This window comes from Trichosurus vulpecula, chromosome 2 (genome assembly GCF_011100635.1).
Source record: "Trichosurus vulpecula isolate mTriVul1 chromosome 2, mTriVul1.pri, whole genome shotgun sequence".
In the NCBI taxonomy this organism is placed as follows: Eukaryota; Metazoa; Chordata; class Mammalia; order Diprotodontia; family Phalangeridae; genus Trichosurus; species Trichosurus vulpecula.
Window position 1 is genome coordinate 116,963,088 of NC_050574.1, and position 243,793 is coordinate 117,206,880.

The following is a 243,793-nucleotide window of genomic DNA, read 5'->3' on the forward strand; positions in this document are numbered from 1 at the left end:
AGCTGGAAACCTGGTTCTCTGTCTAGCCATATCTGCTTTAAGGTGCAAACAAGATGGGACCAGACAAAATGAGTCAAGAAAATTGGGTTCTAGTCCCAGATCTGTTACTGACTCTGTGACCTGGGAGAAGTCACTTTCCCTTTGGGGACCTAAGTTCCTTCCTCTGTAAAATGAAGGGATTGTACTAGATGACCTATCTCTGAGAACCTTTCCAGCTCTGACATCCTATGGATCTCTTCATCTTGCTCAGAAAAATGCCAGATGTGTTGCTGTTTCTTCAAGGCCCCTGGTCCTCGTGGGCATCAGCCTCTAAAATGCCACTTGATGGCCAAGTACACAGTGACAAGGGTGGCTGTCAGTAGATCTAATGGGATCTGTTAGCCCTCCTCATTAAGGAGGAATTATTAGGATCACCCACTGTGAGCTTCAGAGACAGCAGGGTGACTAAGGCAAGGGGTCTCCCTACTGACATCCTGCTGCCAAAAACCCAAGATCTGTGGTCCCACCATGCTTAGCCTTTGGTTTAGAAGCACTGGAAAGTCTCTTGCTTTAAGTGATTATCCCTTGTTTCTTTTCAACTACACAATAGAAGAGGGAGAGCAGATTTGTGCTGCTTAGTCCTAGAGGGTAGAGCTGAGGCCAAAATGGGGGGTGGGAAATACAAGGAAGGCAGATTTCATCTCAGTAGAAGGAAAAATGTTCTAATGATTCACATCTCACAATGAAATGGGCTACCTCATAGGGTAGTGAGCTCCCCATCCCTGAGGGTCTTTAAGCCGAGGCTGGATGAACTCCTGCAAGGAACAGTATAGAGGGTACTCCGGTTCAGTTAGAGGTTGACTGGATGACCCCCAAAATTTGTTCTCCTGGGCTTTGTGATCTGTGATTCTGATATATAGTAAAGGAGCATCAGCAGCCTTAAATGGGAAAAGAACAACCTTAGAATGTCAATCCTGAGAGGTTATCCTGCCCACCCCACCCCCCTCCTCTCTGACAGACAGAACCACCCAACGGGCACATGCTGCCAGTTATCACTGCAGAAGCCACTTGTTGGCTCTGTGCCCTTTTGAGTTGCCTTGTCCTGAAGGGTGGTGGATAGTTCATGCTGAACCACCCACTCCTTCACCCAGATCCCCCTGTGACCAGCAACACATTGTTATGAGATGGCCAACCAGGTTTTATATGTTGCCTACAAGCTTGGAAAAGAATAACTCTTTAAGCAAACCTAAAAATCCCATCCAGTGACTTGGTCCATGACCTGGGCTTTATAAGGATTAGGCTCAGTCCAAAGTTAAGCTAGATCAGGGCTTTCACAAAGTACATTGGAGCTACCCTAAACAGGAATGAATTCTCCTCACTAGAAGTCTTCCAAGGGGAGACTGGATAAAATGGCTGGGGATGGGCATGCCATAGAAAAGATTCCTCTTGTGTGGCTTAGACTGGATAACCTCTGGGCCCTTCCAGCTTTAACAGTCTGTGATTCTACATGCCCTGGTCAGTTCACTTCTGAAGCAATCAAAGCACCTCCTTTGGTTGACACTCATTCTTGGGTAGCTGCGTTATGGTGATGTCTGACCAGAGAAGGAAGTTGACTGTAGAATGGATCCTCCATCTTGCACCCCAACCCACCCACATACACACCTCTAACACTGTACTCTCTAGGTAGGACACAAAGCTGTTCATTTCCATTGGTCTTGTTGAGCAAGACCTTGATTTTTCCCCCAACTTTTTTAGTCATGGCATGAGCAGTATATTTTACCCACAAGCCAGAAGAGAAACACTGAACTGAAGAGTCTGGGAAGGTGGCAGATAGTGGAGCAAGTTCTTAAGCAATCCTGCTATCAGGTGGGGGCCCTGCCACTTATCTCTCAAAGATACCAGCTGAGATTCGAGCCCTGGGAGCCACTGAGAGACCTGATGTTTAATTTCTGCATTGAGTCAATGATGCGAAGCTAAGCCTGAGAACCTGGGAGACGTTGAGAACCAAACAGAGCTGCTGTGGAACACAGGTCCTTCTTTCATTGAGGGGATCGTGGGCAAAGGTGAGGAGGGGAGGGGAATGTGTTTGGTCTGTTACAGACACAAGGATCGATCAAGAAAAGAAAATTTAAGTATAAAGGACCTTTTTCAGCTGTGACTTGTAAGTGTCACCCTGATGGATTGCAGAAAGATCCATTATACAGAGACGAGGCTCTTAACATGAAATTTTAGAATTTGATTTTACGATCACCAGTGAGGGCACGTCATATTTGCAGCAGTCTGTTTTGCTTCAGCCAGTGCATAATTGAAACTTGGGCATACAGGCTTCACACTGGTCTGCCTCAAGGCAGCATTAGAGGAATAAGCACTCAACATCTGTAAGGTTCCCAGTTCTGTTTGTGGGGTACAGGGCCTAGTTGGGATTGGTTCAGCCTGTCTGCTGCTTGCCAGAGCCAGGCTTGTGCTCTTGCCAGGGACTGGGCAAAGGGCAGATATCTCAGGCCAGCTGATCTCCAATTTACTTGACAGCAGTTGGCCCTTTGGTGAAATGTACCAGAGCCCATGGTTTGAAGGGGTTTAAAGTGCCAAGACCTTTTCCAAGGGTCATTCCTGTCCTCCTGGGGACAGAAAGACCTTTATTTGGGGTATATGAGTCACAGTCAAGTTTACTTATTTGTCCCATTGGAGTAAACATCAAAGAGGGGAAAGAACAAATGTTTGGTAGGTAAAGACTCTTTCATTTAACCTTCAGTAGCGGCAGCACATTCTAGGAGTGGATACCTTGCTTCAGCGACACCCATCAACTCTGCTGTATAGTTTCCACCTTCCACTTTCCCTTTGAAACAATTTGTTTATAAGAGGCGGAGGGGTAATGAACAGACGTGGGCTTGATGAGATCCCCGGTTCCATTGCTAAACAGCAAATCAAGGCAAGCCTAAAGTGACAAGTGGTAATGAAGTGGATGGGGGACACAGGGCAGAGGTGAAGGGTCAGAAATGTCTTTTCTTACCCCACTGGTGAGCTTTCCAGCTGCTCTCAAGAAAGTGTATCTATCTGGACACCTCCCAAGGGACTCCAGGACACATCCCGGGGGGATACCAGATGGACCGCAGGAAAACTGAATTTATAGCAGCTCTGGCACAAAAAGAGGCACAGGTGGAGGACCACAGCCCCTACCCAAGAAATTAAAACATGGAATCCACTTTTCTAACCTGGCCTACTAATTTTGCGTGAGGACTTCTGAATCTGCAGCTTGGATGAAAGAGACTTTGTATCAGAGCTGCCTTGTGAAAACCCACACTGGAGACCCCAGCATTGCTGCGTGTAATAGTTTTCCTGAAGTCTGGAACTAATTTTGAGAAATTTTTTTTTCTCGACACCTTGTGTTTCTAACACTGTATTCTTGACTGTGTAAATACCGGGCAAGGCTGTAAATAAATGCAGATGTAGATACCTTCTAGAAAAACAAAAACAACAAAAACAAAAAACAGAAGTGATCCTGTGTAGCCTTCGGTGACAAATAAAAGAATATTTTGTGTTTAAAGGTTTTCAGGGGCTTTTTTGATGGGAGAAATAAGCAACCTGTTCCTCTGAAGCTAGTAAAATCATCAGAAGGCTTGGGAGTTAAGGGGTTGAGGGGTGTGAGATATGCTGATCTCTAGGGGTTCTTCCAGCTTTGAATCCCTTGAAAAGATGGCGGTCACTGGCTAAGACTCTTGCCTCCTCAGTCCCCCAGTAATTGGCTGCCTGTCAGAACAGATTGACTCATACCTGATCTGTAAGGCAGAGAAGCCTTTTATAAGAGCCACCAAGGCCCTGCAGCTATCTTCACAGCCCAATGAGATGATGCAAGCAAAAGAAGAAGTATTATAATTGACTCACAGATCTCCTAGGCACCAACAGGCTTCCTACTTTCCGTGTCTTTCCCTGGCCTTCCCTGCTACCGCCACAATTCTATCTGCCTTTCAAATCAAGTGCTAGGGCCTGCCCTGACATTAATGAAATAATCATCTGCCTACATGAGACCCAAGAAAGAAAAGTAATACTTAGCATATGGCATTTTAAGGTTGGTGAAGCACCGTACATAGGTTGACTCATTTGATCCTTACAACAACCCTATTAGGGAGTTGCTATTATAATCTCCATTTTACAGATAAGGAAACTGAGGCTGAGAGAAGTGTCTTGCCCAGGGTCACACCTCTACCAGGTGTGCAAGGCTGGTTTTGAACTCATGTCTTTCTGTCTCCAAGTCCAGTATTCCTAACCCACTCCATCTAGCTACCTATCAAAGAACCACTGAACCATGACTTTAGTTCATTGGGCTAAAAGCCTTCTGTTGGGAACACCATTATTAGATTGCAAGAATATTAAATCAGAGCACATTAGCACCCTTTAACTCAGATTCATGGGGAGTGTTGTCCAACTGTCACCTGAGAGTCGCAGTCATAGGACATAAAAAGTTTTAATTATAACCTGAATTTGGGGGAAAGTCTGGAGCATAGGATTTGGGTTTGGGCCTGGTTGAGGGTCCCCAGGGGAGAATACTGAAGATTTAAAGGACAGCATGAGGATGCTGGATGCTTTGAAGGGGTTGCTGAAAGGAGAGGAAGTAGTGATAAACAAATCATTTATTTACTTAATCCCTCATGTATACACAGCGTTTTAACATTTATAAAGCTCTTTGACATCAGTTGAGCATATATTAAGCATTTACTAGTTCCAGGCACTGTGTAAGACAACAGGGATGGAAAAACAAAACATTTCAAGAAGTGCAACCCACATTTCTGTAGCTTTCCTCACAACCACCATTTGAAGAAGGGAGTGCAGGCTGTGGTCTCCATTTTGCAGATAGGAATGTGGACACTCACAGAGTTTGTGACTTGCTCATCATCATATACACGTAGTGAATGTCAGCTGAGATGTGAACCAGTGCATTTCCACACTCCCTCTCACTGACTCTTGACAACTTAAAAACTCATTTGTTTGGTCTTGTGCTAACCACTGCCTAACCTAAGCCTAATTCACAGGAAGGCATCACACATTTCTCCACATGTTTCAGGCTCCTCTGAGATGACTTAATTTGCCAGGTTCACACAATAAGCATTGGAAGGGACTCAGCAGCCATCTAGTCTAACCCATGCCTGAAAAACCCAACCCAAGTGGGCATCTAACCTTTGCTTGAAGACCTTTGCAGACGGGGCACCCACTCTTCCTGAGGCAGCCCGTTCTATCTACTACTGGACAACCTTGATTGTCAAGAATTTCTTCCACATCAAAATTGAAATTTGTCTTTTCAAATTCCCACCCACCATTCCTAGTTCTGCCCTCTCAGGTTGATCAGAACAAAGATAAACCCTCTTTTACATGACAGTCTTCAAATCCCTGAAAACAGCCATTGTATCCACAATGATTCATCTCTACTCAAGACTGAGCATGCCCAGTTTCTTTAATGGGGACCTATATGGCATGGACCTTCATTGCTTTTAATGTGAGATCCAAGATTTGAACCCAGGTCTTTTTACTAAAACATATTACCTCTATTTACTTCTTCTGTGACCTTGGACAAGTCATTTCTGTGCCCTGTCCAGGCTTTAGTTTCTTCATCTTTAAAATGAATGGACTAGACCTTAGTCCCCTTCTAATTCTGATAATTAGTGTCTTAAGCTAGAACATCTTGCACACTAAGGTCTCTTCCAGCTCTGACATCCTATATTTTAAGGCTCCTTCCAGCTCTGACATCCTCTCTTCTGAGATCCATTCCAGCTCTAACATCTTTGATTCTTTTTTTTTTTTGGAGGCAATCAGATTTAAGTGATTTGCCCCAGGATCACACAGCTGGTAAGTGGCTGAGGCTGGATTTGAACTCAGGTCCTCCCAACTCCAGGGTTGGTACTCTATCCACTGTGCCACCTAACTGCCTCAATATCTTTTATTCTTAAGGCTTTTCCAGCTCTGACATTCTGTAAGCTAAGATCCCTTCTAGTTCTGACATCTTATGATGTAAGGTCCCTTCCATCTATAATACTCAATGTTTATCCCTCTTAAATGTGATACTCCCTCCAAAGAGCAGTTTCTTTAAAAGAGAACACACAAGAAAAAAAAACATCAAAAAATGAATCCTGGGTCATAGGATATTGGGCATTGCGTGTCCAGTTGGAAAAGATGTGAGCCTTCCCAATGTCTTCCAGATCACACCAAGTAAGAGACTATCTATTTCACCCAGAAGTAAAGTCTGTCCTTGGAGCATAGCACCCTGTTCAATGGAGTCAGACTTCCTGGGACTAGGTTCAGCTTGGTTTCGAGGAGAGCTGCTGGACCAAAGATAAGGAGCCCAACAAAGGTTTGAACTTTCCAAGCCAGAAGAGCTCCATTAGCAGAAGCTACAGAGTCTGAAAAGTCTTACTTGATCTATGAAAAATCTCCAGGAGCACTATGGGAGGCATGTTCATATAAAGGGAATATATATATATATGTATATGTATATATAGATGTATATATATATATATATATATATAGAGAGAGAGAGAGAGAGAGAGAGAGAGAGAGAGAGAGTCCATCCTAATTAATAATAACTTATGTGTCCATAGGTCTACAGACTGCTTTATTCACAACCACCCTTGTGAGGTAAGAAGTCCCCTCTGGAACAATCAATCCATTGGTTTATACCCTAGATCTTTTCACCATCTCACCTTAGATCTTATTTTTCTCTTTGTATCCCCAAAACAGCACAGTGCTTTGCACATAGTAAGTTCTTAATAAATGCTTCAGTCCATCTTCCTGCACTCAAAGAATCTTGTTTCTTTCTGAAAGACACGACATCCCTGATGTCTTCTCTTGGTACCCTCTCTAGTTCCAGTTGGTCCTCTCATGTCCTATAACACATTGGGCCAGAAGAACAAGTTGGTGTTCCCCTCACTGCCCCCTGCCTCATCTAGGCCTTCCCTCTGCCACTATGGCTCAGCAACTTTTCCTCCTCTGAGGGTAACACCACCTCTGTATATTACCCAGTTCAGTTTCCAGGTCACCCTCCCTTGCTTCTCAAAAAGTTCATAGTTTTCTCCTTTGCCCCAAGTCCAGCCCTAATGCTTGAGGACTTCAGCACATACACTGGCATCCTTTAAAATGCTCTGACATCCCAGTTCATCAACTTGTCAACTCCCATAATCCATATCTCCACTCTGATTCAACCACCCATAGAGTTGGTCATGCCATAGACCATATCATAACCCATAACCATACCATCTCTGCAACTTTGAACTCTGAAATTGCTTTCCGTAAACATAATTTCCTGTTGTTCCCTCTCTTCCTTGGCCTCACTTCTCCTAAACCCATACTTTGTCTTCACTACAACCTCCAGGCCTTCTATCCTACCCTATTTACCCCTGTTCTGGCCTCACTTTTCTCCCTTCACATTTTAAACCCTATTGTTAACTTATTCAATCATACATTGTCCTCCATCCTTAATTCCATTTCTCCCTTGTCCTAACACTATTCATTGCCTTCTAAACCTCAAAACTAAATCACCAAGGCCATTCCCCTATGTCTGGCATGCACTCCATTCTAATATTCCACCTCCCAGAACCCTTGTCTTCCTTCAAGACTCAGATAAGGTGCCACATCATCCATAAAGCCTTCTCTTATCTAATAGCCCACTTCCCCAGTTACTGACACCTTCTCTTCTTCAGATTACCTTATACTATACTTAAGACCCTAGCAATAAGCTAAGTCTGCTTTCTGAGTACCAAATTAGTTAAATATAACAGGCACATCACCATCAGGATAACCACTATATGCAGAATTCTTTGGTCAAGACAACCCATGAAACAAAGAAAAAAATTTAATAACCTGCAATAGGTGGTAAAAAAAAAAGCAAATGACAGTAGACTAAAACTGTTTGCACCAAACTCATTGCCCCGAACCTCATGATTACAGGAATTCCCCAATGAGATGCATAATTATTCACAAGAGATTAGCCTAAAACCCCTACAGGAGAACTAAGCAGATGAAAAATATGTTGTCCAGATGATGATCCTGCTGGATCACCAGTACATTGAGTGAGTCTACCACCATATACCTATAATAGATACTTTGCCCCCAGAATGGACTAGAAGGAAGAAATCAAAATGATGGCATTCGGAAATTGGACAAGGTTTTCAGCGATCCCAAGCTAGTCCTTAGCACACACACATGCACACATACCCACAGACATACACAGGGAACATTGTGTTTAACACAAATACCCTCACAATGATAGTGCATGGTTATAAATCTTGGTATACCATAGTCTACAAATAAACACAATTACATGACCCAGAGGACAATAGTGTGGTGGATACCAAGAGGCCATGCCCTATTTCCAAAGATGACCTATACACAAGATATTACACAAAGGATACTGGCAAGGAAACGTCTAATAAGAAAGAGTTGAGTTGGTTGTGTATCAAAAGTTTATAACCCATGGTTCAGAGAAGCATCTCTGAGTTTACATCAATCATTTCCATCCTAAGGAATGTTCACTAAATGGTACTTAAAAAAGGCGCTAGCTAGTCTTGTTAAAGAATTTAAAACCACCTTAAGGAGAAGCAAAAGAGATTCAAGAAATCTTTACCAAGCTCCTCTGAAGGACACTCTATACAAAATGAACAGCCCATATGTTTCACTGATATCTAGAGAGTTGAAAAGACCTAGAAGAGGCCTCTGCACATATTGAGTAGATTCTCTTTGAGAATCTACTGAGAACATGGACAAGAATAACACAAGATGAAAAGATAGGAATGGGTTTTGATCAGCACTGATGGGAAGAATAGCTCCACTGACATTTTTAAAGTATTGGTCCATCAACCAAGAAGCATTTGTTGGCAGCTAGGTTGAACAGTGGATAGAGTGCTGGCCTTGGAGTCAAGAGGATGGAGTTCAAATCTTCCCTCCAATGCTTACTAACGATGTGACCTTGGGCAAGTCACTTAACCTATCTTAGCCTCAGTTTCCTTATCTGTAAAATAAGAGGATTGGACTCAGCCTCTAACATCCCTTCTAGCTCTAAATCTATGATCTAATTATTAAATGCCAGCTGTGTACCAAGCACCACGCTAGGTGTATTGGGTTTACACGGCCAAAAATGAAATGGTTCCTTCCCTTAAAGAGTAGGTTCTATTTCATGGATTGGAGCAGGGAAAGACTTGAGGCAGGGAGACCAACCAGTAGGCTATTACAGTTGTCCAGGTGTGAGGCAATGAGGGCCTGTGCCAAGGTCATTCATTGCTTTGTCAGAGGAGAGAAGAGGACATAAACAGGAGATGTTACAGAAGTAGAAACCCCAAGATTTGACCACTGATTAGATACTGAAGATGAGTGAGTGTGGAATCAACAAATGTGGGTTGGGAACCTGGATGACTGGGAGGATGGTGGTACCCTCAACAGCAATAGGAACCCAAGGAAGAAGAGAGGGTTTGGGGCAGGGGGGGTGGAGATAATGAATTCAGTTTTGGACATGTTGAGTCTAATGTGTTTATGGGACATCCAGTTTGAGATGTGAAAGGCAGTTAGAGAGTTGAGACTGGAGGTCAGAGAGAGGTTAGGGCTAGATAAGTAGATCCAGTAATTGAAATCTTGGGAGCTGATGAGATCAGCTAGTAAAATAGTACAGAAAGAGAAGAGAAAAGGGAGCCTTGGGAGAGTCCCCATAGCTTGAGTGACAGGAAATGAATAAGTCGAGGAATTAGGGAGGTAGGGTACTTGAGAAAATATCAATGTATGTGTTGACCTCCCCTGATGTGAGGGAGGGGCAGCTAGGTGTCAGTGGGTAGAGTGTTAGGCCTAGAGTCAGGAAGATCTAAGTTCAAATCTGACCTCAGGCACTTACTAGCTGTGTGACCCTGGATAAGTCACTCAACACTATTTGCCTCAGTTTCCTCATCTGTAAAATGAAATAGAGAAGAAAACGGCAAACCACTCCAGTATCTTTGCCAAAAAAAAAAAAAAAACAAAACCAAAAGGGGTCACAACGAGTCAGACGGAACTCAAAAAATAACTGAACAAAGTGTGAGGGAAGACATTGAGGAGAGAAAAAGACTGTGAGCCAGGTATTAAACCTATTGAAGAAAGAATGGCAGTGTCCTAGAGGTCAAGAGAACACAGGCACCAGAGTCTTGACTGGGTGATAAATATGGATTGAATTAACCTCAAAGAAGGAGAAGTTACTGAGTAATTGTGGAAGAGGGAGAGCCTACAGGTGGCAGCGGGGAGCAAGGAATAATCCAACTCTCCAAACAACAAACAGTTATTAAGTGAAAGAAAAACCAGAGCTGGAAAGGGCAGCCAGAGAAGCTGTGTCATCAAGGAGGGTGCCGGGTCTCAGTGAGTACAAGAATCCGAAGTGAGTAAGAAAGGAAGAGATTTAAGATGAAATCTAGTTTGTTACCTAGAGAGAAGGAATTATTGAGAGTACAGCAAAAGGGTTGGGTAGCCTTAGAGTAGGAGGTTGGGGGGTGTAGGGACTTGGTTGAGGAGCATAGCATTAAGGGAGTGGTCAGTGGAGAATGGAGAACAGAGCTTGAACCAGGGCTTCAGAATTGCTGGGATGGGGTGGGGATGATGGAGTGAAGTATGTAAATCATTAAGCAATGAGTTCAGGTAGGTTATCACTATCTATAGGAGTTTGGCCTTGGCTAGACTTGTCCAGGGCATCAGGCATCTATGTGCTGCTGGAATGAAGGAGAAGAACATGGAAGCTTTAGAGGGAAGGGAAGCTCAAGCCCTGTGGAACTGTAGGTGACCAGAGCGGGTTCCTGGAGTATAGCCAATACAGATCCCTGAGCCATCTATATAGAGGATGATAAATCCAGGATGGGGTCACCAGGAAAGAGAGTCTAGAGAAAGAAAGAAAAGAGGACCCAAAACAAAGCCTTAAGGCACACCCACAGTTAGGGGGCAGATTGTGCAAGATGATCCGGCAAAGAAGACTGAGAAGAAACAGTCAGACACATACATAGAAGAATCAAGAGAAAGCAATGTCCTGAAAACCCAGAGCAGAAAAGATTCTCCGGAGGAGGTGGTCAGTAGTGTCAAGCAGAGCAGAGTTGAAGAAAGATGAGTGCTGAGAAAAGGCCACTGGATTTGGCAAGATCTTTAGCAACTTTGGAGAGAGCAATTTCTGCTGAGTGGTGACATCAGAAATCCCATTACGAAGGACTGGGAAGCAAAAGTAGAGGACCTGGAGGCAATAAGTGTAGGCAGCTTTTTTCTAGGACCTTGACTGTGAAAGGGAGCAAAGCTGTAAAGCAGCAGTTGGATGGGATGGTAGAGAAAAGGGAGGGGTTTTTAAGAATGGGGAAGGTCTGGGTCTATTTGTAGGGAACTGCCCCTAAAGAGGAACTTATTTGCATACATGTCAAATGTAAGCTCCTACCTAGAGGGAAGGAATTGTTTTGGGTTTGCCTTTATAGACCCCAATATCAACCATAGTATCTTACAATAATTGAATTGAATAGAATTAAAATTGCAGGGGTATTATTCCTGTTCTACAGATGGGGAAATTGACTCAAAAGGGTAAGATGACTTACTCATAGTCACACAGTCAGCACACAATAGAACCTGAATTTGAACCCAAGGGTTCTGGTCCAGTGTTCTTTCCTGGTTTGTGTATCTTTGTTGCTTTTTGCCTTTCTTTGTATCACCAGCACTTGGCACAGAACCTGACACATAGTAGGCATTTAATAAATGCTAGTTGATTGACTAACTGACCTTCCTTTGTATTAGGCTACCTCCAGTTACAGAATTCTAAAACCAAAGAACTTGACATTATTTCTAACAAAGAAGAAAAAGGGTCCTTGAGCAGGTACAACAACCAGACCTAGCTTGGGAGTGGAGCTCCTTATGTCCTCTGCTTCCTTCTTCCCTTCTGCCTAGTCCTCTCTCTTTTTTTAATTTTTGTTTTTATTCTGAACTTAACACCTAATAAAATGAGCATTCCTGTTTACAGAGTAAAATCGAAAAAGACAATTGCATATGAAACTGTGGGTTTCTATTATGTATAGCTTGCTTTCTTTTTAAGTATATGATAAGTTCGACCTATAGCTTTCAAAGCTGTCCTGCCTGTCTGTGCTCCTTTTTGTCTGCCTAGCCAATTTGAACTTCCCTAAATGCAAACAACTGTTCAGCCTGGAAAATTAGATTGCCCATAATAAGGGGTTTGGCTTTCTCCATATAGATTTGTATTGACTGAGTCGATTGCATTATCTGCTGCCAGTGACAAACTTTGGTGGTGGTGGTGTTGTTCAGTCTTTTCAGTCATGTCCTGCTTTACTTAACCCTATTTGGGGGTTTTCTGCAAAGATACTGGAGTGGTTTGCCATTTCCTTCTCCAACTAATTTTATAGATGAGGAACTGAGGCAAACAAGGTTAAGTGACTTGCCCAGGGTCACACAGCTAGTGAGTGTCCAAAGCCAGATTTGAACTCATGAAGATGTCTTCCTAAAACTAAGCCCAGTGCCCTATCAACTACACCACACAGCTGCCCCATGACAAACTTGCAAGAGGCTAATTTTCAATCATTTACAACACTATCTAAAGATCTTCTATCACACATCTTTGTCCAGACGCAGTGACCCAAGCAGGAAAACTTGAAATTATTCGTGGAGAAGCATTCTAGAATCCCCCATTTGGAAGGGAACCTCGAGATCATCTTGTCCACCCCTGCAGAAAGAGTGATGGAATTGGAGTCCCAACATGAGGGTTCAAGTCCCAGATTCAAACACTTGTTAGGCTGTCTGACCTGGGCAAGATGAAATCCTTCTCTGGGTCCCAGCTGCCTCACTTGTAAAATAGAGATAGTAATACTTGAATGAATGAATGAATTTTTTAAAAAGCATTTATTAAGTACTTATTATACTCTTGGCACTGTGCTAAGCAAATATAAAAAGAGAAACCAGAGGGGCGGAGCCAAGATGGCCCAAAACAGCATTTTACCAGAGCTCTCTCACAAGCTTTTAAGTCAGTCAAAAGCTTTGTCAGATACCTATAAAAAAGTGAATCTGAGCAGATTTGAGAGAGTTAGAAGCCGCTAGCAGGCTGAGTGGGGCAAATTTCCAAGCCAGGGGAGTCCGAAAGGTCAATAGGATGGATCTGTGGGCTGGGAGAGCACTCGGCATGCAGAGGTGCACCAGAAAGCACCAAAGCGGAAGCAGCTGCGGAAACCGGCCAGAGACCCAGGCTGGGAGAAAGCTGGGCACCCAAAACCGGAGGAGATCCCCAGGCCTCCCAACACAGGATGGGATTCTGTAGAAGTGACGAGAGGCAACAGTGCAACACCACTGGCCATGAGACATCAACTCCTGAGGCTTGCAGCCTAAAGGTTTGAAATGCGTATTCTTGAACTTCTGGGAAACATAATGGCCAGGTAAACGATTCTAATCCCTCCCCAACCCTGAACCAGAGAATTCCTCGGGGAAAAAACGCTGGACTACAGGAGACAGAAGTGGGGCTTCAGTGACCAAGAAGTGGAAATTCCTGAGCAGCAAAGCCAGCAGGGGTCAACACCAGGAGCCCAGATGTACCTTTGCGCAGCCAGGGGAAGTGGCAGACACCAGCACAGACAACAAACAGCTGAGACCATTGCTGAAGAGCAACAGTGCTGGAGAGCAACCCCAGGGGAAAAGGAGACTTCAGGCAGCCATACCCCTCCCCGACACCTCAGGAAACTTAAGGCTATAATACACAAAGCCAGTAACTAGACTCACAATCTCCAGAACAAGAAACCTGGGATAGAGAGTCCTGAGCCCCAAAAGCAGAAATTCACTGTAAAGCCAGGAAAAAGCTAACCAACATGAAGAAGAACACGAAAAAACTGAGGACTATTGATTGTTTTTATACAGACAGGCATGATCAAAATACCAGTTTGGAAGAGGAAAGCAATGACACTATACATCTGATACCTCAAAAGGGAATGTGACCTGGTCTCAAGCCCAAAAAGCATTACTGGAAGAGCTAAAGGAGGATTTAAAAAACCTAATTAAGGAGGTAAAAGAAAAAATGGAAAAAATGGAAAAAACAAAAAACACTGACAAAATCAAGTCCTTAAAAAATAAGATTGCCAAAATGGCTATGGAGATTCAGAATCTAAATAGAGAAAATCACACCCTGAGAGGTAAAATCAACCAATTGGAAAAGGAGACTCAAAAGCAAAATGAAGACAGCAACTCATTAAAAGTTAGAATTGAGCAAGTGGAAGCTAAAGACTCTATGAGGCATCAAGAAGTAGTAAAACAAAATGTAAAGAATGAAAAAATAGAAGAAAATGTGAAATACCTGATTGGAAAAACAACTGACCTGGAAAATAGATCCGGGAGAGACAATTTAAGAATTATTAGCCTACCGGAAATCCACAATGAAAAAAAGAACCTTGACAGTATCTTCAACAAAATTATCAAAGATAACTGCCCAGAGGTCCTAGAACCAGAGGGTAAAATAATCACTGAAAGAATCCACCTATCACCCCCTGAAAGAGATCCCAAATTGAAAACACCAAGAAATATTATAGACAAATTTCAGAATTACAAAGTCAAGGAGAAAATACTGCAAGCAACCAAAAAGAAACAATTCAAATATCATGGAACTATAGTCAGGATCATGCAGGATCTTTCAGCTTCTACATTAAATGACAAGAGAAATTGGAATATGATATTCTGAAGTGCAAAGGAGCTGGGACTACAACCAAGGATCAACTACCCAGCAAAATTGAGCATAGTTTTTCAGGCAAGGAGATGGACATTCAATGAAATAAGGGAATTCCAGAACTTCCGGATGAAAAGGCCAGAACTCAATGGAAAATTTGATCTTCAAATACAAAACTCAAAAGAGACATAAAAAGGTAAACAGGGTGAGGAAACCCCACAAACCTTATTAATCAATAAGGGCAAATTATTTACATATGTATATATATGTATATAATATATATATATGTCAATCTTGAGAATAGTACGGTTATTATGACAATTGAAAGGGATACACATAGACTGGATGTCTGTATAAAATAACTGATATAAAGATAAAAAACATAATTAAGAGATGTAATAGGAGGGTTCTGGGAGAAGAGGTAAGGAGGTAGTAGAAAAGGGTAAATTACATCAAATGAAGAAGCACAAAAACACATTACAGTAGAGGGAAAGAAGGGAGGGAGAAGAGTAGTATTTGAGCTTTATTGTCACCAGATCTGGTTCAAGAGGGGAATAACATACCCTAATAAGTATAGAAATCTAACTTGTCCTACAGGCTTTAGGAGGGGAAAGGGGAAAGAAAAGAGGGGGTGGTCAGAAGAGAGGGAAGAAGTAGCAAATGGAAAAGGGTAAGATAAGGGAGGGAAATCAAGAGGAAGGGTGAATTGAGGAAGGCAGTGGTCAAAAGCAATACTCTTTTGAGGAGTGGAAGGGAGGAGAGAGAAATAAAAGCATAAACAGGGGGAGGGAAACAGGATGGAGAAAAAGACACAGCTTGTAATCATAACTGTGAATGTGAATGGGATGAACTCTCCCATAAAAAGGAGGCGGATAGCAGAATGGATTAAAAACCATAATCCTACAATATGCTGTTTACAAGAAACACATTTGAAACAGAGGGACACATACAGGATAAAGATAAAAGGCTGGAGTAAAATATATAGCATTTCAGCTAAAGTAAAAAAGCAGGTGTAGCAATCCTAATCTCAGACAAAGCAAAAGTAAAGATAGATCTAATTAAAAGAGATGAGGAAGGACACTACATCCTGCTAAAAGGCACCACAAACAATGAAGCAATATCATTGTTTAACATATATACACCAAGTGATATGGCATACAGATTCTTAGAGGAGAGGTTAAGGGAGCTACAGGAAGAAATAGACAGCAAAACTGTAATAATGGGAGACCTCAACCTCCCCCTCTCTGAACTTGATAAATCTAACCTCAAAATAAATAAGAAAGAAGTTAAGGAGGTGAACAGAATTTTAGAAAGGGCAGATACGATAGACCTCTGGAGAAAACTGAATGGGGATAAAAAGGAATATACTTTTTTCTCAGTGGTACATGGCACATACTCAAAAATTGACCATGTGCTAGGGCATAAAAACCTCACAATCCAGTGCAGAAAGGCAGAAGTAGTCAAAGCATACTTTTCAGATCACGATGCAATAAAAATTACTTGTAATAAAGAACCATGGAAAAATAAGCTAAAAATCAATTGGAAACTAAATAATCTAAAGAATGAGTGGGCCAAAGAACAAATCATAGAAACAATTAATAACTTTATCCAAGAAAATGACAATAATGAGACAACATACCAAAACTTATGGGATGCAGCAAAAGCATTTCTTAGGGGAAGTTTTATATATCTAAATGCTTACATGAATAAAATAGAGAAAAAGGAGATCAATGAATTGGGCACACAACCGAAAAAGTTAGAAAAAGAACAAATTGAAAATCCCCAATTAAATACCAAATTAGAAATAGTGAAAATCAAAGGAGAGATTAGTAAAATTGCAATCAAGAAAACTACTGAATTAATAAATAAAACAAAGATCTGGTTTTATGAAAAAAACCAATAAAATTGATAAACCTTTGGTCAATTTGATTAAAAAAAGAAAGAAGAAAACCAAACTACCAGTATCAAAAATGAAAAGGGTGAATTCACCTCCAACGAAGAGGAAATCAAAACAATAATTAGGAGTTATTTTGCCCAATTGTATGCCCATAAATTTGACAACCTTAGGAATATGGATGAATAGCTTCAAAAATATAAATTGCCCAGGTTAACAGAAGAGGAAGTAAAATTCCCGAATAAACCCATCTCAGAAAAAAAAATTGAGCAAGCCTTCAATGAACTCCCTAGGAAAAAATCTCCAGGGCCAGATGGTTTTACATGTGAATTTTATCAAACATTTAAAGAACAATTAATTCCTATACTTTATATAGACTATTTGGGAAAATAGGTGAAGAAGGAGTACTACCAAATTCTTTTTATGACATGAATATGGTACTAATACCCAAACCAGGAAGAGTCAAACAGAGAAAGAAAATTATAGACCAATTTCACTAATGAACATTGATGCAAAATTTTTAAAATAAAATATTAGCAAAAAGACTGCAGCAACTTATCATGAAAATAATTCACTATGACCAGGTAGGATTTATTCCAGGAATGCAAGGCTGGTTCAATATTAGGAAAACTATCGGCATAATTGATCATATCATAGCAGAAACCATATGATCATCTCAATAGATGCAGAAAAAGCCTTTAACAAAATACAACAACCATTCCTATTAAAAACACTAGAAAGCATAGGAATAAATGGAGCCTTCCTTAAAATTATAAATAGCATCTACCTAAAACCATCAACAAGCATTATTTGTAGTGGGGATAAGCTAGATGCATTCCCAGTAAGATCAGGGGTGAAACAAGGATGTCCATTATCACCCCTACTATTCAATTTGATACTAGAAATGTTAGCTTTAGCAATAAGAGAAGAAAAAGAAATTGAAGGAATTAGAATAGGCAAAGAAGAAACTAAATTATCACTTTTTGCAGATGATATGATGATTTACTTAGAGAATCCTAGAGAATCAAGTAAAAAACTACTTGAAATAATAAACAACTTTAGCAAAGTTGCAGGATATAAAATAAACCCACAGAAATCCTCGGCATTTCTATACATTATTAACAAAGCCCAACAGCAAGAGATAGAAAGAGAAATTCCATTCAAAGTTACTATAGACACTATAAAATATTTGGGAGTCTATCTGCCAAGACAAACCCAGGGCCTATATGAACATAATTATGAATCACTTTTCACGCAAATAAAGTCAGATCTAAATAAATGGAAAAATATCAGGTGCTCATGGTTAGGCCGAGCTAATATAATAAAAATGACAATTTTACCAAAATTAATTTACTTAGTGCCATACCAATCAAACTACCAAAAAATTATTTTACAGAGCTGGATAAAATAATAACAAAATTCATCTGGAAGAACAAGAGATCTAGAATATCCAGGGAATTAATGAAAAGAAATGCTAGGGAAGGTGGCCCAGCCATGCCAGATATTAAACTGTACTATAAAGCAGCAGTCATCAAAATTACCTTGTCGTGGATCAGTGGAATAGGATAGGTACACAAGATGCAGTAGTCAATGACTGTAGCAATCTACTCTTTGATAAACCCAAGAATCCAGCTTCTTGGCTAAGGATTCACTATTTCACAAAAACTGCTGGAAAAAATGGAAAATGGTAGGGTAGAAACTGGGCATAGACCAATATCTCACACCATATACCAAAATAAAGTCAAAATGGGTTCATGATTTAGGAATAAAGGCTGATACTATAAGCAATCAGATTTATGGAAAAGAAAAGAATTCATGATACAACAAGAGATAGAGAGCCTTACAAAATGCAAAATAGATAATTTTGATTATGTTAAATTGAAATGTTTTTGTATAAAAAAAGTCAATGCAACAAAGATTAGGAGGGAAGCAGAAAACTGGGAGAAAATCTTTATAACCAGTGTCTCTGATAAAGGCCTCATCTCTAAAATATACAGGGAACTGAGCCAAATTTATAGGAATACAAGTCATTCCCCAATTGAGAAATGGTCAAAGGATATGAACAGGCAGTTTTCAGAGGAAGAAATTAAAGATATCTATAGGCATATGAAAAAATGCTCGAAATCACTACTGATTAGAGAAATGCAAATCAAAACAACTCTTAGGTACCACATCTCTCCTGTCAGATTGGCTAACATGACACAACAGGAAAATGATAAATGCTGGAGAGGATGTGGGAAAATTGGAACATTATTACATTGCTGGTGGAGTTGTGAACTGATCCAGACAATCTGGAGAGCAATTTGAAACTATGCCCAAAGGGCTATAAAAATGTTCATACCCTTTGACCCAGCAATACCACTTCTAGGGTTGTATCCCAAAGAGATCACACAAGTGGGAAAAGGACCCACATGTACAAAAATATTTATAGTGGCTCTTTTTGTAGTAGCAAAGAATTGGAAATCAAGGGGATGCCCATCAATTGGGGAATGGCTGAACAAGTTGTGGTATATGAAGGTAATGGAATACTATTGTGCTATAAGAAATGGGGTTGATATAGACTTCATAATAACCTGGAAAAACCGACACGATATAATGCTGAGTGAGCGGATCAGAACCAAGAGAACATTATACCCAACCACAAATACATGGATTCTGTAATGACTAACCCTGATAGACTTTGCTCTTCTCAGCAACACAAGGTGCAAAGACAACTCCAAAGGACTCACAAAGGAGAGTGCTATCTACATCCAGAAAAAGAACTGGAGTCTGAATGCAGATTCAGGCATACTTTATGCTCACCTTTTTTTTTCCCCTTTGTTTTTTTTCCTCTTTTGTTTATGTTTTTCGGGGTTTTTTTTTTGTTCTGTTTCTTCTTTCTCATGATTCATTTCATTGGTCATAATTCTTCTTTACAACTTGACTATTGTGTAAATAAGTTTAATGTGAAGTTATATGTAGAAGATATATTGGATTCCGTGCTATCTTGGGGAGGGAGCACGGGTGTGGGGGAGAAGAAAATCTGGAGCTCAAAATTATGTAGAACCAAGTGTTGTAAACTAAAAATAAAAAAATCTCAAAAAAAAAAGAAACCCCCTGCCCACAAGAAGCTTATAGTCTAACAAGGTTAGATAATACATATAAAGGAGTGGGGGTAGGGGGGTGGCATTTATCTGGAAAGTCACCGAGTTAATGCCTTGGACTTCCTTCTCAGAGTTACCACAAGGAACCTGTCAACCATAATACACTACACAAATGTGAATTGTTATTTCAATTATTTTTCCCATTAGTACAATAATAATTTCTCATTTCTCCCCCCTCATACACTGTTCCAGTCAAACTGGACTACTAGCTGTTCTCTAAACCTAATGTCTCATATCCTGCCTCCATGAGCTTATACAAGCCATTGTCATGCCTGAAATATACACCCTCTTTTCCTTCTCCTCCCAGAAGTCTCTATGAGGTGTCTCAAAAGACTTGGGGGGGGGGGGTGCAGCTAGGCATTGCAGTGAATCCTGGAGTCAGGAAGGACCTGAGTTCAAATCCAGCCTCAGACACTTGACACATTTACTAGCTGTGTGACCTTGGGCACTTAACCCCAATTGCCCTGCCTTCCCCCCGCAAAAAAAAAGACTTGGGACACCCTATATTCCTCCATGACACAGCTCTGGTGCTCCCTCCTCAGTGAAGCCTTCCCTTAAAACCCTGCCCCACTTGACCAAATTGCTTGTATTGTATTTAGTTATCTGGACACACACTGTATCCTCTTCTCCCCAGTTTGATTCCTGTTCCTGGCAAGTAGATAGTAATGTGCTAGTAAATGTTTAACAACCAGCTCTCAAATGTATGCAACACACTTTTAAGTTTAATCTAAAATATTAGCATTTTCTCTATTACTTTATTAAGTCTAGAAAATAAACAAAACAGTAAGTCAAGCCCTGATTTGCAGGATTTGCAGGTGTCTGAGGTGTGAATGCTCACGCTGAATATTTAACAATCAGCTCTTCTGATCTGGTAAGGATATCTCCTTACTGAGCATAGGAAATGGTTTGCTTTTGTCTCTGTGTCCCCAGCATTTATCTTACACGGAGTAATTGCTTAATATGTTTTTTTCAATTGAAATGAATGAGGAAGCTGAGACTCAGAGAGTCTCAGACCACACTTCAAAGCGCAGGCAGATCCAGCATTAGAAGCCAGGCATCTAGTATCAGGGACACCCTTCAGGGGTCCTTCCATTGCATTTTAATCGTGCTGCCTCTGGATACCTTAAAAACATCTCAGATCTCTTGGATGCTTTTCATAGGACCTTCAACAAACATCTCATTTCACGATTATAAAAACCCTTTGAAGAAAAGGTTAAACTAATCATAAAAATAGCCATCAGGATTAACAGCTCCTCCAGGTCTGTGCCCCATGAGAAAAGGGATCAGATTTGTTCCAGTTGGCCCTGGAGGGCAGAACTGTGAGTAGGGGGTAGGATCAATAAGACTTGGGCTTGGCTGACTGCCAGAGCTGGCCCATTGTGAAAGGGACTTCCTCTGGAGGCAGTGAGTTCCCCAGCATTGGAAGGATTCAAGGACATTGAATGACTACTCAGAGTATGTCATGGAGGGCAATTGTGATCAAGGGAAGGGTTGAATTGGACACCCTCGGGGATCTCTTCTAGCTCCGTGACCCTATGACTCCTTCCATTTGTAACTTCTCATCCCCTCCGTGGTCGTCTTGGACATTTTATTTTTGGGGAGGATTTTGTTCATTTTTGTACTGGACTTCAGATTTTATTTGCTCAGTCATTTCAGTCATGCCCAACTCTTTATGACCCCATTTGGAGTTTTCATGGCAAAGATACTAGAGTGGTTCGCCATTTCCTTCTCCAGTTCATTTTACAGATGAGGAAACTGAGGCAAATGGGGTTTAGTGAGCCCAGCATCACACAACTAGTAAGTTTCTAACGCTGTATTTGAACACAGGAAGATGAGTTTTCCTGACTTCGCGCCCAGCACTAAGCTAAATAGCATAGTGGATGGTGTTGGACTTGGAGTCAGGAAGACCTGAGTTCAAATCCTGCCTGAGACACTTATTAGCTATGTGACCCTGGGCAAGTCACGTAACTTCTGTCTGCCTCAGTTTCCTCATCTATAAAATTAAAATAATCACAATCCTATAAAAATTACGAGGTTGTGGTGAGGATGAAATGATATTCGTCGAACTCAATGATACACATTGTACTCGATAACAAAATAAGCAATTTTATGTATTTTTCTTTAAGGTTTACAAACCTCAAAGCATAATGTAAATGACAGCTATAATTATTATTTTTGAGATGTGGAATTCCTTTTGTTTATGGACAGTAGCTCTTCAATTTGAAGTCTGAGAGAGTTGCCTGGCCACAGAGAGGTTGTGACTCACCCAGGGTCCCCCAACTCGATGTTTCTTTTTACATTATTTGACCTGGGTAAAAATACGGGGCCCCCCTACCAAGGTATGCACCTGTTGCTACATCCCTTAGGCATTGCCCCCTCATTCCCATAGGATCATAGGCATAGATCTGGAAGGGACCCCAAAGTCTGTTTGGTCCCTTATTTTGCAGATGACGAAACCAAGGCCCAGGAAGGTTATTTTTTCCAAAATCATACAGGGAGGTAATAAGTGTCAGAAACAGGATTTTAACCCAGACCATCCACATCTCCTATGGAATCTTGAGTCCTATATTCCAGAGAGAGCCCTATTTATATACTTTATAAATCATTGAGGGCTCCTCATACACCATAAGGGGTAGTCTGGACCCTTGCCATCCTCTAGGTATGGCCCTGGGCCTCCCCTTCGCCTAGAGATGGCCCTGGGTTCCCTGTATTCACAGAGTTTCCAAGTCAACCTATATCTGAAAAAGAATTCTCTCTATATCACACCTAACAAGAGGTCATCCAGCCTTCCCTTGAAGACCCACAATGAAGAGGAACCCATTGCCCTCCCGAGGCAATCCATTCCATTTTTGGATAGCTCTGATTATAAGGAAGTACCTCAGATGGGCCTCCCATCACAAGTTCTGCCTTCTGGATCCAAGCAGAACAAGTCCAGTCTCTCTCCTTTGGGACCACCCTTCAAATATTTGAAGATATCTACCTTGTCCCAGCTCCCAACACCTCTTTCCTCCAGGTTAAACAGGTTCTCCAGGTTCAACCCATCTTCAAGCAGCATCCTATTTGTCCACTTACAGGCATTCATTCATTCATTCATTATTCTTTCTCTTATCCTTGGTTTTCTGTCCCTGTTATAATCCTCACCCACATCAGTCTCTTTGAACCATTCCCTTTTACCTTCCTCAGCCAGAAGGGCTTTCCTTTGTTTCTTCAGAATTTTATTCTTGACAGCTTTCCATCCCTCCTAGACTCAATTCTCCTATAGAATTTTAGGCTATGGAATCCCACCCGTCTTCTAAATCCTTTGAAATCTAGTCTCCCCAAATCTAGAGTGCATAACAGAAAATTGTTAGCTTTCCTGCCCTCTCCTTTTCCATCAGAAACTCTAAGATAGACTGATCACTTCACCCCATCCCCACCCCCAGAATTGTATCATCTCTAGCCCAACAAAAATGTCTGCCCCATAGGTGAGAATCGGATCCAAAAGGGAACCTCGTCAGTTCTTTCACCTTTGAGGGAGGAAATTACATTAAGGTATGTGGGAAGAATTAAGGTTTTCTGCTAGTCAAAATAGGGCACCAAAGCAATCAGGCTTTGCTGCTGGCAGGAATGTATATTAAAGACAGGAATTCCTGGGTGGGTGACAAACCTTGACTCTTTAGCTTAACTTTCGTTCTGCCTCGGTAGCAAGGAGCTGCTACTCCACATGTATTCCGCATTTATGGACCTCTCATGTGTGATTTTTATGCATGCTCTCTCTCCCCACTGATGTTTGTGGGAAAGCATGCCCTAGGGTTGGGGAGGGGGTGGGGAGAAGGGAGAGAAGGAATCTTCTATTGCAAACCTTCCTGATATGCTATTTCACTAAATGTCTTTGCTTTGAACTAATTGTATCATTTGACTGACTAGAGAAAAATTAAACATGTTGGTTGCAACTCGTGAATTATTATTTTGAGTGAATATGCACCCATAGGGTACTTTGAACCTGGTAGAGCAATGCCAAGGGTCTTACATGTAAAAAGGAGCTATCCCAGGTGATATAACGGCAAATCAAGAAATTATTATCTGCTGATTGTGATGATTTTGGCAGAGAGAGCTCTGCCATATGTCTGAATAATTGAAGTCCTGCTTTACTACTGTATGATACCACTATACCATCTTGTGAGGTATTTTCTGAGTTCTTTTTAAATTTTCTTTTCTGTCCAGATGCTCTGTAGTTTACTCCCATGACAAGACCACTTCTGTCTCTCTGAAGCTGAGTCCTTGGAAAGTGGCAGAAGCCTTTGCCTCAGTCCCTAGAAATAGCATCCATTTGATTCTTTCCATGATTTCAAAGTTTTACTACTAAGAAATATATGAATACATATGGGGCAGGGGGGAGAAGGGGAGATGTGGAGGGAATGTTGTTTCAGCAATAAATCAAAAGGGGAGGTTTGCAAACTATAAAGGCCTCATTAGTTGTTCCTTGTCCTACATGGAAAAGTGCGGGGCACTAGGCCTTACTTTTTCTTAGTTTTTCTCCCTGGAAAAGCCCCTTTTCCCAGATCTTCAAGGTGTTAGCTAGCTAACCTGGTGCTTTCTGACATGAACTCTGGATCTCTGTTAGAATTCTTTCTTGTGGAGCTGATAAGGCTTTCTTCCCTATCTGGCACCATCCCCAGCTCCTCCCCTGGGCTTTAGGTTTGCAGTCACCTCCCTTACCCTCTCCTGGAGATTTAGATACTATGGACCTCTGGTTTTCTCTCCTAGCCCCTTACACTCCCCACCTAGCTTTCATACTTTCTCCCCCTCAGTCTATTGTTTTTTTCCTAGTAGGGCCATTACAAGCCAATCCCCATCTAGATGGAAATGAATAGAACTGGTCTTTTAGTCACATTCCTTCTTCACCTGTACTCCTAGGCATTTCACATCCCAATTCTCTTAAGACCCCATACCCCAAACCCTAGCCCTAACCCTAACCCAACCCTTCATCCTAATTGTTCCTAGTCCAGACTTTCCCCTTAAACTGAGCTTCCACCTTGCTCAAGTCAAGCCAATTGAGACTAGAAAACTTTGTCTGGCAACTGGAGAAAAGGTATTCAAAAAACCTAAGGGCTTCTGGCTAGGCAGGAAGTCTGAATCACAAAAGTGCTAATATAGCCCCTAGGGCTTTGTATTAAAGAGCTGAGAGGACTTTCCCCAGCTGTGGAAAAAGAAGCTGCACTACACCAAGAACCAGCAGATGGCAGCAAAGAACAATAGCAGCTCTGCAGAGACATCTAGCAAAAGGCCTCAATATTCCAGAAAACATTAGAACCTTGCCACCAGAACCCACTCTGCAGCAATTACCCCAGCCAAGTGTCTTCTCAACACATGTGCCCTTCCATGTATAGTCTCCAAGTGGGTCCCTTCTCCTGCTGGTGGAGGGGGAAGAATATCCCTGTGTGCTGGGAAAAATTTTTCTTCCACTCATTTGGCCATGTTCTTTGATATAATGTCTTTTGTTTTGAATGTAATTATGTCCTGAAAGGCCTCATAAAAGAGTCATCAGTTGGGGCTCATGAATTTTTGTTTTTAGGAAATGTCACCTCACAAAGTACCATAAACCAGGGGCTTTTCAGGGCATCAACATGTAGGTGAAACCTAAATGCTATCTTATAATTACAACTAAATTTTAAATAGAATTCCCCATCTCAAAAAAGGAGACACACACACACACACACACATACACACACACACACACACACACACACATACAAACTGTATGTGCTTGTAACTTAAATAGTTCTACAACTAACCGGTATAGTTGTCAACAGGAGATCACAACGTCAAGTTATAGGAATGACTTCTATTTATCTATGATCTCATTCTTTCATTTAGAAGGGCCTACCATGTAGAAGGTCCCGTGGCAGGTACTTCAGAGAATACAGATTAAATATGAAATACTCTTTGAGGAGTTTACATTCTAGCAAAGATATGCCCGTCCCCCCAAAAAATATTAAAAGGTAGTCTGTTATAAGTGCCAATGGCAAGGCACAAAGTACTCCTAGAGTTCAGAAGATAGAGAGATCACAGCAGTTTTCAGAGATCAAGGGAAGCTTCATGGAAGAAGAGTCATAGGCCTTAAAGGACACTTAGAAATAGCTAATTGTGTTTAAGCTCTAAAATCCCTTCCAGCTCTAACTTTTCTGGGTCTCAGTTTCCTCATCTGTAAAATGGCTACATCTAAGGTTCTTTTTAGCTCTAACAGTCTGTGATATTTCACTGTGTTGTAATGGAAAGAACACTAGACCTGGGCTAACCCTGTCAACTGTAGATGACAGCTCTTCCCTCTTCCCTTCACTATATGAGTCTTGGACAGCCCGTCCAGGGTCAGGGGCTTTGATCAGGACAACACCAACTGGCCCATGTTCCCCAGAGAACAAGATTCTATTATCACTGTTAATATTATCGTATTACCATTTTGGGTGCTTTAAGATTTATAAAGCATTGTCCTCACAACCACCCTATCAGACAGATAAAGATTATTGTCCCTTTTTTATTAGATGAGACAAGTGAAGCTCAGAGAACCAATGACTTGATCATAGTCACATAGGTAAAAAATGTTTGAGGTCAGACTTGAGCCCAGATCGTATGGGTCTAAGAATATTGCTCTTGTGTGTCCCTGCTGCTTTGTGAGGAATGTTATCAGGAATGGAAATTAATAATCATCAAGATAGAATTCTTTATCATTGAAGAAAAAGCTGAAAGGGGACTTCAGAGGCTTTTCATTTCATAGATGGGGAAACTGAGATACAGAGAGATTAAGATCTCTGAAACCTAAATCTGGCGCTTTTTCCCACTGCTGCATCTGATATGATGTCAGAAAACATGCATCTTCTTAGGGTAAGGGGAGCATGAGGGCAAATACAAAGCTAGTGAGTATTGCCTATAGGGAGGTGACCCTGGAGTTTGTTCCCACTGTGAGAAGTAGTCAGGGGCAGGGGAAGGGGAAAAGAGCTAGCTATACTTTTGAAATTATGAAAGGGATGAAAATGGCTTCTTGTTATACAAGGCTAGACAGGAGAGGGGAGCCAGGAACCTGAGCCCCCTCAGGGACCGCAGTTCTTTTGAAGGAGGGGAAACATGTGGAAAGAGTTACCTCAGGTGCAGGAAATAGTGTGAACAGGTCAGAGGGGAGCAGGTGAGAAATGTCACCCTTCCTCACATCCCCACACCCCTCAGCAGGCTCTGCACCTCCTGGCTTTCTTCTCCTTGTCTCTCTCTGCCTGCCCTCTTCTTCTTTCAAAGTCACTGGTCCTCACCACCACCTTCCTAGCCCCTGCCAGATTATGTTTTAAGCTTGATTTTGCAGTGGTGGCTCCCAAATGTAGGCTGCTTAATGTAAAGTTTCTTTTGGGGAAAAAAAAAGTGAGAATTGAGGTGGGGAGGGAATGGGTAATGGGCAAAGATGTAGTAAAGATTTGCTTTCTTAAATGTCTCAGAGCCAGGAACAGAGTTGCACACTTGGGTCCCCCCCCAAAAAAATCAATTGATTTTTTGTATACAAATACAGCCTAAGAAAGATGTGATTATACAATGAATTTTTTGGGTGGGGGAGACCTGGGGCTTTTCATGGACTGAAAGCTCACCAAGAGCCAAGACTGTGCCATGGCAGCCAGAAAAATCCAACGTGACCTTGGGTGGTATTAAGAGAGGCCTAATATTAAGGACTAAGAAGGTAACAGTCCCATTGTCCTCTGTCCTGTGCTCAGAAACCACATCTGGATTATTATGTTCAATTCAGGGCATAACATTTTAAGAAGAGCATTGGAGGGCGGGGGGGGCAGGGCAACTTGGAGCCAAGATGGCGGCTAGAAAGCGGGGACTTGCATGAGCTCCCCCCCAGGTCCCTCCAAACACCTATAAAAATGGCTCTGAACAAATTCTAGAACTGCAGAACTCACGAAATAGCAGAGGGAAGCAGGGATCTAGCCCAGGACAGCCTAGATGGTCTCAGGGTAAGGTCTATCACAGGGAACTGGGAGTGGAGTCCAGCGTGGGCCACACCAGGACCAACCAGACCAGGAGCCAGGCGGAACAGGCCCTGGCACCCTGAATCAGTGAGCTGTGGTAGTTGCCAGACTTCTCAACCCACAAGCACTAAGGACAACAGAGAAGGTTAGTGAGAAAAGCTGCTGGGACAGAGTGAAGGGAGTTCGCGGTTCAGCCACCACCCCACGGGCAGCAGAGGTGATGCAGTTCTGAGGCTGCTTACAGAGCTACAGCTGCAGTTGCTTCAGGCCCCAGGTCCACCTGGTGGGAGGAATTAAGTGGCAGATCTGAGCAGGAGTGCAGAGCCAGCTTAGATCTGAGTCTGGTCCAGGTTGGCGGTTCTTGGGGAAGGAGTAGCACTGGTGTTGCAGACCTTGCTGTGTAGCTCTGAAAACAACAGTGCAGCCCCTCAAGCTTGGGACAAAGTACTCTATACTCTACAAGCAGTCATACCCCAACAAAAAGCTCAAGGGTCAAGTAAGTTGGCTGGGAACATGGCCAGGCAGCGAAAACAGACTCAGATTCAGAATCAGACTTTGGAATCTTTCTTTGGTGACAAAGAAGACCAAAACATATAGCCAGAAGAAGTCAGCACAGTCAAAGGGCCTACATCAAAAGCCTCCAAGAAAAACATGAACTGGTCTCAGGTCATGGAAGAGCTCAAAAAGGATTTGGAAAAGCAAGTTAGAGAAGTAGAGGAAAAATTGGGAAGAGAAATGAGAGTGATGTGAGAAAACCATGAAAAGCAAGTCAATGACTTGCTAAGGGAGGCACAAAAAAAATAGTGAAGAAAACAACACCTTAAAAAATAAACTAGGGGCAGCTAGGTGGCACAGTGAGTAGAGTACCGGCCCTGGAGTCAGGAAGACCTGAGTTCAAATCCAGCCTCAGACACTTGACACACTCACTAGCTGTGTGACCTTGGGCAAGTCACTTAACCCCAATTGCCCTGCCTTCCCCCCCTCCAAAAAACAACAACAAAAAAAGCAATAACATAATAAACTACTCTTTTAAAAAAAATAGACTAACTCAAATGGCAAAAGAGCTCCAAAAAGCCAATGAGGAGAAGAATGCCTTGAAAGGCAGAATTAGCCAAATGGAAAAGGAGGTCCAAAAGACCACTGAAGAAAATACTACCTTAAAAATTATATTGGAGCAAGTGGAAGCTAGTGACTTTATGAGAAATCAAGATATTATAAAATAGAACCAAAGGAATAAAAAAAATGGAAGACAATGTGAAATATCTCATTGGAAAAACCACTGTCCTGGAAAATAAATCCAGGAGAGATAATTTAAAAATTATTGGACTACCTGAAAGCCATGATCAAAAAAAGAGCCTAGATATCATCTTTCAAGAAATTTTCAAGGAGAACTGCCTTGATATTCTAGAGCCAGAGGGTAAAAGAGAAATGGGAAGAATCCACCCATCGCCTCCTGAAAAAGATCCCAAAAAGAAAACTCCTAGGAATATTGTCACCAAATTCCAGAGCTCCCAGGTCAAGAAGAAAATACTGCAAGCAGCCAGAAAGAAACAATTTGAGTATTGTAGAAACACAATCAGGATAACACAAGTTCTAACAGCTTCTACATTAAGGGATCAAAGGACTTGGAATATGATATTCCAGAGGTCAATGGAGCTAAGATTAAAACCAAGAATCACCTACCCAGCAAAACTGAGTATTATGCTCCAAGGCAAAACATGGATTTTCAATAAAATAGAAGACTTTCAAGTTTTCTCAGTGAAAAGACCAGAGCTGAATAGAAAATTTGACTCTCAAACACAAGAATCAAGAGAAGCATGAAAAGGTAAACAAGAAAGAGAAATCATAAGGGAATTACTAAAATTGAACTGTTTTGTTTACATTCCTACATGGAAAGATGATGTATATAATTCATGAGACCTCAGTATTAGGGTAGGGTAGCTGAAGGGAATATACACATACATACATACATACATATATACGTATGTATGTATGTATGTATGTGTATATATGTATGTATGTATAGACAGAGGGCACAGGGTCAGTTCAATATGAAGGGATGATATCTAAAAAAATAAAATCAAATTAAGGGATGAGAGAAGAATATATTGAGAGAGGGAGAAATGGAGAGATAGAATGGGGTAAATTATCTCGCATAAAAGTGGCAAGAAAAAGCAGTTCTGTTGGGAGGGAAGAGGGAGCAGGTGAGGGGGAATGAGTGAATCTTGCTCTCATTGGATTTGACCTGAGGAGGGAATAACATACACACTCAATTGGGTATCTTGCCCCACAGGAAAGAAGGAGGAAGGAGATCAAAAAGGGGGGATGATAGAAGAGAGGGCAGATGGGGGTGGACGTAATCAAAAACAAACACTTTCGAAAAGGGACAGGGTCAAGGGAGAAAACTGAATAAAGGGGGATAGGATAGGAAGGAGCAAAATATAGTTAGTCTTTCACAACATGAGTACTGTGGAAGGGTTTTACATAATGATACACATGCGGCCTATGTTGAATTGCTTGCCTTCTTAGGGAAGGTGGGTGGGGAGGGAAGAGGGAAGAGAATTTGGAACTCAAAGTTTTAAAAACAGATGTTCAAAAAAAAAGCTTTTGCATGCAACTAGGAAATAAGATACACAGGCAATGGGGCATGGAAATTTATCTTGCCCTACAAGAAAGTAAGGGAAAAGGGGATGGGGAGGGGGGAGTGGGGTGACAGAAGGGAGGGCTGACTGGGGAATGGGGCAACCAGAATATGTGCCATCTTGGAGTGGGGGGGTAGGGTAGAAATGGGGAGAAAATTTGTAATTCAAACTCTTGTGAAAATCAATGCTGAAAACTAAAAATATTAAATAAATTAAATAAATAAATAAAAAAAAGAAGAGCATTGAAAAACTGAAGGTTACCCAGCTTAGAATAAGGGAGGGACTAGAGATCATGCCTTATTAGGATCAGGAAGAAACACAGTATAGTGTTTAGAGTACTGGATTTGAAATTAAGAAGCCCAAGATTCAAATCTTATAATTTCCCTGAAGGTAGGAATCATACTCTATTCATCTTCTGCCCATCCCCCCAATATTTAGCAGCAAATGCTCCCTAAAAGATGGTCATGTGATAAGCATTACTGCCATGCCACTAAAAAGTGAAAGCAGAAGGTGCATACCTCTGCTTACAGGCAAAATACTATCTGAAACAAATCATCCAACTGAGTTCTAATATTATTAGGCCACATTCAGTCTTCTTTTCTCTGTTCTAAGTCCTCCAAAGGAGCACAGTTTCATTTGGGAATGACCAGTCTTCTTAGCAGTCCTACAAAACTGGACAATCAAAGAGACTCTCACCTCTGAATTAAATTCATTGTAATGCAACCCAATAAACACTGATTAAACACTGGGAGCCAAGCCTCGGACTAAGTGCTGGCTAAGACAGGATCCTCTACGTTTTAGCTTAGTAGAGGTGTTCAATACCAACAATACCATAACATACAGTATTACAGAATAAGTACATTAGGAAAGTACAAGCAAAAGTGAGGTCTTCTAAGGAAAGGTACTACCTACATGGAAAGGAAGCCTTCATGGAAAAGGTAATATTTGAATTGTTTTTTAAAAGATGGTGCCCTGGATTTGAGGAGATAATTTCAGAGGCTGTAGAAGTAATCAGTTTCTCTTTCCCATTCCCCAACATTTAGCAGCAAATGCTCTCTAAAAGATAGTTATATGATATGCATTAGTATTATGCCACTAAAAAATGAAAGCAGAAAGCACATATCCCAAAGAAGTCACTGACCAAAAAAAAGCTTTCATGGGTAACAAAATATTTATAGCAGCACTTTTTGTGAGAACTAATAATTGGAAACAAAGTAGATGCCTATTGATTGAGGAATGAATCACCAATCTGTGGTACATGTGAATATTATTGTGCTGTAAAAACAAGGAAGTTGAGAAGCATGGAAAGACTTACATGAATTGATGCAAAGTGAAGTAAGCAGATCCAAGAAAATAATGTATATAATGACTACAAAGTGAGAACAACCAATTATGAGTATTGTTGAATTATAAAGAACAAGCTTGACCTCAGAGAAGAGCTATGAGAAGATGCCTCCCTCTACTCCTCTGCAGAAGTGGGCGTCATAGGTATGGAACATTGCATATAACATCAGGGGTTTTTTTTCTATGTATGGATCAGTTTTGCTGAATTTTTGCCTTTATCTTTTTTTTCTTATTCTCTTTTGAAAGATAGGGAGCAAGGAATTATAATATAATTATAATTATATAATTATATATAACATTATATAACATATAATTATATAATTATAATTATATGTTATAAGCAAGGAATACATGGGGAAAATTTAGGCAACACGAAAACCAAAGACATCCAAAAAAACCCTAAAGACATCAATAAAGAGTTTTTAAAAGCAAAAACAGAGCTCAAAGCATAACTTATGTCTCCACATGGGTCTATCAAAGAATATAGCATAGCCTGTCAGGTGCTAGAATGATGAAGGCTGCTGCTGGAATATGTGTCTGACATTCCTTCCAAGTCTGTGATGAGTCCTCCAGTCTCCATACCCATGGTGAGCTCCTACATCTGCAGGGAGCTTCACAGAGAGAGTCCCCAGCAGGTGGTGAATCTTCAGCAGCAGGGCATCTTAGGTAGAAGTTTTATTGAAGCCTAGATTTTTCTTATATAGAAAAAGTGCCTTCCTTGGATCACAGATTTTGGAGGACTTCTCTGGGATGAGAAAAGATATTGGGGCCAGACTGTTCACGAGCATTCAGGCGAGCTCAGTTTTTTTTGGAAGAATTCCAGGTGACCCTAAGAAAGAGACTTCTGCCCATGTTAGGGACACCGGACAGAGGCAAGGAGGGAATAAAATGCAAATAGATAAATGCATGGACTAGAGAGAGAGAGGAGAGGATAGAGGAGTGTAATAATTGTGTTCAGATCTGAGACCAGGACAAAGTATATTGTTATAGTCTCAAGGTACTTAAAGCCTTATTTTGCTTGGCCCCAGAGGACAGACCTGAGAACAATGGGTGGAATTTGTCAAGAAGCAAATCTGAGCAAGTCAGGTCAAGACAAGGCAACAAGCATTTATGATGCACTAAGATTTGTTTACCTTTTACATACTGGGCACTTCACTAAGGCTGAGGATACAAAGAAAAGCAAAAATAACTCCTGCACTCATGGGGCTCACAATGTAAGGGGAGAGATAGCATTTAAATAACTGGGTTGGAGGAGCTATACAAACAAGATCTAGACAGGATAAATTGGAGATGAAGGCCTTTCCTGGTCCCCCAGCTGCTAATGCCTTCCCCTCTCAGATAGCCATCTGTATATATCTTGAATGTGCCTTACATTAGAATGTAAGCTCCTTGAGGGCATGGGCTGGTTTTGCTCTTTTTTGTGTCTGGCTCTTAGGCAGTACCCATCACAGAGTAAACACAATAAATAAATGCTTGCTATTTGACTGACTGACAAATAAAAACCTGCTAGCTATTAAAACCATCCAACAAGGTAGTGATCTGCTTATGAGTTGTGTATCCCTGGAGGTCTTCATGCATGACGGGGGTGGCCAGCTTGTGCACACAATAGAGTTCTTGTATGTCTTGGACCGGATCCCCTTTTAAAAGTCTAAATTCTAAAGTCTAAATTTTCAAGTCTAAATTCTATGATATTCTGACATAACAGGAGTTCATTTTTTCACAAGCAACAACGTCCTGTATTGGATAGAGCACCCAACTTAGAGTTAGAAAAATGGGGTTGGAGTTCTAACTCCTTCCCTTGCAAGCTGTGTGACGGTGGATGAGTAAATCTCTGAACCTCAGTGTCCTCATCTGTAAAATGGGGATTATGATACTCGTATTAGCATTTTCATGCTGTTCTTCTGACACCTGAACGAAGACATGAATGTCAAGTACTTCCTAACCAAAGGTGAAGTGCCACAGGGATGTGAGTATGCCAGCAGGCAAATCACAAGCACAGCCACCCCACAGAGTGAAAGTTTATTCATTGTGGCTTTCTCCACCACCTTAGCATGGGGCCTGGTACATAGTAGATGCTAAATAAATATTTGATGATTGATTCACTTCTTTGAACAATATTGACACCCACAGATGGCAGGAGGTACAAACAACTATTCCCGAACCAAGGAATTTCTGAGTTGGAAGGGACCTCAGAGTGACATGACCTTCTAAGACAACCCGTTCCTTGAGGACATAGCTCTACGTTTTAGGAAGCATATTCCTACGTGGGATGAAAATCTTCCTCCTTTCTGCTATTTCTCCTTTCTGGGGCCAAGCAGAGCAGGTCTAATCTCTCTTCCATAGGGCGGTCAGTCCTTCAGATGCCTAGAAGTAATAATCAAATCTCACACGGCTTCTCTTCTATTACATATCCCCAGGTCTTTCAACGTTTTTATGGTCTTTCACCATACTGGTTGCCCTATGGGCATGCTCCAGTTTGTTGATGCTCTAATGTTAGATTATTGTTCATCTTTCTTTCTCGAAGAGGACCAATGATATCAGGAGGGCGGTGTCTTGACTGGCAAGTGAGTTGGATTTAAGTGAGGCAGAGCTGTGCAGAGTCATTGGCCTCACCCTCTTCTCTAGAGTCATTGGAGTCCAGTGGCAAGACATAGGTCAAGACAACTGGCATTGGCCTTGGAGGCAGTGGGAGATCTTGGCCTTTTTAAGCTAAGGTCTTTCCCAAGTCTCAGTTTGTCTAAGGCAATGCCCATTCAGTAGTTAAAGCCTAGGTAAGAATTGAGGCAAAAGATGGCCTTGTTTGCCTTCACAAAAAAGTCAGTCTGGGAGGGGAAGACCCTCAACCATGACCAGAACTTCTGGAGCCCTGGTAAGCAGTGACTTTCAGTCACCAGACCCCATGAAAGGAAATACCCCCAGAACATTGCCCCTGGGTGAAGTGAGAGTCTCCCTGAGAGAGCCCAGGGCACTATGAGGCTGCTGCTGGGGCAGGCAAGACCCAAGAGAAATTTACCCATGGTACAACTACTAGTGGAGTGATGAGGAGTCCATCATTTGGTTGTTTCCTCTTTAAACTAATGATTCTTGTTAACTCAGCAGTAAGTTCAGCTGTTTCTACTTTCTTAATAAGGAATGTAAATGCTGCCAACACCCTCTAAATTTCAGTAAATTGTGGCAAAGCCCCATTTGCCCCTCTCTAGTTATGGTCAGGAAGACCTGAGTTCAGATTTTCTCTCAGACACTTACAAGCTGTGTGACCCTAGGCAAGTCACTTAAATTCTGTTTTCCTAATCCACTGGAGTAAGAAATAGCAAACCACTCCAGTATCTTTGCCAAGAAAACCCCATACGGGGTCACAAAGAGTCAGACGTGACTGAATAACAGCAACAGTTATGATTCTGACCCTTTTGTTTACATGCAGTGATAATAATTTATGTTTATAAAGCATTTGAAGACTTATCAGGATTTACCTTATCTCATCTGGTCTCCTAACAACTCTCACTTTACAGAAGAAGAAACTTGGGCCCAGGATAGAGAAAGGACTTTTCCTAAGGGTACAGCTAGGAAGTGAAGAGCTGAGCTAAGCATGCTGGTCTTCTGTCGCCAGGTCCAGCTGTCTCTCGTCTAGTTACTTCCCACTGTTTTGTCACTTTTCCATATTTGATCCCTGCATTTCATAACTCATTTTTCTAAAGCACTTTCAGGTTTAGAAAGCGTTTTCTTCACCCCTTTGCAAAATGAGCTTTATAAGTCCTGTTGTTTGGATTTTACAGAGGAAAAAAAACAGACTTAGAGGAAGGGAAATGACTTATTCAAAGTCATACAGCAAGGTCATGGGGATAGAATGGAGGTTCTAATCCAGGTCTCCCACTAACAAAGCAATTTTTTCTTCTCCAATCCACTCCATCAACAAATATTTATTAAGCACCTGCTATGTGCTATTCTAATGCAAAGAAACAACTCCTATTCTATGAGAGTTTATATTTTATTAGCCCTTAATAAGCAGTAACATGACCCAAAGTTGATGTCGCTCGTTGAGGAAGGCCAATGAATGAGGCTTCATATAAGAGGCAGCTTGGTGGGATGGGAAGAGCACTGGAACTTGAGTCAGGACACCTGGGTTTGAATTTAAGCTCTGCCACTTACTTGTATGGCCTTAAGTAAGTCACATAACCTCTCTAGGTCTCAGTTTCTTTTTATATAAAATGAGAAGTGTTGGACTAGATTGGTTCTAAGGGCCTTTCCACTTCTGCATCCAACAAATCTAACACAGAAGAGGAATGGAGGCTAGAGGTTATTCCCAGAGACCTTCTTGAGGTAAACCTGCTTCCCACTGAATGACAGAAGACAGTGGATTCCCCGCGAACACTTAGATTTGCATCATTTTTAGTTAATCCGCATCCTCATTAGGTCAAAAAGTAAGACACTGGCTTGCTTCTGATGGCCTGACTCCAAGCATCATTTTGGAGAACAATGGCATCATTTTTGGTTAATAGAAACGCAGAAATTCTGCTGACGGGGACGAGGTCAGAGTGGGATCACCTTTCAGAAACAAAGAGACAAAAATCAAATCCATAGCTAGCCGCAGAACAAATCTTTCCAAATCTCCTTGAGAGGATTGGGGAGACTGGTTAGCGAGGGAGACACTTGAAAACCTGGTCTGTACTGCCACCTGCTGGTCCCCAGCAAGCTCTGCATCAACAGGACACCCTCAGAAAAAGTCAGCCAGCCTTGCACTAAAAACAAAATTAGAATGAATACACCTAGGGCCATGGCCTTTAACGCAAACAAAGCACACTCCTCACAACTGCCCGGAAAGGCAGGTACTGCTCCTTTTATTGTTCCTATTTCACATTTGGATGAAATGGAGCTTACCCACCTTTCCAGCCTAGTTTCTTATCAGGCTCCTTCATGCACTCTGGACAGCCTGACTTAAATGAGCTCCATTCTGCATTTCTTGCATCTGCATTCCTTCAAGGTTTTGCCCATGCCTGGAGTACCTTCCACGAGATTCACTCTGCCCCTGTCCTACCTTGTGGTAACAGGCATAGGAGTTCATAAGAGAGGAAGACCAAGGAGCGCTTTAAAGATAGGGAAACTGAGGCCCAGACTCATACAGTGAGTTAGTGGCAACGCTATTATCGCTCTGTACCATTCTCTTCTCACTGCACTGTTTCTCTCCCTGCTGCTACCTAGGAGACTTCAGCTATAATCTTCAGCTGAGGAATTATCTCTTACCTGTAAAAGGAGGAGTAGGCTCTGCCATCTTTTTTTAAATTAAATTTTATTTTATTTTCACAAAGATCTACCTTCCCTCTGACACATATCTCCTCCCCCTGTACCCCCCCCCCAAAATAAGAAAAACAAAACTCCTGTTATGAACATGTATAGTCAAGCAAAGCAAATTCCTATATTAGCCACATCTACCTCCTCCCCACCCCACCCCCACCTCAAAAAAGGCTCAATCTGCACTCTAAGTCTATCCCCTCTCTATTGGGAAGCAGGTAATGTTTCATTATGAATCTTCTGTAATTCTGGTTGGTCATTGGTCATCATGTTGTTAAGAGTTCATAAGTCTTTACAATATTGTTACGTTTTGGTGTATATAAATTTTCTCCTGGTTCTGTTCACTTCACTTTGCATCAGTTAATATAGTCTCCTCAGCTTTTTCTGAAGTCATCTCCTTCATCATTTCTTACAGCACAATAGTATTCTGTCACATCCACATGCCATAACTTACTCAGCCATTCTCCAGTTTGATGGGCTGTCCTTTAGTTTCCAATTCTTTGCCACTATAAAGAGAGTTGATATAAATATTTTCGTACAAATAAGTCCTTTTCCTCTTTTCTTTGTCTCTTTGGGTTACAGGTCTAGTAGTGTTATCCCTGGGACAAAGAGTATGTACAATTTAGTAGCTTTTTGGGCATAGTTCCAAATTGCTTTCCAGAATGGCCAGACCAATTCACAGCTCTACCAACAGTGCATTAATGCTCCTCTTTTCCCATAGTCCCTCCATCATTTGTCATTTTCCTTTTTTGTCATCTTTGCCAGTCTGATGGGTGTGAGGTAAAACCTCAGAGTTTCTGCCATCTGTTTTTTAGCTTATCGCCCAGATGCTAAGCTTCAGCACTTTCACTGGGAAAGCAAGCCATCATAGAGGCAGTTAACAGACTAGGAAAAAGCCTCAGCTGTCTTAGAGCTTTGTCTCCATGGGAAGGGTGGCCTATCAGCCCTTCTAGAACCTTAACACCAAGGTCTAAACTCATTTGGAATATAGGCCATTCCACTGGGTAATTAAAGCCCTTATTCTGTGTACTTCTTATTAGTAGGATCAAAACATCTATCCTCAGCAGCTATTAATTTAGGATTAGCAAGTCCCCTCAATACTAGTCATTTCTTAATTGTCAACCTACATCCTAACCTCAAACCATTTCACAGGGTTGCATTCCAATAACCCACCAAGGACTCTGTGGTTCTAAGGCAGCATAGCTTCCCCCAGGCCCTAAAATCCTCTGGGTCTACCCAGCAAATAAGAAATAGGCAGGGAAAGGCAAGAACAGAAGGCTTGGTTCAGGCTCCAAAGTCTCAAACCCTTCGTTCTAAATTCCTACTTTTCACATGCAAATGTTGCCTGGCAATCATTCAATCAGTCAGTCCACAAGCATTTATTACATACCAGGCATGAAGACAGTCTCTAAAGAGGCAAATACAAAAATGAAACAATCTCTGTTCTCAAGGACTTTATATTCCATGGTGAAGAAAAGCACCCAGAGTGTGGCCAGCTACTGCTCTTCTCTAGATTCTGAGAGTAACCCTAAAGCCTCCTTCTGGTGTGCCCCAATATCATTTCACCAGATGACATTTCACCAAAATCAATTAACTAATTAACATCATTTAGCTTTTATAATGGGGTACTTACTAAGAAGGTGTATACACACACACACACACACACACACACATACATACATACACATGTATATCTGTGCATATGTATATGTAGGTATGTATATGTATATATATGTTTATATATACACATATACCTATATGTGCACATACATACATACGTATGCAAATATAATATACGTGTGTGTGTGTGTGTCTAGCAAGGGCTAAAGTATGTCTCCTCAAAAAAGTCAAGGGCCAGGTCTCCCACAAGGACATTCAGTGGAGAATGAGCTCATACTTATTAGAGAACATGACAACACAATGTATAGTGTGTGAGACCTTGAGTCAGGAAGACCTGAGTTCAAATTTGAGCTCAAACACTAGCCGTGTGATCCTGGGCAAGTCTCTTAAAAAAAAAAATCTCTTTCTGCCTCAGTTTCCTCATCTGTAAAGTGGGGATAATAATAATACTCCCAGGGTCATTAGAAAGATAAAATGAGATGATATTTACCAAGCACTCTGCAAACCTTAAGGCAATATATAAATGATAGAAGTTTGTGTTTTTTCTCCCTTCATGGAGTCCTCCTGAAGTTCCTGCTTTAACTTTTCTGGGCTCTGAGGCTCAGGACCCTTGTAGAGTCCTGCAGCTACCTTTCCTCTGGGTGTCTGGTTTGTTTTCAGCCCCCACTGCCCTCGGTCACTGCTATTCCATTGCCAATGGAAAATCCGAATCTTCTGATCTCTTGAGGTCAAGGTTGTGTATGTGTGTGGTTTGTCCTTTGTTCTTGAAGAAGACCATGACATCAGGAAGATGATGCCATGACTTGCAATTGAATTGGATTTAAGCGAGGGAGGGCTATGCGAGGTCACCAGCCTCACTTTCTCCTCCAAAGTCATCCAGGTCCAGTGGGCAGACATGGCTCAGGACGACTGGATGAGGTCAAGTTGGTCAAGCTTGAGCGAAGAAGACCAAGACTCTCTTCTCCTCCCCCCCCCCAAACCAGTCCTTCTCAAGGGATTGGTTAGAGCTGCTGCACTAGTAGATGGGCCCTCTGTTGGAATTGTTTTTGTTGTTGTTCAGAGATTGCTATTAATTTTTTTTTTAAATAACACCTGTCATATTACTATGTTGTTGTACTTGGGGTATACACAGTTAGATGAGTGTGATATGGAATATGATCCAACAAAGAAGGCTGAGGAAGAGGGTTTGGACAAGTTAGAGGAGAACCAGGAGAGAACAGCATAGCGAAAACCCAGAGAAGAGACGGTACATAGGAAGGGAAGACGGTCAGCAGGGTCTAATGCAGCAGAGAGGTCAAGCCGGATGAGGACTGAGAAAAAATGGCAGTCAGGAAATCATTGGTAACTTTGGCGGGCTCCCTTGAACAATGAGGTCAGAAGCCAAATTGCAGGGGGTTGAGGAGTGAGAGGAGAGGCAAAGGAAACAGCCAGAATATACAGGTTTTTTTTATGAGTTTGGCCAAGAAAACAAAAAGAGCTTGGACAATAAATAGCTGGTAGGATCTAGAAAAGGGGTTTGTTTGTTTTAGGAGAGGTGAGACTTGGGTATGACTGAAGGAGGAAAATAATTAATATATAGGAAGAGTTTTAAGATTAGAGGAGGGGGATAATTGGGGGGGGCAATTTTCTTAGAGAAGATAGGAGGGAATGGAATCAAGGGTCCACAGGGAGGGGCTGGCCTTGGCAAAAGGAAGGGTCACCTCCTTGTCAGAGACTTCAGGAAAAGAAAAGAGAGGGGTCATTACAAGGGGCTTTGAAGAGAAAAGAAGAGAAGAGTGAGTTCATTGCTAATGGCTTTGCTTTTCACAGAAAAAGGAAGACAGCCCCAAGCTGAAAGATATGAGGGAAAAGGAGGGATGAGAGGATCGAGGAGAGAAGAGAAGATTTGGAACAGCTTCGGTAGGACACTGAGCAATAAAGTTCCCAGACTTTGAGCCACCATACATGTGTCTTCTATCTCTTGGTAAGTAGATTGTAAACTCCTTTCAAGAAAAAACGCATTGGTTTTCTTTGTAGTGATTTATTTTTGTGGGGGTTTTTTTGTAGTTGGTTTTTTTGTAATGCCCAGCATGGGAGTGTGTATACAGTAGGCATTTAATAAGTGTTTATTGAATTGACCTGAATATCATGGAGAGAGAGAAATCTGAGTTTGGGAGGAAGTAATGACGAGTAATTTGGGACATGTTTAGTAAGAGGCTATGGTATAGAGACTAAAGCTAAAGACCAGACAAGCCCATTTGGGGCCCGGACAGTCTTTTTAACCTCCCTCTGTCTATACAAATTGGTTTTTTTAAGAGTTTAAAAAACTTGCAGACTGGGGCTAGGTAGAACAGGAGGAATCTGGGGGCTTTGAGGGGACTGCACAAGCTCAGGTCGCCAAATGATTTCCCGGCACTCAGAATTCAGCACCTCCAAATCACGGCTGCAATGGCAGGCGCTTTGTGACCCTCCACCCTCCAACTGGCACCCCTCAAAATGTTCGCCTGCAGTGGAACATTTCCAAGTCCAGCTTCACTCTTCCCACGCATGCTCCTTCCGTCTCCTGTGCCAGCACCCTTTGAATATTTGTCCTCCCTGTGAAGCGCCTGCTCTTGAGACCACATTATACCATTTAGTATTTATATATTCTTCATCTTCTGGATGTGAATGCAGAAAACTTTGAAAGTGGGAAGCTATAGCCCTGCAATTTAGGTCACAGATATACACAAACACTCCACCTACTCAGCCCCACAGGCACACACACACCTCACAATGTATAGCAAACTGCTGCTCGCACACCCAGTGGATGCTGTCAGGCATAATCTCGGTATCCCTGAAAATAATATAAATCATAAATATCTTATATAAATGTAATATAAATTTTAGATAAAAAAATATAAACAATAATACTTAAAGAAATATAAGGAAGAAATCCACACACATTCCCTGGCTGTCCACATATAATGTACCAGATCTCATTTTGAGTATGTTTATAAAGTAATATGATAGGTGTTATTTTTAAAAAATTAATAGCAACCTCTGGGCTGACTCTCCCTATCCCCACTCACTGTGGGACCGAGTATCCAGAGTGTGGCTGGCTACTGCTCTCCTCTAGGTACTAAGAGTAACCCTGAAGGATCGGGAGGATTCTTATACTATGCTCACGAGCCCCCATCTGGTGTGCCCCAATATCGTTTAACCAGATGACATTTCTCCAAAATCAATTAATACATATATATATATATATACACATATATATATACATCTTCTTAGTAATATAATATAATTAGTATATCGTATAATACAGTATACATGTATATATGTATATGTGTGTATATATGAATATATATATATATATATATATATATATATATATATATATGACTAAAGTATATATCCTCAGAATAAAGTATAGAGCTAAGGGGCTAGGTCTCCCACAAGTACATATGGTACATTCAAGAGAGAAGGAGCTCACACTCATCAGAGAACATGGTGACACAATGTATAGCATGTGAGACCTTGAGTCAGGAAGACCTGAGTTCAAATTTGAGCTCAAATGATAGCTATGGGGAAGTCTCTTAAAAAAAAAAAATCTCTTTCTGCCTCAGTTTCCTCACCTGTAAAGTGGGGATAATAATAACACCTCCCAGGGCTGTTGGGAAGATAAAATGAGATACCTTTGCAAAGCACTTTGCTCTGAGGCTCAGGACCCTTGCAGAGTCCTATAGCGACCTTTCCTCCGGGTGTCTGGTGTGTTCTCAACCTCCACTGCACCCTGTCACTGAATTCCAGGAATATTCTGGCCATTGCCCATGGGAAATCCAAATCTTTTGACCTCTTGAGGTCAAGGCTGAGGGAAGGAGGAGACCAAGGCTCTCTTCTCCTCACCCCCAAGCCAGTCCCTCTCAAGAGGCTGGCTAGAATTGCTCCACTAACTAGATGGGCCCTCTATTGGAATTTTTGTTGTTGTGGCTCAGTCGTTCCCATCATTTCTGACTCTTCGTGACACCATTTGTGGGGGGTTTCTTGGCAGAGATACTGGAGTAGTTTGCTATTTCCTTCTTCAGCTCATCTGACAGATAAGGAAATAGGGTTAGGTGATTTGTCCAAGGTAACACAGCTAGGCCAGACTTGAATTCAGGTCTTCCTGACTCCAGGCCCTGCACTGTATTCACTGAGTCACAATAGCCCCTCTATTGGAATACCAGAGCCTAAAACATCACGCTTTTATCAAAGCCCCTAAGGGCACGGCTGATTTTCTTCAGGAGGACTAGCACCTCTGGTGTGAGGGCTTGCTGAACCCTTTCCAGCTCATCTACCTTTGACATCCACCCTCACCTAGCTCTTACCGGTGGCCCCAAGAAGCTCTAGCACACGCAGTGGCCACACCCAGGGAAAACCATCTCAACAGACAGGATAAACCAGGTTGAGGGTAACTGTGAGGCCTCAAACCTATCAATCCAGGACAAATTTCTTCCACTCGACCCCTTTTTGCATTTTGTCAGCATTTCATGGCATTGTGAGACTTGAGGACGTGCGTAGTGCACATGCTTTGTGTTCAGAAACAAGGCTGCAGTGAAGTGTGATGCAATATGGGCAAGCATTGCCAGAAACACCTCAGATTCATTAAGTGTTTGATCTTTAATTAATTTTCGGTCCTGCGTATTCAGAAAGCTTTTACTGTTGCCAGATTTTTCAGAACCCCATATGGAGTCACACAGTTTAAGAAGCACTGAGTGAGGGGGACATCTACTCCAAAAGGGCGAAGACTTCCCCTGGTAGAATGAACAGATAAGAAAAATTTGTTCCAAAGGCCATAAAGGTGGTGAAAGCAGATGCTGCGGAGCACTCAGAGCTTGGTCATCCACTGCGTCCCGGGCCATTCCCGTCATCCTGTCTTTTGTCTTGCCACTGGACTTCGACAACTCTAGAAGAGAGAGTGAGGCTGATGACTCTGTACAACTCTGCTTCACTTAAATCCAGTTCATGCACAATCAAGACATCACCCCTGATGTCACCGGCCCTCTTCAAAATGAAGGACTAACAATGCTCCCTGCTTAGAGTCTCCCTTTATCCAGCGGCTCAAAGCATTTTATTCCTTCCAGGACTTTTTCCTCACCTAGTTGATTCCTTTGATGGATCGATTGACTCAGTAGAGGGGTTTAGGCATTGTTCAAACCTATTTTATACCTGTGATGGATTGATTCTGTAACTCAATCAAAAAGCCCTTCTCACCTGAATGCCTAGGTGGGCATCGGGGTAGAGAGCGTCTTGTTAGTTACATTAATTGGGGTGGGATGGGGAGATGAAGCGCCCCTCCTACATTTACAGCACCTTCATTCCCAAATAAATCTCCCTCCTCCCATCACCCCAACCCAGAGGGCCAGCATCTAGAACAAAGGATAAGAAAGAGGAAAGAGAAAAGCAGCTTAGCAAAGCTAGCCAATGCACCAAGTCTGATAATGGTATATATAACATTCCATATCTATAGCTCCCCCCAGCTCGCTGGAGGACTGGGGAAGGTGCATTTTCTCATTTTTTTTGAGCTAAGCTATCATTGTAGTTCTATATTATGTAATTATAATTATAATAATCATATATTATTATGATATAGAATATATAATTCTATATTATATAATAATTATAATATACAATGTCATTATAATTACACAGGCCATTATTATTATTATGTTTCCATTTACATCGTTGTATACACTGGGTACTCTAGCCTCCTGATTCTGCTTACTTCACTTCAGGAAGTGAAAGAAGGCAGTGTCTGGGGACAGAAGACTTAATTTTTAAAGCTGCCCGAGTCACTTAGCACGTGCGACCTTCCCATCACCTCTCTGGGCCTGAGTTTCCTCATCTGTCTAGCGAGGAGGTTGGACCAGATGATTTAAATGTATAATCCTATGACTCTACATCAATTCATATGAGTCTAAAGCAGCTGGGAGGTGCAGAAGGTTAGAGTCCTGGACCTGGAGTAAGGAAGACCTGAGTTCAAATCCAGCCTCAGCCCCTTACTAGTTTTACTTAGCTTAGCCTGGGCAAGTGACTTAACCTTTCTTTCTGATTGTATTTATATTCCCATTGCTTATCACAGGGCCTGGAACATAGCTTGTTAACTGATTGCCTGACTCATTTAACCTCTGTCTGCCTCAGTTTTCATATCTATAAAATGGGATTAATAACAGAACCTCCCTAGACCAGGAATGTCGTGAGGATCAGACGAGATAATGCATGTACAGCATTTTGCAAACTTTAAAGCGTCGTGTAAACGCTAGCTACTGCTATTACCGTTGTTATTCTAATTATTATTCCTGTGCTTCTCTCTATTTTTCATACTCAACACCCAACCTCCTCTTGAAGACCTCGAGGGAGGGGAAACCCACCACCTCCTGAAGCAACTCATTTCACTTTTGCATGGGACTAATTACAGCAGCTAGGTGGGAGATTCATGTTCGTGGTTCAAATCCAGCCTCAAACACTTACTAGCTCTGTGACCCTAGGTGAGTCACTTCACCCTGTGTGCCTCAGTTTTCTCATCTGCAAAATGGGCTAGAGAAGGAAATGGCAAACCAGTCCAATATCTCTGCCAAGAAAACCCAGAATGGGACCATAGAGAGTCGGACACAATTGAAAAACGACTTAACAACCACAACAATAATAGTTCTGATTATTGAAAAGCTTTCCCTTTACATGGATCACCTCTTTGCAATAGCCACCCACTATCCCTACTAATCTGCCCTTAGGGGCCAAGCAGAATGAGTCTTATCGATCTTCCCCATGGCAACCTTTCAAACACTGTCATGTCTCCCCTCCATAATTTTTTTCTTATTGAGGCTAAATGTGCTAAATTCCTTCAATTAATCCTCATATAATGATGATGATGATGATGATGATGATGATAAAGAAGAAGAAGGAAGAAGTCCCAAATCTGTCACTTGCTACCTGTCTTTTCTTGGGATCAAGTATCATTATTTTTGTAATATCAGACTTTATATATCACTTTACATGCATGCTACGTGGCCTCCAGTGCTCTCATCGTGCCGACCACCACTTTATGAATGTCTGGCATCAAGTGACTCTCACAAAGGGAGACAGATCTCTGATTTCCCTTGGCAGTGGAGCCCTGATCTTTCTTTGTGGCCCCTCCACATCACTCCCATCATCCGTTTGGTTATAACTTTTCTCTGTGCCTCCATTTAGTAATTGACCTGTACAGAAAGTGCTGCCTTAGCATGGGAAAAAAGCTTTTTTTTTTTTTTTTTTTTGCATGGACATTCTGACTGCCTTTGAAATTGTGGGCCACTTGCCCAGAAAAGCGACCAATTCAGGTCAGAATATTGGAGGATGCGGCAAGGTGGCCCTCAGCCTGGAAACAGCTGGTTGGGGCTTATCTATATGAATCCATTCACTAATCAAAATCAACAGCTATTTGCTTAGGAAGGGAAAGGGGAGCCAGCAAAGGATAAATCATAAGCCCTTTAAACACTGAGCTGTGTGCACGGCATGGTTAATCCCTTCCTGGGCTGGCTTCATTAACCTCCCGATCTGTACACCTGCACAGCTGATAACAAGGTGGTGTTTGGAAATGGGAGTTTTTAGAGACCTTTGGTTTTCCTATTGGAGGCTATCCAGAAAATCTTTCAAAGCCTGTGGATCTTATTAGAAGGTTCCTTGTCTCCAAACTCTCATTAAATGAAAGGGAAGAGAGAGAGAGAGACAGAGAGAGACAGAGAGAGACAGAGAGAGAGACAGAGAGAGACTTTAAGTTTCTGAATCAAAGATGTTCTTGGTTGTATGTTGACATCAGATCCCTGGTTGGAAGAAAAGTCAACTCCTGCAGGCTTGTTCTCTCCCTAATATGGATAGGAGAAACCTGAAAAACACACTTTCTGCAGTTGTCTACTGGTTTCCAATTGTAAGAGAACCCATTTAGTTTTGTTTCTTATGGAGAGAAGTTTGATTAAAAATCACTATCCCCTATCTATTACTCTTTCCCCATAACATTACAAGCAACTCATATGTCCCTAGAAAATCTGCAAGGAAAAACTACTTGTTGATAGACTTCTGTGACGAAGTTTGCCCCTTGTGACTTGAGTTTTGGGGGCTGACACTTTTTAAAAAACCAAAAACCTTATTCCTGCAATTTAGGCACACCGCCATTAGGTGGCAGTACTACTCTAGTGTCTCAACGCTGAGACTCTAGCTCAGGCTCAAGTCCCAGAGAGATTTATAAATACAGGTATTACTTTAAAACAAGAGTATGCGCGCTCTCGCTCTCTCTCTCTCTCTCTCTCTCTCTCTCTCTCTCTCACTCTGTCTCTCTCTCTCTCACACACACACACTCTCATTTAAATAGGTTAACTTAAGCAAACTTTACTTTATGAAAAGACAATATTTTGAGCAGCTTCCTAAAATAAACAAGCTCCAAGATTACGTTAGCCATCCTTCCTTCATGCTGTTTCCTATCATTCTGTCTCCATGTGCCTGTGCCCAATTAATTTCACTCACCTATTTGACTTGGGGTAAGAACATACCACACCCCCACACACACACACATTACACACACACCCCCACCCCACCCACACACACACACACTCAGGAGTGCTTCAACACCAACTTTAGGCTTGCTCTGCCCCTGCAAATTTTCTCACACCTGCCAACTTTTTCTTAGTCTCCCACCTCAAAGTGACAATAAGAACATATGCCAGGTGGTCAGAGAGAAGTGAAGTATCCCCATGTCTCTTTCCTTTTTGACTCCCTACTGCAACGTTACCAAGAGCAGCCTCCTTCTCATTTACTCCCTTGTGGAATTCCCATCTGTCCGTTCCACAGCCCCACTCAAAGGTCACCTCTGCCAGGAAAGGAAGCCTTCCCAAATTCCTCCGCCCGGACCTCCACCCCTGACCCAAGTCATCCCTTTGCCCTTTTCAAAGTCCCTTATCTTATAATATCATGTATTATTATCTTCATCCTGATTCCAGGTCTTTGTCCCAATGATGAAATTTAGGGAACCCTATGTTGAGGTTAGGGGGTGCTCAAGACCCCAAAATACCGAAGCACCGAGTCTTGTCAAATGAATTCGACCCAAGCCTTCTTTCAGCCAAAGAGAAAAACGAAGTTTATTAAAGATTCACCACAACCATCTGTGAAGTTTGTCTGACAAGCAGGGTAGATTCAATCTATTGGATCTGAGCATCTTCAAGGAAGCAAGATGGATCTTATGTACAGAGAGATTGTGGGAGGGATCTAGGATGGTCCCGGGTGATGGGAGGAGGGGTTTAGGAAGGTTCTTGAGGAGGAGTCTAAGAATGGGATTGGGGTAACTGGTGAGGTTGGACTCGGACTCCAGGAAGGGGATTAAGGGTGGGAAATTGCTGAAGGCAGTGTGGAGGTAACAGACAATGTAGGGCTAGGCCAGGTTAAGAGTAACAGATTTGGTCATAGATATTTTGATAGGATCAAGAGTCAGACAATAGAGGGCTAGGCTAGGTAGAGATTTGGACCTAGCGATAATGAAAGTCTTATGGCCTCAGGCCAGATCAAGTGGGAAGATTCGAGGAGAGTTCAAGGGGGTTCCCCGCAGTCTAACCCCCATCACCTATAAATAGTGGACAGAGCACTAGCTTTGGAGTCCAGAAGACATCAAGTCAGATCGGATCTCAGACATTTACTTAGCAATGTGACCCTTAGCAATTCATTTAACCTCAGTCTCCCTCAGTATCCTTACATGTACAAGGCATATGTACATAGCACCAACTTCTCCAGGTTGGTGACGATAGAATGAGATCATATTTGTAAAGCATTTTACAAACCTTAAAATTACATATAAATGCTAATTATTATTAGTGTAAGCACATCTATGAGAAGCATTGTTGCATAATGAATAGAAGGCTAGCTTTGGAATCAGAAAGACCCAAGTTTCAAGTACTGTCTTTGATCCACATGGGATGTGTGACCTTGAGCAGCTCACTTAACTTTTCAGGGCACTAAGGAACATTCTATGACTGTAAGTTGCAGAAAAGGGGTCAACTTGCATCACTGGCAGGGAATTTCTTCACCTGGGAATTCTCTACGCCAATAAAATCACAAGTCCATCTCTGACCCTGTCCTGTGATGGTTATCTGGGTTTGTGCCTAATCCCCCTAGCAGAGTGTAAATTCCCACACTGGAACTCCCTGACATAGTGTCCTGGATCTAATAGGTGCTTAATCAGAGTCTCCTGAATTAACTTTTTGTTTTTCCTTTTCTTTGAAAGGAAAGATACCAAATGTGTCCCTATATTTAAGAATCCTAACCCCACTTCTCCCAACTACTCCCCATCCCAGCTCCCTCCTTCACTAGGTTCCTATCCAGCCTAGATGGTTTTTAATGCCACATTTTGTCTTCATATTTCTTTCTGACTGGGCTCACACCACCTTTGACCTGTCTCTCAGGACCTGCCCGGCCTGCTTAACTAACTAACTGGCTGAGATTATGGAACAATTTCTTAACTGATTTCCTAAGGCTATCTTTACATAGAGGTTAAATAGGAATCCAAGTCAGAAGACCCTTAGAAGTCATCCAGTACAATTGCTCACTTTTAAGGATAAAGAAAGTGACCTTCGAGGAGAGGAAGTGACACATCCCAGATCACAGTCAGAATTTGAACCCAGGGCTTTTGATTCTCAAGTACAATGTTCTTTCTTTTTTTTTTCTTTAATTTTATTTTAAATTCACGGAACAAAACAAGCATTTCCATGACACGGTACAATAAAAAAGATGACTGCACATGAAACTGCAAATCTACAATGTATAACTTGTTATTTATTCCAAATATACAGCAAAGTTATCATGTACATTTCCTTTTTTTCTTCCCTCCCCCTCCATAGTAGCCTAGAAATGGCTACCATTAGACACAAAAAAAGTGTGTGTGTGTGTGTGTATATGTATATATATGTATATATGTGTGTGCGTGTGTATATGTAAATATACATATATGTATTTACAGGTATATAATTTTACATATATAGTGAAATTAATCTATACATACTTCTATTCATCAGTTCTTTCTCTGAATACAGATAGCATCTTTCTTCATATGTCCTTTATTTTTTAGTTTGTGCATTTATAAAAGTCAAAATGTCTTAGTCTCTCAAAGTCTTTCTTAAAATAATATTGCTATTATTGTATACGGCACTCCTTCCACTCTGCCATTTCGAGCCCTATAACCTGGCTCCAATACTCATCAGCCATCGGACTATGGACATGTCATTTGGTCACTGCCAGGGTTTCCTCACCTGAAAAATGAGGGTGATAATATTGCCAGTCACCTACCTCACAGGCTTACCAGAATCATAGAGGGGCCATCTGATCCAAGCCATAGCCAAATGAGAATTTCTACAACATCCCTGAGAAGCAGTGATCCAGCTTTTCTGGACTTCTTCCATTGACAGGCAACTCACTATCTCCCAAGACAGCCGGTCCACTTTGGGATAACTTTCACTTCAAGCCTAAAGCTGCCTATTTTCACCATTCTTCCTAATTCTCACCCCTGGGGCTGATGAGGATACAGTCTCTGGGAACCCGCTTGAACCTGAATGGGATACAGTCTCTGGAAGCCCCCTTGAACTCTCTTTGAATCTTCCCACTAGATCTGGCCTTCCCCGAGGCCATAAGCCTTTCCTTATCACTAGCCCCAAATCTCTGCCTCACCTAGCCCAGCGGCTTCCCACCCTTAATCCTACCAAAATCCCATTCTCTTGTTTCATGGAGTCTTGACCTCTGATAACCCCAGTCCCATCAGGATCCTCCTTGGACTCCTCCTCAAGATCCTCCCTAAACCCCTCCTCTAGTCACCCCAGACCACCCCTCAATCCCTCCCACAGTCTTTCTGTATATATTCTCCATCTTGCCTCCATGAAGGCGCTCAGATTCAATCTAGATCAGACAACCCATTATGGTGAATCCTTAATAAACTTTGTCTTTTTCCTTGGCTGAGAAGGCTTGAGTCAAATTCTTCAGCAGGACCCGGCTTGTTGGTATTTTGGGGTCTCAAGCACCCCTAAAAACCTATGGTTTCCTACCATCATTTTTCTTTAACCTCATCAGGGCCAAGCAGAATGAGTCCAATCCCTCTTTCACCAAGAGCCCTTCAAAAACAATCAAGAACTATCATGGCTCATCCCATTGTCTTCTCTTCTCCATACTACATAACCCTGATTCCTTCCTCAGAAGCTATGGTCTCAAAACCCTTCACTTATCTTACTCTCCTCCAGGTTTCTTTCCAATTTATCAATATCCTTCCCAAAGTCTGGCACCCAACAATGGAACACTATACTCCAGATGTGATTTGATTAAGGCAAAAGACGGTGGGTTAGTGGTATGTGGGATGAAAGACCCTCACCAATTAAATTTATAATAAGGAGCCATCTCAGGGTGGGAACAGAAATAAATTTTATTCAATTCTCAAGAATTGGGCATCCCCCACTAGAACAAACCCAGCAAGGGAGGTGCTTTGCAAGGAGCAAAGCACCCATAATTATACCTAACACAAGAGAATTCCCGCCCACCTCCATTGGCTGGGAGGTGGGCTTACAATCTGAGCATGAAAGCTAGACAAAGAACCGGGAAATCGAGGCACAGAAACTCCAATTCCCATTCCCTTAGTTAATGATTACAACTGAGGTAACATCTATAAATCTAAAGAAGGAGAATAGGATAAGGGGAGGGGGAGACCCTCTCCATTCTTCTACAGTACTTTTACAGTAAAGGAAAACAGGTCACAGTGACCCTATTCTTACTAAGCAAATCTTTAAACCAGGACCAGAAGAAAGAACAAAAAGTTTCAGCGTGAACTTTCCTAGAGGCTGAGCCATCAGACTCTCACGGCCTCAGAATTTTTTTTTTTACTTTCCTATTTCTTGATTTTTAAACATTCCTTAGAATAGATATATAGATATATTTATACATATCTTCCCTGTGAAGTCTTCACATTTTATTTACCTCACACAGTAGGATTTCCCTAGTCCTGTTTACTAATATAATAACTTAGAAAGGGACCAATATAGTACCTTAATATAGCCTTCAAGTTTGCTGGAGTTATTCTGGCTGCCAAATCACAATGTTGGCATGTATTCAGCTTGCAGTCCACTAAACCCTCAGATTTTTCCTCAGATGAACTGCTGTTAGCCAATTTCATCCCCATCTCATACTTAAGTTGACTTTGGAACCTAAGAATAAGAATTTTCCCTGTTCAATCTTATTAAATTTGGCTCAAGGCCAAACATTTCTGAACTCTATGGGAGCTGCATTGTTGGTAGAATTGTGAATTGTACAACCATTCTGGAAACAAATTTGCAATTATGCAAATAAAGTGACTAAAATGTCCATACTCTTAAACCCAGAGATTAGACTGCTAGAAGGTCAACGGCAAAAAGAAATAACAAAAATAATAGCTAGCATGCATACATTGTGTTAAGATTTACAAAGCACTTTGCATATATTATCTCATTTGAAAGGCTCCATAAATATTTACATCAGCACTTTTTGTGGTATATGCCCAGCAAATAGGGAATAACTAAATGATCTGGGGTATATGAATGTAATGGAATATTGCCGTGCTGTAAGAGACATTGAACATGAAAACTACATCGTTCCATAACATCTTTAATGAGGACTCAACCAGCCTCTTCAGACCAGCTTCAGACCTGTGGTAATGGCAAATTTGCTATCTCCCAAACCCAAACGACCCATTCCACTTTGGGACAAGTCAACGTTTCTCACTGTTCTTACTTCTAGCCTCTGGGACCCAACAATGTGGTCCAGTTAATAAAATACCCAATAAGAGAAAAACCAGAAATTCTTAATCTGGGTGCTTACCACCCAAACCTTTTGCATCATTGAGAATACACATCAGCCTTCAGGTTAATGGTTCTTGTCCTCACAGCACCTGTATTTCTTAAAAGTTTTTTTTTTAAATCCAAATAAATCAGTATCCAGTGGCACCCACAAGTAAAAGCAGCCCAATTAAAAAGAACTTGGACATTTTCACGTAGCATAGTAGATAGAGTTCAGGACCTGGAGTCAAAAAGATTCATCTTCCTGAGTTCAAATCTGGCCCCAGACTGGTTGGTTGGTTGTTGCTCTTGGTTCTCAAAGAGGACCAAATGACATCACTATGTTGGAGTCAATGTGTGTGTCCAAGGTCAGAACAATGCAGGCTTGGAAGGCTCTTACCACAGGTCAGGGACAAATAATCCATGTGAACATTTATGGTGGAGGTGTCTTTAAATTTGTGCATCTCAGGTCTCTTTTGAGCTCCTGCACCTCTACTCCACTCATAGAGCATAATGCCTTCTTTGATGTGGGCACACTGTGCTGGGCAGTCTTTTGCCGGTGTCTCCTATGTCATGCAGTGGATTCCGGAGTTCTTCTGGGAGACTTTGAGAATGTCCTTGTATTGCTTCTTCTGACTACCATGTGAGCTCCTTCCTTGTGTGAGTCCTCTGTAAAATAGTCTTTTAGGCAAAAGTACATTTCACATTTGAACAACATCTCCAACCCACTGGAGTTATTCTCTCTGCTGCAGAGTGTGAATGCTTGGCAGTTTAGCTTGAAAAAGGACCTCAGTGTCCAATATCTTATCTCACCAGGTGATCTTCAGTATATTCCTAAGACAATTCAAATGAAAGAGATTCAGTTTTCTGGCATGGCGCTGGTAGGCTGTCCAGGTTTTACAGGCATACAACAATGAGGTCAGCACCACAGCTCTGTAGACCTTCAGTTTGGTAGGCAGTCTAATACCTCTTCTCTCCCACACTTTTCGTTGGAGTCTCCCAAACACTAAGCTAGCTCTGGCAATGCATGTACTAACCTCATCATTTATGTGGACATCCCTACAAAGTATACTATCAAGGTAACTGAACTTATCCACAGTATTCAAAACATCTCCATTTGCTGTAACCATTGGTTCCAGATATGGATAGTGCGGTGCTGGTTGGTTGAGAACCTGTGTTTTCTTAGTGTTAATTGTTAGGCCAAAGTTAGCACAAGCAGCAGAGAATCAATCCAACTTTGCTACTTCTCAGTCTCAGAGGCTGCATTGAATGTAAAATCATCTGTGAAAAAAAAATGACACACCAATTCTCCTTTCACTTTAGCCCCGGCTTGTAACCTTTTCAAGTTAAATAATTTATTGTCAGTGTAGTAGCTGATCTCCATGCTGCTTTCATCTTCATTGAAGGCATCTGACAACATTGCTGAAAACATCATGCATGGGAGCAAGCACACATCCTTGATTCACTCCATTAGTGACTGGGTAAGCTTAGTTTCCTTCACCATAAAATGAAGCCCCTTCTAGGTTAGAGGTATAATAACTGAGTCTAAAATTGTGCCAGGATGGGCTAGGTTGAGCATTTGTGAAGACAGCAGGAAGAGTGGTAGTGGTGGTAGAGATGATGAGTGGAAGGCCAAGCAGCATGTTATGGTGATGACTGAAGGTCCAGGTGAAGAGGGTAAGGCCATGGGATGAGGCAGGTGTATTCCAGGAGGCCAAGCTAAGGTGTCATAGGTCCAGGCAGGTGCACAAAGTATCAAAGAGGAGTGTAAATGATGAAGACCTGGAATCAGGGAGGGAACTGCAGTCCTTCGAAGGATTAGAAGTGAGAAAAGACAAGGTAGCCAGGAAACCGAGGCAAGGGACTCAGCATGATGAGGGAAAGAATCCATGCCTGGATCGAAGGATCAGTGTGGACTAGCAACAAGGCTTCCTTGACACTAAGCTGGTGAGCTGTTAGCCTAATAATTATATTATTATATATAATATTACATATAAGTTATATATATATACAGAGAGAGTTATATATAACAATTACATTATTATATTATATATAACATTATATATTATATATTATAAATTATATATACACATGTGCATGTATATATACATACATACACACACACACACACACACACACACACACATATATATACATATATATATAAACATTATATTCCACCCTCTGTGAGGGACAAAATCTAGCCCAGAAACTGGGGCAGAGCTAAACCTCCAGGGTGTGAGCGATCACCTCAGATTTGAAGGTCAGAGGGATACAGAGATAGGGACCTAACATCCTGTCTCTACCTATTCCAAACCACTGACCCAAAGCCAGATTCATCTTCCTAATGTACTCCAACCCTGTCACTCTAATGTTCTTAACACTTTTAATGGCTCTCTTTTACCTACTAAGTGAACCCCAAGCTCTTTAGGCTGACATTCAAGGTCCTCAACAATCTAGCATAATGTGGCATACAGCTTTTTCCTATCTTATTTCACGCTACTTCTCAACACAGAAGTTTTGTGCCAAAGTAGACTAACTGCTGTCCCCTAAACATCTCCCATTCTCTGCTTCCTTTTGCTAATCAAGTTCCCTCTTCCCAAAATGCCCTTCCCAGCACTCCTACACCTCTCTGTCTTCACCCTACATCCTACAGATGCTTCAAGCACCCTTATTTTCCCCTTGAGCAGAGGACTGGACTTCTGTCAGCTCCAGTGCCACTCCTTCAGTAAGCCCCCCTATTTCCCCACCAGTGAATGATTTCTCCCTCATCTTAGCTCGTAGCACTTTATCTTCTTCCAGTCCATTTATATTCTAATTTCTATTACATCTGTGTGTACCTTTCATTGGGTCCCTAGTGTTTAAAAGCACAGTGTGGGGGGCGGAGCCAAGATGGCAGCTAGAAAACATGGACTTGCTTGAGCTCCCCCCAGGTCCCTCCAAACACCCATAAAAAATGACTCTGAACAAATTCTAGAGCTGTAAAACCCTCAAAATAGCAAAGGGAAGCAGGGCTCCAGCCCAGGACAGCCTGGATGGTTGCTGGGAAGGGTCTATCACATGGAGCTGGGAGCAGAGCTGAGCAGAGCCCAGCATGGGCCACGCCAGGACTAACCAGACCAGGAGCTGGGTGGAACAGTTGTAGCGCCCTGAATCAGTGAGCCGTGGCAGTTACCAGACTTCTCAACCCACAAGCACCAAGGACAACAGAGAAGGTTAGTGGGAAAAGCTTCTGGGACAGAGTGAAAAGAGTTCACGGTTGGCCACCACCCCAGGGGCCGCAGAGCTGGTGCAGCTCTGAGGCTGCTTCCAGAGCTACAGCTGCAGTTGCTTCAGGCCCCAGACCCACCTGGTAGGAGGAATTAAGCAGCAGATTAGAGCAGGAGGGCAAAGCCTGCTTTGCCCTGCCTGTATCTGGGCCACAATCCTGTTGGAGGTTCTTAGGGGAGAAGGAGCGCTGGTGTGGCACAGCTTGGTGTGTAGAAGTAGTTCTGAAAATAGCAGCACAGCCCCTCAAGCTTGGGACAAAGTACTCTCTACTCTATGAGCAGTTGTATCATGACAAAAAGTTCAAGGGTCAAGTAGTTGGCTGGGAACGTGAACAGGCAGCAAAAACAGACTCAGATTCAGACTCAGACTTTGGAATCTTTCTTGGGTGACAAAGAAGACCAAAACATACAGCCAGAAGAAGTCAACAAAGTCAAAAGAGCCTACATCATTGGAAAAGCAAGTAAGAGAAGTAGAGGAAAAATTGGGAAGAGAAATGAGAGTGATGCAAGAAAACCCTTAAAAACAGTCAATGACTTGCTAAAGGAGACCCAAAAACATACTGAAGAAAACAACACCTTAAAAATAGACTAACTCAAATGGCTAAAGAGCTCCAAAAGGCCAATGAGGAGAAGAATGCCTTGAAAGGCAGAATTAGCCAAATGGAAAAGGAGGTCCAAAAGATCACTGAAGAAAATACTACCTTAAAAATTAGCTTGGAGCAAGTGGAAGCTAGTGACATTATGAGAAATCAAGATATTATAAAACAAAACCAAATGAATGAAAAAATGGAAGGCAATGTGAAATATCTCATTGGAAAAACCACTGACCTGGAAAATAGGTCCAGGAGAGATAATTTAAAAATTATTGGACTACCTGAAAGCCATGATCAAAAAAAGAGCCTAGATATCATCTTTCAAGAAATTATCAAGGAAAACTGGCCTGATGGTCTAGAGCCAGGGGGCAAAATAGAAATTGAAAGAATCCACCCATCGCCTCCTGAAAAAGATCCCAAAAAGAAAACTCCTAGGAATATTGTCACCAAATTCCAGAACTCACAGATCAAGGAGAAAATGCTGCAAGCAGCCAGAAAGAAACAATTTGAGCATTGTGGAAACACAATCAGGATAACACAATATCTAGCTGCTTCTGCATTAAGAGATTGAAGGGCTTGGAATATGATATTCTGGAGGTCAATGGAGCTAGGATTAAAACCAAGAATCACCTACCCAGCAAAACTGAGTATCATGCTCCAAGGCAAAATATGGAATTTCAATAAAATAGAGGACTTTCAAGCTTTCTCAGTGAAAAGACCAGAGCTGAATAGAAAATTCAGCTTTCAAACACAAGAATCAAGAGAAGCATGAAAAGGTAAACAAGAAAGAGAAATCATAAGGGACCTCAGTATTAGGGCAGTTGAAGGGAATATACAAATACACACACACACACACACATATATATATATATATATATACACACACACACACACACTGAGGGCACAGAGTGAGTTGAATATGAAGGGATGATATCTAAAAAAATCAACTTAAGGGATGAGAGAGGAATATAGCGAGAGAGGGAGAAAGGGAGAGATAGATTGAGGCAAATTATCTTTCATAAAAGTGGCAAGAAAAAGCAGTTCATTGGAAGGGAAGAGGGGGTAGGTGAGGGGGAATGAGTGAATCTTGCTCTCATCAGATTTGATTTGAGGAGGGAATAACATACACACTCAGTTGGGTATCATACCCGACAAGAAAGAAGGAGGAAGGGGATAAAAAGGGGGGGACAATAGAAGGGAGGACAGATAGGTGGAGGAGGTAATCAAAAGCAAACACTTTTGAAAAGGAACAGAGTCAAGGGAGAAAATTGAATAAAGGGGGACAGGATAGGAGGGAGCAAAATATTATTAGTCTTTTACAACATGAGTATTGTGGAAGGGTTTTACATAATGATACGCATGTGGCCTATGTTGAATTTCTTGCCTTCTTAGGGAGGGTGGGTGGGGAGGGAAGAGGGAAGAGAATTTGGAACTCGAAGTTTTAAAAGCAGATGTTCCAAATATAAACAAACAAACAAATAAATAAATAAATAAAGGCACAGTACCTGACACACAGTAGGTGCTTAATACATACTTGTTGACTAACTAATTGTACATCTTACCACCCTCTACTTCAGAGCAGGGGTTATGTCTTTTCACTGCTCTGTTATACTAAAGTGTGACTATAGGCAAGTCATTCACCCTTCTCTAGACTTTAGTCATCTCATTTGTAAGATGAATGTTAAACAGAACCATACCTATGCAGCTCTAAATAAAAGGCAACTAGGTGGCACAGTGGATGGAGTGCTGGACTTTGACTTGGAGTGCTTGACCATGAGAGGTAAAGAGAGAAAAGACAAGGCAGCCAGGAAACTGAGGCAAGGAACTCAAGCATGATGGGGAAAGGATCTGGAGACTATCAGTGTGGGTTTAGCAACAAGGCTTCCTCAATGCTAAACTGGTGAGCTGTTGGTCTAGCAATCATCATAGTCCCCCCACCCCCCTCCGCCCCGGGAGGGACAAAATCTAGCCCAGAAACTGAAGCAGGGCTAAACCTGACAAGTTTCTTCACGTAAAATGAGGGGGATAATAGCACCTGCCTCACAGGGTTGTTGTGAGGATCAGATGAGATGATAATTGCCAAGTATTTTGTAAATTTGAAAGAGCTATGTAAATGCTATCGATGATGATGGTCATGGTGGCGGGATGGGAAACTATATTTCCAGAGCACATTTCCATAATCTCCCCACACCCCTAAGAGTTGAATTAGATGATCTCTAAAGTCCCTTTCAGTGCTAACAATTCTATGGTTCTATTGTGTTAGTCATGCCAATCGTATTCTCTTTTCAAAGTCTTATCCTGCTACTGTATAAAATGCATATATATATATATATATATATGTATATGTATATATATATATATACATATATATATATATGTAAAGAAACACTGATGTGCTACTCTTACGGCATAGGGAACAAGACCTGGAGAGAAAATCCAGTACAACATGGGAAGTTAGGATCCAGGGTCTTTCTTTGAATCTCTTCTGGTAGGTGCTTGATAAAGGTTAGTTGTCTGGGTGGATGGACAGATGGTTGGCTACTTGGATAAGTAAACAGACGAACAGAAGAATTCATGGGTAGGCAGACAGACAGATGGAGGGATGAATGGTTGGATGGATGCATGGATGGATGGATGGATGGATGGATGGATGGGTAGGCAGATAGATAAATAGATGGATGGATAGACAGACAGATAGATATGTAGATAGATAGATGGATGGATGGATGATATAATTATATTATATGAAGTCAGGGCTCCCTTCTAGCTCTAATATTCTGAGGTCTAAGATTCACATCATCTTTCCCAAGGTAATCTAGCAGAGCAGTGGTGAAATTAGAAACAGAGCACTCCTCCTTGATACCCTCAAACCTAAAAGCAATGTGATATGTATGAGGGGGGTAGGTAATTCTATTTACTATGTGAAAAATCAACCTCACCTGTGGACTTAAGGGTGGCTTTTATATGGCTTAGAGAACATGGAGCAGAAGAAATTATAACCTTTTAAAAAATTATGCTTGCCTTCTTCCCTTTTGCTAATAATTTTTTCATAAACCCCATGACTAAAAAAATCCCACTAATCATTTATTTAGTGTATAATTTGAAGATAATTGTTTGAATAATACCACTATCTTCTAAAATTAAGGTTTTTATCCTGAGATGAAATCTAGGTGGGGTGCGGTGGATAGAGTACTAGACTTGGAATCAGGAAGACCTGAGTTCAAATCTTGTCTCAGACACTTACTATATTGTCCTGATCCTCTTTTAGCCTCAGTTTCCTCATCTATAAAATAAGGACAATAATAGCACCTACCTCATAGGATTGTTGTGAGGATCAAATGTAAAGTACTTTGCAAACCTTAAAGTGATATATAGATGCTAGTTATTACTACTACTACTACTACTACTACCACCACCACCACTACTACACTACTACTACTACTACCACCACCACCACCACTGCTACACTACTACTACTACTACCACCACCACCACCACTGCTACACTACTACTACCACCACCACTGCTACACTACTACTACTACTACTACTACCACCACCACTACTACACTACTACTACTACTACCACCACCACCACTACTACACTACTACTACTACTACCACCACTACTACACTACTACTACTACTACTACTACTACTACTACTACCACCACCACCAGATAAGCAAATGACTGGTGCCATAGTAAGGCTATACCTGAACTGCTCATTAATTCTGCCTCAGAAAAATAAGTCCTCTTCACACCAGCGGTGACTGAGGGAATAGCATGACACAACGGAAGAAGGAACATGGACTTGTGGGAGTCGGGAGACGTGTTCAGGTCCTGGCTCTTCCAGAGGCTGCCTGTGTGACCTTGGGCATGTCACGCTACAGCTCTGAGCCTGTTTCCTCTTCTTTAAGGTCGGCGGGTTGGACTAGACGGCCTTTAAAGGCCCCGCCAGTTCTAACACACTGCCCTTTTTCTACTTTTACATTAGGCACAAAAATTCTATTTTCTTTTCACAGCTTGATCTCTGGGCAGTTGTTAAATATATGTAATCCAATTTCAAGTCAATCAACAAACTTACTAAGCCTCTACTGTGTACGAAGCACTGTGCTAGACGTTCAGGATGATGAAAGGACAAAAATGAACTGGCCCCCTCCTCTCCATGAGCTTGTGTTCGGCTGGGGGGGGGGGGAGGGGAAGGGGCTACGACATGAATACAGATAAAGGGGTGTGGAAGCTACTTGAGACAAAAGGGAGTTTGGATGTGTTTTTATTTTGTGACAGCAAAATCATGCCGTGTGCTTCCATTCATACTAGGCTGACTCAGAATATCTGAGTTTAACCAGATGAAACGGAACTTTGCTGGTTTCCCTATCTGTGGTTATTTTTTGTTAGTTAAGCACCAGACTTTTGTGCCGTACACGTGTTTTGTTGCTGTTTTGTTTTGTTTTTAATTTCAGATTTCCTCAGCTGTAAAATGGGAAACACAGCACCTACCCACCGCCTAGGGTTGTCATGTGACGCGAATGAGAAAATACTAGTAAAGTGTTTAGCAGAGTGCCTGGCGTGCAGTAGAGGTTATTGTTTTGTCATTCGCAGTCATGTCCGACTCTCCATGACCCCATTCAGGGTTTTCTTGGCAAAGATACTAGAGCGATTTGCCATTTCCTTCTCCAGCTCATTTTACAGTTGAGGAAACTGAGGCAAACAGGGTTAAGTGACTTTCCCAGGGTCACACAGCTAATGCCTAAGGTCAGATTTGAATTCAGGTCTTCCTGACTCCAGGCCCTGTGCTCTACCTACTGCACCACCTAGCCTAGGATAGGCACCTAGTAAATGCTATATAAATGCTTATTTCCCTCCCTTCCCCTAGAGGGCCAAAAATGCCAGTCTTGAGTTTTCAGGTTTACAAGCACTTTACATATGTTATCTCATTTGCTCCTCAGAACAGCCCTAGGAGGTAGTTGCCATCATTATCCCCATTTTACAGAAGAAGAAGCTGAGGCTAAGTGAAGTTCAATTATTTGGCCAGGATTACACAGCTGGGAAATGTCTGAGATAGGATTTGAACTCATGCACGTCCTCCTGACCCTAGGTGCAGCATTCTAACTGCCGTTCCACCTGGCTGCTAGCAGAAATAAAGAGTCATTGAAGATTTTTGAATGTGTTTTGGCAGGGGGAGGGGGAGGATAGCTGTGGGGGTCAGAACTGTGTTTTAGGAATATCCATGTTTGGTTTTTCTTGCTTTCTCAGTTGGGTGCAGGGAGGTGACATGGAGAGATGGATATTCATTTAAAAAAAATTTTTAAAAGAACAGCAGTGTGGCCAGATATGGAGGTTTATACCTATAATCCCTCCTGCTGGGGAGGCTGAGGCTGATGGACTGTTTCATCTCTGGAGTACTAGTAGGACAGAAGATAGTTGAGTGTCTGCACTGTCCAGCACCAATGCGGTGAGTCCCTTGTCTACAAGGGCCCCCAGACTGCCTAAGGAGGGACAAGCTGATCCTGCTCAGTAAGAGCTTCCTCACAGATCAGAAGTTGGGTTGGGACCACGAGTGGCCACTGCGCTTTGAGTCCAGATCATGAAAATGCTCAATGACATTGATCATTGACGTTGTCTCCAGAGAAAAAAGGTTGGCAGTAGGAAGCAGTGCCAAGGGAACTCTCCAACCTGAGTCCATTGTCGCATCCCCACAGCTCAAGGGTAGATCTTGAAGGCTGTCTTGAATTCATTAAAATCCTGCTGCCCCTTTACGAACTCAGTGCCCACTCCCTTGGCTGGTGTTTCTCCTACTGACGGTGGAGTCAGTGGCCCGGAATGCCAATTACTGTATTCAATTCTGAACCTGTGATTGTTTTTAAAAGACTAATGAATGAGAAGCACGTTGGCAACAGAGAAGCTATTTCCAGTACACTTGCTTCCAAGAAGCTGTCCGGGTCTGTGAGCAGGATCATTTGCCCTTGTGGCAGAAGGGGTTTTCTTCTCCCAACGATGATTTATGAGGGTTTATTAAACCCCAGCGACGCTCTAATGGTGATAGAGCGAATGTTGATGTTGCCTCAGATGGGTGATGGCACGTACAGCTTTCTCCCTGCTTGAAGACACCCTGGGAATGATGGGGCTCAGAGTCTGGTCAGGGATAGGGATGGAATAACTCAGAAGATGCCGACAGGCATGTAACAGCCAGGCCTAGAGCACTTCGTGAGGGTTGTCGGTGTCACAACGGGGATCTGTAACCATCCGGGATCCACAGACCCACAACGACTGAAACCATGCTTCATAGTCAACCAAGTACTTAGCATTGAAGACACAGAGAAAAACAAAAGTCCACCTTGACCTCAAGGATCTCACACTCTAATGGAAGGGAAAACATGTGAACGACTGGGAACATAGCAGATATATACGGTGTAAATGGGAAATCATCTCAGAGGGAAGACACTGGGGTGGGAGGGCAGAGAGGGAGAGAGAGGCAGAAAAGGTCTCTTGCTGAAGAGGCACAGGGGACGGACAGGTATGGAGTTCTTTTTACATGAATATCATGTAAAAAGAACAGTAAAGAAGCCAAGGGGGGCACACTCCTAGGCCCTTGGGATGCTAATAGGAATGCAGTTGCAGCAGAGGGCCAGGCCTCTGCCCAAAGCCCTCTACATACTATTGGAACAGCAACCCTCCCACCTTGATTTTTTTTTCTTTTTTTCTAACTAAAGGGGCGATCCCTTCACTCGCTTCTTAAAGAGGCCTATTCACTGAATGGGCGTTACCTCACTCTAAATGAGTGCATGAAAAGGCTTTAGCCTAAAAGGGACAGAGTCTCCCATTGCATCCTGGGCCATCTTGAGTCATCCTGTTGAATATCAGGCCACTGGACCCAGATGACTCTAGAGGAGAAAGTGAGGCTGGTGACCTTGCACAGCTCTCCCTCACTCAAATCCAAGTCAACTCCAAGTCATGTCATCATTTCCCTGATGTCATGGTGCTCTTCGAGAGCAAAGGACAAACATGAGTTTGGTAGGAAGAACAAGAGCTAGATGCCCACTTTGGGCACATGTGCAATTCAACTCAAGTCAGTTCAGCAATCAGTTGTTAAGTGCCTACTGTGTATGAGGGAGTGTGCTAAGCAAGAAATTGGAGACAAAACTAAAACTCTCCCTACCCTTAGCACAGCAAAATTGGAAGCTTGCTGTACTGAGAGTACAAATCCTCCCTTCCTAGGTATGTGACCACAGGCAAATCACTTAACCTCTCTGTCTTCATTTCCTCATCGGCAAACTGGGACTAGTGATGCTAGCACCTGCCTGAATAGGATTATTTTCAATATCAGATGAGCTAATATAAGGAAAGCACTATATAAATATCGGCTATTATAGTACTGAAGAGAAAAAAACATATACACAGATAAGTCAATGGAAAATATATACAAAGTAACTGGGGGGAAGGTGAAGGTAACAAGAGCACTAGTGACTGGAGAGATCAGGAAAGGCCTCTGTGTTAGGAGGTGACACTCGAGCTGAACACTGAAGGAAATTGGGAATTCTAAGAGGCAGAGGTAAAGAGGAGAGAGCATTCCAGGCCTGGGAGACAACCTGGACAAAGGCATGGAGGTGGGAAATGGCGGGTCATGTATACGAAACAGCAAGTTGACCAGTTTGGCTGGAATATGAAATTTGTGAGGAAGAATTATGTGAAAGTGATCTGAAAAGAGAGGGCCAGAGGGTCATAGAATTAGAGTTGGAAAGCATCTTAGAAATTATCTAGTAGAACCCCCTTATCTTATAAATGAGAAACTGAAGCCCAGAGAGATTCGCTGGTACAGGCTGTAAGTGGCAGATCTAGGATTCCGCGGTGATCTCTGAATCCAAATATGCTCTTTCTACTGCACCAGATTGATTGGAAATGGGTTATCAAGGGTTTCAAGTACCATGCAGAAGAGTTTGCATTTCATCCAAGAGATAATAGAGAGCTACAGAAGTCAGTAAACGTATATTAAATACCTACTGTGTGCCAAGTCTTATGGGCTAAGCACTGGGGATACAAATACAAAGAAAGTCCCTGGCCTCATGGAGCTTAAAATGGAATGAGAGAAGCCAGCACATAAAAGAAAGCTAGAAATCTGGGGGAGGGGAGGGCCGGGGGAGAGAAGGTACTTGGCATGGAGGGCATGATGGAGAAGTCCAAAGAAATCCAAAACCAGTGCAGCTGGTGGGAAGTGGAGAGAACAGTATCTCAGGCTCCTCCTTAAATAGAGGCTTTGGAGCTCCTGGCCCTGCCCTCCAGTCTGGGGTGTCCAATCAGAGGGTCAGAGGGCACTGCTGAGATATAAGGACCAGGCAGATTCAATCCTACAGGATAATGAGGCTACCCAATGGTGGTTATTCTGGGATGCCAAGCTTCTTGAGCACCAAAGTCACATGGTCAGACCTGTTCTAGAAGGAATACTTATTCAGGCACAAATTGGACAAGATGGCCTCTTAGGCTCCTTTTAGCTCTGGAATTCAGGGATTCAAAAGATCTGAGTTCACGTCCCACCAGCTGTGTGAATTTGTGGAAGTCAAAGGAATTAGTGTGGGAAGAAACTTTAGAAACCATCCAGTGCTTAGCACAGTGCCTGGCACATAGTAGGCATTTAATAAATGTTTACTGATTGATTGACCTTGTCCAAGATTCTCATTTTACAGAGGAAGGAACAGGAAAATGACTGGCACAAGGTCACACAGGTCATTAGGAACAGAAATCTGATTCAAACCTCGGTCCTCGAACTACAAATCCAGGGTTCTTTCCATAACACCAGACACTTCTCCTTGCTTAACCTCTCAGCCTCAGTTAGCCTCACCTGTAGAACAGGGATAGTAATACTCAAACCACCTACCCACCTCACAAACCGATTGTAACCAAATGAGACATCTCCTGTTGACTCCAAACTCATCGTTCTTCCACTGAGCTATGAACATGGTACTGGAAAAGAAAGCGAATTAGTGATGCAGGAAGAAGGAGGCATAACAAACAGATGAACAGTCTTTGTGCTTCTCTGGTGCCCACTGGTATCCACACAATGACAAGGGATCCAAAAGGAAGTTGTTGTCATATTGAGTGTCATACCCATGTCAAGAAAACTTAGTGAATTTGGGCTACAAGTTTAACTTCTGATATCCTAGGCAAAAAGAGGAAGAAAACCCACAATACCACCATCACCATCCAGTCTATTGCTCTCACAGAATCACCAGTGGCACAAGCCTGCCATCAGCAAGACTCCTCTCACAGACATAAGCTCCCTCCCCACATACCGCGTGAGTCTTGTAAACCTGAGATTGTCTGGCTTTGGCAATAGCTTATCTTGACAGGAGTATAAATGCATTAAGCATGTAAAATTAAAAACAAATTAGTCACATTGGGGGGAAATTTTTCAAGTATGCAAATTATGGATCACCAGATTAGGAATTAGCTCATTCAAGTGACCACTTTGCTTTAGGAATTTAGCTTTCACAACTTCTAATATTAAATAACACCACATACCACAGGCAAGCAGGCAGAAAAGCTATCTACACAGAAGGAAGATGAATGGGGCTAAGGTTATGAAAGGGAGCACACGCACACACATACACACACACATACATATACACACATACACACACATACACACACATACACACACACGCAGAGAGAAAATATTGGGTAGAAAAAAGATAGCTGCAACTTGCAATAAATGTCCCTCCAGAAAGATAGGACAGAACAATAAAGATTCTTTCCCAGGGTGCTACTGAACCTTTATCGCTGAAGTACATCAGAGCTCCTGGTTAGACAGATAAAACAAGAGCATTCGTGTTTTCTGGGGAAGGCCTGTAGGAGAGGGCACTGTTGGATTCTGAGCCTCTAATTCCTCAGAAAGAGAGAAAAGAGAAAGAAAGGAAGGGGACATGCCCTCTGAGGTCTTGTTCAAGCTAGAAAGGGAGAAAAGAACAAACAGAAATAGATAATATTACTCTTCTTAAAAAAAGAAGGAAAACAAGTAGCAGCAAGTGAAATAGCAAAAGAGAAGGAAGGAAAAAAAAAACCCTTGCCTACAGCTTTTATAATATATGTACATAAGGGTAAGGTCAAAATTGCCCTACTCTTCTTGGTTCTGATTTCATTTATCAGGTGACAACATATCTTGAATGTTCAGTAGGTGGGTACAAGCCCTAGTGCAATAGAAAGTTGACTCAGATTGGCCAAAGGACTTTGGAATGCATTCTGTTAGCTGTATAAAACGTTTGTATAGAACCACAGAACTAGTTGGAGTTGGGGATTCAGGTGAGTGAGGAACCAGCAGAGAGCATTCTAGACAAACTCCTGAGAAGAAACCACTTGGGAAAGGGGGAAGAAGAAGAGAATGCTTGGGCTTTGGCCCCAAGGCCCCTCAGCCTTCCTCTCACTCCTCTTTGGTTAAAGAAGGACCTTGTGCTTATGATGGAAAACACCATCCACATCCAGAGAAAGAACTATGGAGTCTGAATGCAGATTAAACCATACTATTTGCACTCTCTCTTTTTTTGTTTTGTTTTGTTTTGTTTCTTCTTTCTTGTGGTTCGTCCCATTGGTTCTAATTCTTCTTTCCAACATGACTAACGTGAAAACATGTTTAATATGAATATATATGTGGAGCCTATATCAGATTGCATGCCATCTTGCAGAGGGGGGAGGGGAAGGAGGGGGAGAAAATTTAAAACTCAAAAGTTTGTAGAATTGAATGTTGAAAACTAAAAATAAATTAATTTTTTTTAAAAAAAGGACCTTGTGAGCTTTGAACTTCTAAAGAATTTTTTGCTTCCTTCCCATCTACATCCAGTATCTGCATCAGGAGCCAAGAACAGACTGGATGCAGATTCAACGGTGTACAAAGAGTCCAGCAAGAAAAAGCAACAACAACAAAATTCTGTCATATCTAAAGGGAACATCTTGAAGATGTCAGGAAAAGGATTTTCAGGAGCTGTTATCCCTTTGCTACATGTGTTTTCGAATCCTGAGCCCCCTTTCCCTTGGATTATGTGAAAAAGTGTGTCACAGACTTTGGAAGGAAGGACTTTATATGCCAACTGTTCTCACTATACTACCTTAAAAACTAATTTTAAGTCTAGCTTGTATTAATTGACATCAACTAATAATCATGGTGGGAAGCACACTAGTGGGGGCTGTATTAGGAGGGCAGAGTTTATAATCTCAAAGAGGATCATAAACATGTCTGAAAGGTTCGGAACTGCCGGATATAAGAAACTCTCAAAGTAGAAGGCAGAAGAATCAAAACATATATTTAGGCTCCACAGTAACCAACCCATGAACCAGCAACCCCATTTTGATATATTGATCAAAAGCTTCCAGGCCCAATAAGTACGCCTTGAAAGAGTAACCAGGAGGCTACAGAGAAGCATGATTGCATAAAGCAAAATCATGCTTCCCCTCTATGGTAAAAAGATTACCCACTGGCCTGAAGTCTTTGTTCAGCTTCCTCCCGTAGGTCAGCTCTGCTACTGGCAGCTCCTGCTTCAGCTGTGGCTGTGGCTGTGGCTGTAGCTGTGGCTGTAGCTGTAGCAGCCTCTGGCTCCAACGGGAGCTGCTTTTAACCATCCAGCTTCTGCGGGGGGGGGGGGGGGGGGGGGGGGGGGGGGGGGGGGGGGGGGGGGGGGGGTGTAAGGTACGCCGGGGAAAGCACAGGTTCTTTTAATCTGCTTAAGCAAGGTGAAGGGGTTGACCGGGAAAGCACAGGTTCTTTCCATCAGCTTAAGCAAGGGAAGCAAGGTGAAGGGGCCGACAAGCTTACTCCAGTCCAACATACAAACAGTATTCAGTTCAGGGGAAAAAGCCAAACTAGTCAAGGGCACTTGTTGACTAAGTGCTAAGGAGCCCATTTTTGGTTGCCAACACAGGGGCTCATGAGCTGTATCATTAGAAAAACAACCCCTAGCTGCTCAGGACAACCCCTAGAGCCCTGAGGATATGTTATAGCTGAGCTCTGGGAAGAAGGGACACAGACTGCTATTAAGAATGAAGGTTTGAGAAGTAACTCTAGAGACTAGATGTGCTAAATATATTTTTCAAACTGAAGAATACAAAGATATCATTGGCATTTCCCATTTTCTTATGAAAGCAATGTCTTTCAAAATGTTCCTCCATCTAACATATCTTCTATTTGTCTGTCTGGCCTTATAAGCATTTGTTTCTTCTCTACAGAGATAATTTCACAAAAGATCATTTTAAAGAACTTAAGTACTTTCTTCAAGAACCAAGCTAACTTTCCTCAAATGATAAATGGTCAAAGGATATGAACAGGCAGTTTTCAGAGGAAGAAATTAAAGCTATCTATAGTCATGAAAAAATGCTCTAAATCACTATTGATTAGAGAAATGTAAATCAAAACAACTCTCAGGTACCACATCTCTCCTGTCAGAATAGCTAACATGTCAAAACAAGAAAATGATAAATGCTGGAGAAGATGTGGGAAAATTGGAATACTATTGCATTGTTGGTGGAGTTGCAAATTGATCCAATCATTCTGGAGAGCAATTTGCAATTATGCCCAAAGGGCAATAAAAATGTGCATACCCTTTGATCCAGCAATACCACTTCTAGGGCTGTATCCCAAAAAGATCATACAAGGGGGAAAAGGACCTGTATGTACAAAAATATTTATAGCAGCCCTTTTTTGTGGTGGCAAAGAATTAGAAATCAAGAAGATGCCCAATCAATTGGGGAATAGCTAAACAAAATGTGGTATATGAATGTAATGCAATACTATTGTGCTATAAGAAATGAGGAGCAGGTGGACTTCATAAGAACCTGGAGAGTCTTATAAGATCTGATGATGAATGAAGGGAGCAGAGCCAGGAAAATATTGTACACAACCATAGACACACTGCTTCTGTGATGACTAACTTTGATAGACTTGGCTCTTCTCAACAATGCAAGGTTCTAAGACAGCTCCAAAAGACTCATGATGGAAAAGGCTATCCACATCCAGAGAAAGAATTATGGAATCTGAATGCAGATTGAAGCAAATTATTTGCTTTCTCTTTTTAAAAAAAACTTTATTTTCCTTTTTGTTTCATTACATCTTTCTCATGGTTCATTTCATTGGCTATAATTCTTTACAATTTGATTATTGGGAAAAGAAGTTTAATGTGAAGGTATATGTAGAACCTATATCAAATTACATGCCTTCTTGGGGCGGGGAGGGAGGAAGAGAGGAAGGGGGAAAAAGTTTGGAACTCAAAGACTTGTGGAACTGAGTGTTGTAAACTAAAAAAAATAATTAATTAATTAAAAAAATGTTAAAAAAAAAAAAAAGAACCAGTCTGACTTCCAATGGAATGAGGGGAGGAGAGTATCTGCAGGGACCTCCTATAAATTGGGTTATGCCAAGTTTGGATGTAGTAAATAGAGAATGATCTTCAATAGTTTTTCTAGGAATAGTTTCTCTTAATACTGGATAAAATTTGTTTCCAGATCAAACAATTCTTCCAATTTGCCTTCATATTGATCAAAGAGTATAATAGTCCAATCTAAGGTCAACTAGGTGAAGAGCTTCCCCTTTAAAGGTTGGAAGCATCATTTTCTTCAAAAAAGTCCTGCCACTGCTTTTGTGAGGCTCTTTCTTTCTATGAGTTATATAAATATCCAACCAGGATGGAATCCATATTCAGATCTGCCCCAACAATCTATTTTTTTTAAATTTCTAATTAATTAATTTTAAATTTCTCTTTCAAATTAAAAAAAAAAAGGATAAACACGATCCTTCTAATAGATAAACATTGTCAAGCAAAACGTCCACAAATTTACTATATCCAAAAACATTGGTCTCATTCTGAACTTTGAGTCTATCACCTCTCTGTCAGGAAGTGAGTAATATGTTTCATCATTGGTCCTCTAGGGCCATGGTTATTCGTTGCGCTGATCTGAGTCCTTAAATCTTAACATTAAAGAAATGGAGTTTCTTACATCTTCAGTCTTTCAATCTCCAATCCTTCTTTTCTTTACAATATTGTATTACTACATAAATTGTTCCCCTAGCTCTGCTCACTTCATTCTGTATCAGTTTATATAAGTCTTCTTAGGTATCTCCAAAACTGCCCCTTCCATAATTTCTTATGGTGCGACAATATCCCATTATAATCACACAAATAGTTAGTTCAGTGAATTCCTCCCAACTGGTAGGCATCACCTTAGTTTCCAGTTCTATGCTATAACAAAAGCAGAACTGCTATAAATATTTTTGTATACTTGGATATTTTCCCCCTTTCTTTGACTTTTTTTGGGGGTATAGATCCAGTAATGGTATCACCGGATCACCGGCTGTGCAGTTTAGTTTTTTGAGGGAAGGTAGCTCCAAATTGCTTTCCAGAATCATTAGAAAAATTTGCAGCTTCTCCAACAGTTTATTAGTTAATGTTCCTGTCTACCTGCAGTCCCTCCAACAATTGTCATCTTCCTTTTTGGTCAATCTGATAAGTGTTAGACATGGATTGTCAGAGTTATTTTAATTTGCATTTCTCTAATTATTAGCGACCTAGAGCATTTCTTTTTCACGTGGCTGTTAATAGCTTAGGTTTTTTCCTTTGAAAACTGCCTGTTTTTCCAATTTACCTATTAAAGAATTCTTATATATTTGAATTAGTTTCTTTTTTGTTGTTGCTGTTCAGTGTTTGATTTTTTTTCTTATAATTTTTTTTTTTTTAGTTTACAACACTCGGTTCCACAAGTTTTTGGGTTCCAAATTTTCTCTCCCTCCCTCTGCTTCCCCCTCCTCCCCAAGATGGCATGTAATCTAATGTAGATTCTACATATACCTTCACATTGAACTTATTTATATAGTAATCCAGTTGTAAAGAATTATAACCATTCTTATTTATCTTGGGTATCAGATCTTTATCAAAGAAACTTTAAAAAAAATTTTCCCCATTTCCCTTCTGTTTTTAACATTGATTTTGTTTATGAAAAACTTCTATTTTATATAATCAAAATTGTCCATTTTATCATCCATGATCTTCACCATCCTTTGTCTGGTCATGGACTCTTCCCATACTCCTAGTCAGGATTTCCTTTCTGGCACCTCAAATTTGATTATGATATCACTTTTTCTATCAAAGGCATGTATACGTTTGGAGTTTATTGTGGCATGTACATTACTAATTAAAGCTTCATTATGTCTTTTATGAACACTGTAGCGAGCAACCTACTACACCTACAGAACTGCCTGGATGGTAGCTAGTATCTCATTGTGCAAGAAGGAACTTACTCCTTTCAAATAAGCCACTTCCTAGGATTAATTTCTACCCTCTTCTAGGGCTTTGTTAACATGCGAATGTCCAGGCTTGGGAAACATAGCATTCACACAGCCATTTCTTTTCTCCTTAAACATCGGTCAGGCACATTCTTCACTCCCTGTGCTATAGCACTTACTTGCCCACAAATGCCAGTCTCTCTTCCTCTGCTTCTTTGGGTTTTGCTGTGCCAATCATCATCATGCTCTCTATTAGATTGTCCATACATATCAGAAAGTCAACATGTTTCTTCCTTTTTAAGTGTAGCAGTAAGAAACAGCACAACTTTGTTGAGCTGTTTGCCCACTGCTTAATGGAGGTCCTAATCTTACACATATTCCTGCCCTCATGATCTGTTCAAAAGTTGGCCCTTTCTTGCATTCTAGTTGTTGCTGTTCAGTCGTGTCTGACTGTGATCCCATTTGAAGTTTTCTTGGCAGAGATATTGAGGTAGTGCATCATTTCTTTCTCCAGCTCATTTTACAGATGAGGAAACTGAGGTAAAAAAGGTTAAGTGATTTGCCCAGGGTCACACAGCCAGATCTGAACTCAGGAAGACTCATCTTCCCAACTCCAGGCTTGGCACTCTATCCACTGCACCACCTAGCTACCCTGTATTCCAGTAACTTAGCCCTTTTTTCTACACCATTTTCACATTACTTCAGTCATATCACTAAGATTCAAATGGTTCTAATCACGTAGCACATTTTCTGGTATATAGTAAGCACTTAATAAATGCTCGTTCCCTTCCTTCTTCGCAAAGAGAATATGGATCTTCTTCTGAAAGACTACTTAGCTTAAGCAAGCAATACTTCAGTGACTGGAGGTAATCCTTGGCTGTGGCATCTTTGCTAAACATTACTCTTTCGCTAATCCGTTGTGTTATACTCTATCCGCCGGCAGAACTTGTGTACATCATTAGCTACTCCATAAGCGTCATGCTAAGAATTCAATAAGTCCAGGGTAAATCCCCGTGTCACAGGTAATTATCCCATAGCACTGTTTATATGAAATCCATATTAATATTGTATAGAGTAAATTTAGCATGCTACAAAGTAGCACTTTACAGAACTGCTTCAATACCTAAATGTCAAAATTGCAAGCAGCTGTTATTAGATGCATGTATGCCAATTATGCATGAATATCGTTAGCACATTAGCATATAAAAATAAGACAGCACCAAAAAAGCGCTCCATGATTAATTAGTATGTATACCAACAGTATAAGCTTTATGTGGCCTGACTACATGGAGATTATTATTGAAATTCTGGGCATAACATTTTTTGCTCAGTCATGTCCGATTCTTCGTGAACCCATTCAAGGTTTTCTCGGCAAAGATACTGGGATAGTTTGCCATTTTCTTCTCCAGCTCATTTTACAGATGGGGAAACTGAGGCAAATAGGATTAAGTGACTTGCCCAGGGTCATACAGCTAATAAGTGTCTAAGGCTGGATTTGAACTTGGGTCTTCCTGACTCCAGGCCCAGTGTTCTATCCACTACACCACCTAGCTGATAAACTGGAGAATTATCAGAAAGGGATGATTAGGATAGTAAATGCCCTCCAGTTCGTGTCTTGGCAGGATCAGTTAAAGGAAATAGGAATGTTTAACCTATAAAAGAAAAGACTGAGGGGAGCATGACGGTGGTGAATATGGTTGCTAGCTTTCTTCAAGTATTTGAAAGCAGAGATTAAATTTGTTCTCTGCATGGAAGCATATTTTAAAACCTCTTTTTTAGTTCAATTGAAAATATTAAGAAATAAATAGCCTAAAGTCCCTTTCAGACTTTTCCCTTTGGGGAAGTGTATAGAGGTTGAGAGCAAAAGCTAAAGTCCCAGGGAAATGGATCAAGGTTAGTAACCAAACTTAAAACAAAAATTATTTCTTGCTAGTTAAGATCATTGCTTTCTCCATTCTCTGAGGGGATGAGATTTAAGACCCACCTTAGGGGCACCTAGGTGGAGCAGTGTATTAGAGTGCTGGGCCTAGAGTCAGGAAGACTCTTCTACCTGAGTTCAAATCTGTCCTCAGACACTTACCAGCTGTGTGACCCTGGGCAAGTCACAACCCAGTTTGCCTCAGTTTCCTCATCTGTGAAATGAGCTGGAAAAGAAAATGGCAAACTCCTCCAGTATCTTTGCCAAGAAAACCCCAAATGGGGGTTAAGAAGTGTTGGACAGAGTTGGATACAACTGAAAAATGACTCAAAAGGGAAATATCCTCTTTCCCCATTCTGAAGAGATTAGGACATTGATGCCTGGGAAGAAGGATAAATGACTGTTGTTCCACTGGACAGAATAGAAAGTTAACCCCAAACTAGATTTTAACGCTTTGATATGACTTTTTTCTTCTTCAAAATTCTTATGAGACACATCAAATTGTCTTGCATTAGAGAGATGTCCAAGAGCATGGGGGAGGAGGGAGAATACTATGTCACTTCCCTTATTAAGTTAGAAATGCTTAGATTTACAAAAATGTTAAATTAATTTTTAAAAAAATTTAAAAAGTTTTAAAAATTTTAAAAATCTACCAGAAGGTAGATTTGTATCTAAAACACCTTTCAACACCTGCAAGAAGAATCTAAGTATCAGACAATGCCTGACTTTGCTTTTCTTTGCCACAAATCCTGAGATGAAGTGATCACTTGGCCCATGGTTCTCATCCTTTCCACACCAGTGACCAGTTCCTGCAAAATGGTCAGAATTAAGTCCAAAACAGCAGCTGTCATTGTGGCTTCCTCCCTTTCTGGAGAAGGAAATTATCATTAAATGCTCTGTGTGACTAAGACCAAACTCTCTCCTAAAGGAAGACAGAATTTAGAAGAACACAGCTCAAGAGAAAAGGACTTTTGATAAGAGTCGTGGCCTAATACCTAAATTCTTGCCATTTTACAAGCTGTTGGGGTTTTTTTTTTTTTTGCCTAATCAACTTTGAACAAAATAAGAAAAATCAGAAGGGAGCATTAATGATGATTAGTCATAGCATCTTAGAGTTGGAAAGAATCTTAGTGGCTACCTATCCAATCCCACTCTCATCTGCAACATACCCAACAATGCTGTCCAGGCTTTTCTTGAAGGCCCCCAGTGAAAGGGAGCCCTCCCCACCTCCTCAGCCAGGTAATTCCACTTTTAGACTGAGGTGATTGTTAGAAAGTTTGTTCAGATATCAAGCCAGATAGGAGAAAGTTAGGCAGAGTGGAGCTTATGGGAAAGGTAACAATTTGGGTTTGAGATGTCTATATGACCGACATTCAGGTGGAAATGTATAACAAGCAGTTGGTTATGCAGGAGAAAAGTTTAGGAGAGAGCTGAAGGCTGGATGCAGAGATATGGGAGTCATTGGCATAGATATGTTAGATCAGGGCCGTCCAAAGTATGGCCTGCAGGCCGTACAATTTTATGCGGCCCACCTGTAGGTTTTATTTTCACAAGTGAAAAAAATAGAATGCATATTAGATTTTTTAATTCCATCACTAATAAATAATCTCATTGATGTTAATTTTCTTTGGTGTTTTTAAGCAGTATTACAGATGGAACATATCGCATGGAGTTTTCAATCCATTTGTGGGATGTGTTCCGTCTGTATGATGCAGGCTAGTCAGTATGCACCTACCTTTATACTGTTGTATTGTCACTTTGTTGTTTCATGTTTGCTTTCGTGCTTCGCGCCTTCCCCTGTCGTACTGATGACGGGCATTCCACCACTTTCTATTAGTGTACTGTACTTTTTATCCTGGGTGCGGCCCTCAAATTATTTTGTTTTAATAGCCCTAAGATAACCTAAGGTTGGCCAGCCCTGTGCTAGATGAATACAAGACTGAAAATATAAAGAGAGGAGAAGGAAGGCCTAGGACAGAACCGTGGTGTACACCAATGCGTAAGGGGTTGGACACAGATGATAATCCCACAAAGGAAACTGAGGCAAATGCTGCCGATATCATTGCCCCCGTTTTACAGTTCAGAAAGGACAGTTAAGTGGCACAGTAGATAAAGCACCACCCCTAGCGTCAGGAAGACTTGAGTTCAAATTTGACCTCAGACATTTACTAGCTGCGTGACCCTGGGCAAGTCACTTTACCCTGTGTACCTCAGTTTCCTCATCTGTAAAATGATCTAGAAAAGGAAATGGCAAACCACTCCAGTATCTTTGCCAAGAAAACCCCCAACGGGGTCACAAAGACTAAGAAATGACTCAACAACAACCACAACAATTCAGGAAATTAAGTCTGAGAAAAGGTCAGTGACTTTCCCAGGTTCATGCTGCTAGCAAGCGCTTGATGTAGGATTCAGGCCCCGGCTTTTCTCGGCTCCAACTCTGGCTTTAACCACATATTTCTTATTTCAGGTTTTTGGAAGCATTCTATTAATCCCTGGCAATACTTCAGATATTTGTGATCACCTTAGCGGGTCCTTCCCCATAGTCCCCACAACTCCCGATGAGTGCTAGCAATATTTATGAATTGGTTAGACAAAAAAAAAAAATTAAATGCGTGCTGGTAGATGGCCTTGTAGAAATGAGCCATTCCGTGCTTTACCTAGGCTGGTGTCTATGACTCATCCACAGGTCCAAGTTTGAAGATTTTTTCAGGGCCAGCCAGAGCTAATGCTTTGCTGCCCAATGTATCATTCAGAGTCCGGGATCATCTCCAGGCCATGAAGACAAATCAGAGGAAGGCTGTTGTGGAGGATCTCCTACCACCAGAGAGGAGTAAATGCTCCCTTCCAAAATGCTGAAGCCCCACACTTCACTATTTTATATTTTCAAAAAGGAAAATAATCAACTGGATGAAATAAGGTGTTCTCTCTGGTATTGAGAGTTCTGTCGTATTCCAATCTGTTTAGTGTGGTTCTGTATTTTAAGGCAGGAAGGAGGAGAATAAATCCCTGAGACAACATGAAGAAGTGTGTATGGGAGAGCGTGAGGTGGCCGCTGCTCCTCAGTCAGTGAGATGCAACACCCAAAAGTCGTGTCCGAGATCTGACAACAGCAGAAGTTCAAGTGGGCAGGGCCTTGGGGGAACTAGTTCTACTGAAACATTTACAGCCACCTGGACAGAGTCCGATTTACAAGCTGGGGGTCTCGCTCTCAGCAAAGCCTCTCTGAAAAGCTAATGTTTGCTTCTGGCCATGAAAAGAGTATAAGCAAGTCTCCAGATTATTATATGCTACTTGACCTCGTAAACTTTCTTCTCATTTAACTTAATGTAATTCATAGAATCACAGATTTATAACTGAAAGGGACCTTACTGAACACTCCTCACTTTACACACGAGGAAACGGAAGCTGAGAGAGATAGAATGATTTATCCATAGTCACACGCCCATTAAAAGTCTGAGGCTGAATTTGAGCTCAGGTCTTCCTGAAGCACTTTTTTACAAATTTTATGTCATTTAATGATCATTTGGAGATGAGAGAATGAAAGTCGGGAGAAAAGTTAAGGTTAGATAAATAGATCTAAGAATCCTCCTTATAGAGATGATAATTTATTTCATGGGACCTGAAAAGATCACCAAGCAAAGAATATAGAAGAAGAATAGAAAAAGGCTCCAGACAGAACTTTAGGAAATATCAGCAGATAGTAGGCATGATGTGAAAGAAGATCTAGCAAAGGAGACCGAGACAGATAGGAAGAGAACCAGGAGAAATTTCAGTCTTTTCAGTCATGTCTAGCTCTTTGTGACCTCATGTGTTAGCAAAGCCATAATCACAATATAAACGACGATTGTCTATATGCCTATGTGTTTCTGTATCACGAAATGTAAGAGACTCTCCACACAGAAGGTAGAAGAAGTAAACCACCAGAGAACCAGATCCCCAAACCAATAAGCCCAATCCATCCAGGGCTTATTTTTGGCAATGATACTGAAGTGGTTTGCCATTTCCTTCTCCAACTCATTTTACAGATGAGGAAACTGAGGCACACAGGGTTAAAATGACTTGCCCAGGATCACACAGCTACAAAGTGCTTGAGGCTAGATTTGAACTCAGGAAGATGAGTCTTCCTGATTTTCAGGCCCTGCTATCTATCCGTCATATAAGTGTATCTACCGATATGTCTATCTAGACAGAGATTAATGAGTTAATGAGTCATTAAGTCCCAGCTAGAATCTCTATAGCTAGAGAGATAGATAGATAGACAGACAGACAGATAGACAGACAGATAGATAGGGTGCCACAACGCCACCTCACATAGCCTTGTCTGAGGGAGCCACTCTGTGATGTGGGGGTGCTCCCAGGTGCCACACAGGTACCAACAGCATATGACTAAACATGGTAAATGCATTAGAGAGGACCAAACCTCCTCAACCAGGCACTTTTTAGATGGTTGCACTATGCCTGTGCTTCTCTTGTATCGTTACAGACTTGTGTTAGAGTTGTAACACTTGCTGCTATAGCCTTCCACTGTTCAGTGGGAAAGTTTATCTTCTGCAGTTTTCCAGATCTTTAGGCACCAAAGAAAGACAGAAGTGTGGAATGGAAAAGGTTTGGAATTATCGTACAGGGAGCTGCCAGGGGTTCCACTGTTGTGAACTCTGGGGGCAGTTTTTGAAAGGTAGGAGCAGTCCTTTGCATCTCTGGCCTTTCTGAGATTTGAACTTGCAGCACACACTCTTTCAGTTTGGTTGGGCCTTTAAGGGATGTAGATGTAACAAATAGGTCCTCCTTCCAGGCCAGTTCAGGGAGGTACACATTGAGTGATCTACCCCCGTGGACTTCCAGCCACATCTGGAGGAAGCATCCTTGTTACTTTCATCTTCACTATAGCAAAAATTCCATTTAATCTATATGTGGGCAATTGGTATATGGGGGAGGGTGAGGCAAAGGAAGCCCTGACAAAGAAAAGCAAGAGATTAGTAGGTTCCAGTGCAGGGCAAAAGCGTAATGGAATTCTAATAGAACTATACTTACTCCTATATGCTGGAAAGAAACCCAAGAATAGATGTAACTAGGAATATCGGCTGATGCTATCTAGACATGTGAAGAGTTACTGAGCAGATAGGACCCCAGGGCTGGTGGCTGCTAGGACCTGCTTATGAGTTTGTAGCCACATGAGTTAGAGCTGTCACGAGCTGCTTGCTCACCCAGAGATACCACATTGAGTAGCTTTTCCAGCCACGTGGACATAGGTCCTCATGGACCCATGAGGCACCGCCCCAATGTCTGTACAGGAGAATTATTCTTAAATTTTTTTCTTATTGTGAATTTTAGCAATCATCAACAAACACAAACGTTTCAACATACAAAGAAAGAAGATTGGGAGCTCCTTCGAAGCTCCTTGAGAGTGGGAGCCGTATCTTATCTGAGGAGGTGGTCCAGTCGTGGAGCACTTTGGAAATCTTCAGGACAGCAGACAAGGGCTTTTCTTCATATTTCTAGAACTTCGCACTGCACCTAGCATACAGGAGGCATTTAATAAATGCTCTTTGACTGACTGAATGTAGCACAAGAAGGACTCAGCACACAAGTTAGATTCTCTATAAAAGGTTTATAGAAGATGCAGACAACAATCACACAGATGAAGCTTGGAAGCATTCTTATCTGAAATGGTGAAGGGAGTCCCTATGACTATGACATCCTAGCTCCATTAAAGCTGTGAAGTAAATATCTCCTTTGATGCCTAGCATAGGGGCACTGCACATAGAATGTGGTGAATATATATATATATATGTATATATACATACATTATAGTATAATATAATGTATGTATACATATGTATATGTATATATACGTATGTGTGTGTGGAGAGAGAGAGAGAGAGAGAGAAAGCAAGAGAGTTGAAGGACCAACAACTCTCTACTTGTAGGTATTTCTGATTAGTTAGGTGGTGCATTACTCCTTGACTTTTACTATAAAACTGCCTTGATTCTTCCGTGTCTCAGAACAGTCTTCTTTCTTTGTAAACAAAACAACACATCTGCTAGCCCATTACTGAGGACTCCACTTGTGCCACTGAGTCAGGAGAAAAACTTGTGCATGCTATAACCTTGACGCTATGACCTCAGGCAAGCCTCTTCCTCACTTTTTGCCTGTTTCCTCAACTGCTGGAATTAGATACCCCTCCCTCACCTCCCACCCATTATCAGCTGTCAAGCTTTCAGGCTGCTGCTGGCTAAAATACAGGCCAGCATCTCCCATGCAGTCCATATTTGGAGCTGACTTGTTTTGAGGAAAGTCGCAATTCGCCTTTTCAGAGATTTCATTGCTGGAGACAACCAGAAATTTCAGTCTGCCCCTGGTAGAGATAGTCCTCTTTCCCTTCGCCTCCTTTGAATAATTCATTTCTTTCTGGACTGAGATGGGCTGATCTTTTGGCCCAGCAATTTCTCTAGAGTCATGTTTTTACCTTTGTTTATTTTTAAAAAATCTTTTAGTACACCCACCAACTGGGCTCAGAGTAACCAGCTGATAAGTGCATCGTCCCCTCACCTCTAAAAACCTGGGTCCTCTTCAAACGAAAATAAATTGGCTCAACTTAACTAAGCTCCCAGTTGAGCTTCTCGGAGAAATGATTGTCTGATTAGCCGTCTCTGCTCCAGATGGACCTGGGACTAGAAATGCAGAAAAGTGCTAAAGGTCACAGCTGTGTGATGCAGAAAAGCTTTAATGAGGACTGGTAAGGGACCTGCTTGAGACCTGCTCATTTCAGCCACAAAATAAAATAAAATAAAATACACTCTGATCACAGGCACTCACTTAAAGAAAGCCACTTGATTTGAAGTCAGAGGAGCTGGGTTATAACCTTGGCTCACTGGCTGTGCGACCTTAGAAATGATTCTTTCTGGGCCTTATTGTCTTGCTCTGTAAAAATAAAGAGGTTGGATTAGAAATTCTCCAAAGTCTGTCTCTCAATCCCATGAGAAGGAAAGAAGGAAGAGAGAAAAATCTCCCCTGCTTTTGTTAGAGCTCATTATAATTGAGGGCCCTGTCGGGCAGCTGCTTTTTCCTCTAACAAGTGACTCCTTCACGTTTCAGTAGCCACAGCAGCCAGAAGCTTCCCAACTGCTCCAATCCAAATCCCAAGGATGCTTTTCCTAAACATCCATTAAAATCAGGGTTGGTGCTTTCTCTTTCCACCAAATACATCTTGACTTCACAGTGGTCAACATTACATTTTTCATTTGCTACTCCTCAGTACTTTCTAACCAACCAGGATCCTGAAAAATGTCCTTTCACCGCCCACCTTGTCCACCTCCCATTAATTTTTGCATCAAGTACCATTTCCCCCTGTACCCTGGACTTAGTGACATTGAAACCAGTTCTCAGGGTTGTTTACAGCTTCATGAGCACTGGAGTCCTAGGATTAGTCAAGCAGAATGGAAACCAGATTGAGTTAGAGGTTAGCCACAGGGGTCCCCACATAATGTGCCTCACCCTGGATTCCTGCAGCTTTGCAAGTTAAGCAGAAGCCTGCCATGTACAGCCTGATTAAAACCTTCCCCCTAAGCCAGCCTGTGATCAGTGATGCTGAGAGCCGGACTATCCATTACCAGAGACCTTTCAACAGGACCAGTTAAGAATCATGGAGTTCTACTTTCCTTTCTTTGAAATTCGTGGCAACAAAAATCTGAAGTGATCCCAGGGTGCTCTGCTCAGTACCACTCCCTCTTCACCTTGGTCTACATGTATCAGCTCCTTTTCACCTCTTAGAAACTATTTTTCTGCGAAGCTTGGCTCAAGGGCCACCTCCTGCATAAGGCCCTTCCTGATCTCTGCAGAGGCTAGTGCCTCCTCCTCCCCCAAAATAACTTGTTTTTAATTTTTGTGTATGTTATAGACAATTAGATGTACATATTTCCCCTAACAGAATGTAAACTCCCTGAGAGCAGACTGTTTCATTTTTGTCTTTGTATTCCCAGCAACTATTAGACATTTAATAAATGTTTATTGATTCATTGTTTGATTTTGAATTGAAATGGAAATAGACAAATGCTCCAGATTCTTATTACATCCTTATTATATCGGAAGGTGGAAGGATTTCTGTAGCTATGCAAAATACTAGAGAAACAGAGTACTAGACTAAAAATGGATCTTAGAGATTACCTGGCCAGAGTAAGATGGGGAAACTGGAACCCAGAAAGGATAAATGACTTCCCAAGTCGCACCGTTAAGAAATAGCCAGGAATGGAACCCAATATTTTCCAAGTTCTTTGACTTTGGGTATAGGGCCCTTTTCACTGTATAAGCACTTAATGCTTAGCACAGTGCCTGGCACACTGTGGGTACCTAATAGCGCTTGTTGCCTGCTTGACTGGCTGTTATCAAACTCAGCTCAATAACAGTAGCTTCTAAGTTTACAAAGGACTTTCTTTACAACTCTGAAGGTATGAAAAATATAGTGTAACAGAAATTTCTTAAACTCATGTTATGGGAGGAAAACAAAACTAAATGTAGGGTGGGGAATGGGGAAAGAGCAGGGAGAAATAAAGACTTTAAAAGTTATGGTCCCAGCCCTCATAACCAGTCTAGTGATATGACATGTTATATACTTTATGTTTTATATATATATATATATATATATATATATATGAATTATATAGCATCTTTCCCAATAAAACGTAAGCTTCATGAGGGTTTCTTTTTTGTCTTTGTAACTGCAGTGGTTGGCACATAGTAGGTGCTTAATAAATGCTTGTTGATTGATTTGTTAATTAATATGACCAATACACAGAGAACTTTAATATAAACTAGAACATGTAAGGTTATGAACCGATCATTCTTCAAAAAAATGAAATATATAAATGTTAGAAACATGCTCACATTGTCTGGGAATAAGCAAGACTCGTTGGGAAGCCAGGAACATTTTAATTATAATTTACATTTGTTCCCCCTGAATAAATGGGTACCTCCCTTGAACAGAGTACAGGAGAAAGTACAAAGGGCTCAGATGGAAGCCAGTCCTTTAATAGACCCTCACCTTGAATCTCCCTCCAGGCTCTTCATTGGCCAGATACAACCCCCTGACTGCCTACATCATGCTCTCCTCAAATGGCTCATTTAAGCATGCGTACAAGCCTCTGACCTTTCACCTGACAGACCTGAGGCCTGGTTTCTGCTAAAGCTGGGGTGGGGGAGGGGGAAAGGTACACCTTCAATTCTGTGGAAACAAAACCCCTCCTCCCATTTCTTATAATTTCCCCCCTCTTCTTTTATTCAAATTTTTGTTTCCACATCTTTAATACTCCCTTACTCTCTTTCTCATCTGAATTTTTTTTCCCCCTTAACCATTACCCCTTTAAGTAAATATGGGAAGGATTGATCAATGCATTGACAATCAAAGGGGGCAGCCCCCTTTGTAAATACAGATACAGAGACCCAAAAGAAAATGATAATGCAATTGTCCCTTTAAGATTCAAAAGTCTCTTCCCATAAGGCTGTCTGGCAGGGAACAACATCAGTGAAGTCTTCTGGTCCTTGGTATTTGTTCCAGTCATCTCCAGCACAGCATCTTCTTCCTGCCTTCTTGTAGGAACCAGCTTTCTTTCCATTCTCCTACAAAAGTTAGCTTAGCACAATTTTAAGTTACCATTTCTAATCCTTATACCCTGATCATTTTTACAAATTCAAAATTGGAACTTTGGCCAATTGTCATGCTTAAAAAATTCACATCAGAACCCAGTTTCTTATACTTTACATTAACTCATTATTAATTTCCTCCCCAGGAGGATGATATTTCACTAAGGAATTAACAACAGGCTCCAGTACATACATAAATACATTAAATAATCACTTTTAACAGAGTACGTATAACATCATAAACTTTTAGTCATGCCATGTTTCTTTGATGGCATTTACAAAATAAACCACAGGCCATTCTTCTTTTAACATTACTAATTGTAACAAAGCTTTAGACAAGCTTGATATTAACCAAATAACATTCTCACAAGTCCTTGACCTAATTGTCACCATACCATTACCAGGAAAAACCCTAACTTATACAAAATGCTATAGTAACCTAAAATGTTCCATAATCAATTATTTTAACAGATTTGTTACTGTATTTACAAAGCCTTCTGATTATAGATATTTGCCACCAAGAGATTAGGGACTTAGAGTAGGGGGACCATATTTTCCCCAGCTTCCTATCAACTCCAGGCAGACGTTGTGTCAAACTGCAAGCTGCATTGAGCCAGGCCTAGTCTGCCAGGTTTCAGTTAAGGCATCAGATCAAGAGGGTCCCACCTCAGCACAGGCTGAACAATTGCCCTCTCAACCCTCCCATGAACTCATACCTCCAGCTCATGCCTGGCCTCCCACAGGGCTGCTGGAATCTTGGGTCAGCCTTCCTTGATACTCACACCTGGAGTTAGACTCAGAAAAACAGTCAATTAACAGTCCCATTAAGTCTTTGAATGGCAAGTTCCAATGATGAGTTTAAGATATGACTATGATCTCACATTGCTTAAGGAACATCCTTAAAGCTAGCTCTAAATAGCTTGCATGCATTTCCTCCCTTGTTCATAAAATCTTCCCATTAAGATCACAAGTTATTGCTCTAACACATTTACATCATTTTCTCCTCTATTTTTCTATTCTTCTCTAATTATACCTGATCTGAAAGAATTGAACCATATAACTTTATGTTTTAGATGACGGAATGAATTCAAATCCACATTTAACTTTTCCCATCAATACAAAAATATTCTACAACTTATCTGTCTTAAAGAGACTTATATTGAAATTCTTTTCCCTAAACTGAAGATGTCTCTGATTTAGTTCCAGTGATTAATTACAGTATTTGTATTAATACCTAATTGCTCTTATATCACTTTAAAATATCTAAGGACTCTATCTCACATAGATACAATATAACTTTAAATCCCAGCCTTAGTTTATGGGATAATGATTCAACCTTACATTTGCACCTTCACTTCACAAACCCTTCTTCCCTGTGTCCAAACTACTCCCACCAATATCCAGAAACAATACTATCTTTCATTTGACTATACAAGAGTACCAATGTAACCAGTCATTTGATTAAAAACAATAAGATTTCACATATTTGCATTTATCCAATTTTCCATTTTTCCTCATAAAACCAACTTCTTTCACAATGGTAACAAATTCTGGCAGGTACCTTCCTTTTCATCACTACCTGCTTATTTCTGATTACAGAGACCTGCCATAAAAAAAAGCATCATATCATCTCCCCTTGAGAGTGGATTCTTTTACATCAGATGGCAAGTTTCACCAACAAAAACTGTATCTTTAAGACCCACATCCTCAAAACCTAATCTTATCGTAAAACCCCTCACTTTTTGCGCACATTAAAAAGCCAGGTTCGGAGGCTTCTGACCCCCACTGTTCTCTTTCTTTCAGTAAAAACTCAAATCCCAGTAACTGCTGCTCCTTCCCCTTCCTTCCCTTCTACCAGGTGGGCATAGATCAAGCTCTCTTCTTGTCTAGACCGAAGGAGAAGAGGGGAAGTGGGAGAAGAGACTGGCTTTTCAACACAGTCCCCACTTTTTAAACTTTAACTCCTTTAGAATTCCTGTCTCTGCCTTATCTTCTATCCCTGGTCCCATCCAGGGAGTCATAAAATTCAAGAATTTAAGTCCAAAATCCTTGTTTTAGTTAACAGCCTCAATTTCTTGGTTAAGTATAATTCTTAATCTAACAACATTGAGATTATAAGAAAAAATGCTTTTTCATAAATTCCCACAACTCAATTCTTTGTTATTACAGAGTTTTGTATTCACATAACCTCTTGTACATAACAACTACAACAGGAGATTCTCATAAAGTCTTAATTAATAATCTCACAAATGCTATTAATAGCAAAGCAATTTTAACTGAACAATAATAGCTTTTAAGTCATACAAATGTATGTTTGAACCATATAAATTTAATGCTTTAAACATTTTTATGTATTTAGAAACTTGCATAACCAAATATAACAGTTTCAAACTTTCATATTTTTATCACACCCTTTTTTAAAAGATCAATTCATATATAACAAAATTCAGACCTCGCAAGGGTGTCTCAAATTTTACAGTTTAAGAGAACTCTAAAAATACAATTTAGAAATAAGATGACTCCAATTACATTTTCAGATTATCATATATTAAAATTATTGGTCCTATTGCTTCTGGTATTTATATATTAATACATTAATACCTTAAATACATTTTATTTATGTACTTAGCACTGTACAGTTCCCCCTAGCCAACTGTTGCCTCTGACCCAGGTATTAGGAATATTTGCCTGGCCATGGATGAACTTAGAAAAAAAAAACTATGTCATATCATTATTTGCTTTTATGAACCATCCAGATTTGAATTTGGCACCCTGCTTTCTCCAAGCTTCATCTTATGCATTCCAATCCCTGGCTCTAATTCTTCAGAGTTTTTACAAAAAGGTTTGAATTAATAAAAGGCCTAAGGAATTTGAAGGAGGTGGGCCACTTCCCTTTCAAGCAAAATGACCAAGCTAAAACATTTTTAGTTTCCCCTCCCTTTGTTTGCCTTAGCATGAAAGGGGGATCCCTTTCTCTTGCTGAGGAGGATTGACAAAGGTGAGTTGAAGAGGAGCACAGGATTATCCATAATAAAGATCTCAGCCCTAGGTGAATTACTTTGGGCCTGGCAGTCCCTTTGAGAACAAAGGAGCCTGCCTTCTAGGTATGCTAATTTCAGGTGGCCAGCTTCCTAAACTGCTTTGGAATGCAGTTTAATTTCCTAGCAATGGCCAACAGTAAGACTTCATATTTTTATATAATCTCTGTGGAAACAAAATTCAGTCATACTTTACATGGGCAAAGCTTAATGATTATACAAATCAAAATCTTTCTCATAGTCAATACCCAGATTCAATAAAACCTTTCATCACTAACTAATCAGCCCTATTTTCCAATTTTTTTTTAGCTTCAGCTCCCCACAGTCTTTCAATGTGGAGGGGGGGGGGAAGGACGTGGCCAGGAGCACATGGCAGCTAAGAGCAGCACATGGACTCCAAGCCAGGGGGCCTCAAGCCTCCATTCTACAATCGCCACCCAAATCCATTTATCTCTAGCTTCTATCTCTCTCTTTCACAACTTTTACTGAAACTTTATCTTCTGCATTCCAATTTCAATCTTTCTTTCCCTAATCTAGACCCAAACTACCTCAAACATTTCAAGTGAATAATAAAATATATATACTCACCCACCTTTTCCTTTTCCCAGCTGCTTTCTTTTTACCTTAAAACTTAAAGGTTAAAATGACCAACAATTTCTTAATCACATTCTAAGTGGACCACTGAACCTCTTAAAGTGATCATCCAATTTTCATACAGCCCTCTTTCCTTCTCTTCTACAGTTTAAACACTTGCTTGATGTTAGATAGACTGAGTTTAGTGAAAATATACAGATTTTTAACCTTTAGGACCCAATCAAACCTTAATTAAGAGTTCCCAGCTTTCTTCTCTTTCGAATTCAGTCATAACTTCTAAGAGCTCTCTTCCTTTATGTTTTCTTGTCCTCCCTCAACCCCACAAACTCAACACAGCCAATCCTCACAAGGACTCCCTGTTTCTTGTTCGGGATTTCTTGAGAGCTTACTCCAGGGTGTAGAGCAGAATTTCCCTTATCTTGGAGACTGGGAAGGAGATTCTGCCTGCCTTCCTGCCCACAGATGGCCAAACTGTGCTGGTCTCTTGGTCGAGAAATCAGGGTGCCAAGGCTTAGAGTCTGAGAAGTCTTATTCAAGAGCCCACTGTAAGGGTTCCCCCAAAACTCAAGCCCAATATCTAGCCAGACTCAACCAAACCCACCCTCACAATGTCACCCAAGCTTCCCTTGGGTTCATGCACAAACTTACATGACCACAATAGCTCACAGCCAGATCACTTTCCCTGGGTCAACCCACCAGTGCTTTTCTTCAAAGCACTAGGAGAAATCCATTCTCCCCACCTAGGTCAAATATCTTAAGAGCTCTTTCCCCCATTCCAAGCAAATCTTATTTCTTAACTTGGAGCAAATCCAGACATGACAAAGCAGGACTCCCCCACCTTGCTCAGGCACCTGACTTGAGCTGTCTATGGCCATTTTCCTTCCCTTTTCCCCCTTTACTCACATTCCTGGGTTCCCAAGGATTCCAGAAAAATACTCCCAGGAAATTAGCAGTCTGAAGAAGGAAATTTTCACCTGCAGATACTAGGGCCCACTGCAAAAGAGTGGGAGTGCCACCCATTCTCTGCGAGAAATAACTCTTTCTTCTGATGCTATATTGATCCCACGATGAGACCCCAACTGTTAGAAACATACTCACATTGTCTAGAAATAAGCAAGACTCGTTGGGAAGCCAGGAACATTTTAATTATAATTTACATTCGTTCCCCCTGAATAAATGGGTACCTCCCCTGAACACAGTACAGGAGAAAGTACAAAGGGCTCAGATGGAAGCCAGTCCTTTAATAGACCCTCACCTTGAATCTCCCTCCAGGCTCTTCATTGGCCAGATACAACCCCCTGACTGCCTACATCATGCTCTCCTCAAATGGCTCATTTAAGCATGCGTACAAGCCTCTGACCTTTCACCTGACAGACCTGAGGCCTGGTTTCTGCTGAAGCTGGGGTGAAGGAGGGGGAAAGGTACACCTTCAATTCTGTGGAAACAAAACCCCTCCTCCCATTTCTTACACAAAGAATGATAAAGCCATTATTACTCCCTCTGTCTTTGAATCACTGTCCACACTGACTTATATTTTAAAAATTGTTTATTATTTTTAATTCTTTCAAGTAATAAGTATTTTTTAAAATAAGTCTGTCCCTCAAACTGCTTCGTCCCCAATTGACTAAATTAAAAAGACAAAAAAAGAGGAAAAAAATAATTAAATTCATAGCTACATAATTTAACAAAACAAATAGCGCATTAGCCATATCTGAAGATATATGTCTCTTTCAAATTCTTCATCTCTCTGTCAGGAAGTCAATGTCATGTTTCATCTTCATTCTCTTGGACTCGTGGATTATCATTGTGTCAACCAGAATTCTTTTTTTTTGTTTTGTTTTGTTTTTTAATTTATTTAATATATTTAGTTTTCAGCATTGATTTTCACAAAAGTTTGAAATACAAATTTTTTCCCCATTTCTACCCTCCCCCCACTCCAAGATGGCATATATTCTGGTTGCCCCGTTCCCCAGTCAGCCCTCCCATCTGTCACCCCACTCCCCTCCCATCCCCCTTTCCCTTCTTCTCTTGTAGGGCAAGATAAATTTCTATGCCCCATTGCCTATGTATCTTATTTCCTAGTTGCATGCAAAAACTTTTTTGTTGTTGTTGTTTTTGAACGTCTGTTTTTAAAATTTTGAGTTCCAAATTCTCTCCCCTCTTCCCTGCCCACCCACCCTCCCTAAGAAGGCAAGCAATTCAACATAGGCCATATGCGTATCATTATGTAAAACCCTTCCACAATATTCATGTTGTGAAAGATTAACTATGTTTTGCTCCTTCCTAACCCATCCTCCTTTATTTAATTTTCTCCCTTTACCCTGTCCCTTTTCGAAAGTGTTTTTGATTACCTCCTCCTCCCGTCTGCCCTCCCTTCTATCATCCCCCCTTTTTTTTCTTCCTCCTTCTTTCCTGTGGGGTAAGATACCCAATTGAGTGTGTATGGTATTCCCTCCTCATGTCAAATCCGATGAAAGCAAGATTTACTTATTCCCCCTCACCTGCCCCCTCTTCCCTTCCTACAGAACCACCTTTTCTTGCCACTTTTATGTGAGATAATTTACCCCATTCTATCTCTCCCTTTCTCCCTCTCTCAATATATTCCTCTCTTATCCCTTAAATTGATTTTATTTTTTTACATATCATCCCTTCATATTCAACTCACCCTGTGCCCTTTGTGTGTATACACACACACACACACACATATATATATACCTACATATATACATACATAGACACACATATGTATATATATGTATACACATATGTATACGCGTATTCCTTTCAGCTACTATGATATTGAGGTCTCATGAATCATACACATCATCTTTCTATGTAGGAATGTAAACAAAACAGTTCAACTTTAGTAAGTCCCTTATGATTTCTCTTTCTTGTTTACCTTTTCATGCTTCTCTCGATTGTTGTGTTTGAAAGTCAAGTTTTCTATTCAGCTCTGGTCTTTTCACTGAGAAAGCTTGAAAGTCCTCTATTTTATTGAAAATCTATATTTTCCCTTGGAGCATGATGCTTAGTTTTGCTGGGTAGGTGATTCTTGGTTTTAATCCTAGCTCCATTAACCTCTGGAATATCATATTCCAAGCCCTTCAGTCCCTTAATGTGGAAGCTGCCAGATCCTGTGTTATCCTGATTGTTTTTCCTCAATATTCCAATTGTTTCTTTCTAGCTGCTTGCAGTATTTTCTCCTTGACCTGGAAGTTCCAGGATTTGGCGATAATGTTCCTAGGAGTTTTCTTTTTGGGATCTATTTGAGGAGGTGATCTGTGGATTCTTTTAATTTCTATTTTACCCTCTGGATCCAGAATATCAGGGCAATTCTCCTTGATAATTTCTTGAAAGATGATATCTAGGCTCTTTTTTTGATCATGGCTTTCAGGTAGTCCAATAATTTTTAAATTATCTCTCCTGGATCTTTTTTCCCAGTCAGTGGTTTTTCCAATGAGATATTTGGCATTGTCTTCCATTTTTTCATTCCTTTGGTTCTGTTTTATAATATCTTGATTTCTCATCAAGTTGTTAGCTTCCACTTGCTCCAATCTCATTTTTAAGGTAGTATTTTCTTCAGTGGTCTTTTGGACCTCCTTTTCCATTTGGCTAATTCTGCCTTTCAGGGCATTCTTCTCCTCATTGGCTTTTTGGAGCTCTTTTGCCATTTCAGTTAGTCTATTTTTTAAAGTGTTGTTTTCTTCAATTTTTTTTTCAGTATTTTTTTGGTTGTCCTTTAGCAAGTCAGTGACTTGTTTTTCATGGTTTTCTTGCATTATTCTCATTTCTCATCCCAATTTTTCCTCTACTTCTCTAACTTGCTTTTCCTACTCCTTTTGAGCTCTTCCATGGCCTGAGAGCAGTTCATGTTTTTCTTGGAGGCTTTTGGTGTAGGCTCTTGCACTTTGTTGACTTCTTCAGGCCATATGTTTTGGTCTTCTTTGTCACCAAAGAAAGATTCCAAAGTCTGAGACTGAATCTGGGTGCGTTTTCGCTGCCTGGCCATGTTCCCAGCCAACTTACTTGACCCTTGAGTTTTTCATTGGGGTATGACTGCTTGTGGAGCAAAGAGTACTTTGTTCCAAGCTTGAGGGGATGCGCCGTTGATTTCAGAGCTATTTCTATATAGCCCTCTCTGCCACCCCAGCACTCCTCCTTCCTCAAGAACCACCAACCTGGACCTGAAGCAAATCTTCAGCAGGCTCTTCACTCCTGCTCTGATCCACCACTTAATTCCTCCCACCAGGTGGGCCTGGGGCAGGAAGCAACTGCAGCTGTAGTTCTGTAGCTGCACCTCCCCCGCTGCCCCTGGGGTGGTGGCCGAACCACGAACTCTGTCCCCCACAGCTTCTCCCACTAACCTTCTCTGTTGTCTTTGGTGTTTGTGGGTTGAGAAGTCTGGTAACTGCCACAGCTCACTGATTCAGGGTGCTAGGGCCTGTTCTGCCCAGTTCCTGGTCTACTTGGTCCTGCTGCCTCCCACGCTGAGCTCTGTTCCACTCCGTGCGTGATAGACCTCATCCAGCGACCATCCAGGTTGTCCTGGGCTGGATCCCTGCTTAACTCTGCCATTTTGTGGGTTCTGCAGTTCTAGAATGTGTTCAGAGCCAATTTTTGTAGGTTTTTGGAGGGACATGGTGGGGAGCTCACGCTTTCCAGCCGCCATCTTGGCTCCACTGTTGACCAGAATTCTAACGTCTTTTAAGTAATTTTTTTCTAAAGTGTTATACTAGTAAAAAAAAATTCTAGTTCTGTTCATTTTCATTTTATATTTTCCTATGGCAAATTAATATACCACTACATTTATATACCACAATTTGCCATTCCCCAGTAGGGGGACACACCCTTAGTTTCCAATTTTTAGCCTCCATGAAAAGAATTGCTGGAAAACAATTTGGAACTATGCTCAGAAGGTTCCTAAATTGTGCATACTCTTTAACCCAGCTATATCACAAGAAGGCCCATACCCCAAAGAAATCAAGTGTCAATATGGCCTCTTCTGTCATTTCTATCTACTCATGTCAGCTCTTTTTATCTCTTGGGCTGCTCAGAGCTTGTTGGATACACCCAACTGCAGAAATCTCATAGGGAAGACTGGCCTGAGGCAAGGAGGATGACCGTTTATCAGATGGACGTAATTCTTGCTTCATATACAAGGCCTTTTGTAGGTGCTAAGAGTAGAAAAACAAAAATAAAATGAAGAAGTCATCTCATTTTACCAAAGGGCTTAGGTCTTTAGGGTACAGCTGCAAAGACAATGGTAATGCAATTTCTTTAATGTTGCTTCTACTGATAAAAACATATTCATTTCTAATGCTAAACCATTTGACACTACCGGTTGGTGGTAAGAACTTTCTTTTCTAGGTCTGTCTTCAGTAACTACAGTATCTGAAAAGGAATTTGTCAGGTTTCAGCCTCAGAAGTCACTTCTCTGGAAGAGGTTACCAGTGTGGTAACAAGGTCAGTAATCTGGGGGGAGAGGTGTTTCTTTTCTGAGATGCTTGGGCTTATCTACCCATTGGCAGCACTTAGTCAGTTCTTAGTAGTGGTGATGGCAAGGATGGGCAGCTGCTTCTTCACAGGGGAATCTTCTTATTGATGGCTTTGGGGACTACACTGGAAGAAGAAGGGCACTGTTATGCCTATTTTATTTCCATCTTAATTTACATGACCCTGGTGTTAACTGTCAAGGATGGGATAGTAATTAAAAATTATCCCAATTCATATATCAAATGGTATTCAAAGGAATTTGAGGTAAAGCAGATCAGTTCAAAAGACAGACCTAAGTGTTTTTCTTGGATTCACTAGGTGCATTTGTGGGTCTGACTCATAAAAGAACTGTAATACTCCTGATACTACAGGTTAGTTTCATAAAAAGTGGTTAGTATTCTGCTGTGGAGAAACCACAAAGAAACTATATGGAATCTGAAATTTAGCAGAAAACTAGCAAAAAAACAGCACTGGGATAAAAGTAGCCCAGTCAATGATATTATCAAACAAGCAGATGAAATCATCAGCTCTGAAGAAAAAATAGCCAGTGGCAGCTTCAGAAGCAGGGAAGTGTTCCATCTTGGTTATAGATTTGGGGAGTGAGTTATTTGAGCTTCCCATGTTCCCCTTTCCACTGGAGGCATGGGAATCTATGGAAAAGCATGCCCTTGTGTGTAAGAAGAGATTTTCTTTGTTAGTTACTTGCTAGTCTGTTTAAAGAACACTGGATATGGAGTTAGAAGACCTAGGTTCAAATCCTACCGCTGATCTTTAATACCTGTGGAAAATTGGTAAATCACTTAATCTCCCTGGGCCTCAGAATTTCCATTTGTAAAATGAGAGAGTTATACTAGATGGCATCTAAGGTCCCTTATACCTTTGGAATCCTATTTAAATACCTTTAAATGAACATTGTTGTTTAGTCATTCAGCCATGTCTGACTTTTCGTGATCCTCTACGGGGTTTTCTGGGCAAAGACACTGTAGTAGTATGCCATTTTCCTCTTCAGTGGATTAAGGCAAACAGAGGTTAAGCGACTTACCCAGGGTTACATAGCTAGTGAGTATCTGAGGCTGGATTTGAACTCAGGTCTTCCTGACTCCAGACCCAGCACAGTATCCACTGAGCCACCTGTATCTACCTTTAATATAGGATCCTATCGTAGGATCACAGATCTATTTTCAACTCAATTCATAAACATTTATGAAGCACCTACTGTGTGCCGGGCACTGAGCTACAAATAAGAAAAAGAAAAACAATCACCGTCTTCATGGAGTTTGCAGTCTAACAGGGGAAGAAGACACAAAAGGAAGCTGGAAAGTTGGGGGGGAAGGGGGTTAAGGGTATCATCACAGGGGCATCATGTTCCTTGGAGTTCAAACCCAGCAGAGATGCAGATGGAAAGTAGAGTCCGCTGTAGAGCCCAGATCTGCCTGTGTAAAAGATAGCTCTGGGAGGAGTTTAGCACTCTACCCTCCAGCCCTCTAATCAAAGGGGAAAGGAAGCTGAGGGAATGAGGAAGGTGCTGACTTGCGGTAGAGCCTTATGCCTTATGAACTCAAACTATGGATCAGATCAGACACAGCCTGACTCCAACATTGTGATGTCATTGGTCCTTTTCAGGGGAAAAAAAAAACCAACCAAGGAAGAAGAAAAACAAATAGCATGATTCCAGTGATTCAGGGGATCAGCTTATCCTGGGGGCGGCTTCACGTTCCTCAGAGTTAAAAACAAGCAGAGCTGCAGATAGAAAGTGAAGGTCTAGAACTGAAAAAGTCTTTAATTTTAAATTAATTCTACCTCTGATTTGACCTGTTAAAAAGAGGCATTGGACAAAGAGTTTGAATAGATCCTGACCTAAAACTTGCCTTGTGCCTGGGTGTAATTTTTCAAAGTCCCTGATGGCGGGGGCACAGTTTACTGGGCAGTTAGGTGGTGCCATAGTGCCTAGACCACTGGGCCTGGAATCGGAAAAACTCATCTTCCTATATTCAGACACTTCCTAGCTGTGTGACCCTGTGCAAGTCACTCAGCCCTGTTTGTCTCAGTCTCCTTATCTGTCAAATGAGCTAGAGAAAGAAATGGCAAATCATTCCAGCCTCTTTGCCAAGAAAACCCCAAATGACTGAAACGACTGGGCGGATTGAGAGGGACCCAGAATGTTTTCAGTGTAGTTGTTGCTGTTCGGTTGTGTCTGACTCTTCAATGACCCCGTGGAGTTCAACCATACTTTCAATAGGGTTTTCTTGACAAAGATACAGGAGTGGTTTGCCATTGTTTTCTGCAGTGCATTAAAGCAAACAGGGTTAAGTGACTTGTCCAGGGTCACACAGCTAATGAGCGTCTGAGGCAGGATTTGAACTCAGGTCTTCCTGGCTCCAGATCCAATGCTCTCTGTATACTGTGGCACCCCCTACCTGCTTCTTTCAATGTAATAGTAGCTCTCTTTTCCTGTTCTTATTTAGATAAAAGTTTTGGGGAATTATTACTGATTCACAGAATAATTAATTTCTAGGGGATATATATACATACATATACATATACATACATACGCATATATACATATGTATGTGTGTATATATACATACATACACATATATACACATACATACACACATGCATATAAACATACATATACATATATACATACATATATACGTGTGTGTATGTGTGTGTGTGTGTGTGTGTGTGTGTGTGTGTGTGTGTGTATGAAAATAAGAAAGGCCAGCTTGCTGCAGGTCAGAGGGATGCTGGTTATTCTGTCTTGAGGAATGTAATCCAGAGAGATGAACACAGAGTCAGATGTGGCTCACATTTGGTGTCTGCGTTTCAATGAGATGCAATAAGAAGCATATGTCCAGTAGTAATCATAGCACAGTCTTCTGTGTACCCATCTCCACACTCTTGGTGTTCAGACAAAAGCAGAGAGCTGGTCCAGTAGTTTCTCAGTTTCCAAAATGCACCTGCTCAGTTAGTTATATCTCTGCATATATATAATCTTCTAGATCTCCCTAGGCAGCAAAACCCTTTGCAAGGGCTTTCTTCATCTGCCCCTAAAGGAGGAGGATTATGTTTAGTATCCCTAAAATAACTTTAAAATGTTTAACAGAAAACCTAATAATATTCCTAGGGATAGCCAGGAATCCAAGATCCACCTGGATACCTACTGGATTCTCTTCACATCAACATAAGAATCTCTGAGATAAGAAATGCTATACCAAAGACCCACCAAAGGACACTGTGCTCAAAGGTGTGGTTGTTCTATGTGGCATCACCACAAATGGTAAGGGATCTGCCAACTCTTGACCTTGGGCAAGTTAGTTAAAAACCCAAATGGAGGGAGAGGGAGAGGAGAGAGGAGAGGGACAGGGACAGGGAGAGGGAGTTACCCAACTAGCTGGGCAGCTCTGTCTACTCACAGGTTGTGTTAGTGCTTCATTTTCGAAGAGGACCATGACATCAGGGAAATGATGATATCACTTGCAGTTGACTTGGATTTGAGTGAGGGAGGGTCTGTGCAAGGTCACTAGCCTCACTTTCTCCTCCAGAGCTATCTGTTTTGCTTTGGAACTGCAACCCGGAGGGTCTTCCCCTCCCGGCTTGATTTTTTTTTTAATCTTTTTTTCTAATTAAAGGGGCCATCCTTTGACTCACTTGCCTATTCACTGAATGGGCGTTACCCCACTCTAAGTGAGTACATGAAAAGGCCTTAGCCTAAAAGGACCAGAGTCCCCCATTGCATACATACATACATACATATATATATATATATATATATATATATATATATATATATATATATTTGTAAAATCATTCTACACATACCTCTGTTTATCAGTTCTTTCTTGAGATGTAGACAGTGTCTTCCTCCATAGGTCCTTTGCAATTAATTTGGGTATGTTCTAAAATATTTATAGCAGCTCTCTTTGTGGTAGCAAAGAAATAGAAATTGCGGAGATGCCCATCAGCTGGGGAATGGCTGAACACGTGGTACGTGGTCCTAGTGGAATACTGCTGTGCTATAAGAAATGATGACCTTGTTGATTTCAGACTTGTCTTTTTCAGCTGTAAATCTATTGTCCTAATTCCAGTATCCCCGCATTCCTTTCGCTGCCTATTTTGGAGGGCCCTACAAGAATAGGGATTGGACCTGTGATTTCACTAATATAGGGAAATATAGATAAGGAAACACTGTTTACCAATGTAGGTCAGCACCTTCTCTACATCCTACAAGTCTTAGACAGCTGTCTAGGGCAGGGCTTCTTAAACTTTTTCCAATCATGACCCCTTTAGTGCTTCTTAAACTGTGGGTATGGGGTCAAGATGCACAGTTTAAGAAGGGCTGGAGGGCACTGAGAGGTTAAGTGACTTGCCCAGGGTTACACAGAGGTGTGGACTTGAACTCAAGACTTTCTAGGTCCAAGGTCAGCTCTTTATTCACTAGGCCAAGAAGAGACTCATGGATTTATTTTCTGCTTCCTATTTTCAGTCTGTCCTGCCTTTGAGGGTGAGGTGATAAATTCCATCTATTTATCAACCATTGTGTGAGGCCGATGACTGTCTTTCAGAGATGTGGAAGGATTCTTTTACTAAGCATGGAGTTTCTAATTCTAAGACTCTCTAAGGAGTGACTAGAGAGCTCAGAGGAGCTGAATGAATTGTTAAGGAAGACAACGGAGGAGATTCAGCAAGGTTTGGGGTAAGTCATCTGTGTCAAATGCTCCATAGAGGTCAAGGATGACATATAAGAAAAGTTCATTGCGTTTGGCAATTGCTATTTAGTCACATCTGACTCTTTGTGACCCCATTTGGAGTTTTCTTGGCAAAGATACTGCAGTGCTTTGCCATTTCCTTCTCCAGTTCATTTTATAGATAAGGAAACTGAGGCAAACAGGGTTAAGTGACTTGCCCAGGGTCACGTGGCTAGTAAGTGTCTGAGGACAGATTTGGACTCAGGAAGATGAGTCTTCTTGATTCAGACCCAACATTCTACCTCATCTAGCTGCCTAATTTGCCTAATTTGGCAATTAGGTTATAGGCAACCCAGGAAGGAGAAATTTGAGTTGAATAGTGGTATCAGAAGCTGATTGATAATGGACTAGGGAGGGAAAACAGGATGAGGAAATTAAGGTTATGACCAATAAACTGCTTTTCTGAGAACATTGGACTGTGCTACTATAAAGAAACCTGAATTTGGAGTCAGAAGATAAGTTTTCATGCCATCTGCTACTTACTACCAGTATGATCTTGGACAAGAAGACACTTCTCTCTAGGACTCAGTTTCCTCATCTTCAGGATGTTAGACCAGATGGTCTCTAGGGTATCTTTTTGGCTGCAAATCACATGATCTTAAGATTATAGCATTTGGTGAAATTTCAGATAGGACAGTGGGTTTGGGGGCAGGAGGGGGGGCGTTGGTGTCAGGTTGGGAGACATTTATTTTTAAGATAGGGAAGAGCTGGCCATATTTGTAACTAGAGAGAAGAATTGGTGGATAAGGATAGATTGAAAATGAAACTTTCTACTCTTTTTGCCTCCTACTCTTTTTTGTCTTTACACCGAACCGCATTTTCTGAAACGATACACCCTATAATCACTATCATCATCATCGTCATCATCCACTTATTTAACAAACACTACTAAATTTGTTAAATGTCATTTTTAAGGCACTGTGCTAGGATTAAGGGAAATAGACAAAAAAAAAATAGAAGTTTATAATCTAATAGGAGTTAGTCAATAAACATTTATCAGGCTCCTACCACGTGCCAGGCAATGAATGGACAAGAAGTGAAGAGGGTATGATACAGTACAATAATAATAATGCAAATTAGAATGTGAAGAAGTAGATAGGAGTACAAAGTTCTTTGAGATCAGATCAATCAACAGGCATTCATTAAGCATCTATACTGTGACTGGTGTTGTACCTTATAGTTGCTTCTCAAAAAAATAATATATATACACATATACACACACACATGTACACAATATATATATATACACACACATACACACATATACATATGTGTATATGTATATATACAATCCCTACTTCCAGGGAGCTTGCATTCTAATGAATGAGAGAAAGGGTCTTTATGGGGCAGCTACGTATGGCAGTAGATAGAGCACTGGGCTTGGAGTTTAAATCCAGCCTCAGATACTTACTAGCTGTGTGACCCTGGGCAAGTCACGTAACCCTTTTTGCCTCAGTTTCCTCATCTGTAAAATGAACTAGAGAAAAAAATGGCAAACTACTCCAGTATCTCTGCAAGAAAACCCCAAATAGGGTCGTGAAGAGTCAGACACAAGTGAAGCGACTGAATAGCAACAGGGACAGCTAGGTAGCCCAGTAGATAGTGCTGGGTCTGAAGTCAGCAGGACCTGAGTTCAAATTTGACTTCAGACACTTACTAGCTATTTGACCCTGGGTAAGTCACTCAACTTCTATTTGCTTGTTTCCTCAGATGTGAAATGAAGATAGTCATGGCATCAACCTCCAAGGTTCTTAAGAGAATTAAATGGGATAATATTTGTAAAGTGCTTAGCAGAGTGACACATAGTAGGTGCTTAATAAATCCTTGTTTCTTTCCCTGTAATTTATACTAAAAGTTTAGTGAATTTACAAAACACTTTAAAGCGCATTATCTTATTTAATCCTTGCAAAACCCAGTGAGATAGAGCTGGCTTTACCATCTCCATTTTTTCAGATGCTGAAATTGAGATTTATTGGTGTTCAAGGCCACAGAGCTAGTAACTGCCAAGGTGTAGTCCCAAGACAAAGCATTTGTGTGATTTGGGCAAAGTTTGAAAGTTAAGCTCATTCTGCGTGGCCCCTTGTAATGACAAGCAAAGTGGGACTTTGTGTTTTGCTCTTTTTTCTTTTCGAGTTCGAATTCTTCTCAGCACTAAGGGAATCAAGTGCCTTCGATTGAGACTTGCCTTTCAATTAAGAGTCTTTAATTAACCAACAGTCTTTGATGACCTGCCCAAGACACAAGAAAGCCTCCCAGCTCATGTAAGTATCCTCATTTGAGGATCAAATGAGATAATTTTAAAGTGCTTAGCACAGTGCCTGGCACATAGTAGATGCTATGAATGCAAACTATTCATTATTATTATCACAAGGGTTTTGTTTTTCCTTTTTTTAATGGAATAGTGGGAGGGAGAAAAAGTATTGTTAAATGGAAATAAATTTTTAAAAAACTTTTAAAAGATGCAACTAAGAAAAAGGAAATCACTTTAAAATATTCGATAAACCTTTCATTAAGTGGAAATAGCACTTGCAACCAAGTTTTGAGGTCCCCTAAGGGAAGGTATGCTTTTAAAAAACATCGGCTCCCACCAGGGGCTCTTTCTTTCGCTGGGTCTTTATGGGTTGTCCAATCTCTTTGCCGGATTGACTGATTGACAAACCGGCTCCAGGAGGGGGTGGGAAGGCCCCGCCCCTTCTCTCCGGCCCTCCAATCTCTCTTCAGTCCCCTGGGTGGAAGCTCCGCCTCACGGCTGCGTCGTGATGTCACGACTGACGTCGGCGTCAGGACGTCGCGTCTGTCAGCGGCGGCGTGCAGAGGGCGTGAGAAGACGGAAAGCTGCTTCTTTTAAACAGCGGGTGCTCGGGGCCGCTTGGCGGCTTGTCAGGGGTTTCCCGTCTTCCCTTTGTCCCGGGGTCACCGTCCGAGTTGGGCCGGGGCAGGGAAGAGCGGCGTGCGGTTCGCGTGCGCGGGGTGGGGGTGGGCGAGGCCCGGAGTGGGAGGCAGCGGGAATGGGAGTAGCCCCGAGCGGCCTCTGGGTCCGAGCTCGTGAGCAGTGAGCGGCGGGAAGGGATCCCCACGATGTGGGCGGCCCGAGCGCTGTCCAGGGCCCTGCGCGCCTACTGCACCTCAGCCCCTTGCCCCAGGCCCACACAGCCCCCCAGAGTGAGCATCCGGGATGCCCTTGTGAGCCAGAACCCAAGGGACAATGTGAAAGTGCAGGTTGGTGGCCGTGGTCGTTCTCGTTCTGCTGCTCTAGTCCTGCCCCGCCCCTCCAATGCACCCGTCTGCAAACCGCATAAACCAAGGTTTATGCAGGAACCACACGGGTCCCTTTTTTCTCCTTGACTTAGGCTTCATTAATGTTCACAAACCTGCGTTCAGTAAATGGAAAAAGAAAAAAAAAGGAAACCCACACACACATAATTTGCCTTTTCAATAAAATCCGTTAAATTATGTTTAAGTTATAAAAAGAGAGGACTTAGAGCTGTATATCCTATTACTGCCTCCTTATTACCCCTCTTTTTTACAAAGTCGTCGTCACTTCCCAGTGACCAATTTCCCCATCTCCCCCTTTGTAACAACCACAGTTGAGCTAAATAAGGCAATATTTTGGTCATGTCAGAAAAAGTATGCCTCATTTTGCACCCATACTCCACCGCCTCTCTGACCTTACCCCCTTTTTAATGAATGTGTTCAGATTGTTCATAAAACAGAACCTAAGCTACTGTTTTAAGTTGAATTTCAAACTACGCTTTCCTAGTATCTTCTCTCAGGAAACTAAGGTCAAGATTGAAGGAAGGAAAAGGAGATGGAACAGATGAGGTCTCAGAAATTCGCTTACCTGAGGCAGTCTGATTTTCAGCAGATGTGTTATTGTCTAAAGGCATCCATTCAGTTGGCAATCATTGCAACAGCATTCTTGGTCTTACACACCAAGAAATTCACCATTCCTACCTGGTGTTTCCATAGGTTTCGTATTTCTTCAAGGATCAGAATTTCAAAAATTGTACTCAGAGTTGTTGGTGGGCTTGCTGTGACATCTAGTGAAGTCTGGCTATTCCTGTTTCTGCTTATTCATTTTGGATTTATAAAACCATTCACAGTTTTGTAGGGAATGCCATAAGAAGTTTTTTGCTCTCCTGATCTGTTTAGCCAGAATAGAGCCTGACATGTAGCACACAAGTTGAAAGGGCTCTATGGCTTTTTATCTGTCTTTGCACAACCTGGAATACATTTCCTCCTCACGTTTACCTCTTAAAAATCTTATAATTCTTTTAAGGCTTAATTCAAGTGGTATCTTCTACAGAAAGTCTTTCCTGAACCTCTTGGTTATTACTATTCTCACCTCACTTGAATTATCTTGAGTTTGCTTCTATGGCGAAATGTCTTTCTCCAGTAAAATGTAAATTCTTTGATAGCAGTGACTGTCCATTAGTCTTTAAATCTCCAGCAAATGCCTTGTACATAGCAATTGCTCTAAAAATGCTTGTGGAATTATTGAATTTCAGTGGTGCCTAATTTTTGTTTAAAATGTCGTTTTTTAAAGTGCATATAATGTTTAAATTTGAGCTCATATTAAGAACCATGTGTTACTTCTCCCTCAGGGATGGGTTCGTTCAGTTCGATCCCAGAAGGAAGTTTTGTTCCTCCATATAAATGATGGGTCATCTTTGGAACATTTGCAGATTGTAGCAGACCCAAGCTTACACAGTTGGTGAGTAAAAAGTTTTTCGGTGCTTTGAACTTTGTCTAAAGACATTTTTATGACCTTTTTCATGAGATTTGAAAATGAATTCCTTTTTTATTGTACTGTGAGGACTGAAGAGCAATGCTATATCACATTTTGTAATAGTGATATGTTCTTGCCTACTGTCAGGACTGGAAATGGGCTACATGTTGTGTTGGAGTCATGTACCTGGGGCTATTTAAAGAATTGAACTGATACTGAAAAATCAATTTGGTCAGATTTACTGGCAGTCATACTAATACCAACCCAATAGCAAATTTCATAATTTGCATAGATGAAGCACTCATTATATTTTGGACTGCTCTCATTTTACACATTATACTTTTATAATGTAGTTACTTGTAATAATTGTGGAAATGCTTTAAGGATTGAAAATCAGTTTACATATATTCTCATTTGAGCCTTGTGACTATTTTGTGAGGTCCATGCTACAGGTGGTATTAGCATCATATTACAAATGAAGAAACTGATGCTTAGGTGAATAGCCCATGTTCACATAGGTAACATAGGTAAGAGGTGGGATTTAAACCTAGGTGTCTCCTGACTCCAAGTCCAGTATCCTCGTCATTTCTCCTCTACTAGATTGTAAATTCTAAGGGAAGAGAATAAAACATATTTATTTTTGTGTGCTGTGATGACAACCAGCCCTGCTTTAAGAGGACGTCCTCAAGGATAATGCATGTAACTCTGATGAATTGAATGAACTGCCATCTAAGATCATAGCTTTTAGAACTGGAAAGGTACATTAAAGGTCATCTGAAGGTCAGAACAACTATTTAACATATTCGTTCAGTGAGCATACATTAAGCATTTATTATTTGCCAGGCCCTGTGCAAAGCACTAAGGATGAAAAGGAAAGCAAAAACAGCCCCTTCCTTGAAAGGGTTCACAGTATAATGGGAAAGACAACATACCGACAACTATGTACATACAAAATACATACATAGTAAATTGAAGGTAATCAGTCTCATTAAGGAGAATCAAGAAAGGCTTCTTGCAGAAGGTAAGATTTTAACTGAGACTTGAAGGAAGCCAAGAGATGGAGATGAAGAGGGAGAGCATTCCAGGCAGGTTGTAAATACTGATAATAAATAGCAGCTTATTTTAACCCAGGTCTTCTGACTCCCAAACCAGTTCTCTTTTTATTATGTCACATCGTATCACATTGCAAATTCAGCTGAACAGATTTTTCAGTTTGACCCAGTTTACCTCTTAACATAAACAAAACCTGATGTTTCATGTTGTTTAGCAGCATTCCCAATGAATGGGAAGGCAGTTTCTTTTTTTTTGGGGGGGGGGAAGGCAGGACAATTGGGGTTAAGTGACTTGCCCAAGGTCACACAGCTAGTAAGTGTGGCAGGTGTCTGAGTTCAGATTTGAACTCAGGTTCTCCTGACTCCAGGGCCAGTGCTATACTCACTGTGCCACCTAGCTGCCCCAGGAAGGCAGTTTCTTAAGTGAATGCAAGGAAAGTACTTAGGTACCCCCCCCCCCCCAAAAAAAAATCTATTAAAATAATTGGAGAATGACTAAAGCTTCTACTGCAATGCATTGTAATCTCTTTCATTTGTATTGTATATATTCACTATATCCATACTTATTTTCATATTGTCTCCTCTCATTAAAATGCATGCTCCTTGAGTAGTGGGTACAGAGACTGTTTTTACCTTTCTTTGTATCCCAGAGTATATTCCAGTACCTGGTACCTGGCTAAATGCTTAATAAATACTTGTTGATTGACCAAAGAAAAAAACTTTTAACTGTCAAAATGAACTTTTGTTAAAGTGTACATAGTTGAGTTTTACAGTTTACATTGTATATTATAGGCAGTATGTTTTAAAAGTAGGAAAAATCTGAGTTATCCTCAAATAAAGGTGTTAGACTACATGAGAGACGCAGTGTGGTGTAGTAGAAAATCTACATATATTATACTTGAAGTAAAAAGACCTGGTTTAGCATCCGGGGTCTTTGACTTACTAAATTGTGTGACAAGTCACTTAATCTGTCTGAGCTTCAGGTGCCTTTTTATAAGAATGGGTCTGGACCAGATGGGTATGGGGGGCAAGTCACTTCTACTTATTGAGCTTCTTTTTCTTCCTCTATGTAGTAGAAATAATTAGCAGCAAACAAGTATTATTAAGTCTCTAATATGTGGCGTGTACTTTGTGAAGTGCTAGATATTAAAAGACAAATGAAATATCTCTTGCCCCCAAAAAGCTTACATTTTATTGAAGGAGACAGTATGTTCATATACAGGCATACCTTGGAGATATTGCAGGTTCAGCATCATAATAAAGTGAATCACATGAATTTTTGGTTTCACAGTGCATATAAAAGTTATATTTACACTATACTGTAGTCTGTTGAGTGTGCATTAGTATTATGTGTGAAAAAACAACGTACATACTTTATTGCTAAGAAATGCTTACTATCAAATCGTAATCTTTTTGCTGGTGGAAGGTCCTGCCTCAGTGTTGATGGCTGCTGACTGATGAGTGTGGTGGTCTAGCTTTCAGCCGGTCTCAGCTTCTGACATGCCTTCCTCACTAAACTTAATCATTTCTAGTTTTTGATTTAAACGGAGAGACATGAAACTCTTCCTTTCAACGGAACACTTAGAGGCCATTGTAGGGTTATTACTTGGTCTGATTTCAACATTGTTGTGTCTCAGAGAGTACGGAGGCCCAAGGAGAGGGAGAGAGAGAGAGGAATGGCCAGTTGGTAGAACAGTCAGAACACACACAACATTTTTTAAGTTACCCATTTTATATGGGCATGGTTCTTGGCACCCCAAAACAATTAAAATAGTAACATCAAAGATCACTGATCACAGATTGCCATAACAGATATGATAATAAGAAGTTTGAAATATTTACAAAATTACCAAAGTGTGACACAGAGACATGATATGAGCACATGTTAGAAAAATGATGCCGATAGATTTGCCACAAACCTTCAATTTGTAAAAAACACAGTATCTGTGAAGCATAATAAAGCAAAATGCAATGAAACAAAGTACAGTAAAACTAGGTGTATTATAAGGTAATTTTGATAATTCCAAAACACTGAGACTTTGGCAGAAGTTGTCGTTTTTCTTCTTAACAAGGTGCCAGTTAGAATGGCTCTTTCTGGGAAGAAAGTCATGGACAATCAAAGGATGCAAATACATGCTTACTTTTGTCAGCTCTTCAAATTGCTCAGGAACTTCCCTAAATAAACTCACAATAGTAATAGGAGCTGGAGCAGATCCAAGAAAAAGTGATCAGGTAAGGATGCAGAAGTAAAAAAGGACATTTCAAAAAATATTTTTAAATGCCTTATTGATACTTTTCCCCCCATATTGATTGGGGTCATGAACTCAACTCTCCTCTACCTCCAAATAGAAGTCCTCCCTTATAACAACCAAAATAAATACTTGGTTATATCAGAGAAAGCATTTCTGGTTTTTCTGTACCTTCAGTCTATCACCTCTCTACTAAGAGGTAGAGTCTCGTTTTGTTAAATTTAATAATTTGGTGGTATCTTGGGAAATATTTACTGTGTTAAAACATAATATAAATGCTGTTTTCCTACTCTTCATCCTTTTTGATCCATGTGCATTTGACACCGACCACTCTCTTCCTTGGTCCTCTTTCCTTTCTAATTTATTTTATGACACTCATCTCTCCTGGTTTGCCTCCTTTCTCACCATCCTTTTCAATTTCCTTTGCTCACTCATCATCCATATCAGGCCCTATATAATTGGATATTCACCAAGCTTCTGTTCTAGGTCCTCTTCTCTTCTTCCTCTCCACTCTCTTGATAACCTCATTAGCGCCCATTCCATCTCTGTGCAGATTATCTTATCAATGTAGGCAGCCCCAGTCTCTTCCCCTGAGTTTCAGTCCCATATCACCAGTTGTCTATTGAATATTTCAAACTAATTGTCCTGAGAGACAGGTGGCTAAAGTTGAACTCATTATGCTTCTCCTCCTCCTTCCAAACTTCACTATTTCTGTCGAAATCTTCACTGCCCTTCCTGTCTCTGTGGTTTGTAACCTCAGTGTCTTTCTTGATTCCTCTCTGACCTCACGTATCTAATCAGTTTTTAGATCTTGACATTTCTACTTCTACAGCATCTCTCACATCCTCCCACCTCTCTCTGCTCACAGTTCCCACCTTAGTTCAGGCCCTCGTCACCTCTCACCTGGATTATCACAGTTGCCTCCTAATTGGTGTCTCTGCCTCAGATCTCTTAGCACTCTGATCTGTCCTGCACACGGCTGCCAGAGTGATTGCCTTAAGCACAGATCTAATCGTGTCGTTCCCTTACTCAGTTCCAGCGTCCTCCTGTTGCCTCTAGGATAAATATAAACTCTGTTTAGCAACTCCTCTGTTATGTTTAAAACCCTGCATAGCCTAGGTTCAGCCTCCCTTTCCAGCTTCACGGACATTCCTTCCCCTCCTGCACTCCAGGCAAAGTAGCCTTCCCTCTGTTTCTCACAAACAGCTCCACCTTCTGTATCCATGCCTTTACACTGACTGTCCCACGGTCTGGAAATGAATGCCCTCCTTACCTTTTGCTGCCATCTTCTGCATGAAACCTTTTCTAATTCTTCTAACCTTCCCCCACCATATACCTTGTACTTAATTACTTTGTTTATTTTTGTACTTATTTGTTACATTTATGATGCACATACTTACACATGTATTTGTTGTCTCCTTCATGTAAGCTCCTTGTGAGTAGGGATTGCATTCTTTGTCCTTTTATTCTCAGTGCCTAGCAGACCTTGGTACCTAACAACTACTTAATAAACGACTACTTAATAAATGCTTATTGATTGATCGATTCCCTCTCTGATTTGGACATATATTGTTGGGGTAGATTTAGGTGTTTTTATGATCCTGAAGTGCCCCAGAAGAAAACAACCTTTGTTTTATGCTATTAGCTATCATTTAAGATAGCTGGTAGATAGAGTGCCTGAAGAAATATGAACAGAGGTTTGCAAAATTACACAGAAGGCAGCAACAAAAAACATTACAAAGAAAAAGAAGAACAAGAAAGCAAAATGGCTGTGTGATGAGGCTTTACAAATAGCTAAGAAAAGAAGGAAAGTGAAAATTAAAAGAGAAAGGGAAAGATATACCCAACTGAATGCAGAATTCCAGAAAATAGCAAGGAGAGAGAAGAAAGTTCTCTTAAATGAGGAATGCAAGGCAATAGAAGAAAACAATAGAAAGGGAATAATGAGAGACCTCTTCTAGAAAATTAGAGATCTTAAGGGAACATTTCATGCAGAAATGGGCGTGACAAAAGACAAAAATGATAGGGACTTAACAGAAGTAGAAGAGATTAAGAAGAGGTGGCAAGGATACACAAAAGAACTGTACAAGAAAGATCTTAACATCACCAGTAACCATGCTGGTGTGGTTACTGATCTAGAGCCAGATATCCTAGAGAATAAAATCTAGTGTGCCTTAGGAAGTACTGCTAACGATAAGGCTAACGGAGGTGAAAGAATTCCTGCTGAGCTATTTATCCTAAAAGATGATGCTGTTAAACTGCTGCACTCAGTATGCCAGCAAATTTGGAAAACTCAGCAGTGGCCATTGGGTTAAAAAAGATCACTTTATATACCAACCCTAAAGAAGGGCAATTCCAAAGAATGTTCATTTCACATTGTTCTCATTTCACATGACAGCAAGGTTGTGCATAAGATTCTGCAAACTTTAGCAATATGTGAACCAAGAATTACCAGAAGCACCAGGCTGGTTTTCGAAGAGGCAGAGGAACTAGAGACCAAATTGCCAATGTTCACTAGATTATGGAGAAAGCAAGGAAGTTCCAGAAAAACATCTACTTCATTGACTACACTAGAGCCTTTGGCTGTGTGGATCACAACAAAATGTGGCAAATCCTCAAAGAGATGGGAGTACCAGATCATTTTACTTGTCTTCTGAGGAGCCTGTATGTAGGTGAGGAAGCAACAGAACTGAACATGGAACAACTGATTGGCTTAAGATTGGAAAAGGAGTATAACAAGGCTATATATTGTCAACTTTATTTATTTAACTTATATGCAGAGTACATCACATTAAATGCTTGGCTGGATGAATCAAAAGCTGGAATTAAAGGTTGCCAGGAGAAATATCAACTACTTCAGATATACAGACGATACCACTCTGATGACAGAAAGTAAAGAATTAAGAAGCTTCTTGATGAGGATGAAAGAGGGAGGTATAAAAGCTGGCTTGAAGATTAACATCAAAAAAATCTAAGGTCTTGACAAGCAGTCCCATCACGTCTTGGCAAATAGAGAGAGAAGAAATGGAAGCAGTGTCGTGTTTTATATTCTTGGGCTCATAGATCTCTGTAGACAGTGACTGCAGCTTTGAAATTAAAAGACTCTTGCTCCTTGTAAGGAAAACTATGGCATATCGACAGAATACTGAAAAAGCAGAAACATCACCTTGCTGATAAAGATCTGTATTGTCAAAGCTATGGTTTTTCTATTTGCGATGTATGGCTGCAAGAGTTGGGTTAAAAGGAAAGCTGAATACCCAGAAGTGACACTTGGAGTGTTGGAGAAAACTTTTGAGAGTCTCTTGGACAACAAGATCAAATTATTCTATACATAAAGAAATTAGTACAAGCTACTCACTGGAAGGTCAGTTACTGAAGCTGAAGCTTAGCTATTTTAGCCACATAATGAAAAAGAGTGAACTCATTGGAAAAGACTCTGATGTTGGGACAGATTGAAGACAAAAGGACAGGGGGACAGCAGGAGGATGAGATGGATTGATAGTGTCATGGAAACAATGAACATGAACTTGGACAGACTTCAAAAGATAGTCGAGGATAGAAAGGCCTGGTGTGCTGTGGTCCATGGGGTTATGAAGAGTCGGACGTGACTGAATGGCAACAACAACATTAGCTATTATTAGAAATTAATATCTATGAATTAGCTATCATCAAAAATGGTAGAGACGTGTGTGAAATTACCCAAATATTATTGGTGTAGTTAGTTTCATAAACAGCCTAAGGAATCTATGAATATACATTTTAGTCCTTGATTATATACCCTAGTAGTGTAATAGAGAGTTATAGATCATCCAGATATCATCTTTGAAATACTGTTTGATACACGTTCATTTTGCCTTGGTTTCTGATTTTGATTTTAGAGTTTTACTTATTGTCTGTACTCATGGCCTTATATAGATGGGCAAGAGGAGGCGGAGGAGGAAGCAGTAGACCACAACCTATGATTTAATTACTGGGAATCTACCCCCTGACAATAGGAAATCTTGGTTATGGTTAAAACTTAGTTGTTTGAAGAAATTTTTAAAAGTTTCTAGCAAGCATTAAGAAAATATTAGTGCTCTGATCACAAGATTTCAATGAACACTAACTGATACAATTATATATTGTAAAATGTTCCTGTATTTGTTGTTGCTGTTTTAGTGATCTGACATTTGGGAGTTCGGTGGAAGTCCAAGGGGTACTGGTAAAAAGTCCTTATAAAAAGCAAAACATGGAACTGAAGGCAGACAAAATTGAAGTCATTGGACATTGTGATCCTAAGGTATGCTGTTTGACTCCAGTTTATCATGTAGCCAATTTGAGAGATCACATTGAAAATATTTGCAACCTGTTTTCCAGTGTCCCTTCTTTTTAATCTACAAGACACTTGGTGACCTGAGCAATGCAAAAACAGCAGCAAAAATAGTTTAGGTGTTAAAGCCTTACATTAATGTGGGAAAAATAATTGGTTTTGCTTGTGCATTTCTGTAGTGTTTGTCACTATTGAAACTGGGCACTTTGACAGATGTGCCAGCTTAACTTGAATAACAGAAACAGCAAGGGCTGGACCAGTTCTTTCAAGTTCTTGTATACACAAATGCCCAAGGTGTGATAAGTAGAAGGCTTAGGCAAAGAATTGATTCCTGGTTTTTCTTTCTAAATGTGAAGTCTTAGTTCATCTGGAGTTTCTGTAATAGGAAATTCTGCTAAAGTGGAAATTTAGTAAATACTTATTTCTGTTTTTGCATAGTAAAGGTTAGAGTAAATTATGTCTGTTTTTTTAGAGGATCATCATCTAATATTTTAAGGATAAAAAACAAGGGAAGGAGCAAGAATATCTAATTATTTCAAATTAAAAGGGGTGAGGTAGGAAATTTCTTAAGCCATTTTAGATAACTTTATTTTAGATCAGACCTAAATTTTGTATTTTTTCCTAGCATCAGCCACATAGCTTTGTATATAATGGCTGCATTATATGGCAAGAAATTCTGGTCAAATTATAGAAAATTGGGTACTGAGACATCTGGAAAATAGACTGCCAGAAAATAACATGGAGCACACAGAAAATTGGATAATGATCTTTAACTTTTTCTTCCCTTTTTGAATTGTCATTCTGTCATCATTTGATGGCTTTTTTGATCCTTGCCATTTATTTTTCAGTTCTAGAGTAGTCTTCTTGCTAATGTTGGTGTGGATACCTAATGGTTCTTTCCTTTCTCTATTGTGTCACTTGAAAATAGGCATTAGGGAAGGGCTGGGTGGTTAATCCCAGTTTTTAATTTATGTAGACACATTTCTAAGGGCTTAATTTGGTTTTGCTCTGTGTGTGTGTGTGCATACCATTAATGTAACCATGGAAGTAAATACATGTCCAGGGCTTGGAAAAAAATAAGACAAGCCAAAAGGGAACAGATCATGTATATAATAATTTTAATAAGTTCCTTTCTGTTACCTTTTTATTGTTTTCATGGAAATTTTTACTTTAGTGTAAAATTAGGTACTCTAGTGACCCATTATGATACTGTGTTTGTTGAGGGCTGTGCTAATTTAGGACACGTTCTGACAAGCCCTACCAAGCTGGGAAGATTTCAAGTTTAGTCCTATTAAATGACTGTCTCTGATCCATGGACCAGTCTCAGGAAAGGCTTTTCACCAGAAATTTGAGAATGATAGAAATTGTAGCCACTGTTACTCAAGAACACTTTCTACTAAGATTTTTTAACAACACTCTTTAATAATATTTTTCTACTGAGGGGTGGTGATCCATCCACATTGGTGGAAGAACTAATGAAATCAGAGGTCCTTAAAATGCCAAAGTATACATAAACTTTTGCATATTTTTTGACTGAAAACATATTCGTGTATTTCTTTTGCTTAGTGACATGAGAGCGGGAAGAGTTTTGTTTCAGTTAAAAAGCATTTATTTGTACCTACTTTGTGCAAGGCACTGTTAGACACGAAGGAAACAAAGATGAAACTGATAGTCTCTGTCTTGAAGGGGAGATGAGTTGGAGAAGAGAGATTGATTTACGTACACAGATAACTCTAAGTTAAAAAATGATGTTGTGAACAACCATATGAAAGAATGATCCAGATCACTAATGTAGGGTATGATCTGCAGGCCCCCTAGCACTTGCCTCTTGGGTCCTTATAGCAGGGCTAGTGCTCTACCACGTAGGGTTCTAAGGATAGTCTAATACATTTGCTTTAAAGTCCTCATCTGTGGTGTTCTCCCGTTGTTGACTGCCTGTAGTTACTGTTTGAATATAATTTAAAAAAAAATTTTTTTAGTGAACAAAAATATATTTTCTCTCCCTTCCACACTCCCTCCATTTGGAAAAAAAGAAAAATAAAATCAAAACAAAGCTTGGCTGTGCATAACAAATATACATAAACAAAACAAATTCCCACATTAGCCATTTCCAAAAAAATATCTCTTTGTCTATCTGCACCCTGAATCCATTACCTCTCTGTCAAGAGATGGACAACATGCACCATGATTGATCCTGTGGAATGGTGGTTTTTCATTGTGCTTATCAGAGTCCTTAAATCTTTCAAAGTTGTTTGTTGTGTATAAATTGTTCTTCTGGTGCTGTTCACTTCACCCTGTGTGAACTCCTTATTTAACTCTTTCCAGGTTTCTCTGAAGTATCATTTCTTATGGCAAATTGTAATTTCACCACATTCATAATTATAATTTGTTCAACTCTTCTGCAGTTTATAGTCTGCCCCTTAGTTTTTAGTTCTTTGCTATCACAAGATCTAATATCATTTTGACCAGGGATCTCTCCTTGATATCAGTTAACATTAGCTTTTACAAAGGGATTTTTTCTGAGAAGATACAATAAAGATATAATACGTAGCAGTAGAGTACTTTGAAACCAGGACCCTGCTCCCCTTGACCACCTTGGTTCCTGGGAAAAGTGCACTCAGACAGCTGATTAAAAGGGTCTACACCTGTATGTGCTCTGAAGCAGAAAGGAGAAGCGAACTCAGCACACTTTTTTGTGGGTTGGTACTAGACAGAGCGTATTGCATATTATCCAAGGATTGGGCCCTCGTTGATCATTCTCCCTAATAATAATAAGAGAAATGCAAATCCAAACAACTTGGAGGTTTTACCTCACACCCAGTAAACTAACAAAAGATGGGAAGTCAATGTTGGAGGGTGTGAAGAAAGAAAAGCATACAAATGTATTATTTATGGAGCTGCGTATTAGTGCAACCATTCTGGAAAGAAGTTTGGAATTAGGCAAATAAAGACTAAAATGTCCAAACCCTTTGACTCAGACATTTCGCTGCTAGGCAAATTAAAAAGAAAAAAAAAGCTCCATAGACAATAGAGTATTTACACCAGCACTTTTTGTGCTTTTTACTAAGAACTGGAAATAAATTAGATTGATTGGGAAATGGCTAAACAAATTGTGGTATGCGAATGTAACGGTATATTACTGTGCTATAAGAAATGACAAACATGATGCAGAGAAACATAGAAAGATTGAATGTGAACTGATGGAAGTAAACAGTGCAAAAAAAAACCCCTTAAAACAATATAAAGTGGGGGGGAACACAGAAGAAATGAAATTCAATGTTGAAAAGTTATGAAGACCTAGTGTGACCCCAAAGAAATGTGAGAAGACTCCTTCCCCTACTTCTTTGCAGAGGTTGGGGTCCACATAAAACATCAAATTTTTTCATTGTGTTAATTAGTTTTGCTGAATTATTTTTTTCTTCCTCTTTTTATTTAAAAATATTTTTTGTTTAAAGGTATCAGTAAAATCTGTTCTTAAAAAAGAAAATAATGATGTACATACATAGGAAAAGTCAACAATATGGTATTTCTAGAATGGAGGGATCACCTATAGCTGGGGAAATCAGAAAATAAATTGTTAGTTGGCAACTCCAAAACTTGGTGGCACCTTAGTTGTGTTTTGAAGGAAGGGAAGGTATCAGTTTGTGGAGATTGGAAAAGAGGTGAGTATCTTTCAGACATAGGGGACAGTATGTCTAAATAAAAGGATAGGGGAAGTGGTAAAATAGATCCAGAAACAATGAGTCTATTTTAGCTGGAGCTCATAGTTCATGAAAAGGGATACTGTGAAATAAAATCAGAAAGTAAAGTTGAAGTCAGGCTGTAGAGCCTTGAATGCCAGGCAAGAGAGTTTGTATTTTGTTTGATAAATATCAGAGAATTTCTAAAGATTTGGTGGTTGTATTTGGGCAGAAAAAATATTTTCAGAGACAGAATTTTAAAAACAAATCTTTGCAAGTCTTCATTAGTATACACCATTTCATGCAGTAGTTTTTTTAAAAACATTATTTATTTAATATTTTTAGTTTTCAGCTTTAATTTTCACAAGAGTTTGAATTACAAATTTTCTCCCCACTTCTACCCTCCCCATCCACTCCAAGATGGCATATGTTCTGATTGCCCCGTTCCCCAGTCAACCCTCCCTTCTGTCACCCCACTCCCCACCATCCCCTTTTCCCTTACTTTCTTGTAGGGCAAGATAGATTTTTATGCCCCATTACCGGTATATCTTATTTCCTAGTTGCCTGTAAAAACTTTATTTTTTGAATATCTGCTTTTACAACTTTTGAGTTCCAAATTGTCTCCCCTTGTCCCTCCCCACCTACCCTCCCTAAGAAGGCAAGCAATTCAACATAGGCCACATGTGTATCATTATGCAAAACCCTTCCACAATACTCATGTTGTGAAAGACTAACTATATTTTGCTCCTTCCTATCCTATCCCCCTTTATTCAATTTTCTCCCTTGATCCTGTCCCTTTTCAAAAGTGTTTGCTGTTGATTACCTCCTCCCCCATCTGCCCTCCCTTCTATCATCCCCCCTTTTTTATCTCCTTTCTCCTCCTTTCCTGTGGGGCAAGATACCCAATTGAGTGTGTATGTTATTCCCTCCTCAGGTCAAATCCGATGGCAGCAAGATTCACTCATTCCCCCCCCCCATGCAGTAGTTTTTAAAAATTGCCAAATAGAAGATAGTGTTCATTTGAACACCATGAGTATGAAGTGATGGTGGGTTTTCAGGAATGTTTTATGTGATCATCATGATATTGAACATCTGCAATGTGTATGAGGCACTGTAGAAAAAAATAAACCAAGGAATTGGGATTACAAGCAATCATTTTTTAAGAAGGGAAGAAGGCAGTCTTATTTTGGAACAACAGAAGTGCCATCACTTCTGAGAACTGATTTAGTGAGAGCACTTCCTTCTCCATTGTCTCATTTGTTTTTACTGTTCTTTGGCAGACATTCCCTTTTAAATACAAGGAGAGATATCCTCTGGAATATATTCGACAGCACCCTCACCTTCGATGTAGGACCAGTGCCCTGAGCTCTATACTGAGGGTTCGCAGTGAAGCTACAGATGCTATACACTCTTTCTTCAAGGTGTGTAATTTACTTCAGTTTGGTTGTAAGTTACCTCAGTTTTGAATTCATTTTTATGACATAAGTTAAAAATATTTTCCTGAACTAATCCATAAAGTAAGCATATCAAATATAAAATCCATTTTTTGGCTTTTAAAGCCCTGTATGACCTCTTTCCTCCCTTTCCATTCTTCTTACACTTTACTCCTGCCATGTAATCTAGCAGCAACACTGGCTTTCTCGCTTTTGCTTGCCCATGGCGTCATCTTACTCTTGCTTGCTCATTACCCTAATTACATCTCCATGCCTTTTCACTGTCCGTCTTCCATTCCTGGAATGCTCTCCCTCTTTCAAGACTGCTCAAATCCTGCCTTCTGCAATAGGCTTTTCTCAGTCTCCTTCCCCTCCCTGCTGCCTGGACCTTCATTCTGAGATTGCCTCCACTTTACCCTCTCTATGTATCTTGTCTGTACATAGTTGTTTGCATGTTGTCTTTCCCGTTAGAATGTGAATCCTTGCAGATATGAAGTTATTTTTGCCTTGCTTTATGTACCCACTGCTTAGCACAGTTCATGGTACCTAGTAAGCACTTAATAAAAGCTTGTTAACTTGATGTCATTTACTAATAATAACAGTTTGCATTTATATAGTGTGTTGAAGTTCATAGTGCATTTTAGGTATATTATTTAATTTCACAATAACTCTGAGAAGTAGCCCTGTTTTAGAGATGTGAAAATAGAATTAGGCATGTTAAGTGATTTGTTCAAGGTCATATGACTAGTAGCAGAAGCAGAACTTGAACCCATGTCTTCTGAGTCAGAATCACAATTTCAGAGTTGGAAGGAACTCCTCTAGCCATCTAGTCTAAATCCATACCTGAGAAAGAATTCTCATTACAACATACTCACTAAGAGATCATCAGTATCTCCTTAAGACATCCTATTCCTCTTTCACATGGCTCTCTTATCATTCTTAGGAAGTTTTTGCTGACATCAAGCCTAAATTTTCCTCTTTGTATTTTCTGTTCATTGCTCCTAGTTCTTCCCTGTTGGGTCAGGCAGAACAAATCTAATCCCTCTTCAACATGATAGTCTTTCAAATGCTTAAAGACAAGCTATTACGTTGTCCCCTCAGCTTTTTCATCTCCATGTTAAATGTGCTCAGTTTCTTTAACCACTTAGTGGCTCTTGTGGCCCAGACTTCACATCCTTCACTACCCTGATTGCCTTCCTCTAGATACTCTCCAGGTTATCATTGTCTTTTCTAAAATGTGATGCCTTAAACTGATCACAATACTTCAGATCTGTTCTGACCAGAGCAAAGTATGAAAGGACCTTCACTTTTTTCCTGGAAGCTCTGTCTCAATGCCACTCAAGTTGGCATTAGCTTTTATAGTTTTCATGTCACCCTGTTAATTCTTATTGAGTTTAAAGTCCACCAAAACCCACAAATATTTTTCAGAAAGGCTGCTGCCTAACCATTTCTTTATCTTCTTATACTTACAAAGTTGATTTCTTGAAATTTGTCCCCGTTCAATTGTGCCTTATTAGATTCAGCCCAATTTTCTAGCGTATCATGATTTTGGGGTATGCTTACTCTGTCATCCAGTGTGTTAGATATGTGTCCCACCTTTGTGTCAACTGCAAATTTAGTAAGGTTTCTGTCTATGCCTTTATCCTTATCATTGTTTAAAAGCAACGTTAAATAACATAGGGCCAAGCACAGATCTCTGGTACAGTGCAACTGGATACCTCCTCCCATGGATATGCTTATGTATGTATTTGTTGTCTCCCCTGGTAGAGTGTGTGTTCCCTAGTGCAAGGAACATTTAATTTTTGTCTTTGGATCCTCAGTCCTGGGCACATAGTATAGGTGCTATAATTAATAAGAAAGCATTAATAAATGCTTTTTGGTTGATTGAAACATTAACCAATGCTAGTTGGGTCTATCCGTTTAATCTGTTCATAATCTAATTTTACTGTTGTCTAGACCATGGCTTTCCATCTTTTACATGAGACTCTGCCTTGAGAGCAACAACTATGTTTTTGCCTTTCTTTGTATCCCCAGTTCTTTGAATAGTGCTAGGCACATAGTACTTCATACGCTTGTTATTTGACAGACTTAGAGCAGCATGAAGTGCCTTATCAGAAGCTTCATTAAAATCTAGATAAACTATAGCTACATGTATATGTCTGCTTCTTTAGCCATACTGTCAAAAAAGGAAATAGGGTTAATCTCATAAGACCTATTCTTGATGATGTCATACTGGTTTTTTGTGATTACTGCTTCTTTTTCAAAATGGTTCATTAAGTATCTCTGAAGACTAGCTACATTCAGAAAGGCTTATCACCAGGAGGTTGGCCACAACATGATAAATTCTTTGGGTCAGACTTATTCCTTAAGCTGTCTCCTCAGGCAGTGGTTCTTAATGTTTGTATGATTGACCCATTTGGTAGTCTAGCAGCCCATGGGCCCCTTGTCAGAAAAATGTTTCCTCTGCCCATAGTTATCAAAATATTAAAAAAAAAAAACCACAGCTAATTTGAAGGACCTTGGGTTGAGAATCTTGTCTTAAGGTGTAATTCTCCACGGGTAAAGGGATTACCCACAACCATGAAATAATAGCAGTATTGAAGTAAGCATGATTTGTCTCCACTTTGGAAGGGGAAAAAGGAGGATGGAAAAGGAATCAAGTGTATATCTCTTTTTTCCTTGTCCAGCTGTAGAGACCTAGATTCTTTACTCAGATGTATGGCTTTTGGGAAGTCAGGAGAAAAGGAATGGGCAGACAGGAAAAAGGAGCAAAGGAAAGGAGATATTTTACTAGATGTTTTTCCATTTAAAAATGAAGAAATAGATATTCACATAGTATCTGGAGGTTTCCAGGAAACATAGAAAGAACGTCTTCCTTCTGGCCAGCGGCAGTCTGACCTTGCCTTCCATACAGGTGGGACTCAGGAGATTCATGAGAAAGGTTTTGACCAACAGCTGTCGTCCTTTGCAAGACATCAACAGTATTTTACTCACAGAGTCCATAGTAGCTCCAGGAACTGAATGGGTTTTGTTGGCGGGGTGGGGGGATGGGTTTTGGGGGTTGTTTTTTTCTTATTTTGGAGATATTACTCTTCCTTTTTTTTTTTTTTTTTAAATTGTAACATTTGCTTTCTCTACCCTTGTGGCACCTCTCTTGTGCTTTATATTCTTTCACATATCACTGATAGTGGTTCAGAAATCACATGATGATTTTTTTTTCAGTGTCTAATGACGTAGTTCCTCTGGGGCAGGTGACTTGAATTTATCAAAGGCAACTAAGTACTCTTTCATGATCTTCTTACTTATCTTGGGTATCAATTCCCTATCAGTTATTTTTGTTCTCTTTCCAGTCCAAAGATCATTTCTCCTGGCAGAGAAACAGAAGCAAAATAAGCAGCTCTGTTACTATTCTGTTGTCAGTTATCATTGTTCCATCCGCCTGGTGAGCCCTGGTCCTATCCTTTCTCTGAGCCTTGTCTTTTTCTCCAATATGACTTAAATTCTTAGCTTACCTCACCAGACTTTCCTCATTCTGAATTGTCAAACTCCTGGTGCTGTCTTTTTCTTTATATAAGACTCTGCCAAGCTTTTGTATTCATCTGCTATTACTTTCCTTTGCCTGCATATTCTATACATAACTTTTAAAGATAAGATTGATTGTTGCATCTTCTGTGTTTCCATATTTATCTTTTTGAATAGTCCCATTTTTTTCCTCCTTGGAATTGTTTTTCCTTTGTGTTTTCAATATTCCTTCTTGAATGTTTCCTCTCCTTTCTTGACTGTCTTCATTTGTAGGATCCTCCTTCTATTCCCCAGAAATTTTTGAATTCTGTTCTCCTAAAATCTAGGGTGCACATTAGACTCTGGCTTTCTTCTCCGTCACAAACTTTAGGAGAAAGTAGTCTCTTCTGCATTAGTTTCCCATCATTCCCACCCTAGCAATCAGCGTCTCCCTGTGGTGAGAATTCAGATCCATAAATAGAACTTAGCCCTCCTGCTTCCTTCACTTTTTAGAGGATGAAATTATTAAAGCAAGTCAAGAAGCTGTTAGTTGCTCTGTTTTGTTTTCAGAGAGAGTGTGCTGACAAATACGTATCTAGATAAAGTTCTCTATTACTTTTGTGCCTCTGTTTCAGGCTTGTGGTTGTTTCCTCAACTTTTCTTCCATTTCTTCTTTCCTAGGAAGTAATAGGATGTGATGAAAAAAATCTCTTTCATTTATTTCCTCATTGATCTTAATTCAAATGCTTTCCACCATGTTTTGCTTCCTCCCCCTCCTCCTCAGTTTCCTTAAGTGAGAATACCTTCTTAATATTGCTTCTTTGAAATGAGTATACATCCTGATATTACTTACATAATAATATCTCCCTCTACTTCTCTCTGCCCCAGGTGTCTTGTTTCTTTCAAATAAAGTATACCCACTAGGGCAATATTACAGCGCATGAGGCTCACACCAACAAATCACAATTAAACCTGTGAGGTCAAGTTTGCTTCCTTGTGCTAGACCCTGTAATTTTTCTTGTTGCAAAAACTTTGGGCATTTATGCATGACTGATGGAGGCTCTGGAGTTTATAACTGGATGCTTTATTGCATTTGGCCTCCTGTGAGTTTCTGACCTTAGCAGCATTCCTCTTACATTGTACAATCTCTTTCTGTTTAGTTTGGTGGCTGTATTTGGCAGTTTTCTCTTGCATCATACCGTCATTATGTTTGCATATATTTATTATTCTTAGGCCCAAGCAAAATGTGTGTATGTGCGCATGAATGTGCCCAAGCATCACTGCCACATGGTTTTATTGAATACTTGTTTTTGTGTACTGCTCTTTATTGGGTACTGTAGGAACTTCAAAAAAAACCATGGAAACTACAGTCCTTACTCTTAAGACCGTAGTCCTACTGAAGTAAGCTAGACTGCAGGTACTTTATCATGGACAATTTTGCTTTTCAGACAGTTTCTGTCAGGAGAACTGCAGTGGAAGAAAACGTAGGCTTGTCAGGGTAGAGACCTAGGGTAAGAACCTATGAGAATGATGGAGAGAAAGAGACGGCTGACCTGGAATTAGAGATTATCTAACCTTTCACCCCGGTGGATGAGGGGCTCCCTTTTGTCAGTGTTGACTCTATAGAAGACATAGAAAATCATTTATACTCTTCAGCTCAAAGGAAAGATATCAGTATTTTCTTTTGCATTTTCTGTGTTGCTATTCTAGGTTATGTATGATCTGCAAGTTTTAATCAATTTAACCTGCCCTTCCCCTGTACAGAGGTGGGAAACCTGTGGCCTCAAGGCCACATGTGGCTCTCTAGGTCCTCAAGTGTGGCCTTCTGACTTGAGTCCAAACTTCACAGGATGAATTGATTTGGATTCAGTCAGAGGGCTGCACTTGAGGACCTAGAGGGCCACATGTGGCCTCAAGGCTGCAGGTTTCCCACCCCTGTTCTATAACCTCTATCATATATGTGAAAATTAATACAATCCCAGCCTAGCCTCAGCCCTCTTAGGGTTAATGTAGGGCCCTTTCTTTAATAATCTGCGTCAGATTCAGTTTCTAGAGGTGTGATACTATATGCAGTCTGAAGAGAAAGCCTTTTAATCAGTCAGAAGAAAAATTCACATGAGGCACTGTCACTTCATTTTAGTTTTAGAAGATCTTCCGACATGCATTCACTCTATCTCTCTTGCCTGCCATATGGATTTGCAGTAATTTCTTGAAGCACATGCACACAAAAATTTTGGTTAAAGTCTAAAAATAATATTTCTTCCCATATGGCACCAACCACTGATAAAGTACACCTGCTGTTTAGAAACATGCATGCAGTTCTTTAGCCACTAGGTGGTGGTACCTGCAGTCTTATAGCAGTGCTCTTGAAGAATTGAGTTTTAACATTTCAGTAAAGAAGACAACAGATTTAAAAGTATATTCTTCCTGAATACTGCAGATACATAGATAAATACATACATACGTGGGTGTACACACATGATATATGGATTATATATGTATATATTTTCTCAGAATAAAAACTTTTAAAATATACTTATCTCCACTGGTTGAAATCCTTTTCTTTCTTTAAGGCCCAACTCAGGTGCCATCTTCTGTATGAAATTTACCTTGATTTCCTTCTGACCAAACATAATCTCTTTTTCTCAGATTTTCCTAGGGTACTTTCTTTGGATCTGTTTTTCCTCTGTTACATTCTACTTTGTATCATCCTTGTCTGCAGGACATCTCTCTCCTAGGAGAAATTAAATTTCTTGGTAGCAGGAACTATTTCCTTAGTACAGATTCTTGTTTATAGTAGGAAACTAATAAATGATTATTCAGTTGAATTTGTTGATTGTTTCTAAAATGCCTTTTGCAGCCAGCTTGGAATCCAAATAAGCAGACTGGAAAGAATTTTATCTAAAATATGAATAAGCAGCCTCTGAGTAAAGTTTTGATAAGCTCTCCTTCGAGTAAAGCATGTGAACATTATAATTATTTTGACTGCTCAGACACATCTTTTTGTTGCTATTATGATTCTTAGCTGTGTTCTTGATAGTCAATAAGCATTGTTTAAGGTCTCACCCTGCGAGGCATGAATACTTATGCCCCCTTTTTCCTCTTAGGTTGTGTTTTTCCTCATTTTTTTTTAAACCTTTTTCCCTGCTGGTGCCTGTAGTTTGCCTATGGCATTTGGGTGCTTTTTATCTTTGCCATTGGTCCTCAGGTCTTAAAATTTTTTTTAACCTATGCTAGAAAAATAAATGCTATTTGATGATTGAACCTGTGAACCCCACTTTTTGACATAGAGGATTCATAATTTGGTCAGTAGAATACACCAGAGCTTGTGTTCTGCTGGTGTAGCTAAAGGGAACATACAGTTCTCTCTACCAGAGGTGAACCTAGGCATACGAAGTGATTCCTATTACTTGTGAATTTATAAAGAACCTAAGTGAAGCTTTTCACAAAGTTTACAATATTTTTTCTTATGTCTTTGAGCATTCATGAATTGGAAATTATATTTTGCTTTAATATTTTCCCTTTCTCTTTTTTCCTCTGGATTCTTTACTTTGTTTACTATATTTGAGCTTACAGGTGATTGCATTTCATATGGAATAAATGATTCATAGCTGTGATTCTTGCCTCCCAGGAGACAAAAATTTTATGCAGTAGTGTTATTGATTATGTCTTATTGGTTCTTCAAAATGTACTCACTATAGCACTTCTGGGCATATTGCTCTCATATTTAGTACTATTTAAATACTTTCCTGAGGCTCAAGCTTCTATTAATATATACTAAGTTACATAATGGAGAAAGTAGTTGACTTTTGCCTCTCCCTCAAATACTTGAATTTACTTTATTTTGGAGGGAGACAGAAATTGAGAGATCTCTATTCTCAAAGGGTTCCTCTGAGAATAGTAAATACTAGTAAATACTGAGACATCATCATTTCCACTGGTTCTGTAGCTGGAAATTTGTGTCATTTTTATGTATTTGTTCAAGGCTAATGTTATAGGCTGAAGCTACACTACAGCTTTTTTGTAGTATGAATTCATCCTTTGCCTTACCCTGATGCATTTGTACGCTCTTGAATAGTCTGTGACCTATCTACATCCCTAGTCAGAATAAGAAGAGCATAACCTTGGGGTTGCTGGGTTATTTCAGTCCCACTAGCATTACCTTAGTGTAGCTTTTGTGGTTTACTAATGGAAATATTGTCAGACTTTTGATCTGCAGGGTTTTGTTGGGCGCCTCTGTAATGGATGCATCTAGGCACTGATGCTCAGGCTCTTTCTTCAGGCGAAAGGAAGTCTGTATGTGAAATGCATTGCTAACAGTTTAATGCTAGTGTCTTCTCATAAATCATGTCTGACTTTTTCATTGCCTGTTTGTTTCTTTACTCCGCTAATTTTCCTACCTTTTGATGGTTCATATCCATGGAGCATACAGTTTCCTGAGTAGCATGACACACATTCATCACTTTACATTCCCTCAGTGACATGGACAACTTTATCATGTACCTGCCTTTACTTTTAGTGATTTAATGTACACATATCTGGTTTTCCCGGCTTTTATTGTAACAGCATTTCTGTAGTGTTGTTAACCTTCCTTAAGTTTAACAAAATTCTTTTTTCATAACAACCTTGTGAGGTAGGTGAGGCAAGTCTTATAATTCCTATGTACAAATGAGAGCACAAAGATTCTGGGAGTGTGACTATCAGGATTGCAGAGGCAGTGTCACGTGATGATTAGACCAACATCTTCTTACTCCAAGTCTGGTGCTTTTCTTTGGGACCACACTGCTCAAAAATACAGACTATGGCTGTAAACTTCTTGTAAATCACCCCTAGACCCTGGCAATCGAAGTAGACAGTATGGAATAAAGGGGACTATCCCTATTCACACCTCCCTTCCCCCATTCTCCAGGAGACAAGGAAAAAGGATAGCAACAGTTTGCAAAAGTAGAAATACAAACTATCAGTAACAACCTCAAAAGTGTTCAGAATTAACAGTAGAAACTAAATATGTGCCTACTTATTAATGACTAAGCAGTCAGTAACGGAGGCAGCTAGGTGGTTCAGTGGATAGAGTGCTGGGCCTGAAGTCAGTCAGACCTGAGTTCAAATATGATATTAGATACTCACTAGCTATCTTCACTGAAGAAGGAAATGGTAAACCACTCCAACTTCTTTGCCAGAAAACCCCAGAGAGGGTCACGAAGAGACAGACGTGACTGAACAACAATAGCAACAAACCAGTTATGATTCGTGATGGAATGGGCTATGATTCCACTATAAAGGACAAATACGAAGAATTCAGAGAAAACTGGGAAGACTTGTACACGTTGATACCGAGTGAAGTAAGCAGAACTAGGGAGATAATACACGCAGTGATTGATTGCACCAGTGTAAATAAAGTCAGCATTAGTGATGGATGTTGTTGTTGTTCAGTCATTTCAGTTGTGTCCAACTCTTTGTGACCCTGTTTGGGGTTTTCTTGGCAAAGATACTGGAGTGGTTTGTCACTTCCTTCTTGAGCTCGTTTTGCAGTGAGGAGACTAAGGCAAACAGGGTTAAGTGACCTGCGCCCGGTCAGACGACTAGTAACTGTCTGAGGCCAGATTTGAATTCAAGCACTCTAGCCACTGTGCCACCTAGTTGCTAGCTATAGTGATGGCAAAAATCATCAAATATAATTATCACTGTTAATATTGTTTTGTAAAGTTAAAGGACACATTCCTACTCTTGTTAACAATTTATAAACTGTATTCTGGGAAACATGTTGTAAGAGTATTTGTTTGGTCTTTTTGGTAAATCTTGGTTGTGTCAAAAGAATATGTATCAGTGAATTTAAATGAAAAACATTGATCCAGGAAATAGAAGACCTGGATTCAAGTCCCAACTGTGATTTTACTTAGCTTGGTGACCTTGGGCAAGTCACTTCCCCTCTCTAAGCTTCAACCTTTCTCATCTCTGAAACTATAGGTATGGCTTAGATCAGTGGGGTCAAACTAAAATAGAAATGTGAGCCACTAATCATTAAAGGATCCTTAGGGCCACATGGTAACTTAGTTTTAAAATGTAATGTTACCTATGTTTTAATTGTATTTTTATTTATTTTGTTAAATATTTCCTGATGACATTTTTATTTAGTTTCACCTGTTTGTTTGATACGTCTGGCCTTGATGATTATCTAGATTCCTTTCCCAGTTCTACAATTTTTTGTAATATTGTATTATGCATAGTAGTCACTTGTGAGTATTTTCCTTGTTGGGGGAGGCTCTTCATTTAATTGGAGTATGGTTTAACATTCTTGGCTTGTGGCTTTTATGTTACCAATAACTGAGGCTCTTATCATTGTGTTTTAATAAACATCTACTAGAAAAGAATTTTTTTTCTGTTGCAGGCTAATGGCTATCTACATATTCACACCCCAGTGATCACATCAAATGACTGTGAAGGGGCTGGGGAACTCTTTCAAGTTGAAGTAAGTTGTCCTTCGGAATGTGGAGACCTATCAATATTTATAATTTTCAACTTTCACAGTTTGTTTTGAAGGTAGTGGAAGTTCTTTGAGGTGAGAACCATTATAGTAATAGCTTACACTTAATAAATAGCTCTTTGTTTTTCAAAACACTTTACCCATGTTCTCATTTAATGCTTATGATAACCCTGTGAGTTAGTTAGTGAAAGTATTATCCTCATTTTAGAGATAATGAAAACTAGAGCTTAGAGAGATAGTCTTGATTTGTTAAAAGCCAGCCCAATCAGAGCTGAGACTTCGTGAACTTTGAGGCCTTTCCCAATTATTTGTAGTGCCAAGTACTATTCTAGGCACTGAGGATACAGGCGCAAGAATGAAATAGTCTCTGCTCTCAAGTAGCTTATATTACACTTGGGGAAACGATGTATAAGTATATTCAAAGTTAATACAAGCTGATGGGGGGAGGTAGGGGCTAATATCCAGGTTGATGAGGAATAAAATCATGTAGGAAGGGGTATTTGAGCTGAGCTTGGAAGGAAACCACAGATTTTAAGAGGTGGAATGGAGGAGGGAGTGTATTCCAGGCATGGGGGACGGTCAGCAGAAAGGCACAGAGATGGGAGAGACAGTGCCACATGTGAGGAACAGCAAGGAAACTAGTTTGGTACATGAAAGGGGGAGTGATATATAACAAGGCTTGAAAAGTTGGTTGGAGCCAGGTTGTGAAGGGCTTTGAATGCTTAACCAGAGTAGTTTATATTTGCTTTTAGAGGCATTAGGAAGCTGGTAAAGTTGATTGATTATGGGAGGAACATGGTCATACGGTAAAGTTGATTGATTATGGGAGGAACATGGTCATACCTGTGCGTTAGAATATATTGGGGAGAGAACTAATTAGGGCCAGTCACTGCAGTAATTTGAATGAAAGCTATTTGTGTGAGTTCTAGAAGTTTGAAATAAGAAGGTTTGATCAGATAAATATCCCTACCCGTTTCATTATATGTCATTCCATAGTAATTCAGCATCTGCACTTGGAAAGGGAAATGGAGAAAATCCACATGCGAGTCTTAGGTGTCCAAAAGGTATTTACTAAATGATATTTCATCCAGCTGACTGAGGCCTCAGGAAGGGTGCACCATTCCTCCAACTTTGTGCAGATATTGGTTTGGGGACATGACCACTCACACTGCTTGGATTGCATTTGCAATCCTTCTAGTAAGAGAGTAAGTAGACCTTACCATCTACCCTGATATTCATTACTCACTAAGGTCCCGTGGAACTTAGCATCTGCTTTGCCACAATGCCCTCTATTATTCCCAGTCATTACCATTTGACCTGTTGTTACACCCTCAGGACTCCCAGTCTTTGTCATATACTCTACCACTATACTCTAAGGACTGCTGGGCCCTTATATCTGCCCTTTATCTGAACCCTCTCTGATATGTGTTGTTTTCCCTAATTAGAATATGAGTTCATTAACTCTCTTCCTTTTATATTTGTATACCTAGCACCTAGCACAGTGCTTGGTACATAGGAATTGCTTAGTAAATACTTTTCCATTACATTACATGTTGGGATGGTAATATGGTATCTCAGCTTTCTCCTTTTTTATACCAAAAAATCTGTCTCTGACGTGTTAGGGATGCTTCATCAAGTTTAAGGGGTTCCAGAGTTGATAAATAGTAGGAAAGCAAGCTGTTAACTATTCCTGCCCATGGCAGACCTAAGCTTTGAAATTTTCAAGCATTATATTCAGTTAACAGAGCAAAGAAGAAAGAAAGGGAAGTAGGGAGAGAATCTAATTCATCACGTGGATGAATTTAGATCTTTTTTAAGTAGAAAAGGCTTTATTGGGTATTTATTTAGTATGTGCCTGCAGTGTGCTAAGTACTGGGGATATAAACACAAAATAGCAAAATAGTTTCAGTACTCAAGGAGCTTATATTCTTTTTTTTTTTCTCAGTGACCAGAAAACAGTTTTCTTCCCTCCACCCCCAGTAAAAAGAAAAGAAAAATAGAACCCTTGTAATAAATAAACATAGTCAAGCAAAACAAATTCCCACATTGACCATACTGAAAAAAATATCTCATTCTATATCTTGGGTCCTCTCTCTGTCAGAAGTTAGCTTGTATGCTTCATCATTGCTCCTCTGGAATCGTGGTTGGTCATTTCATTAATCATTGTTATTAATTCTTTTCAAAGTTAATTATTTTTACAGTGCTCTTGTTATCATATAGATCATTCTCCTGGTTCTGTTCACTTAAAGGGAACAAGCATTTATTAAGCACCTACATGGTACCTACGGTCTCTGTGCATCAGCTCATTTAAGTCTTCTTAGGTTTCTTTGAAACTATCCCTTTTGTCATTTCTTAGCACACAACAGTAATCCATGACATTCATATACTATAATTTGTTTAGCCATTTCCCACTAGGTGAGTATCCCCTTAGTTTTTAGTTCTTCACTATTAGAAAAAGGTTGTTATAAATATTTTTGTTCATGTGGGTGCTTTTCCTTTTTCTTTGGGAGCATAGGACTAATAATAGTGGTATTGCAAGATCAAAGGGTATAAGGAATTTAGTGACATTTTGGGCATAGTTCCACATTACTTTCTAGAATAGCTGTACTAATTCACAGTGCTACCAACAGTGGATTAACATGCCTGTTTTCCAATGACCTTTCCAACAATTATTATTTTTTTCCCCTTTTTTATTGTCATCTTAATCTGGTGGATGTGGGGGTAGAACCTCAGAGTTGCTTTAATTTGCATTTCTCTAATTATTAGGGATTCAGAACATATTTTAAAAGTATGGCTCTTGGTGGCTTGTATTTCTTTCTATGAAAACTATCTGTTCATCCTCTTTGACCATTTACCAGTTGAGGAATGGCTTTTATCTTTACACATTTGGATCAGTTCCCTATATGTCTTAGAGATGAGACCTTTATCAGAGAAACTTGCTGCAAAGATTTTTCTCCCCAGTTAGCTGCATTGGTTTTGTTTGTGCTAAAAGGTCTTAAATTTATATAATCAAGCCCTTGAGCCGTCCTAGGTAATCATTTAAAATGGTGAGGTAATCTCTTGATCCAGAGAACCCCACAAAGTCATGCAAGTCAAGGGGTTCAAATTTCCGGGTGCATTTCAAGAACACCTGTGAAACAGCCCAAACTATCAAGGGCACGCATATCCAAAAAGCTACCAAGTATTTGAAAGATGTCACATTGAAGAAACAGTATGTTCCCTTCCGTCAGTATAATAGTGGAGTTGGCAGGTGTGCCCAGCCTAAGCAGTGGAGTTGGACACAGGGTCATTGGCCCAAAAAGAGTGCTGAATTCTTGCTGTGTATGCTTAAAAACGCAGAGACTAATGCAGAAATGAAGGGTTTGGATGTGGATTCTCTTGTCATTGAGCATATCCAGGTTAACAAGGCTCCCACAATGCGACGGCGTACTTACAGGGCTTATGGTCGAATTAACCCATACATGAGTTCTCCTTACTATGTGGAGATGATCTTACTGAAAAGGAACAAATTGTTCCTAAACCAGAAGAGGGGGTTGCTCAAAAGAAAAAGATATCCCAGAAGAAGCTGAAGAAACAAAAGCTCATGGCATGGGAGTAAATATGACATTAGAGTGCAAATAACAGTGAAATGAAAAAAAATTATGAAATCAAAATTGTTGATTTTATCTTCTTTGATCCTTCCATCCCTTATTTGGTCATAAATTCTTCTCCTACTTATAGATCAGAAAAGTAGTTTCTTCCTTGCTTCTCTAATTTGCTTATGAGGGCAGCCTTTGTGTCTGAGTCATGATTTAATAACTCATTTAGAGTTATTCTTTGTATGTGGCATGAGATGTTTGTCCATACCTAGTTTCTGCTAGATTTTTTTTATAATTTTTTTTTATTTTTAGTTTACAACATTCAGTTCTACAAGTTTTTGGGTTCCAAATTTTCCCTCTCTCTCCTCCCCGCCCCAAGATGGCATGTAATCCAGTGTAGGTTCTACATAGACTTTCACATTGAACGTATTTACATAATAGTCCAGTTGTAAAGAAGAATTGCCACTAATGGAATGAATCATGAGAAAAGAGAAACGAAACCAAAAAAGAAGGAAAAGAAAGAGAGCATATAGTTTGCCTCCATCTGCACTCAGACTCCATAATTCTTTCTCTGGATGTGCACAGCTTTTTCCATCATGAGTCTTTGGAGCTGTCTTTGAACCTTGCATTAATGAGAGGAGTCAAATCTACCAAAGTTAGTCTGTACAAATACCATGTGTGTCTGTAATTGTTTATAATGATCTCCTGGTTTTGCTCCCCTCACTCAGCATCAGCTCATCCAAGTCTTTCCAGGTTATAATGAAGTCTGTCTGTTCCTCATTTCTTACTGCACAATAGTATTCCATTACATTAATATACCACAATTTATTTAGCCATTCCTCAAATGATGGCATCCCTTTGATTTCCAATTCTTTGCCACCGCAAAAAGAGCCGCTATAAATATTTTTGTACATATGGGTCCCTTTCCCACTTGTCTGATCTCTTTGGGATATATTCCTAGAAGTGGTATTTCTGGGTCAAAGGGTATGCACATTTTTATAGCCCTTTGGGCATAGTTCCAAATTGCTCTCCAGAATGGCTGAGTTAGTTCACAACTCCACCAACAATGTAACAATGTTCCAATTTTCCCACATCCTCTCCAGCATTTATGATTTTCCTGTTTTGTCATTTTAGCCAATCTGACAGGAGAGTTGTGGTACCCTAAGAGTTGTTTTGATTTTCATTTCTCTAATTACTAGTAATTTAGAGCATTTTTTCATATGCTTATAGATATCTTTAATTTCTTCCTCTGAAAACTGCCTGTTCATATTCTTTGATCATTTCTCAATTGGAGAATGACTTGTATTCCTATAAATTGGACTCAGTTCCCTGTGTATTTTAGATTTGAGGCCTTTATCAAAGACACTGGTTGTAAAGATTTTTTCCCAATTTTCTCTTTCCCTTCTAATCTTTGTTGCATTGGCTTTGTTTATACAAAAACTTTTCAATTTAACATAATCAAAATTACCCATTTTTCATTTTGTCTCTTGTTGGGTCATGAATTCTTCCCTTTCCCGTGAACCTGACAGGTAAACTATTCCTTGCTCTCCCAAATTGCTTATAGTATCAGCCTTTATTCCTAAATCATGAGCCCATTTTGATTTTATTTTGGTATATGGTGTAAGATATTTATTGGTCTGTGCCCAGTTTCTGTTATACCATTTTCCAATTTTCCCAGCAGTTTTTGTGAAATAGTGAGTTCTTAACCCAGAAGCTGAATTCTTTGTTTTTATCAAAGAGTAGATTGCTATAGTCATTGACTATTGTGTCTTGTGTACCTAACCTATTCCATTGATCCACCACTCTGTTTCTTAGCCAGTACCAAGTAGTTTTGATGACTGCTGCTTTATAATACAGTTTAATATTTGGGCTAGCCCACCTTCCCTAGCATTTCTTTTCATTAATTCCCTTGATATTCTGGATATTGTTTGGATATCTGGATTCTGATATCTGGATTCTGGATATTCTTGATATTCATCTTCAGATGAATTTTGTTATTATTTTATCCAGCTCTATAAAATAATTTTTGGTAATTTGGTATGGCACTGAATAAGTAAATTAATTTTGGTAAAATTGTCATTTTTATTATATTAGCTCGGCCTAACCATAAGCAACTGATGTTTTTCCATTTATTTAGATCTGACTTTATTTGCGTGAAAAGCGTTGTATAATTGTGTTCATGTAAACCCTGGGTTTGTCTTGGCAGGTAGACTCCCAAATATTTTATGGTGTCTACAGTAACGTTAAATGGAATTTCTCTTTCTATCTCTTGCTGTTGGGCTTTGTTAGTAATACATAGGAATGCTGAGGATTTATGTGGGTTTATTTTATATTCTGTAACTTTGCTAAAGTTTTTTATTATTTCAAGTATTTTTTTACTTGATTTTCTAAGTAAATCATCATATCATCTGCAAAGAGTTATAACTTAGTTTCTTCTTTGCCTATTCTAATTCCTTCAATTTCTTTTTCTTCTCTTATTGCTAAAGCTAACATTTCTAGTACCAAATTGAATGATAGGGGTGATAATGGACATCCTTGTTTCACCCCCAATCTTACTGGGAATGCATCTAGCTTATCCCCATTACATATAGTGCTTGCTGATGGTTTTAGGTAGATGCTATTTATGATTTTAAGGAAGACTCCGTTTATTCCTATGCTTTCTAGTGTTTTTAATAGGGACAAGTGTTGTATTTTGTCAAAAGCTTTTTCTGTATCTATTGAGATAATCATATGGTTTCTGCTAGTTTTATTGTTGATATGATCAATTATGCTGATAGTTTTCCTAATGTTGAACCAGCCTTGCATTCCTGGAATAAATCCCACCTGGTCATAGTTTATTGTTCTCATGATAAGTTGCTGCATCCTTTTTGGTAATATTTTATTTAAAATTTTTGCATCAATATTCATTAGGGAAATTGCTCTTCCTGGTGTAGATATTAGTACCATATTTGTGTCATAAAAAGAATTTGGTAGGACTCCTTTGCCCATTTTCCCAAATAGTCTATAAAGTATGAGAATTAATTGTTCTTTAAATGTTTGATAGAATTCACATGTAAAGCCATCTTCTACCAGAATTTTTTCTTGCAGTTTTTGTCATGGGCCTGTTCTTATGGAGCTCACTCTTCATGTCCTTGGCAGAATTTCTAAGAAACTTGTCCTTGCATAGGTGGTCAGAACTCATATAGAGAACAAATTTGTTCATGGCTTAAATTTCAGATTTAACCCTCACTTCTCTTGTGCAGATCTTAAGACTGTAGCATGATTCTTCTATTTGTTTATTTGGGGGGGGCAGGGTAATTGGGGTTAAGTGACTTGCCCAAGGTCACACAGCTAGTAAGTGTGTCAAGTGTCCAAGGCTGGATTTTAACTCAGGTTCTCCTGAATCCAGGGCCAGTGCTCTACTCACTGCGCCACCTAGCTGCATGATTCTTAATCTGGGGTTTATGAACTTGGTTCTTTTGTTCTCTGATCTTTAATTTCTTTTGCAATCATATGTATTTTAATTTTTTGCATTTAAAAACAATTCTGAGGATTCTCTATGCTTTATCAGACTGCCAGAGCGGTTCATGACCTAAAAGAAGGTTATGAACTCCTGCATTAAAGTGTGCTGTAGGCACAGGGAACAGTTACCCATTTTTTAAAAAAAATACTTCCTGTATTTTGGTGTTTTGCATATATGAGGGGGAGTCAGCAGGAAATTGCCCAAAGCTAGAATAACAGAGGGAGAGATTTGAGGCATTATAATTTGTGTCAGTGACCTCATGTGGTTATTGTGAGAAAGGCACTATATCAGTGTGCATTATTATTAACTATATTGTTCCTCAGTGTACTTTGCATCGCTGGACTAACACCCTTAAGACTTTGCAGCGTGGTAGTACCCATTAAGCTGTCACTCTGCTTGTATATACTTTGAGAACCCAAGGTCATAACCCACATGCCATGATGGAGATATTAAAATGGAACTTTATTGAAGGCCTGGAAATTAGCCCTTTACTAAAACCAATCCTTGAAGAATACACAACACACCATTCAGCTTTTAAAGCCTAAATGTTTTCTCATAGTAGTAATGAAGCAGTAATGAACATTGTGTGATCTACAAGCAATATTTATAGCTGGGTCCTTACTTTCTCTTTTTCTTTATATCATTGAAGTAAGAATTACTCACTTTAAATACTGTATTTATCCTTAATATAAACCATCCTCTTTAAATAATATCTCTTTAGAAGGGTGTATGTGCAACATAACTACTATGGAAATGTGTTTAATATCATACATGTATAGCCTATGTCAGATTGCATGCCATCTTGGGGAAGGGAGAATAGAGGGAGGGGGGAATATTTTAGAACTCAAATTCTTATAAAAGCAAATGTTGAAAATTTAAAAATAAATAATTTTATTTTTGAAAAGAAAGGTGAAGTGAACTGGGATTCAAACAGGAAAGGGGGGGTGTGTGCACATGTGCATGTGTGTGCTTAAGATATATACACACACATACTTACTAGTGACATACACTAATGATAATTCACATTCAGATTTTATGCAAGCTAGATCTTTAGGAAAACGTGATATATATTTAGACCAGTAGGATACATTTTAAATTCCCATTAACCCCAAAGTAGAAAAAAGTCAGATGACAAGAAAAGTTATGATTTAGAATAGGAATTTTAAAAAATAAATACCATCATGATAATAGGAGACACACACAAAACATCTAAAAAACAGGCTATTTGTTGAAAGAGCCCTAACAAAGTTAAATATGGAGAATATAATCATGACAAAATTTTTTAAATCTCAAACTAATTCAGTAATGTGTGAATAATAACATCTGAACAATAGTAATTTGTATATTTCTGACCTAAAACAAAGAAAACACCCTACAATTTGGGTAGGTGCCAAATCTAAGTTATCAAATGAATGTGAATAAATAGGAAGGAAATAAAATTTCTGAGTTTAATGAGTGAAAAGAATGCTGAGTTCATAATATTTAAAACTATAGTGTTGAGTAATTTTTTGTGTAGTCTTGCATAATTAGAGAAATGCTACAGTTCTAGCTAGCATAGCCATGGCTGTTGGTTTTTGTGACCTTGGAGTTACTGTCAAGATTTACAAAGTAATCAGCATTTACATTTTAATAGTGTCCCATTTTACTTTTTTCAAAAATTACTGCTTCTGAGAATTGCTGCTCACTACTGCTTCCTTCTTAGAAGAGTTTACATTCCTGGCCAACCTGGCAGTGGCAGCCTTCTTCCTCGAAAGGGTTAAAATGATAAGTTTCCCCCAGTTTCCTTCAGAACAGATAAGCAGAGATTGGACTTTTGATAGAACATTTTTAAAAAAGCCCTTGAATTAGAGAGTACTGAAATTTGATCACCTACCACCTTATTCAGGTAACTAGAATTTGTGGCTTTTACTGAGGCCTCTGTGTTTAGTCTTGTTTTCCTGGAGGTACATCCTGCATTTGCTGTCACTGTCAACATTGAGTCTTTTACCCCAAAGACAATCAGTAAATAATTAAAGATAAGTACAAATCTCTCCCATCTCTGCTCTGGAACAGCATTAGAGTGGGAGGAAAAGAAAGGATGTGTTCCATCCCAGCAATCTTTTGCCCTCTTTCTACTTCTATCACTACTTGAAATCCTTGGTTTATTTTTAACTTGAAGATCATCAGAGCAGTGTAGTAGGAAGAAATAGCCCTTAAAGCATTCATCAACATTTATTAAGAATCTGTTGTGGACAGGACTTCTGTGTTAGGTAGTGTAGGGTCTAGAAAGACAAATGATAGTAACAGTAACTTACATTAGATCTTTAGGTTTAAGTAATGTTAAAGTTGGCCAAATGCTGTCTTCGGAACAACTCTCTGAGATAGGTAGTGCAGGTGTTATTATCCCTATTTTGTAGTTGAGGAAACAGACTAGGGAAGGTAAAGTGACCTGGCCTTAGATCCATAGCTAGAAAATGTCTGAGGGAGTATTTGAAACCTTGGCATTTGGCCTAAGGTTCAATATCCTCTCTATTATACCGTGATTGCTCATGCATAAGATAAATCTAGGTCTTTTCCATAAAGTTGGCAAGTTGAAAGGAAGAAGGAACAGTTTTTTTAATTCACTCTCTTGAAATTATCTCACCTTCAATATATGTTTATGTATTCTCTTTTTCATTGCCTCAAGACCACGAGGCTTTAGACCTGTGTTTAACCTTGAAAATGTTCAAGAAACAACTTGAGCAAAGCAACTCTAAAACACCTGTTTGGGCCTGGGTTAGATAGAAGAGAAAGAGGTAAAAAGAGCAAAAATTACATCGTACAATCTTCATGATAGTCCTTTCATTTGTTTTTCGTTGGAATATTTTTTAAGGATATGTTAGCTTTCAAATGGAAACTTATAGATGGCTTAAATAAGAGAGACATCATAATGTAAGGGAAAGCCCCTTGAACTGGAAGTTGGGAGCCCCAGGTTCTGGTCCCAGTGCTGACAATAATCTTGAGGAAGTCACTTTACTTCTCTGCCTCAGATTGTTCCTTTTAAAATGAGACTAAGAAAGTGTCATGGTATAGCATTAAAAAGTACTCAGTTTGGAGTCAGAGGACCTGGGTTCATACCTCCACTTTGCTCCTTACTTCTGTGGGTAAAATTGTTAATGCTGGAACAAACCAGAACTGAAAGAAAACCCAAACCAGAAATTTAGGAACCAGTGAGGGTTTATTGAGTTAACCAGTAAGGGAGTGAAGACTCCCAGAGGGAACAAAAAGGACACAGCTTATACAGGTTTCAGTTTAGGCAGGAGGTGCATTGTAGTTTATCAGGGGCAGGCAACTCAAATTCACCTAGGGCAGGTAGGTGCTTTTTTACTATGTCATTACTTAATGTGGATATTAGCTATTTTCATTAAGTCAGTTCTAGTGCAAAGGTTATTCTCCTTGATAGAAAAAATCTCAAACAAGATAAGAATTTAGTAGCTCTACCTTCCTTATGTTGTGAGTTCTATTACTTCTTTGATCCTCCTCTTTCCTCTAATATAAAAAAAATTACCTTTCCTCTAAGCTTAAAAACAACCAAATAAACCATCTTCAGCTAAGTCTCAACTCATTTTAAAAGGATTCAGTGCCATACTCATTCATCCTCTGTTATCTACCTTTGCTTCCATTTTCTTGTCCATATCCTTCCATAAATTGTCATAAGGCATCCCTTCAGCATGCTCGAAGTCTTTCTTGCTGTCTCTTCACACTTCAGGAATTCCAGTAGAGCACTTGGGCTTTCTACTAGTCATCTCTTGCTTTGACCATCCCATCTTTTCCTATCATATAATTTCTCATAGCATAATTTATTCTTTTTCTTCTGTGATCATTGGTCATATGTTGCAGCCTGCTCATACCCACCGTTGCCCTGTGCGTGGTGTTAATTTTCAGTTCTTTGGAGACTGGTAAGGGATACAGAGTGGAAATGTGACTACAAATTGAGCCATTCACTTATGACTTCTTAATAGAGTTGAAAAAATATTGGCTGTCATGTAGTACATCCCACAGCTGATATGTAAAACTTTTTAACAGCATCTCCAAGAAAGTTTAGAATTTTTCATCAGTGTCCACCTGAAGACCTCTGTAACCAGCATCTTAAAAACTTCTCAAGGTAGTCATTTTGGAATGACTTAATTTGTAAGGAAAATGGTCCTTATTCCAAGCCAAAATCAGCCTTTCTGCAATTTCTGTTTTGGTCCTGCCCCTCTCCTTTAAGATCAAGTAGAACAAGTCTATTCCCTTTTTCATTCTGCTACTGCTTATCTCTTTAGTTTTATTCCCATGTCCCAGTGTCAGGCATTTTCTCAAAAGCTCAGTGGGTTAATTTAGCCTTATTAGAAGGTTCTGTGAGATTTTTAATGTGGAGATAATTTTTCCCACAAATAATTATTTCCATTGCTAACTGAAGTAGAAAATGAATGTTCTTATTTTGCTTTCAAGCTGCTATTTTAAGGACAGAATTAAATTAAGCTGCACAGAAAATGTAAAATTTGTGTCAGCTTTATGAATATAAGACAAGCTAGTAAAAGGCAGATTCTTCTAAACCTTTTGGTTGTAGTCTGAAGACCCAAAGCTATTTAGTCATTTTGAGGAGGAAAAATTTGCTAGATTTTGTAGATAAATCTTTATGACTGCTACCAGGCCTTTTATGCTGTCAAATTTTCAGTAGTTCATAGAGTCGTTGACTTCATGAGGCATTGTCAGCCCAAGGAAAGATGTAAAATTAAAGTAATTTGTGGCACCAACTTACAATATAAAATTATGTGATTCCATGACTATATATGCTGTAGAATGACTTCGGTATGTATTTTGATTATCCTTGAATGCCTTAATCCAAGTTGAAACCCAGTTTAACTGGCTATTCCTAGCACATTATTTGCCTTTATTTAGCTTCTAGTTTCAATAAAAGGAACTTCTTAACCTACTGTTCTCACCAAAGGCCTTTCTTTTTCCTCTTTTGCATGTTGGTAGTTTGGCTCTATATGCTTTTACTTTGCCTGACCTCTCCCTCCCTATGCTTCTTCAGTGTTAGTTTGATTACCCTTTTGAATTCAGGAAGTATGACAGTCAGCACAGAGTAAATATTGATTGAAGGCAGTAGTAACAGTTCTTAACGTATAAATAAGTATTTATCTTATTGTAACAAGGTTTTAAGGACAAGACTCCCATCTATAATAATAAGCATTTATTAATCATCTACTTTGTTCTACGAACTGTGCTCAGTGCTGAGTACAGATATGGAGGTGGGGTGTGGGGAGGAGCTAGAGACAGTGTCTGCCCTCAAAGAACTTAAATTTAATAGGGGAAGACAGTACCCAAAAGGAAGCTGGAAAGGGAAAAAAGGCATGGAGGGGGAGGGTCAATGGAGAAGTCCAAAGGAGGGTAGCTGTGTGGGAAATGAAGAGTTAGCTGACATGCTGTCCTCCTTAAATGGAGGTTATGGGAGGAGAGGTCACTCAACTTTCTTGTCAATAATCCCTTTATCCTTCTGCTTGAATGAATTAATGAATGTATTTTTAAAATATATTAAGCACTTTTTATATTCGAGCACTGTGCTAAGTGCTGGGGATACAAATACAAAAGCAAACAATCTCTGTCCTCAAGGTACTTTAGTCCTGGGGATATTTTCATATTCCGTTGATTATTTACAGACATTTTGGGGAGAGTGGGACATCTCTTTTCCTGATCTCAGGGAACTGTTCCTGTTCTCTCTCCCCCTTCCAACTTGGAAAATCCCTACTCTTTCCTAATGTATCCTGGTTGTTTTCTTTTAATTAATTGGTCTTATTTGATTAATTGTTTTTAATGTATAAAAGTCTGTCCACCCCTGTGTCTGGGGTCCGGTGTCAAAGCTGAGGAAGGCCACTGGTTCCAATTTTTTGAGTAATTGCCATGCATTGCTTAATAAGTCACTATGCTTGGAAGCTGAACCTTTGTTTCCTTGGTCATTTCATCTTTCCCCTCCCCTAGGGGTGAGAGAGAAGAGTCAAGGATGACACCTAGCTTGTGAGCCTAGTGACTGGATGACTAGGAGGATAGCGGCACCCTCGACTAATAATAGAGAAGTTGTCAGTTCTGGTCACTTGGTGATAGTTGTTTTTGCTTAGGTGGCACAATGAGTAGAGCGTAGCATTTGGAATCAGCAAGACCTGAGTTCGAATCCTTTCTCTGAAGTTTACTAGCTAGCTGCGTGACCCTGAGCAAGTCACTTATCTCCCCCAGTCTCAGTTTCTTCACCATATAAAATGCAGATAACAGCAGTACCTACTTCACAGGGTTATTGTGATGATCAAATGAGTTAATATTGCAAACTATTAAGTGCTGTATACATGCCAGCTATTATGATAATTATTACTACTATTATTATTTACAAGGGACAGTGATTCTGGACATTATCTAGAAATGACTAATATAATAACATGGCATCAATAAAACTTATTTTTAAAAGAAAATAGACATGAGCATAAGGATAATGAGAGGTGGGTGGTTTGGGGGTGAAGAAAAATGTCTCCTTCAAAAAGACTATTCATATTCACTTTTGAGGTAGAGAATTTCTACAGAAGTGGTCAGAAACATAAAAAGAAATAACAGACATTTAAAATCTCCCCCACTCATTTCTCTCTCTCTTGTAACATTTAACAATAAAGCCAGTTTTTTAAAGCTTTCTTCTGCACCTTCTGAAATAGCTTTAATAGGAGTGAGTAGATCAGTTTTCAAAATGTAAAGGCATATGGAGAATAAAGAATATAAGGCATATAGGGATACCAGAATGTCAGATTGGGGTAGAAAAAAACATAGGCTGAGAACAGCTCATAAGATTTTTGAACATTTTCTTTAGTCCATTAGGTGACACAGTGGATAGAGTGCTGGGCCTGAAGTCAAGAAGACTCCTATTCCAACTGTAGCCTCAGACACTTACTAGCTGTGTAACTCTGGGCAAGTCACTTCACCCTGTTTGACTCAGTTTCCTCATCTGTAAAATGAGCTGGAGAAGGAAATGACAAAACCCCTCCAGTATCTTTGTCAAGAAAACCCCAAATGGGGTCATGAAGAATCAGACATGTCTGAAATGACTAAACAAGAACAACAACCTTCTTTGGGCTCACTTTCTCGTCTCCCACTCCTGTTGCCCATTTGGATACCCTTGAAGGTGGCTGACAGCTGTTCTTTGCGAGATTCTAGGAGTTACTTCTTGTTGCGTTTTCATTTGTTTCAGTCATGTACAACTCTTAATGTCCCGATTTGGGGTTTTCTCTTTGAAGACACTGGAGTAGTTTGTCATTTCCTTCTCCAGCTCATTTTACAGATGAGAAAACTGAGGCAAACAGGGTTAAGTGACTTGCCCAGGGTCACATAGCTAAAAAGTGTCTAAGGCTGGACTTGAACTCACATTGTCCTGACTCCAGGCCTGGTACTGCATTCACTGCCCCAACTAGCTCTTCAGTGGCCCTGGGGTCAGGAGGACCTGAATTCACATTTGGCCTCAGACACTAACTAGCTTTGTGACCCTGGGCAAGTCACATAATTGGGCTTGCCTCCAAAAAAGGGGGATGAAATGGCAAAAAAGAAAAGAACGACATCCCCCAAACCAGGAGCATACTCTCCCTTCACATGCAGCAATGGTCCTAGAAAGAGTGGACTCAAGTTCGAAGTACAAAAAATGAGGTACAGATGTTCAGCCATTCTCCGGTTGATGAGCACCCCTTTAGTTTCTAGTTCATTGCGACAACAAATAGAGCTGCTGTCATCATTTTTGTACATGGCAGGAGTGGGGCTTTTCCTTCTTTGATCTCTTTGGTATAATGGCCTAGGAGTGGTGTTCCTGTGTTGAAAATTTGAACATTTTAGTGGTTTTCAGGGTATACTTCCAAATTGCTTTCTAGAAAGACTTGACCAATTCATAGCTCCATTAACAATAAATTACTTTGCCTCTCCAATATTTTAATTTTCTTTTCTTGCCATCATTTTCAATCTTATAGAGTTGGAGTGGAATCTAAGAATTACTTTATTATCGAATTATTGGTGATTAGGAGAATTTTTGTTGGTTTCGGTGAATTTTTGGAATTATTGGTGATTAGGAGAATTTTTTTATATGACTGTTGATAATTTGAATTTCTCCCTTTGATAAATGCCTAATCATAACTTTTGGCCATTTATCTATTAGGCAGTCTTCTTATGTAGTTGTATCTTAGGTATCAGACATTTATCAGAGAAAATTGCTACAAAGATTTTTTCCCCCGTTAACTGTTTCTCTTCTAATTTTAGCTTCATTTTTTTGTGTAAAACCTTTTCAGTTTTATGTAGTCAGAATTGTCCATTTTATCTTATGTGATCTTTTATATCTTTTGTCTAGTCCATTAATTCTTCCTCCCAACAAATAATTGAAAGAAGGTATTTCCCTGTTCCTCCGAATTGTTTATAATGTGAGTTTTTATATCTACATCATATATGTATTTGGTGCTTATCTTGTTATAGGGTGAATTCTTGGTCTATGCCTAATTTCTGTCATAATGCTTTGCAGTTCCCCTGCCTTTTTTGTCAGCACATACTTACTCCAAGAGTTGGGGGTCTTTGAGTTTATCTAACACTATGTTACTATGTTTGTTTGCTTCTCTGTGTTGTGTATCTAATCTTTTCTACTAATCAGCTTTTCTATTTTTTAACCAGGCCGGTACCAAAAATTTTTGATGATTGCTACTCTGTATTATACTTTGAGATCTGCTACCACCCCTTTCTTTTGTTTTTTAATTTTTCTTTCCATGAACAAACATTTGTTTTTACTTCTCCTCTCACCTTAATGGGAAACACACATGCATAGTCAAGCAAACTGATTTCCCATATTGGCCATGTGTTAAGGCAGTCAGTAAATGAGAAGATTCCACCCCCCCCACCCCCTCCCGACCATTTGAATAGGCTTAAGGTGTGGCTCCAGGTGGGGCCCTTGAAGGGAGGTCTGATTATATCTTCGCTCCCAAGTAGGCCCAAAACCCCTAGCTATTAGGTATTAAGTTGATGTGGGCATGAAGCCCTCAAGGTCCTAGGGGGAGGTGCTAACTCCAGAGGCAATAGTAGTGCCTAAGTTGTGGTTGCTCAGATGACGCTCTAGTCGTCTAATGATGGCACCTGCCAAAGCAGAAGAAGCTGAAGCAGCAGGCGCTGCTGAGGGCAGGGCTGACCCAAGTGCAGACTGGAAAGTGCTGAGCAAGGGCTTGAGGCCAGTGAGTAACCTTCTTACCTGAGGGCCCTAGCATTGGGGGGAAGCATGAATATGATTTGGCTTACTGTCATAATGTTTTTCTGTAACCTCCTGGTTACTTTTGTGAGGCAGACTTATTGGGCCAGGAGGCCCAATATGGCCAGTATATCAAATTGGGGACATTGGTCTGTGGGTCTGCTACTTTGGAGCTTGAATAAATGCTTTAATTCCTCTGCCTTCTACTTAGAGAATTCCTTATATCCTACAGTTCTGAACCATTCAGACATATTTATGATTTTCTTTGAAATCATGAATTCTGCCTTAATGATATATCACATCCAAAAATGTGGTCTCATTCTACATATGGAGTCAGAAGTTCTCTGTCAGGAGGTGGGTAGAAGTTTTCATCATCAGTCTTCTGGAATCATGGCTGATCATTTCACTCTTTATTCTTAAGTCTTTCAGAGTTGTTTTTCTTTATACTCTTTTTGTTATTGAATAAATTGTTCTCCCAATTCTGCTTATTTTATACAAGTCTTCCCAGGTTTCTCTGAAATCCAGTCCAATTCAGTAAACCTGTATTAAGTGCCTACTATGTGCCAGGCACTGTGCTAAGTACTGGGGATAGAATTAATAAAAAGAACAACCCTTGTCCTCAAAGAGCTTACAATCTAAAGGGGGAGACAACACACAAAAAAGGCAGGAAAGTTGGGGGGGCCGGGCAGAGATATCAGGGGATACCCAGCCAAGAGCACCTTGTTCTGTGGAGTTGAAACCAGACAGAGTAGCAGATGGGAGCAGTTAGGTGGTACAGTGGATAGAGTACGGGCCTGAAGTCAAGGAAGACTCATCTTCCAGAGTTCAAATCTGGCCTTAGACACTCACTAGCTCTGTGACCCTGGGCAAGTCACTTAACTCTGTTTGCCTCAGTTCCTCATCTGTAAAATGAGCTAGAGAAGGAAATGGTGAACCACTCCAATATCTTTGCCAAGAAAACACCAGAGGGGGGCAAGAAGAGTAGGACTAAACAATTGCAAATAGTAGCAGATTGAGGGTGAAGTGAGCCCAGAAGTACAAATTTTGCCCTTTATAAAGAAAGGCAGTGGGAGAAGTGTGGTACTTCATCCTCCAGCCTTCCAGTGAGGAGGCTAAAGGAGGTGGTTTTGATGAGGGTTAGGAGAGATACAAAACCCCAAAACTGGAGTTCCCTGACAGGGTCATCTGGAATGAATTTGCAAACTCAAGCATTCTTTAAGTCAAGGTGGCAAAGATTTATTGTTCCACTTTTCAGCTGGCAAGAATTCTTAGGGAACCTGTAACCTTAGAGGGATACAGTTAAAGTTTATATAGGATAAACTATAGTAAAACAGGTGCCAAATATGCTAACTAGGTGATTCAGGGTGGGATTAGGGAGTGGTTAAGGAGTGATCAGTTCTTAAAGGAACATGTACTTTCTGTATCTACTGCACAGATCTTTTCTCCAGAGTTCCCTGGGAAATAGCCCACAGTGGGGTGGGGGTGGGGCCTACAGGGAGGTGTGGTTTTAGGATGAAATGTCACTAAGTCAGCTAACATTCAGGGCTGACTAAGAAATACCCAGGCTGCCCCCATCAACGTCTTGTTAGACAAGATAAAACAAGGGAGTATACATATGTCTAAGTCTAGGATATACAAAGAGATATATGATAGTTCAGTGAGTGGCAAATATTTCTATGAGCCAGTACACAGCCAGTACACAGCCAGTTCAAATTAATAAATTCTATAGGTGCAGCTGGCTACTGTATCAGGAAGAGAGATGAGTGTTTTGCGAGGGCATGCTGTCCTGTTTTGCTAGAGCATACTGTCCTTGGGCTGGAGAGAAACTGCCTGAGACAGTGTTTTGAGACTAGGGAGAAATGTTTTTAAAATTGGGGTCCAACCACAGGCACCCAAGCACCCCATCAGTGTCAGTCAGGACTTGAGTTGACAGCATGGTGGTGAGTTTAGAAGTGATGAGCGTATCCTAAGAGGAGTATCTTGTTCTGCAGAGTTGAAACCAGGCAGGGCAGCAGATAGAGAATAGAGTGAATTGACAACTCTGAAAAGATCCCTTTTGTAATCTCTAATGGCACTATAGTATTCCATTATAGTCATATATCATAGTTTATTTAACCATTAGTTACTTTGTTATTATTTACCATTAGTTTTTCCAGATGAATTTTGTTATTTTTTTATATCTCTTAATTATTTTAATTAAGGACTTTTTTCAGTCTTTTTAATGAAAGGGTTATTTTCAAAGGAAGAAGTCCAAGATATCAGCAACCATATAAAAATGCTCCAGATTACTAAGAATTATAGAAATGCAAATTAAATAACTCTGAAGTTCCACCTTACGCCTATCAGTTTGGCAAAGATGACAAGAAAGCAGAATGGCAGATTTTGGAGTAATTGCCTGTTATACACATCAGACTGGATATACCATAGACATCTTAAACTCAACATGTCCAAAACAAAACTCATTGTCTATTCCCTAACCCTCCCTTCCTCCTGACTTCTCAATTACTTTAGAATCCCCCCAGTCACCCAGGCTCACAACTTAGGTGTCATGCTCAACTCCTTACTCATTGTTACCTTTTGTGTTTGTGTCTTGAGCTCTCCTGTCACCATAGCATTTCTTTACGGGCAGATTCTTTTTTGGTTTGCTCATTCTTCCAGCCTACTTTTTAACTTTTAGACTTAATGTCAGTGCTAGGTCGGCACACTTCTGGGCTCCAGTTTTTGTCCGTTTACCTTTTTGGGGTTGCTTTAACAGCTCCCTCTGGAAGTCTGTAACTTTTAAGTGCTCCCAAATGGGTGTGAACCAGGGAAAGATCTATTCACTGCCCTTGGGTCTGAGTTCTTCAAGTTCCTGACCAAAGTTCAAGTATCTTAGCTTGTGTGTAGTTGAGTTTCATAAACTGCAGTGGGACTCAGTCACTGTTACCCTGCTGTGACAGTCTGCAGGTTCACAGTGACTGAACTGCTGGCCCCTCTTTGATTGGGGCTCCTGCCCTGGTTATTTTCCTATAGGTTTTTATCCTGGCCTAAAGTCTTGAGTGGAGTCTCTGTTGTTCTGCCCCTGCACTCAGAGCCTCACAGTTACCTTTCCAGAAGTTTTTTCTTAGTACACAGCTAAAATGAACCCATGTTCTCTTATGACCACTCCTCTTTGTCCTGGATCCCTGATGGAAAACTGGGAAATGGGTGATGGAACTGCCAGATAGCACCTGTTTGTATACCCAGCAGCAATTCTGGGGTCCCTTGGGTTCTCTTCTTCCTCCAGGGCAGGGATGGGACCTGGAGGACATATATATGACCTTCTAGGTTCTCAAGTGCAGCCCTTTGACTGAATCCAAACTTCACAGAACAAATCCCCTTAATGAAAGGATTTGTTCTGTAAAACTTGGACTCAGTCAAAAGGCCACACCCAAGGACCTTGAGGCCACAGGTTGCCTACCTCTGCTCCAGGGTGTTCTGTCTTGGCCCTTTATCCATCCTGGCTGTTGAAATGCACCTTGCCTCCACTGCTGCTCCACCACACTACTGGCCAGCTCCCTGTCCCCAGTGTTTATAGACCTCTCTCTTTGCTTCCTTAGCTTCCCTGGGTTAGAAAAATTGCTCATTGTGACTTTTTCTTGTCTTTCCTGATCAGAATTTGATCTGGTACATTTTCTAGATTGTTGTGGAGGAGGTATACTAGGTGAGCCCGGCAAAAATGAGTTCTTTTCACTCTGTCATTTTAGCTCTACCCTCTCATCTTGTGACTCTACCTTCATTTGTTTTTCATTGGAGATAAACTGTACATTTTGTTCTATTTTTTCAAGACTTGATTTTGTTCTTGTATTTCTTGTTGTCTCATAAAGTAGTTGATTGTTGTTTGGTCCATTCTAATTTTCAGGGAGGTGGCTTCTTGGGTAAGATTTTATCCTTCTTTGACCAGACTATTTATTCTTTTTTCAGTTCTACTAGAGCTGTCATTTCATTTATAATATCCTTTTTATCTGACTTCATCTCTTCTAGGGTTTCTAATAGACTTTGTAGTCAGACCATCCCTTTATCTGAGGGTCTACTAGTAGTGGGCTTTGACGTTGTTATCTTTTTGTAGGTTTGTGTCTAGTATGGTCCTTGAGGCTTAACATTTCTTTATTATGAGTATCTTAATCTGTTTTTTCTTATTTACAGCTTTATTTCCTGAATGGGAACTTTTTTTTTCGGGGCTGAGCTCTTAATTACTTTTGCACATTTAGAAGGGATCATGGTCTCTTCTTTGATCCTAGTCTATATTGCTTAAGGTTCTGCCAGTACCATACCCCTCCACTGGTGTCTACTGCACACAAAGTATTTGTGGGTCCCAAATTCACTTGTATCCTCTGGGTACAGAGCACAGCACTACTCTAGGCTGTCAGGATTTGCTCATGTCAGCTTGCTGCAAAGGCTACAAACTCTCAAGAGATTCTAGGGTGGCTAGACTGATGTTTTTTCTCCTGGTAGGAGCTTTGGTGTTTGCTGGTTCCCATCTTCTTGTCTAGGCCCAAACATTTATAACAAAAAAAAATTTTTTTAAAAAGGAAAAGAAAACACTTCAGTAAAATTAAGTAACACATATACCACGTTTAATGGCAATATCCATAGTATCTCATCTCTGTAAAGAAGGGAAGACCTCAGTTTTCTTTTAATAAACTTGGTAATTGAGCTTTTCTGTTTCAAGTACCAGCATATACCCCATCTCTAGTAGAATGCCACCATAATAGTTCTTCAGTAAATATTTTTGGATAGTGATGTGATTATGAAGTCAAAACTGTTTCTTATAAGTTTTTACAGGTTATTTTATAAGCTTTTATAAGTTGACATTTTTGAAGCCCCTGGGCATATATGATGAGATGTAAAATAAATAGCATTCCTTTGCCATGGACTTGTCTCTAGAGCAAAGAAAAAGAACAAAGACTAGATTGTACCACACACAGATACAGGTATGACTGTCCAACACTGTGGTGGGGATGGTGGAATGTCTGGAGTAGTGCCATCTTCCTCTCACGTCTCTGATGATAATAGGTTTATACAGTTTGGAATTGAAAAGATCTTAGAGATTACCCAGTTAAACTTCATTTTCAAGATGAGGAAATGGAGACTGAGAGGGGAGGTGACTTGTCTAAGTTAATACAGGTAGTAAATACTAGAAATGGTCCAAGTAAGTCTGTTTTCCTCTCATCCACACCATGCTGCTTCTTAGGGGTGGGAATGAATTAGTTCTTGTGTAAGTAAACAAAAGACCATGTATACATAGACATATCTATACACACACACAAATATATCTTCTTATGGCCAAAGAGGCATACCTTGGATGGTCTTTTTGCCCTCTTAAAACAGGAGATTATTAAGTCATTTTCCTAGAGAGAACATGGACCCTGACAAGCAAATTAAACTTTTTAAAGATAAGAAGCCACATTCTCCCAGGTTTTAAGATACTTTGGGAAATGGAAGCAGTGTGTTTCAGATCATTAAAGTACTACTTAGTAAATTTGTTCAGCAAGCATATTTTTCAAGTGACTAGTAAGCAGATTTGCTTCCATAATAAAAGCCAAGAACAAAAAAGTCTAAGGAAAAAACCCACCATCTTTAGGCATAATTGATGATAGTTATTTGTTATTATAATCAAGTAATGAACTGCAAAATCATTACATAAAGTGTGTTGTTACAGACTTAATTGGATGACCGTAGCTAAGTCAAATAATAATTGCAATATAAGTAAAGCCAAAAATATTTTAATGAGGATTTGAACCTTTTTCTTGCTTCTAATGTTGATTTTTCAGATTGAGTTTTAAATGTAATAGCTAGAGTAGTTGCTTAAAGGAAATGTATGGTTTTCTACTATAAATCAAGATTTTCTTAGATTTTGACTTAATTCAGTTCAACAAATGTTTTAAGTGCCTACCCATGTGCAAGGCCCTGGTGGATGTAATGACAAAAAACAAAACACTCCTTCCTTAATTCAAGGGAGCTTGTTTTACTGGAAGAAGTTTTTCTATTACATACCAGACAAACTTTTTAGGCTAAGGTAAAATTAGCAAGATAATAAGAGGGATCTTTAGCCACTATGCCAGAAAAAAAAATTGCTTCTACCCTAGTTAGTGGAAAAGAGATAAACTTAACAAATGCCAGTATAGTTCTATCAAAGGATATTAAATTCAATTTCCATAGCTCAAGTAACAAATCATTCTGTTGACCAAGGTCATTGCCAAACCCAGAAAGCATAAAACATAGAACGCTATTTGAGGAACTCCACATAGCTGTGCCTTCCAACTGGCTACATACTTGAGAGGGAGGAAGCTTGGTTGTAGATGGAGAGCTAAACTTGAAGTCAGGATGACCTGAGTCCAGATGCTGCCCTTAATAGGTACTTGTTACATGACCATGAGCAACTCTCTTAGCCTTTCAATTTTCTTTTCTAAAAATGAGAGGATTGGACTTGATGATATTTAGGTCCCTTTCAGCTCTAAATCTAATTCTGTTTTAATACAGGCTCCAGAGCCATGCTCTTAACCTCCACTTTTTAAAAAAATTAATTTTTATTTTTGTTCTGAACTTAAGAAAACACTAACTAGAATGACTACCACTTAATAAATGCTTGTTGACCAGCTAAGTGACTTTCATCTCCACTGTCCTTCATACAGATGTCTCAGCACTCCTCCAGCCCCAGTTATGTCTAAAATTGAGTTTATTACTTTCCCTTTAAACCTACTCTGTCTTCTGACTTTACTTTTTCTGCCAGTGTTTCCATGTCCAAAGTGCGGAGTTATCTTTGATTCTTTTGAAGCTTATACTTTGCTTGCACACTTCTCTCTGCACTCTCATTATACTGTTCCTCACATCTGAATGCCTTGTTTTGTGATTTCCTCTTTGAATTCTGATCTATCCTTTGTTCACAATAAATAGAGAAACTAAATTCTGTGGACAAATCCACTTTTCTCAGCAGTTTACTTTTCAAGGATGTTCACGTAGATGATGAAATTGATATGTGCATTGCCAGAACTAGCTAAGAGTTTGGGAAGCTCCAAAAGAAAGCGTGGGAGAGAAGAGGTATTAGACAATTTACCAACCTCAAGGTCTGCAGAGCCATTGTGCTGACTTCACTGTTGTATGCCTATGAAACCTGGACAGTCTGCCAGCACTGTGCCAGGAAATTGAACCATTTCCACTTGCATTGCCTTAGGAAGATTCTGAAGATTACCTAGCAAGAAAAGGTGCTGGACACTGAGGTCCATTCAAAGCTGAACTTCTAAGCATTCAAACTCTACTGCTGAGAGCACAACTCCCTGATGGGTTGGCCACCTAGCCCAAATGCCAAATGTACGATTACCTAAAAAACTATTTTATACATGTTCTTACTTGATGCTCAAAAGAAACAACACAAGGACATTCTCAAGGTCTCTCTGAAGAACTTTAGTATTCATTGTGAGATATGAAATACAGCACAGGACTTCCTAGCAGGGCATGCCCACATCAAAGAAAGCACTGTACTCCCTGAGCAAAGCATCATTACAGTAGCACAAAGGAAATGTGAACTGCACAAAGGAAACGTGAGCTGCACAAATCCAGAATCATCTCCATCCCAAATGTTTTAATGAACTACTCATGCCCGACCTGCAGAAGAACCTTTTGAACTCATACTGGACTGATTAGCCATAGCCAAATACACATTGTGGATGTCATTGGTCTTCTTTGAAAATGAAAGATGAAAAACAACAACAATAATTCATAACCTTTGACCATTCGTATCTTAGGGAATGTCTGTTGTCCTTGATGTATTTGAATCAGTTTGGTATATATCTTGGATGTCAAACTTTTGTCAAAGAAACTTGCTAAAATCATTCTCCAGTAGATAAATGGTCAAAGGATATGAGGAAACAATTCTCAAAAGAAAAATTACAGACTACTGACAGCCATAATAAAGATTCTTCACATCACTAATAATAAGAGAATTGCAATTCAAAACAACTCAAGGTTTTGCTTCATACCTTGCAAACTAAAATTGCAAAAAGGTGAGAATAGTTAGTGTTGGAAGGGCTTGTGGAAGATGGGTGTAGCTCCATCTCATTGATGGAGCTTCAAATCAGTACAGTTATTTTGGAAATCAGTTTGGCATAATGCAAACAAAGTGACTGAAATGTCCATACTCTTTGACCCAGAGATTCCACTGCTAGACTGGCCAAAAGCCATCTTAGATACTAAAATATTCATAGGAAAAGTTTTTGTGATAGCAAAGATTTGGAAGGAAAGTAGATACCTACTGACTGGGGAATGGCTAAAGAAATTGTGATTCTTGAATGTAATAGAATATTATTGTGTTATAAGAAATGACAAATACAAAGAAATATAGAAAGATCATTAATTAATACAAAGGAAAGTAAGCATAGCCAAGAAAGTAATTTAAATAATGGCTATGTTAGATTGTAAGTTCCTTGAGGGTAGAGACTGTCTTTTGAATCTTTTTGCATCCCCAGTGCTTAGCACTATGCTTGGCACATAGTAAATGCTTAATAGATGTTTATTGAATTGAATTAAAATGAACTACAGCTTTGTAAATGGAAAGAGAAGCAACAAAATAAAATGAATATTGCAGAATTACAAAGAATTAAACATGGTTCCAAAGAAGAGATATGAGAAAACACCCTTATTCCACCCTTTTGTAGAAATGGGAGATGAGAGTGGTACATTGCACATACTTTCAGACTTCTGTGATGTTTTGCTGACTTTTTTCTCTTTTTTTGACTTTACAAAATACTTTGTCTTTTGGAGTAGTTCTTTGGGAGAGGAAGTAGATGGGATGCTGGGGAAACTTTTAGAGTGTTTAAAACAAAATCCAATTTTTAAAAATGAAACTTGTTACCAAGATTTTTCCCCCACTTAGCTATTTTCCTTCTAATTTTAAGTGCAATGATTTCATTTGTACAAAAGCATTTCAATTTTATGTCATCAAAACTGCCCATTTTATTTTCCGTGATCGTCTCTCTCTTGTTATGTTATGAACTGTTTGCTTATCTATAGTTATGAAAGGTGTTTTCCCCTTTCCTCTAATTTGCTTATGATGTGAACTTTTACATGAAGGACATATTTCTATTTGAAGCTTATTTTAGTATATGGTGTAAGATCTTAGTCTAAACTTAATTTCTGCTGGATGGCTTTCCAATCCTCCTAGCAGTTTTTATTTAATTCCTTATTCTAGCAGTGGGGGTCTTTAAGCTTATGAAATGCTGTGCTACTGTATTCATTTGCTTCTGTATGTTGTATACCTAATCTCTCCCACTGATTGACTTCATATTTTATATTTGTAACAATTAGTTTTGATAGCAAACATTTATACAACACTTAGTTTGTGCCAGGCATTATACTATGTGCTTTCCGATTATTATCTCATCTGATCCTCACAGCAACCCTAGGAGGAAGGTGCTATTAATCCCCATTTTACAGATGAGGAAATTGAGACAAACAGGGTCACATAGGTAGTAAGTGTCTGAGGATGGACTTGAACTCAAGTTTTACTGATTCTAGGCCCTGCGCTCTATCCATTGTACCATCTAGCTGCTGGTTTGTCGTACTGTTTGAAATCTAATGCTTCCTAATCCCTTTCCTGCTTTATTTCATTATTAAAAAAATAATGCCCTTGAGAATTTTGACTTTTTCTTTCCCCAGTTGAATTTTATTATTTTTTCTAGCTCTCTAAAGAAATTCTTTGGTAATTTGATTGGTACGGCACTGAATGAGTAAATTAATTTAGGCAGCAGTATCTTTTTCAAATTTTTATTATATTGGCACAGTCCAACCATCAGCAATTAATAACTCCCCTTATTTAGGTTTGTCTTTATTTCTGTAAAATTGTGTTTTGTGAAGCAGCTAAGTGGCACAGTAGATAAAGTACAGGCCTGAAGTCAAGAAAACTCATCTTCCTGAATTCAAATCTGTCCTCAGACACTCACTAGTTGTGCAACTCTGGGCAAGTCACTTAACCCTGTTTGTCTTAGTTCCTCATCTGTAAAATGAGCTGGAGAAGGAAACGACAAATTACTCTAGTATCTTTGCCAAGAACACCCTGAAATGGGGGCACAAAGAATCAAACATGACTGAAGTGACCAAAGAACAAATTTTTATGGGTGTTGTGTGTGCTTTGGTAGGTAGACTCCTAATTATTTTATATATCCTGTAGTTATTTGGAATAGAATTTCTCTTTCTACTTCTGATGAGTTTGTTGGTAATCTGTAAAAAAATTTGATGATTTGCATAGTTTTATTTTATAACTTGCTACTTTGCTCAAGTTGTTTCAATTAGTTGATGTTCTAGGGCTCTCTACATATAATGTTCTGGCATCTGCAGAAAAATATATTTCCTCTTCACCTTTGTTCCCTCGATTTCTTTTTCTTGACTTACTGCTATAGCTAGCATTTCTAGCACCATGTTAAATAGCAATGGTGATCATGGATATTCTTGCTTTAGCCTTGCTTTATCAGAAAGGTACTGGTTTAAACTTCAGTAGATCTTTCTAATACTGGTTCTTGGTTTTAGATACTGTTTACTGTTTTAAGGGAAGATCCATTTGTTCCTATGATTTTCTAGTATTTTAATAGAAATGGGGAATGTATTTTTTTTGTCAGAAACATTATTGATATAGTCGTGTGATTTGGGTTTTCTAAATTAATATTTAGCATGATCTGTTATTTTGTAGTTTTTTTAATGTTGTACCAACTTTATATTCCTAGTATGAATCCTTCCTGATCATAGTGTACAATTTTTTTTGATATGTTGCTGGAGTTTCTTTGCTGATATTTTTCTTTAAAAATATTGGTCTTGAATTTTCTAACTCAGTTTTGACTTTTGCTGTTTTGACATCAAGACCATATCTTGTCATAGGTGGAGTTTTATGGGGTCTTCCCCCCCCCCCCTTTTAAAATTATTTTTGCAAGCAACCTGGGTAATATTTGGGTTATTCTTTGAATGTTTTATAGACTTCTCTTGTAAATGTAGCTGATCCTGGAGTTTTGGTTTTTTGAGGGTTCTTTTATGATTAGTTTCCTGTTCTCATATTGGATTATTTAAATTCTCTATTCTTCTGATAATCTGAGTATTTCATATCTGTGTAAGTGTTGATTTACTCAATTTAAATTGTTAGTTTTGTTGACATACAAGTAGGAAAAATAGTTTCTAATAATTTTCTTTATTTCTTCATATATTTTATTTTTTCCTTTTTGATACTGGAAATTTGTTCTTTTTTTTCCTTATACTGGCTCCTGGTTTATCTTTTTTTTTTTTCCTCTCAACTAGCTTTTAATTTTTTTACCATTTCATTGGGGTTCTTTGTTTTCATTTTTTTTGATTGGGGGGAGGCAGGACAATTGGGGTTAAGTGACTTGCCCAAGATCATACAACTAGTAAGTGTGTCAAGTGTCTGAGGTCAAATTTGAACTTGGGTCCTCCTGACTCTAGGGCTGGTGCTCTATTCACTGTGCCGCCTAGCTGCCCCTCTTTGCTTTCATTTTGTTAAGTTTTTCATTGATTTTTACAATCTCTATTTTGGTGTTTATTGGGGTCTTTGTATCAATGTTCATTAGTTATACTATTCTGTAGTTTTCTTTCTCTGCTTTATATCTTTCTAATTTGCCTTTCAGCCTTTGTTCTTAGGGCCATATGCTAGGTCTTCCATTGTGGATGAGTGAATCTTGGTGGATGGTTTACCTGTTCCTTTCTTTCCATTATCTTTCTCCCTGAGATAGTATACAGAATTCTGTTAACTCTGAAAAATTCTGCATTCTTGGGTAATTGGATGGTTTGAGTTATTTCACTCTCTTTCCCCCTCTTCCCACTCCATGCTGCTTGAGTCCACATACCATTTAAATATCTTCATGTAGAGATAAGTAGTAGGTGTGTATACATGGAAGATAATCACAGTTTTACAATGGAAAATTTCCATTGTTTTCCTTTAAAATGTTAAAAAAACAATTCTAACATTCCACATTTTTGATTTTTGTTTATGGTAGGTCTATGCAATGTCTCATCCTAGCATAGAAGGAGCCTGACATTCTTGAAGTCTGTGTGAAAGGAGCACAAGCTTGGGCAAGCTCTGCCACCTTAAGGCTTTGCATATTAGCCAGCATTGAGTTCTCTCTTGTCCAAAGATCAGTGTAGCTAACTGTCAGAAGACTCGTGATGGACACTGGAATGTGAATATGTTTGACCAGACAAATGGAATCTCAGATCCTTGAGACGACATATACATTTCTAGCACTTGGTAATTGCTCAGTCAGTTTTTGGAGGGAGAACCTTATTTTGTGATAGACATATTCTGTTTATTTTGAGAGGGACAACTTTGATAGAATCTAAAATAGAAAATGACTTTAGTATTTAATTAGTTCAGCCCCCTTATTTTGCAGATGAGGAAACTGAGGCCCAGAGTAGTGAAATAACTTAGCCAAAGTCATGCAAGGAATGATAGTTGTAACTTCAAATCTAGTGCTTTCTCTAATGCACTATGCCTAATAAAATGCTCTGTTTGTTCTTCTGTAAAATGAGGCAGTAGTGATACCTTAGTTCCCTCTAAAGCTAACATTTTGTGATACTAAGTGCCTTTGATTTTTAGTCTTCTGTAAGTATTCTCCATGTACATAGACTAATTGGATAACCTTCAAGGTTGTCTAGACCACAAATGAGGCCCAGAGAAGTTAAGTGATTTGCTGAAAGTCACATAGGTAGTAGAATAGAGATTCTAATCCAGGTTCTCTGTGATTGGTGATTATGGTCTTAAATAGAAATTTGTATGGCCTTAAAATGTTTTTCAGTGGATGAGTGATTTAAAATGAAAATCAAATTAGGTCTTTAACAGTTTTCTGTTTCCTTTGTTCTTGAATTTCAGCCATCAAGCAAAGTGAAAGAACCTGGGAAGAATTTCTTTGATGTTCCAGCCTTCTTGACTGTCTCAGCACAGCTTCATCTTGAAGTGATGTCAGGGTACAGAACTTTCTGTAGTTTGTTTGCTTTTAGTGGCTGTTGATTGTGGTGCAAATGGGAGTGATAAGACTGTTTCTTCTCTCTAGGCATTCCTGAATATTAGAATCAGACTTTGGGGGGGTTATAATATTGCTTCTCTCAAATTTCAAAATTGAGATGTATTACCATAATGAAACATCTTAGCTCTCTTGAGATTTGTTCCCTTTTTAGTTAAGAATTCTCATTTTTCCTGTTAAAACATTAATTCAAGCATTTCCTTGATTTGCAGCTTTAAGAATCACATAACCTTAGATTTAAAAGCAGGGCCGCAGATCATATCTAGTACAGCATGTATGTGAACAAGAATGTTCTTTATAAACATCCTAAATCATGGTCTTTCAGATTTCACTCAAAGACCTCTAGTGAGGGGAAACCCCCTCTGTCCTGATGCAGCACATTCCACTTTTGAACAACTCTAATTCTTAGGATTTCTTGCTTATATTTAGGCTAAATCATTGTCTCTGCAACTTCATTCATTGCTCCCTGTTTCTTCTGAGATGAAACAATAAATCCAACCTTTCTTCCACATGACAGCTATTCAGATTATTGAAAACAGTTCCCACATCATTTATTCCCCATTCCTCTTTCCCTTACTCCCCCCACTTTCTTCTTGGTTTTTTAATCTGTGACATGGCTTGGAGCTCTCTCACTGCCCCGCTTATCTTCCTGGACAGTCTCTAGTTTGTCATTGCCTGTCTCAAAATGTAACTCCCAGAACTGACCACAACACTTTGGATGTAGTCTGATAAGGATAGAGGAGAGTCAAGCTATTACCTCCTTCACTCTGGACCTTATACATTCCTCAGTGTCTCCAAGATCACATTAGCTTTTTTAGCAGCCAGATTACTCACATTTAGCTTGAAGTCTCACTAAAAGCCCCAGATAATATTTCTGTGAGTTGTATTGCCATATATCCCCATAATTTCAGCTATGTAAATGAATATCTAGATTTTTTTTAGCTCCAGTACTCTAGGGATAGTTTGTGATTATTTTTTTAAAACCTCATCTATAAAGATGAGTGACTGATACAGTGGAAATTATGTATTTTTATGGTATTTGTATTTAAATTTTCTTTTAAACATGATGAGACCCATTAGATTGGGTATTAACCCATGAGTGAGAGAGAGAGAGAGACTGACAAATACTAAATGGAAAAGGATAAAGTGCAGTCCAAGAAATGAAACGGAATTACTACTCTGAAAGGACATGTGGTATAAATGCTTCCTATGTGTTAGTTGCAAAATAGATATTTTTTAATCAAATTGAAAACTGGACTTAGCAGTCAGGAAGTATGGATTCTAGCCTCTTGTGTATGTATAAAGTATCTTTGATAGAATGTAAGATACTAGAGCTTATATTAACCCTTACTTCAGGAGGCTTCAGTTATTGCCACCTAAGGCAAAAGTTGGAATGCTGTAAAAGTACATGTGATGTGTATTATCCATTCAGCTAACTTTCACTTTTGTCTTTGTACATAACATAGTATATGGCACATAGTAAGCATGTTGACTGATTGATTGAAATCTCTGGCTTCCTCCAAGACCCAATTAAACTAACTGCTATTGGAAACCAACCCTGATGCACTTAATTTTGGTGCGCTCTCCTTCCTCTGATTATCTTGTGTTTAACTTATCTATGAACATAATGTTTCCTGGTAGAAGGATACAGAGCAGGGATTGTTTTGTCGTGGTCTTTTTAAGGACTTAATAAATATGCATTGACTTGAATAGCTGTCAGTTTAGGTTAGATAATCTTAAAGTCTCTTCAGACTCTGTGATTCTAAGAATATTAAGGACATTTAAAAATATATGACTTATGGTAACTATTAAAAAAAACTTATTTAGGCTGCTTCTCCTTGATGATCTTAGAAGGTAGTATCTTGGGGATAAATGATTATTAACGAATGAATATGTAAGTATCTTCTAGACAATGAAAAATTTTGCTTTTGTGGAGTATTTTTAAGCAATCAGTAAGGCTGTATCAATTCTTCAATATTTAATAAATGTTTAAGTGCTAAACTTACAGGGGGAGATACAAAAATGAATAACAAACACTTATTCCCATCAAGGAGGAACATATCATCTAGTAGGGGTGAAGAAGCATAATAATAGTTGACATTAATATAGTGCTTTATATTTTACCATTTTCCTCATGATAATCTAACATAGAAAGTGCAAACAGTATCCCCATTTTACAGGTGAAAAATCTGTAAGCCTAGGGAGATTTACAGAATAAATTCCAAGTTATTTTTAGAGAGAACGAGATATGTCTAATAAATAACTGGAGAAATACTAAAAGGCCTTTTGTAGAAAGTAGCACTTGAGGTGAGACTTGAAGGAAGATAAGGTGAGCAAAGCTTTCTAGGAATGGTGGACAGACAGCTGGTGCAAAGGCACCAGCCTGTATAAGGTGGAATGGCTTGTTTGGACCATATCAAAAATTCTAGTTTGGCTGGAACCTAGCACATATCAAAGAAGTAATTTGTGGTCAGCCCAGAATGATGGTTTTGAATCAAATTGTAAAACACTTTAAATAGCAGAGAAGACTGGAAATAGGGAGTCAAGCTGGGTAATTGAACAATATTTAGTATATACTACATACCAGGCATTGTGCTAAATGCTAGAGATACAAATCAAAAAAGAAACAGCCACTTCCCTCAAAGAGCTTACATTCCGTCAGGATACTTACCTTGTCGGACCTAGTAGGAAGGAGGCGGCACAAGAGTGTGTGCTATTCAAAGCTCCATCTTGGAGCCACGGGACCTGAGATTTAGTGACCCTTCATATTTTTCCTGTTATAGTTTTCTCACTCTGTATGATTCATATTCCCCAAGTTTCTATATTATTTTTTTCCTGTCAGTTAGATTCCTGATACTAATAGAATATGCCATGATGTCCTTTGTCTCTGAGTATTCATTGATACCTTTATTGTCAAGGAGAATACTTCCTGTTTCAACATGTAACCAACAAACATTTGAGATTCTTAGAAAGTTGTAGAACATGTAGCCTTCCTTATCACATGAACTATATTCTTAGTAAAATTTAGTGAAGGTACAGAAGAGAACACAGTGTGCAAAGATACTTGACATAAAACTAAATTGGTAGATTACAGAATTTTTATTTTTTCAAGAGATGTGAAGTCTTTTTTTAGTAATGTCAGTCAGATGTTCTCAATTTAATTTGCAAAGCCCTAGATTATTAGTATACAGTACATCATGTTTCAGATCCATGTATGATCTAATCTCCAAGAACAAGTTGTTGAGCTTTTTTCTCCCTGCTTTTCTTCAATTTTATTTTAATAGACATTTTAAATGGAGTAAATGTCAATTAGATTTAGAAAAGCTATATTTATCTACAATGATGTATGGTAGTTTCATGAGTTCATGGCTCCATTTTTAAAGCTGAATGTGTTTTTTCATGTAGAAAAAAAAATTTCCGTGTGTTCAGGCTGAAAACAAAAATTGGTAAATGACAAGTGCTTTCTGAAAGAATTAGGCACCCCTCCTGGTTGCCAAATCAGTAGTTTAAGTATGGTAGTGAATTGTTCCCATATAGTCAATAAAAGGCACTGTTAGAGAAAGACTTGTACAAAATGTTTTCCAAAAGGGAAAATAGTTTTTGTCTTTGAAGAAGACTGCTTTACTCTGAATTCTTGTTATAGTCTAGTTTGCTGCTACATGCCCTGTTAGAATTGGAAGTTTAGATTTATTTCCTTTATTTTTAAAAGTTTTGTTGATACCTTTTACTTCATGTTCATTTCTTACATCATTTTAATTACTTCACTGTGAATCAATTCATGTTTTTTGAAATCCAACTTATTTTGATAGATCACTTAATTTCCTTGGCTTCAGTTTCTTCATCTGTAAAATAAGGTTGAACTAGATAGTCTCTGAGGTCCCTTCCATCTATAATTCCATGATCCATGTTTCTCTAAATTTCTCATATTCATCATTCCATTCCATTCATCAGTTAGTTGACAAGCATTTATTAAGTATCTGCACTGTGCCAGGATACAAATATAAAAATGAAGCAGTTCCTGTCTTAAACCAGTTTTCATCCTCTAGGAACAAACAGCATATGTATAAATGTGAGTGTATATAAAATAAATATAAGATTGTTTGGTGGCTGAGCTAGTTGCTAGGAGATCAGAAAAGTTCATGTAGAAGGCAGTACTTAAGCTGAGCTCTTAAGGAAAGTAGAGATTCAAATTGTATGCTTAGCTGCTATAAATATTTTGATACATATGAGATCACTCTTTGGGTTCCCTGGCATAGCTAGCTATCAGTGGTGTCTCTGAAATTGTATGGACCATTTCAAGTTTATTTTCTTCCATTTCAGCTAATAAACTGATTTAAGATTTATCATGATTGGGGTTAAACTCTTTTTTTTTAATTTTTTTTTATTTAATATATTTAGTTTTCAGCATTGATTTTCACAAGAGTTTGAATTACAAATTTTCTCCCCATTTCTGCCCTCCCCCCCACTCCAAGATGGCATATATTCTGGTTGCCCTGTTCCCCAGTCAGCCCTCCCTTCTGTCACCCCACTGCCCTCCCATCCCCTTTTCGCTTCCTTTCTTGTAGGGCAAGATAAATTTCTACGCCCCATTGCCTGTGTATCTTATTTTCTAGTTGCATGCAAAAACTTTTTTTTTATATTCATATTGTTTATTAGATGTCATGATACTTGAAAGATAGTTTAAATTTATACAATTAAATTTTTTTTAGCAATAAATGGATTTGTTTTTTAAAATGTAAAACATTTATCTTTTTTTATGGTTGAAAGGTGGCACTCAAGTGAAAGCCAGGATCTACAAATGAGAGACAGAAACAGGTGACTTGTGATTTGCCTCTATTTTAAAAAATGAATTTACCTTAACTTAGGTGAGATTATGTTTCTTTGTACTAAAACCCTTATGGTGATTTTTTAAAAAATTTGAATATTGGCCATAAATAATCAGAGAAAAGCAAAATTATTCATGTGAATTACACCCAAGTATAAATGATGTATTTTTCATATGTGTAAGTATGCAGTTGAAACAGATTCTGCTTTAGGTTTATTACGAACAAATAGATTTTTAGGGCCTTATGTATAGAATACTGTTTTTTTTTTTTTTAATTTTGTCTAACCAAACTTTTTTTTTTAATTTATTTATTTAACATATTTGGTTTTCAGCATTGATTTTCACAACAGTTTGAATTACAAATTTTCTCCCCATTTCTACCCTCCCCCCCACTCCAAGATGGCTTATATTCTGGTTGCCCTGTTCCCCAGTCAGCCCTTCCCTCTATCACCCCCCTCCCCTCTCATCCCCTTTTCGCTTCCTTTCTTGTAGGGCAAGATAAGTTTCTGCGCCCCATTGCCTGTGTATCTTATTTTCTAGTTGCATGCAAAAACTTTTTTTTTGTTTTTGAACATCTGTTTTTAAAACTTTGAGTTCCAAATTCTCTCCCCTCTTCCCTTCCTACCCACCCTCCCTAAGAAGTCAAGCAATTCAACATAGGCCACATTCGTATCATTATGTATAACCCTTCCACAATACTCATGTTGTGAAAGACTAACTATATTTTGCTCCTTCCTAACCTATCCCCCTTTATTGAATTTTCTCCCTTCACCCTGTCCCTTTTCGAAAGTGTTTGTTTTTGATTACCTCCACTCCCATCTGCTCTCCCGTCATCCCCCCTTTTTTTATCTTCTTCCTTCTTTTTTCCTGTGGGGTAAGATACCCAATTGAGTATGTATGGTATTCCTTCCTCAGGTCAGATCTGATGAGAGCAAGATTCACTCATTCCCCCTCACCTGCCTTCTCTTCTCTTCCTACAGAACTGCTTTTTCTTGCCACTTTTGTGCAAGATAATTTACCCCATTCTATCTCTCCCTGTCTCCCTCTCTCAATATATTCCTCTCTCATCCCTTAATTTTATTTTCTTTTAGGTATCTTCCCTTCATCTTCAACTCACTCTGTGCCTGCTCACTCTCTCTCTCTCTCTCTCTCTCTCTCTCAACATATATATATATGTGTGTGTGTGTGTGTGTGTGTGTATGTGTGTGTGTGTGTGTATAGATATATATATATGTATGTATGTATGTATAGATATATATATATATGTATATATATATACACACATACATATATACATACATACACACTCACATATATACAAATATATATGCATATTCCCTTCAGCTACCCTAATACTGAGGTCTCATGAATCATACACATCATCTTTCCATGTAGGAATGTAAACAAAACAGTTCAACTTTAGTAAGTCCCTTGCAATTTCTTTTTCTTGTTCTTTTTCTTGATTACCTTTTCATGCTTCTCTTGATTCTTGTGTTTGAAAGTCAAATTTTCTATTCAGCTCTGGTCTTTTCACTGAGAAAGCTTGAAAGTCCTCTATTTCATCGAAAGTCCGTATTTTGCCTTGGAGCATGATACTCAGTTTTGCTGGGTAGGTGATTCCTGGTTTTAATCCTAGCTCCATTGACTTCTGGACTATCATATTCCAAGCCCTTCGATCTCTTAATGTAGAAGCTGCTAGATCTTAGGTTATTGTGATTGTGTTTCCACAATACTCAAATTGTTTCTTTCTGGCTGCTTGCAGTATTTTCTCCTTGATCTGGGAGCTCTGGAATTTGGCGACAATATTCCTAGGAGATTTCTTTTTGGGATCGATTTCAGGAGGTGATCGGTGGATTCTTTCAATTTCTATTTTGCCCTGTGGCTCTAGAATATCAGGGCAGTTCTCCTTGATAATTTCTTGAAAGATGATATCTAGGCTCTTTTTTTGATCATGGCTTTCAGGTAGTCCAATAATTTTTAAATTATCTCTCCTGGATCTATTTTCCTGGTGAGTGGTTTTTCCAATGAGATATTTTACATTGTCTTCCATTTTTTCATTCCTTTGGTTCTGTTTTATAATATCTTGATTTTTCATAAAGTCACTAGCTTCCACTTGCTCCAATCTAATTTTTAAGGTAGTATTTTCTTCAGTGGTCTTTTGGACCTCCTTTTCCATTTGGCTAATTCTGCCTTTCAAGGCATTCTTCTCCTCATTGGCTTTTTGGAGCTCTTTTGCCATTTGAATTAGTCTGTTTTTTAAGGTGTTGTTTTCTTCAGTGTATTTTTCAGTATTTTTTTGGGTCTCCTTTAGCAAGTCATTGACTTGTTTTTCATGGTTTTCTCACATCCTTCTTATTTCTCTTCCCAATTTTTCCTCTACTTCTCTAACTTGCTTTTCCAAATCCTTTTTGAGCTCTTCCATGGCCTGAGACCAGTTCATGTTTTTCTTGGAGGCTTTTGTTGTAGGCTCTTTGATTTTGTTGACTTCTTCTGGCTGTATGTTTTGGTCTTCTTTGTCACCAAAGTAGATTCCAAAGTCTGAGACTAAATCTGGGTGCGTTTTCGCTGCCTGGCCATATTCCCAGCCAACTAACTTGACCCTTGAGTTTTTCATCGGGGTATGACTGCTTGTAGAGTTAAGAGAACTATGTTCCAAGCTTGGGGGGATGCGCCAGCTCTGCCACACCAGCATTCCTCCTTGCCCAAGAACCCCCAACCCAGACTGGACTTAGATCTTCAGCAGGCTCTTACTCCTGCTCTGATCCGCCACTTAATTCCTCCCACCAGGTGGGCCTGGGGCCGGAAGCAACTGCAGCTGTACTTCTGTAGCTGCCCCACCTCCGCTGCCCCCCGGGGTGGTGGCCGAACCCCGAACTCTGTCTGTTCCTGCAGCTTTTCCCACTAACCTTCTCTGTTGTCTTTGGTGTTTGTGGGTTGAGAAGTCTGGTAACTGCTGCAGCTCACTGATTCAGGGTTCTAGGGCACGCTCCGCCTGGCTCCTGGTCTGGTTAGTCCGTACCACCCATGCTGGGCCCTGCCTCTGCTCCGCTCCCAGCTCCGTGTGGGATAGACCTCACCCAGAGACCATCCAGGCTGTGCTGGGCTGGAGCCCTGCTTCCCTCTGCTATTTTGTGGGTTCTGCAGTTCTAGAATTGGTTCAGAGCCATTTTTTATAGATTTTTGGAGGGACTTGGCAGGGAGCTCACGCTGGTCCCTGCTTTCCATCCCCCATCTTGGCTCCACCCCGTGGGGTTAAACTCTTAAAATGTTGTTTACCCTGATAGTTCAGAAACCATAATCATATCTCATTGACAGTGTCTGGAATGTAATATGTGCTTAATAAATGCTTATTAATGAACATATCCATCTTTACGTGGCCAGAGGATCATAGATTTGACTTTAGAAGAAACATAAGGAAGATAGCTAATCATCATCCCCATTGTTTTTATTATCATAGAATCTTGTTCTCATCTTTTTCTGTGATGTTGGGACAAAAACAGTCCCAGGACACATTGCTGCCCTGCTGTTGTTCTTTTATTCTTAATGTTCTGCCAACTATTATAAGTGATGGATAAAATAATTGTATTTGGTAGTTGAATAAAAATATTAGGCTCTAAGGTCATCCTCTGTAGGTTTTCATTGAGCTGAAAACATTCCTACTATAACTCTAGTAGCAAATAAGATAATTATTCCTACATGATTTTTAATCTTCTGTGGTACCGGTTGCTGTATTTTGAAAGATTTTAATTCCCATAGCATTCAAAATTGAGCATTTGATATTGCAGCATCTATTAATATCATTGTTCTAATGTTTATGAAAAGATGTTGTGTTGGGACTGTTGTAATGAATACTTTGGCCTGTCATAGTGGTCCAGCTTCAATATGGTTTATTTGATTTACCGATGATATTTTGATGTCTATTTTTAATATAAGAGTTTGTCATCTCTTAAGTTATGAAAGATATTCTATTGTATAATTCTTGCCACTTGTCACATCTTACAAGGTATTCAAATGTATCAGGATTTTATAGCCTATATCAATGTGTTAAGGTTTCTAACATCGTCTTCAATAATCTAGATTAATCATAATTCCAGCCTCCTTGGAGATAACACTTCTATAATTTTGGTGGTGATGATCTGATGTTGAATTGCCATCCTACATAAACCCCTCCAATTCCATACAGAAATCCTCATGACACAGCCATTTATTTGTTCGTTGCGTCTCTGTTAAACATTGTTGACTGATTTTCTGTGGATGCTGCCCATGACAGGTCTTTTGATTTAATTTTTGAATTGTAACCATTTCATAAGCCCCATCTGAAAGGAAACCATTTTTGTTTCATTCGATAAACCCACTAGTGTGTACCTATTACCATCCTTCACTATTGCTGAGTGAAGTGATATCTCCTTGTTCCAAAAGTATTTATATAAGTTTTTGACCTCTTTATCACATAAGAATGCCTGTCAGTCAACTCCTTCTGTGATGAGGAACTCTTAGTCTTCCAATAGCTGGCTAATAGTCCCTGTGTTTTTTAGTGTTTGTACATCATTTTGTCGACTCGCATGAGCTCTCTTCCAAATACCTTTTAAAAATGACTCTAAACAGATTCTAGAGCAGCAGAATCTTCAAAAAGACAGAGTGAGACAAATTTCTAGCCCAAGGCAATCTGGAAGGTCAACAGGAAAGGTCTGTTGCACCAGGTTGAGAGAGGAGTGCAGTCCAACACGGGCTGTGCCAGTGCACAATGGGCCTTGGCAAACCCAGAGCAGGTCTCAGGGGACTGAATCACAGGCAGCTGTGGCAGTTTCCAGATGTCTCAGTCCACAGACACCAAAGACAACTTGGAAGGTCAGCAAGAAAGGTCTGTCCGACCAGGGTGAGAGGGGAACGGAGTCCAGTGCAGGCTGTCCCAGCACAGCTCAAGCCCCAGCAAAACAAGAGCAGGCCTGGAGAGTGACTGAATCAGCAGTGGCAGCAGCTGCTTTTAGAGCTCTCAGTCTACAGACAGTAAGGGAATTGAACAATTAGTCAGAAGGAGATTACAGGGGACTCTTTGCTAGTAGTGAGGCAGGACTCTGTTGCTTTGCCCATATTTGGATCTTGGTTGCAGTCCTGGGGTGAGGAGGAGCACTGGCATAGCAGAACTTGTGTCAGCAGTGAAGAGGGAACAGTTCCAGGGCAGAAAAGAGTACTTGTGGCAGCCTACAGACCAGAGCATAGGCCAAGAGAAGAGTAAACACCTCTCCTTAAATCATACCACCTTGGAAGAACTGAAAACTTACAGGTCCCTAGAAGTATCTCTGAAAATAGCTGCACAAAACCCCTGAAGCTTGCAAACAGTATGCCCTCCATCCTGAAAGCATAGCTCTACTTTAACAAAGACTTAAAAGTCAACTAATAAGCTGGGAAAATGAGCAAACAGAAAAAACTCAAGATTATAGAAACTTACTTTGGTGACAAGGAAGATCAAAACACACTCAGAAGAAGATAACAAAGTCAAAGCTCCTACATTCAAAGCCTACAAGAAAAATATGAATTGATCTCAGGCCATGGAAGAGCTCAGAAAGAATTTTGAAAATCAAGTAAAAGTGGTAGAGGAAAAATTGTGAAGAGAAATGAGAGTGATGCAACAAAATCATGAAAAACAAGTCAACAGCTTGCTAAAGGAGACCCAAAAAGTTACTGAAGAAAATAGACTAGATTAATTGGCAAAAGAGGTCAAAAAAACCAATGAGGAGAAGAATGCCTTAAGAAGCAGAATTGGCCAGATGGAAAAGGAGGTCCAAAAGCTCATTGAAGAAAATAATTCCTTAATAATTAGAATGGAGCAAATGGAAGCTAATGACTTCACAAGAAATCAAGAAACAATAAAACAAAACCAAAAGAATGAAAAAATGGAAGACAATGTGAAATATCTTGTTGAAATAACAACTGACCTGGAAAATAGATCTAGGAGAGATAATTTTAAAATTATTGGACTACCTGAAAGCTATGATCAAAAAAAGAGCCTAGCCATCATCTTTCAAGAAATTATCAAGGAAAACTGCCCTATTACTCTAGAACCAGAGGGCAAAATAGAAATTGAAAGAATCCACTGATTGCCTCCTCAAATAGACATCACTTTAATTTTAGATTTTTCTGGTGGCAAGTAAGAAGTTAGCCCAGTGTTTAAAAAAATCAAATGATGAAAGGAAGAATAGAAACAGAACCATACCTTGAGGGGATGACAGGGTCTAGTAAAGGTTTTTTAAGACAGGAATGACTTTTAGGTAATACAGAAGGAACCAGTAGATAGGGAGAGACTAAAGAATAGTGTGAGGGCAAGGGGAAATGATTTTGGTAGCAGTCTGAGTTAAAAATGGGAGTAGATAGGATCAAGGATACAAGTAGAAGGGTTGGTCTTAGAGAGAAGGGCCACCTTTTTATCAGTTAGAGAAAGGAGAAAATCAAGTATTATGTCAAGGGGTTGGACGATGGACAAAAGGGGAGGAGAAGAGTAAGCTCATGACTTATGGCCTCTATTTTCTCTGTAGAGGATGAGGGAAATCTTGAACCATGAAGATGTGGATAGGAGGAGGTATGTTTAAATGTTGTGGTTAAGCATAGGGAAGGATGGAAAGATAGGAAGCGATTTTCAGATATTGGGATGTCCCTTCTCTAATACATCCTCCATACAGCTGCTAAACAGATTTTCCTGAAGTATAGGTCTGACCATATCATTCACATGCAGCTAAGTGGTACAGTGGAAAGACATGAGCTCAAATCCTACCTTAGACACTTAGTGGCTGTGTGACCCTGGGCAAGTCATTTAACCTCCTTTTGCCTCATTTTTCTCATTTGTAAAACAAGGGTAATAATAGCACCTACCTCCCAAGGTTGTTGTCAGGGTAAGATGAAATCGCATTTGTAAAGAACACTGCAAACCTTAAAGCGTTATGTAAATGCTAGCTATTATTATTATCTCAAGTATTAAATATAAACTTCTCTGGTATTTAAAGCCTGCCTCTTTCAGCCTTAGCACATTGCAGTACATTGCCTTCCAGCACCCTAGTTTATCCAGACTACCTTTCTTACTCTTGCTCTTTCGCAAGCACTCTATCTCTTTTCTACAGGCCTGGAATGCCCTCTTTTTGCATCTCCAAATGGTCACTCAGTTTAACCTCCAATCATAACAAACCTTCTTCCTCTAAAGGTTAAACTGAGTGAGAATAGGTGACCATTTGGAGATATTGTAGATAATTAGATATATGTGCTCCCTTACCTTGGATAAAAAATTTTGCTATGAAATATCCTTTGTGTACTTTTCTATGCTAGAATGCGTGCAGTCTGATTTATCCTCAAAGCTCTTTTATGAGTAAGTATCAGTGAATACATGTATTTACTAAAAGGCCTCCAAGTACATAGCAAGATTTGGAACTCTTGTGTTTTACTTAGTGAAGAGTTTCACTTCTCACACTGAAAGTATCCTCCATATCTGAGGCCTTGCCTTCTGACTGGCTGAGTCCTCCTAAACCTCCATTTTAAGTAGGAGGCTGAAGCCGGAGATGTCTTCATTGCTCTTCAGGCCAGATTGCATGCTCATTTCCACATGACTTTCTCTACTATGCCATTGAAACCTCCTTACCCTGGAAGCTCACTTTGCCCTTGGACTGCTTCTCATCTTCCCACTCCCAGCCCCCTTTAAGTGTTTTTCCCCCATTAGAATATAAGCTCCTTGAGAGCAAGAACTGTCTCTCTGCTTTTTGTATTCCCAGGCTTAGTGTCTGGCAAAGAGTAAGGTTGTTGTTTGTTAATTGACAATCCTTGTCTCAGAGAGTTACTACTTAGTGAGCATTTCTTTCAGGTATTTAAAAAGCTGGATTTTCTGGTGTGCATGTTTTTTAAAGAGCAACAAATAAAAGTAAAATCTAAAAATAGAGACACTAGACATGTCATCATAAATTCAGATTGAATTGCCCTCCAAAAATAGATAAGTCACTGACAAAAGAGTTCCCAGGATAATAATGTTTAATAGATTTCACTTAGGAATAGGCTCTCAAGTTGAGATTCTAGAGGAACCTGACTTGAAACATTCATGTTCAAAGAAAAGAATATTGCAGTTGTCAAGCTGGAAATACAAAATTTACTGTTTAATTTTAGTCTTATTTCATTACCTTATCGAATGCCTATTTGTACATTAAGATGTGTGTTCATCTGTGTAGGATGGAGGAATCATAACTAGATATCAATTTATATGACAAAAATCCAAGGGTTTTTAATCAGACTGCAAATTTATATAAATCACCAATATTACAAGAAACCCAGAGAAGCAATTGTGATCTTCACCTGTATTAGTCAAAGAATTCAATTTAGGATAAGGGAGGTTATAGATCCATGGTATTTTGTATTGGTCAGACTATCTGAAGTATTGAGTTCAACTTTGAATCCCACATTTTAGTAAGAACATTGACAAGCTGAAACGTGTTAAAGGAGGGCTACCAGAATTGTGGGGAGACTAAAAAATTATGCATACATAGATTGTTTGAAAGAACTAGGATGTTTAGCTTTGAGAAGAGACTTTGTAGGGGAAATGATAAACCATTCAACCAAAAAACATTTATTAAAGCCTATCATGTGCTGGGGCTACTCAGTCAAAATTGAAACAACCCTCTTCAAGGAGCTTACATTTCTGATGGGGGAAATAACATGTATATTAGTTTCTATGTGGCACGAATCTCCACTCTTGCATGCTTAGGGCTGACTTACTCATTCAGCCTGCACTCATGCTGGCAACTGTGGGGTTCCCAGAGGGGACCTTTACCACCCTGGTGTGTGGGGGGTACACTCCTATTGATGGGGTGCTTGGGTGCCTTTGCTTGTACCCCAGTTCCAAAATCATATCCACTTTTAAAATCACATCTCTCCCTAGCTTCAAAACAGTGGCCCTAGCAATTTCTCTCTAGCAAAGCAGAACAGCATGACCTTATCTCTCCTCCTGATACTGCGGACAGCTGCACCTATAGAATTTTGGTTTGACCAGTTGTGTACGTGCTGAACTGGCTGTGTACTGGGTCATAGAGATATTTACTACTCACTGGCCTATCATGTGCATGCTAGACCCAGATATATGTATATTTCCGTACATTTGTCTTGTCAAACAAGACATTGATGGGAGCAGCCTGGATATTCCCAGTCAGCTCTGACCATTGGTTGACTTAGTGACATTTCAGGCCTAAAACCACACCTCCATGTAGCCCCACCTTGGGCTATTTCCCAGTGAATTCTGGGTAACATGCCTGTGTAGTAGATACAAAAAGTACATGTTCCTTTAAGAACTGACCACCCCTTAACCACTCCCTAATCCCACCCCAAAACAACTAATGAACATATTTGACATGTTTCACCCCAAAGTATCCTATATAAACTTTACCTGCACCCCCGTAAGGTTGCAGTTCCCAAAGAACTCTTGCGCGCTGAAAAGTGTAATAAATCTTTGCGACTTAAAGAATGCTTGAGTCTGCAAATTCATTCCAGACAGCCCTGACCCTCTCCAGTACTCTGGTCCTTGAGAGGTACTTCCCCTCAACTACCCTGTCTGGGAACGCCAGTCTTAGGGTTCCTGGACCTCTTCCCTCATCCCTCAACACTATTATTTGCCACTGTTGTTGCTGAGCTGCCATCATTGGGCTTCCCATTTATATGAAGTCAGTTATAATGACACCATTAACTCTTAAACATAAAATATTTACTATATTTCAAAACAAAAGCAATAAAAATCATAACATTTACTTAATAGAAAGCATTGTTTAATAGAAAACATCATAGCCTGGGTCATACTCTGCTATTAATACATGCAATATAGGTCAGAAAGAGTGGGCCTCCACTTACAGAAACTTATCAGGGAGTCATTCAAGTGTGCTCAGGGCAGCTGTCAACTCTGGATTGTAGATGTTGATGTCTTTGGTCCCTTCGGTAGCAACCTATACCATACAAAACTATTCTGCTACTCTACTTCTGGTCTTCACCATGGTTCTCCTTCACTTCTGCTTCATATATTCTTCACTTCTACTCTTGAGCTGATGAAGCAATGACGAGTTCTTTTCTCTAACATCTACTTTTATTGGGCTCTGATAAAAAGTGATGTATCTTTTCAGTAACAAGAAGTTCTAAGCCAAAGAACTGCCCATACTCATCAAATCTGCACATAGCAAGGGATTATTCTGCTTTGTCCAAATCAACTTCAGGTCTCTTCATATAACAAAACACAGTTCACTGCAAAATATGCAAAGCCTTTCTTTCTCCCTCTGTCTCTCTCAAACCAGTGTCATAGGACAGTAGAAGGCAACCTGAACCCCTGAAAGGTTTCCCCTCACAGTATCAGAATTCAGCTCTTTTCTAGTAAACTCATGGCAGCTACTCTAGCCTTTCTCTGGCTAATCAGCAAAGTAGTTCTTCTCTTCCAAACATAGAGCTCCCAAGAAAACAGCTAAAGGGTAAACTTAACTGGAAGCCTCCTGTGTTTTCTGTCCCTAGTTTCTTGTGACTCCTGTGCCCAGCCTACTTTCTGTCTTAACAGCTTGTAATGCCTACAATCAGTTTTCTGGTGGTCAATTATTTATCTTTAGCTTTGGCAGTAACACACCAGAAATCCATCTTCCTGTCAGGCCTGAAACCCAACAGTCACCATATAATCTTGCTATAGCCTAAAAACAGTTATTTTATTCATAAAAAATAGTCACATGCAAATGAGCTAATGAACCACAATGCCCTGCAGCCATCACCACCCCAGTCATTGCTCTGCCTTCAAACAGGTCCTTTTAGTCTATTCATGTGAAGCCATTTTTCTCTCTCTGGTCCTCAGAACAATCTCTCTCTAAAGTATTTTATCCTAGAGATCCTGTTTCTTCACAGATTATTTTATCACCTTTCCTTAAATAACTATTCTTTCTGACTCTTGAAGCAACCAGTCTGTTCATACACACACACAAAAAAAAGGCATACCTTACTTCTGCAAAGAAGATTCCAAGTAACCTTAGAGGGAAAGGAAGTAACATGCGGATGGGAAGAAGAGAGAAGAACATTAAAGGCCTCATTTAGTAGGAGGCATTTGAGCTAAATCTTAAAGAAAACCGGGTATTCCAAGATTTGTAGGGGAGAAAGAAACACATGCTAAGCATGGAAGACAGTCGGTACAAAGACACAGGGAGATGGAGCATTAAATGTGAGGAACAAGAACAGGCCAGTATGGCAGAACTGTAGTGAGCATGGAAAGGAGTAATGTGTAAGAAGACTGCAAAGGTAGGAAAGGGCCAAGATGTGAAAAACTTTAAATACCAAACAGAAGAGGTTCTGTTTTGATTGTGGCTATAAGGAGCCACGGGGTTTAGGCTGTGTGTGAAATGGGCAAACCTATACTTAAAGAAAATCACTGTGGCTACTATGTAAGGGATTGAGTGGACTAAGGAGACTTAATGCAGGGAGGTCACAGGGGAAACTCTTATAGTAGTCTAGGCAAGTAGTAATGAGAACCTGAAGGGTGGGGGTTTTGTGAGTTAGAAGGGGATGGATACAAAAGGTGATATGGAGGTAAAAATGGCAAGATTTGTGGGGTGAATGAAAATGAGTAAATGAGGATATTTGGATGACTGAAAGGACAGTGGTACTCTGGACAGTAATAAGGAAGTTTGAAAAAGGGATAGGTTTTAGAGGAAAGATGATCATGTTGTTGAATGTGGAGAATTTGAGATGCGTATGGGACAATAGGCACTTCATGATGTGGGACTGAAGCCTCAGGAGAAACTAGGGCTGGCTGTATAGTTATGTATTTGAAGGATTGTCATGTGGAAGACGTATTAGGTTTGTTTTACTTGACCCCAGAAAACATCATTAAGAACACTAGGTACAGGTTGCCAAGGCAGGTTTTGACTTCTTTATATAAGGAAAAGCTTCCTGAGAATAAGAGCTGTCCAAAAATGGTTACTTTAAGAAGTAGTGAGTTCTCCATCACTATTTTTAGAAGGAGTTCCTGTTCACGTTATAGGTTGGACTAAGTTATCTCTAAGCTCCCTTCTAGCTTTTACATTCTGTGGTTCTTTAGGCTCTGTGTGGCATTTGATATTGAACATTCACTTCTTGATATCTTTAGTCTCTTGGCTTTTATGTCACTGTACTCTTCTTGTCATTCTACCTTTTTAACCAGTCCTTCCCTTGCTCCTTGGAGGCTTCTTCTTCCTTCCTCTTCCTTCTTCTTTCTTCTCTTCTTCTTTTTCTTCTTCTGACTTGCCCAGGGCCACACAACTAGTAAGTGTCAAATTTCTAGGGTTGGATTTAAATTCAGGTCCTACTGACTTCAAGGCTGGTGCTCTATCCAATGACCCACCTACCTGCCCGTAGAGGCCCCATTTCCTTCCTCCCACACTCTTAATGTAGTACAGGGAAGACATAGTCCCCTTCTCTTTATAAACCTCTTCCTGTAGCGATTTCATCTATCTTCGTTACTTCAACTATCACCTTTATCTGTAGTTGACTATAAAACTTACATCATCTTTTAACTCTCCTGAGCTCATATCTCTATTTCTAATTGATTGTTTTGTATTTCTCCTAGAGTACCCCATGAGTACCTCAGACTCAACAAGTCCAAAAAAGCTGAACATACTGTTTTTCCTCCAAAAAAGTTGGTCCTCTTCTGTTGTCTCTTTTTCTGTCATTGTCTCTCAGACACCATTCTCCTAGTCACTGAAGCCTAAAACCTCACCGTCATCTTTTATTCCTCCCTTTCTCTTACTTGTCAAAACAGTTAGCTGACAACTCTACACTATCTCATTTGAATTCAGTTACTCCTTTCCATTCCTGCTATTATCATTTATGAACAAGTCAGCCACCTTTTGTATGGCATGTTGCCGTAGCCTCCGGTTGGTCTCCCTGCACTCAACCTCACCTCCAATCTGAATTTCAGATTTATTTATTTTATGCCTGAGGTGAAAGTGTGATTAATTCCTCCATTGCTTAAGATACTAAAGTCCTTATTGACTGCTAAATAAAGTCCAAACTCCATAGCCTAGGATTTCAGACCTTCTACAGTAATAATTATTTTAAATTTTATTAAGTTATTTTACCTACATTAGACATTATTTTACATACATAATTACGTATTTACATACATTAATGAGATCATAGATTTAGAGCTAGATGAATCATAGAGGTCGTTTAATCCATCCTCTTTATTTTACAGGTGAGAAACTGTAATGGTGATTTAAATTTGAAGCTCTTTCCCTGCTTACATCCCAGGAAGCTTAAGTCACATGTGGTGGGAGGAGCTTGCTGAATGAGAGGAACAGGAAAGGGTGGAGCAGGAAATGCTCAGAGCAGTTAGAGCTGAGGAAGAGAGCAGATGTGTGCCAGCTGTCCCGTGAGTGTTGGTTGGTGGCAAGGCCCCAGCGAGGGGCCAGAAGGTTATGGGATGGATGGCTTGGCTCCCTGCTGTGATGTCGCATATTAATTTCTTTGCTGCTATTATGGATTGGACTTACTGGTTTGGGGATCTGGTTCTCCGGTGTCTGAATAAATGGTTTACTTCTACCTTCTACATGGAGAGTCTCTTATATTTTGCGATACAGAATTACATAAGCATATTTACAATTTTTTTTTCTTTTTTTTTTTTAATTTTATTTTTATTTTTTTATTTTTTATTTTTTTTAAATGCAATTTATTTATTTAACATATTTGGTTTTCAGCATTGATTTTCACAACAGTTTGAATTACAAATTTTCTCCCCATTTCTGCCCTCCCCCCCCACTCCAAGATGGCGTATATTCTGGTTGCCCTGTTCCCCAGTCAGCCCTCCCCTCTATCACCCCCCTCCCCTCTCATCCCCTTTTCCCTTCCTTTCTTGTAGGGCAAGATAAGTTTCTACGCCCCATTGCCTGTGTATCTTATTTTTTAGTTGCATACAAAAAGTTTTTTTGTTTTTGGACATCTGATTTTAAAACTTTGAGTTCCAAATTCCCTTCCCTCTTCCCTTCCCACCCACCCTCCCTAAGAAGTTGAGCAATTCAACCTAGGCCACACATGTATTATTATGTATAACCCTTCCACAATACTCATGTTGTGAAAGGCTAACTACATTTTGCTCCTTCCCAACCCATCCCGCTTTATTGAATTTTCTCCCTTGACCCTGTCCCCTTTCCAAAGTGTTTGTTTTGATTACCTCCACCCCCATCTGCCCTCCACTCCATCATCCCCCCCCCCCCGCCTTTTATTTTTTTTTTTATCTTCCTCCCTCTTCTTTCCTGTGGGGTAAGATACCCAACTGAGTATGTATGGTATTCCCCCTCAGGCCAAATCTGATGAGAGCAAGGTTCACTCATTCCCCCCTCACCTGCCCTCTCCCCTCCTCCCATAGAACTGCTTCCTCTTGCCACCTTTATGCGAGATAATCCACCCCATTCTATCTCTCCCTATCTCCCTCTCTCAGTATGTTACTCTCTCATCCCTTAATTTCATTTTATTTCTTTTAGATATCTTCCCTTCATCCTCAACTCACCCTGTGTCTGCTCTCTCTCTTTTACATATATATATATATATACACATACATACACATACATACATATACACATAGATACATACATACATACACATTCACTTATATATATACTTAAACATATATATATATGCATATATATATATATATATATATATGCATATTCCCTTCAACTACCCTAATACTGAGGTCTCATGAATCATACTCATCATCTTTCCATGTAGGAATGTAAACAAAACAGTTCAACTTTAGTAAGTCCCTTGCAATTTCCGTTTCTTGATTACCTTTTCATGCTTCTCTTGATTCTTGTGTTTGAAAGTCAAATTTTCTATTCAGTTCTGGTCTTTTCACTGAGAAAGCTTGAAAGTCCTCTATTTTATTGAAACTCCATATTTTGCCTTGGAACATGATACTCAGTTTTGCTGGGTAGGTGATTCTAGGTTTTAATCCTAGCTCCATTGACCTCCGGAATATCGCATTCCAAGCCCTTCGATCTCTTAATGTAGAAGCTGCCAGATCTTGGGTTATTCTGATTGGGTTTCCACAATACTCAAATTGTTTCTTTCTGGCTGCTTGCAGTATTTTCTCCTTGATCTGGGAGCTCTGGAATTTGGCAACAATATTCCTAGGAGATTTCTTTTTGGGATCTATTTGCGGAGGTGATCGATGGATTCTTTCAATTTCTATTTTGCCCTGTGGCTCTAGAATATCAGGGCAGTTCTCCTTGATAATTTCCTGAAAGATGGTATCTAGGCTCTTTTTTTGATCATGGCTTTCAGGTAGTCCAATAATTTTTAAATTATCTCTCCTGGATCTATTTTCCAGGTCAGTGGTTTTTCCAAGGAGATATTTCACATTATCTTCCATTTTTTCATTCCTCTGGTTCTGTTTTATAATATCCTGATTTCTCATAAAGTCACTAGCTTCCACTTGCTCCAATCTAATTTTTAAAGTAGTATTTTCTTCAGTGGTCTTTTGGACCTCCTTTTCCATTTGGCTAATTCTGCCTTTCAAGGAATTCTTCTCCTCATTGGCTTTTTGGAGCTCTTTTGCCATTTGAGTTAGTCTATTTTTTAAGGTGTTGTTTTCTTCAGTGTATTTTTCAGTATTTTTTTGGGTCTCCTTTAGCAAGTCATTGACTTGTTTTTCATGGTTTTCTCGCATCCTTCTTATTTCTCTTCCCAATTTTTCCTCTACTTCTCTAACTTGCTTTTCCAAATCCTTTTTGAGCTCTTCCATGGCCTGGGACCAGTTCCTGTTTTTCTTGGAGGTTTCTGTTGTGGGCTCTTTGACTTTATTAATTTCTTCTGTCTGTATGTTTTGGTCTTCTTTGTCACCAAAGAAAGAATCCAAAGTCTGAGACTGAATCTGGGCGCGTTTTCGCTGCCTGGCCATATTCCCAACCAACTAACTTGACCCTTGAGTTTTTCAGTGGGGTATGACTGCTTGTAGATTACAGAGTTCTATGTTCTACGTTTGGGGGGGAGGTGCCAGCTCTGTCAGAGCCGCACTCCTCCTTCCCCAAGGACCCCCAGTCCAGACTGGGCTCAGATCTTCGGCAGGCTGTGCACCCCTGCTGTGATCTGCCACTTAATTCCTCCCACCAGGTGGGCCTGGAGCCTGAAGCAGCAGCAGCCGTAGCTGCCCCACCTCCGCTGCCCCCGGGGCTGGAAGCCGAACCGCGAACTCCTTCCACTCCCGCAGCTTTTCCCACTAATCTTCTCCGCAGTCTTTGGTGTTTGTGGGTTGAGAAGTCTCGTAACTGCCACAGCTCACATATTCAGGGCGCTAGGGCCCCCTCCGCCCGGCTTCTGGTCTGGATCGTCCACGCCGCTCAGGCTGGGCTCTGCTCCACTCCTTTCCCAGCTCCCAGCTCCGTGTGGAATAGAGCTCACCCAGAGACCATCTGGGCTGTCCTGGGCTGGAGCCCTGCTTCCCTCTGCTGTTCTGTGGGTTCTGCCGTTCTAGAATTGGTTCAGAGCCATTTTTATAGGTTTTTGGAGGGACTCGGTACGGAGCTCACTCTAGTCCGTGCTTACCAGCCGCCATCTTGGCTCCGCCCCCCAAGCATATTTACAATTAATCATCTGTATTGTGATTATATACCATTATTGTCTATGTTATGATAATATAGAAACTGGGGCCCAGAGATGTTTATATCTTGCTCAGTCATACCTAATAAATGATGTAGCTGGGATTTAAATCCTGATTCCAAACTCAGCAATTTTTCCACTAAACACTCTGGGTCCAGGCTTCTTTAATAACCTTCTTACACATTACTTCCTGTACCTCTATGATACGGCCCTGTTCTGTACTTTTTATTTGTTCTTTTCATTGCCTGTAACTTTCCCTATGTTATGGGTGCTTCATCCCCTTCATTGAAATCCAGCTCAAATGCCATCTCCTCCATAAAGTCTTAACTGATTTTGCTCAGTTGAAAATGCTATTTCCTTCTTGTGAAACTTCATGTAACTTTGCAGCTCTCTGTGCCTGATATATTTTGTGAAAATTTATTTTTGCCTATTTGCCTTATCTCCCACACTGGTTTACAAGTTTGCAGGCAAGTGCCTGTCTTATTTGTCCTTGTATTTTCCTTAGCTAACGTAGCATAATACTTTGCATATAATCTGTAGTTCAGTCCAACAAACATTTATTAAATACCTACTGTTTGTAAGTGCTGGGATACAACCGTGAAGTATGAACAGTGTCTATTAAATATCAAACTTAATATAAATGACATAGAAAAATGCATAGAGGTTGACATTTGGTAACCCTGAAGTATGGACTGAATTTTTAAGGGATAGTCTACCATCTAAACTTGCTCCTGTCAAAGTTGACTTTAATTTGCTGAGCAACCTTAACCCCAGTATCACTGTTCTAAAGTGTCACTATTCAGCTTTTCAGAACAGTAAAAATATTCCTACTCTCTACAGTGTGTAATCTTTTGATCTTAGCTTTCAGCACCAGGAAAAATAGTAATATGACCAGGCTATCAATGACCAATAACCAAACCATTTTATAGCAATTCATTTGTTCCATAAAAGAAGAAAAAAAAATTACAATGGCTTTTTGGAACCATCTTCATAATTTCACTTTTGATTTGGCAAAATGTACTCCTCAGAGATATTTTGGTTGTTATGTAATGTTAATGTCTGTTTATCTTAAATACTGATTCCTTCTCTGGGGACTTTCCTTATATAGACCTGGCCTTCCCTTAATTTGTCTCGAATGCTGAGTATCAAGGCAATCTCTTCCTATAACTGTATTGGCCTTTCACACATTTTCATTAATATCTTATTTTAGAAAAGGCTTATACTCAGATCTTGTGTTAAAGATTGATTTATCTAAAGCTTTATGACCAGATGTTGAATCTGTAGAAGATTAAATGAGAAGAAACTGACTTAAAACATGGTCACTGCACTATAAGAAGAGAAACTTTGCAGGATTATCTTTGTACCAAGAGACAACACACAGAAGAAAGTTCAGCTTCGGGGCAAATGGAAAGATCAGAAATCTTAAGAGTACAAGTAGCAGGGTGAATAGCAAGGTCCAGTAGGTCAGATGCCTATGGCAGGGTATTGGAGGGCTGAGGCAAGGCAGATGGTAAGGCCTTGGGTTTATCAATCCAAAAGCAGAACTGAGAAAACTCCATATAAGAACTACAATTTAAATGGAAAGAACAAAAATAGAAACTTAAATCTATAATCATAATGGCCAGTCTTATCCTGGAGAATAGTTGACAAAATGCACAGACCTCCCTTCTGTACAGAGGCGAGAGACTGTGATTGTGAAATGTTGCATATACTGTCAAACTTGGTTAATAGGTTGGCTAACTTGGCTGAAATATCTTTTCTTTCTCTTTCATTTTTATTCCTTATTATAAGGGATGGTTCATTGGGTAAAAGAGAGGGAGGGACGCATCTGGAAATAAAGATGGCATAAAAATAAAATATTTCAATAAAATTTAAATTTTTGCATACGGTGTATATGGGAATATATACATATGTATACATATGGGTGTATATCTTTTTTTTAATGAAAGAGCTGAACATTTGGGCAAACACCCCAAGGATTAAAGACCCCAAAAAAGACCGCCACATATGCCAAAATATTCATATCATTTTTGTAGCAAAAAATTGAAAACAAAGTAGGTTCCTATTGATTGGGAAATAGTTAAACTATGGTTTATGAATGGATTGGAATATTGCTGTGCATCAAGAAATGATGGAAATTAATTCGAAGAGACTTGGGAAATTTTGTGTAAATTGATTCAGAGTTGTTCCAAACTAAAGAATACCAAAATAAGCGAAACTCTGAAAAATTAAACATTTGTAAAGTACTTTATTGGTAAACTCACTTGCTCCTCACAACTCTGAGAGATAGGTGCTAATATTATTATTGTTTTACAGATAAGGAGACTGAGAGAGGTTGTGACTTGTCCATTGTCACAGCTAGTAAGGGTGAGATAAGATTTGAAGGTCAGATTTGAATTTAGGCCTTCCTCACATTTTTGGCATGCTTTATTTACTACATCACCTACCAACATTTCTTTGTTACAGGGAAGGGTTCAGTGGGGAAAGGGGGTAAAACTTGACGCCATTCAATGAAAGCTGTCTTTTCCCTCCTGTTCATCTTGCACTACTTAGATGCTTTCTGACACCATTTTCTCCTTCGCCCTTGTTTTATGTGAAGAAGTGACCCTTCTCCTTGTCAAGGCTAACTCCTCTTCGTGCACAAGAGATTCTATTATATGCCATTTTCTCTGAAAGATTACCCTCTCTATCATCCCTAATTTCCAGTTACCCCTTCTCTATTGGCTGCTTCCCAACTACTTACAAACATGTCTCTCCTGTCCTCAAAAACTCCCCATTTGATCTGTCCATCCCCTCTAGCTATCATTCTGTATCTCTCCTTTTGAGCCTAAACTCCTTGAGAAGGTCATCTACAATAGGGTCCTTCCTTTCCTGTCTTTTAATTCTTTGCAGTCTAAATATTGACTTCATTATTCAAGTGAAATTGCTCTCTCTAAAGTTATTGATGATTTAATTGCCAAATCTAATGGTCTTTTTTCAGTTCTCATCCTTTTTAGCCTCTTTGCCTGCAACCTTTGACATAGTTGATTATCCTCTTCTCCTTGATATTCTTCTCTCCCTTATTTTTTTAACAAACTATATTTAGTTTTTTATTTTTCCTCAATTACACATAAAAACAATTTTTAATATTTTTTAAAATTTTGAGTTCCAAATTTTCTCCCTTTTAACCTACTCCCCTCATTGAGAAGGCAAGTAATTTGATATAGGTATATGTGCAGTCATGCAAGATATGTTTCCATATTGGTCATGTTGTAAAGGAAAATACAGACCAAAAAGAAGAGGAAAAAGAAAGTAAAAAAAAAGTATGTTTTGATCTGCTTCCATAGTCCATCAGTTCTTTCTCTGAACGTGGATAGCATTTTCCATCATAAGTTCTTAGCAGTTGTTTTGAATCATTGTATTGCTGAGAAAAGCTAAATTATTCGCAGTCGATGATTATATAGTATTCCTGTTACTGTGTACAATGTTCTCCTGCTCCTGCTCATTTCATATTGCATCAGTTCATGCAAGTCTTACCAAGTTTTTCTGAGAGCATCCTGCTCATCATTTCTTGTAGCACAATAGCATTCCATCACAATCATATACCACAGCTTGTTCAGCCATTCCCCAAATGATGGGTATCCATTCAATTTCCAATTCTTTGCCACTACTAAAAGAGTTGCTATAAATATTTTTGTACATTTAGGTCCTTTTCCTTTTTGTTCTTAATCTTTTTGTCCCCCTAGTTTTGTTTTTTAACACTACCTTCTCTTTGTTCCTCTTCTGGGCCCTCCTCAGTCTTCTTTGCTAGACTCTCCATTCACATTGGGTATCTCCAAAGACTCTATCCTGGGCTGTCTTCTCTTCTCCTTCTGTATTATTTACCTTGATGATTTCATCAGCTCCCAAACAGCATTATACAGTGGAAATACTCACTGCTGTCACTAGCTACAAATCATATTACCTTTCTGAGCTCCGTTTTCCTCAGTCCACAGTTGCAAGCATTTATTTAATGTCTGCTATTTGTTAGGGGTGTATGGGGTGCTCAGGGTGGACCAGCAGTTCGGGTGTGAGTGCTTGTTGAACACTTTTCAGGGCTGCTCATCCATCTTAGGTGTCCACCTTTCACCCAACTCTCACCTGTGACTCTAAGAAGCTGTAACATTTGAAGCAGACACACCCTGGTAAAACTGGGCAAGCAGGCTAACCCAGATTGAGAGTAGCTGACAGGCCTCAAACCCATCAGTGAGTTAGGAAGATGTCTGCTCCAAGCATGCAAAGACTAGGGAGGTGGATGGAGGAGAACAATTTGTTCCAATGGCCATGAAGGCGGCTGAAGCAAGAGCTGTGGAGCACTTAGAGCTTGGCCAGGCATCAAAGACACCAAGGTCATCCACTGCATTCTGGGCCGTCACCAGCCATCCTGACTTTTGTGTTGCCACTGGACTTTGACAACTCTGGAAGCTGACAGCTTGGTGCAACCCAGCCTCACTTAAATCCAGTTCTCATGCAAGTCAACATATCACACCATGATATCACTGGTCCTCTTTGGAATGAAGGACAAACAATTTTTAGGTATTGTGCTAAGTACTGGGGACACAAAGGCAAAAGATAATTCCTGATCTCAAGAAGCTCACAGTCTAAAGGGAGAGACAACATGCAAATAAGTATGTACAAATTATATACACGTGTGTGTGTGTGTGTGTGTGTGTGTGTGTGAGAGAGAGAGAGAGAGAGAGAGAGAGAGTTATGGTAAATCAGAGATAATCAAGGGGGAAGGCTCACTGTAAGGGAAGTCAGGGGAGGCAACAGGAGAGGCTTCTTATAGGTGAGACTTTAGTTGGAGCTTAAATGAAGTGAGGGAAACCTGGAGGCAGAGATAAGGCATAGGAGATGAGATGGCCAATGAAAATGCATAGAGTAGGGAGGAGTATTTTGTGTGAGGAACAGTAAGGAAATGAGTGTCACTGGATTGAAGAGAAAGTGGTGGAGAGTGAGATGTAAGAGAAAGATTGGAGGTGTGGGGCCAGGTTATGAAATGGACTTTGAATGCTAAACAGAAGATTTTACATCTGATCTGAAGGTAATAGGGAGCCACTGGAATTTATTGAATAGAGGAGTGACATAGACCTGTGCTTTAGGAAAATCAGTTTGATTGCTGAGTAGAAGGTATAGACTGTAGTGGGAAGACTTCAAGGAGACCAACAAAGCTATTTAAAATAATTTACGACTTTGTAAAATAGGGATATACTACCTCTCCCTTTTTTGATCATGGCTTTCAGGTAGTCCAGTAATTTTAAAATTATCTCTCCTAGATCTATTTTGCAGGTCAGTTATTTTTCCAGTAAAATATTTCACATTGTCTTTTATTTTGTTCATTCTTTTAGTTTTATCATTTCTTGATTTCCCATAGTAATTAGCTTCTATTTGTTCCATTCTAATTTTTAAGGAATTATTTTCTTCAGTTAGCTTTTGGACCTTTTCCATTTGACCAGTTCTTGTTAAGGCATTCTTCTCATTGGCTTTGACCATTTGGCCTAGTCTGTTTTTTTAAGCTGTTATTTTCTTCAGTATTTTTTTGTGTCTCCTTCACCAAACTGTTGACTTGTTTTTCATGATTTTCTTGCATCACTCTCATTTCTCTTCACAATTTTCCTCTGCCACTTTTACTTGATTTCCAGAATTCTTTTTGAGCTTTTCCATGGCCTGAGATCACTTCATATTTTTCTTGTAAGCTTTGGATGTAGGAGCTTTGACTTTGTTGTCTTCTTCTGAGTGTGTGTTTTGATCTTCCTTGTCACCAAAGTAAGTTTCTATAATCTTGAGTGTTTTCTGTTGTTTGCTCATTTTCCCAGCTTATTAGTTGACTTTTAAGTCTTTGTTAAAGTAGAGCTGTGCTTTCAGGATGGAGGGCATACTGTTCCAAGCTTCAGGGGTTTTGTACAGCTATTTTCAGAGATACTTCTAGGGACCTGTAAGTTTTCAGTTCTTCTAAGGTGATGTGATCTAAGGAGAGTTGTTTACTCCTCTCTTGGCCTGTGCTGTGGTCTGTGAGCTACCACACGTACTCTTTTCTGCCCTGGAACTGTGAGGAGGGTCCCACCTCTGCAGTGGCTACAAGCTCTACTGTGCCAGGCTCCTCCTCACCCCAGGACTGCCAGGGCAGATCAGAACCTGGATCCAGGTATGGGCAAAGCAACAGAGTCCTGCCTCAGTGCTAGCAAAGAGACCCCTGTAATCTCCTTCTGATCAGTTGTTCAGCCCACTTACTGTCTGTGGACTTGGAGCTGCTGAAGAAGCCACTGCTGCTGCTGATTCAGTCACTCTCAAGGCCTGCTCCTGTTTTGCTGGGGCTTGGGCTGTGCTGGCACAGCCTGCACTGGACTATGTTCCACTCTCATCCAGGTGCAACAGACCTCTACTGCTGACTTTCTAAGTTGTCTTGGGCTGAAAATTTGTTTCACTCCTTTTTGTGAGTTCTGCTGCTCTAAAATTTGTTTAGGATAATTTTTTAAAGGTATTTGGAGGGGCTTGGGGGAGAGCTCATGCGAGTCCCTGCTTTTACCCTGCCATCTTGGTTCTACTTTTATACTGCCTCTCTCAAAGGGCATCTGGCTGGTACAGCAGATAGACCACTAGGCCTGGAGTCAGGAAGACCTGAGTTCAAATCCAGCTTTAGACACTTCTAGCCATGTGACCTTAGGCAAATATTTAACCTCTGTTTGCTTCAGTTTCCTCAATTTGTAAAATGGGGATAATAACAGTACCTACCTCCCAGGGTTGGTTTGAGGATTACATGAGATAATATAGCTAAAGCACTTGGCACTACCTGGCACATACTAAGTACTGTATCAATTCTAGCTGCTATAATTATAGTTGCTATTGTTATTAAAAAGCTACTTAAATGTCTACTCATTATTATTGTTCTTATAGGCTTCCTCCTGACTAGTTGCCTTTTGAAAGGAAAAAAACTCAATAAATCTGCCATTTGTTATTATAATCACCTTATTATTTTGTTTCTTTAAATATTTTTCTTTTTAAATGAAATAATTAGGCATTTGTATAATGGTCTGTTTTCTAGGTCTTTATTTGCAGAACTTTATACATAATTTGACTTGTTCCAGACAAAACACGTATGTTTAATGTTGTGGTAAATAGGCCAAAAAATTCAGGCCACCATCATGAAGGAAAGCTGAAGTCCCAAGTTTCAACAGATATTCAAGTGTGTGTTTGTGTGTGTATGGAGAGAGAGAGAGAGAGAGAGAGAGAGAGAGAGAGAGAGAATGTGCCAGGCATTGTGCTATGTTTTGGGAATACAAAAAGAGAAATTAAATAATCCCTGCTTCTAAGGACCTTATGTTCTGTGGAAATAAAGCATGTACATAAGTATGTGCAAAATAAATACAACCTAGTGGAGGAGTGGGGTGGAGAAGGCACTAGCTGACAGGGGAGGTTGGAGAAAGCTTTGTGTAGAAGGAAGGACTTGAGCAGATATGACAAAAAAGGAAAATGGTAAATTTTGTAGGGGAAATGCAGAAACAGGCATACAGATGCAGTGTTGGAGAACCTGTGAATTGGATACAGCCATTCTGGAAAGCAACTAGGAATTATACTAATTATACTAAAATCACTGAACAATGTATCTTTTGACCCAGCTCTACTGTTGTTAGGCTGTACCTAAAGAGATGGAAGGAAAAGGAAAGGATCCTTTGTGCATAAAGATATTTATAGCAGCTCTTTTTGTGGTGTAAAAAACTGTAAACTAAAAGGGTAGTTATCTTTTGAGAAATGGCTAAATTAGTTGTGATATATTAATGTGATGGAATACTACTGTACTGATGTATTGCATTGATGATTTCAAAACCACATGAAAAGACTTTTATGAAATTATGCATAGTAAAATGAGCAGAACCAGAAGAACATTTCAAACTAAAAATCAGTATTATAAAAATGAACAATTTTGGAGACTTTTATATACTAATGAAGAAAGAAATGAGCAGAACCAGGAGAATCATTTATGTCATGACAGTACTGTAAAAAGACAACTTTCATTCCCCAGTTGAGAAATGGTCCTAGGATATAAACAGGCAGTTTTTAGAGGAAGAAATTAAAGCTATCTATAGTCATATGAAAAAATGCTCTAAATCACTATTGATTAGAGAAATGCAAATCAAAACAACTCTCAGGTACCACATCTCTCCTGTCAGATTAGCTAACATGTCAAAAGAAGAAAATGATAAATGCTGGCGAAGATGTGGGAAAATTGGAACACTAATGCATTGTTGGTGGAGTTGTGAACTGATCCAGCCATTCTGGAGAGCAATTTGGAACTATGCCCAAAGAGCTATAAAAATATGCATACCCTTTGATCCAGCAATACCACCTGTAGGGCTATATCCCAAAGAGATCATACAAGGGGGAAAAGGACCAACCAGTATGTACAAAAATATTTATAGCAACTTTTTTGTGGTAGCAAAGAATTGGAAATCAAGGAGATGCCCATCAGTTGGGGAATGGCTAAACAAATTATGGTATATGAACGTAGAATACTGTTGTGCTATAAGAAATGAGGAGCAGATAGACTTCATAAGAACCTGGAGAGTCTTATATGATCTGATGGTGAGTGAAGGGAACAGAGGCAGGAGAACATTGTACGTAACCACAGACACATTGCTTCTGTGATAATTAACTTTGATAGACTTGACTCTTGTCAACAATGCAAGGTTCTAAGACAGCTCCAAAAGACTCATGATGGAAAAGGCTATGCACATCCAGAGGAAGAATTATGGAGTCTGAATGCAGCTTGAAGCAAGCTATTTGCTCTCTATTTTTTTCTTTTCTGTTACATCTTTCTCATGGTTCATTTCATTGGTTATAATTCTTTACAACTTGATTATTGGGAAAATAAGTTTAATGTGAAGGTATATGTAGAACCCGTATCACATTGCATGCCCTCTTTGGTGGCAGGGGGAGGAGGAAGAAGAGAAAATTTTGAATTCAAAAACTTGTGGAACTGAGTGTTGCAAATGCAAAAAAAAAAAAAATTAATTAATTAATTAATTAATTGAAAAAATAAAGACAACTTTGAAAGCTGCAGGAACTATGATTAATATACTGGTCATTTGTGATTCTAGAGGACCACTGTAGAGACATACTATCGATGACAGAGAGGTGATGGATTTAGGCTGTTGAATAAGGCCATAAATAGTTTGTATATGGAGCAGCTAGGTGGCATAGTGCATAGTGAGCCAAGCCTGGATTCAGGAAGATTCATCTTCCTGAGTTCAAATCTAGCCTCAAACACTGGGCAAGTCACTAATCCTGTTTGCCTCTGTTCCTTTATCTGTAAAATGAGGTAGAGAATGAAATGGCAGACCACTCTAGTATCTTTGCCAGGAAAACCCCAAATGGGGTCATGAAGAGCTGGATGTGACTGAAACTACTCAACAACAACAGAATATTTTTGTATATAACCATTGAGGTAATTTGTTTTTGCTTGACTATGCACATTTATTGCAAGAGATTTGTTTTTCTTTTTTTTTCTCCAATGGTGTGGTGAGTGGAAGAGAGATGAAATAGCTTTCTGTTTATTTGAAAAAAAAATAGAGATGTATGTCAGTGTATGCCACAGATGCACTTTCAGATAAGGTCCCTGTGTTACTGGTTTTGCTTTACTATTTACTGTTTTACCTTGTTGCAAGAGTTCACTCATGAAGTACCAGAAATCTGTAAATGTATGTAATATACAAGCAGAACACAGCAGAGAAACTGAAAGTGACAAAAACAAAAAAGGTAACAGGATTGTCAGAGGCAGATGTGAAGTGGAAATGTATTCCAGGTCTGAGAGAGAGATTATGCTAAGGGATAGAGACAGAAGATGGAGTATTGTGTGTAAGGAATAGCAAGAAGACCAGTTGGACTGGATTGAAATCCATCTTGTTCGTTTATTACCATTAACAATAATGCAGTAACTCATTAACTGCTGCCATGTTTGAATTCTGTGAACACTGAAAGTGTAATGAGGAAGACAAGCACATTTTGTTATTTGGAATTCATTAAAAATATAACATTTGTCTCACTAATATGGCTAAGATGCATAATCCTGTCTTAATGTGTTCAGTTAACAAACATTTAATCCCAACACTTATTTAATAGCTACATTTGCCTATCCATACACAAAAATTACTATGATAAATACTATTAAATGATGTTAAATAATCAACAAACATTTATTAAGTGCCTACTATGTGATGGAATAGGAAGCTGTCCTAAGAACTGGGAATACACAGATAAAAGTGAGGCCATCCTAGAGAAAACATATATAGGAGACTGGATGTTATTGTTAGAAAGTTACTGTGTGGGAAGTCACAAAGATAGTAGAACAGTTGGCATGAGGGACAGTGAGCAAGCATTTTTTAAGCACTTGTTTATATTACATCAATCATGACAGTAAGAATAGGGAATACAAAAAAAAAAACCCTAAAAGTCCTTGTTTTCTAGGAGCTCACTTTCTAATGGGTAATTTAAAGATAAAAATATGTAGCTACATGTAAGATACATACAGAGTTGATAGAAAGTAATCTTACGTAGGGGAGAGCACTAGCAGCAGGGGGATTAGGAAGAACATAGGATTTGAGCTGAGTCTTGGGAAACCAGAGAAACTAAGAGGCAGAGGTGAGGAAAAAGAGCACACCTGGCATGGGAGAATAACCAGTGCAAAAGCATGGAGGTAGAAAGCATAGTTTTGGTTTGCTTTTTTATTGTTTTACTAGAAACTATCAGTGGATTCTTTTGATTGACACTTTATTTCTGTGTTCTGATGTTCTGGACAGTTTTCTTTATTGTTCTTGCACTTTGATGTTTATTTATGTTGTTATTTATAGAGTGTCATCATGAAGAATACTAGTGTAGCTGGATCTTAGAACTTGTAAAGGGCAGTAAAGTGTGAAAAGACTAGAAAGGTAAAAAAGAGCCAGGTTGTGAAAGGTTTTAAATGCCATAATAAACATAATAATTTTTGTAGTACAGAGGACTCTATTCTTGATCCTAAAGGAATAGAGAGATACTAGAATTTATTGATTGTGGGAGGTAATTACAGAAGATAAAATAGATAACTTTGATTTTATGAAACTGAAAAGCTTCTGTGCAAACTAAATTAAGGCATCTAGGATAAAAAAGTGAAACAGCAAAATAAGGGGGAAAAATCTTTGTATAAAATCCTTTTGATAAGTGTTTGGTATCCAAGATATGTAGAAATAATTAACAAATTATATATTAATTAATATATAATTAATTACAATGATTGTATGACTAAAATTATATATAAATCATATACAATGGCTTTTGATTTCATGTATAGTCAAAAGCCATTCCCCAGTAAAGGTCAAAGGATATGAACAAGCATTTCTCAAAAGATAAATTGCAGACTATTAACCTTATGAAAGAATGCTCCAAATCACTAATCATAAGAGAAATATAACTTAAAACAATCCTTAGGTTTCATCTCACATCCTGCCTATTAGCAAAGATGACAAAAGAAGGGAATAGTCAACGTTGTAGGGTTGTGGAAGAGAGGCATGTTATAGTGCAGTGTGGGTGGAGTCATGTATCAGCACAAACATTTGGGAAAGCAATTTGGAATCATGTAAACAAAGTGACTGAATGTCCATACCTGTTGGCCTAGAGGTTCCATTACTATGTTTATATTCCAAGAAGGTCATTGATAAGAAGAAACCAAAATAGTTATAGGAGGATTTTTTGTGGTAGAAAAGAACTGGGAACAAAGTAGATGCCCATTGATTGGGCAATGGCTAAACAGATTGTGGTACATGAATGTAATGGAATGGTGTTGCACTATAAGAAATGTGATGAATATAGTGAAGCATGTCAAGATTTACATGAAGTAAGCAGAAGCAAGAAAACGATATACACAGTGACTACAACCATGTAAATGAAAAGAACAACCACCCAAAAAAACTTAAATTACAAAAAACAAGCATGACCCCAAACAAAAGTTATTCAATTAGCTCAAGTTTTGGATGGCCTTGAAGGTTCTGTCTTAGCATTTGAACTTCCTCTCCCTATCTGTTCTTCCTTTTCCCCTCTCTTCATTAGCCCCAGGATAACTTTTTCAGATTGTGCTTCAAATTTTCCTACCCAAATTCTTTGTGAAATTTCCTTGTTGGTCATGGTCTCTTTCTTTGTTTTTTGACTACTATGAAACTAAGTTGCCTGCTTCTCATAGTATTGATTATAACCAGAACCATTAAGTAGGTTGTCTTCTCTTGGCAAATCAGAAGATTTATAAAGTATTTGGGAGTTCCTTTTAGATAGAATGTTTTCTATAAATATAACATTTTTATTATACCGTTATCAGCTGTCATAACAAGATAGCCACCCGTTAGAATCTGTGGGTTCAAGCTCAAAACAAAAACAGAAACCTATTTTCCTACAGAGCTCAGACTGCTATAAGTTCTTAACAGTTCATAGGTTTTATTTCTGCACTCTTCATCTTTAATTGCAGAGCTTTCACTCAAGTGTTTACCTTTGGCCCAACATTCCGAGCTGAGAATTCTCAGAGCCGCAGGCATCTGGCAGAGTTTTATATGGTGGAAGCAGAAATATCTTTTGTTGAGAGCCTTCAAGACATTATGCAGGTACGTCCTAGAGTTTTACATATTTTCAAAGCATTGTAAGTCTTTCATATTAAACTATATTTGTAGTTCACCTTGCCTGTAACCATTCAGTGTCATCTATAGAATTTTCTAGTTAGAGAGAATTAAGGTGGTCATAGGGATCTAATATGATTTTCACAAGATTTGAATTGTGATGAATTATATATTCTAGATTTTGGTGACTGTATGATCTCCCTGGAGTGGTCACCCACTCCATCATTACAAATTATAGCCCACCCATACCCCCTCATCCTGTGTGATTCTTGTCCATACCCTTCCATAAATCTTCCATATTTGTCACTGAATGAACTGAAGGCCTTCATCTGGATCTTTTTATGTCTTGTGCATAGGGATGCATTGTTTGAACTATCCTGTTTTCCTTCACCCTTGCTACATAGATGATGTAATTCATTTTATAGACATACATGTCCTTGATATTTCATGTCATATCACTTCTTACTTAGAAGCTTGATTGCAGGCTGCAGTCTGCTTCTGCCAACCATGTATCTTTTCATCATCATTTAGGTTACTTTGAATTTCGATTATTCTGATGTCATAATGTTCCATGATTACCACCCATTTAGCGTCACCAGGAGAATACTAATGCAAATACAAGATGGAGGAGGCATGTATAGATAAGAATTTTTCTGAAAAAAAAAATGTAGAGGTTTTAGTAGACTGTAAGGTCATAATATGCCAGCCAGAAAACCAATCATTCAGCAACCCTGTATTAATCACCTACTGTGTCCAAGGGCATCATGCCATGTACTGAGGACACAAGCTCAAAAGATCCCTCCTCCTAAGGAGCTTACATTCTAATGAAGAAGACAGTGTGAGTGAGAGAGAGAGAGAGAGAGAGAGAGAGAGAGAAAGTGTGTGTAGAATAAATAGAGAGTGCTCTGCAGTGTCAGGCTGCAGAAAGCACAAGGAAAATGAGGATTGAGAAAAGATTCTTGGATTTGGCAATTATATCATTAGTAATTTTGGAGAAAGCAGTTTCAGTTGAATGATGAGGTTGGAAGCTAAAGGGGTTAAGAAGAGAGTGAGAAGAGAAAACGTGGAAGCATCTAACATAAACGTGTATGTCAGTGTAATATAATACAACCTACCTCTTTCAAAAAACTTCACCAACTGTTCTCAGATATGAGTAGCCCCGCCTCCTTTTTTCAGCCATCTGTGTGTATATATATATATATCCATTTCTCACACATCATCACTGGCAGTATATGTCGCAACCTACTTAGCTCTTTTGGGTTACCTGCCATTTTAATTCTTCTGAGATAGTGGTAGTCCATGATCTATAGTCATATAGCATCATTTTGTAATTTAATTAAATGTTTATTAAACATTGTCTATATACAAATTCCTATACTTAGCAGTAGGGGAGATAAAAGATGAAAAACAACATGCCCCCTGTTCTTAAGGAATTTTTAAAACATGAATATTTTAGTTTTGGTGTCATATCTTCACGTTTTTAGGTGTTTTGCTCCATTTAGGTGTGATTTTTTTCCCTTCTTAAAGACAAAAGACAACAAAGTATGCTGCAAAAACATAACCCCTGATTTCTCCTAGTTCTCTCTCATTTTTACTCCCTTCTGTGGAAATCAATATCACAATGAACATTTATTTATACTAAATGTTTAATAGTGATGTTGCAATAAAGGGTGTTTTTAACTTAATTTCTTTTTTAGTTGAGTATTTCTATTTAATACTGTTGAGCCTTCAGTTTGAAAATCATCTTGAAGGCTGTGCTGGCCCTTCATTTATGTTCCTGTTTATGATTATAGATCATAGTCTGAAAGTCAGTTAGGAAAGTCATCCATTTTCTTTTATTCTTCAAAAGAGTATTTGTTCCTCATGAAATACCAATATGACAGTCTCATGGGTCAGAATTGTCTGCTTACAGAGATATATTACCACCAGCAGGTCTTTCTAAGCTACACATGCTTTTCTTCCCCTAGCATATTTTAGCCTCATTCATTGTTTCAGGTCCATTCAAAGTACTGGTGACCTCCCATAGATCATTTGGCTTCTCAATTATGTCTTTCGGTTATTTTGGGATTCAGAGTGAAAAGGTAGAAGTCAAAGATTTTTCTTTTCACTACTTCATAGTTTATGAAGCTCTCACCTGCTTATAGTTCTTTTCTTCCTACTGTTTCATGTTTACTTTTCTTTTTTATTTGAAGTCATTTGTGAAAGATATTTGCTTTTGCAATTTTTTTTGTTTATGATTGAATTCAATAAACACTTATCAAACACTTACTAGGTACAAGGCAGCGGTATAAAATAGAAAACCAAATGACATTACATTCTACTAGGGAGACACAGAACTCTTTGTCATGATATACTATATGAAGTTGTTCAGTCAATAAATGTTAAGTGTCTACTGTATGCCAAGTATTGTTTGCTGAATGCTGGGAATGCAAAGAAAGGCCAAAGAGCCGCGGAGCTAATGAGCCCAAAGCCCAGTTTTTCCTTTTGTTAATATCTGGTGATATTGGTAGAAATTAGCCTTTCTAGGTCTCAAACATGTCATGTCACTAATTTAAGTTATAACAATGGTCATAGACCACAAATTATTAAAACTGAGAAAACGTTTGAAGACTAAGAGCTGGGAATATGAACACATCATAAACTTGAATCCTCACCTCCAAACGTTGTCAGCCATTTCTCAAGTCCAAAACCGAGTTGTCACAAATCACATGCACTTTATTAAAAAGAAGTAAAATGTAATTCCTTAGATAAGGAGTCTATTTAACTTAGTTTCCATATTGAAACTAAGAGATCTCATTTTCCCTGGAAATCTCCAGTTCAGGTTAAACCCAGGAGGAAGGAAGAGAAGGAGGAAAGGAAATAGTAAGCACCTAATAAGTGCCAGGCATTGTGTGCACTTTACAAATATTATCTCATTTTATCTTCACAACAACCTTGGGAAGTAGGTGCTATTATTACCCCCATTTTATAGTGGAGAAAACTGAGGTGCAGATGGGTTAAGTGATTTGGCCTAGTTCACACAGCTAGTAAGTGCCTAAGGCTGGACTTCCTGGTTCCAGGCCCAGTGCCTGGAGCACACTGTGCCAACAAGCTGCCTCAGAAAGTGAGGGACTGACAACAAAAGCATTAGGCAGCACAGGGGTAGGGTTGAGGTGAGAAGAAAGAAACAGGAAGAACAAAAACTGATCGCTGCAGGAAGTCCCATCAGAGAACAGAGGCCAGCCAGAGGGAGTGGACAGAAGTAATACTGTACACACTACCAGACCAGGCTGGCCTCACTGAGAGGACAGCCAGAGTGCTAAGGGTGTCGGTGCATTGTAATAATTAATGCCTAAAATGATGAACCTGAATGAGACAGAAAAGGCTAAACTATCCTTAGCACACTCTGCTTAATAAGGGGAAAATTATGTTGTAATAAGTTTTAGAAAGAGTTCCACCACTAATGGTTAAAATGAACAAACTCTGGCTTTAAAAGGAATTCAAGCTCCAAGTAGGGGCTAAATGAAATAACTGCAGAGAGTTTTCCCAGCACCGGGCTTTTGTGATTCTGCGTTTAGGTTTCAGTTGTGTCAGGATGAGATGTTTGTAGGCTTTTGAGCTGGAAAGAGCATGGAGTTCAGTTCTCTTATTTTACAGATGAGGAAACTGAGACACATAGAAATGAAGTGATTTCTCATTGGTCACACTGGAAATAAGGAGCAGAGAAGGTTTCCATCCAGGCCCTGGAGTTCCAGATTCTGTATTGCAGATTGGTGAATCAGACTTTGTCTAGTGTTCAATCCCAAGATTCTGTGATACAGAAAAAACAACCCTGGACTTAGGGACAAATACCTGACTTCAAGTTTTAGGTCTTTTTATTAGCTATATGACCTTAAGCAAGTCACATAACGTCTGGACCTCCCTTTCTTCATTTATAAAATGATGGATTTGGACCAGATGATTTCCATGTAGGCCATCTAATACTAACATTCTCTGAGTCTCAAGGATTCATTGATATATAAAATTCATTTATCCAGATCATTTTCTACTTAGGTCATGTAATAAATGTTTGTTGCTTACTATATGCTAGCCACTGTGCTAATTATCACTAGAGCTAAAAATACAATCAAAAATAAATTTAGTGCATGACCTCAGGGAGCTAACATTCTAATGGGGAGGAGAAAAAGTATAGCTATGAAGTTTGAACTGTACTCATGCCAGTTAAATGAAGTATGTCTGAATTTTACCCAACTCTGTATGGTATGTGCACGTTTTATTTGAATATACTCATGAATTTGTTGAACAGGCAATTTATACACTCATATTTAGTTTCCTATCTGATTGTACAAATAAAGGGAAAAAATAAGTAAAGAAAAGTAAAAGGGAAAAATAGGCATTTATTAACCATTTACTATGTTCCAGGCACTGTGAAGAAGTGATTAGGAGCACATTATAATAACAAGTCATTATAAATTAAATTCATCAATTTCTTTAAAAGGTTTTGTAATTTTATCATACCAGGTGTTCCCTTCACTAATAAACCCCTTTAAAGGTTCAACCCCTTCAAGGCTTAGGACAGTGGTTTCCAAACTTTAACAATACTCCCAACTCCCTCTCCCCCAAAAAAAGCTGTCATACACTTCATAAAACAGTCTATACAAATAAAATTAAGAATTTATTTTAGTACTTATCATATACAAACAAACCTTAAGCATATAATAATAATATAACATTTAATAATAAAGCCCTTTGTGATTTTCATATTTGTAATTTGTAAAAATAATATTTTAACATGATGAGTGGATTTGACTTTTCATTTCAGAGTTTCTGGGGGAAAATGATGTTATTGATAAAATTGCTACTTACAATTCTTTTTCAACCACATAACAAGATAATTTGTTTTTAATAACAGCAGAAAATTATTTCACAAATAAGTTGTTCGTAAACAACATTAAAATTTGTATCATTTTGATAATAACTAGCAGTTACATAAAGCTGACAAAGCGTTTTACAAGTAATATTTCATTTGATCCTCCCAATGACCCTGAGATGAAGGTGCAATTATAATCCCCATTTTACAGTTGAGGAAACAGAAGTAAACAGAGGTTAAGGATCCCATCCAGGGTCACACAGCTAATAAGTAAGCGTCTGAGGCAGGATTGGGACTCAAGTCATGCTGACTCCATGCCCACCACCCTATCCACTGGGCCACTTAATTATGTCACATATGTGGAAAACATCTTTGCTTATGTTAGTTCCAGCTGTTCCAGTGGATGTTTCTCTTGAAATCAGACAGTTATTGATCAGAACTTTTAAAAATTAGAGACATTTTAAAAATTCAGATAATTTTAATTTAATTGTTGAAAATTTCAAGTGGTTACCTGTAGTTGTTGCTATTTCAGGTTTTTTTTAGGTTGAAGCATTTGGGGAGATTATTATATTATATTGCATAGGCAGCTATCCTCTTTTTTCAGTGAAAACAAAATTCAAATCAAAATCAACAAAAGCAAGACCAACAAGGTAAATTTTTCTCAAGTGATCAGCAAATGCATTGAAAGTGCTTTGTAAACCTTAAAATATTCTGTTAGTGCTTTTTTTGCATGTTCATTTCCAAGTGCTGCATTTTAATAGGAGTATTGACAAACTGGAATGGGTCTAGAACAGGATTATATGCAAGACCTTGAAACTTTGTCTTATGAGGAATAGTTAGAGGAACTGGGATTGTTTAGTCTGTGAATAGGAAACTTAGGGGTTGATCATAGCTGAAAGACCATTGTCAGTTATTCAACATGCATTTATTAAGTTCCTGCTGTCATTCCAAACACTGTCATGTGGGAGCTACAGATATAAAGAATGAAACAGTCCCTATTCCCAAGGAGCTTACATTCTAGTGGGTGAGACAAGTACATAGAGAATAAACATTAAAAGGGTAATTAAAAAAAGTTAAGTAGAGGATAATTTAGTAAAGAAGATTCATTTAGAAAATGTTATTTGAACTACATCTTGAAGACAGAGAACAGCTGTATAATGCAGAGATGAGGAGATAATGCCTTTCAGACATAGAAGATGGCCAGTGCAAAGGCACAGAGGTGGGAAATGTGTGTGAAGAATAGAAAGAAGGCCAGTTTGACTGGCACAGTATATGGGAAAGGAAATAATTCCCACTGAGGCTGGAAAGTTAGGTAGAAAGGACTTTGATTGCATCATGGAATACATAATGTAAGGACATTTTTAATAGTACCATCAAAATACATAAAGGGATTTTTTTTAAGACAGTTTCTTATCACTGTAAGTTTTGAAGCAGATGCTATATAGATCTTCTTCCAGGAATGTTTTGGGAGGGTATCCCTGCATCAGGATAGATTAGCTGAGTTCTAGGCTTCCTTCAAACATTGAATCTATAATTGTAAATTAGTCTAAACATGTGTTTGAGAAAACCAGAATGATTAAAATAGATTGTCAAACAAAAAATTATTATTGCCAGAAAATGCTCAGGTGGAAATATATTTTCCTTGCATTTTTTTAGACATATACCACTAATAATAAATAATTGGCAAATGATACCAGGACAATTGCCATCTAGCAGATGTTTTCCATTTCAGTAATATCTGATAATAGGATAAATGCAATTTGGATTTTAAAAAAACAACAAAGATGGGCATCTTAAATTTTACTCTTCCTGTTTGTCTATCTTCACCTTTACCTAGAAGCTTTTCCACCTCCAAAACTTAGAATCATCTTTATTCTTTGTTATATCTCTGTGCCTTACTGGTCTTTGAATACTATAGCCACTTAATATATGTGCTGAAATTGCTGTTCTCCATAATAGCACACATTTGGGGGAAAGTCTCTTGATTTTTTGCGTTAGAAAGGCAAAACAACTCATATAAACAATGTTACCTAGTCTCTACAAGTGTTGCCTGGGGTATTTTTTGAATAGTCTTTAAATAAAGTATTTCTAACAAAGCCTTCAGTTTGGTTATTTAAAGTGTGCAATAGCTTTTAGATTTCGTAGTAGTTTTCCTTTAGAATGCTTTTTTTGTGTGTCTCTAATAGTATAGCTCCCTTTTAATCAGGTTAAGTATCATGAGTATTCATTAATTCATGCCGTTCATTTAATAAGTATTTATTAAGTAACTAATATGTGCCAGATCCTATAGGTTACTCCTGCCCTCAAGAAGCTAACATTCTGTCAAAGGGAACCAACACATCTCTAGAAAATGAAATACTGTCTTTCTATACATACATACATACACACATATCTGTATATGTGTATACACACACAGAGTATTCCTGAAGTGAGGGCACTAGCTTTTGGAGTGATCAAAAATCAAATCAAAATCCTCTAGGAGGTTGCACTTGAGCTGAGCTGTGGAAGAAGCTAGGGATTCTTCTTGATTTAAAGAAAGTGAAGGAAGGCATTCCAGTCATGGAGACAAAAGATGGAGCGTTGAATATGAGGAACATTAAGTGGCCAATTTGGCAGGAATCTAGAGTACATGGAGGAGAATAGTGTTAGTAAGGCCAGGAGGTTACCTGAAACCACATTGTGAAGGGGTAGGGAAAGAACCGCCACAAGCAGTGTTGAGAAAATCAAGGGATGTCAGTATCCAGAAGGAGGAAGTGTTCTACTGTGTCAGTCACTGTGGAGGGGTCAAAAAGGAGAAGGATTGAGAAAGGACCGTTGCATTTATCAATAAAGACATCACTTGTGACTTTCAAGGGGGCAGTTTCAGCTGAGAGGCATTGTCAGAAGCCAGAAAAGGGACTAAGAAGTGAGTGGGAGGAAAGTGGAAGAAAGGCTTGCAGGCAGCTTTTTCTAGGCTGTGAGTAGGAGAAGAGACGTGGCTTGAGGGGATGGCCGTGTCAGGTGAAGAATTTTTAAGGGTGAAGGAGATCTGGACATGTATCAGTGGCAGGGAAAGAAGCCAGTGGATAAAGAGAGACTGAAAGTTAGGGAGAGAGAAGATAGTCGAAGGCACAGTCTGCCAAGGGAGACAGGAAGGCATGAGCTCAAAGGATCTAATAAAGGGTTGGGTATTTGAAGGAGTAAGGGTCACCTCTTCCATCAAGACTGGAGCAAAGGAGAGAGTAGGGAAAAAGAGTGAGGTGACTTGAAGTGTGCATTCAGGAAGAGCAGGAGCTCTTGACAGGTCAGTGAAGTGTAAGGCGAGATTCTCAGCTGAGGAGGGGAGAGAAAAGGGTGTAATGACTAGAGGATAGAAGAGGTTTGAAACAGCTGCTGTAGGGAGTGTGGTAGAATGTCCATCCAGGAAGAATTAAAGGATTTGCATGCAACAGTGAGGGGGGGTCCAGGTGAGACTGGATGACATAAATTAGCAGTGGACCTAAGTACTTAGTTGTATGTTTTCTTCTGGCATTGTTCCACAGCACACAAGCAGGAGCAAAGACAAATGATGTAAGTAATCCAGAATTGGATTTTGGAAGAGGACAAGCAGTGATAGGAAAGTGAGGTAAGGGATTCAGGGGTCCAGAGTAGTATAAAGGTGAACTGATTAACCAATAGATCAAGATTTTGAAAGGAAAAATGTGTTGTCAGAGCATAAGGGCAATGGCTTAGGAAAACAAGTAGTGGTGTAGTGACTGGAGGTTAAGGTGAGGATGGAGACTGGGTTTGAGAAGGGTGAAGCACAGAAGAGGAAGAGCTAGAATTTCAGTAGGTTATGATCAGACAGATGAATTTCAGTTATGTTTGCGAAGGTGAAACACTTGTGGGTGATGATCAGAGGATATTACCATCCCTGTATGTGGCCAAGTTTGAGTGAAGGTACAGATCACAAGAGTTGAGGAGGTAAATTAACTAGGAAGCAAGGTTATTTGAGGGTGCATGAACACGAAAAATGAAGTCCCCAGTGATAACAGTGGGGGAAGACTGTGAGGTACTGAGCTTGTTGAAAAAGGAGGAAAAATGGCATGAGAACCAATAGCTATCAACAGCTACCAGCATCTTAACAGGGTGATAGGTCTAGAGAAAGCAGACCTCAAAGGAGGAGAGGACTACTGAGCAAAGATGGTAGAAGAAAGGCCTAGGGGTGGCACTGAGTGGCAAAAAGCATGTCTGCATCCTTGTGTTTCAGGGATGGGAGTGGTAGGAAAGCTCTAAGTGAGAGAAGATACATCTAGTACTGGAGAGAATGATCAAGGATGGAGGGGGTTTAGGGAAGAATTATCTCCATAGAGGTAATAATCATACTAATATGTGTAAGATAAAGTTCTATTAAGAGGTTTAGGTTTCTGAAGGCTATGTTTGCATATTTTTGGTCATCAACTACTTCTTCCCTTACCTGTGCACCCCATCTTTAGTTTCTCCCTACTCAGCCTTGTTTCTCTTCCTTTCATTCCATTTATTCCTTTTATATCAGCGTTGTTTGTTTTTGCTTCTCATACGCACTTAACATTGTTACATTTTACATATATCATAGTTACTCATGTGAGTCTTGTACTTCTCCCTCCACATACACACACACTCTTGGATTACATATACAAGTGACCATGTCTTAGTGGTCTTTGCACTTCCCTCAGCTCCGAACCCAGTGTATTATACTTAGGAAATAATGTCATCAATAAATAAATTTTGTCAAATTGTGGAACTGAATTTCTCTCACATTCTCTAGGGATTGGCCCTGACTGCTGTTAGAAGCCCTGTGGCAGACAACCAAGGTTAACAGGAGTTAAGAGCTCTCTGAGCCAGAGGCATTCTTAGTTGCAGGTCCCTTTATGACATTGCTTTTGTCCCATGGACCGCACACTGCCAAGCATGCTTTTGAGCTAAGAGGAGATTGAATTCGTTTGCAGAGGATCAGGCTAGGCGAAATTCTCAGGACATGTCATCACCACTCAGATCCTGTCTTTGCTGTATTCACTGTCTAAACTCTCATGAAGCATGGGACCTAACAGTCATCCAGAGAAACACTGATGGGAGAAAAAGAAAGGAAAATGGGAGACAAGCATAGTCAGACCACCAAAGCTAAGCTGTTCCCAGAAACTTACCTGGCAGTTCACTCCTGCACACTCAGCCACAATTTGAACCTCACAAAAGATGGGCCAGTTTGACAATTGGTCACTTGTGCTAGATGTTGTACAGAGCTATTAATTAATTATCTCCTCTTCCCAGTGCAGATGAAAGTGGAGTCTCCAAAGCTTATCTCACCTTATTGATCGTAGCTGTATTCCTCTACCCCCATACTTACTGCTAGTTTATAGAATTGTTTAAAATGTTCTATGTTTATAAGTTACAGATCACTTCTGCTATCTTAAATGATAGGACTTTTTTGTCACTTCCTTTGTCCCACATTTTAGTTTTATATGTCTGGATGTATGTAGTAATATTACATTTCTGTGATGTCAGCACTTCAAGTAACATGCTAGATACCTGACATTATTCCCATAATAAGTGTAAATAGCTAAAGCAATATCTTATTAGAACAGGGGTTCTTAACTTTTTTGTATGTCATAGACCCCTTCTTAGAATAATATTTCTAAATGAATAAAATAAAATACATAAGACTATAAAGAAAATCAATTATATTGAGTTACAGTTACCAAATGGTTTGTTTTAGGTTTATGGGCCCCAGGTTAAGAACCCCTGCATTAGAACAAAAAAAAAAAGTTTCTTAACATGTAGTTGTTTTATGATTCTTTAAATGGAATATTTGTTAATCATTTAATTTGGATTTTTATGTGTATTTGATTGATAATGAACTTGGAGGAAAGTGTCATTACATTTTGCCCAGAGGAGGCTTAAAGTCTTAAGAGGGAACAGAGATTTTCTAAGAATTGCAGCATGAGAAAATTATCAACATATTTGGAAATTCATATGGATGCTGCCAAACAAACCAGCTGTGATCAAAATTGCTAATCATCTTGTGTACTTCAGGGGTTTTATATACCAATCAGTTGATGAATTAGCTTATATTCACTAAGAAAAGCTTTAAAAGCTGAACTACTGCTAGGCAGAAACAAGATCCAGCAAAACTCCTGCAGCAAACTCCAGTTGCATACACATAGTTGTCCTGATTTTGCAGAATTGTCAGTGCTTTTAAGATTCAATTTTTTCTAAGGGAAATGAATTTAAAATGCCCTAAGGCATTCTTTTCATTGTGTCACCCCTTTCCTAAAGAGCTTTAATGCCTACCACATCAAGTATGAAACTCTCTACCATTTTCCAGACCCTACATAGCAGGGGAGGGGAACCTGCAACCTTGAGGTCACATGTGGCCTTCCAGATCCTTGGGTTCATCCTTTTAGTCCAAGTTTCACAGAACAAATCTTTTTATTAAGAGGATTTTTTTCTTTGAAGTTTGGATTCAGTCAGAGAGCCAAACGTGAGGACCTAGAGGGCCCTTGCTTTATAGTCTTGCTTTATCTAATCTATCCAAAAGTATTTCATACTGCTCCTTAAAAAGACTGCTTTCTCTAGTCAGGCTGTAGGCCCATGTACACCCTCCACATTACCTCTGTCTGCTGTGTTTTCACTTGGAATTTTTCCTCCTCGAAATGGTCTCTATCCATCCAAATGCTAAAAATCTCACAAGACCCACGTCAAGCTCATTACAGTGCATCAGAGTCAGAAGAGACCACAAAGACTATCTAGTTCAGTCCAAACCCCTATTATACACCCAACAAGTCTTCACCGAGCTTTTACTTGAAGGTATCTAATGAGAGGACTACTGCCTTATTAGGAAGTATTTCCTTACATCAAGACCTGCGGTAACTTTGACCCATTTCTCTTAGTTCTTCCATCTAGGACCACACAAAATAAGTCTAATCCATTTCTACCTGACAGGCCCTTCAAATGTTTAAAAACAGCTGTAACTTTCCTCTTAAGTGTTCTCTGCACTTTGTTGTTCAGCCATGTCCAACTCTCCATGACTCCATTTGGGGTTTTCTTGGCAAAGATACTGGAGTGTTTTGCCATTTCCTTCTCCAGCTCATTTTACAGATGAGGAAACTGAGGCAAACAGGGTTCAGTGACTTACCCACGGTCACATAGCTAGTAAATGTCTGAGGCTAAATTTGAAGTCATGTCTTCCTGATTCCCGCCCTGGCCCTCTATCCACTGTGCCACCTAGCTGCCCATTCTCTGTTCTAGCAAGCATCTAAATTCTTTTAACAGAGCCATAAAAGGCATCATCTTAAGGTCCTTCATACTCCCAGTATATTCCTTTCATGATGTCCTTTCTCACACATGGCACCCAGAACTGAACACAGTCCTTCAAATATGGTCTCAGCATATTGGAGTACAGTGGAACTATCATCTCCTTATCCTAAATACTGTGTATATTGCCTCAAAAAAATCACAGAATCCTGGAGTTTGAGAGTTGGAAGGGACCTCAGTAGCTGTTTAGGCTAAGTCATACTCAAAGAAATCCCCATCATTACATACCAGACAAATAATATATGTAAAGAATTTATCTTTTTGGCTGGCACATAGTAGGCTCTTATTAAATGCTTATTCTCTTCCTCTTCCCTCTCCCCCCTCTGCAGCTGGGGGCAGAATGGTTAAAGGGCTAGGCCTGGAGGCAAGAAGCCCCATGTTCAAATGTGACTTCACACACTTGCTAGCTGTGTGACCATGAGCAAGTCAGTTCACCTCTATCTGCCTTGGTTTCTCAGTTATAAAATCAGGGTCATAATAGCACTTACTTCACAGGGTTGTTGTGAAGATCAAATGAGATAATAAATGTGAAAGCACCCAGCATGTAGTAGGTGATTAATAAAAGCTTGTACTCTTCCCTTCTTCCACTTCACCTTCAAGGAAGAGGGATCCACATCCTCTCTAAGGTAGCCCATCTGCTTTTGAAAAGCTTTGAGTTGGTTTTTTTTTTTAGTTTACAACACTGAGTTACACAAGTTTTTGAGTTCCAAATTTTATCTCCTTCCCTCTCCTCCCTGCCCCCCAAGACAGCATGTAATCTGAATAGGTTCTACTTATACCTTCCCATTAAATTTACTTACATAATAGTCAAGTTATAAAGAAGAATTATGACCAATGGAATGAATCATGAGAAAGAAGAGAAGAAACCAAAAAAGAAGGAGAAAAAAAAGAGCAAATAGTTTGCCTCAATCTGTATTCAGACACTGTAATTCTTTCTTTGGATGTTTTTAGTTTTTTCCATCATGTGTGAGGTAAATAAATGAAATGTGAAGACTTCACAGGGGAGGATGTGTATAATATTCATATCTATTCGTATCTATATACAGGAGTGTTTAAAAATCAAGATGTAGGGAAGGGGAAGATTCTGAGGCCGTGAAAGTCTGATGGTTCAGCCTTTGGGAAAATTTACCCTGAAACTTTTTGTTCTTTCTTCTGGTTCTGGTTTAAAGATTTGCTCAGTAAGAATAGGATCACTGTGACCTGCTTTCTTTTACTGTAAAAGTATTCTAAGAGAATGGAGAGGGTCTCCCCCTCCCCTTAACCTAGTCTCCTTCTTTAGATTTATAGATGTCACCTCAGTTGTAATCATTAACTAAGGGAATGGGAATTGGAGTCTCTGTGCCTCAAATTCCTGGTTCTTTGTCTAGCTTTCATGCTCAGATTGTAAGCCCACCTCCCAGCCAATGGTGAGAAGGGTTAGAGGTGGGTGGGAATTCTCTTGTGATAGGTATGATTATGGGTGCCTTGACCCTTGTAAAGCACCTCCCTTGCTGGATTTGTTCTAGCGGGGGATGCCCAATTCTCAAGAATTGAATAAAATTTGTTTCTGTTCCCATCCTGAGATGGCTCCTTATTAACTTTTAATTGGTGAGAGCCTTTCATTCCACACAATCATGAGTCTTTTGGAGCTGACTTTGAACCTTGCACTGATGAGAGGAGTCAAGTCTATTATAGTTAGTCCTTACAGATATAGTGTGTCTGTAGTCATGTATAATGATCTCCTGGTTCTGCTCCCCTCACTCAGCATCAGTTAATTTAAGTCATTCCAGGTTATAATGAAGTCTGTCTGCTCCTCATTTCTTATAGCACAATAGTATTCCATTACATTCATATACCACAACTTGTTTAGTCATTTCCCAATTGATGACCATCCCCTTGATTTCCAAATTTTTGTCACTGATGAGGGTACAGTCTCTGGGAGCCCTCTTGAACTCTCCTTGAATCTTCCCACTAGATCTAACCTTTGCATAAGGCCATAAGCTTTCATTATCTAGGCCCAAATCTCTACCTAGCCTATCCCTCTATTATCCAGCTGCTTCTCACCCTTAATCCTACCAAAATCCTATTCTCTTGTTTCCTGGAGTCTTGACTTCTGGTAACCCCAGTCCCATCAGGATCCTCCTTGGACCCCTCAAGACTCTCCCTAAACCCTTCCTTATTCACCCCAGACCACCCCTCAATCCCTCCCGCAATCTTTCTGTATATAATCTCCATCTTGCCTCCATGAAGGCCCTCAGATTCAATCTAGCTCAGATTGAATCTGGCTTGCTTGTGAAAAAAAGCATCACAAAGGGTAAGATTTCTTAAGACAACCCATTATGGTGAATACTTAATAAACTTTGTCTTTTTTCTTTGGCTGAGAAGGCTTGGGTCAAATTCTTTCGGTAGGACCTGGCGTGTTGGTATTTTGGGATCTCGAGCACCATCATCATTTTTCTTTAACCTCATCACCACCACAAAAAGAGCTGCTACGATATTTTTGTACATATTGGCCATTTCCCACTTGTGTGATCTCTTTGGGGTAAAGCCCTAGAAGTGGTTTTCCTGGGTCAAAGGGTATGCACATTTTTATAGTCCTTTGGGTATAGTTCCAAATTGCTCTCCAGAATGACTGGATCAGTTCACAACTCCACCAACAATGTAACAATGTTCCAATTTTCCCACATCCTCTCTAGCATTTATGATTTTCCTGTTTTGTCATGTTAGCCAATATGACAGGAGAGATGTGGTACCTAAGAGTTGTTTTGATTTGCATTTCTCTAATCAGTAGTGATTTGGAGCATTTTTTCATGTGCCTATAGATATCTTTAATTTCTTCCTCTGAAAACTGCCTTTTCATATCTTTTGACCATTTCCCAATTGGGGAATGACTTGTATTCCTGTAAGTATCATCTTCAACTCCTGACTCTCTCTCACCCTCCCACTCCCACATCCATTCTCCTGCCACCTCCTATCAATTCTGCTCCATGATGTCCCTTCTATAAGCCCCCTTCTGTCCTCTGACACTGCCACCACTCTGGTATAGGCACATATCATCTCATGCCAGGACTAATTTTTGTATTGTTGTCATCAATTTTATTTTTGGCAGTTTTAAGGACTTTTTAAAATTGAGATATTTTGTCTTTACTTACTGGTAGCACCAAGTACCAGGCAGCTAGGTGGTGCAGTGGATAGAGTGCTGGGCCTGAAGTCAGAAAGACTCCTCTTCATGATTTCAAATCTGCCTCAGACAATTACTAGCTGTGTGACCCTGGGCAAGTCACTTTAACCCTGTTTGCCTCAGTTTCCTCATCTGTAAAGTGAGCTGGAGAAAGAAATGGCAAACCAGTGTTTTTGCCAAGAAAACACCAAATGGGGTCACAAAGAGTTGGATACGACTGAAACAACAACAAAAGTCATAAGTACAACCTAAACCCAGAAAAGTACATTCCCAGAATACAATTGAGTAACTCTATTTAATAGCATGATTGTGACTAAAAATAGATGTCACTTTCCTCTAATGTGATTTCTGATTTATTCATAGAAAAGTTTACCTAGGTTTTAGTAAGACATATGTTAAAGGTTCTCCTACTCTTCTCAAAAATATGGATAAGATATGCGCTACATGCAGTTAGGTGGATTTGAAGCTGCAGTGTTAATCAGGGCAGAGTTTTTTGCTATTCTTCCCTTAAGTGCCTTTAATGAGTCTGGCCTTTGTTTGAATGAGGCAGGTAAAGTGGGATCTTTTTTGTCTTGAGTCATTGAATTATATATGAGGTGGTACTAGCCATTCAAGAGCTTTCCCACACCCTACATGGTAAGCCTTGAGCCCCCAGGGCCCTGAGATGGGTATATAAGATCTGAGATTGGTGTTTATTTTTGGGGGTGCACTTATTGAAAGAGTATGGGTTATGAGACTCTGGGCAAGCCATTGAAATAATCCGCACACCACCCCGCCCCCAGCTTTGATAACCCAGACAGTTATTGGTGCTTCTCTGGTAACTATGTATATTATGATTTGATTAGACAGAAATGTTGATCTGTTTATATTGTCTCTGTAATTTCTGTTTGTATTTGCCCTGAAGTTCAGGAGGCTGATCTTTTTCCCCCTGGACCAAGTGAATGATATATGTATATTGAAACCGAGATTGTTAACCCCTTAAAGTTGCTTTCCTTAGAAAAGCAGATCAAAGAGCTTGCGTTAACAGCTGGTCTGCGTACTGGTTGCCGTTGGTCTTACACAGCCACAGTAGCTGCTACCAACATTGTTGTTACAAAAACCAATTTTACTTTTATTGTTTCCAAGGCAATGCTAATTTGCTAATTCATTCAGAACCAGAGACCCTTATTATATATGTAGCTAGTATGAGTTGGGAGCTCTAGTATTCTAGAATATAAAATTACAGCTTTCAGCACAAAAAAAAACTGGCTCTACTAGAAAGGATATAGATGTGGGAATTATGGAACCTGGGTTTGGATCAAACCTTTCTATCTATGTGATCTTGAGCAAAACTATTCCACTTTTTTCAGCTTCATTTTCTTTGTTAAATGGAGGAAAGTAATACTTATAGTATCTGTCTCACCAGATTATTACAAAGGGAGTGCTTTGTCTACTATAGAAATTAGAAGTATGGTTTTTATTAATGACTGTTGGTTCAAGTCAAAATCAGTCTTTTTCAGACAGTTCTATGATGTTTCTTTGTAGGTTATGGAGACACTCTTCAAGGCTACAACAGAGGCTGTTCTCTCAAATTGCCCAGAGGATGTTGAGCTTTTGCATAAATTCGTAGCTCCTGGTCAAAAGGTAATCAGTATTTAATATTTAAATATTATTTGGAAAAATTTAAAACTTGGTTCCTACTAAGCAACTTTATATTAACAGAAATAATATTTTTCTTTTTTATATTAACAAGGACAAGCTTGAACAAATGCTGAAAAATAAGTTTTTAATGTAAGTAGAAATATTTTAAATTTATTATCTAAGTGACTTAATAGTTTAGCGATCTTCTCAATTATGTTCATTCTTTTCTACCAATGGAAATAGCAGCTTGTGAGAAACGTGGTTTTGGGGATCACTGGACTTCCTAGGCAGGGCCAAAGTCCTGAGGACTTTGAGTCCATGAAACTTGGACTCAGTCAAAAGGCTGCACCCAAGGACCTAGAAGGCCATATGTGGCCTAAAGCTACAAGTTTATATATATAGAGATATATATAGAGATATATATAGATATATACAATTTCAAAATTTTTTAAAGAAATAAAAAAATTACATAAATAGTTCGAGACATAGTGCTCATGGTTCTACTGAGCCAATGAAATTTAAAATTATAATAGCCCCTAAATTAATATTCAGCTCTAGTGCTATAGATTAAGTCAAACTACCAAGAGAACCAAACCACCAATCAAGCCACCAAGTGAATACTTTGTAGAGCTAAAAAAATAGTAACAGGAGCCATGTGGAAGAACACAAGATCTCGAAGAGTATCGAGGGAAACAGGGACAAGAAGTAGGAAGGGGGAAGTGGCACTTCCAGACATCAGTTACACTGTACGTCAATAGTTATTACAAGTGTTTGACCCTGGTTACAAAGCAGAAAAGAAGCAGAAACAACTAAACTCAGTATTTCAGTGTGTAACAAAACCAAGAATAGGAATTACTTGGGGAAGAACTCCCTAGCTGAAAAGAATTGCTAAGAAAACTGGAAAGCAGGCAGACAGATACTAGGTTTAGATCAACACATCATGCCCTTTACTCAAAATTTATATATGATCTGACTATAAAGATCACATAATTAAAATAAAACAAGTAGTGACAGAAGGATGTCGCAGAAGGAATTTGTGGATAGGGTGGGAGGTTTTAGTAAATTGCTTCTGTGGTCTTCTCCAACACTGAGATTCAACTTAATAGCAATTTACAACCAACCAATCCATGATAGAAAAACTAAAAATGGGCCTTTTATAAAGGATAGAATGGTCACTAATGATAGACGTATCTTCTTGGCATTTCTCGGCTTCTACTCTTTTCCTCCAGGATTTCCTATACAGAAGCCGTGGAAATCTTAAAGAAAGCATCTCAGAATTTCACGTTCACCCCCAAGGTGAGTAATTATTTCTCTGCTAATGAAAAGCCAGTCCTACTCCTTAGTCTTCCCAAGGCTACCACTTCATCATTTCCCACCTGGCTGTTCTCCTGGACTTTATCATCTTCTCCAGGAACTCCCCATCCTACAAGATGACATCAGTTCTGAAACTAATCTTTCCCCTGCCCTGGGGCCCCTCCCTCACTGATTGGAGAGGGTGAGCATCAGAGTGCTCCTTCCGGGAGGGCACAGTCATCTGCTCATCATTTCCACTCCATCCCAACCCCAATTTTCAGCTCCTTGAATGTATTGTTGGGAGCTCTTCAAGGGCAGACGCTGCTTTTGCCTTTCTTTGTATCCTCAACACCTAGCATAGTGCCTGGCAAGTAGTAGTAAATGCTTGATGACTGATTAGTCTTTTGTCCTCTTCAACTCACAAGACAATCCAGTCAACATTTATTAAGTGCTTACTGTGTGCCAGGCACTGTGCTAAGCTCTACAGGTACAATTAATAGAAAGTCCCTGCCCTCAAGGAGTTTAATTTCTCAGTGACATTTAAAAAAATGATTAGGTATATTTGCTTTCATTGATAGCCACACCTTGCTTTTAAGATGGAAAAACAAAGCAATGAAGTAGTAAGATTAAAGAAATAATTGTCAAATTTGATATAAAGATGAATAAAAAGTTATGAAAGGATTTGTCAGGTTTAAAAGTATGAAAGCACTAAAAAGAAAGAGGAATCAAGACGTGAATAGGACCACTAGAGTAATAGGATATAAAAATTAAAGATAGAAGTTTTATGTCAAGAAAATCTTTCTAATTATTAGGCAAGATTCTCCAAAGAGGAATAGAAGTATGACCTGGCATGTAAGCACTAAACGCAGGCTGGCAACCATTTTAGAAAATTCATTCTTAAACACACTTTGACTCTGGCGTTGTGGTTTCTTTTCAGGTTGCTTATGTGTTTAGAAAGGTACATTCTGCCCTTTTGTTTTAAGGAGACTCTCCTTTCTTACTGTGACTTTTTTTTCTCATTCATTACAGTGGGGTGTTGATCTGCAAACTGAGCATGAAAAGTACTTGGTGGAGTACTGTGGCAATATTCCAGTATTTGTTATTAACTATCCCTTTGATCTCAAGCCTTTCTACATGCGGGATAATGAAGATGAACCTCAGCGTACGGTAAGATAAGACATAGTATAGATAAAATTTCATATCCTTTTCACCCAAGATCTGAATAGAAACTTAGGATGTCAGTCCAGGAAGAAACCTTAGAACACAGAATGTCAGAATTGAGAAGGACCTTAGAAATAATTAATTCATCCTTCATTTTCCTTATGAGGAAGTTGAGGTTCACTGGGTTCTCATCTTTGAATTAACCTCATCTATCCTGTGGAAAGCAAATCAACTAAATATTGTTGGCCACTTCTTATTTAAGGTCTGTGAATAAAATTTCTCCCAAACATAATGAGAAAGTAAGCTTCCAACTCATGTTGATGGTTATTTTTTTCAGCTGTAGGTTGTACTAAGCTAGTGGTGTTCAGATAGAAATGTATCCCTGCTAGCAGCGTACTGATTTAGAAAAAAACAAATTTACTATTAGCACAAATTATCTATGTTTTATTATATTTTTATTTGTTATACATTTCCCAATTATATTTTAGTCTGATTTAGGCTACACTTATGAGTTTTGATGCCACTGATCTAGATCAAAGGTTAGCAAACTACCTACCACTATTGAGCTAAATCTTGCCCAACACCTGTTTTTATAAATACAATTATATAAAAATGCAAAAAACATTCTTAGTTTGTGATCTGTCCCCTTGGGTCATAGTTTGCCAAACCCTGGTCCAGAGATCCTTTTCAACTCTGGGTTTAAACAGTTCTGTGAAGATGAGATATAGATCCAATTATAATACAAAGACATGTTCTTGCCTCAGCTTGTCTACACAAGGGGTCATGATCAAAGAGGGATAGTGAGCATTTTACATACAGGGTAGCATATATTAGTAAGATGGAAGGAAAGAGACCTGAGGCAGAGGTTTGGAGCTCCATATTCTATTGTAATTATGAGTGGAAGGGGACCAGTGTTCCAGCCTGCCAAGTTCTAGTTAAAAGATTTAGGCTGACTAGAAAGAAGGATGGACAGTGAAGAACTGGGATGGAGGTGAGGGAAATAAAGGGAATGGAGAGTGGGTAAGATGGAGGTCCTGGCTGGCTGCAGGGTAGGTAAGATGGAGGGCTCCACAATTGGAGCAATCAACTCAAATGAGGTCAGCTTGGGCCCTTCAATAGGAGTGGTTTCTGAGGGGCAGTAGAGGAGGGAATGAGGGGTCAGAGATACTGGCTTTTGTGTCTTTCTGCTTCCTTGTTCTCTTCCCTCTGTTTCCTGCCATCTCACTGTCTCTTCCTTCTCTCCAGTCTTTCTCCCTCTTTTTGGCCCATTCTTTCCCCTTATTCTCTTTTTCCTACTTTCTTTGGATATCTTTATCTTCCCTACTTGACTGTCCATAATATGGAAATGCAGTATGTGTATGCATATATGTATATGTTCATATGAAAATATCTTGCTTGTTAGTAATTTTTAAAATGCAAAATCTGAATGCAAATGCAAAACCTGTATTTATCTTTATTCAATAAAGGTAATTAGGGTCACACAGTTTAGAGTTGAAAAGAACCTTAGAGATAACCTTTTTTTTATTGAGGTGGACACTTGAGGCCCAGGGGAGTTAAATGAGTTGTCCAAACTTACACAGTAAGTAGCAAAACCAGTGTTTGAACTCAGGTCTTCTGACTATAAGTCCAGTGTTTGCCAGTGTTTGAATTCAGGTCTTTTGACTCTTAAGTCCAGTGTTCTTTCTATGTTCAGTTATAATTTGTTTTTTATTTACATCAATAATGCTTGATTTTTTTTTTCTGTTCATCAAGAGGCTGCAATCAAAATAGATATCCTTCACTATTTGCTGTCTTTTTTTTCCTTCTTTTTTGGTTTTGTTTCTTCTTTCTCGTGATTCATTCCATTGGTTATAATTCTTCTTTACAACTGGACTATTATGTAAATAAGTTCAATGTGAAGGTATATGTAGAACCTACATTGGATTACATGCCATCTTGGGGCGGGGGTGGAGGGGAGAGAAAATTTGGAACCCAAAAACTTGTAGAGCTGAGTGTTGTAAACAAAAAATAAAAAAAAAATTATTTTTTAAAAAAATAGATAACCTTCTCCCTCCCAATACACACATATTCTCTCTCTCTCTCTCTCTCTCTCTCTCTCTTTCCCCCCCCCTCACTATTTCTGTCTCTGTTTTTCTCAAATATAAGTGATTACTCTGTTTACATATAGCCTACTATTCTTAACTTGTAATAATGGAACATGGATAAATGAAAACTGTAGTAATTCCAACCTCTCCTCCCACCCCCACCCTATTATCATTCATGTAATGTTATTCAGAACTAATAAACAACAAAGACTTGTTTCACCTTCTCTCTATATCTTCACTGTAGTAGATTTGCTGATGAGTAGTGAAATATAACCAGATGTTAGCAGCTGGAAGGAATCCTTATTGAGCACTGATAAAATCCTAAATAATTGAGATTTGACTCCATGTCATGCACTGGTTCAGAGAGCTTTAACAAGCCATGAAAACAGTTGTAATAATAGCAGCTGACATTTATTTCCAGGAGCTGTACTAAATGCTTCACAAATACTATGTCTTTTTATCCTCACAATAACCCTGGGAGCAAGTGGTGCTATTACTATCCCCATTTTACAGGTAAGGAAACTTAGGCAAACAGAGGTTAAGTGACTTGCCTGGGGTCACAAAGCTAGTAAGTGTCCGAGGCTGGATTTGAAACCAGGTCTTTCTGACTCTATGCACTGCATCACCTAGCTAAAAAGTGTGCTTGTGATCCCTGATCCTGTTTCTTTTCTTTTGCATAGTACCTTGTAATTCCCTTACTTGGATACATTTCCCTCTTCTTTCTGTCACGCCAGATTGTTTATTTCCTTCAAGTTCTCTGCTTAAGCTCCACCTTTCCTTGAGTAAACTAGCCCAAAGTGGTCTTTCTTTTCTCTCTGAAGTTCTGTAGCTCTCAGAGTCTATATCAAACTTTTTAGAATTTGATCACATACTCTCAGGTATATGCCAAGGTTTCATGTACATTTGTGTGTGTGTGTGTGTGTGTGTACATACATATATATACATATGCATATGCAATATATATATTTATTTCTCCCCTAACTAAGCTTTAAGCTTTTCCAAGGCAGAAACTGTACTTTCTTTAATATCATGACCAATATATAGCAAAATTCTGAGTATGAAAAATTCTGATCCTCTTCAAATACTCGATAAGGGAAAGAAATTGTCTAGAAGAGACTATAAAGGAAATTTTTTGTGTGGTTAAGTTTAATAAAATGTGTACATATAAATGGAGTCATAGTCTATCATGACCCACTATAACATTAAATTCATTAGGAGTCTTGAATGATGATAAAGAGGAAAACTACCTTTTATAAATACAGGAAAACCACTTGGAATCCACTGAGAAGTTGGAATCATGGCATGAACCCCAGAGACGTTAGTGAGTTTTACTTGTATTTGTTCAGTTCATGTGGCCCTTTAGTATGTAGTATCTCATAGTTGGAATCATACAGATAAAATTTATTTAAAACAGTTACATTAGTCCTGAACTATAGTCTCACTCCAGTGGCTGCCAAAGTTTATTGAATTCTGCAGTTCCTTAAGTCCCACTTCTGTAAAGTGCATGGTTGAAAGCTACTGAATCCTCTGCCTCTCATTTCAGCTTTTTAGCATTGAATGAGTAGGCTTAGGGCCAAGTGGCTAAATTGTGTGTTGTTTCCATTTGCATGACTATGTTTGACAGGTTCATGGGTGAGGCTGAAGGAGTTTCTGTAATGGGTGTGGTTCAGTATAAAAAAAAAATTTAAGACAGGTGCATTTCACAGGTGGCCTCCCTAGGGAAGAGAAAAGGAAGCATCCTGCTAAATGTCCAACCTGACTAATTCTGAATAATCTTCACTTACTGAATATGTGATTACAAATTTTTAAAAATATATATTATAGCATCTGGGCTGCTTTTATAGTCATAGAGTTGTCTCAAGGATAACATCCTTCTCTGTATCCTAGGGCTCTGCTCAGTTTTTGTATGGCACAAGAGTAACATGAGAAATACCAAATACAGCGTAAGTGGCTCTTGAATCCCACTATGAAAAAAGATCATTCTAGCTGTCCTAGTTTTCCAACTTTATCACACATTGCTCCCGTTCTAGTTTTTTCATTGCTCACGCCATCCCCCATGCCTAATTTGGATTCCCCATCTCAACCCCCAACTTTCTTCTGAAGTCCCTTCCTTCAATTCTCAGATACCACTTCCTCCATAAAATCTTCTACAACTCACTCATCTCCATGCTAAGATGAAAGGGATCTTTAACTTCAAATTTCTTGGCCTTTTGGCTTGACCTTTCTTTGCGCTTAGCACATTTTTCTTTATATCACAGTTCATTTTTATATCTATATCTACACACACACAGATGCATACACATACATCACATCGCAGTAGCTTCTGAGCTCCCTGAGGAGTGGAATCTATGTTGTATCTATTTTTATATTCCCAGCACTAAGCATAGGGTCTTGCATACAGTAAGGTATTTAGTTAAGTTGAATATTTCAGTCAGATGAATTTAAGATAAATGTATAAAATATCATTTTCCTCCAGACCTACCTTGGGAGGTTAAGTGGTACATAAGACATTCATTTACAACCATGTGTGATTAAGTGGTTCTCTTGGGCCTGGTATGGACTTCTGTTATCCGTTGTCATGACAACCTTAGAAATCAGTGCAGCAGGACTAGAGGATCAGGAAAGCTTTGAGAACATAGAAGATGGTCAGTAAGTATTGATTTATTGATTAGAAGATCAGCCAGATAATGGACTTTTGACCATGGTAGCTCGGTGATTTACCTTGGGAATGTTTAGCTATCCCATTGGTTTCCATTATATCAGCACTAAAAGCAATAATAGCTTTAAATAATTAGGAATAATAATGGAGGCAGGGAAATCACCATTTTCTCCTCTCTTAGGATCAGTAGCCATCTAGGAAATTAATGTCAGCAATGAGGGTGAGCAACTTTGTCCTTCTAAGCTTTGCCAAATAATTTTTTTAATTTCACTAAGATATATCCATTCAGTTTCACAAAATCTGGGGGATATGCTAGGAACAGAGAGAAGTAACACCTTTGTATTATTAACTGTTTAAGTTTCTTGATGGAATATGCAGTGTTGAGTGAGCTAGTGCACTTTGCAATATTGGGAGAGAAGGAAAACAAGGAAATTGTGAAAAGAGGTAGGAAATAAGGAAGAAATAGATCTCTTTGCAGTTAAAAATAGCAGACGAATGAACCCTAGACTTGAAATCAGAAATCAGGCTGATTCCTAGCCCTGTTGTTTTACTTGTGTGACCTTGGGAAAGTAATTTCCATCCACTGTCCCTATTTCCTCATCTATAAAAGGACTAGGTGGTGCTACATTATCATATGACTACAGAATTTAAACATACGTAGTCCATCTCCTTAGTCTACAGATGCAGAAATTGGGGGTTAGCAGGGCAAGTGTTTTGCCCGAAGTCACACAGAAAATGGAAGCAGTAGGATTAGAATCCAGCTTCTCTGACTCCTAGATCCAATGTTCTTTCCACCGTATCACATCAGGTCCCCAAAGTTTCTTCTGGCTACAAATTTTGAGATATACTGAAATTGGGAGAACATAGGACAACTGTTTTGAGAGAGGGAATTAGGAGGTTTTTAGTAATTTACTCTTTGAATAATTTCTATGTGCTTAGCCCAGGAACTAAGGATGTCCAAAAAAACAGCCCCTGCCCCCAACTTTTACAGTCTCATCAGGGAAGCAAGACATACATAGATTCAACAGAGAACTTATTGGTACAGAAATTCACACAGTGCCTGACATATAATTGGTTTACATTAATAAATGCTTGTTGAATGAATGAATGAAATGACTTCCTACACGAAAGTTAGACTAGAGAAAAATCATTGTGGGCCTTAGTAGTTGGGGAGGGTGTCATGGAAGAAATGGAATAGGAACTGGACCTTGAAATCTAGGCAGAGTTTGGTTTGAGATGACAAAATTAGGGGAGGTAGAGGAAAACAAAGTATTTCAGGCAACATGAGTCACAAAGATGAGAATGAACATAGCAAGTTCAGTGGCTAATACAGAAACTAGGCAAAATCAATTTCTTAAGATAGGCCGTTGGAGAAAAGGTTGAATGGGTAAAATATAGCCAGTTTACAAGGTGCCTTAATGCAGGATGAGCTCATCAGCTACCATGGGCAGCCAGCTGCCTGTTAGGCCCAACTGGCTAATTCAAGGCATCTCAAATTCAGCAGATCCAAAACAGAACTCATTAGTCTTCCCCAAAATTCATTCTTCCTCCAAACTTCCCTTTTTATGTCAAGAGTACCAACATTCTACAATTCACTCAGTTTTCCGCCCTTGAGTAACCCTCAGCTCCTCCCCCTGTTCCCACACAACCAGTCAGTTGTCATGTGTTGTTGATTCTCCCTCCACAACATGTCTGACATCCATCCCTTTATCTTTACTAGCAGAGGAAGCACCCTAGTTCAGAACCTCTCACCTAGACTATTTTAGTAACCTCCCAGTTGGTCTCTCTTACTCAACTCTCAGCTGCCAAAGCAAATTTTCTTAAAACATTTATGGTGATTTCACTTTCTGACTCAATAAACTCCAGTGATTCTCTGTAGCCTCTGGGATCAAATGTAAACTCCTTTTTGTCATTTAAAACAACCTGGGTTCAGCCTCTTTTTTCAGCCTTAACATAATTATTACCTGTCAGGGACTCTTTAGTCTGTACAATATGGAATTCTTTTGGTCATATACAACTTTCCGCCACCTTTCTGCATATCTTTGCACAAGCTCACCTCTGGCCTGGGAACATAGTCCCTCCTCCTCTCTGCCACTTGTAATATTTGGTTTCCTTCCAAACTCGGTTCAGGGGCCACTTTTTCCTGATCCTCCTAACTTCTAATACTTCCTCTCAAATTACATCTTATTTTGTATAAACTATATGTGCTCATAGGCTCCCCACATAGAATGTAAGCTCCTTGAGGGCAAGGGCTTTTTCATGATTGTCTTTGTATTACCTTCATTGGTACAATAGCTGATGTGGGCCCTTATGTTTCCTGATTGATTGAGGAGTTCATTATAAACCTCATTTTCTCACATGTAAAATGAGGGATTCAGACTTGGACAGATACCACTGTTTTCCATTCTAGTTTTAACACTGGTCTGATGTCATGTTGTAGAAAATCGGGAGCCATTGTTATTTTTTCAGCTGGAGAGAAGGAAAAAGGGAAGAACTGTGACATACATGAAGGTGATAATTTAATGTGGATTTATCTGGCAGTGGTGTGTGAGCCAGATTTGAGAGAAAGCTAAACTGGAAACTGACGAGTTAATAGTATTGAATTCTGTCCAGGACAGTGGAGTTACTGCCCTCTCCCTGTAGAAATAAGCAAAGGTTCTGAGAGGGTTGTAATTGCTAGAATGGGTTTGTTTTCCCATCACCCCATGTCTTTTCCCAAATCCACCCTTCCCCTATGACTGGTTGGTTCTACTCCAAGAGATCTCTAATTAAGAAGATCCAGAAGGCATCACTTGGTTCAAGTTAGAGTTACAGTAAAAAATCAAAGGCTTAAAACAGAAAATTGTTTTTTCCTACCAACACCATGACTCTTTTTGTCATTCAAGTTTGAAATCTACATTCATCTATTCCTTTCTTTCTTTCGTCTCCTTAAATACATCTGTCATCAATCCTGTTGATTCTTTGTTTCTCTGAAATACTTTTTGAGTTCATCCCTTGTTTCATTCACACTTGTCATCATTTTAGTCTATAATCCCATTATCCCATGTCTGGTACATGCAGCAGTCTATTAACTGTGGTTTGTAGAAAGCAAAGCCTTTTTCTCATTTACGAAGAGTGGGTGATGTGACTGGTGACAGCCTGCAGGGAGGAAGATGAGTAAGGAGCTTATTATTTTTCATCTGTAATCAAGAGTACTGAAACAGCTAGTGTGGGGTCAAGAGGCTTGGCAGGAATCCTTTTTTCTCCTTTGTCTTTGAAGCCAGCACAGAAAAAGATACATGCTTCAGGCTTTACTCTTGACTTGCACTCTGTGTGTTTCCATGGCTTGAGGCCTGCACTTCATTTCTCGGCAGTTGAGTAGAACTTCATGAGTAGGAGTTAGAGGGGGGAGGGTATCATAAATAGAGACTGGCGTTGTTCTGCTTGGATACCAAAGCAAGCTATTTCTAGCTAACATGCCATTGCAGCTGTGTTGCTTTAGCCAAGATAGCAGTCATTTAAAAGTAAATGAAGAGGTGCCAGCAAACACTCTTCTCCTTTTTGCCAGAATGCAAGCATGGGGACATCTCCATCCAGTTCCTCCTATGTCAGATATGAGCAAGTGCATTTGTTTTTTTTAGGGAGTTGTTTACTTTTAAGGGCCTGTTTAGATTCATTTGAGCATTTACCAGCTTGTTTAGAAAATTACACTAAGTATCCTGGGTTGTCTCTAGTCCTGCAATAAAAAAGTACAATATTATCAGGAAAGGGTCACAGTTAAAATGTATTCTTTCCTTACAATTATGACTAATCTATCCCAGCAGAAAGAGAATTTAAAGACAAATGTTAGTAAATCAGGTACCTAAACTGGAAACAGATGCATCAGTGTGGACATAGGACCCACATAGCCACACCAAAGCTTTATTTTATGAAATATTTTTCAGGACATTGGTAGTAATGCAATCTGTATCCCTTGCTGTGTCTCTCTTCTCCATCTAAGTATTCTTTTGTATGAGGGAAGAAATCATAGTGGAATTGCAGAAATATTTATTTGTTGTCCTAACCCCTCTCATTCACCTTGAATCTTCACAGGATTTATAGAAATGCACTAGATACTTAAGACTTTCAAGGCCCTCAGGTTTACTAAATCTTAACTGGAAGGATGTATCATTCTAAAATGTTTCTAAGGGGAACAATTTCAATACTTAAATAGTGGTTTTAACTGATTAGCCAACTTGCTATTCTGCTTCATCCTTGACCTTTTCTCTTTAAACTCCTCTACTTTCAGTCATTTCTAGCCTCCACTCCTGACTCTTAGGGCTTTCTCTACCATACCTCATCCTAGAGAGTCATTCCAATCTTGAACTTCCAACATTAAGAATACCTTTGCCCCTGTGGCTTATTACTCTGTCTGGTTCCTCTCCAAACCTCCATTTTAAGCAAAATGCCCAGTCCAGTTATGTTTTCATTCTTCTTCAGGATTCACTGATTCACTGGACTTTCCCTACTGTGGCTCCATGTGGCTATCTTCTTTTTTTCTTCCACCCCCTCTCCCCCCACCCCCACTTTTCAGCTAAAACCCTAGTGTCATTTTTTACTTTTCTCTCTCCCTCATCCATTATATCAATCACCTTTTAAAAATGTTTTTACTAATCTTTTGAGTATTTTTTAACATCACTATAGTTTCCCCCAGTTTCCATTCCCTTCCCCCTCCCAGAGAGCCATCCCATATAAGTAGTATTTTTAATGACAAAAAAGAACAAGAGAAAAAAAATCAATATAACTGATCAGAATTTTGAAAAAGTTTGAAAACATGTACCATGTTCAACACTTTTAGACCTTCACCTGCAAGGGTGTAGGATGGGAGCATTTTCTCTTTTTTTTGAGCCAATTATGGTTATTTTGTACTGGCATGAATCAGTTGCCATAACAGGGGGTGGGGGGTGGGGAAACGATCTTATTAAATGATTCTTGTCATTCATGATAGTAGTTATGTTTTATAAAGGTGCCACAAACACTGAATTAGTGAATACTGAACTGTTCCTAGGGAAAATACAGGGTTAGGTTCCTGTGAGCCTCTGCTCACAAATTTTATCACCTTCTGGAGCAGCCTCATGTACAGATCAGCAAATTACCTCTTTTTCTTTATGTACCATATTGTTAATTAACATTGAACTCACAACCAACAATACTATAACTCTTTCCTGAAGAAAGCTTATCTAACACATGTATTTTCTCCATAAGGCACATCACAGCCTTGTTTTGTAAGGAAACTTAACCCTTCAGCATTGCTCTTGGGTGCCATTTTAAACAGTGATATTATCAATGAAAAATGCAAAAATGTGAAAAACATAACACTAAATAGACTGCAGAAAGAACAATTCTTTTTAGGAGAGCTGAAACAAAAGGAACATCACCTTGTTTGACCTCAATTGGAAATGTGTGTGTTGGGCAACTCAGACTTTCACTACTCTGTATATTTCCATGCATTACTACAAAGGTGCCTCAAGTGTTGATTTGGAGGTTACAAATAAATTTGTGAGTAGGCAGATTTATAAATATAGAATACGTAAATAATGAGAATCAACTGTACTCATCATGCAGTCATATGGCAGCCAAAGGCAACATTAGTTTAAAATATCATTTGTAAAATTTCATGGAGAGACATAGTGCAATATTATGAACAGTATGACTTCATAAACTAGGGAAAAACAATGGAGGGTTAAAAAGGAGACTTTAAAGGAAGGTGATAAGAGACCCAATTAAGCAAAGTCATCCTGAAGGCATTTAAGCATAACACTGGAAGGAAGACAACATTCAGAAGATTTGTATAGCAGACTCTTTTCACCATCAAGGACAGTGGAACCACCACAATTAGACTCAGCCACCACAGTGTTGGAATGGTTGGTTGTTGTCCTTTTTTCTCAAAAAGGACACTATGTTGGAGTCAAGGTATAGTGTGTCCAACTCTGGCTGATCAGGCCAATATGAGCTTGGAAGGCTCTTAGTACAGGTCAGGAACAAATAGTCCATGTGAACATTTGGGGTGGAGATGCCTCTAAATTTGCGCATTTCATATTTCTTTTGGGCTACTGCAATTCTGCTTCACTAATAGAACACAGCACCTTCTTTGAAGCAGACTCGCCATGCTGAGTAGTCCTTTGCTAATGTCTCCCATGTCACACAGTGGATTCCAGAGTTCTTCAGAGAGAACTTGAGAGTGTTCTGGTATCACTTCTGACTGCCATGTGAGTGCTTACCTCGTGTGAGTTCTCTGTAAAAGTCTTTTAGACAGATGTACATTTGGCATTCAGATGGTGTGGCCAGCCTATCAGCATTACGCTGTCTGGAGTAGAATTTGAATCCTTGGCCGTTTAGCTCAAGAAAGGACCTCAATGTCTGGTACCTTATTTTGCCAGCTGATCTTCAGAATCTTCTTTAGATAACTCAAACAGAAACAATTCAGTTTCCTGCTATCCAGGTTTCACAGGCATACAACAATGAGGCTCTATAGACCTTCAGTTTGGTAGGCAGTCTAATACCTCTTCTCTCCCACACTTTCCTTTGAAGCCTCCCAAACACTCAGTTAGCTCTGACAGTGCATGCATCAATCTTATCAACTATGCGTGCATCCCTGGAAAGTATGCTGCCAAGGTATGTGAACTTATCCACATAATTCAGAATTTCATAATTCGCTGTAACCAGTGGTTCCACATATGGATGGTGGTACTGTTGGCTGGTAGAGAACCTATGTTTCCTTGGTATTAATTGTTAGGCCAAAATTAGCACAAGCAGCACAGAATCAATCCAACTTTGCTGCTTCTCAGTCTCAGAGGCTGCATTGAGTGTACAATCGTCTGTGAACAAAAAATCACGCACCAATTCTCCTTCCATTTTAGCCCTGGCTTGTAACCTTTTCAAGTTAAATAATTTATTGTCATCGTAGTGACTGGTTTCGATGCTGTTTTCATCCTCGTTGAAGGCATCTGACATTGCTGAAAAGATCATGCTAATAAAGCATGGGAGAAAATATATAACCTTGCTTCATTCTGTTGGTGACTGGGAAAGCTCAAGAGCATCGTCCATCATCCAGAACTTGAGCAAGCATGCCATCATGAAACTGATGTACATTACTGATGGACTTCTGTGGGCAATTAGATTTTGTTATGGTCTTCCACAAACCCTCGCAACCGACAGTATCAAAGGCCAGATTGACAGACCTCTGTTCTGCTCCACACCATGTCAACCATTCCTCAACCCTTTCTGAAGCCACACTGGCTCTCAGGTAGATGACCATCTTCCAGGTGAAGGATTAGCCTATTAAGGAGGACTCTGGCAAGAATCTCGCCAGCAATGACTAAGAAAGAGACATTCCCACCTCCCCCCATGATTACCCACTCCTTTTCTGCTCCACTTTTGCCAACCACATGTTGGCTCGGCTTTCCCTCAAAATTAGCAATGAAATATTTCCTTTACCTTTATAGAGATGGACAATGGAGGCATCCTTGAACTACTCGAGGATAACTTATTCTTGCCATATAACCTGGAAAATTTCTATCAACTTTTTTATGAGTGGTGGACCCCCTGCCTTATCTCAACTGGAATAAAATCAGTACCAGGCTCTTTGCCACATGAGAGAAGACTAATGGCATTCAAAATCTCTTATTGAGGAAGTTTGGCTAAAGATGAATTAACTTCAAGCTGAACTATATGATCAGTGGCTTCAGCATTGATTGATGACAGTCTGTTGAGAACACTGTGGAAGAGATTGATCCATCTCTCCAGCATCATGTCCTTATCACTAATCAGTGTGGCTCCATCAGCACTAAGTAGTTGAGATGCACCATAGGTCTTTGCCCCATAAACAGCCTTCAGGACATCATAAAAGTAGTTTGGATTGTTACTATCAGTGTGAAACTGAATTTCATCTACCTTCTTACCGAGCCATCTCTCTAAGCTTCGCTTGCACTTTACTCTTGATGGAGTTAAATGCTGCATTCTTAGAGACAGATGAACTATCCAACTTCTAAACACTGTGGAGTTCTCATGTTTTCCTTTAGCAGCTTCTGAATTTCCCCATCATTTTTGTCAAACCAATTTTGACATTTGTAAGTATTCTGGCCCAGATGAGTAAATGCAATACTATATATCAAATCTCTGAAAGCCCACTCCTTTTCTGCTCCAGTTTTGTGAGCCATGTGTTGGCTCAGCTTTTACTCCAAATTAGCAATGAAATATTCCCACTTGGAGAAGAGCTCTAATCTGTTGACATTAACTAAATCAACTAGTAGTCGTCTTGCCTTGGGGCTGCCACTTTTGTTGAATGCAAACCTTTAGCTTGGAGAAGGTAAGTCTGTGATCAGTCCAGCACTCTGCATCATATATTGCCTTCATCCCTCCCACATCCTGTCTGTCATCTCTCCTTACAATGACATAGTCTGTTAAATGCCAGTGTTTGCTGTGAGAGTGCGTCCATGAAGTTTTATTACATTCAGGAAAATGGAAGACAGTGTTGCTCTGAGAAGGTCATGAGATGCACAAGTCTTTGGTAGTAAGTGACCATTGCCATTGGCGATTTCCACCTCCATGCCCCCCAGGAACTCCCTGCCATGTCTGGTAGTCCGTGCCTACTCTTGCATTAAAGTCAGCCAGAATTATAAGCTTGGTCTTTTTTGGCACATGGGTGATGAGGGTCTCCATAAAATTTTTCTTTGACCTCATCAGGGTTTGTCATGGTGGGAGCATAGGCACTGATGATGGTGGCAATCGCATTGTCTTAAGCCTGGGAGGCACATAAACATATTGACTAGTTTGGTTTTGATTGAAAAAATTTCACCAGCTTCACAGCACTCCTTCACTGAGGCCGCCCTAGAAAAACACATATCCAGCTCCTGCTTCTGCAAGCTGGCCTTCATTTGCTAGCATTGTTTCACTCAGGGCTGCTTTTGAATACCTGCTGAGTCCTCTCGCAACAAGAGCTGTTTGTCTTTCAAGACCACCGCATTTCCTGTTGTCCACACAAGCATGTGCACATTCCATACACTAGTGATGAAGGAAATCTGTGCCAAAGTTTTGGTACATTTTTTGTGTATTTTGACCGCAAGGTGGGATCTCCTCCACCTGCCGTCGTAAGCAGGCCAGGGCTGAGTGAAGCAGACATGTTAGGGCACCTTTTCTAGCGTCACACCAGGAGGTGAGCAGTGTAATCTTTCAAAAAAACTGGCCAGACATCCAAGAGGCTGCTTCAGTCCAGTGAGCAAACAACCCTATGGCCTGGGCTGCCTGCGCGCAGGGTTGTGACTGTAGCTCCCAGTGTATCTGCATCTGCTACTTCACCACTTGCCCGGACTTTGAAGTAGGTAAAAGTGGTAAATGGTGTGAGCGGTGTCTTTTGATTTGCACATAAATTGGAGTTAAGCGAGGCAGGGTTGTGCTAAGTCAGCAGCCTCACTCTCTCTTCCAGAGTCATTGTTGTCAAGATGGGTGGTGATGGCCCGGGGTGCAGTGGATGACCTTGGCATCTTCTGTGTCTGACCAAGCCCTACAATGCCTGCTTCAGACGCCTTATCTCGGAAATATGTCAAAATTATATAAGGTTCTTTTAAAAGACATACAAGCAGAGAGAATCTTGGTCAGTAATTATTAATATCAGATGAGGCGTAAATAGGTTAATATACACTCGCCTCTCCACTCTCCTGAAGATTATCAAACACAGAGTACAACTCAAAAAGAGATGCCAGATAGATGGTGGGATCCTCGAAGTGATCCTATATGTGGATGATGCGCTGATGTCATCAAGCCTCAGAATACTTCAAAGACTCCTAAATGGGATCTGTACTCATTCCAAAGAGCTTGACCTAATTATCTATACAGGAAAAGCCAAGTACACCTGCAGTTCTGCCAACTACAAGAGCTCATTTGCTCTTCTATAGCCATCCATCTAAGAGTGTTCCTTACAATTTTAAATATAATAGAATTCTATTTAAACAAATAAAAAGCCTTCTTAGCTTGCAGGCTTGTACAAAAGGATTTGGCCAAAGCTGGAAGTTACTGACCTCTGAAGTTGTCCAGATTATCCTATGCAGTTAGATGGACAGCTTTTAGCTCTTCACTAGTATATATTTCTTGGGCATACAGCAGATGAAGAATAACTTCAGTCCAGAATTGAACAGGAGAAAAAAGAGAGAATACTGAATTGCCTTTCAGAAATTACAGATTTCTTTTAATGATTCAGTTTTTTCCCTGAAAGGCTCATCTTTAAAATTCCAATATTCTGGTGTTACTCTATGTAATTACTGTTACTGTGAATCTTGGAATACTAAAATCTCTGAAAAAAATAAAATGCAAGGTTACCCAAAGGACAATGGAGAGGTGCATAGTGGGTGTGAATAGGTTTTATGTAATACATCATAAACACTAAATTGTAACAAATGTCATCAAATAATTGTTTGGACCCCTTTGGCAAACTTGAAGGTTATGACAGGATTGATAAACATGAATGGGTTGCAATTTGCATCATTGAAAAGACCACATAGAAAAGATCACAGATCTATTTAAGTTTTGGAATGTTTATTATTCATTCATTCCTTTACTTAAGGATCCATTTAAGAATTCATCCAGTGATGGAATTAGTAAATTCCTAAACTTTGTTCCTGTCATCTGATATGTTTTTATTGTTCAAGCTTTGAATTTGCTTAATTTTTCCACATCACAGTCTTTTACAAGTATATTCTTCCAGCCTTCTTAGCACTGAACTCTTGTAACAAATAAATAAACAAAAACAACCAATATAGTGAACATGCCTTAGAATGTATACAATATTCTGTCCCTACAAGATTTCCCCCATCCTACTCCACCCCCCCACCTGTCTTTCAAGAGGAGGTATGTTTCATGGTGGGTCCTGTGGATACAGTCATGAAAATTACTGATAGTGTGGCTTTCTTTTAGTGTTATTTCATTTTCATTTTACAGCTGTTTTGTAATGTTTTGCTTTTTTCAGTCCAGATCAATTCATGTAAGTCTTCCCATGTTTAACTGATTTTTTTCATTCATTATTTACCTTATAATAATACTCCCTTACATTCATGTATCACAGTTTATTCAGTCATTTCCCGTTCAGTGAGCACGTTTTTTCCACATCTTCTCTTCCATAGAAAGTGCCTTTTTCTTTTCTTAGAAATTTAAGTTCTGAAAGGTATCCTCTTCCATAATAAGTGTGATCTATGCACATTAAAAAATTTTTGATCAGTGTAACTACCTTCTTCAGTTGTTTTCTTCAAAACATCAGAATATATAGCTTCCATGTCCTCATCTGCACTGGCTGCCTCTCCAGTAATTTTAACATCTTGGCAATTGAACTCAATTTTTAAAGTGATCAAAACAAGCATCTCTTGGCAGTAAAAGTTTCTTCATTATCCACTTCATTTCTAGTGTTTTTTTTTAGCTGCCTTAAATAAACTTGAAGGTTTTGTCTGAATGACTGCTCCACTAAAAGGAATGTATTATTGTTTTTTTTTTAATTGTAATCTTCAGTCCGTGCAGGTAAAGGACATTTCATTTCTATCATTGTAACACTTCTGTTCCTTATAGTTGTTTATGAACTTCAGTGGCTATCAGTGGTGGGGACAAACACTGCAGAAAAAACAATGGCCTTAAGATCATAGGATCACAGATTTAGAGCTGGAAGGGGATATCATCTCTAAGTCCTCATTATACAGATAAGAAAACTGAAGCACTGAGGAGTTGTCACTTGCACAAACTTATTCAGATAGCAAATATGAGATCTGAGATTCAGTTCCACATGCTGTAACTATAAATCCTGTGCTTTTTCTATTCACTGCCCTAATTTTTCCAACTTCTGTTACTTACTAGCTTCCTTACCTTAGGCAAATCACCTACTTAGCCTCTTTGGGCTTCACTTAATTCATCTATAAAATGAGAGTATTGGTCTATCTGATTTCTAAGGTTTCCTCAAGCTCTGACATTCTGTGGTTTTTATGAAAACAAACCATTTTGTGAAAACAGACCATTGTTTTGTGGACTCTGGGTTTACTCTTTGTTGCACATAATCATTCATTAACTTTGAGAGTGTTTTTAAAGTCAGTTTCAAAATGTCCTCCTGTCCCTATAACAAATTTTAAAATTCCTTGAAACTCAAGTACTTCTTGCTTTTCCAAGGTTGTAGGTTGATAGAGAGAGTGAGTGAGTCCATAGTAAGGAATCCTACAGGTCCATAATTATAGTTTGATATCATTGATGGTTTTCTCCCCCTTCTCAGGTCGCTGCTGTTGATCTTTTAGTGCCTGGAGTTGGAGAGCTCTTTGGAGGAAGCCTGAGAGAAGAACGTTTCCATTTACTACAACAGCGGTTAGCAAGGTATGGAAAGACCTTTTACCTTGGCTTGTCAGAAATCGCAGAAAATATAGCCCAAGAATCAGGGTCTAGCTTGGAAGATAGCTAGTGTTAGGTGTATCACATATTACATCAAGGGAGTGGTGTTAATCAAGATTTTCCTCAAGGGCCACACCTGGTTATTAATACTAGTGTGTTTGCCTTTGATTGGATGTAATTTGCATATTTTCCATATATGCCTAAAGCGACTGTGCCCTATTTTTGAATAGTTTTTCACTTTTAAAAAAATGTTGCATTGTTTCCTTCTGCAATTTTTTCTTCCTTATACCCTTCTTCTTGTTTTACCCACTAATTATAATTACTCCAGCACTGTACCAACAGAGGAAAGAATTGGAATGTGATGGCAAGTGTCACTAAAACTTTTTCCGAGTCATAGCTTGGAGCATGATGTAGTTAATAGAAACAGCATTAGATTTAGAGCAAGAGTTTAACCTGGAGTCCGTGACTCCCAAAGAGTCTCTGAACTTGAAAGGAGGAAAATTTTACATCTTTGTTTTCAATAACCTTTAACAGAAATTTAGCATTCCCATGATTCTGAAAAGTGGTCCATAAGTTTCAGGAGACTGCTAATGGAGTCCATGACACCTCTTGTTTAGAGTCACAAGACCTGGTCTTGAGTCGTGGCTCTACCACTTGATAGTGTTTTGACCTTAACCGTAAGTAAGTTTCTTTGGGTCTCAATTTCCTCCTCTGAGAAATGAGACAAATCAAACTAGATGATCTTAAGGTTCTTTCCAATTCTAAACCTATGAATTCTAATCCTAAATAAAATTCTGTAAGTACTTATTCTCCTTGAGATCTATTCTCCATTAGTGTTACTATCTGTTTTAAAGACTGGGTATGTTCAGCTTAGAAAAGAAAATGCTTGATGGGGCTATAGTGGGGAAGAGCATATGATAGTTATCTTCAGATATTTAAAGTTTGTTACATAACAGGATTAAACATGTTCTATTTGTCCATAAAGTATGGAATTAGGACCAATAGGAGCAATAGGGAAACAGATTGTCATTTACTGTAGGAAGAACATCATTTCAAGGTATGTGTGTGTGGACATAAATATATGTATGTATGTATATACATGTATACATATGCATAGGTGTGGGTATGGCAGTGTGTGTTACAGCTGAGACTCACGGGGCTTTGCATTCCAAGTTCAGCACTGCTCCTACTACCTCATGCTGATTTTTCAAGACCGACAGACAAGATAGCAACACAGTGACCGACAAAGTGCTGCCCATTGCAATTCTGTAATAGTCACACCAAGATAAACGAGGTCAGTCTCAGCCTACAGTCTCTGAGGTCGAAGAACTATCATTCTAAAGCTCAAAGACCCAATGCAACCCAACCCTGAGAGGTAGAAGTCAGCAAAAGAACATATGGGAATCAGGGTGAGGCAAAGCAGGGTGATTTCCACTGCTCCCAGCCCCCCAAGAGAAAGCACAGCAAAGGACTAAGCCTGCACCCCCAAAACTGGAAAGGTGAGTATATCAAAGAAAACACCAATAAAAAAATGCTACAAACTTAGAGCTTCCTGAAAAGGACAAAATAACTCCATAATTTTTGTAAGCAGAGATTCAAAGGAAAAAAATGGATTTTCCACAAGGACTCCATAACTTCTTAGTAGAAAGGAAACACAATATTAAAACAATGAAATTTAGATCTTAATCTTTTAAGATCTTAAGGAAAAAATTAGAAAATGGTTTAGAAGAAAAAGTGGTAAGCTTGGATTTTAAAGATGGAATTCTCTTATGGCAGAAAGCCATAGTCAGTGGGTATAACATAAATGATGATCCTTCAAAGGAGGCCGAAAAGGAATGACCAGACATTTAGGAGAAGAATCAGAAGCACTTGGTGCCACAATAACCCAGAAAGGAGAGAATAACTAGGAAGTGGAACCTCCTGCCTCCAAATCAACCATTTTTTTTCATAGAACTTTGTATGATTTTAACTGTAATTTTAATTTTAAAGGATAACCTTTAAAGAGGCATTTTACTCAACTAAAATCAATATTTTTTATAGTCAAGTCTTGTACCTGGGAATCATGTGGATGCACAGAGAACTCATCTACAAGCTCAGATTTTTTTAAAATATTACATATAAAAATAGAAATGGATTTTTTTAAAAGTTGCCCGTTTCTCTAAAAACAATACCAGAATACACTGAGACTGGCAATATATGCTAAAGACAACAAAGAGTGCTTTTTAAACTTTTTTGAGGACAATAAAAAAAGACTAAAGGAGTGATAGATTGTTCAAAGTGAAAAGGATTGTAATAATTGACAATAATGAGAAGGCTAAATCCTTATTTTTCTATTCTTTTGTCTCATTATGGCAAAAATAGAATAATAGTGGTTAAAAAAGAGTGGAAACCCAGAATAGTCAGGATATGTTAGGAAAAAACTTAGATGTCCCTGAGGTCAGGTGATCATACCCAAACAAACTATCCCACAATACTAAAAGGATTGCTGTATATGTTTACTAAGCTACTTGATTATTGAAACATTGCTGATTGGGAAAAGTACTGCAAAAGTAAAGAAACACAAATTTCAAATTAGGTAGATGTCCCAATTTTGAGAGAGACAGAAAGAGAGATCTATAAACTATGGTCAGTTCCTCTCAGAATTTTAGAAGACACTGTTAAAAGGACCCTTAGTTCTGGGTCTCCAATCCAGGGCAGAGAGAAGAGCTTGTAGTTGGTTGAAAGGGAACAGGGTCCCTAACTCCTTCCAGATTGGAGAGGAGTTGTGATCACCAGAGAGCAGGGACTCCACTTGTGGAAAGACCAGAGTACAGAGACTAAGAATGCAGTGACCATACTTTCTCCTAGTATTATATCACCTTGAAAGCATTAAAAATTACAGAAAACACCACACACATACCCCCCAAACTAGCTATGAAAATAGCAGAGTGAAAAAGTTTGAAGCTTGGGACAGTGACATCCCCCCAGCCTTTAGTGAGCAGAACCCAACTCTTAACATAAAGTCCAAGTTTAAAAATAGGCTGGAAAAATGAGCAAAAAGCAAAAAAAACCTGACCATAAGAAGCTACTTTGGTGACAAGAGAAGCTCAAGCCTCAGAGTCAGAAGACAAAGACATGAAACTCCTCAAAGAAAAATGATGATTGGACACAAGCCCAACAAGAATTTCTAGAGTACCTGAAGAGATTTTTTAAAATGGCACAAAGAAATTTTTTAATCAAATAACTATCCATTTCCAGAGTGACAACTAATTAACTCAGAATGAATATTGATACATATTTTTGGTCACTTTTTTTTTCTTATTTTGGGTGGGGGAGTTGTTTTGCAACCTGGCAAATATAGGAATATGTTTTGCATAACTTCACATGTGTAATGAGTATCATAGTCCTTGCCTTCTTAATGACTGAAGGAGGGATTGAAACTTCAAAAAAAAATGTTAAAAAATTTTTAAGAGAAAAAATCAAATAATAGCAATATTGGGAAAAGAAATGAGAGCAATGCAAGAGAATTATTAAAAGAGAATTTACATCTTGGTTAAAGAGCTGCAAAAAAAAAAATATTGAGGAAAATAACGCCTTGAAAAGCAGAATTGGACAAATGGGGGAAAAAAAGTAGAAAACATCACTGAAGAAAATATTCCTTAAAAATTGAAATTGGTCAAGTAGAAGCAAATGACTCAATGAAAATCAAGCAACAGTAAAAAAGGAAAAAAATAAAAGAAAGTATGGCATATCTCATCAAAAAAACAACTGACCTGGAAAATAAATTGAGGAGAGAACATTTAAGAATTTTTGGACTCAAAAAAAAAAAAGAATTATTGGACTATCTGAAAACCATGATCAATAAAGAGAGCCTAGACATCATATTTCAAGAAATTATAAAACTACCCAAATATCTTAGATCCAAAGGGCAAAAGAGAAATTGAAAAAATACACCAAACACCTTCTTTAAGAGATCTCAACATGAAAACTCCCAGGTATATTGTAGTCAAATTCCAGTGCTCCCAGGTCAAGGAGAATGTATTGAAAAGCAACCAGAAGGAAACCATTCAAATGCCATGGAACCACAAGTCAGGATCACACAAGATTTAGCAACTACTATTATAAAGAAATGCAGGGCTTGGAATATGGTGTTCCAGAAGACAAAGGAGCTAGTATTACAAGAGTATAATTTTATAGAGGGAAAAATGAATATTTAGTGAAGTAGAGTACTTCCAAAATTCCTAATGAAAAGACTAGAGCTGAATAGGAAATTTGACATTCAAATATGATACTTGAGAAAGATATAAAAAGGTAAACATGATTGAGAGGTCATGAGGAATTTAATAAGGTTAAACTGTTTGCATTACCAAGTGGGAAGATGATACATGTAATCCCCAAGAATTTTGTCATCATTAGGGCAATCTGCTTAGACAGAGGGAATAGGTATGAGTACACACAAACTGCCCCCCCCCACACACACACACACAATTGGAAGGCTGTGAAAGGGAGATATACTGGTGAAAGGGATAAGGAAGAGGAAGAATGGAGGAAATTATCTCACATAAAAGGAAGAGTGCAAGGAAGAACTTTTACAGTGGGGGGGAAAATAGGTAAAGTGGGGCGACACTTGAACCCTGCTCTTTCTGAACTAGTTCACAGAGGGTTTTGTGTGTGTGTGTATGTGTGTGTGTGTGTGTGTTATGTGTGTCGATATGCATGTATATAGACATACATATAGATATATGTACACACGTTCATATATATATATCTGTATGAAGTATGTAGACACAATTGTGTATAGACATCCATCTTAACATTGAAGTCTGGGGAAGGAGCTAAGAGAAAAGGGAAAGGTATGATAAGAAGTGGAACAGATTAAGGGAGGCAGTGGTCAGAAATAGAATGGACTTTTAAGGAGGAACAGGATAAAACAGAGGAAAAAAAAGCACAAAGAGAAGAGAATAGGATAGAGAGAAATACATAGTTAGCAATCATAACTGTGAATGTGAATGGAGTTAACTTGCCTATGAAACAGAAGCAGATAGCAGAATGAATTAGAAACCAGAATCCAGTATGTTGTTTACAAGAGACACACTTGAAACAGAGACACATGTAGAGTTAAAATAAGGAGCTGGAGCAAAAGCTGAAGTGAAAAAAAGGCAGGGATAGCAGTCATAATCTCAAAACAAAAGCAAAAGTGAATAATTAAAAGATGTCATGAGGAAAACTACATTTTGCTAAAAAGATATCATAGACAATGAAATGATATCAGTGTTCTTGTCGTTTAGTTGTGTCTGACTCTTCATGATTCTATAGGAGGTTTTCTTGGCAAAGATAATAGAGTGGTTTGTCATTTCCTTTTCCAGCTCATTTTGTAGATGAGGAAACTGAGGTAAACAGGGTTAACTGACTTGCTAGTAAGTGTCTGAGACCAGATTTGAGCATAGTTCTTCTTGACTCCAAGCCCAGCACTCTATCCACTGTGCCACCTGAACATAAATACACCAAACTGCGAAGCATCCAAATTTTTAAAGGAAAAGTTAAATGAATTATAGTAAAACACTACTAACAGGAAACTTTAATTCACCCCCCTCAGAACTAGATAAATCTAACCATAAAGTAAACAGTATATTCAGAAGATAAACAGAATTTTAGAAAAGTTAGATATGCCAGGCCTCTGGAGAAAATTGAATGGGAATAGAATGATTATCTCTTTCAATTAGGTTTATTTTTGCTTTTGCTTTGTCTGAAGTGAGTGCTACCTGCACTGGCCTTTTTACTACCTTTTTCTCAGTTGTACATAGCACTTTCACACATTAGGGCATAAAAACATCACAAATAAATGGAGAAAAGCGGAAATAGTAAATATACCCTTCTTGGACCATAGTGCAATAAAAATTATATTCAATAAAGGGTCTTAGATGCAAAGATTAAAAATTAATTGGAAATGAAATTATCTAATCCTAAAGAATGAGTGGATCAAAGGACAAATCATAGAAACAGTAATTTCATTAAAGATAATGACATGAGATAACATGCAAAAATTTATGAGATTCAACCTAAGCATAAATTTTATATCTGTAAATGTTTAATCAATAAAAGAGAGAAAGTATGGATCAGTGAATTAAGTATGCAACTAAAAAAAAAACCATAGGAAGAAAATTAAAATGGTCCCTTACACACCAAAAATAGGAATCATGAAAATCAGAGATTAATAAAATTGAAAGTTAAAAAAAAGCCACTAAACTAATAAATAAAACTAGAAACTGGTGGTATGAAAAAAAAATCAATAAAATAGATAACCATTGATCAGTTTGATTTTTAAGAAGAAACCAAATCATTAGTATCCAAAATAAAAAATGATTATACCACTGGTGAAGATGAAACTAAAGCGATCATTAGGAGCTGTTTTGCCCAATTATATTCCAAGAAAACTGGCAAATAATAAAAGCAATCTAAGTGAAATGGGTGACTATTTACAAAAATATAAATTGCATATAGCTATATGGAGATGAAATAGAGTACTTAAATAACTCTTATCTTTGAAAAATAAATTGAACAAGCTGAAAATGAGCTAAGAAAAAAACAATGACCCAGGACCAGATGCATTTACTGGTGAATTCTACCAAACATTTTAAGAACAATTAATTCCATTACTACATAAATTATTTGAAAAACTAGTAAAGAAGAATTCTTACCATATTCTATCTTGGAGACGAATATGGTTTTGATATCTAAACAAAGAAGTGCAAAAACAGAAGAATAAGACTATAGACCAGTTTCCCCAATGAATATTGATGCAGAAATTTTAAATAAAATACTAGCAAGGAGACTACAGCAAGATATCACAAAGATCATATACTTAGACCAGGTAAGATTTATGCCAGGAGTGCATTCCTAATCCAGTATTAAGAAAACTGTGAGCTTAATTAGCCATATTAATAACAGAAACAACAAAAACCATATGATTATATCAATAGATACTTCTGACAAGAAATAAGACCCATTCCTATTAAAAAGACAAGGAAACATAAGAATAAATGAAGCTTTTCTTAAAATAATAAGTATTATCTATCTAAACCCAACAGCAAGCATTATCTGTAATGAGTATAAACTAGACACCTTCCCAGTGAGATCAGGAGTAAAGCAGGGACATCCATTATCAGCACTGCTATTCATTATTGTACTAGAAATGCCAGCTATATCAATAAGACAAGAAAAAGAAATTGAAGGAATTAGGGTAGGCTGCAAGGAAACAAAATTATCATTCTTTGCAGATGATATGATGGCATACTTAGAGAACCTGAGAATCAACTAAAAAACTAGTTGAAACAATTAACAACTTCAGCAAAGTTGAAGGATATAAAAGAATTCTACATAATTCATCAGCTTTTCTACATATTGCCCACAAAACCTAGCAGGAAGAGATAGAAAGAGAAATAACTACAGACAATACAAAATATTTGGGAGTCTATCTAACAAGACATAACATAATTACAAAACACTTTTCATGCAAATAAAGACTGATCCAAACAGCTGGAGAAATAGTAATTGCTCTGGGTGCCAGGAAACATTTCCAAAAAAATCCAGCTTTCCCAAAGTATAATAGGCTATCGCAGTTGAAGGTGGCAGGTTCCTTCACAGGAAGTCATGAAGCTGAGAACAAGTAACCACTTGATGTGTATGTTGTGGTATGGATTCCCTTTGAGTATGGATAACAGCTGAGGCCCCTTCCAAACCTGAAATTCTATGTGGTTCTCTATGTGTAATATATTCAAATTTTAATTTCCACTTCACTTTCCAGACTCCCTATCTTTTAAAAAATGTATAAACACTTTGGAAAGATACTGGTTTGAATTAAAAAGGAAAAAAAAAGAAAGAAAAAATATTAATTGGTCAAGACAAGGCCAAGACAATATTATAAAAATGACAATAATACCTAAATTAATTTACTTTTTTGGGTGCCATACCAATCAAGCTACTGAAGAATTATTTTATAGAGCAAATAAAAAAAAAATAATTCATCTCAAGGAACAAAAGGTGAAGAATATCAAGAGAATCTTTTTTATAAGTGAAAGAAGATGGCCTCAGTAGCAGATCTCAAATTATACTACAAAGCAGTAATCATCAAAACAGTCTAGTACTGGATAGGAAATAGAGTGGTTGATCATTCAAATAGATTAGGTCACAGTGTACAGAAGTAAATGACCACAGTAATCCAGTGTTTAATAGACCCACGCTTTTAGAGCAAGAACTCACCATAAAAGAAAAATGCTGGGAAAACTGGAAAGCTGTCTGGCAGAAACTAGGTATAGACCAGCATCTCACACCATATACCAAAATAAGGTTAAAACAAGTACATGATTTAGACATAAAGAGTGATATAAACGATTTAGGGGAGCATGGAAAAAATTACCTGTCCTATCTATGGATAAGAGAAGAATTTATAATTAAACAAGAGATAGAGAGGATCATAGGAAGTACAGATAATTTTTTATGACATTATATTAAAAAGGTTTTACACAAAGAAAAACAGTGTAAGAAAAACTAGAAGGAAAGCAGGAAACTAGGGGGGAAATGTTTTCAGCAAGTTTCTCTGATAAAGTCTTCATCTCTCAAATATATAAGGAACTGAGCCAAATTTATAAAAATAAAAACAGTTTCCCAAATGATAAAGGGTCAAAGGATATGAACAAAGATATTGGCAAAGATACTAGAGTGGTTTGCCATTTCCTTCTCCAGCTCATTTTATAGATGAGGAAACTGAGGTCAAAGAATATGAACAGGCAGTTTTCAGAAGAAAAAATTAAAACTATCAATAATCACATAGGAAAATGCTCTATATCACTATTGATGAGAAAAATTAAAGCAACTCTGAGTTACCCATCAGATTGGCTAACATTACAGAAAACTGAAAGGACATGTGCCAGAGGACATATGGAAAAATAGGGGATCTAATGTACAGTTGGTGGAGTTGTGCACTAGTCCAGCCATTCCAGAGAGCTGTTTGAAGCCCAGAGGACTATAAAACTATGCACACTCTTTGGCCCAGCAATACCACTACTAGATCTGGATCCCAAGGAGATCAAAGAAAAAGGAAAAAGATATATGTGTGTGTGTTGTGTGTGTGTGCGTGTGTGTGTATGTACGTGTACTACACACACACACACACACACACACACACACAAAATACAACAGCTCTTTTTGTGGTGGCAAAGATTTAGAAATTGTATGGATGCCCATCAGTTGGGAAATGGCTAAACAAGTTGTAGTATATGGTTGTGATAGAATATTGTTGTGCTATAAGAACTGATGAGCAGGATGGTTTCAGAAAACCCTGGCAGAATTTATATGAACTTATGCAAAGTGAAGTGAGCAAACCCTGGAGATCATTGTACAATTTCACAGAGTGAAAATTTTTAAAAGAATTTTTTTAAAAGAAAATCATCAATTTTTTTAAAAGTGCCTTTCATAGGTACAGCCTGGGAAGAGCTCGGCTCGCATATAGTTCTTATGGAAAAGAGCTAGGGTTCAGTGTACTGAAAGTTTATTATGAGTCAAAAGTGTGACAGTCAAAAACACACTATTCAAGATTTCATTAATGAAGACAATGTTCTAAATGAGAGAGGTATTGATTCCACAGTACTCTACCTTAATTTTGCCACATTTGGAGTACTTTTTTCCATTCTCAGTGCTGCATATTTCAAAGAGCACATCCAGAAGAGGACTAGAAGAATGCTGAGACGTTCTACACAGGAATGGGTTGGAGTTCATGCTATACAGAGATTGATTGAAGGAACTGAGGCTATTTAAAAAGAATAATTTAGTAGGACATGATAGCATTCTTTTATTTGAAAGCTTCCATATGGAAGGAGTTCAGACTTACTCTGTTTCATCTCTCTGGGCAGAACTAGGAGCTGTTTGTTGAAGTAGTAGAGAAAGCAGATTTAGGTTTGAATTAAGGATAAACTCTTATTAACACTTAGAATGGTCCTAAAGGGAAACGGGTCACTTCCAAAGGTTTTAGGCCATGAGGGCACTTGAGGCCTTCAAGCAGAGAAGCTATGTTGGAGAAGGGATTTTTGGACAGGCATGAATTAGACTTAGATGACATCTGAAATTCCTTTTATTTTTTTGATCCTGTGCAAATGAGCTTTTCATCTATTATCAAAACCTTGTGTTCCAGGTGGACTGAGTAACCTTTTTAAAAGATAGAATTTTATAGTATCTTTTGTTTTTACATAGCCTCAATTTCCCCATATCCCCACTGCATCTCACACCAGTATATCAGTGTTACCCTCCTGTTCATTAAGTTCCAGCAGTTTCCTGTTACCTCTAGGATCAAATATAAAGTCCTCTTTTGGACCTTGAAAGCTCTTTATAACCTGGCCCCTTATTATCTTTGTAATCTCCTTATACTTCCTTCCATCCTCTAAGATGTAGCTACATTGGCCTCCTAGGTATATATGGGGTGCTCTGTTGGGAGGGCTTGCTGAGTCCTGTTCGGGGCTACTCATCCATCTTTGGTGTCTGCCTTTCACCCAAGTCTCACCTGTAGCTCCAAGAAGCTATAGCTGCACAGTAGCCCTTGGTAAAACCATTTTGGCAGATGGGCTAAACCAGGTTGAGGGCCTCAAAGCCAACAGTGAGTTAGGAAGATGTCTACCCAAGTGAGCAAATACTAGGGGGATGAATGGATGAGAACAGTTTGTTTCAAGGGCCACAGAGACAGCTGAAGTAGGTGCTGTGGAGTGCTTAGAGCTTGGTCAAACATCAAAGACACCAAGGTCATCCACTACAAAAATCCTGACTTTTGTCTTGTCACTGGACTTCCGATGACTGGAAGAGAGAATGAGGCTGATGACTTTCTGCAACTCTGCCTCACTTAAATCCAGTTGATGTGCAAATCAAGACATTACCCCACCATATCACTGGTCCTCTTCAAAAAGAAAGACCAATAACAACATTGGCCTCCTTAGTATTCCTCACACTTGACACTCTCCTGATTTATTGTTTACCTGCCTTTGCCCTGGCTTGTCCCTCATGAGTGAAATGCTCAACTTTACTTACTTCTGCCTCATAGCTTCTTTAGATTCCTTTAAAACACTCCGTGCAAAGCTCACTTTCTTCAGGAGGCCCCACCACCCTTCCCCCATCTACTCTTTCTATGTCTTGTGTTATATATTATGTTCTGTATTGTATTTGTATGTTGTCTCTCCCAGTAGAACATAGCTTCTCCAAGTCAGCGATTGCTTCTGTCTTTCTTTGTGTCCTCAGTACTTAGTAGTAGTGAGCTGTTAATGTTTTTTGATTGACAGAATGGTTAGACCAGCTCACAGCTCTACCAACAGCATCCTCTCATATCCCCTCCAACAATCTTCATTTTCCTTTTTTTTGTCATCTTTGCTAATATGAAATCTCAATCTATATTTGGAATGACTATTGCTGGTTTGTTAGAAAAGAGTTATTTGTCTTTTATTTATGTGATACCAACCTTTGGCTTTTAACTAGTCTGTTAGGTTAGGAAATAGAAAGAAGAGACATAGACTTAGGGACAGCCCTTTTTTGATAGTCCACACGGTTGAAGTTCTTCCACTATTTCCAAGTATCTGTTATTTCACTGGTTTGAGTACTCTTTCCACCAATACTGATGGCAGCCCCTCTGACACTATAATAGTCTTTTTGAGCCAAAAATATTCATCCCCTGATAGCCAACATTTTATTGATGAACCTCTGCAGTTAGCCAGGATAGTTCTCAGACAAGCAGGCATTCAGTCCAGCACCAGATCAATGCCGTAAGCTTTTCCAGATTATTAAGACCCAATATAGTGTGTGCTTCATTGGAATAGCTTTCAAGAATGCAGGATCACCTTGATTCTATAGTTGAGGGATCAAAGGAGGATTTTAGTGGAGGCCTTATGCAAAATAAGTTCTTAAGACAGTAATCGTGACAGAATCTTAGGGGAACTCTCAGAAGGACTTTGTAGCATGGTGGCAAGATCTGCAGAATTTGAGTCAAGAAGATGTGATTTTAAATCATGATTCCGCCACTTAGTAGATGTATGACCTTAAGCAAGTAACTTGATCATCCCAGGGCCTTGGTTTCTTCATCTAACTTTCTTTGATTTTGTAATAAGATAAACTATTACATGTGGAGACTAGATTCTTCATAGGAACAGGGCAGGTGAAATAATTAATAGTTTTAAGAATTGAATGACCTCCTAAAATATATATTAAGTATCACAGATAGCAAGAAACTTCACCTGTTGAAAAACGAATGGGTCTGTTTTCTTTGATTGCCTCCCTCTTTCAAGAGACCTTAATGATATGATGAAGGAAAGCATGCATTTTTACCTATTGTTTGATAATGTCCCATCTTACCTTTCGTAATGAGATTCAATTTTTATATTTCTCCTGTTCTTTGTCCTAAATTGAATACATGCCATGTGTTAAATCATAAAAGTCTGAAGTTCTTCTCTGTATCTATCCCTTCCTAACACAGTTATGACTCTTCTTTTTCCATTGTTGTATCTTTTTAGTAAAGTTTTGTTTATGATTTGTTTTTACCATGATCATATAAATACAATAGATATATATATATCATACTAATATTTACTAACAATGATACTTTTAAAAACCTCATTATTTGATGCTATTTATATAGTGCTGGTCTTATAATATTTTTAATTTTAGATTCATATAATTACTCCTACAATAATTTTTTCCCTTTGGACCTGTGGCTGTGACAATAGATTCCAAAGCATCTGGTCTTCCTTATTGTTTTGTTTTGTCCAGATTGGTTATTTCATCAGTGTAAAGAACTTCCTGTGTAGAAAGCTCCCCTAGTCATGCAGCTAAACAACTTTTCTGTAACTTTTTAAAATCCTCTGGCATTTATATAGGTTTCAAGGTTTGCAATGTGTTTTACATATGTTAACTGTTGTGATCCTCACAAAAACATTGTAGGGTAAGTGCTATTATCTTCTTCATTTTAAAGATGAGAAATCTAAAGCTGAGAGAGGTTAAGTAACTTGCCCAGGGTTATGCAGCTTGGGGAGTATCTGAAGCAGCATTTGAATTCAGGTTTCCGTTTCCAAGTCTTGTACTCTATCCATTGCCCTAACTAGCCGCCTTTAAAAAACTTTAGTCTTTAGAGAATTGTCTGAGAAAGTGAGAGGCTTAAGTCATTTGACCTTAGTCATACAGCTGATATATGTCAGAAACAGGATTTGCACCCATGTCTTTTTAACAAAAGCAACCTATCCTCCATCCACTATGCCTTACACACTCCATGCCAATGTTGGTCTCATGTATACACAGAGCATTCATGCTTCACAGAATATTATGCTGTGAAATGGAAATGATCCTTATTCACAGAACTAGATGTTTTGTGTTTGTGAAGATCGCAATAATTCCCAGGAAAGTAATGTTGGATCATAAAATCATAGATTTAGAGCTAGAAGAGCCCTCGGAAGCCGTCTTGTACCAGACTATTTTGGAGAGCAAAGTGATCTTTTCAGTGGTGTGAATGGAGTCTCTTCATCAGGAAAAGGGGGTTTTTATGCATTTAGAGAGAACCAACTTCTGATGCATGACATCTCTCCCTTCTGCCTGAGGCATATGTCTTCAGTTTATCCATACACATAAATAAATTGCTTCTGTTCCTGAACAGTTCAGATACATAAGGCCCATTCAGTTTTGAAAAGGGATTTTCTTCATTTCTCTACATAATTCAGGACTTAAAACCTGACCAAACATTCTTAGATCAAGAAAGTTAGAGCTGCATTATCTGAAAGCAGTGTTAAAGACTTGTAGTTGTTGCCAACAAGGTCTTAGTGTTCAGGAAGGTGGGTCAGGTGTCTAATGCTGGTCTTTTTATCTGTTCCTTTTTTTCCCTGACACTGTGCAATCATCCAGAAGTTGCAGTGCCCTTTTTACTTGTTTCCTAAATAAGTGCTCATCATTCTTTGGAGGATGGTGCCACATTTCCTTACCTATAATAACACCTTAGACCATTGGCATCTGTGGTTAGTTAAGCCTTCAAATGGCTGTGTCTGTTTTCCCCAACCTAAATTGCAAGCGCTTTGAGGATCATAGTATTTAATAATAATGCTAACTCATTTTAAGCTCTACAAAGCACTTTATGTACATTTTCACCTTTGATTCCCATGAAGACCCAGGGAAGTTACATGCCACAGGTGTCATCCTTAGTCTACAAAGGAGGAAAACTTAGGCTCTCGAGAGATCACATGACCTACTCATACTCCTACTTCCCTGAAGTTTGGAGTATAGTATCGGGAACTTGGCTTGCAGACCTGAGTCCAGCACTTTTCCACTCAGCACTCTGTCAGGGCTAGCATTTCATTGTACCCCCTCCATTGGATCACATTGGAACACAGAGAAAGCTTGATAAATAGTTGGTTAAGGAACTGATCATTTCCTAAAAGTTTTTTTTTTTTTTTTACAGACTAGGACTGACAGATACCTACCAATGGTAAGAATTGAATGACCTCCTAAAATATATATTAAGTATCACAGATAGCAAGAAACTTCACCTGTTGAAAAACGAATAGGTCTGTTTTCTTTGATTGCCTCCCTCTTTCAAGAGACCTTAATGATATGATGAAGGAAAGCATGCATTGTTACTGAACTTTCAGTGGTTCCTGATTACCTACTTGGAGTACAGGCCTTCTGTAATTTACCACCCCATCTTGCCTGCTTTACTTCATGTTACTCTTTTCCCACACACTCTGCTTCAACCAGTTGAGCTACTTTTTGCCTTTCAAAAATAACACTGTATTTTCCCATCTTCCCTTTGCCTAGAATATCTTTCCTCCCCTTCTTTACTTTTTTAATTCTTTCCCAACTAAGCAGTAACCCAACATCTCTCAAATGTTCTTATGTTGATATCTTACTCCCCTGCTGAATTATAAGCTACATGAGATCAGAGACCCTGTGTGATCTAAACTTTGTATCCTGCCCCCATCCCCAGCACCTCATAGTAGGAACTTAATATATTTTTTGAATTGATGAATACTTTGGAAGTTATTTTTCAGTGATTGTAGATGTCAGGAGTTAATTTTTTCAAATTTGGGTTTGAAGTAATTAACTCTGGACCGCTCATGTACCTCAGAGAAAAATATTTCCTTCTCCCTAGTTCTGACTTTGGTATGACAATTCTTCCCTCTAAATAATGTAAATAAATGCAAACTATTCTTTGTAAATTTACATAATATAATTCTTTCAGAACTTGGTGTATTTTGTCAACAATCTCTTGTATCATTCAGATGTCCCTATGCACAAAAGGGCAGGAACAAATGATGTTGCTACCCTTCATCCAGGGAAGAACAAGGTTCTAGAGATGGGAATAAACTGGGGTTGGGGTAGAATTCTGAATCCCAACTCTTTACCTTAGCCCACTCTGCACCGTAGCCATGGAATTGTAGGACATTAGAAATCATTATATATAGGTCATTAGAGATCATCTAGATTATCCCCTTTAACCTCATTTTACAAATTAGGAAAATGAGACTGAGGAAGGTTTAAGTGTCTTGCCCAAGGTCTCACAGGTAGTCAGTAGCAGACCCCTGTGTGAAGCTAAGCCTCCTGACTTAAAATTCAGTATTGTTTCCAGCATACCACTCCAGCCCCACCTTGCAGTAGTAATCATTCTGTTCATTGTTTTCAGCCATGAGTATTGTTCCCCTTTAAGCAAGCTAGTTTCCTTCATGATATTTATTATCTATAAAGACCTTAACTATTCATAGATAAAGTTCTATATAAGATTATTGGTCAAGTAAGTTTATCATTTTCCTAATCTACCTTGATTATTTAGATGATTTTCCATTCTTAATTGAAATTACAAACCACTAATACTTTCAAGTATTAGCATTTGTTATTTGATTGTTAAGCATCCTCTGACAAGATTTTAGTTTAGTTATTGCTTCACCAAAACAGGAGTAGCCAGTCCAGATGTCTTAAGAATTTGCTCACTTCCCCATTCTTAGGCCTGCCATATGCAAATGAAATTTGTGACTAGTTCCACAAATTTCATAGCATCACTATAATCTGGCTACCCTGGAAAAGAACATGACGACTGACAATCAGATATAAATTCGTAAAATGGCTTTTGTTTTGTCTCAGAAATATATTTTCCATTTGTCAAAGGCAAGGAAAACCAAAATCTCCTTCCTACATCATTCTTTTGAATCAGGATTCAAAAGAATAGGCATTTGTGTACAATGTTTGGCATGGTTTAGCCCCTGGAGAAGGTGACAGTTTGAGTCCTGTAAAGCTAAGGCAAGGTGGGAGCACAGGACAATGAGAGCTGCTCCTACATTCTACCAAGTTCAGATCTTAGATGGCCATCTCACATCTTCTAGCCCACTCTTTATGGGTTGGTGCTTATGTATGCTCTTTGTAATTCATCTCGTTTAATTCACTAAGCCAGAATATATCCTGTCATCCTGGCTTATTGAACTTGAGGTCAATTCAGTCACCACATAGCTCATTGGCCTGGGCTCAACATGAGGAAAGAATTCTTAAATGAACAAATTAGGCTTCGGGGGAGAGGTGGCTGATCTGTTCAAATCTTGTCTTAGTAAATGGGCATCCAGTTTTCATTAGTGTTACCTAGACTAGCTTCTCTCTTCATTTGTGATTCATTGTTACTATTTCAAAAATTATATTCTCCCCACCCAAAAATGTCTTTGCTTAGTCATTTATAGTCGTATAAAATCATAGCATTAAGGGACCTCAGAAGCCTGTACTTGAACAAGAATCTCTTCTATAGTCTTCCTAACAAATATTCACATGTGTTCATCTGCGCACTCCTGCACAATGTAGCCCATCCCACTTTAGTACAACTCTGATTGTGAGGAAGTTTGTCCTTACATTCAACCAAAATCAAGCTTGGGCTTAGTGCTGAATATGAGGACAAAATGCCTTCTTTTTTAATGGTTCATTTTAATTTTGACACAACAAATACTTCACAGTGAATTATATTCCCCCAAGGTAGTTAAGCCAAACCACCTAATAGCATCGCCTAAACTACTACTATGGCACTCTCCATTTTTGTATTATACCATTTGTTAGCAGAAAAGGAAAAGGTATGCTTTAATTGAAATCATTTTTAACCAGTTGTTTTCATTTTATTAGTCACTCCTGTGAGAGTTGCCAGGAAGAAATATGAAGAACAAGACCAGTCCTCACCCGGAAGGAACTAATGACTACTAACTATAGCCTCTAAATGAGCTATAGAACCTTAAGTTTTGCCTGTTAGTGCCAAAAGTTCCATTACTCAATATTTTAACCTATATTTTAAGTCAAAATTTCCTTGTTGTGTTGTATATATTCTGTTCTTAGCCCTACCATACCACAGTGCTTCAGGGACCTGTGATTTCTTTGATTTGGGTACTCCCTTCACAGATGCAAACTGCGACCCTGGTAAACATTAGCAGACAACCTTGAGTTGTGGCCAAAACTGTTTTCCCTTGGTAGCCCCCTCTCATGATGACTCTTTTTGAATGAACATGACTAGGCTGGGCCTTGGACAAATGATCGGTCCATCACCAGGTCATTCAAGTTTGATAGGACTTAGCAAAGCTTGTAACTCCACTGGCATAGCCTTTGAAAGCCCAAGATACTTCTGCTTCATGATAATGCATCAGATTAGGACTTTAGAGGAGTTCTCTTTTAAAAAACCACATTAACTAGTCCTGTTCTATGGTTTGTGTACTAGAGAATATGCTATCTAGTGAGGCTTTCCATTCTCAGGGTTTTCATAAGAAAATAATGTCTCCCCTCTGCACTTAGGCCATTGCCCCACTCATATGTTCAGTAAACCCAATAGGGTAGCTGGGAGCAGACCCCAGGACAAAGCCAGAGCTGCATTTTATACTTGGCGTTCTCCTGTGGAGAAGCTTTCTCTGGTTTCATAGCCAGCAGTTTCACAGACTGCCAGTTTCCGAAAGTGATTCTTTGCTTACATTATGCTTTTGAGCAGAGAATTGTGAGATGGGACTGAGAGGTGATCTTTCCACAGACCTGCAGGATTCATTGCCTTTATAAAATATAATACTTCTGCAGTATATTGGCCTAACACTTTTGCATTCATTTCGGCACTGAACTATGTGACCCTGGAGATGAAAAGAATATTATTACTAGTATTCCCAAGTCTAATGAAGGAATTAATTTAAAAGAAAAGTAATTTGAAAATCTTTGCATCTCCTGCTACAAAATTCTGGTGTGTAAATAGCTTAGAATGGAAAAGGGTGTTGAAATGGCCTGGAATAAAAGCTTGGATGGTGGGCGAAAGGATCTGCTGATATTTGTCTGGGCAACCTCTGTTTCCCCCATCTGTCTATTTGGGGGAAAAAACTCATCTCCCACAATAGTATGAAGAATAACAGATGATTGCAACAAATTTTTCAAAATATGAAGTGTTAAATCGTAACAGCTGATATCATGAAGCATTTATAGATGATAATTCTCTGTTGTTTCAAAAACAGGTATTTGGATCTTCGTCGGTTTGGTTCTGTGCCACATGGAGGCTTTGGAATGGGATTTGAACGGTATCTACAGTGCATCTTGGGAGTTGACAACATCAAAGATGTTATCCCTTTTCCAAGGTTTTCTCATTCATGTCTTTTATAGCAAATTTTAAAATAATATTATATATAAAACTCATGCCTGCAAGAACATGCCAATTTGAATTTTTTAAATACTGGTGAAAATTCTTGTCATAAAATTTGAAATGTGAAGAGAAGAAGAAATTAAGATTTGGAAGGAAGTCTTTGTACATTTACACACAAAAACCCTCCTACAGAATCTTCTTGAACAAGGATGCAAAACAAGCCTCTGTCTCAAACGGAAAAAGAAACAGAAGGAAAAAATACATACCCTCTAGCTGTGAAAGACAGGATGTTAGGATGGGTTTTTTCTTAATCATCAAAGCACTGCCCAAAAGTGACTGGTATATAAGAAAGCCCTGATTGTTTGTTTTGCTTACCATGTAAACCCTGATAGATGCCTACCATTTCTAAGTGCTGTATTAAACATCCATCTTTCTACGAGGCCTTATGTAAACTAGGGTTAAATTGGTTCTTGTGAAATTGTAATTCATAGTTGAAATCACCTTTCTACTAAGTAAAAAAATGAAGTTAAATAATTTATGAACATAATTCTTTCTTTTTTGATTGTAAAAACAGAACATTATAGGAAAACCTGGTAGATGTTACCACTGTAGCTTGACTATGTTAATTCTGGCAACAGTGTATTTCAGAATGCATGGTCGGCTTTTTCTTTTCTAAATAGTTAAAGAAATGTTCATATAATCCTAATAATGCAATAAAATGGATTTTTCATGGATGTTCTGGGCGGGGGCGGGGGGGAGGTGGCAGGGAATGCTAAAAATCTGTGTGTCTGATTCTCTTCAGCTCTACCCAAATTCCCCTCACACCTAAATTGGGAAGAAGGACTCCTTCAAGGCGGTAGCATGCTATCCCCATGGAGATAGA

The 243,793-nt window shown here is 39.2% G+C and overlaps 1 protein-coding gene and 1 pseudogene across 2 annotated transcripts; both read left to right on the forward strand.

The window, feature by feature from the left end:
* The first annotated feature begins 99,692 nt into the window (after positions 1-99,692).
* Positions 99,693-243,452, forward strand: NARS2 (asparaginyl-tRNA synthetase 2, mitochondrial). 2 transcript variants are annotated; one of them, XM_036747509.1, is made up of 14 exons: positions 99,693-100,138; positions 101,524-101,633; positions 109,108-109,228; positions 114,219-114,359; positions 124,261-124,341; positions 153,561-153,655; positions 187,650-187,782; positions 204,636-204,734; positions 204,844-204,881; positions 205,961-206,027; positions 207,054-207,191; positions 224,185-224,282; positions 238,744-238,770; positions 242,786-243,452. In XM_036747509.1, the coding sequence occupies exons 1-14, from the start codon at positions 99,998-100,000 to the stop codon at positions 242,928-242,930; spliced, it is 1,434 nt and encodes a 477-aa protein (XP_036603404.1). In that variant the 5' UTR covers positions 99,693-99,997; the 3' UTR covers positions 242,931-243,452. The 2 variants fall into 2 exon arrangements, with proteins under 2 accessions (XP_036603404.1, XP_036603405.1); XM_036747510.1 differs by lacking the exon at positions 238,744-238,770 and having other exon boundaries at positions 99,702-100,138.
* LOC118839994 lies at positions 127,401-127,954 on the forward strand (annotated as a pseudogene).
* Positions 243,453-243,793: the final 341 nt, after the last annotated feature.

Bases quoted from the DNA above. Each gene is read 5' to 3' on its own strand.
- NARS2 (XM_036747509.1), top strand. From the start codon at position 99,998: ATGTGGGCGGCCCGAGCGCTGTCCAGGGCCCTGCGCGCCTACTGCACC. The intron at 114,360-124,260 runs GTGTGTAATTTA...TTTCTGTTGCAG, and splicing joins CTATACACTCTTTCTTCAAG to GCTAATGGCTATCTACATAT. The intron at 206,028-207,053 runs GTGAGTAATTAT...CATTCATTACAG, and splicing joins ATTTCACGTTCACCCCCAAG to TGGGGTGTTGATCTGCAAAC.